This window comes from Scomber japonicus, chromosome 24 (assembly GCF_027409825.1).
Source record: "Scomber japonicus isolate fScoJap1 chromosome 24, fScoJap1.pri, whole genome shotgun sequence".
Taxonomy (NCBI): domain Eukaryota; kingdom Metazoa; phylum Chordata; class Actinopteri; order Scombriformes; family Scombridae; genus Scomber; species Scomber japonicus.
Genome location: NC_070601.1, coordinates 17,186,513 through 17,474,870, shown reverse-complemented (window position 1 = coordinate 17,474,870; position 288,358 = coordinate 17,186,513).

Genomic DNA, 288,358 nt, shown 5'->3' with positions numbered 1-288,358 from the left:
GTGCTTTAACTATTTTCCACCATCCTAGAAGAGCTACAAAGGGAGGTATGATGCATCAGAATGAAGGAAGCTGGCAGCAGAATAAGGGGAAGGACCCACTCCTCAGCATCCTGCCAGGGAGAGGGTGAACCACTGATTCACATCCACATGGATTGGTGGTGCTGAGCAAGTTTGTGTTGAACACGAATAGCTCAATTTCTGCATGAAATACTCATCAATAGTATGCAAAATGTCATTTTCACCAGGAAATGGATCGATATCTGTGCAGTTAATCAAACAACGGCACTCACACTGTTCTCATTTTGATTTCACCTCTACAGAGCATGGCTGGCATGTGTAGCGTACAGCATTCTTAGAGGGTAAAATCTCAGCCACAGTACTGCAGCCATGCTCCACCTCACATGAAATGAGTAGAGGAGAAAACATCCACATGCCAGGTAAGCAACTGAGAAGCCTTTTTGAACATTCGCTTGTACCCAGCATGGTGAAAACACAGTAAGGTTATGGCAGAGAGGCAAGGGAAGAACCTTATTAACCTCAACTGAGTTGGGGAGACGCCTCAAATCAACAAATGAAATGCATCTGAAACAGCCTGTATCAATGGAGTGATGTGGAATTGCTCTTTACGTTGAAGTGAGGCATGTGAGAAGAGGTGGAGGCTCAGGGAGACACTTCTTTCCTTCATTTACAATGCACAATGGAGTTTGCATATTCTTCTCATGCCTGAGTGAGTTCCATATGGGTACTTCCTCCCACACACCAAAAACATGCAGCTTAGGTTAATGGGTCACTATAAATTGCTTGTAGGTGTGAATGGTTGTCTGTGTACTCTATGTTAGCCCTGTGATGGGCTAGCAACCTGTTTAGGGTGTACCCCACCTCTTGCCCAATGCCAACCCTCTAGATTCTATACTTCACACAAAAACACCAAATGGAAGTCAACAAGTGTCAACATTTACAGAGTTGCTTGAAGTCTCTACTAAATTAGCAGACAACAGGTGAAGCAGAAGAGGGGCAGGCAAAAAGGAGGGTCGAAAAACAGGCCAAAAGAAACAGGTATATAATAGATAAGGCAAAAATCAGCATCCAAACAAACAGTTAAAGCGTCATACATGAGGAACAAAGAATTAGAAATCAAGAGCTACAAAATGAGTCTTCTTCTTCTTCTTTGAATTTGACATTACCGCCACCCACCAGACTGGAGTGTGGAACATTAGCAGAAAAAAAAAAGAAAAACTTCTTGCTATTAGCCCTGTTTCTTTCGGATATTCTATAACGTTATTATAGACATCCTTTGTTGTACTTCTAAGAATATTCTTAACAGCAAAACCTAGAAAGTTAGTCTCCAGAGAGAACTGAGACAATCTGACAAACAGAAAGTCGAAAACTAAGAGTATATATAATCAAAACTAGCTAATAGAACACAGATGATGAACAAATCTGACATTAAAGCAAAATGCATGCTTATGAATATATTTAAATAACACCTTTTTGATGTAACACTCTGCTGCTGATGGTTCACAGTTGACCAACCAGCCTCAATAAAAGCCAAAAGGCCACATAACAGAGAGGGTTTAAAAACATAATGAGCAGAAAGGGAAAGAAAAACAAGCCAAGGCTCACCTCTTGTGTGAGGCCTCCAATCAGTTTACATCTAACTCATCACCTTGCAGTAGCAATCTCTGAGCCTCCGCCATGGACCGAAGCTGGCAGCATATTTCAGAACCTCGGGAAGCCAACTTGTCTTCAGACGTGGCACCTGGAGCCGACCCTGGCCCACACATAGAGACACGCAATGATGAGAGTCTATAATTTTGATCTACAACACCTGAACACAGAGAAACACAAAGAACAGCTGCAAGTGGACAAGAATGGAGACACACCTGCGCACAATGAGCCCACTGACTCATAGCCACTGGCTCATAGCAAATGTGAATTACCTCCACCACACACTAGAAACCACCACAACCTGTGTCCATTAGTGCTGGAGATGATACAGGTCTACCTAGTTACAATAACCTCTGCTATCTCATTATCCCATCAGCTGGATCTTTTAGAGTAACGTTAAATAACATTTATGGAACAGACTGCTACTCTGAAACATAAACTAGGGAATATGGCTTGGATGATGAACGGTAGCATTTATTTTGTAACAAACTGGACTCAGATAGACCAAAATTACAATAAGTGAAAGCATGATTATATAAAATGGAACATTACATTAATGATGGATGGAAACACTATTATATAATAAAGGTTAAAAAAAAAGGATAAAGTAGAGCTCTAGGTGGTATTGAATGCTTGTTTCCCAAAGCACTTTTTAAATAAATGTGAGAATTAAATATAAGAATATGTTGAGGTTTGGACTAAACAGTCATGCAAAACTGCTAAGTGGGTGTAAATGTGTTACTTTGCTACTTAATTATCCAGATTGTCAGCACTGTGTAATTGCAGAAAAAAAAAGTCTGCACACTGTAGCTCCCACTGTAGGTATAATTCAATGCTCTATAGAATATATATATATATTTCATATAGACTATTTCATGTACAATTTTACTAATGCTTTATTTGTATGCAGAATGTTGCCTGCATGACAGTGTTATATTATCACAGCTCAATGTCAGTAGATATTGTACAGTTAATATATTGAAATGAAAGAGTACGATCTAGACCTGATCTATGTGTAAAGTGCCTTGAGATGACTTTTGTTGTGATTTAAAGCTGTATGAATAAAGATTGATTGATTTATTGATTGATTGATTGAGTTGCCAGCACTAATTGACCATGGTTTATGTGACCTGTGTGTGGTGGTGGGGCCCAATGTGATATATTTTCATGGGTCCCAAAATCCCTGGTGGTGCCCCACAAGTATATATATAAGTGTAAAAAAGAGAATACAAACCATAATAGTGGTACTATAACACAAAAGAAAACATGTGATGAACAAAAATAGAAAAATTAGAAATATATATGCAGAATTTATCTAAATAATTAAATGTATATATCATACAAAAGATCCATAGACATATAGATGAAACCCCCAGATCATTGGACCGTATAGCCGTTATAATATCAATATGGTTGGATTACCTGACTTTTTTCTACCATTACAGATTCAGTTATTTGGTTCAGCACCTGCTTTTTTATTCTGTGTAATTCTCAGCACATTTCCATTGACCCATGATACATTTCTTGATGTAGAATCCAAACTTCATATCCAGATGTGTGTCGCTGCTCCTGCATGTTCCTGCACATTGCTGTGGTGTGACTGCTGCAGATACAGTACCAGAAGACTAGAAAACACACACGCCAACAACTGGAGAAGCGAGTGTGTCATTAGATTATCTCTGCTTTCATTCCCAGCTGAAGGTCAGACATGCTGAATTATGACGAGCCTGTGATTTTATGCAGCAGTACAGTCCAGCTGTGATTATTCATAATGATAGTAATATTGGACAATCTTTTAAAAATACTCCTCCTCCTGTAAAATATGTCTTGTAATTAGTATCTTACTGTGTGAGTGATTGTTGGCTTAATAACTGTGATAGATGGTTTAAATAGGTCATTCTCTTGAAGCCTTCTCTCTGTTGATGATATGGATATCAATGAGGAAGCTGCTTAATTCCTGTCATGTTCATTGTGATTACATCTAATACTGCAAATAAGACAACTGTGTGACAGCTATTAGGGTTACGCTGTATAATGAAGTTGCACCTTGTACCGCCGTGATGCATCTCTCAAGCAGGAAGTCTCAGTGTGATGGCATCACAGTAATGACAAACAGATTGCTGCTGAAATGTGATGAGTGTAATCCAGACTGATAACAAAGTCAAAATGAACCTGAGCGTAATCAAGCTGTTTCAGGCCACATTACAAGACGATCTCATCTCTCCTCGTGAAATGATAGAGGAGGAATAATCAGCCGGGCTGAGATAAAGCTGAGGTAATCTATCACCGGACTGCAGGGCGCCCGAGTTTCCAAGATGCAAGGGTACGGAGGCCCCCGTATATACTCCAAGAGGACGATCCATCATTTAACATGCTAACAAGGCGAGGGGGTTTTAACATGAAAGATAACGCAGGTATGGCGTTATCGGGCGCTCTCAGAGACCTCGGCGAGCACTGATGGGGGTTGCTCTTTTATCTCAGAACGTGAGAAAACTGACCTTGCAACACCAAGAGAGAACAGCAAAAAAAGATTGTTCATCATCCAAAGTGAAAAACTTAATATCTAGTGGTTAATTAATGGGAAGATATCAGGGCAGGGTCAGTGCTGTGTTTGTGTATAAGCATATGGAGACTGAATGTTTACAATATTAGAGACATAAAGAGAAATGAAGCCCAGTGAGTTGAATTAATACTGTAAAGGTGTTTGGCCAGCAAGCAAATATTCTTGTATTTTCTCAGAAGTCATTAAATTCAGTCTGTGCTCATATTAAACAGCACAAATGTCCACAGCGATGTGTGCTAGCAGCATCATTTCTGCGTGATTGTTTTTTTTCCAATGGATTATTACATATATATTACTGTTCTCATTAAATGATTGGTTCACAATTATGTATTTAACCAGCAGTCAGGTGTCCATATGAACAATGAAAGATGTTTTCCTCTCTGTAATCATTCCTCCTGTTCATATTGACTATTTAAATATAAATAAATAAGTTTTCAATGGAAGTGATGGAGGACTGTATTCACAGTGTGTCCACACACTCATTTAAAAGTAGATGTGAAGCTTATATGAGTCTTCAGCAGTCTTTATATTTGCTTCAGATCAACTTTTAAATACATTTTTACACTGAAGGAGGACTGTGGATTTAGTCCTCCATCACTTCCACTGTAACTACATTATGAAGGGATCTTCTAATGGTCAGTATGAACAGGAGGAATGATTACAGATTACAGTGAGAACACCCTGTTTAAAGGTTCATTTGGGTTCCTGACTTTTGTTTTAAGAGAGACTTGAGAAATTGGGAACCCGTCCTTTAAGGGCCATGTCATGCTCGAAAAGCAGTCGTTTGTATGACCTGCAATCAGATGTCTTTATTGTTATTATGGGCAGTTAGACTATGGGGGGAGACAAAATAATTGTTTAAATACAGGGATAACAGCACACATTATCAGTAATTCATAGTATTGCACTCAGTTCTTCAATTGAAAAGTGACAGACATAGTTGTGTAGTTTTGTGATAGCATATAATCAGACAATTCTTCTCTGCACTGAACTGCATGTCACTGCTTCAATATGAAGGGCTGCCTTAAAGACTTTGGATTAGTTCTGCAATGCAGCTTTTTAAAAACTCTCCAATTGTTTCCAGCCAGTTTTAACAACAAAACCTGGGAGACAGATTAAGTTGTTCTTTTATCTGAACACGCATAAGCCTGAGTATTGTTCATAGGCTTCCTCACAGGTAAAATACAGATCCAACAACTTCAACCATGTGAGTATAGGGCAGAATATTTAAGAGGCCAAAGCCAGGGCAAAGAAACTCTTTAAATTACTTGACATTGCTCAATGGTTGATTGCTGTGAGCCCTTCTCAGCTGTGTTCTTAATAAATTAAGCTGTAATATAATAATTCAAACGGTTAGGGTTAGGGTTATTTTTCACCTTTGCACTGCTGGCCAATAACAGCCTGAAGTGGGTGTAAATGTCAGATCTTTGGTCTACAAAAAATGTCAGACACAGTTTAATCTAATCTAACATTGGAAATCTGTGTGGGAGGGGCTTTCTGATTATATTTGACCGTCCAATGAGCAGTCCTGATGGAGTATAGATCATGTGACACAGCTACTCACCATTTTTAGAAACTCTTTTCAACTTCTACATTCGGTTTGTCTGGTATGGTTGTCCTAAAAGTTAAGTTGGGTCTTTGAGAGTCAGTCCATCTATCCTGAGCTATGATAAATTACTCTGTTGCTGATGGGAAAATAGTATGAAAATAATATTTCAAGGACAAGCTTTTTCAGCCTGAGAAGAAACTTGCCAAGCGCTATTCAGTTTCCCCCGTGTGAATCTAATCAATGCTATCAAAAATGTTGCTGCTCTGTAGATGTAGACCCGACTTTTCCAGAAGTCCACCGTGGAAGTAGATACTCCCCATCTCCCTTTTCTTCCTCCTCCCGTCTCTCAAGGACAGAACAGCAAGGAGCAGATACCAGAAACCTGATCTATATTCTGGACAGGCTGTGTACTATATAAAGAAAGCGATGGGTTTTTGTAAGTCTACCTGCCCCACTTTCCTCAAAAACTTCCAGAAGCCTTCCACTACGAGCAAGCGTCAGATAAGACTGGCTGTTAGGAGAGGTGAAAAAGTCTGTGCACAAGCAGTGTCGTCTTTACTGAGCGTCTCCTCAGTCATTCAAAGGCTGTTCTCACTGCTCCTGTTCCTCTACTCCTCTATCTAGTCAATTGATATTGCTGTACATTTTCTTGTACCGTACTTGTTTGATATGATCATGTGTATTACAAGAGTTAGAAAATTCAACTTTACCTTTACATCCACAGCGTAGTGTGCAGTACAGGAAGGGAATGTACTAGCTTGTTTGAAGAGGACATTGGAACTTCAACAAAGCTGTTGAAACTTTTGTCCTTATGGTTGAGATAATAAAAGTTAGGGTGCGATTGGGAGGCAGAGAGTTCCGGTCCTCTGAAATGAGGCCAACGCGGAAGTAGCTTAGAACTGCATTCTATCAAAAGGCCACCAGGGGGCGACCGTTTTGGTGTCAAAAGGACTTCCGTCTTTATACAAGTCAAGAATTCACCAACTTCTCACTTGATTTCTAACCTCAGTAAACGTTTTCAAAATGTGTTTATGGTCTCAATCGCTAGTTTAAAGCCTTCTTCAATGCAGTATGATGTTCATTTGGGACATTTTGGCCTCCCTGATTTTATATGTGACGATATTGCAGGGTATGCATTAGGGCGTGGCTACGTTGTGATTGACAGGTTGATTGCACAACATCCTGAGCCCCGCCTCATGCCCATATAAGTAGAATCCATGTTTTTATTTTTCCCAGCATGCACCTGAAATTTTCAAAATGGCGCTGCCTAGATTCGAAACTACTGGCTTCCGAGCAGCAGTCCACAAACCAATGGGTGGCGTCACGGATGTTACGTCCATTTCTTCTATACAGTCTATGATTTTAATCCTTATACAGGCATTGTGCACCAGGAGATACAGACTCTTTAACACTCTGTTAGGAGCATGATTAGTTAAGGTGGTTGTTCAATTGTATGTGCCTTGAATTGGTAGAATTTAAACTTGCTGTAGGTCTTTATTTTGATAGAAATGATAAAATAAGTTTAGAAACTAGGAGATTAATGACCAGGGAAAGCAAGAATGCATGCATGTTTATTAAATAAAACATTCAATTGTTTTTATGATTATGACCATTTTATAGCTTAATAGGGGCAAAGTATGAAGTTACAACTCATAAAATCAAAAATATATTTACAATATTTATGGAAAAGTTTTTAAGTTAAGTTAAAGTAAATAAAGTAACATCAAATTATGTTTGTTTTTTTACATCTCCTTTTGTCATTCCTGCCTGTTTAAGGACCTGTTGTCGTTGTTCGTACTCACTTATTTGTGCCATCTAGTGGTAGTAAAAGCACATTACATTAATCAATGTAAAAACAAGATGGCAGGTGTCATGGTGAAGTCAATCAATCAACAGCTGATCCCCTGACAAAAGTGGAGCAGGTACAAAACCTGATCAAATGTAATGGTTGAAACTTAATAATGTTTGTAGTTTGATATGCTGTACATATTTGATTAATTTTAGAAATAGCAACAAGCTACAACACTGCTAATCAGGAAGTACTCATTTGAGGACGTTGGGATTTTATTATTGTTCATGTAAAAATAAGGAAATTGTTTTGGTGAATTAATTGTGTTATACAGTAAATTAAACCCATTGTCCCCATATGAGGACATTAGTGTTTTCGAGAAATACTTTCTGTTCAAAGACAATGCTTAGTTTTTTTTTTCGTACTCAGGTCCTTCTTATACCTAGGAGAAATTAAAAATACATACCAAACAAAAGCTCAGGTCTGAGAACCTGACCAATTAAAAAAATAAAACAATGTTGACTGTGCTTTGGAAACAGGAAGTGAACAGCAGTCTCTTGTATTAATGTGTGATATTTGTTTGACCTTCTGTAATTACAACATACGCTTCAACGTCACTTCAAAGTCATCATGTGTTATTTACTTTTTCTTGGGAGGACAGTCTGGCTTTAGACCTGTTCACAAGCCATCTTATTTTTACTTTTTATAATATTAACCACATAATGTCTCTCCTTAGTTCATACACACACTTCCTCTCATTATCATGCTCATGAGTATTTATTGTGTGAGTCTCAGCCTCTTTGCAGGAAGTCTGTTAAATGATGCCAGTGTCCTTCAAATAATACTCTGTGAAACCCTCAAACTGGAGAACAATGTTTGCTGTTAATAGAACTATTTAGATTTTGACTTGTTTTTAAATACAATACAGCATCTTGAAATGTGGCCTATAAATGATACCAATGTTAATGAGAGAGTGTGTTAATATTTTGGTATTATCTATTTACTGTTAGGGTTAGGGCTTTGTGTGTGTGTGTGTGTGTGTGTGTGTGTGTGTGTGTGTGTGTGTGTGTGTGTGTGTGTGTGTGTGTGTGTGTGTGTATGTGTGTGTGTGTTTGTTTGTTTGTTGTCCTTTTCTTGTGATTGTCTCATAGGATGGAGACAACGAACATTTACACTCAATAAAGTTTTATTTCAGGCTTTGCCACATATAGCACTGTGTATTCAACTTTATTTAAATATCAGGATTAGTATCATTGTAGGAGAATGATCTTTAAATAAAAACTGATCAACTAAACACCTTCCTTTCAGTCCTGAGGAGTGTCTGCAGGCTTCCTTCCATCAACAGCATAGGATGTAATGTTGTCACCTAAGAGGTAAAACCTAGGGCAAGAAAACTCTGCTAACAACAGAATCTCAACAACAGCATTAATTACCTTCAATAGTTTCATATGATTTCTAATAGTGTCAGTAATGATCCAGGATTAGTTCATGAGACCTCAGCAGAAGCTTGAGTGTGATCACAGCCTGCAGTGTGTGTGTGTGTTGCTTTGGTGGCTCTGGAAGCTCAAGTGTAGACCATATAATCCTGTTAGAGATTGGGATGTGATTCATGATCTTTAGTGGATGTCATCCCTTTCTCTTCCTCTCCCATTTTTCATGTCAGTGTCCTCTGTATGCAGCATGGAAATAATCTTACACCCTAAGACTCTTCACTAATACGCAGTGTGAAATCCTGCCGTGTTCACTGGGATTCCTCTCACTCTGAGGAGGAGGAGGAGGAGGAGGAGGATGAATTATGGGTAAAAAAAAGTGCGGGAAGTTTGCACACTGCTTTGTGGAAAGAAGCCTCATTAATTAGAAGATGTTTAAATGTTTTATTTTGTTGTACTGCCAGTACTGAGAACAGCATACACAGGCCAGCAGGGGGAATTGTTGAAAATAATGAACATCAACAGAAATGATTCATTTGCATTGTCCCAAAATCTAAATTGATGGAATAAAAAGTTTTTACACTTGGCTGAGGTGTGAAAGTAGATGTGTAGATAAAAAGAGGAAACAGACTTAGTGAATAAATGATGACAAAAGTTAGGACACACTTTAATGAGACTGCTTCCCTGTGTTTGACTGGTCTGTTAGTGTGTAAGCTGCAGCAGCCATTAGCAACCAAGTATAAGGTGACAGAGGAGACGCCCTCCTTCTTTGTTATGCTGTCCATCATTATTTCACCATGCCCCCAAAGAAATATCAGGGTCAAAAGTCTGAAACTGAAAAAAAAGATTTGAAACCAAAACGATGAGATTTGAAAGTGTAAAAAGAGAAATATTTGGATGAAAATAAATCCTTTATTCAAAATAAAGTAATCAAGTTTAGGTTTTTGTTTTTATTCATTCTTCTATTTTTCAAATTTCAATATCAAAACTTGGACTTTCAGTTTCAAATCTCACTTTTGAATACAGAAAATATATGAATGATACACTTTGACCTACAATTGTTCTCATGATTATTTTTTTAGTTTGTTTTTTACAAATCCACTAAGGATTTACTTTTATCTCAATATTTTTTTCGTACTATTTTGTTACTTTTTTTTTTTTACTACTATTCTTTGTTTGTGTACTTACTTATTATTTATTGTTCTTTATTCTTTCTATTGATCTAGTTGTTCTTGTTTAACTATCTTTCTCCTGCAATAATGTTTCAATGCAAAAAAAATCCCCATCATTGGACTTAGAAAGGATTATCTTATTTGATCTTATTTTATGATGACAAGCCCTAGTGGACATGTAGAGTTATTGCAGTTTATTTTAAAGGTAGGTCATTTACGCAGAAAAGGTGATTTTGTTCTTTATGGTATTAGAGTCCATTTCAAGTATTTTTGTTCAATTGGTTTCACATGTTCACATTCCTACATCCTGACTTTGTCCTCATTACTTTTGCAATCTCACTTTGATTTACAATCTGTAAATGATATAAACACTGTCTAGTCACCAAAGTTTAGCTGGGTCTTTGTGCTATAATACTGACTCTGTTGCTGATGGGAAAATAGTATGAAAATAATATTTCAAGGACAAGCCTTTTCAGCCTGAGAAGCTACTTGCCAAGCTATTCACTTCCCCCACTCTTAAATTTAAAGAGGACGGTCTAGACCTGCTCTATGTGTGAAGTGCCTTGAGATGACTTTTGATGTGATTTGGTGCTATATAAATAAAGATTGATTGATAAAGATTTTTAACAACACTGTGCACTGACAATGTGAAAACCTTTCATTCTTCAGACCAGGTGTACACACATTTGTCTTATCTGAGGATGCGTCTTCATCCATTTATGGATAATTGTGGGAGTGGGAATGAGGCTCATGCACGTGCGCCCATTTTCACAATGGGATTGATTCATAAAACACAACCATGCGTACACTCAGCTATATAAATCTGATGAAAGGAATGCGTCTGCTTATTTCTGGCTTTGTTCGTGCACATGGTTTTAGCCATGAATCTACACAGTTTTACGCATCTGGCCCCAGATGTTGACACCCATCTGAGCTGCTTTCAATTATTACTGTACACTCACATCATTAATCTTTATGAGCTGCAGTAAAAATTGATCTTTTTTTTCACCTGGGTTTTGTTTCTCATGGAGGTCATCCCAGACCTATGATTGGCAGAATGTGTGAATGCAGCCTGAGAGAAAGAGCTGCTGAGACATGTATTGATATCTCGTCTGCAAAGTCACAATTTATTCTATATCATGATTTAAAGTTGAAAATATTATTATAAAAAAATCCTGCTAGAACAGACTGTCAAAGACGAGGCAGTGTTTGTAGTAAAGATGCAAATACATTTCTTATCATGTATGTAAAAGAGAGCACAGGTGATTTTAACCTTCATGTCGTCCTCCCGCGTCTGGTTCCACTGTTCCTTCTTTCCCCCCCATTACCTTCCTCTTTTCCTTTGTCTAAAAAGCACTAAAACACAACAATTCTGTAAATTCTCAAATAGAAGCTGGTGTATTTATTTCCATCAGAGTGAACCAGGCCTTTATTTGTAATTCCCTCCCTCTGTTCTCCAGCTAATGCACAACTGAATACCTGCTGTCTTTTTAAATTCACTATTATGTCCATTCCCATACAACCAGTTCCATCACTCTCCTGCTCCTCCATGACTGCAACTCAACTCTTCCATCGGTCTTTTCATGGTTTCTTTCTTGGTAATCAATCCTTAATGAAGCTTTCAGAGAGCAGAGAGAGTTTATTCTTTAATTTTATGCTTTTTGTTGATGGAGAAAAAAACATTTACAATTACATCATATATTCTGGTCCAATGCCACTTAACACAGGCGAACATAATGCTTTCAGTGAATCATATTACATGTGACTAAACAGTATTTTTGTATAGTGGCTATTGAATTTTTAGATAATAAGTCAAACACTCAACAAAAATGCAGCTGCACAGAAATGTTTTTAAAAAGTCAGAATATTCCATCTTTGTATATTCTGGGTCACATTAGAATGAGTCATCACATTTCTGGATGAAAGTAAAACATTTTTTTATAAAGGTTTTTTTCTCTCAAATCTCAAAATGGGTCAAATTAGAGTGTGAAGGGTTACACAGACAGCTGCAATATGAAGGTTGATAACGTTTGTGTGTCACTGTGCTTTCATTAGTGAAGCACCTTGAAGCACTTTGTAACTTGGGTTAGGAAAGGTGCTATAGAAATAAAGTTTATGTGAACAGCTGATGTCTCAACTGACACCTGGGCAATGACAGCAAAGAAATAATGAGTGAGTATGTGTGTGAGGGATGGGAATGAAATAAAACCAACAGACCTGAGCATGCAAAAGATCTTCCTAACTCAACTTTCAATGCAGGTAGATCTGATTCAAATCTGATTCCTTCTCAAATCTGATTTTTAGGCCTGACTGTCCACACTGTTTTTAGCAAGTGTCCAAATGGGATTTGGCTCTGTTCAGACTGGGCCACATTAATGGCCAATCTGACAGGTTGCCGTGGCAACGTTGTCGGAGTGGAGGCGTCATCTAGCATGTATTGTGTGATGTCATATAATTGCCACAGCAACAGCAACAACAAACCCTCGAGCTTCCCTTGAACCGAGGCATCTCCCCAATGATTAAGGATATGGTTCGGTCCTCTGTCCATGGACTGATGTTTACGTCCTCCGTTGCCTCCAGTGATATCACCTAGCAACAACAACTGGAATAAGCGCGGGTCTGATGTCGCATAGAGTGACGTAGCGTAGAGGCGTAGAGAGACATCACGGACAGTCAAATCTGATATGAGTGTTTGGAGGTGTTCAGCCTCGGACACATCTGTCTAAACTACCTCCCAAAGGTGGTTTCAATCTGGTTTGCAAAAATTGGATCTCATGTGATTTATGACTGTTCAGACTTCATAAGAGCCATCTGGTTCCAATCTAGATTGGCTAAAAATCAGATTTTGGCTTGCAGTGTGAATGCAGCCTAAAGCTCCATTTGAAAACTGGCTTCTATATGAGAATTTATGATTACCTGAAGTCTGAAACCAAACTTTCTCCCTTTGCTGTGATGTAGTGATTGTGTCTGACTGTGCACTTTAAAGATTTATTTTTTGGGCATTTTTTACTTTTATTTGAAAGTAGATGGCATAGAGGCCGACAAGAAATAGGGAGAGAGAGAGAGAGAGAGAGAGAGAGAGAGAGAGAGAGAGAGAGAGAGAGAGAGAGAGAGAGAGAGAGAGAGAGAGAGAGAGAGAGAGAGAGAGAGAGAGAGAGAGAGAGAGAGAGAGAGAGAAGGGAATGACCTGCAGCAACAGTCCATTGCTTGAGGCAAACCAAGGACACTGCCATTATGTGGCGTGCACGGTAACGACTCAACTACCGAAGTGCACCAAATGGTTCATTATTGCTGTTGAAAAAAGTATTTTTTTACTTCAATTGTGAGCTGGAAGGAATTTAGAAAACCAGGGGTTGCAGTGGGAATATGACTTTAAATATCTTAAAATTAAAAGTAATTTTCTTGAGCTCTGCAGCAGCTGTGTTTTTTCACCACAGACTACAAACAAGTTCGAACGATCAAAGACAGCGAATGAAAGTCGACACACTGGATAGAGGCCATCTTTTTAGTCTTTCATTAACCGCCAGGACTTTTGATTGAACCAGTTTCACACTGATTTTAAAAGTTAGTCAGAGTATTTTTTGTCTCTATTAAAACATTTAGACCTGTAGAGGAATCCACACATGATTTTAAGAGGAGTAAACAAAGCGCCTAGGTCTTCCACTCTAAGATGTCTTGTTTGCTTTAAGCTCCAGCAGGTTCTTGGAGGCCGACTGCTGCTAATGTGCTTTCAGACAGTCAGTCAGTGAACGGCCTCTAATTTCTACCTTGTGGATGCTCAAGTCTTAACAGCATTGTATTGTCTGCTTGTCCAGTGTGAAGCCCAAAGCAATTGTCCTGTAATGAGGAAGAGTTGAGAAGCAATCTAACTTAGGAGTAGGGATAGCATTGTTCCCCTGCATCATCCAATTTGCACCGGATTCATCTTAATGCAACAGGCCTTGTAGCTCTGGATTAGTGATATAACTGCAGTAGCAGGGGCTTAAAGTCCCAGACAACACTGATTGATTGAGCTTAAGTCAGGTGCACGTCTGCAGGAAGAAATCACTGTTTTCTAGCTCTTCCCTCGTGTTATCTCTGGACTTTTTTTTCCAGCACAGTGTGATTCAAGGAGAAGTGCCTGTTATCCGAAGCTTTCCCCTCCAGGCGACGGCTGACTAAACGCTCCAGCTGTGTGTTGATAGGCCGACCTCAGGAGGGCCACAGCGGGGCCGAGGTCGTCACACGGAGGGAGCGGGGGTGCGTTCAATAGGGAGACAATGACAGAGAAAACGACCATCTTTTATCTTGTGAAGGTGAAGCGGTGTTGACAGGAACCAGAGCACGACTCTGACACTGATTCATAGCTTTTCAATTGTTTTACTTGGCTTCCTTTTTGTGTTAACGATGTTTGTGGAGGTTTTTTCGGCAGGTCAGTTCATGTGTTAGCTTCCCAGTTCTTTCTGTTTGTATCAAGCCTAGGAAACATACCACATGCCTCCAAAAGAGTCTTTCCAGAACATTCCCTAATGTTGACTGACTGAGAACATCAGAGTAACCTAGGGGTGAAATCACAGAGGAGTACAGGGTAACCTGATGAAATGGTTCTAAAGGGTTCACAGGTTGATTAAAGGATGAGGCTGATGTTATTAATCGTCTTATTGTCAACAAATCCTATGAAAAGAGCAAAACCAACAATGTGCTCAGCTCTAAGCCTGCTGGCTCTAACCACAACTGGGCAATATCCCAAATGTGTCTATTTAGACAATGTGGAACATTTCTAAATCATAAAAATGGGCTGGCAACAACAAAATTTGCTCAAATTGTGAATTGATCCTTAGCTTGAAAAGATATTATTTTTTTGGCCATATGATCCTCTGGTTCATACTGAAGACCAACATAGATGCATGCTGGACCTTTGCTAGAAATTCAACACCAATACATAATAAAACTGTTCACCATGTCTTTTGTAAAAAGTATTTTTTTTTAAATATCCCTCCTTAGTGTGCTCATTGGATCACCTCACACAGGTGGCAGTCATACTGTATTGACTAATGTCACTGACTAATCTTCAGTGTGAGACTTTAGACAGCTCATTTCTATTTTTAGAAAGTGTCAGTAATTTCCTAAAACAGCTGGTCACTGTAGTTCTTATTTAATGTTCCTCAAAGAGGATGGAAGAGTACATTTGATGGGGACTATTTTCAGCAGTGGATTAATCCACATTTAGTGAAAAACTGAGGATTGCTGGCAGCAGGACACAGTGTGTTTGTGTGTGTGTGTGTGTGTGTGTGTGTGTGTGTGTGTGTGTGTGTGTGTGTGTGTGTGTGTGTGTGTGTGTGTGTGTATGTGTGTTTGTGTGGGATTGAATCAACACACCTACAGTGTGTGTGTTCATGGTAATGAAGGAACCAACACTTTGGCCAACTGATGTGTTTTTAATCGTTTTTGGATAACAATGGAGCTCTGAGGCACAGATGACTGGAGACTGCTTGAACAGACAGATCTTGTCATGGTCCAGACAGACTCTCATGTGGTTGGTTTGTGATATGAAAGCAGGCAGACCAACCTCATGATTTTATGATAGTGGAAATGTGATTTCAGTGTGAATTCAAAAGCTGCACTTACGCTAATTAAATCCACATTGTTAACTCGTAAGAAAGCAATTCTATAGAAAGCTAAGTATATATTTATGCAAATCATTTGGTAACCGTGGTAACATGTACAGTATGTGTGTGTCAACAAGCTACAGGGATTCCTCCTGATCAACATCAGGATCAAAATCAATTACTGTGAATTACAGTGTGGGGGATTACTGCTGGCCTCAAAGTGCTTCCCAAAAGACACTGAGAGCAAAGGTGGTGTGAATGTCCTTGTGAAAACATAAGGACATGAATCGACCACAGTTTGGTTGCAATAACAGCATCATTATGATTATCTTGTGCCTTGAAACTGGTGCACCTGGGTTGTAATTTCAGCACTTAAAGACAGTGTAGTGAATTCAAACATTTTCTTCTAAACACATTAATGTTATGTTAAGTTCAGCTGTTTTTCATGGATACTGACATGATTTAAAAGAGAGATCATTTCTTATAAAGAAGAGTTATTATTATTAGTTCATGTAGATTTTGGAATATAAAATAAAGATTTTGGCATGGAGCTTAATTGGTACTGTGACATCATTTAAGTCCATGTGTGCTCCAAATAAGCCCATGTCAAGATTTATTTACTAAATATATAAAAATATGGATTTCAAAGAATTAAAAACAGCAATATATGTATTCAGTAACATGTTACATGAGGACAATCTTAAAGGCCGTGTAAAATGAATTCAGACATTTTCTTCTAAACACATTAAATAGGTCATAAATGTATTAATAAAAAAGGTGTAAAAAGCATTTCAACCATTTAGATTTGAATTGTGGAGCTAGGCTTCACAAACTGTGTTTCAACATTTCTGTGTTCAGGTTTAGTGGGCGGGTCTGAAAATTATAAACCCGCCCCTGCTGCTGTAGAGGTATAAATACATTCAGCACACGCTACTACTACTACAGTCTACAGTTAGCCAGTTAGCCGCCGAGTTAGAGTTAGCAGCAGAAAGCTCTCAGACTTATGGCGCTTTTCCACTACACAGTTACAGCACGACTCGACTCGGCTCCCCTCGACTCGTTTTTTTTTTGCGTTTCCACTAGGGCACCTGGTACTTTTTTAGTACCTGCTCTGCTGAGGTTCCAAGCAAGCTGAGCCGATACTAAATGTGACGTCAACGGACTGACAGCCACTGATTGGTCAGAAGAGTTGTCGCCGGAAGAGTCATGAGCCGTCCCACACAAGAATCAAACCCCGCATTTTTAAATACCAACAGCATCGTTACAGCCATACGGCTCAATTTTCTTGCTTTGTGTGAGACAGAAAGCCACATACAGCAGCAAGTACACCACTGCCACCGTGTCCTCCATTGTTTATGTGTTTGTGTCGTGTATAAAACGAAGTCACAGCAGTTTCATGGATCCGTGCTATGACGACCCCACCCATGTTGAGTAGGTACTTCTTTGTAATGGAAAAGGTCGTTCCTGGAACCGAGCCAAGTCGAGGTGAGCCAAGTAGTGCTGGAACTGTGTAGTGGAAAAGCGCCATTAGCGCCCATGTTTCTGGTAGAGGTGGTGACTTTGATTGACAGGTGACACTTGGTAGGGGGCGAGGTTTCAGCGGACTCGGCGGACTCTCCCACAGCATTTGGTAGCAGATAAAGAGGCTGATTTTTACACAACTTTGAAGCTTAATTTCATATATTTGGTGATTTTTTTAATCATTCAAATTTGGCAGGGTGGTTAACAACACACTTTTCTGTGGTATGTCAAACTCAGAACACATATTTATTCTTACTTTACACAGACTTTAAGTGCATTTTAACATTAGATTTTTGGCTATACAGATTTGAAGCACTCACTAAATGAATTGATGGATGTGCAGCAGCACTAATGGTCACTATATGCTCATTGCATTTTTATGCAGTGGTGTTGCTCCAGTATGTGGATCACAGGTGCTGCAATGAGCTCAATGAAAGCTAATGTGTGTTTGCATAGCATTATACTTTATTTGTGCCCCCTTTCACATTAAAGCCTCCGCTTCAGGACAGTGTGATTATTATTCAGCCTGACTGTGGCCTCGTGTCGAGGTGGATGGGCTGGCAGGGTTGATGTGTACATGGCATACTAATGAACACAGACAAGGCGCTCTAATGTGATGCTTTGCTTTATCTGAGAAACAGAAATCTGTAGAATGACATAATTCATGGAAGCACAAGTTAAAAAGTAGAGCTTTATAAGAGTCTGTGTGATTCATATTCAGGAATAAATTTAACAATCCCCTCTGACACGGCCCATGCCTCAGCAAGTCCAAATTAATAGGCAAGACTTGCCTTTTCTACCTGTTTTGCATGGCGATACTATATTGCTGTAGCTTGACATTGCAGGCCATTGGATCAAATCATTTCTTTAAAAAAAAAAAGAAAAAAAAGAAAAAGTGGCCTGCAAATGAGGCTCCCTAGCTACCTGTCTAATTAAAAGCAAAAGCAGTAGTGTGAGCCTCTGGAGACGCTCACAGGAAGGTGGAGAGGTGCAGCTGACCAGATGTGTCTCTGTCTTTCATCCCCCCCCCCCCCCTCCTCCTCTCTCTTTTAGTGGACTGATGCCACATATTGCCTCGCAGCGTAAATAGCAGATCTAAGGCACGGGGCCCTGTGACACAGAAGGGAGACATAATAATAAAAACCCACACATGCCTCGCAGATATCAACACATAAAAACAGCATAAAAGCCCAAAACTTTGCTGCATTTTAATTGTGTGTCTTTCGTGGCTTCAAAAGAGACGTGATTTCGTGGTACCCGCTTTGATCTTACCGCGTGAAGATTCAGCCCCGGACTGAACTTTAAATCAGCGTGTTGCGTTTAGAGGAAGAAACTTGAGTTTGTTTTTGTCATTATGGCACCACTTTCACTATTAACACAGGCCTCGTAGCTGCTTTAGCTGACAGAAACACATTTTAAAAATTACATATTTATATTTCCAGTGACAACGGCAGTCACAACAAACCCCTGATATGATACCACAGAGGCTCCAAGTACAGTAAACTGTCAGTGAAGAAAAGAAGAACATAAAAGGGGCGTGCTAAGAAACTCAATATGTTTCACCTGTTTGTTTGTCCTGAGTGTCACTTTAATATCACTCATTAATCAATCAGTTCATTTGTTACTGAAAATCAAACAGCCATTTCACACCAGTTACTTCTTATTATTTATTTAACCCTCCTGTTGTCCTCGAGTCAAAGAAGGAAGGGAGGGAGGAGGGAAGGATGGAAGGAAGGAAAGGAGGAAGGAAGGAAGGGAGGAAGAAGGAAGGAAAGGAGGGAGGAAGAAGGGAGGGAGGACAGGAGGGAGGGAGGGAGGACAAGAGGGAGGAAGGAAGGGAGAAAAGGAAAGAAGGAAGGAAGGAAGGACAGGAGGGAGGAAGGAAAGAAGGAAGGAAGGAAGGAAGGACAGGAGAGAGGAAGTAAGGAAGGACAGGAAAGGAGGAAGGAAGGAAGGACAGGAGGGAGGAAGGAAGGAAAGGAGGGAGGACAGGAGGGAGGAAGGAAGGAAGGACAGGAAAGGAGGGAGGAAGGACAGGAGGGAGGAAGGAAGATAGGAAGGAAAGGAGGGAGGAAGGAAGGAAGGAAAGGAGGGAGGAAGGAAAGATGGAGGAAAGGAGGAAGGAGGGAAGGAGAGAGAAAGGAAAAGAGGAAGGGAGGAAAGAAGGAACAGTCAAAACTGGCGGGGTCAATTTGATCCAGGAGGACGACAGGAAGGTTAAGCATTCTCAGTAAAAGCCAGTATGTTTGTGCAGGGAGAAAAGGAAAGAAGGAAGGGAGAAAAGGAAAGAAGGGAGGAAGGAAAGGAAGGAAGGAAGGACAGGAGGGAGGGAGGGAGGGAGGAAGGAAGGAAGGACAGGAAAGGAGGGAGGAAGGACAGGAGGGAGGAAGATAGGAAGGAAAGGAGGGAGAGAGGAAGGAAGGAAGGAAGGAAAGGAGGGAGGAAGGACAGGATGGAAGAAAGGAGGAAGGAGGGAAGGAGGGAGAAAGGAAAAGAGGAAGGGAGGAAAGAAGGAACAGTCAAAACAGGCGGGAGGACGACAGGAAGGTTAAGCATTCTCAGTAACAGCCAGTATGTTTGTGCAGTGCTCCATCATGACTCAGTTAAGCAAACCAATCACAGATGTGATCTACAGGAGCCAAAAGCTCCACATCCTTAATTCAATACTAATTATTGGATGGTAAACAAAAATTTGGCTGTTTTGGGCCGATATCTTGAAAACTAACCTGCAGTACTGTATGTGTTTAACAGAAACATTACAATAACACTTCATCAAAGTAATGTAACTTATTACATTGTTATCAGCTGTTAGGGTAAGTGTTCCCATTAAGCACCAACATCTAAGTTCAGCTGTTTTTCATGGATACTGACATGATTTATAAGAGAGATCATTTCTTATAAAGAAGATTTATTATTATTAGTTCATTTAGATTTTGAATATAAAATAAAGATTTTGGCATGGAGCTTAATTGGTACTGTGACATCATTTAAGTCCATGTGTGCTCCAAATAAGCCCATGTCATGATTTATTTACTAAATATATAAAAATATGGATTTCAAAGAATTAAAAACGGCAATATATGTATTCAGTAACATGTTACATGAGGACAATCTTAAAGGCTGTGTAAAATGAATTCAGACATTTTCCTCTAAACACATTAAATAGGTCATAAATATATTTCTAAAAAAGGTGTAAAAAGCATTTCAACCATTTAGATTTGAATTGTGGAGCTAGGCTTCACAAACTGTGTTTCAACATTTCTGTGTTCAGGATTTAGTGGGCGGGTCTGAAAATCACTGCTGCGTTAGCATAAACCCGCCCCTGCTGCTGTAGAGGTATAAATACATTCAGCACACACTACTACTACTACTACAGTCTACAGTTAGCCAGTTAGCTGAGTTAGCCACCGAGCTAGTCACCAAGTTAGCCGCCAAGCTAGCCACCGAGCTAGCAGCTGAGTTAGCAGCAGAAAGCTCTCAGATGTAGCATCCATTTTTTTCTCAGTAACTGTAACAGATTACACTTACATATATTTTATAATTAAATGACATAACGCCGTCACATGTAACTAGTTACTTCCCAACATTGTCTGTATATCATTGGATCATATTGCACAACTTTTTAAAAGAGAATCATGGTTGTGTATGTGTAACTGGAGGAGGCCCGGTTTGAAGTGACAAAGCCGAGAAATGAAACAGAAGTCAAGGAAGCTTTCTTTTTGCATTCTGCATGCACTCATGAAACACTCAACACTTCAACTCATCTTCTGTGAACTGTCGTACAAGTTCACAGAAGTTGTACAAGGTTTGTAAAGGCTTAAGTGCTGTAAAAGTAAGGTCTGTTGAACATCAGTTAAACTTAATCCATCCATTTTCACCAGATTTTTAAGTATTTAATTTAAAACTTTTTTTTCTGACTATATTTCTTCACATTTTGGCATTTTTGAGACTTGACATAAATTCGTCAGATTAAAACTTTTTTTTCAAACTCAATCATTGCACCAACTGAATAAAGAAGGAAAAACATCATCAGTGCACTCAAATTGACAAGTGGTTGACAAGGCTGGGACCCAGAATCAACGATACCGACGCAGTGTAGCAGGCAAAAAACCAAGGGTATTTATTAAAGGGAAAAGCAACAAAAACTTCAACCAAGAAACCACAAAGGTATCGAAAAACAAAAAGAGGGAGGCACAAAAAATCCTCAATGCCACAGGCAAAACTAGACAGAACTACAGGGCTTCGGAGACACATGAGGACAGACACTCTGACACTGGGTGACTGAAAAGTGGCAGTATATATGCAGGTGGTAATGATGATGAGGGACAGCTGAGGGAAGGGGCGGGGCAACAGGTGAGGGGAATGAGGTGATTGCAGGAGTGGTGAGACCTGGAATGACAAAAAAAAGGATGATGAAACACACAGAACAGGCCTAAACTGCTGGTCCCGTAACAGAACCCCCCCCTCCAGGGACGGCTCCTGACGTCCCACCAGGCTGACCGGGATTATCACGGTGGAAGTCTGTGATGAGGGAGGGATCCAGAATAGCCCGGGCAGGGACCCAGGAGCGCTCTTCAGGGCCGTAGCCCTCCCAATCGACCAAGTACTGATAGCCCCTCCCACGCCGGCGGGACTTGAGAAGGCACTTGACCGTGTAGGCAGGAGCGCCACCGATGAGCTGGGCTGGTGGTGGGGCTCTCGGAGGTGACTGGAGTGGGCTCACCTTGACTGGCTTAAGGCGGGACACATGGAAAGTGGGATGGACCCTCATGGAGCGTGGTAGGCGGAGGCGGACAGCGGCTGGGTTGATAACCCTGGTGATGGAGAATGGGCCCACAAACCGGGGAGCCAGCTTTTTGGACTCCACCCTTAAAGGTAAGTCTCGGGTCGAAAGCCATACCTTTTGGCCAGAGGTGTAGAGAGGGGCAGGGGTGCGACGTCGGTTGGCACTCCTCTGATACCGGTCTCGGGTGCGAAGCAGAGTAGAGCGGGATTGAAGCCATGTGCGGCGGCATCTGCGGATGAAGGCCTGGACTGAAGGAACCCGGGCCTCTAGTTCCTGGGCAGGAAAGAGTGGTGGTTGATAACCCTGGGAGCATTGGAAGGGGGAGAGTCCAGTAGCTGAGCTGGGAAGTGTATTGTGGGCATATTCGACCCACAGTAGCTGTTTGGACCAGGTGGAGGGATTATGAGAGGATAGGCATCACAGTGCAGTCTCCATCTCCTGATTCATCCTCTCAGTTTGGCCATTGGACTGAGGGTGGAAGCCCGAGGATAGGCTGACCGAAGCCCCAAGAAGCCTGCAAAACTCACGCCAAAAACAAGAAATAAACTGGGGCCCCCGGTCAGAAACCACATCTCTGGGGAGGCCATGCAGACGGAAAACATTCTGTAACATGAGTTCAGCAGTTTGTTTTGCAGAAGGTAACTTGGGTAATGGTATGAAATGTGCAGTTTTAGAAAAGCGATCAACCACCGTGAGTACAACAGTGTTACCATCTGAGGGAGGAAGGCCGGTGACAAAGTCCAGAGAAATGTGGGACCACGGTCGTTGGGGAACCGGCAGTGGATGAAGCAGACCAGCTGGAGCTTGCCGAGAGCTTTTATTCTGAGAGCAAACTTGACAGGCAGCAATGAATTCCCTGGCATCCTTCTCCATCGTGGCCCACCAGAAACGTTGTCTGAGAAGTGCCAGGGTCCGCGTGACCCCAGGGTGACAGGCCAGGGGTGAAGAATGCCCCCATTGGAGGACCTGGGACCTGAGGGTGTCTGGGACAAAAAGACAGTTATTTGGGCATGCACTAGGAGCGGGAAACTGAATGTTAGCCTGTTTGACCTTGTCTTCCAAGGGCCAGGTGATGGCACCCACCACACAAGCAGCAGGGAGGATGCCCTCTGGCTCAACCTGTGGGTTCTCAACCTGAAACTGTCGAGATAGGGCATCAGGCTTAGCATTCTTGGAGCCTGGGCGGTAGGAGAGGACAAAGTCAAATCTATTGAAGTACAAAGCCCACCTGGCCTGACGGGAGTTAAGTCTCTTGGCAGAACGGATGTATTCCAAATTCTTGTGGTCAGTCCACACCACAAATGGGAGCTCAGCCCCCTCCAGCCAGTGTCTCCATTCCTCCAAGGCAAGTTTGACCGCCAGCAGTTCACGGTTGCCTATGTCATAGTTCCTCTCCGCCGGTGTTAGCTTGTGGGAGAAAAAGGCACAGGGGTGAAGCTTTTGGTCCCTAGCAGACCGTTGAGAGAGGACAGCCCCTACCCCGCAGTCAGAAGCATCCACTTCTACCACGAACTGAAGTGAGGGATCAGGGAAAGTTAGTATGGGAGCAGATGTAAATAGATGCTTGAGCTCACCAAACGACCTTTCAGCATCTGGAGACCATTTGAAGGGCGAGTTGACTGATGTGAGAGCTGTGAGGGGTCCTGCCACAGCGCTGTAATTCCTGATGAACCGCCTGTAGAAATTGGCGAAGCCCAAAAAGCGCTGCAGCTCCTTACGGGAGGAGGGAGAAGGCCAGTCCAGGACAGCACTGACCTTGGCAGGATCCATCCGAATGCTTCCCTCCTTGATGATGAAGCCTAGGAAAGACACCTCCGACACATGGAACACACACTTCTCCGCCTTGACAAACAGTCTATTCTCCAGAAGCCTTTGGAGGATGCGCCGCACATGCTGGACATGCTCCTGCCTGGACTTTGAGAAAATAAGAATGTCATCCAAATACACAAAAACACAGGTGTTGAGCATGTCCCTCAGCACATCGTTGACTAGGGCCTGGAAAACAGCAGGGGCATTGGTGAGACCGAAAGGCATCACCAGATATTCATAATGGCCCTGGGGGGTGTTGAAAGCCGTTTTCCACTCATCTCCCTCCCGAATTCGCACCAGATGGTATGCATTCCTGAGGTCGAGTTTGGAAAACACAGTGGCACCTTGTAACAGTTCAAAAGCAGAGGAGATGAGTGGAAGAGGGTACCTGTTTTTAACAGTAATGTCGTTGAGACCTCGATAGTCGATGCACGGGCGCAGTGACTTGTCCTTCTTGTCCACGAAAAAGAAGCCGGCCCCAGCAGGAGACGAAGAAGGGCGGATGAGGCCTGCTGCCAACGAGTCATTGATGTACATCTCCATGGCCCTGGTTTCTGGAGCAGACAAAGAAAAAATGCGCCCTCTGGGGGGAGTACTGCCAGGCAGGAGGTCAATGGCACAGTCTTAGGGCCGATTGGGGGGTAACGAGGAGGCCCGAGTCTTGTTGAACACCTTTTTAAGGTCCATGTACTCTGAGGGCACTCTAGACAGATCTGGGAACTCAGATGGGGGGTTACATTCAGTCACAGGTGAGGCAGAACGAAGACATGTGGCATGGCAGTATGAACTCCATTGTGTGATAACACCAGAGGACCAGTCTATGTGAGGATTGTGGAGTTTCAGCCAGGGATAGCCTAAAATAACAGGTGTGCTGGGAGCATTAATTAAGTGGAAATGGAGCGATTCTTGATGGTTACCTGACATGCCGAAAAGGACCGGGGCCGTGCGGTGGGTGACAGTGCATAGTAGGCGGCCATCGAGCGCACTAGCTGGGACAGGTTTAGCAAGGGGTTCACGACCAAGTCCCAGCTGAGCTGCCAGGATGTTGTCCATGAAGTTGGCATCAGCTCCAGAATCAATGAATACGGCTACCACTGAAGACTGACCAGCCACTATAAACTGTCCATGATGCAGGGGACGAGAAGACATCTCAGGAGTCAGAGTGCGGCTCACCAGTACCCCTGGAATTACTGGTGAGCCTGATCTTTTACTGGACACGAAGCCGCGAAGTGACCAGCCTGGCCACAGTACAAACATCTGTTCTGACGCAGGCGGCGCTGACGTTCCTCCACTGAGAGGCGAGTCCGTCCCAGTTGCATCGGCTCCGAGGTGTCAGGCTGAGAACTGGTCGTGGAACTAGGAGAGACCGCAGTTTCCCAGGCTGAAAAACGAGGAGGCGCTCTGGAGGAAGATGTACAGGCCTTTTCCTTTCTGCGCTCCCTGAGGCGCCCATCCACACGAATGGAGATAGCGATAAGAGCCTCCAAATCCTCAGGAGGATCTCTGGCCGCCAGTTCATCCTTAATGTCCTCAGAAAGCCCCTTGTAAAAGGCATCATAAAGAGCAGCAGGGTTCCACTTACTTTCTGCCGCCATGGTGCGAAATTCAATGGAAAAGTCCGCCACATTTCTCTTTCCCTGACTGAGATTCAGCAGTCCCCTTGCCGCCTCTCTCCCTGGAGTCACATGGTGAAACACCTTCTTCAGTGCAGCAGAAAAAAGTTCAACTGAGGCACAGACAGCTGATTTCCTCTCCCACTCAGCAGTTCCCCAATCTCTAGCCCGACCAGTGAGCTGTGAGATGATGAAGGCCACCCGGGACCTCTCTGAAGGATAGGTGGAGGGCTGCAGTTCAAAAATGAGAGAGCACTGAGTAAGAAAGGGCTTACATGCTCCAGGCTCACCCGAGAATCGCTCAGGAGGGGGCAGCCGAGGCTCCGGTGTAGAGGGCCTCATGGAGAGCAGCTGCACCTGCCTGCGGAGCGAATCCAGAACCTGGTCCTGATGAGTGGCGAAATCCCGAAGACCCCCAGCCACCGAGTTGAGCTGGTCCTCTTGTTTCTTGATGGAAGCTGCTTGACTGGCAAGCTCTTGTCGCACTGGGTCGGAATCGGCTGGGTCCATGTTGGTCAGAGTGTACTGACAAGTGGTTGACAAGGCTGGGACCCAGAATCAACGATACCGACGCAGTGTAGCAGGCAAAAAACCAAGGGTATTTATTAAAGGGAAAAGCAACAAAAACTTCAACCAAGAAACCACAAAGGTATCGAAAAACAAAAAGAGGGAGGCACAAAAAATCCTCAATGCCACAGGCAAAACTAGACAGAACTACAGGGCTTCGGAGACACATGAGGACAGACACTCTGACACTGGGTGACTGAAAAGTGGCAGTATATATGCAGGTGGTAATGATGATGAGGGACAACTGAGGGAAGGGGCGGGGCAACAGGTGAGGGGAATGAGGTGATTGCAGGAGTGGTGAGACCTGGAATGACAAAAAAAAGGATGATGAAACACACAGAACAGGCCTAAACTGCTGGTCCCGTAACACAAATGTGCTTTCAAAGTCAAATTGAAATCACATCAGTCATTCCTTTTGCAGTAAAAATAGTGTCAATATGTAAGAACCACAGCAGCATGTAACAGGTCCAAAGTGACATTTGCTGTTATGTTTACATGTTTATTGTCCTGCACTTAATTAATTTAATCAACCTGCAAACTGACATTGTAAATATTTGTTTGGTGCTAATGTGCAGGACGTGTTCATGTTTCTAAGTTCAATTCTTAAATAGTGACGGAAAAGTCATATTCCATTACATCACTCCTGGCTTTAACATTATTCATGTGTTCATTCCTCATATTAGTCGTTAGTAGTTAGTAACCCTAGAGAGTTATTGGGGGATATTACATGACTTTTGTTTTCTCTGAAATGTTCAATGAAGTTACCATATATGGTTTCACATTGGTTTAGGGCAGGGGTGTCAAACATGCGGCCCGTGGGTCAGAACCGGCCCGCCGAGGGGTGCAGTCCGGCCCACTTTCGTTCCTGTGTTCTTTTCCTTCCTTCCATCTGTCCTTCCTCCCTTTCCTCCTTCTTTCCTTCCTTCCGTCTGTCTGTCCATCCAGCCTTCTGTCTGTCCTTCATACCGTTCTTCCCTCCTTCCTTTTATCTGTCTTTTCTTCCTCCCCTTCTTATTTCCTTCCTTCCTTCTTTTCTTCCTGTCTTCCCTTCCTTCCTTCCTTCCTTCCTTTCAATAATCCGGCCCACATTAGATCAAATTGGTCTGTATGTGGCCCTTGAATGAAAGTGAGTTTGACACCTTCTGGTTTAGGGTGATATTATATATATAAAAAAGTTGCCAAATATAGTCAGTTGCCTGATAAAGGGTTAACAGAAGTGAGGTTTTGAATGTTACAAACTGCTATGATACCACAGTAGAGCAGATCTGCTGCAGCTCCACAGGGAATTGTCAAACATGGCTGCTGGGTCTTCATGTGGCAGAAGCACAGATGTTCAGCTGAGATCACTCTGGAAGTTCATCAAGACTTACCGGCTGCACCAACAGTTAAAACCATTCCCGTGAAGTCAGGAATCCTCCCGCTGATACACACCTGAGCAGTTTCAGCGTTCCACATTTACTGTCACTTAAGGTAGGAATAAAGAGGGCGAGAGATGTTTACACTGCGTTTGACACCAAGCACTATCAAGGGAAAGATGAAAGTATACAGCGACAAAGGGCATGCAGGAATGGATGGCTTCTAACCCCTAACCCTAACCCTACTGTCACTTAAGGTAGGAATAATGAGGGCGAGAGGTGTCAATTTTCTGCACTATTTTTATTCTTAAATTGTAAGTTTGGCATGAAATGGGATCGTGTCACATCTGGTGCTGCTGCATTCTCACAGTTGGAAGGAAGGAGCTCATTTCCAGCTGTATGACTTTGATATTTAAATATGATTTGTGTTTCTGCCTCGTCGGAAAGACGGGACGAGTTCACGTCCTCAGCTTTGTCCCTGAGTGAGACGTTTGATTGGCTGGCTTACTAATTAATTTACCAACAGCTCAGGCATTGTTGTGTGTGTCTCTCTCGTGTTGTGTGTTTGAGTTTCTCTCAAGGTGACGAGTGTCCAGATTTCAAAGAATGCTTCGAGTCAGAGTCGATTCTCAGAGCGTGACAGAAGGCAGTTGTCTCTTTTAATATATAATAAGTGCAGACAGTCAGTGAAAGGCAGTTGTTTTGGCATTGCACTCTGTTTTCATAAATCATTAATTTGGCTTGAATGTGGCTGTAGAACATCCAAAACCACAGCAGCATTCTCTCCAGATGATGTGAGCAGAGTGAGAATGGAACATTTGTTTTGCAGGAAGCACTGAGGCATTTTTTTTCTTCTTTTTTTTCTTCTCACGAAAGTCTTTAAAGAAACACTCAAACATTTGGGGGAAATGCGCTAATTTGCAAGCTTACCTGAGTCAGACTAGAGGAGAGATACAAGTGTCACAGTGGTGGAAACTGCATAAGCATAATCAGGAGTAAGAGAGAGAAAGCACAACTTGCTGAGTTGTTCATTTAAAAGCTTAATTTGTGCAAAGAGACCAGAGTTTTTGTTCCACTTACAAAGAAATTTAATCATGGTGCAAATGAGAAGTAGGAAAAATACTTTACTGGCCAACAACTCCTCCATTACCAGCTGTTATATATATAAAAAAAGACAAAAATCAGCATTTTCAGGTATGTAGTACTTTAATCAAATAGTCATTTGCATACATTACTGCTGAGTATCTCCAAAATAAGCTAGGGAAAGCATTTTTATTGGACATTTCATACACAATGTGCTTTACAAACAGTATAAAATCATTCAAACTGGATACAACAGAAAAGCATATCTGTCATTAAATCATAAAATATATCACTTGATTAGCTTTTATCTTTACGTGTCACTAAGGATTTATTTACTCTGTTTATCCATCACAGGAAATGTGGATACTGTCACTGTTGGGCAGAAACCTTGTATCTCCATATTTGGGCATTTTTTTATTTTCAGAAGTATTAAATAGTGCTTGTGACTAAATCTTTTTAGTCCATTGGATCTATTGGTTTTTTTATTTCCTGAAATGTTATAGACTTGGACGTATAAGCTTTGTGCTCAACAGTGACGATATATAGGTTTAAGTTTAGATTTGAATGTGGTAAGTTGAGACAGCGCCTGAGATCATCTAAGGTTCTTATGATTTGATGTAGTGTGGAAGCAAAGTGCAGCTTTCCTGTGCTGTCCTGAGGAACAGTCAGTAGATATGTGACTGTAAGCATCAAAGTGACAGAAACATGACAAGGTCACAGCCCTCTGAGTCATTTATTTATTTATGGCAGTGTTTTAAAGTAATTCTCTAACTGGCAACCAATGCAGAGATATGAGAACAGATGTAATGTGTTTCTTTGTTTTTGTTGAAGTTCTGTCATATTTTGTTATAGTTTCAGTTGCCTTGGAGCTTTCTGCTGAAAGACCTGAGAAAATGTTACAGTAGTGGAACCTATACTGATCAGACCCTGTTCGGACATCAGTCCTCTTAATTGAAATGTATTTCTTTAAATGTTAAAAGGTTCATGCTAGCTACAAGAGGCTGAAGACTCTCAAGAGGTAGAGCGGCTTGTCCACTAATCTGAAGATCGGTAAAAGCACTCTAAGTGATCATAAAGAGTAGAAAATGTTATATAAGTACAGTCCATTCACCATTTACAATGCTGATTGGATGCCAAGAATATGTCCCAAATTTTGACTGAACTTGCTGTCTTTTTAAGACAGTAATTGAAGGTGTGACATCACTTCTTTGGCTTTAATGATGGCCACTAAAGACAATCACATCAGTTTTGTCTTTCTTTACACAATATTGATCCTTGACATTTAGACTGAATGGAATTTGCAGATTTTGCAAATGCATTAATTTAGTTGTAACTTTCCTAAATCATTTTTGCTACAAATTGAAAGTATTTGGACTTTTGTTTTAACTTAGTTTCCAAACACATCATCAAAGCATGAAAACTGACTGTCAGCATTGTCAATTAATCTATCACAGTGTGTTTTTGTCTGATTGTTGCGTACCCTGCTGATCAGACTACAAATACATTAAAGGACGACCCCATCCGTGTTTTTTTGAGCTTCTTTAAATGGAAACGCCCACTCAGCTGTTAGCAAAAGCCAGTGAAGTGGGTGAGAGCGCTGATGCTCCCCTCACCACCAACACACACTCAGCTCTCTGTGTGTGAGATGGTTATAAATGCAGAGGACGGAGCAGAGAGACAGACAGCTGTTGAATGCTGGGAGCTCTGGAGGAGAGAGCTGGAGCTTCAGGACCATTAACACCTACCAGTCACACCTGATCCTGCTCTGATCCAGATCTGTTTACCAGCAAGAGGAGAGCTCAGAGTTTATGATTTAAACTTTGAGCAGCAGCAACAGTGAGGGCTTCATCTATGTGTGTGACTGCTGCGACTCAATTCAAAGGACCGGGTCTATAAAGGCTTGTCCTTCCTAAGCTGAAAAGCCCAACTGAGCTGGTCTTGTCTACGGAGGGTTTCATACTATTACCAGCTGTTCCCGCCTTTACCTTTGTGTCATGAAGCGCCCCTCATGTAGATGAGCAACCTTGACAGCTGCAGTTGACAAGCAGGACACAGCTAGTAGAAATAGAGCTAGGACTCTTATTTTTATTATTGTGAAAGTACGTCCAGGTCTAGCAGCACCAGCAGGGACTCTCTGCTTATCTAACCCACTGTATAAATAAACACATTTTCTAAGGCTTTGATATTTTTAACATTGCATTTGAGACTATAGGACCCTGTCATTTTATTTCTTATGTACTTTATTTACCTTGTAAATAGTTGTAAGGACCACTTTAAATGAAACAATGTCTTTTTTTTCCAACTAATCTCTCAAGTAGCGAGAAGAGTCCATTCCTGTCCATTCTCTCTCTCCTCTCCTCTGCCTCTCTCTCTATGTTGATGAAGCTCATTCTCTCTCTCTCTTCCTCTTCAGTGTCTCTAGCTTCCGAGGACAGGAAGACACAGGAAGTCATTCTGTAGTTGGAACAGCAGTGATTGAGTGAAGAAGCAGCTCAGCTTCAACACACCTACAGTACCTGACTGTACTGAGACAAAATCATCTCAACTCAAAGCTCCACTAACAACAATGACCTAACGAACAGAGATGTGGTAAATTATGTTTAATCCATATATAGTTATGGAAATGTGGTGATGTGATAGAGCTCAGAGGCTGTGCTGCTGTTCAGTAAATACATGAAGCTTCACTTTACATTCAGATAAACTACTGCGGCAGCTACAACTGTTAGATTTCATCTGTGAGATCAACATTTATCTTCCAGAAGGAATTATATCATATATCAAAATACTACGAAGACATTGGAATTGGTGATAATGTAACAGAGAACTACACAGATCAGTTCATGAGATCAAGTTCTCCCTGGGAGGACAGCAGAGGTTGAGCAGCTGATCATCTCAGAGGCTGGGCTGGTTCCTCACATCTCTGAAAAATCTGAAAATCTAAATGTTACCTGCTTAATAAACCTGAATATCAAAAGTGACAATAATAGTCCTGTAGCACAAATTACAACAGCTAAGAGCCTGGCTCAGGCTGGGCTGTACATTATCCAAACATTGGATCCTCCAAATTCAAGGAAAAAGAAGTCTGCATTTTTCTGTTGCATGTGTGTACTTCGACCAAAACTTGAAATGGCCAATGTTAATATAAATGGAAGACAACTGGGAAGATACACAAGGATATAAAAAAACATCAAAAATAAATAAATTAATAAATAATGGACCTACCTTTGAAACCAGCTGTACATCAACACTTCTGCATTATGAGTCTCTTGGTGGTTTAACACTGAATAGCAAATCAATTGACCTGAAGGAAAATGAGGATCATTTCAAAGGTATGCTAATCTCATCACATCAAATCTAAAATGAATCTCACATTTGAATGGAGTCACATTTCTCCCACCGCTTTGAAAGCCACACTTGATGTTCCTTTCTACTCATCAGGATGGATAAACAAGGAGATCTCACTCTAATTGGATAGAGGTCGGGCCTGCCTTCCATACATCTTGGAAATAGAAGCCTGCCAAAGCACAAAGTAATTAAAACAAAAATAAAACATGATGGTCTTCTAAAAGCTATGCCTTTAATGAACAAAAAGACTAATTAATTGCACTGTGTCAAGGAGCGCACTCATATTGAATTATAGATGAGTTGAGGGGGGTGGCAGGCTCACAGAGTAATAGGAGATATATATATGGGTTATGGTACAATTAAAAGAGGCACAAACACAGACCTGCCACAGCAGAGGCTTCTCTGTACCAACATGTCATAGAGTAAGTCCAGTAATCATAGAGACAAACATTTAATGACGAAGTAATCACCTTAATCCTGTGATAGACTTCTTTAAGTGTCGACTCAGCCTTAAGCTCAATTTCCACACTACATAAACTCTGAATTTTCTTTGAATAAATATCTGTGAAGCAGCAGTACACACTTTCCCCAGAAATAATCAGTATCTAATCAGAATATTTAAACACCGTGAAATCCCCCACTGTGAAAAAAGTTGAAGTAAATTCAAGTAATTAAAATCTGCTTTTATAATAAGTTATAAAACTCATTCCACACTTTGTTTTTCTTTTGTTCTATAAAGATAAACAGAGTAGGTTGAAAATTCAGCCAGGTAAAATTACCTTAAGTTAGGTTTGAGTGACAGACGCCATCTAGTGGACATTGTAATGTTCAGATGACATCAATGTAAGGTGACAAATTTCCACAGTGGGAGGAGGCAGGTTGGCTGGATGGCTAGACAGACAGGAAGCTGCTGTTTGATTCCCATTTCTAACTGTGAGTTGGGACAGTTTTTACAAAAGCTGTGATTGTCGTGGTATTTACGGTTGCCATGACGATGAAGGTTGCCTAATTTTAGTGAAGTAGTAAATTTAACCCAAAATCCCAACCCTACCTGGTTGATCCTGCCAGTAGCATATACTTGTCTCAAAGATTAAGCCATGCAAGTTTAAGTACACAAGTGAAACTGTGAATGGCTTGTTAAATCAGTTATGGTCCCTTTATCTACTTATCGTACAATAACGTAATTATCAGCATCATCATGTCTATATATGGACTTATCACATGATACATGGACGTGACATTGATCATTTTTTTGACTTCAGTATTGCCACACTTCACATTAGCAGCTAAGAGGCTATTCATGTCACATTGGCTAAACAAGTATTGTCCTCCATTCCTCACTGTGTACGTCCTGAGTGGAGACTGTAGAAGAATTAAAGGTTAATAACTCTGTCCCCAAACATAATGACAGTCTGTGTTTTCAAAGAAGTGTAGCACCTACTCTCTAATCCCACCCCTATGCTGTTATATTATCATTATATATGGTATATAAATCATTTATCGTGATTATATCTGAGATAATATATCATCCAACAAAAGTAACAGCACTACCCACACCATGTTTCAAGTGATCATTTGAATACAAATCTGATGTTTCCCTAACCCTCAGCAAGGGTGCCAAATTTGAATGATTAAAAAAATCCCCAAATATATGAAATTAGGCTTCAATGTTGTGTAAAAATCAGCCTCTTTCTCTGCTCCCAAACACTGTGGGCGTGCCCGTCAAGTTCGCTGAAACCCAAGTGTCACCTGTCAATAGGTCACCACCTCTACCAGAAACATGGACGCTACGTCTGAGAGCTTTCTGCTGCTAGCTCGGCGGCTAAGTTGGCTGCTAGCTTGGCGGCTAACTCAGCTAACTGGCTAGCTGTAGACTGTAGTAGTAGTAGTGTGTGCTGAATGTATTTATACCTCTACAGCAGCAGGGGCGGGTTTATGCCAATCACACTTTTTACACCTTTTTTAGAAATACATTTATGACCTATTTAATGTGTTTAGAAGAAAATGTATCAATTCACTTTACAATCTTTAACTGTGGTTCTAACAGTGATTTGTAACAGAAAATATCAATAGTGGCAGCCACATATTATAAAACAGTCCTATGAGTCCTTCTCGAGTGCATGTTTCAATCAAACTATGTTGTTATTATGTGGATATGTTGGTTTTATTGAGTACTTGAGTGAAGTCGCTTCAGTAAATATCAGACTAAATGTTCCTCTGGAAAGATGCTCTACTCTTTCATTTCTTTGCAAGTGCTTTTATTATGCCCAAGTGAAGCATCCTCGCATCTACAATATGTTAGAGTTGAATATCCTGCAGTGAAATGTGATAAAGCTGTTGTTTCAGTACAACCTATGAAAGGATCATTGTACATAGTCCACTGAGACTGTATTCACTATACATGTGTAAGAACAAAAGAACAATAAATAGAATTATAACAGAAGAAAGACAATTGCAGATACTCATAACGCATATTCAAATATACAAATATACAAAATGTACAACTACGTAGGGAAAATAAGCTTCTGTTGATGAGTCATGTGATAACTGTTAGTTGTCCCCATGATAACTTTCCAGAGTTTTTAGATACATATTATCCTTACTGAATTGTTAAAGGTTCTGTCTTGTTGAAGTGCTGAAATGAAATTGTTAAATAAAAACTGTGTAAATCTTCAACTTTTTATGTGTTTTAGCAGCGTTTTTGTTGATTCATTCAGCTATGGATGAAATGAATTGTTTGACATAACTAATCAGCTGAGAGAAGCTGATTAGAGGCTTCCCTGAGCTGAGAAAGGCGTCTTGCTTGCAAATGTCAAATTATGAATATGAAATGTGACCAAAATAAAATATTAATCTAAGGTAAAACTGAGAGGAATTCCTGTCAGCAATCCACAATTGCCACAATTAATAAATACAGCAGAATTTGTTTGAGTTCACAACAAAAAGTGCAGTCTACAGTGTCTGTGAACCATATATGGTGACTTCATTGACCTTGATTTGTAACATAAAAATTAAAAACAATTGAAAAAAGTCAGCAAAAAAAGTCTACGGACAATTTCCATGTACTTGAATGAGTGCCCTATAAAGGGTTAAACCATATTACCTGCACAGATTACTGTAGGTACAATATATCCACCTGCTCATGCACTGCCCATTAAGAACCATGTAATATGTTCCACATAAATACTATTTATTCTGTCCTCTCTCATGATTGGAATGTTCCACATTTTTCACTTATTGTACAGACCCTGGTACCCAGTCCATGTCTTTCTGAATTGTCGTGATGTACTTTTATCTTTAACTACATTATATTATTCAACAAAAAAGTATGAGGCCACTAATAAACTACTGAGAATGCTGACAGACCACTTTTGTTCTTTGGATGACAAGAAAAAAAAATCCAACAATTAGCCTTTAAACTGAGACAATTTACCTTCAAATATTGAATTAAATTCAAAAGTGTAATTTAAGATTGTGAAATCCAGAAAATGAAGGCAACACTTTTTAAACTCACTCAGTTTTGTTTTGTTTTGAAGATAATAATTTGCTGTTCATTTCCATTTAACCGCGAGTCAACATTGTTGAAATGTAAATCTGTAACTTTGTAATCCAAAAATTAATGAATAGTGATGTGGAATATAATGGGGGGAACACCTGTTAAGCAAGTCATTCCATTTTAAATAATTTGAGAATCAATTTGAGAATCATTAACTAGTATGTGGCTAGTTAAATTGAAATAACAAATAATATGCAAACACTTGTGACAGTAGGTGTCACTGTTGCTGCTGCTCAATAAAAGTTACATAGCCTAGTCACTTTAAACACTTAAAGACAGTGTAAAGTGAATTTTAGATATTTTCTTCTAAACACATTAAATAGGCCATAAATGTATTTCTAAAAGATGTGTCATTTCATTTCAACCATTTAGATTTGAATTGTGGAGCTAGGCTTCACAAACTGTGTTTCAAGATTTCTGTGTTCAGGATTTAGTGGGCGGGTCTGAAAATCACTGCTGCGTTAGCATAAACCCGCCCCTGCTGCTGCAGAGGTATAAATACATTCAGTACACACTACTACTACTACAGTCTACAGTTAGCCTGTTAGCCGAGCTAGCCGCCGAGCTAACAGCCGAGTTAGCCGCTGCTCAATAAAGTTACATAGTCACTTTAAAGCTCTTAAAGCTGTTTGATAATTCCAATGAGTCATTTGAGAACAAATATTATAATAATAAAAACGGCTGGGTTAATCGACTGAATTATGTCCAATATCAAACCTTGTTATAAGTAATAAATGCCTACATGTGTTTTCATATTTAGAATACTGACACCAGATCACACACTGACACAATTAGCAGCTGGTCATTGAGGCGACTGGCTAATTACAGGCTTGGATCCATTAACTGAAGCAGGTTGACAATCAAGGAAAAGGAAAGCTCCCACACCACACATACACACACAACCAAACATCACAGTAACCCATTTCCCAACTGTTTGTAGTGTTTCCAGCAAAATAATTCATCTATCTGACTGAGTTCTTCACACAACTTCAATCATCCTGCCAGTGCAGTGAGGAGGAGCCTTTCATCTTTGATTTGCTGCCGGTGGAGTAAGAGGGCCAGCAGAGGAAATGGCTAGCCGACTACATCAGGATGACCGTTGTGAAGAGAGCAGCTCATTGCCAAGGCATCCACGTCGCTCCCAGCTACGCCTCAGCACTTCCTACTGATAAGCAGCCATTTATGCAGTGTCACTTCCCCTACTCTGTGCCGTCCAGACTGTTAAAGAACGGTCTCTTCCATCCTCTCATCGACACCAAAAGTGAAAAAAAACAACTCATAGAAACAAGAGAAGGAAATTGGTTCTTCTTTTGAATTTTGATAAGTCAGCAGTGTTGTTTATGCAGCAAATAAAATGCCCAACTGAGTGGCGATCACATTTCCATATATTAACACCACTGATTGTACTCATACTCCACTTCCTGCAGCACATGTTCCGCTTGCTTTTGAAATGCAAATATCAAAAAGGGGGCGCAAGAAAACAGTGCTTACCACATTAGACTGTGTTTAAATGCGAATAGATAAGTCCAGTGCCTCTGAGCTGGCCGGATATCAACGAGCTTTTGAACCTCCTGTTATTGTCCCACAGTGGCATGGCGGCTTGCCACAGATCCTGCCACGCTGGTGTCCGTGACACCTATGTGTTGGCTTCACAGTGGGGGGTTCCTCAGCTCACTTTACATCAATGGATAGAAGCTTAGAAACTGTTCCTCAAAGGGGGCTGAGAGGAGAGGGAGGGGGGTGTGGGGGATGCACAGAGGGGCTTTGATGGACTGATTCCCTCTTTCTCTCCTCCTATGATCCATCGTTCTCTCGAAGGCCTTGTTCATGCCGGGAGAGGTAATGTGCCCACTGAATAGGATCAAATGACAATCTGGCATTGATGATTGAACATATGAGCTTAGAGTGGCATTAAAGCTGCCTGTTCCATCGTAGATTAAGCTGTTTGTATTTTCTAATGCAAACATTTAATACAGCAAACAGGGCTGTACCTCTGAGGCCTGACTGCTTTTCTTTGACTTGCCTTTGACTCTTTCAACCTTAGTCTTCAAATGATAAAGCGTAGAGAGATAGGCATACATCTCATATTGCTTTCATTTTGAGGTCCTCTGAAAATGAAGCATAGCTAATAGATTAATGGATTGCTAATTGGACATGTACCTGATTAATTTTTTCCCCTATTCAAGCTTGTTTTCCTCTAGTATTTATGGACACAAAGGTGATAGACAAACAAAACAAGTGCAGCAAACCAAAACTCATCAGGAGAGCAACATACACATATGACCAAATTAAATACACAGATTGCTGCTGTCTCAACATGAACACATAAAATAAAACACTATACACAATCAAAAACAAAACACAAAACACAAGGGGCATTTGCTTATGAGCAAATTATGCTTAATCTACACCAATACTTGTTAGTGTTGGCCATCCACAACCAAAATACATACTATTTTGATAGGAGTTTATCATACCACATTGATAGTGTAGGTGGATGTACATCAAGCCAAGCATGCAGGATTGAAAGGTGTGCAGCATGATACTAAACAATTTTACAGTTTGGCCAGATAAGGAGCTGATACCAAGAAGACACAGTTTTAGGTCTGTTACTATTTTAATGCCAAGAAAATTCTCTATCTCTGTTTGAATCAATGGACATGACCACATTAGGTTAAGCCTAGTTGTTTTTGACACTTCTTGCATGCTGCAGAACATGAGTCATCATATTTACTACATATTTCATGAGTTACATGCAGTTTATTAATGATCTTATATTGTGTTTCATGTGATTTGTCTGATCTAGTAATTTTTTTGGCATTGTAAAAAACTTTGCTCATCTAGGTGAACACTGAAATATTTTTCCAGCTATTTTCAATATTCATTGTCGTCTTATCATTCATAAGCAACTGGTCATATATAAATCATCACTTTCTTCTTCATCTCTTGTTGCTGCTTTCATAATAAGGCTATTGATAATATTCAGCTTTCTGCCACTTCATTATATATATATATATATATATATATTGTCATACTTGACTCCATATTATTATGATATGGATTCAAGCTTAAGTAAGTGTGGGATTTATGTTGTGCTTTATGATGAGTATTTTTACATCTTATTTTCAGGGTTGACTGATATTCAGAGTTCCTCTCTGTGTGATATTACTTTATCTGGAATTAAGTTGGATTACATGACAAGTCAATGTGTTAATCAACATCCTGACTGAAGAAACAAATCATTTTTGGACAAAAGCAAACAGGTGATATCTTAAAGCTTAGATTTGGTTTTTCCACTTGTTTCCATTAGGGATGGGCGATACCACACTTTTAGGATTCGATACGATACTGATACTTTTTCTTGCAATTTCATCGATATCGATATTGATACCGATACTGATAATTTCTTTTTGGCAATTTTGTCCAGTCAAAATATTGTCAAATAATCCAAATTGCAATATGGCTGAATCTGAATCACAAGAAGCTGCAGTTATTTTTTTTTAAATTTGTGATAAACAGTATTATAATTAATCAAATATGAAAATCATGTTACAGATTAAAGGTCTTTTGGTGGACAGTGGGTGGTGCAGGAGACTGAACTTTTTCAGCAGCTTGTCTTTTTTCAAGCTCACTGTGGCTCTCGGGATGTGTGGTCTTCAGGTGTTTGGTTAAATTTGTTGTGTTGCTGCTATGTGCAACTTTTTTGTCACACACCTGGCACCTTCCTGTAACGTTATCAACTGGTGAAAAATAACTTGCATTCGTGTTGACTGTGCGGTGTGCACTGTCGGCTGAGTGGCTCATGTCTCAAATGTCTTTGTCACGTGACACGGGCCACTGGGGCCAGCGCAATATGCTGCCAGGTACGGGGGTGTCTCGACACATAGTAATTGAAGTAAGCTATCTAAAACAGTTGAAAGTGATGCATGCACCCCCAATTCTTATTTGTTAGTAGATATCGATATTTGTTTAAGGAAATCTATGCCAAATGAGTAGCGTGTGAGTATCGTTATATCGATACCACAGGATCGATACGCCCATCCCTAGTTTCCATCCTTCCTGTCCCCTATAAGCCACATTAATATACAACTGAATTGTTTTCCCATTTTACGTTGCGTCAGCAGACGTAATCGCTGCCTGGATGATCTTCACAGGGAGCTTCTTTTGAAAATTAATGAAGCACTTCATTAATAATGTTTGCCCCCGGGCCCCCTCCTGGTTTTATCCAGCCAAACCCACAACCTACTTCTCTTTAATCATTCCTTGTAGAGAAATGTTTTTCAAAATGTCATTTTATTCACTTTAATGCAGCAGTTTTCCTGTAGTTAGCATTTAGTGACCATTAGAGGAACTGTGAAACACTTTAGCTTTGGCATTCATTATTCAACAATGGTGATGCCTGTCAGTAGAAAAGTCATTTCAGAGCATAATTGCACTTAATACTTTTAATATGAACTTCAGTGGGGGGTCTACAGAGGAGGGCCCAGCACAGAGGAAAATTGCCTATGTGTTTGCATAAATCATAATCAATGGCTAACATACCCTGGCACATTATAGTGTTTATACTGTATGGCTGGAGTTGGTTTTTACATTTATATTCCAGTAAGAGAAAGGTGTCCTTTCAGAATGTCACATGATCTTCTCAGCCATCCTGTCAGAAGAGAAGAACAGTGCTCTATTAAACTTAAGTGAGCATATGATTTCCTCAAATGCAAACTGTGTGAACACAACCATGCAAATGAGATCTTTTTTTTCCAAAACCTATAAACCAGATATGATCAAGTGCTCTCTGTGATGAGCTTTCAGTGCAAATAGCTCAATAAAAGAAGATGAACCAAAGTCTCATAGTCAGTGCACTGCTGGGAACAACACAGTGCTCACAGTGCTTTTGTAATCCATAATGTGATGCAGTGCTGATGCAAAGATTGTACTGCCTTCCCTTCAAATGGACCTCGGCCGTGTGTTACTGCATTTTCATTTCATGTCCAACTGAGCGGAGGTGAGCGCGTTCACAGAGTGTTACCGCTCTATCACACGCTCACCGGAGCATATTAGGATGCACGGCTCCACACTCCAGCTTCACTCCAGCTGTAGGCGTCATAAAGCTTCTTACACACACACACACACACCTAAGTTTAATACATGCATGTGAAGAAATGCACAGAGAAAAGCAACCACTGAGAGTTAATGTCCTTTAACGCATGCAGAAAATCCATTACGTTTCGTCTGACAGCCCACAAGAGGCATTGTTAGGATGTCTTTCCTTGCAATGTAGAGCACATTGCCTAAATTAAACAGCTACAATGACTGTGTCTTTATCTTTCAAGGCTCTCACATAATGGTATGAATGCATGACAACAAACTGGGTGGTTAACAAGAAGCATGACTGTGCTGAAGCATCTTCTAAGGAGACTCATGTCTGTCCATATTGGAGCTTGAGGCCCGAAAACAGCTTGTGCTTCTCAACAATGCACATCCTGGAGGGTTTGGTAGGGAGAGGTGTTCAGTTAGCTGATAAGCAGACAAGGGGGTGGGGGGGGGGGGGGGAGTGGCTTCCTACCTTTTTAGGTTTTTATGTTCTGCAGACTGCAGACAAGTGCTGAGTCAGCGTTCCTCAACAACGCCCCTGGGAGGGCGAGCAGTGCTGTAATCCAGTTACAACACGGAGAACAGAAGATGTGAATGTAAAGTGTTGGTGTGAAATATTCTTGAACCTCTCTGCTGGGTCTGCATTGAGTAAAAATGACTAAAGCGTATAATGGCAAACACATTGGGACTTTTGAATTTTTGAAGAATGCATTGGCTCAGAGTAGCACCATTTAGCACAGGCAAGCACATGACACATATAATAGAAAGTGGAACGCATTGAGAAAGGGCCAAATACTTCCTGACAGGTTGATCTTTTGAAATGGAAATGGAGAACAAATCACATTTCATTAGTGTATTGGACTTTAGAGTGCTGTGTGTAAAAGCATGATGGACAAATGGTCAAATAAAATCCATTTATGTGTTAATCTTTACACAGGGCTCCACAGTACACATCTGCACACACAGGGTATTGCCTCTGTTCCAGTAATCCCTTGGGTCCCATAAATTCCAATGAGACTGTTGTTCACAGTCAGTGGACAACAAGAGGAGGAATTTACATAGTTACACTTACTACATAACTCATTTAATACAATTAGTTGTAGCTCCATGACACAAATTCTTCAACAACTTCTCACCATTCAAATTAACTGAAAGAGGTTTTACTAACTGTACTGAGGAAGGCAGGGTCTGTGTCCTCGGAGCGAACCTTGACCCAGTGAATGTGCTGACTGAGAGATGGATGGACAACACCTCTAATCCCTAATCACTCTGTCTAGGCAGGGGAGCATGTTCAGGCTCATCATGACTCACTGTACCATACAGTAGCACAGGAGGTTCTTCTTGTCCACCATCATCAGAGTCTATAACTCCCTTCCTGAGATTAATAAAGAACCTACCTACCTAAAAATTCCTCCTGCTCATACTGGCTATTAAAAGATCTCCTTCAAATGTGTTTTCAATGAAAGTGATGGAGGACTAAATCCATAGTGTGTCCACACAGTCATTTAAAGTAGATGATCAGCTTCTATTGAGCTTCATCAGTGTGAGTTATTCATATCAAGTGATATCTGACACATTTACAGTCTTTTTAGCATCAAATTCCCTCTTAGTGTTTCCTGTTGAGCGGTGGTGGAAGTATAGTAACAAAAAGACTTTGCTACTAAAACCACTGTAACGTTGAAACATAGAACATGAAGATTTGACTCATTTGGACGCTGAAGCTTCATATTAGCGTCACAAAAATGTGTTGGTTTTTTTGGTCTACATGCCATGTCCTGTACAATAATCAGTGTGTTTAATGTTATATTTTTCAATTGACAAAAACTGAACTACTATTTTGATAATTGATTCAAATCCTTTTCAAGCAAACATACCAAATATTTGTTGTGAATATTAAAGCTGTAAACAGCGATGAACAGGCCCTCACTCCCCCTCTCCGAAACACTGATATTCGCTGCAATGCCATGGATGTATAATGGAGACGAAAGATTTTGATAACTTTTCATCTCCAAGGTCTTAATATGATACTGACTGAATTTGAGTCAGTCGAATTAATTCTTGAGGAGGAGTTTGTTAAAGTATGAGGCATGGAAATTGCGAAAAATGGCACCAAAATCAAAAATTGGAATCAAAACGTCCGACTTCTGGTTTGAGTTGGTGTATGGGTCCAAGAGACTTTTTTGTGTCTTTACATGATACATATGTGTACTAAATTTATTTTGTCTATGTCATTATAATAAATAAATATTCACTCTGTTTTGAATCCTTACAAACTGACTATTTTGGGGTTTTTGACTGATGGATAAATTAACAGCATTTTATTTGATTATAAAAATAATGCTAATGCCTACAAATGTGTCACTTATAAAGAGGCAACCCATCTTCTCAGGATAGCAGCTCAGTAATATTGGACAAGGAGTAATTCCTCAGGAGTGAAACAGGATCAGAAATGAAAGAATTATGGTGGACTGATGGGATAGGCTAGTACAGACTAACTGGACCAGATGGGTATGAGAAGAATCAAATCTGGACTGTGCCAAGACAGGAAGAAAATTTCACCTCCATGTCACCCTCTACTTAGCAGCACTGCCATTAGAGTCTTAGTCCGGAGCCCCTTGTAGCATCTGCAGTGCTTACAGATATGTTTCCAAATCCTTCCAAGGATACATGCTTTGATCCAGAGACACCAAAATCCTTTTTGTGCCTTAACAAGAAGATAATTAAACATTCCTGACACTCAAAAGTAGGAACAGTGTTTTCTGTATGCAGCACAGTGGGAGGGGGGGGGGGGGGGGGCTGCAAGATGCAATATCCCCTAAATGAGGTCCTTAACCCCTGCATCTTGAATTATGTGGTAATATTTTCCTGCTGCTCGCATGATGGCAGCATTGGGAGGAGAGGAAAAGAGAAGAAGAAGGAGATAAAGGATGACAGACAAGGTCTAGAATATTATTGCTCCATTTGATTGGAGGTGCAAAGGCCATGAGTGCATTCAGAATCATTTAATTTGAACACAATTGCAGTGACCTCAATGAAGTGACTAATAGAAAGGTCTGCAATGATTTGAGTCAATTGTGTGCAATAGGTTTCTTTATATTTTCTCACAGGGAAACAGATTCCTTTACAGTGTGACAATCCAGTGAAGCCCATGCAGAACTGTGTAATCCTGTTAGGCTTTTAAAAAAAAATACAACAGCACATCATTTCGAGAAACAGGTTTTTTTTTATTTTAGGTTAAGGGGTGGTTTGCATGCACCCTCCATGCTGGATTACTAATTGATCTTGTTTTACATTGCAAATGAGTCATTCATATTAGTGTTGGCTCTCGCTCAAAGGGAGGGTGCAGTGGTCTTATCCAGCCGCTGCAGGAATTGATTAGCATTGCACAGAGAGTGAGTCTTGGCAGCATCCGACATAACCATGCAAATGTGAATGAATAGCTAATGTATCGTGGGGAGGATGTTTGTTTGTCTCATGTAGGGGATTTCCGAGGGGAATGCATTTCCAGGACGGCAAACACTGCCGGTCTTCATCTTTTCTATTTCGGGAAGAAAAAACATACACCTCTTCAAGCAGTGTGTACCAGTGCAATACAAATGCAAAATGTATGGTGTTCCAGTGCAGCGCTGATAGTCTGCACTGCGAATCACCCCCCCCCCCCCCCCCCCCCCCTGCAAGTCAATCATGTGTGCGACATCGGCGAGAGAGAAGACAGAGAAAGGTACTTTTTCATTTTTCATTTGCTTTCTCTTCATCGTTATAACAATGGCCCAGGCCTCGAGGCGCCCGCCGCAGATGCAGCTTGTTGTGTCAGTGGAAGGAAATGTGCTGTGCTGTTGTGCCAGATGCAGACACAAGCCTCCGTCAGCAGTCATCATGAGCCAGCAGGACCTCCAACAAGGGGCAGCTCACAGGTTGTGTGAATAAAAGGCTGTATAGTTTGTTATCGTATCAAGTGCCTGGCCGCTGCTCAAGGTGCTGAGAGGGTAATGATCCTCTTTGACTGCCTGCCATGCATGCTTGTTGACAGTGGTCACATCCAATAGCATTGCTTCTGGTTATTTAAGGTGCTGCTGCCTAAAGCAAGAGCAACTAATCATTTAAATATGTGTCCTGACTTATTTCAAAGATATGACAATATTTACTATTTCTCTTATTAACCCTAACCCCCTAACCCTAACCCTAACCCAACAAATCCAATAACAGAGCAAAGCCAATCATTTGGTTTAGATTTTGACATGAGATATTGTGTCATCTCTAGTGTTTCAGACATGTTTTAATGTTTTTTTTTGTTTTCATACTCTTGTTTAGCTCAAAAAGATTCCTGAACAGCATGTTAACTGTCTCATGACTTTGTAATACATACAGTACTGTGCAAAAGCTTTAGGCATTTTGGATCTTTAGATTCATAATGCAACGCCATCAGGGAGGCGTCTGATCATCCTAAATGTATTCTGCAGCATGACAACAAGCTCAAACATCCAGCCAGAGTCATAAAAAGAAGAACAAGGAGTCCTTCAGCAGATCGTTGGGCCCTCATAGAGTCCTGATCTCAACATCATGGAGTCAGTCTGGGATTACATGAGGAGACTGAAGCTGGGATGCTAAAATCCACAGAAGAACTGTGGTAACAACTGACGTGCAAAGTACCTGAAAAACTCTGTGGAGAACTGCTGCTGTTTTAAAGACAAAGCTGCTCATACCAAATGTGGACTGAATTCAGGTTTCTGCTGTTTATTCAACTTTCTCTCAACAGTACATCACACCAGAAAGTCAAATTAAATCTGCAGGTTTAGCATTGGTACGCCATTGCTAAACTTCTGTAGTCTGTAGTTTGCATTGCTGCTGGATGATGAACAAAGCAGCATATTAGTGTTGCTGGTTGTTTAGCAGCTAAAAAGTCTTTATGGTTTTCCAGGGAAGAGAAATGTACATCAAGAATGGCTGAATTAATTTTTGGAGACAATCTTCTCTCCTTTATCAGCAATTGTGTGTATGTTTTAAACATGGTTTCTTTCTGTTCCTCAGCTTTAGAACAGATATATCATGTCCCTGTAGCTAGCAAACAAAAATACCTTTACTTTTTGAAACTTCTATCTTACAATTCAACAGCAGGTTCTTCCCTTCATTCAGTAACAGCCAGTGGGTTGGTACTGTCTTACATCTCCAGCTGCAGACATTGCTCCTGATAAAGATGTGTTGTAAGGGAATTGACATTATTCATTAGGTTGTATTCCTTTTGGCTAGAGGTGACAGTAGAGGCCACAACTGTAGACAATCAGAGTAAGTGATCATTAATAATGCCAATTTTATGCAAATAGCTTTAGAATCAGCCTGATTTATGACAGAAGGGAACTGGGCTGGAAGGAATGATGCATTTAGAGAAATCTAAACAACCTTTGGTGAATAAAATGTCACAGATATGTTTAAAATTAACTCAGTATTCATACAAATCAGTCAGAAAAGACATGACACCAGATCTTTGAGTATTTCTACCATTGTTTTAACAAATCTTAAAGTTGCCGTCACATTTTCTCATTATAAACTCTTCTCAATATGATACATGTAATGTTTCACCATTTTGTAAAGGCTCTGGTGAAACATGGCAGTTGACAGTAAGTTGTTGTCAGTAAGCTACATTTTTCATCATCAGTAAGGTTCAGAAACTCAAAGGTCCACACGCTAGCTTTTAGACCTGTCAACTGCATCATACAGTCTTCATTCAGCAAGTAGAACTGGTTCAGGTGTCATCACATGACCTCATGACTCTGACTGTTCAATGATGGTCTCTGGTGTCAGATGTCAATGTCCTCCCTCATCTTTCTCTGGCCAAAGCAGCCTGAAGTCTACTCAGTGTTTTCATGTCACAGAGTCACACAGCAGCAGCCGGAGCTTTCTGCTGACACTCAGCAACGACGACACCTGTTTGTATCAGAAGACAGAGAAGGACTGATAATGACTGCTGGGGCTCTGGACCTTCCTTTAATAAGTTAATTTGGATGATGCCAGAGTCTCTGAATTCATGTCAGAACACCTCTCCATTTGTTATCATTATGTGCTGCTGGAGATTTCCCATTGGCTTTGTTACAAGCTGGAATCTCACAGCCCTGTGTTTAAAACAATGTTGGTGTCCTTGTCTTTCTGTCTCTCAATATTTTTGGCAGGAAAACATCTGGCTTAGACAATCCATACTGCATACTCTATGTCTTGGCACATTATACTGCAGACGAACAGCTGTATTTTCTATTTCCTTGTCTCTGACCTCATCTACACACTCCTCCTCCTCCTTGTCTCTGACCTCCTCTACACACTACTCCTCCTCCTCCTCCTCCTCGCCTCTGACCTCCTCTACACACTCCTCCTCCTCCTTGTCTCTGACCTCCTCTACACACTCCACCTCCTCCTCCTCCTCCTTGTCTCTGACCTCCTCTACACCCTCCTCCTCCTCCTCCTCCTTGCCTCTGACCTCCTCTACACACTCCTCCTCCTCCTCCTCCTCCTCCTTGTCTCTGACCTCCTCTACACACTCCTCCTCCCCACAGGACAGCACATAAAGTATCTCAAAGTCCTCATGCACCTCCTAAAAACCTCCCCACACATGTTGTTAGCAGCAGGAGGAGGAAGAGAAGAAGTCAAGTCTTCAACAGCTGGCCTCTGTTCCTCAAGGGGTCTCTGTTGTCAAGGGGACCGGTGTCAATCTTCTCTGGGACTAGATGAAGGGATGGTGATGGAACAGTGTCTAGTCTTTTTCTCTGTCCTCCTCCATTTGGTCCTCTCCTCCTCCTCAGGCAACTTGTCCTCCCCTTCCACGGACACCGCCTTCTCTTCATCATCCTCCACTTCTCCTTCTCGCTCCTCCTCCTTGGTGTCGCTCTGCGTCTTTGCTGTCACTCCTCCTGAAGGTCCTCACTGGACTCCTGCTCCCCAAAGCCGTCATCTGGTTCCTGAACATCAAAACAATCATTAAACTTACCTTCATAGTCCTCTTCCTCCTCGTACTCCTCCATCAGTCTTGTCACCACGATCTGGTTAAAGGCGATTGGAGCAGACAGATGTTCTGGGCTGGCGTAAACCTGCAGTTTCAAAAGAAAAGCATCAAAATGATCATTTTCTTGTGTGTATTTGATAGTGAGAAATGGATTTACAGTGTCAAACAGCAGCTGGATTTAAAAAGTGTACCTCAGTGAAGCGGTGGGCCACCAAGCAGAGGTATGGCAGCTTCACAGTTGGTTCCTTGTCACCCTGGTTCTCCTGGTTCTCCTGGTCCTCCTGGTCCTCCTGGTCCTCCTGGCACTGCTGGGCTACGCTGGCTTAAGAAACCACAGCAACAACCATCATGCATTAAGTTAAAGAAAAGGAGAAAAAGCGTGTGTGTGTGTGTGTGTTGGCACTTACAATTAAAATGGCTGGTGTCCTCCTCAGTCCTTAGCTGGGGGATGAATGGATGCTCTTCGTCCATAAGGAACCTCCGGCAGAGACCTCTAAAAATCCAAGAAAAAACAAGAAGCACATATCAGTAATCCAGTCCAGAATTCAAAGTTTAGCTCCATCATAAAAAACACTGAATGAAAAACATCTTTAAACAAGTTCAAAGTCAAAGAAACAAGAAATTCAACCACATGTTACTAGATTCTCATGAAAATCACAAAGTAGGATAATGCACATTTTGAATCATCTTTTAAAATAAAGAAAGATTCATTTAGATCTGCTAGCAACTTAAAAATGGAATAAAAGAGATGAACTGAAGTAAAGATTCTTACTTTCAATCATGTGCTTGTTGAGGTCGTCATCGTCGATCCCATCAAATGGAAGATCACCCACCAGAAACTCAAAGAGGATGATACCTAGGGCCCACCAGTACACAGGCTTTCCATACCCCACCTCTAGTATGGTCTCTGGGGCCATATAATAAGGAGTGCCCACTGTCTGATGGTAGACTGCAGCTGCTGGTCATTCAGTCAGTCTTTAACCAACTTAATTTCTAAAGCAGCATCAGGTGTTCAACACTGAAGCAGCAGCAGCAGCAGTTTACTACTGCAAATTTGATTTCAGCCAAGATGAACTGTTATATACTGAGGAGTGAGGCTTTCAACTTTAACTTTATCATTATCCTGAAGGAAATTTGGTTTGCAGGCAGACATAACACACAGGTCACAGGTATACACTGAGTGCTGATAGCAGCAACAACACACACACGTATCAGAAAAAATAAACATACAATATTTGAAAATAAAATAAATATACCCATAAAGAGTGCACGACAGCAGCAGATTAAGCCAAAGATAGAAGAAACCATCCTGTTCATAAAAAATGGAAGATAAGATTAAGACCAATGACTCATAGAGCAAAATAAAATGCAGATCCTGTTAAGATTAAATGCATGTGTGTGAGTTTCTGTATTAAATTATATTTAATATTGTCCAGAAATAAGACATCAGTACAGATCTAAGTCTTAATGCCTGGTGATGGCTGATGTAGGTGTGACAAACTAAATTTTGCAATTTTCCTGACCATCAACATTAACACAAACCAGGCCAACCAGTCCCAACATGGAAGACACACTGAACACTTTTAACACAGCAACAGGTGAAACAGAGGACAGAGGCAGAGTGAGAGATAGAAATGACTTCACCTCTGTTAGGCATTAAGTTCCAAAATAAAAAATTGAGAACAGCCCAATTATAAATATACATTAATCGTTTATGTGCTGACAATGTAGTAATAAAAATAATAAAACCAGACTTTTTCAGTGCACACTACAGTACTTGCCACAAAGTACTAATACTTAGTATATCTTGATCCAAGTACAGAATAAGGTCAAGTCATTGACTCCTGCTTACATTTAATTTAGCTTTGAGGTATTACCCCTGTTATAAACTTATATGTTCAATGTATATGTATAAGTATATAGAAGAGTGTACTTGTGGTATACTTTAAGTATACTTCAAAAACTAAAATGTGGACTAGAAGTATATACCTAGTACACTAGTACAGTGTACTTTTGTAAACTTAAAATTACCTTAAAGTATACTATACTAAAAATATAAATATTTGTAAAAAAATATTCCAATTTAGTCCGAAGAGGTATTAAATTAGTATACTTACTAGTACACTACAAGTACATGGTCCGTAGTATACTTGCTATACTTATACTTATACTCAAGCATACTTAATAAAATGAACTTCAAGTATACTTTTTGCTAAGGGTTATCATAAAGAGTTGGGCTTCTCCAGCCGGCTCTCTCCATTTAGCCACATAATCATCTCTCAGTGTGAGTGGCTTAATGGTTCTCTCCCTTTCCACATCAAGCTGATGTGTGGTGAACATTTTGGTACAAAAACGGCTGCTGTGCCACACATTGGTGGTGGTTGACTTAAGCCTCTACGCATTGTAGGTATATACTGTAGCTGCAGTAAGTGTATCCCATCCTTCACAGCTAGGAACCAATTCACAATTTACAATTCAGCACACTTGAGTAAAGTGAAGCAGGTGGCTCATTCCAAAACTTGAGCAAGCATATATTTTGGTATACAAGAGGAAAGTCCTCTTTATTTTTCATGACTTTTTAGTCCATCATAAGTTCCTCAGTCTCCAATTCTTCAGTGAGTCAACATCTGGAATCCAAACACTATAGACTCACTTTCAATATTTCTTTATCATAAAAAAGTACAATCACAAGAGTTTTCTGATACTCTTACAGAATGTACTTCTAAGTTTCTTAACTGTGCTCTAAATTTATTTCTAGCAATTAGCACATATGCTCCCCCGAGAATGTTCCAGCACGGAGCCATGGCTAAAACCACAATACAGTGCATTAACTCAACAAATGAGTTTATGCACAGTTAGAGCTAGGTGCATGCTTTTCAGATTGATTTGACTTGCAAATCATCTCGGTGGGAGGAATTGAATGTGATATAATCCCTTACCTTACTCTGTCACAAAACCCCATGACAAGTAATCTGTTTCTAAGTGAAACTGAGATCCTCTCACGGGTAATTACATGCAAGTGATATCGCTTGTCTGAGAATATTTCTGTTGCTGAAATAGTGAAACCTTCAACACCTTGTGCCAAAACAAGACATGAATAATGTGCAAACACCATATGGAGGCTGCATGATGTGGTGGAACGTGGTGTGTGATTTCAGCATGAGAATTATACAGGCTTGAAATTTTCCCAGCATACTTTTATATTTTCAAACAAAGATTTCAGAGCTGTCAACTCTCATACATTCAGAGTGAGAGTTCCTTCCTCCTTTTCTGCCTTCTATCATTCCTTCCATCTGTCCTTCCTCCCTTCCATCCTTCTTTCCTTTCTTCGTTCGTTCCTTCCTTCCATCTGCCCTTCCTCCCTTGCATCCTTCTTTCCTTTCTTCGTTCGTTCCTTCCTTCCATCTGCCCTTCTTACCTTCCTTTTTTCCTTTCTTCCTTCCTCCCTTTCTTCCTTCTATCCTTCCTTCCTTCTGTCCTTCCTTCCCTTTTCCCCACTGTGGGATCAATAAATTTATCCTTATCCTTCCTTCTTTCCTTTCTTCATCCCTTCCTTCCTTCCCTCAATCTGTCCTTCCTCCCTTCCTTCCTTTCTTCTGTCTGTCCTTCCTTCTTTCCTTCCTTCTATCTGTCTGTCCGTCCTTCCTTCTGTTCGTCCTTCCTTCCTTTCTTCCCCACTTCCTTCTGTCTGTCTTATTTTCCTTACCTTCTTATTTCCTTCCTTCCTTCCCTCCATCTTTTTAATGATCCGGGCCACATGAGATCAAATTGGTCTCTATATGGCCCTTGAATAAAAATGACTTTGACACCCCTGCTCTACATAGTCATGTTTCTTTACTTTGACGTATGGTGGCGACCATCAAAGGGCCAAAAACAGATTGGGGGTCCACCCAAGTTCCCTCAAATCTCAGTCCAAGGTTTTCTGAAAAGTTGACAGCTCTGTAAGAATCATGTGTTTTCTTAGTCTCACCTGTGTATTGAGTTAAGCTCTCAGGTGATTTTTTTCTCAGTCAGAGGTGACTCCTGATTCCTCCCCTCAGTGCCAAAGTACCTTCACCTCCAGCCAAACCAGAGGGAGTTTAGACTAGTTCTTGTTTGCAAGTTTACTGATTTATTTCACAAAGTGTTGCCTTTGCTGCCTTAAGCATAAATTGAATAAGGTGTAAAATAGGGTTAGCCTGATTTATTAGGCTTCCAATGAAAATGGGATCAGGTTCATTACTCTTGGTTTGAGTTAGGCATCATCTGAGTGGCTCATTTAATCATCCCTTTTACACTGATGATTAAATTTAATTCTCAGGAGTAAGCCTGTGTTTTCAGCAGTACAGGAATACAGCCTGAGACAGTTTAGTTAACAAGCCTTCATGTGTTTTTGAAGGCATGACACTCTTCTGTACTGTTTACTGACACAAAAAAGAGTCTCAGGGTAAAAATCTCAGCCAACCGGATCATAAGCACTGTTTGTGTAGTGACCCTCTCTCCTAGAAATTAAGTTTATATGCCACTAATTTGCAACAACAGAAACCTAAACATAATGCAGCATATCAACATAATGAGAAAACACTGTTAATTAACCTTCTTGCCAAGTTTCAAAAAAACATTTTCCAACATGTTTAATTTATTTTCAGAGCGAAGCAGTAAAATATTTACTCATGGCAACTAAAACATGATTAATATTTTCCATGCCTATGTTTAGACATGTGCTGTTGTTTAGGACATGACCATGGTATTGGAAAAAGTCAAAATTGTCTTGAGGGATATGACTTAATCTTTCACTAACCTTGCAGTATTTTCGGAGCCTAAGCCTAACCACATGCAGGATTCAGGATGTGACTCCTAGGTTCCTGTGTAAAAGTTCTGTGCTTCATATGTCCACCTTCCACCCAGACCACTTTCCTTTCAACTTGGTTACAGTACATAAATACATCATTTCCTACATGAGAATAAATGTCAGCAGGGAACATAATATAGGCAGCAATGGACTACTTTTGAAAAGCGAGATGAGATGATTGATATCAATCTCATGACTGTGTCAAGCACTGGAGCTGGAGTCAGGATGTGGTTAGCATATACTGTGTTCCATTTATCTTGCAAGTAGGAAGTCAGAGCTGGGAATAACATCACACCTGAATTTGTTATGTTTCAGTTTAGAAGTTTAGGAAACCAATTCCAGCCACTGTTAGCAATACTAGCTGATAAAAACACATTTAGCTGTATTTTGCTCATACATATAGCATAGCAACACATTCACAGATAGAAGTTGGAGAGTGCTGTGTGTACAACTGATTTAATGAGACACATATGAGACAACACTGCTAATAAACAGAATATTACTACAACTTTCACACTGTTGATGCACAGGGCTGCCATCATAGATTTTGAAGTCGGGGCTAGTGAGGTTCATCTGACTTTCCAAGTGGGAGATCCAATTTCATTGGACGTTCCAGTTGAAATTTCCGACTGGGAATTCCAACTTCTGAGTACAACTGGAACACACCAAATGCTTAACTTAAAAATTGGGGAGGGGCGAGAAGCTCATTGATTAACATGTTGTATCATAATATGTGATTTGATTGGGAGATACATGCTGGAAGTTTATTCTTGGTGAATAGCAGCTGGGTGTAATGATTGTGTGGAGCTTACCAGAATTTAGTTGTGACAGTTACATTGCCAGGTCAGTGCCACTTACCAAACCAAAACCAAAACTTGTGCTCACTGTAGCTGGTGATACTCCACTGAAGTGCTGGGTAAACACACAATATAAATCATTTCATGTCAACCCTTTGTAGATCACACCAAAATCATTTCTTTGAGGCCATGACAACATAAAACATGGATTTATTCCCTCATTGAGCCTAAATGTGATGTTTTACAGCCTCTACAGATCTCATTCACACCTCATTTGTTCTAAACTTTTTTAAACATGAGTAACATGAGTTACAGACTCATTCTGTTCATGTACAAGATGAAAAAATGAAAGTCTCCAGCAGGATCTCTGATGTCAGCATAACCTGTAACTATAGCAACCATAACACAATCTGATGGTCTGTCTGTGCATTACAAACCTCATACAGTACAAGTGATAAAGATTGCCCAAAAAGTTAAATGGGTTCAATATATTTAGTTTTTGAGCAGATCATGACACAAAGTGACCTCTACCAAACGGTTGAGCAGACCTACAAAGGGCTAAGCTAGGTGTCTCATACTCTGAAAGAATAAATATGTGTACTACCCACAATGTTAAACATTTCCATTAAGCTGGTAGACAGGAAAAGGAATGTTAGGGTGACAGCTGTCAGGTTTAGATTCTTTAGATAGGCATAACAATATGAATATTGGCTTTAGGAGACCATACTGGTGTACAATTGTGGCTGAGTTGACTACAAATAAATACTTGAATGTTAAAGCTGGCTCCCATTGCTCACACTGTCCAGTTATATTTCACACTTTGTAGTTCAGATAACTAAGCAGGTGTTTTCCATCCACAGTAACTTAACTCTGACCTCTGAATCAGCACCATTGAAAAAGGTTTCTAAACACATTAGCGGTTCTATCTGATTCTGTATTTTAAGAAAAGTTCACTGGAGGACTTTATATCTGTTATTTAATCTGGATCTCTGTCTTTTATTTGCTCCAGTGCACATCACAGTCCTCTGTGACTTGTAATCTCAAACAGAATGTAGTGAAGGCATGCATTTCTTTACAGCTACAGGTGCGAAATGTCGAAACTTGATTTAGGTACCTTATTAGCTGTGAAAACAATAGCCCCAAAATGTCACAAGTAATCCAGCAATCTGATGCCTCCTCATGCCTGACTGCCTTAGGGCTCTGTCATCACCAGTGCTTTCCAACATTAAACACTGGCATGGTGAATTTTAAATGAGCCTACACAGGTGGATATACACCACTGAAAGCATAAATCCTCATGTTACTCTAATACATATTTATGCTCCTCACATTTTTGGTTTTGCTTGGTGATGGAGACAGTCTTTGGTCATGTGACAGCTCAATCATTTCCCCACAGAAACTAGCAGTGATCTGGCCAGACGTGGTCAAACCGTTTGTATCTGTAGAGTATATTAAGTGCTGGTACTAATAATATTTAAATGAATGTAACTTCTTGATAAATTGTACTGTTTTCTGTTATTTATATTTCAGTTGGTGTGGGTTTTTTTGTGTGTTACCCCTTTTGTTTAAAAAAAAGAAGGCCTAATCACCCCCCCACCCCCCATTGTGTTCAGTTTGTGAGGTCAGTTCGATCTGCTCAAGTTTGTTAAGATGGCATAGCATGAGTTGAGTTTTGTTTAGTTGACCGCTTTCATGGGCCCTGAACTTTAGTTACACACCATTTTCTGATATAGTTTCTTCAATCAATCAATCAATCAATCTTTATTTATATAGCGCCAAATCACAACAAAAGTCATCTCAAGGCACTTTACACATAGAGCAGGTCTGAACTGTACTTGTCAGGTTTAATCTTATCTTATTATTCTTTAGTAAAGAACAACCTCTGTTTTTGAAAAGTAACTGGGACTCCTCTTGCCTGCCAGCTTGGCCCCTTACAGCACCTGTAATGCAGGGGTTTAGTGGTGATGCAGGTATTCATATACAGATGAAAAGAGGGAGTATGGAGGTCAGGGTGGTGAAGGTCAGGGTGGTGGACCTCCATGCTGGAGACCGAAGTGCAAGTCCCATCACAGATCTGCAATTTACGTTTGATCAGTAAAGCTTATCTTTACCAAGTATTATAGATATCTAACCTGGACCATTCATTCAGCTTAACTAGGAGTTCTAGTTGCCTAACTACTGTGTTAGCAAACAGTTGCAGACACAGAGCTACATTATAATTCATTTTGAGTTGTTGAATTTAAGGCCAATATTCACTCTCCACCAACTCCTGAGAAGTCTACTAAACGCTTCACTATAACCAGTCAATCCCTAACTTTGTCTGTCTGCTGTTTGCTGCTGGGCAGGCAGTGTACCAGTGTACAATGGGCTTATCAGAGCTTTTTAAAGCTTAAAGCTGCTGACTTCTGCTGCTGGAAACAATACTGGTGAGACTGAAACAGAAAAACCAAAAACAATGAGCAGAATGTGGTAAAGAAGCTCGTACAGCTGTGGGGAAGTGCAGAGTTGGTGGAAAAAAACTGAGTAGTGACTTTTATTTAAAAGAAGTCATGTGAACCGTTGTTAATATAAAAATATTGATTAGCTTTAAAAAAACTGAAAGTTTCTAAATCTTGGCATGGTAAATGGACTGTACGTATAGTGTTTTTCTAGTCTTTTTGACCAATCAAAGCGCTACACCAACCTTAAACGTTTAACAAGCTTCTGTATTCAGTCTGTTCATTTAAACTGCTGCTGATGTGGGCAGGCTGAAGTCAAAGAGGAGGAGGAAGGCTTGGAGAACTTATTTCATTAATTAACAATGATGAAACATCAGCTCTCATTAATTATCATAGGACAATTTCACTTTGTCTTCACCTTGCCAACGCTCCACTGTCATTTCTTTAATATTAAAATTCAGGGGTTCAAATTGTGTAATGACATCACTTTTACCATCATGAAAAATGATTGACATCACTTTCACTTCTGTGGACTTTGCATCCTTTGCTGTGACTTCTTGTCCATCACAAACATCGTCACTAGAGGGCTCACTGAAGGAAAGACAATGTGCTAATGTGGAACTAAATGCACTCTGTGATAGATCTGTCTCACCTTAATGGCACTATGTGATGTTATCTGATGCTTATTTGGCTATTACAGACACACCTTCTGCCTTCTGGCTTCCTTTATAGCTGAGTAAGATCAGTCAGATCAACAAACATGCCCAGTTTATCAGTATTGTAATTTGTCCCCGAAGACAACTTAATAGTCTGTTTACAAGGACACATCAAGAAAGCAAAGAAAAATGGCCTATTAAACTGTTTTCTCTTTTATTTTCTATCTCAGGCACACAGTCAGCCAGAAGCATATTATACCTTTATCAGAGATAAAAACTCCAAGGACCTCCAGGAGCAATATGCCTTTGATTGAAGAAAAAAAAGCTGCTAATCTGTCAACTTTAAAGATACACAACTGAGCTGATGGTGTTTTTTTTGTGTGTGTTTGGTAACACATCTTCAACTAATTCTGACATACCCCGCTATGAGATATATTTTCTCTGATTTGGAGGGTTTGGTTTTGATGTGCCAGTTTGAAGGTAATCAGCTCCAACAGTCCTTTGTCAGTGTCTACCAGCTGGCTGCCGGATCAAACAGAGCTCAACAACATTTCCAGCACGCAGCTGAAAGCCTGACAAATGGAGTAACCAAAGGGTGTTTTAGAAAATAACACTCATTCTTCTCACACTACGAACTCTACTCAAGGCTGAGCCAAAAACATTTCAGTGAAAAGCCCAAAAGCAGTTTTGGAATTTGATTGGTATTGTATCTATTGTCTGAGAAAGCATGAATCAGTCAACAATTCAGCAAAAAGCATCCTGTGGTGAAATATCTAAAACGCTGATGGAATTCTACATTAAGGGAGAATTTATTTCTTACTATGGGGCTTTTAGTTTTGTATTGTTTTGGCCATCATTTCCAACACTTATGATGAGATGTACACTCAGCGACTTTATTATTGTGATCTGCAGATTCGGCAGCAGTGCCACATTCAACTTTAAAACAAACTTTTATATGTTGGCCACAAGAGGCATCAAACAACTGTTAGCATCTAATCTACTGATTTTATAGAAGATTTTTTAAGATGAATGTCAGGTATCACCTCACAGGGATAATCAAAAACCCTCAGAAACATCAAGTTCAGACACTTTTAATCTCTTCCATTTCTTCCAGTAGCCATTTTTATACTAATAAAAGTACTTAAAAAAAAAAGGTTCCAGGTAATCCAGAATTGCTGGGAGGTCGACAAATTGTGGCATATGTTATCAAAAGTATCCAAAAATTAAAACAAACACAAAAAAACCCACAGAAAATAATCCTGCAAGTAACTTTCTTGTAAAGCTGTAAACTTATCTTAAATGCATGATGTCAAGATATTTTCAGGATTTTTGATTATTGTAGGGTTGGGTATCATTAAAAAAAATACAATACCAGTACCAATCATAGTATCCTTAACCTGATACTGATACCAACTGAGTACTTCATTTCATACTCTTCATGTGAATAGAAGCATTACATTGTATAGAATTCCACCACTCCTCCACATCCACGTTTCTCAGTAATTAAAGCAACCCCCCCCCGACCCCCACTCCCACCACCTTAGTAGAGTAGTGGGCACAGGCTCCATTCACCTCAATAATTTATTAAAACTTTGCAATACTTGTCCTGTGTACTGTGATTGTCAATATGTTGTGAATATCTTTCTACACAATGTAAAATATCAGGAACTTGGTGTGAATATCAATCAAAACATTAAAAATTATTTGGTAGACACACGCCTAGTTCCCCCTTCATCATTTGTCCTCACACATGAAAACCTAACTATCAAAGGCTCTTCACAATCTTAGCCAATGGTAGCATATCCACATGTGCCTAGGAAAAGATTATTATCTTTCATTTAAGAATAGTGTTTCAGTGACTTATTTATGTTAACTTTCAAGGGATGATTAAACAAATTAAAATGACAATAATTTAAACTTATTCTTGTACTTCAACAGTTTGACAAAGATGTCATCCCTCTCATGGAGGACGGGGAACTGGCCAAATACATTTCTTCATACGGAGATCGGCTGGTGTTGATGAATTTCTGCAAAAATCAAACACCACTTCAGAAACAAAAGATGGGCGTTTTTGAAAAGCTCCCGGGCAAAGCTCCAGTCGAGAAAAGAAGTTGGTGCAAATTAAATAAAAGATAAAGAGCCAAACATTCAATCTACAATACCTTCAAGGAAGAGAGGGAGAGCTAGTCATCGCAAAATTGAAATAGGGTGGTTGCACAGTGAGAATGGACAAGTCAAGCAAGTGAGGGCAAAACAAGGAGGGGTACAAGGACAATTGGAAGTAATTTCTTCTTTCCAAAAAGACAATCAACGAAAGGCCTTTTGAAGTGTGGGATTACAAACACAACCCAGTACGTGATGATGGAACCATTGGTTATATCTATGATAAGGTCTGCATGACCAGGTTACGCTTCTATATTGCAACTTTGCCCAAGAAGTTACAGAGTGACAGTGCCACTGCCACAGATGATACAGCATCAAAAGACAGTGATGATGATGTAGAGATAACTGATGATGCCGGTTATCGAGATAATCCACAGGTGGATACTGATGTGCAACACAGAGAGGATGATGACGATTCCTTCAGCAGTGGCATGGAAGGTGGCAAAGAGAATGAGCTGTCATCGCCTGTCATCAACTACTATGATATCCAAGGTGCTCACTTCATCACCGACCACAATGATTTAACATTGGATGAATTTGACCATGAAGTTATACTCATTCCAGGCGGCAGTGAACATTCAAGTGATGACAATGACACAGAATCATATGATTTTGGAGTCATGCTTCAACAACAGCCAACCACCACTTCAGATGTGTTCAGTGATGGCTCCCCACAATGGCAGACATCATCGCCCCATAATGTACCCCCACAACAGCTACTCTCAACAACCCATGTGCACCCAGCTACCCTTCATGTCATATGTATCCAGTGATGCACCCCCACAACAACCACCGTCCACATCAACCCCCACTCCTCCTAAGGTAGTCACCAAACACCATGGCAACTGCCTGGATGAAATGATCAATACAATGCATTCATGGATCCAGCTGTGCTGACACAACCTTTGATTATAAAATGGCTACTTCCTGATAATACAGAGGAAAATGGTGTTGGTCCTGGTGTTGTTACAGATGTGTATTGTTCTTTTTGGCAGTTTTATGATCGTGGTACAGTAGGAACCACAGTGAAAGTTCCCTTCAACAGGCATCACTTCAACTGCAAAACTTGGAAGGCCATTGGCACCTACCAATCAAGCTGGCCCTTCCTGTTTTTGAGGAAATCTTGTATGGAGGAGTGTACAGTAATTTACTTGAAACTTTCATGCATTTTGTGAGTTGCCAAGATCACGTCGTCCTCCAGAAGGCTCTTGATGATTTCTCCTCAGCTGACATTGAGGAGCTACTGGAGGTCCTTGAGAACTATGAATGTGGAAGACGAGTTGCAGCTGAGACACTTGAAGACATCCTTATGGAGATTGCACACATAGGGCTTGTGCAAAAGTCGATGTATGTGATTGATTGCTGGAGGGAGGTGATACAGCCAAACATCACCCTTAACCACAATGAGCTTGTCAAGATGTATGGCAACCTTAAACCAACTCCTAAGAAAGTACAAGCACTCCTTCGGTCCCTGACATGATGTCACCAAAGCAAAGGGAGGTGGAGAACCACCTTAAAAGGTACCTCAGAGAGTTAGATGAAGAGAAACTCGGAAAGTTTCTGCCCTTCACCACAGGGAGTGATGTAATCACGTGTGACAGAATTGAGATTATGAAACATGTCTAAATTCACAAGAAGGCCTATTGGGCACACATGTGGATGTGTTCTAGAGCTAGCTGACTGCTATGAGAACTTCCCACAGTTCCGTTCAGAACTCAGTGCAGTGTTGGATAGCAATATCTGGATTATGGACATAGTGTAACTCTTGCTCAACTGTGTTTTGTTCTCTTACGGACATATTAACTGTACCCACAGGTGCTACTACTTTTTCCCCATTTAGTATTGTGATGTCCTACACTGAGAAAAAGCAATGTAACAATTAGCAATCGTGTGTGTGTGTGTGTGTGTGGGGGGGGGGGGGGGGGGTTTGGGGGTTAAGGGCAGACTTGGCATTATCAACATTGATTGTTTTATACAAAGATCATCATGTATTTACATTTTTAAAGGTATATATATATATTATATTATATTTATACATTACTATCTAACAGTGTTGCTGGTCTGGCCCACATGCGATCAAACTGGAATGTTTGAACTAAAATGAGTTTGACACTCCTGACTTAGGCCATGTTATAAAGACTGAGGGCGGAACTTAAGTTTGTTGCTGTCAATGTTTCCTTCCTATCCGGTTAATGTGTAACACGCTATGAAGCCGGCTAATTTTATTTTTCCTAATATGCATCATTGAATGATAAGTAAGATATTTTAAATGATGTTTTACACATTGTTTGTTTAATCAAAACCTGTTTATTGATTCATATACATTTTTACAGTATTCATAGCAGTTAAACAACAGTTAGCACTCATTAGCATTATGCTAGTGTATTTCTTAAAATGGTTATAATGGCTTTCCGTTATTTGTGCTATAAATAGCAAAAAAGTTGTTTTGTCATCAGTAATAGGCTAATATATCAATATGAGATATATTGTAGTGTTTATTACAGTAAGTTTTTATGTTTATCGAATGTTACAAGATAATGTAGTGATTGACTGCGGACAGCCTTGAGCCCTGGGACAGTTAAGTGGTTTTAAAATATTGTATGCATTATTTGTCTTTGTGTGTTGTTTGGCATTTAATGTCACATATGTTAAATGCTCTTGATTTTAAAGGATGGTGCAGTCTCAGTGCTAGGGTGGCGATAACAGCTGAGAGGACTAGACAGACCCTCAGGTGCCACTGTCGGTGTGCCATGAACACACGTAGGTTTGCGGTGAAGAGTGATTTTGTTTGCAGTGTAGTATGGTGTGCTGGGACCTGAGGGGATGTAGCTTTAATGTACAGTGCAGTGCAGTATTCAGTAGTGCCCTAAGTGGGTGTGATTTGGGTGTGTCCCTACACTGATTTGGCTACGGTGAGTGGTGCTAGAGGGGGGGTAGAGGACTCTTACTGTCTGTTTACCTGTGTGCAGGACTGTGCTGTATGAATTGTGCTAATAAAGATTATTGTTTGTTTATACCCTGCTTCCTCCTCATTTAACTGTCTTAACTCTCTACAGACAAGTTTTATTACAATAGCCTTCAGTTAAAATGTTTACACATGTTGCCATGGTGACCAACGTCATCATCATCATCATCACATCCACTCATCTGTGCCATCACCTGCACCATCTGCTGATGAAGAATTATAATTAAATATTTCCTAAATGAAGACCTCCAGTCCCTGACTGTTTAATGGGAGTCTTCTGTCCATAATACAGCTTAATCTACCAGTGTAAATTATAAAGTGCAGAAGAGCTGGTACAGGCCTACTATCATTTTAAATTGATTTTCATATTATTATCATATTGTCTTACCTGAACGAGGTTGAGGAAGCAGAACTAGATTAGACTCTTATCCAATAAGTCTCCAGAGAAGTGACCATGTTCTTAGAAGTATTTGTTCATCCAGAACTGAATTTGCAAGTGTTTTTCTCACACATTTGTTACTTTTTTCTCACAAAATTGTGAGTTTTTTTGTCATGAATTTGTTTTTTTCTCGGAATATGGTCAAGCATTTAAATGAGGGTATGAGGCATTGATGTACTTTTCTGTTAATGAAGTTCAAACCTGTAACAGATCATAAGCTTTGTAGGTCTGTTGCCTGTATACATAAATAATAGAACTGTACAATAGATATACATTAGACTATGTGATGAAACTAGCCAGAGACAGTAATATAACCCAGTTAAAGTCTGTGTAAAGTAAGAATAAATATGTGTTCTGAGTTTGACATACCACAGAAAAGTGTGTTGTTAACCACCCTGCCAAATTTGAATGATTTTAAAAAAAATCACCAAATATATGAAATTAGGCTTCAAAGTTCTAAAATCAGTCTCTTTCTCTGCTTCCAAACGCTGTGGGAGTGCCCGCCGAGTTCGCTGAAACCCCGCCCCCTACCAAGTGTCACTTGTCAATCAAAGTCACCACCTCTACCAGAAACATGGACGCTACGTCTGAGAGCTTTCTGCTGCTAACTCAGCTGTTAGCTCGGCGGCTAGTTCGGCGGCTAACTCAGCTAATTGGCTAACTGTAGACTGTAGTAGCAGTAGTGTGTGCTGAATGTATTTATACCTCTACAGCAGCAGGGGCGGGTTTATGCTCATTTTCAGACCTGCCCACTAAATCCTGAACACAGAAATCTTGAAACACAGTTTGTGAAGCCTAGCTCCACAATTCAAATCTAAATGGTTGAAATGCTTTTTACACCTTTTTTAGAAATACATTTATGACCTATTTGAAAATAAATCCCCCTCTTCTGTTTATTCAATAGAGAATCTGTTTTGAATCAAGAATCATTTCCGAACCAGTCAATATTGTCCACTGCATCAAAATGAGATTTTACAGTAATAAAAGTGTGGGTGATCACAGCTGCTCCAATGATCCTCACAGTATGGAACAATGCACCCCTGCTTCAGACTTCAAAGATTACACAGAAACTATGCTGGATTTTGTATCATATGAAAAAATGTTTGGATGATGACAGTGAGCATTTCACGAGTTCTTTGTTGATATTGGTAAACTCACTGTGAAGACAGCTGTAGTTTTTAGTTTTTATTGTTTTTATTGTTTTTTTAGCTTTAAGTTTTTAGTTCTGTTATTCTGTTATATTCTGAGGTCTTTATGTGTGTGTGTGTGTGTGTGTGTGTGTGTGTGTGTGTGTGTGTGTGTGTGTGTGTGTACATATACCATATGCAGGTACTTGCACATGTATGTATGTATGTATGTAGATGTGCATGTGCATATATGTGTATGTATGTGTGTATGCATGTATATATATTTTTTCTCTTTTTTCTCCTTAAAATAAATGATGTGATTCAACATGGGCCTGTGATACATAATGAAAAGATTGTAGTGATGCTGTCTGTTCGAGAGTATCAAAATACATTTAAAAAACTTTAATGACAAAAGAAAAAAGAATTAATTCTGAATTGAATCAAACACCAAAGATTTGAAGTCCCTCCCTCCTTACTCCTTTTTTCCTTCTCCCTTCCTTCCTTCCTTCCTTCCTTCCTTCCTCCTGTCCTTCCTTGACCTGAGGACAACAGAAGGGTTAACTAAAATCCTGCAGCTACATTTCTACCACTCCCTTTTGATTTTCGTTAAACTCTGCTAAACATTAGAAATGACACATCACATTTCAGTGTTTGTTTCTTGTCGTTTTAAACCTTGAAGATGTGCAAACACACGGAAGTCATAAGTGTAAATTATTCTTTTTGGTGATAGAAGTACTTCTTGTTTTGACTGAGAGATTGTGAATGTAATAATAGCTTATAACTGAAGCTGAACTTTGTTAATCTCACACGTTGCTATATTGTTGGATACATGAAGTTTATTTAATCTATATAATCATCTACATAAGTGGCATGCTGTCTTTGTTTTTGCCGTTAAGTGTCACTGTGCAAGTAGCTTATCGGCTTAGCTTTCAGTGCTGCAGATGCTCAGTGAATACGTTGGATCATTCTGTCACCACTTTGGCTTCCACACTGATTTTAATGAGGAATTCATTGCAGCATTAAATGGAGAAATAGTGTAGCAGCTCACCTCTGCCACCTTATTTCATTAACCCTTTACATACTGTTCATATTCAGACTCATAATTACTCTTTACACCAAGTCACAGTCATAAATTCACCATCAGTCATTAATATTAATAAATGTTTGATTAATCCTATGGGGGAAAAAGATATTCACATTCACAATTTTATGGTCCAGCAAAACATTTAATATAATATGAAACATACAACACTGATTTTTGATTTTCTTTTAATAAACACAGGTCGAATTTGTATAATTGCATATAAAAAATGTGTATCAGGTGCACAAGAATGACAAAATGTCTTTTATTTCCATTTTTATATACTGTGGTTCACATTAGGAAAAGTGTGGCTGAAAGAAATGTGTATGCAGTAAAAATACAGTATGTAAAGGTTAAAGTATGCATTTTTATTTGTTACTTGTCTTAACACACAGAGAAAAAGAGCATTGCAGATAGATGAGCAACACATGACATGAAGAGATGAAGAGAAAAGAGACATTTCTACTAAATTACATTTCAAAAATAATCAACCATAACCTGAGCTGAGCTTAAAGCTTTACAGCAGCAGCACTTTCCTGGGCAACATCACCTAAGCAGGAAACACTTAACCTTAACCCTCCTGTTGTCCTCCCGGGTCACATTGACCCCATCTCTTTTGACTGTTCCTTCTTTCTTTCCTCCTTTCTTTCTTTCCTTCCTTCCTCCCTCTTTCTTTAATTTTTTATTTCATTCTTCCCCTCCTTCCATACTTCCTTCCTCCCTCCCTCCCTCCCTCCTTACTCATTTCCTTCCTTCTTCCCTTCCTCCCTTCCTCCTCCTTTCAACCCTTCCTTCCTCTTTTCCTCCCTCCCTCCCTCCCTCCTTACTCCTTTCCTTCTTCCTCCTCCCTCCCTCCCTTCCTGCCTTCCTTCATTCCTTCCTTCCTTCCTCCTGTCCTTCCTTGACCTGAGGACAGCAGGAAGGTTAAAACAACACAAGAAGAGGAAGATGAAGCAGTGCAGTAAGTATACTGCTGAGGAGGACTGGAACAGCATGGCCTGCTTCCAGATCTCTGAATTAGAGCTGTAAATGATTAATTGATTATTTGCCAACTATTAAATTAAAAGAAGAAAATTAACATTGACAGATGGGATACATCGCTTGCTGATTGGTTAGAGAAATACAAAATAACCCCCCCCCACCCTCTCAAACACAGAAGGGCTAACATGAACATAATGACAGTTCAATCTGATTCCTCTGTAGAGAATAAAGACATGTTTACCTTCTGATGCAGCCTGTAGCATCCTAGTTAACCGCTTTGTAGGATGGTGAAGGCTTTACATAAACAAGGTTTCATGTGTGTTCAGAGTAATAGGTGTGGAATCAGCACTTATAAAGCTAGATTTGCTGGTTAAATGAAAAGAAATGGACTGTTTTTGATCATTAGACGCATGCGATTGACTTGAAGTTTGATGTTTTTCAAGGATTTATTACATAGTTAGACTGCCAGACTGCTTTGAAGTTAGCGACAGTGTATTTATTAGATCTGAGTTGTGCTGCTGTGCCTGCTACAAGGACTATTTTTTACCAGTGATTTTTAAATTGGATACACTAAGGAAAAAAATGAGAGTGTAATCTTTTGATACATACATTACATATTGATGTTGTCACTTTTCAGAGTATGAGCAGTTTGTCAAAGTTATAAATAATGCCAGAGTCCAGAACAAATTGCTTATATCACCACTTCTGTGCTTTGGCCAACAGAGTTGTCCAACTGTTATGTCTCATTGGTATAATTAGTGAGTGGATGCTATATGGAGTTGTCAAATAATGCTACTTTCCTTTAAAGTCTGTGTAAAGTAAGAATAAATATGTGTTCTCCAAATATATGAAATTAGGCTTCAAAGTTGTGTAAAAATCAGTCTCTTTCTCTGCTCCCAAACGCTGTGGGCGTGTCTGCCGAGTTCGCTGAAACCCCGCCCCCTACCAAGTGTCACCTGTCAATCAAAGTCACCACCTCTACCAGAAACATGGATGCTACGTCTGAAAGCTTTCTGCTGCTAACTCAGTGGCTAGCTCACGGCTAACTTGGCTGCTAGCTCGGTGGCTAACTCGGCTGCTGGCTTGGCGGCTAACTCCGCTAACTGTAGACTGTAGTAGTAGCAGTGTGTGCTGAATGTATTTATACCTCTACAGCAGCAGGGGCGGGTTTATGCTAAATCCTGAACACAGAAATGTTGAAACACAGTGTGTGAAGCCTAGCTCCACAATTCAAATCTAAATGGTTGAAATGCTTTTTACACCTTTTTTAGAAATATATTTATGAACTATTTAATGTGTTTAGAAGAAAAGAATTCACTTCACATGGTCTTTAAAGTAAAAAAATCAGTTTAAAATGTACACACCCTTCTTGTTTATGTGTATATGTGAGCAAAGTGGAGAGGTGGAGGAAATGACCCTCTTCACAGCTACACTGTACACGCAAAGGTGCTTTGAGGAATTAGAAAAGTATGATGCAAATCTCCACCGCTTTGATATTCCATCTCTGCCATGGCACTCTCATGTTCATGTGTTAAGAAGATTAAAAAAGAGAAACATTCTATCATTGCTCAGTTCTGTACTACAGAAATGGATCATATTTTCCAAGGAAAAAGTAATTTTTCATGACACATATTTCATATTAATTTCATGGCACAAATCAAAAAAGTCAAATATAATAAATAAATAGCATCACTTATGATTTGAAGGATGATTTAGACAAATATTTTAAGCTTAAAATCCTCAAATATTTGTGTAGCGAGTGTTTCCCCCAAAAAAACATGTTTATTCTTTAATAAAACATCTTTTCAGTCAATGAATTAAATCTATCAGATGCTTATTCCATTTATCACCTCAATGATTAATAAACAAATTGACAGACATATTCATCCTCCCCAGAGAATGAACCTTTTTTAAAAGACTTTTAAGAGTAACACCCATTGAAAAACTTGTTTTTGTTGACCTGGTGGTTTTACTTCTGTGCAGCACAGTCCAAAACAAGGCAGTGCACAGGGAGCTGGATCCAGTGGACAAGGCAAAACTGGAGAGAACGGTTTACACAAGAGGAAATCTTCACCAGGCAAAAAACACAAGAGATACAGCCGAGCGTTACTACATGAGTAGCAGAAGTATCTGGCAGAGAGTGGAAGGATGAACCAGGTCTTTATGCAGCAGCTAATGTGTAATGTGGATCAGGTGTGCCAAAACTCCACCACTGGGCCCCGCCTCTGCCAAATGAGACAGGGAAGACGGACACTGACAGGAAACAAGGAAACTCAGCTGGGGCTGTGACAGTAGGCCTGGGGGGGTATTGCAGGTTCAACAAACTCTGAGTCTAACCCTGAGCTCTGAGTTGACTTACTCTGAGTATCCGGTTCCAGAACAGCTGATCTGAATTAGTTCAATCAACTCTGAGTATGTCCACCTTGAGTTTGGTGCGTGCGCGACCACTGGAAAAAGCCATCATCAATGGAGCCCCAATACCTTGATTCACCATGGCAACTACTGAGAAAACAAGCTTGAGTTACGTTACCTCACTGTAACTGGAGCTCCCCCTGCAGGTCTGTGGTGAATATGATCACCATATATATATATTTCACCGCTGCAGACGCAAATAAGAAGCGTCATGGGAGAAAATAGCTGTTTTAAGTTTTAATACACTACTCCACTGACTAACACACCTCACTTAAAATTGTAGAATACAGGTGAAAAAGTGTTGTAACGTATTTGGAAGCAGGTAAAAATGAAATAAAAAAACATAATTCAGAAAAGTAAGGCACATTTTGCTGGGCTATGATTGTACCTCGCTTTGATTTTATTCATAGTTGACGTCGGCTATTAAACAAAGTAAATATTCATACAGTGGCTATTTCAACATGTAGTCATTTAAACCTCCAACAGAAAGCTGTTTAACACATATGTCCTCTCATCTAATATCCTGCTTAGTAGATTAACATTTTACACTATTTTACTTATGATACATATTGGAGTCATTGATTTTAAGACTAAAATGTAACGATGTGTACAATAAAATACTTCCTAAAAATAAGATTAACAAGAAGGCAGATATGGCCGGAGAATGTTAAGAAATGATTGAGTGTAATGAACAGTGATACCGCATCTCCAGACATAAGGCATTGCGAATTAAGTCTGCCTCAATATCTATCAGATTGCGAAGAAACGGAGCATCCATGTCTGGCAGCTTGCTTCAGGAAGGAGGAGACAGGACTAAACTTTATTAAAACAGTACTTTATTTAACTTCATTATAAGAGTACTTTATGTACAGTACTGGTGAAAAGTTTGCACATGCCTACTCATTCAAGTGTTTTTCTTTATTTTTACAATTTTTTACAGTGTAGACGAATACTGAAGACATCAAAGCTATGAAATAATGTATGCAATCATGTAGTAGACAGAAAAGTGTAAACAAACATCTAAAATATGAAAGACTTTTTTGGTTATTGTAGCATCCCTTTACATTTTTAAATGTTTTTTTTTTAATACAATGTAACAAGACATCTCCTCATCCAATAATAATAGACCTTTGGAGGGTGGAGAAATCCTCTTAGATACCAAAGTTGCATGTGATGCAGTGCCAGCAATTGGTATGATACATATTGTTTAAATTGAAACAACTTTAAAAATATAAATATGTGTATGTGCATGAATATGTAAATAAGTATATTTGGTTATTTGAAGACATATTTTGTTTTCTTTAATTTACTAAAACAATGTTTTTTCTTTAGTTGCCTCAGGGCAACATCTTGCAGTTGGAACACTTTAGTTAGAGCAGTCACTAAGCAGCCTGCATGTTTTAGAGATGCCTCCCTGCTCCAACACACCTGATTCTAATCATCAGTTTGTTATCAAGCAGCTCCAGAAATTAATAATTAATACCCACTTGATCACATACATCAGCTGTGTTGGATCAGGAATAGAAGGTTCAGGATTGAGAACCACCACATTTTATGATTGATATATCAAGAGGGACTTCTAAACTCCCCAAAACTGGGGTGAAATATGTTTTTTCTCCAAAAAAGCATCATTCATGCCATATGAGGTTAACATTTTTATGTTTACTTCTAATTCCATATTTTATATTTTATTGTATTTGATGTCTTCAGTATTACTGTCTAATGTAAAAAGAGTAAAAAGTTAAGCGAAACCCTGTGAGTCACATAAAAGTCAATTTAACCCTAAATTTCTGCCTCTAAATGCTACTTTTTAAAAAGCATTACAGTTTTTTCACCCAAGTCTCCTGAAGCTGCTGCATGCAGTTGACTAGAAAAAAGGGGAATTTACGCTGTGTTATTAGCCTAAATCCTCACTGTTGTACAGAGCTACAAGCCATGACTTGTTTAAGGGAGTTGTAGCTTATGACTTAGCCATTTACCTGTGCTACTTCATAACGGTCAAGCATTTCTCACATACTCTCAGTTGAACAGGCGAATCACACAATTTGCTTGCAAGGACCCAGATTCCAGCTCATCCCCCTGCCAGGTGAATGAAAAGGCCTACACAATATGTGGCCAAGCAGCGGAGAACTGGTGTCTCCTTAGACTCCTGCCTGGTAGCTTATCTCAACGTCACCATGGTTGAATATCTGGAAACAAGAAAAGCAGTGTTTCCTTCAGATCATCTAAAACCCAAGCACCACTATCTTCTCCACTACGCATCATTAATCGTCAACATGGGCCCGCTAATATGGCTATGGACGATGAGATTTGAGAGTAAACACTCATACTTCAAGAGGTCTGTGAGGAGGATACAAAACTTTAAGAATGTATGCCAGTCCCTCGCAAACTTGCACCAACTCCTACAAACAAGCCTCAGCTCAAACCCCTTTTTTGCACCAGTGCTGAAGTCGAAAAACTCGGCTCCATATCATGCTCACCTTTACAGTGATGCAGTGCGCAATACAGTCGAAGCGCACATTTTTACAGAACCGGATTCTGTGGCCACTGAGGTAGAGTTTAAGGGCACCCTTTACAAAAAGGGATCTTTTCTCTGCCTAAAACGTGAGGCTGGTGAGTCGATCAAGTTTGGTCAGATTGAGCTGGTTTTGATCAAAGGAGACAAAGTGTGCTTTCTGATGACACCACACACGTCATTGGATTTGTCAGAATATGAACTCTATGAAGTGAAACAAGCAGCTGAGGACATGTACCGTATAAATGCAGAACAGGGTTAGCCTAACCCTGCCTGAATTTCTATCCATTGCCTCTGTACAGTCTGAATGGACATAAAGTCCTATCTCTTAAGCACAGTGTTGTAGATCAGTAGAGGTGTGATGATATCCTCAGCTCACAATACAAAATATTGGGTTCACGTTAACAATACAATATCTTAACAATATTTTGTACAGAAGTTGAATGATGAAAACATTAGTGGAAAAATAGTCTTTTATTTGAAAGACACAAATGCAACAGTGCTGTTTGTCCTATAGTTCCATTTTGTAATGTTTTATGACTTCTGACTGAGCTATTTTCTTTCATTCTTCTTTCTAAAGATTGTAGTCATGGATGATTTGATGAATGATCTAAACTCATCCTTCAGTTCTGTCTTCCACCAAGAAGATTCTATACAGCGAGTAACAGAGGTCATCAAAAACCATGGACTCTGTTCAGCTGAGGACCTGAAGTATGTCAAGACAAAAGACCTTTCAGCAGTCCTGAAGCCCATAAAAGTCAGGAAAGTTATGGCCTGCATCAAACGTAAGTAAAATAATAGCTGTTAGCAGCTGATAAATATTCAGCTCCACATCACTGAAATAGCAAGGAAGATGGTAATTCGCTACCCAAAATCCTTCTGAGATGAGATGAGATTGAGGGCCAGGTTGTGGGCACTGGATATGACTCGCTTGTGAAACAGTTCATATCTCGGATAGATAACTATCGACAACTCCAAGTTCCTGCTGTATTAACCCTGAGCCAGAGCTTCCTGGCAAACAAAACAATCGCAAAAGCAAGAAGAGCTACAGAAGATGTTCAAAACAAAGACAAAGATACAAAGAAAATAGAAAGACTGATGGTTGAGACGTTTCCCTCACAGAGGAGAGACATACTGTCAGGACTGAAGGGGACGGATTAAATCTTTAAGGAATGGCCTTTCCTCTGCCAGGAAACTGGAATGAGACTTAATTTCAGAGAATTAACAGGTGTCTAGATTGATGACAGCTTTGAGGAATCCACAGCCACCAAGTTCAGAAGAATCTTGCTTTCTTTTCAGTTTGTTGAAACCGAGCCATCCAGCAGAGCAGGCATTATTTTGAACCAAGCCATGGCAGGAGGTGATGCAACCTGTGTAGCTGTACTGATGATTCTTGCCCATTTCAATGAGCAAGAAGGCAAGATGTTCCTAAATGTTAATGACACTGCCATTGCGACTGATTTGGACACCACCAAGCTACCATGGACACCCTGCATTTGTGGTCTGTGGTATGTTAACATCACAGTCTGCAGATAAAATATCCAACTTTCAGATCAGTTGTGAGAGTGCCATTGTCACTACAATCAACAGTGCAGCAACAATAAAAGTTCATTCAAAGCAGCTTTTCTTGTAAGTCTACAGATTCACCACAAATTGGAGCTCAGAGACGAAATAATCCAACTAAAGAGCCTTGTGAGAGTGAAATGTATTCCTCATTCGCATCCAAAAACAAATTATTGTTAATAATTAACTGTTAACAGAGTTTGAGCTCTCTTCTAGTGATCAGGAATCTACGACGGAGTATTAGGGCCAGGCAAAAAAAAGAAAAAAAGCAATCAAACTACTATAGTTGATGACTATGGCTGCCCCTACTTACACTTTTATTAAAATGTACTTCAGAATCGGCTTCAGTAATAAGGAAATTCTCTCTCTTTTAGCACACAAACACGGTGTAGTGATAAGCATAAGGACTTTGAAGAGATTGTGAAACTTGGTTTGTTCAGGAGGATAAATCACACAAACTTGGAGGAGGCGGCCACATTTGTACAAAATGAAATAGCTGGAACTGGACTGATGCAAGGGAACCGATGCACCTGCATGCAATCCAGAGAGGATATGTTGTATCACAAGATACAATAAGGCAATTGATCAAGTTACTTGATCCTGTCGGTGTGGAGCTCAGGCAGACACCGCGTACCGCAGCAAAGGCCCTAACGCGCTATGGCATATGGATTCATATGACAAGCTGAAGCCATACCGCATTGTCATCAATGGTTGTATAGATGGTTGTAGTTGCTATGTAGTGTGGATGGAAGCTTATAGATAACGAACAACGACCCAAAAGTAATAGTGGACTACTTCATCACATCCATTGCACGCTTGGGAGGATGCCTGGAACGACTGTTCGCCTTTTATGCAGGAACCACACAGATACTTTTGAGACCGAAGTTTCATCTATGGACGCAGCACCATAAACCAGCGTATTGAATCGTGGTGGGGAATCTTGAGAAAACAAACTGCACAATTTTGGATGAACCTTTTCCAAACCAGCACACTCATTATCGTGCGCCTTCTAGCCATAATATATACAAATATTCTGTCCTCCCTTTCTTTCTTCACCTGCACAATTTTTAACACACTAAGGGTCTGATTTACTAAAGGTCTGTGTGTGTAAAAACGTGTGCAAACTTGACATCACCCGCAAAAAAAGTGCAAGCTGATCTACTAACGCAGCGCACTGAGGTTTGAGTCTTTCAACTTTGTAAGATAATACGTGCTGTCCATTTAGTACGTTTACCATAATGAATATGTAATATTTTAACCCCAGTGTGCAAAATACAGGGAGGAGAAAATGCTAATATGTTATTTAGCACGTGCATTGTGATTTATCAAACCTGAAGGTAATTTTACTGATGGTAACTGTGTCTATAATACCTTTTGAAGGGCAGGTATTAACCAGCTGATCACTGCGCTCAGATGACTGCTGTTACTGTAGAGAGGAGGAGGGAGGCACAATACGCACAGGACGGATTTTTTGTGTGTGTTAATATTTTTGGTTTTACTAACAGCATTGACTTTGTCACTAATAATCTCCCATATGTCGGTTTTTCTGGCAATATTAGATTTTTAAAAATATATTTGTTAACCTCTTCCACTAGAACCTGATCACATTTCATGAAACCTGCAATCTATTGCACTGTCCATGCAATTTAGTACCCACTATTTGGGATCTTAGTAAATCAGGCCCCACAAGTCAACTTACCTTCAACTTACAGCAAAAAACTTTTTATTGTTAGTCTGGACATAACCCTTTATATAACGAGCTACATATTTAGTTACAGATCATTATTGTCATTTTACATACATTTGACTGAAATTTAACCCTCCTGTTGTCCTCGAGTCAAGGAAGGAAGGAAGAAGGAAGGAAAGGAGGGAGGAAGGGAGGAAAGGAAGGAAAGAAGGACAAAGGAAAAAAAGAGAGAAGGAGGGAGGGAGGAAATAAGGAAGGGAGGAAGGAATAAGGAAGGAAAGGAGGGAGGAAGGAAGGAAGGGAGGAAAGGAAAGAAGGAAGAAGGAAAGAAAGGAGGGAGGAAGGAGGGAAGGAAAAAGGACAGAAGAAAGGTGGATGGAGGAATTACAGACGGAAGAAAGGAAGGGAGGAAAGAAGAATAAAATGGGGTCAATTTGACCCGGGAGGACGACACGAGGGTTAAGAGAGCAGAGACGATCATGTATAATAATACAGTAATTTTTCTATTAAAAAAAAAAGAAAATTAAACATAGATCATCATCATAGGTCATTATTGGAATAACACTTAAAAAAAACAACCAGGTTGTTACTATACAGGTTATGTCTTTAATTTGACAATTTCTATACTATTTTTAAAAAACAGAAAAAAACACTTTTTTACAGTATATTCTCTGTATTGTAAATCTGATACTGTACATTGTACCAGCCTTACCTTACCTATCATAAATAGGTATATTTGATGAAGTAGATCAATGTTTCACCACACACTCTTAAATTAAGCTTTTTAAATGCAAACTTGGACTTGTTTGTAGGTTGGAGCTGCTGGTTGCTATTAGCATTATTAAGAGTGAAGATGCATGTGGCAATGCTTTACTTGCAGGCCCCCTCCGACCTATAATCTGCTGGGTAAACAGTGTTTTGCTACAGCCTAGCCTCTGCACAGCATTTTGATCACACTCCTGTGACAGGGAACACCTGTGGACGACTGCTGAAGATAAGACTTGTCAAGCGCACTGAGCTGCAGAGCTGGCCCTGCATACCAATGGCCTGGAGGACAAACAGCGTCTCAAGGTAACTTCATTCTGATGGCCTTCTCACCAACATGGGTGCAAAAATTTTAATTAGCTCTGTTAATGTGGATGATTAAATCAACCTGGCACCAGTTATCTCTGAGCAAAGAAAAGAGCTGAAGTAATCCTGCGCTCAGATATTCCCTTCTGCTCATCTTCTGATAGTTTCTGCGTCTGACCCTGGAGTGAATACTATGTCACATTTGGATTCAAGACAAGATGCAGACTTTATTTGTTTCAGTTCAGATAGCAGGTACCAAATGGAATAAAATGTGACAGTATTGTAGCCATAATTACCAGATAAGAATGTCTGTTTTCCACACAAATCCACCTCCTATCACAGTCTGTCTCTGTTCAGAGCTGTTAATGTACAGTAACACAAGGTCACTGCAGCTCTCAGGCCTTTAATGAATCCAAACTTTCTCCCATTTGAATGATATCAAAAGCAGGCTTTTATAAGCTCGAATGCTTCTTGCTGTGTCTCACATTTGGAATAGTTCATCATATTGCATTAAATAGTCTTCAATTTGGAGTGAAGCTTAGTAACTGTGAATTTTTTAAAGCTTTTATAAGTATTACTATTGTGATGGCCAACATTCAAAGACTAGATGGAATTTGTAGAAATGGGTTTGCAAACATTCACCATCTCAGTTCATTCAATATCCATTCTGGTTGAAATGTATGCTGCAGACAAATGTGATGTGTTTCTTACTGACTTGAAATAAACTGCATAAGTTTAAAGATTAAAAATGGACCAAATGTAGCAACAGTCCTAACACTAACAGAAGGTGAGAGCTCACTGTCTGTCCATACTTCCAGCCACATATCAAGTAGACGTCCTTATTTATACATGCTTTTCACTGTGATGAGACAAAACCAAATAGTGATAATAACATTTTGATAATTGCATATATCAAAAGATACCAAGACATACATAAAGAATGCCTGCTATGCTATACATGCTATACAAGTTCCCTGTACCTTTAACTTACTTAAGTTTGTTTATACAGATTTAAAAATTGATTTGGACATGCCCTGCCGACTGGAAAAAATATACATTATATATCTAAATACTCATATACTGATTTTAATGTTAGAAAACCATGGAAGACTGACCTTGTTAGACACAAATGTCTTTCCCAGGACTAATCTCATGTAAAAAACTAAAACCCCGCCCCACACACACACACACACACACACACACACACACACACACAACACATACATAGGCTCCAGTATCTGTACATTAGGACAGAGATAGTGTTATTTGATGTTGATTGAACAATGAACCTTAAACTGGGTTTTATACTTCATTATCCCCTTTCAGATTATTTCCAAGTGATGGGCTGTATTGTATATTAATTAGTAGTTGTGTTTCCATGTTTTATATACATGGGCATTGTCGGCATGTGTGATTATAGATAATATAATTTATTCTTGCAGACTATTTGGATAGGATTCAACAGCATTTTATCAAATTCTAATCCATTATTGAATCCCTTATCAAATCTTATTATGTTTACCTTTCAACATTTGACTAAAACAGAGAAGGCAGAAACAGTTTTTAGTGTACAGTAGGTGCTGTTGATCTAATAGGCTGCAGATGATAACTGTTATTTTAACTAAGATACCGAATTGCCATCTATGAACAATTGTGAGGTGAGATAAAAGATTTGATTAGAGATTTGTTGGTTTCCAGACCAGAAACTATATCCAAAATGGAGCAGACTGGAACCCATCTCTGTTCGACTCCTATGTTTTGTTCCGGCTTCATTTTTACAATGCGGTCTTCACTCTCATTTTAAAGCCAGTTTAGAGTCACAAACCTATTCCCTTACTTACAGAAAATTTGCATTAAGGTCTTAAAAAGTCAACACAAGAGCCCTCAAGCGCTTTCCATCCTTGTCCATGAGGCTGAACAGTGGAAATAATAATCATACTTCAGTATCTTCTATCAAACAAACACAGCAATCACATGAAATTCTAAGGAGGTCACGCTAATTCCAGCGAGAGTTCGTGGTTGTGGTTCAAACTGTGAATGTTTTAAGCATTATATGAGCCACACACAATAGATTAAATAAGTACAGTGATTATCTGACAGATGAGTAAAATGGATTGGACTATTGACAGCAGCTATTTGTTTGGCAAGACTCGCTATCACCTCAATCCACCTTATTCCTGCGTGGACAAATTCCACAAAGAACTCCAAATTATTCATTCTGTTACTGACCAACTCCCCAACACCCTTGTTTTCTCTTTCCTCATTACAGATAGTGGTAATGAGAAACAGGGAAAAGAGCATGCACTTGTCACTATTGGCTGGAGTGTGGTGATAAATAGTCCCAATTAGCAGTAACCTTCAAGGAGCCACTTGAGGTTTTACCAGGAAATCAGCTTGGTTTGCCTGGAACAAGCCCTCATGTTCAAGTGATTGAACATCTCAAAACTGTGACAAACTAAGTTGATTTTCAGCTACGCATGCCTCAAGAGTTTCAACTTAAGATTGTCCTAAAGTGAGAGAGTTGTTTCCAAGGATCTCGTCTTTTCAATAGTAGCTTGGTACTCAGAGAAAACTCTATGTACATGGGCTTTTGAACTGTTTTTCTGTATTTCTGTGGAAGCATTCACTATCTTTGACACGGATGCACGGAGTGTTACAGTAAGCTTTCACCTTGCCGATCAAAAAGGGTCTTTCGTCATCAAAATGGACTGTGTCCACTTTGCCTGCCTGGTAGAGAAAGCTGCATCTTCTAGACACCATGCACAAACATTTACAGAATGCAGCATTCATGTTCCTTTACATTTTACCACACAGCAACAACATAATCCCTGGACTGCCTCACATTTAGACAGCAATCTGGCTTGTTTACTGATTCTTTAACCTTATCTCAGTTTCTCTTTATACTTATACTTTACCTTTAAAAGATGGGTTCAGATTTTACAAAATTGTATAAGAGTCAAATTTAAGGTCCAAAAAACGATCAGATGACGACCGTTACCACTGCAGGAACTTCGGGTAATTTTACAGGACTGTGACTGTTGGTGCGTCTCCATAGCAGGAACCGCCCCTGAAGGACAATCTCCTAGAACTTTTACGAGGGCAAAAGGAGACCCTAATTTGGGGTATCTACCCTGTGCAGTGCAGCCCAGAAAAATTCCTGGATGGGGCTTGACGTTGACTCAATGCTGATTGGGTATACTCAAAGCGGGACGTGACAACAGAAGTAGAAACCGAAAGCACCAAAATACACGCCTATAAACTGTTGTAGAATGATGAGGTCACCTCCAGAGTCAGATGGGTCCTATCATGGTCCGACTCTGCAATGGAGACACAACGGCTGAGAGAACTGAGTGAGAAGATGTTCCTGTAAAGTTCCCCCCACCTAAATCTTACCTTACTTCCTTAATGGAAACAGGACACACAATTACTAGCACAGTATTGCTGGACTGGATTAATAACGTGCAATCCCAATTTAAAGGGTATACTTTTTTAAGTACATCTTAATACGGCACTTAAAGACATTACAGTATGTATTTTGAAAGAGTAATTGCTGGCTGTGATGATTTCATAAAGAAACTCTGTACTGTAATGTAAGTGATGTGTTCAGAGACAGGGTTTCCTTGCTGAGCCATGGTGGAGTTATATGGAGTGTGTATTTTACAAACATATTACTGTATATTACTGTGATGGATGACGTTATAGAAAGTCTATTTTAAACATCAACAACTATTAATTATTCTCATTATCTATCAATCTTCTGACTATATTCTCAGCTAATTGATGAAACATTGACTAAAAACTGTGAATTACAATTCCTAGAGCCTAATGTGATATATTTAACATAACACACACATTATATATAACATTGTTTTGCTTGACCATTGAAATAAATACATATATTTAGGCACATAAAATATGTGTTCCTTTTTGAAAGCCAGAACCAGAGAATGTTTGGCATTGAGTAATGACTCAAACATTTAATCTATTATCAAAATTGTCACCAATGATTTCTTTACACACTGACTATTTTCAGCTTTATGTATAACTGGAGTCTAACCAAAACACACAGATTCACTCCTACTGCCTCCATCCATCAAGGACCAACATTCATATATTTGCTTAAAAACAGAAAAAGATACAGTCCTTGTAACATAACATTTTCTTTACAAAAGCAGCATGACTTTCCATGATGTAAATTTACCAAAATGTCCAACTACCTTCAAATGATATCTCTTATTTATATCCACTGAAGCATGATGGGAAGCCTGGGGTGAATACCTGAACATACATTCATCATATGAGAAAAATCCATGAAAACTGATGTTTTGGTTACATTATCAGTACATTTTTTAATGTTACCAAAACTCATATCCAGTCAGCTCTTATATCCCTGCAACACTCTCCTCTATCCATTCACATACAGAACTTTTTGGTGTTTGGACTCTCATGAACACTGTTTCAGATCATTAACAGTACCAGATGCAAATGGATGGTATTTCAGAGCCTAATTTATTCTGAAAATAACAATAGATGGCATGTCTGGTTAAAACATGTGAGCAGAAAGTCATCTGAGTAAGCTGGATGTGGAACAGGCTCATGCACTGAGAATATGTAGTGGAGCTTTTAAAACATCACCAGTAGCTGCCATGCAAGTTGAAATAGGAGAGATGCCCCTAAGAGTGAGAAGAGTGAAACACTGGGTAAATCTGCAGGGGCGTAGTGGGTCACACCCTACTAAAGCTATGTTAGAGGACTGCTGGGAGCTAAACGAAACGCATTTTAGAAGCGTTGGATGGGTAGGGGATGTTAAGGCAAGAAATGCAGGTCTTCATAACATTGTACAGTCAAACAGTCCCTATCTCATCTATTCTGCCTTGGCTATTTGTGCTACCGTTAGTAGATCTAAATATAAAGGACAAATTAAGACAGAAACCTAACCGGGCATCAGCTACACCATAGTTACAAAGGAAAGGACCACAGACCATTTATCTATATAAACAGTAGAATTAATAGCAATTTGGATGGTTTTATAGTGGACAGAAAGAAACAATAAAGATCAAGCATTAATTGCATCAGATAGCTAGGCAGCAAGTATTAGAAGTGGAAAATCATGCAGGAAGGATATTGTTTTGAAACTCTTCATTGATTGTATAAGATGCAAAATAAAGGGCTAACAGTTGGCTTCATTTTGGTTCCTGCCCATGTAGGAGTAAAGGGGACTGAGGAAGATAGAGAGTACATCCGAGGCTAAAACAGTCATTAAAAAACAAATGTAAAAAACATGGCAGGAATATTGGGCTATAAATGACACCAGAAGACACCTTTATAATATACAACAACAAGTAGGTTAAAGAAGGAGGATGGGCAGGAACTGGAAAGAAGAAACTCAGGATAGGGCATACTGGTCTCAATCATACATTGCATAAAATAAATAAACATTAAACTAGTAAATGTGGACATTGTGGATGTCAACAAACTCTTCAGCATGTGCTGCTTGAATGTAGGGAATATGAAGGAGAAAGGAAGGAGCTGATATCAGTGTTAACGAAAGATAACATAAGTTTCAATGTTAGGATATTCTTAGAAGTACAATAAAGGACAGCATAGACAAAGGACGTCTATAATAACTTCATAAAATATCTGAAAGAAACAGGGCTAATAGCAAGAATCTGAGAATTTAAATGTTTGGGTTTTTTTGTTTCTTTTTTTTTCGCTAATCTAATGTTCCACACTCCAGTCCAGTAGGTGGCGGTAATGTACCTCTAAGCTGGTTTTCCAATTGCCAATCAAATTCAAAGACGAAGAAGAAGAAGCAGCGGTAACAGCTTGTGGTTAGGTAATCAGAAATCAATCATTGTTTTAGTTTTGTGCCAGTAAAGTGTCACTTGATCATATTATCCATTATAACATGGAGCGGTACATATATCTGTGATATTTGATCCCAACACACATGATGCAGCTTTACTGAGTTTCTTAACAAGCTCTTAAACTGAGGGGAGCTCCTTTAGATGTTCACACATCAAAAGTAATTAATTCCTCTAAAGTTGATAATCGCAGCGTTAATTATACTTGTTTACATCTTCAGAGGTATAATCAGAGGGCCCTATGTGTATTCATGAGTCCTTGATTATGGATGCAGTTTAACACTGAAGTGGGTTTAGTCCTGAGGCACCTGATGGTGCTAAAAGTAAATGACATTAATGCATGATTAATGCTGTTAAGAGAGCAATCATCAATTTGTCCAAACAGGAAAGTATGATTATGTAAAAAGAAGAAGTCAGTTTTGTTATGATTGCTATGATTAAAACACAACTCTCCTCAGTACATTTTCAGGTATCTTGACTTTATCAGCCAGATGGAGCAGTAAAACAACTCAAGTAAGAGGACTGAGATGTTATTTATCCATCAAGATGTCCATGTGGAAAATGATATTTAGAGAGTATTATTTAAATAATGATGATGATGATGATGATGATGATGATGATGATGATGATGATGATGATGATGATGACATAATTTAAATGAAGGATAGCAGGTAGGATAGCTTCTGGATTTCTAAACTGAAGCCATATTTGTTCACTGAATTACATTTGTATTAAAAAACATGAATCTTTTTAGAGTTAACTATAGATTAATATTGCTTTTCATTGACTGGTTTTAGAGTCTTGCACCAAATAGTTCCAATATAATATGAGATTATAACCAGGACAACAGCTAGGATCAGCACATGACAAACAGCACATGATCACATTAAAAAAATATATATTCAAAATATTACAAAAATATTATGTATATTTATCACAAGGCTCACAGGATACAGTGTTCTCTGTCTTGGCTGCAGTGCATTTTACCAGAACAAAAATCACAATTGTAGCCCACTGAACATATTACCTTCAGCTTATCAAAACAGATGAAAGTTCTTTAACTGAGTTTTTTCTAACTAGGTTCCTCAAATCACTGGTCATGGTGGAATGAAAAATTGAAAAGTGCTAGCAGTAAGGTACCACTTCTGAAAGGTTTGTTTTAACCTCACATATTTCTCTCATAGAAACATAGCCATTTTGGCTCTATGGGTCATGCCAACTATGTACTTGAAACAAGGACACATGCAAAACTGTATATCAGGCCAAGCTGGGCAAGCCTCCTACAGCTTTCCAAACCATTTCTGCATGAATAATTTTCAACACTTGTCTTTGAGTTAGTAAAATAAACAGAAAATACCCATCTGGAATGGCCATTATGGCTATATGCATAAAGATCAAAGAAATATGAAGGTCTGCTCACTGTAGCTTCCTCGTGTTAAGTTAATTGAGACATCCACATCCATGGTAGATGTCTCAATTATGTGTGTCCTAACAGCATATAGACCTTCATCTTCATTTTTTACATTGATTCTTTGGTCCTACACCTGTTTGAAGTTTATTGGATGTATGCTTTACTATGTTTTTATATCCAAAGAGACCCGCATGAACTTGCACATCAGTTATTTGCATGTAAGAAGCTGTGAATAGCTCCATTTTGTGTGTCTTCATGCTAAAGACCTGGCAGTTGACGAGATCAAAGTCTGGGCCTCTTTTTTTCCTATTGATTTTGAGGAGGTGAAACTCAAGGATGACAATGTCCCAGCCAGCATGTCCATGTGGGCCCCATAAGGGTTACATTTGGGCTGCAAATATGGGTGCCAAGTGGGTTTTTCCTAAGTTTCCATGGTGGCCCCACCTGTGTTTGGCCATATGGGCTTTAAGTGGGTTCTGACTGGGTTTCAGATGGGGCCCAATGAGTGAGACCCATGTAGGCCCATGTGGGGTCTAAGTGAGATCAGAATAGACCTTAATTCGGGCCCATTTATATAAGATAAAATAATGGGTGATCATTATTGTGCAGGATGCTACAGAGTTTCCTCCCCCCTCTCTTCTCCATGACCTCCTCTAGTGAGTCAGGAGGCAATGATGGATCCTGCTTTTTTTTTTTTTTTACCAGCCCATATGGTCTTCACATGTGGGGCCCATGTTTCTGAAACAATATTGAGCCCATACAATTTGCCCTGTCTATGCCCATGAATGCTTAGACCATTTACATCCCTTATAGGGCTCATACAGACATCACAGGTGGGGCCCATGTTACTGAAACCATGTAGGACCTGCAGAATTTGCCCACTCAGTACCTCCCACATGCTGGCTGGGGTACTGCAAATGTATTTTTGTTGTTACACAGATGAGATCACTCTGATATGTAGGCACTCATAGATTTTCCAAGCCTGGTATGAACAGGTGTCACTGTACCAGAACGTTCCCTCTTCACTCAGCAGAAGAGTGGTGACAGCAGGAACACCAGTGGTTTCCCTCAGGTACATTGTCTGTCAGGGCGGGCCTGTTGTCTCTCTGCTTCTGTCTCCTCATCCTCCTTTTGTATATAAATTAGTATAATCAACCTTCAAAATCAAAGGACGTGAGCCCCTACAGTCCACAGGATAATCTATAATTTGATTTGGCTTTTTCAGTTTCCTTAGAACACCGTAGTGAAAGTCATCCTCACACCTGGCATGCACAGATGAATCTGCAGGGTGGTTAGATTATCGGGAAAATTTCCCTGATGTATTTCTCTATGCAGTTAGCTATAATGGCTGCTACAAGTAAAACACATTTTTGTATTGACTGTGCTTTGGGTTTGACTCAGAGATGATTGTTAATGTAGCCGGCCCTTATAAATACCATTTTGGACGAGTCCTCCTTTCCCTGAACCTCTACAATGGAGCTGGTAAGTGTACAGTTAGCATGACCCATAGAGGCACAATGGAAACATTTATGGGGAATACATCCATCCATCCATTTTTCACCACTTATCCAAGACAATGCCACTGTGGTATCAGACAGACCAGGGTTCACCAGCAAATTTGACAGTGTATATTATATTCTATAAGAGTTTAATTAACACCGTGTATGGGGTTTATTTGTGACCGAGTCCACAGTGTTGTCCCAACACCGGTCACTGGAGAAAAAAAATTAACACTCCAATAGAGTTAATTTACCAACACCACAAGTGTTCAAATGTACTCTTTCATGGACAATGTTTAAATGCACTTCAGAGGAACCTCAACACTGGAGTTAAAGTAATGCCACTCCAACAGTTAACTTACTAACACCATAAGTGTTCAGATGTACTCCAACTTTAATTTGGTGTCCTTTTGGCACCCAAAAGAGTAAAATGCACCACATAAAGGATTGTACTTAACTCAGATTCAGTGTCTTTTTAGCCTTAAGAAGGTGTAATATACCACATTAAAGAGTACAAATGAATGGACTGATTGTTCTTCTTATACATGGAGAGTGTAAATTGTACCACATACACTAACAGATTTTAAGAGCATCACTTTCATACAGACATTGTGAAACACAGGTTTTCTTTGTACATACACAAATGGCTACAATATTGACTCCTAATTTACATTTTACACCAACAGAATCACAACAATATATATATATAAAACTAACGACAGCATAAGCAAAGAACAGCAGTCAAAGTCATCAAAGTAAGAGCCTCTTCTCTGGCCTCAGCAGGCCCTGTGAACCAATCACATGCACCTGCACACAAACACACTCCATTCAGCACCACAACTACAATGATTTAATAACTGCACAAGCTATAAACACAACACTTTCTTACCTTTTTATAAGTGTTCATCTTTGAAGAAAAGGCCCTAATTATGTCCTTAAAATCCAAATCACGAAGGATGTCATGCTCAATAGACATCAGTGTGAGATGACTGACTCGATCACATCAAATAATTGCCGTTGTCGGTGTCACAAACCTGTGGCTGTCACCCGTGAAAGCAAGTCCCTGTTCAGCCAAAAACTTCACAACAGTAACAACTCCCTGTAGAACCTGTGTCCAATATTCAAACACTCCTCATTGAACTGTTTTTTGACTTCTGAGTCCACTGTCCCACTGTCAGCTGCTTGATTGACGTAAGCGATCATGGCTTTTCTGTGAATGTCACAGCTTTCACATTCTGCTATACGATCATTAGCATGTTTTCAGTCACAACACAGTTCCTGCTGATGGTGAATAACAGAGCCATCCTCTGGGCACACACTCTCCGTTACTGAGTTTGCGTTTGAAATGCATTTTTGAGAAATATCTTCTCTGCTGTTTATATTGGCGTTCCGATGCCGACATGTTAGCATCTTTATTTTGACAGGACTCCCGTCCCGTTTTCACCCAATAGTAATTATTTTTCGCACAACTCTTTCTTAATAAGTTTTTTTCTTTTCTGGGCACCACTCTCAAACGTCCGCCCCGACATTTTGCACTTATTGTCACTCATAGAGTCATAGAGGGACACACCCCAAAACTAACTAATAGACATTCTGATAAGTAAGCACACAGGCCATTGGCTATGGGGCCACGTGGGTCACTCTTAATTTAGATCAATCAGCAGCCAAGTAACGTGCGATTAGACAGAAAACCTGACAAGTTACAAAACAATATGACCTTTTCAGCTCATCATGACCCTGAACATGGGAGGCCCCTGAACTTGGAAGCCCCCTGGGCTTCAGCCTAGGTAAGCCTGTGCATTAAAGTGGCCTTGGCAATTGCCATCTGATGTTTTTTGGACACAGACTTCGTGATATTCTTGACATTTTTCACGGTATTCTTAAAAAAACTATGTTTGGTTCCCCAGAAGTGAAGAATGGGACCAATTCTTCGAATGGCTCTGGCATAACCATGAAATGGTGATTTGGAATCAAGTTAAGTGGGTGTGATGATCTGTAACTAGATGCTTCAAGCAAATGGTCATACCCTCTGTAATGACTGGTGAAAATACAATGTTGATCATTTGAAACAATTGTAGTAACAGTTTCCAGTGTGCATTGCCTTCTGCCACTATATCTCCAAATATAAGAGGCACATTGCAAATCAAACAAAATGTCTGAATGGCATTTAGACCAATACCGTTCCCAGTTTGCTCCATATTTATTCTACTAGGACGATTCTTCAGTTCAAGATACCCATAGCTGTAGGCATACACTCTTTCAAAGATATCTTGTTTAGATATGATTTTATCTGAAAGATAACCAAACAACAATTTCAACTCAAACTGCCCCACCCCGTCTAGTATGTCATGCATATTATCAATGGCAAAATTGCCAGAGACATTAAAGTACTGCAGATCATTCAGTATGCATGTTCGCCTAACCCCAAATGATGACTGCACTGTGGTATCCTGAATATCACTGCAATGTTGAGCGTGAAGTACTTGGTTACGCAACAGTAGATCCAGGTCATCATCAGTAAAGACAGTTTGACAGTCATCTTTATCTGCTAAACAAAAGCAGCAATAATACCTAGCACTGAAGGACTCAACATACCCAAGAAGTGTGTGCAACCCCAAATTGTCCTCAGTGACCTGTGCAAATGTCCCATACACCGGTTTATCAGAAAATGGGACACAATACTCACAGACTCAATTTTAAGATCATGAAACCTCATCATGTAACCTTGTACCCTGAAAAAATAAGTCTGGTATTTGCTGTGTACCAGGCTGAAATACACCAGATATCTTATGACATGGACATTGTGGTTCCATAGATTAACAATTTCACATATCTGCTTGACAACATGTAAATCCCATCTCATGCCCTCTTTGCTTTGCTGTAAATCTATGCTCACCAGGAAAGCATCTCATGGATCCACTCTGGATATGCTAATTCCCATGAGCGTCTTTAAAACCCTTCAGTTCTGCAGAATAAGATAAAATTGAACCTTTAGCACTTAATCATAAAGTTTTGAAGAAATAAAGGTCAGGACATAATTTCATTTTATTGATCACAGATCGCAGCATTCCTCTTGCTGACTCCTCTTTAAATTCCTCTGTGAAGCTCATATTGTCATCAGAAACAATAAATTAAGTGGTGGACCTCATCCCAACTGACAGATATGGTTGCTCAGTTGTTTACATTGCTTTCTAATATACATATATATAATCTCTGTGTATTAATTGACCATTTTTTTCATTTACTGCATAAAAACACACACACATACATATGTAACCCAGCCTGATAATATGTTTCCTTAATAGTTCGCTGGTGTGAAAGATTGTCTGCTGTTTTCCTGGTGGCCGTCTCTCCATCCCTGGTTTGCTTATTCCAGGTAAACACTCACACAGAGCTCTATAAAAACTGTTTTCTTTTTGCTGGCCAGCAGTGTTTTTTCTTTAAGGACGGTTAAAGGACGCTATTACGATATTTTTTTTATTTTATTTTTGATTGACGACTGTATCGGGTAATTTTCATTTTTCTATTTCATGGACGGATAAAAGAAGAAGAAAAGTTCAAAAGTTCATTGTCAAAGGAAGGAAGGACGGAAGGAAGGAAAACTGAATTTCATTTGTTTTCTTAAAAGAAAAGTGTTTTTTTTTTGTATGTTGCTAGTGTGATACATTTGAAAACCAAAGAGGTAAAATCATACTTATGACTGTGATTGTATGGGGAAATTGTATTTGAGTATTGCTTTATTGAAATTAAAGTTTTCCTGTTGTTTGATTTTGATGTTGTTAGAAAACATGAAGTGAGGTTTATTTCAGTCCAGCAAATACAAATAAATCTGGATTGATAGTACACTGCTATCAGGACTCTGAATTCTACTTATTGGTTACACATATGTTTTATACATTGAAATGTGTCTCTGCAAATAACACTGTATGATCAGCATATTGCCGAATACTAAAGTTCATTAGGTAATGCTGGATTGCCTAACATGCCTAGATTGGTAAATGCTTTATTTCTGGAGCTAAGAACTTAATTTAAGGCAAATGTATTAGTATTGTACATTTCAACAACAAAGCAATTCAGCGTGCTTTATATAAAACATAACATGCACCAGGACAGACTAAGCAACACGTGGCAAAATAAAAAGATGTAAACATGAATAAAATAAATTGGAAAATTAAATGATGCTAAAATAGAGTAAGATAGATACAAAAGAGAATAAAAAGTTAGTGCAGTGTTAGATATTAACCCTGAAAATAAAAAAGAACCAAGAGTTGGAGTGGACCTAACCAACTTTATATGGATAAAGAACAAATAAACTCCTCCCTGAGCTACTACCTTATCGTGGTGGAGGGGTTTGCGTGTCCCAATGACCCCAGGAGCTCAGTTGTCGGGACCTTTTATGCCCCTGGTAGGGTCTCCCATGGCAAACAGGTCCGGGGGGAGGGGCCAGACAAAGGGTAGCTCAAAAAGATCTCTTATGATGAATACAACAAATGCAATCCACTCTGGAGTTGCCACTAATGAGAGATGCCGGGCAGGGGTGGCAATACTTATTGCCCCCCGTCTTGGTGCCTGTATGTTGGAGTTCATCCCGGTAGACAAGAGGGTAACCTCCCTCCACCTTCGGGTGGGGGGATGGATCCATGGTCCAAACAGTAGCTCAGAGTATCCACCCTTTTTGGACTCCTTGGAGGCGGTGCTGGAAAGTACTCCCTCTGGGGATTCCTTGAACATTTAATTGGCATTAAAAGAACAGCATTGAAATGGTTTAAATCATATTTATCTGATAGATTTCAGTTTGTAAATGTTAATGATAAATCCTGCATGCAAACAAAAGTTAGACATGTTGTTCCTCAAGGCTCAGTGCTTGGACCAATACTATTCTCCTTATATATGTTTCCTTTAGGAAACATTATCCGGAATCACTCAATAATTTTCATTGTTATGCAGATGATACTCAATTATATCTATCAATAAAGCCAAATGAAATTAACCAATTAACTAAACTACAAACATGCATTAATGACATAAAGGCCTGGATGACCTGCAACTTCCTGTTATTAAACTCAGAATATAACTGAAGTTATTGTGCTTGGCCCTAAACACCTTAGAAATTCACTATCAAACGACATAACTACTCTGGATGGCATTACTCTGGCCCCCAGCTCCACTGTAAGGAACCTATGAGTTATCTTTGATCAGGATCTGTCCTTTAATTCCCATATAAAACATATTTCAAAGACTGCCTTCTTTCATCTGCATAATACTGCAAAAATTAGACATATCCTGTCTCAAAATGATGCTGAAAAACTAGTCCATGCATTTGTTACTTCTAGGCTGGACTACTGTAATTCATTATTATCGGTCTGTCTTAACAAGTCTCTAAAGACTCTTGAGCTGGTCCAGAATGCAGCTGCTTGTGTTCTGACAAAATCTAGAAATTGCCAGTGCCTCTGGATTGGCAGACTGGGGTGGTGGTCCCTCTTTTTTAAGAAGGGGGACCGGAGGGTGTGTTCCAACTGTAGGGGGATCACACTCCTCAGCCATCCTGGTAAGGTCTTTAACTCGGTGGGTAGAGCACCCGCCCCATGTGTTGAGGCTACAGTCCTCACTGCAGGTGACCCTTGTTCAAATCCCATGCTGAGTGGTCTTATCCTGCATGTTATTCCCCCCTCTCTGCCTCCAGTTTCCTGTCTTTTCTCTACTTGTCTGTCCATTAAGGGCAAAAAAGCCCCCCCCCCCCAAAAAAAATAAAGTATACATATATATATATATAAGATATATAAAAATATATTAACCCTGAAAATAAAAAAGAACCAAGAGTTGGACCTAACCAACTTTATATGGATAAAGAACAAATAAAATGGGTTATGGTTTGGTGTCATTCTCTGTTTTACCTGATGGCATTTTCCAATTCTGGCATCAATTGCAGAACAAATTAGTTTATAGCAGAAACACAGATCTCATTCAGCAAAACATGCTAGCTCACAACATTTTTAATTTCCCGTTATTATTTTTGATATCAGCACTTCTTAATATTCCGTACTTAATGTTTACGAAGTTTCGTTTAGATGTGCACTGCATAAGAAAAAATGGATTTAATATCTTTTGTAGTTTAATGTGACATTAGGTTCAACTTTCCAGATTTTGGATGGGTTTTATTAACGATTTGTTCCACAGACTTAATTATATTACTCTGAAAGCAGGTTTGACACAGACAAACATAATCAACATTTTAAGAATCTTGTTACGAAGTTCCTCATTTAACTTAAATGTACTACCTTCTGCACCTCTAATGTGATCTCACTATGCAACATTTGAGTAATATGCTGTACTAGTCATCCTACTTTCAAGCTCACATCTTAATTTACAAATGTCATGACATTAACTAGAGAGGAACTATTACATGCATGCAAATGACCAATCTGTTTCCCATTTATTTCACCACTTTCCATTAGAATCTCCATTGAAATCACCTTGCTCATTTTTGGATCCAGAACATTTTTTTCCATCCAAAATTGATTACTGATTTTATCATGTGTATCTTTAAAAACGTCAGTCTTCTATCCAGATCAAATTGGTGGTGTTTAAATACATTTTTTTAATTTCCTCTCTTACTCTGCTCATCATTTTTGACAGTGACATATTTATTCATCTCCTTATACAGAAGGCTTCATAAAGGCCCATTTATGCGCAATGTAAGTACGAAAATGTATACGTCCTTTTCAAACAATGTTTCCGTCACTGCTCACATGCTTCCATGTGTCCTTTACGCTGGCATGGATGTTAACTAGTACATCCACCAGGGGGCAGCACTGAGTCAAACGTTTATGACAACAACAAACTCAAAAACAAACATGGCGACTGTGGAGGAGATATTGATAATGTTCCTCTTGCATAAAAGACAAAAACGATATGTTTAAAGTTTCTTCTTCGTGTCTCACTAGAGCTACGTATCGAGTAGTGACAGCAACACTGCCCCCTCCAATGTTGTGACCAATGTTGTCTTCAGTGCACCTTACAGCACATCTTCAATGAAAGTAAACTGACAGGGGTCAAGGAGTCAAACAGGTTCTACTGTTACAGTTATTAAAGAATTATTTTGCTTAAAATCATGAACACACTACAGATGGGTATGACAGCCCCAAGGCCTCTGACCTATTTTCTTATTGGCTGCTTGGTATCTGGCTTATTAGGAGAGATGGTTGAACCTGAATTGTTGTGAATGCTCATTTAGAAACAGAGCTCTGAGCATTAAGTCGCTCTCCTGTCTGAGTTACTGGTGTATTTGAGCTTTGGTTATTAAAAATGTTTGTCTTACACCTACACCTACACACATACACATACATTACTGATGAACTGATATTATTGATTAAATTTATACATGTATTCTTCCTAGTTTAAAAAGTCTTGTGTGGTCTCCATATTTTGTCCAACCTTTGAACCTTTGCTATGATCATCAGTCAAATGAATACCTTCTGATCCATTTCACATGATCACATGGTGTGGAAACTTTAAATTCAATACATGTTTTAGGTCAACATGTGCTGTCACAAAGCAGTCTAGTGCACAGTTCTACCCCTTGCAGAAATAAAAGAGTTTACACTCCTGTTTAAGCACACAGCTTTAAAAATCTTGGATAAACTCAACAAAAGTCTCTATATGTTTATTCCCACCTGTGTCCAACACAACTCCAGGAGAAATATTGTCAGTATTATGTTTGAAGTTTACAGTGTTTGTGGTGACATGAATAGTTGCAGCAGAACACATTAGTAATTAATAAAATACTGATGTGCTCATATGGTCCGTGTATGTTCTGGTATTTGGATTTTCCCTTCATGAATGGGAATTAAAAAACAAAAAACGACTGGTTTATTTGATTTTCGTTTTGAAATACAAAAACAAAAATTGAATTACACTGCATTTTTCTTTCATTTTCATTTTCTATTTCATATAACAAAAATAAATTCACTAGTCAACAGGAACGAAAAAATGGACCAAAAACAACCATGTATTCATATTCTCGCACCGGAAGCTGTCATTTAGGCAACCTGCATCTATGTAACCTGCAGTCAGGGACATGCACATGATTATAGAGGGACAGGGGCTCAAACTCAGAAAAGGGTAGCATGTGTGCGTGCAGAGCACACACCAAATTTTTTTCCCGGTCCTTTACACAATATGGAAATTAATGTAAAATTAAAAAATAAATTGCTAATAGAAAGCTAACTACTTAGCTGTGTGTCCTGTGTAGGTGAAAGTGATGCATTTGCTCTTTCTTTTGTGTCAACATGAGTTCATTCACATTATCAAAGTCACAATAAACTTTATATCTAAACCTCTGACCTGTACTTCAGACCTGTAGTGAAGGAAATATGATCCGCCGTAAACACAGTGAATTTTATTTTGAAAATTAACCCGGTGTTTTATTTTGTATTTTGTACACGATTTCCTGTCCCGCACAATCTGCTCTGTGCTGAATTGACGTCCGGCAAAAACAGAAGCTGACACATTGATTAAAATAGAGCGTTTTATTGAAATATTAAACATATTTAAGCACGTTGAATAAGTGGATGGCGACTAGTTAGACCATAGCTCAGGTTCACGTTGCTCCACTGTCACGTCTCTTCAGTTATCCATGGTCTCTCTCTCTCTCTGTATGTCTCTCTCTCTCTCTCTCTCTCTGTCTCTGCCTCTCTCTCTCGGCTCTGTGACCGAGCGGAGACGCAACGGACAGAGGAGCAACAGGCTCAACACAAACAACAACCCCGTATTATAAGTAAATGGTTTTTGTACCGCTGTTTGTTTTTTTTCCCCTAACATGAATTAATTAATGTTATTTAAAACACACACACACACACACACACACACACACACACACACACACACACACACACACACACAGGGCACTTTTTAATACGAGGCAAAAAGGGCAGGGGCTCAAGCACCCCTAGGGCTCTACTGTATGTGTGCGCGTGCCTGCTGGCAGTCATGTCTTCATCGCGAAGACAAACTCTCTTGCACTGTAAGAAAAAAAACGTTTTTACGGAAAAAAACTGGCAGCTGTGGTTGCCAGAATAATACTGTAAAAAATACAGCGGATTGTAAAACACAATACAGAGCAACCTGTAAATTTTACAATTTTAAACTGTAATCCTTTACAAAATAACATTATAAAATTTACGTACAAAACCGGTAAATTCAACAACCATTTTCAGCCAAATTAGCATGACTATGCCTTCATTAAAGCTATTATCTCATGTACAATTTACGTGCAGCCATTGCATATTTTACATCTAATCCCATTAAACATCAGAAAAAAGGCATTATTAATGGGTAAAAGCCTCATTGTAAGACAGTAATTTGACTGAATTTTTCTGCTCATTTTATTAAAATATTGTGTGTTGTGTAATATATTTTGTAGTATTAATAGCGGTGTTTTGTAGTGAAATAAACATCTACATACTATCACTGAATTCTTTGAGTAATGTCTTCATTAAATGAGTTATTACCAGTTAGACAGATAAACTCTGACACAATGTCAAAGAATTTAATCTGTAACATTTACTGTTAAAACTAAGCCAGCTGGGACAGATAACAAGTAGAAGATTGACCGCTTCTATATTTGATGGTTACATTTTAAACTGTCGTTTCATTTTAGGTTTGATTTGACCATAAATGTGAAGAGAACTGTAACCTGTGGTAAGCAGCAACTTGAAAAACAAATACAATACCAACTTGTCATTTCAAAACCCAATTTTATTTCTCAAAAAAGGTATGGAAAATACTTTTCAACAGTTGTATGTTTTCTTTTTCTTAATTCTAAACTATCCTTTTACTCTTGGAAACCATAGTGTCACAACTTTTAAAAAAAATATTTTCATCTGTAACAATAATGCAAGCTGAAGTAACTAAGCAACCATAAGAAACCTTAGTTAAAAGTGAGGACTCTGGGCTGCAAAAAAGTATTCAAAATACTTTTCAAAAACATTTCAACAGTTGTATGTGTTTTGTTTTTCTTAATTTTAAACTATTTCTTTCCCTCTTGGAAAAAACATTTGGAAAAGGCCTTGAAGATAGAAGAAATACACGTGCAACCATACGGCCCAACTTCAAACAAATATTGTCATCTGTAACACAATAATGCAAACTTAAAAGGATAATTCAACATTTTGGCAAATTGTCCCATTATTACTATTATATTACTATTCCTTTCCTTAGGCGTAGAATATAAAAATACATGTGCAACCATACTGACATAACTTCAAATATGTTCACCTGTAATACAGTAATGCAAGCTCAAGTAACCTTCTTGAATCAAGGTGAGTGTAGACAGTGTAGACTGCTCTTCTCCACTTCCATCCCTCTGTGTTGATGGAGAAGGGGCATCTTAGAAAAGAGAAGAAAAACAGACAAATATGTGAATGATAAAATACACAGGCTTACAGACACACACAAAGACAGACACACTGAGACTCTCAGACTGACTAACAGACTAAGATGCACACTCAAACAAAATCAAACTCATACAAAGATTTTCATGTAATGTTTACTGTTAAAGTTTAAGGACCCACCCAGAGAAAAGTTTTATTTATGACTCTGACATCACCCCAAATCATGGCTTACTTCATTCCATATTCAGACGTCCCGCCACTCGTGGTCAGAAAGGTCTTGGATCAAGGTGAGGACTCTTGGGTTCAGGTGTAGACGCCGAGAGGTACTGCTTTTCTCAACTTTTGTGCCCTTCTCTGGGTTTATGGAGAAAAAACACCTTGTGGGAAAAAAAGAAACGAAAAGAAAAAGAGACAAAATGTATTAATCCTTATGTCCTGTTAAGACTCAATGAGTCCTCGTCTGTTATTGTTGAAATAAAAATAAATATTTCTAATTTTTTTCAATCTGAGATTCAAATTCCTTGAGTCCTAACTTTTTGAAGGATTTTATATTTAAGATGTTTTTTGGTTATGTTATTTTGCTTCTCTCTCCCCATGACTGTTTTAAACAATACAATTATTTAATTACCCCTTTACAGGCCAGTTTCTGTGATGTACACCAATTTCTATATAAAAAACATCCCAAAAATGAAATATTCTCTGTTCAAGATTATTGTTTTTTTACTCCAATGTTTACAACTGTCTTAGGTCAGACAATGTTTATGGGAAATATTAATTTTTCTTTTACTTTTTTGGTAGTGTTAGATACAGTTGTGGTCAAAAGTTTACATACACTTGTAAAGAACATAATGTCATGGCTGTCTTGAGTTTCCAATAATTTCTACAACTCTTATTTTTCTGTGATAGAGTGATTGGAACACATACTTCTTTGTCACAAAAAAGATTCATGAAGTTTGGATCTTTTATGAATTTATTCTAGGTCTACTGAAAATGTGACCAAATCTGCTGGGTCAAAAATATACATACAGCAATGCTAATATTTGGTTACATGTCCCTTGGCCATTTTCACTTCAATTAGGCGCTTTTGGTAGCCATCCACAAGCTTCTGGCAAGCTTCTGGTTGAATCTTTGACCACTCCTCTTGACAGAATCAGTGCAGTTCAGCAACATTTTTTGGCTTTCTGACATGGACTTGTTTCTTCAGAATTGCCCACATGTTCTCAATGGGGTTTAAGTCAGGACTTTGGGAAGGCCATTCTAAAACCTTAATTCTAGCCTGATTTAGCCATTCCATTACCACTTTTGATGTGTGTTTGGGGTCATTGTCCTGTTGGAACACCCAACTGTGCCCAAGACCCAACCTTTGGGCCGATGATTTTAGGTTATCCTGAAGAATTTGGAGGTAATCCTCCTTCTTCATTATCCCATTTACTCTCTGTAAAGCACCAGTTCCATTTGCAGCAGAACAGGCCCAGAGCATAACACTACCACCACCATGCTGGACGGTAGGCATGGTGTTCTTGGGGTTAAAGGCCTCACCTTTTCTCCTCCAAACATATTGCTGGGTGTTGTGGCCAAACAGCTCAATTTTTGTTTCATCTGACCACAGAACTTTCCTCCAGAAGGTTTCATCTTTGTCCATGTGATCAGCAGCAAACTTCAGTCGAGCCTTAAGGTGCCTCTTCTGGAGCAAGGGCTTCCTTCTTGCACGGCAGCCTCTCAGTCCATGGCAATGTAGAACACGCTTGACTGTGGACACTGACACCTGTGTTCCAGCAGCTTCTAATGCATTGCAGACCTGCTTTTTGGTGGTTCTCGGTTGACTCTTGACCATCCTGACCAATTTTCTCTCAGAAGCAGGTGATAGCTTGCGTTTTCTTCCTGATCGTGGCAGTGACACAACTGTGCCATGCACTTTATACTTACGAACAATTGTTTGCACAGTTGCTCTTGGGACCTGTAGCTGCTTTGAAATGGCAGCAAGTGACTTTCCTGACTTGTTCAACTCAATTATTCGCTTTTTCAGATCCGTGCTGAGCTCCTTTGACTTTCCCATTGTAGCGTTTGTGACCGAGTTTAATGATTGTATCAAATGAGCCCTATTTAAATGGGCTCAGAGAAGTCAGCAGCTGTTGTCAATCATAATCACTCACAAGAAGTTAAGAGGCCATGCCATGAAGCTAATTTAATTGACACAAGTTTCTACATAACCAAAATTGATAATTCAAGTTGCTGTATGTATATTTTTGACCCTGCAGATTTGGTCACATTTTCAGTAGACCTATAATAAATTCATAAAAGAACCAAACTTCATGAATCTTTTTTGTGACAAAGAAGTATGTGTTCCAATCACTCTATCACAGAAAAATAAGAGTTGTAGAAATTATTGGAAACTCAAGACAGCCATGACATTATGTTCTTTACAAGTGTATGTAAACTTTTGACCACAACTGTATAAGTAAAACAAAAAAACAACAACCACAACCTTGTGCCACATCAAGTCCTCATGATGGTGAAGCTATAAATCTTTAATTGTTTTACATTTTAAGATTTTGTTATGTTATTCAACTTCTCTCCCACCATGGCTATTAATTTCAAACAATAAAATTAACGAATGAATTAATTCAAAGAAATTGAACTTTTTATTTCAATCTAACACTTTAGTAAAATGCAGAAAAACTGATTTTCCTCATAAACATTGCCTGACCTCAGACAGCTGTTGTCATAAGAAAAAATGCTTTTTTTTCCATTTCTAACAAGAGAACATTTCATTTTGGGGCTGTTTTTTAATAGAAATACATAAACCGGCCTGTAAAGGGTTAATAAATTAATTTTCTCATTTGCAATCAACAGTCATGTTGGGAAATAAGTCAAATAGCATAACTTAAAATATAAAACCATAAGAAGTTACGACTTCATCATAAGGACTCAGTGAGTCCTTATTGGACATCATGCTACTTTTTTTTGTCGTTTGTTGTTACAATCCAAAATGACATACCTTTGCAAGAACTCCAGGGTGGAAGCGAGCTCGGATGGATAGTGAATGTTGAAGGTGTAGTAGCTGCCGAACGTCAAACATATTGATGACACAAAGGAAGGGATGTTCTCTTGAACAATTGTCCTGTCAACACTCAGCATGAATCGGGTGGAACTGAAGCAGGATCGCCCTAAAAAAAGAAAAAGAGGGAAACGCACAGGATTTAGTTCCCAACAAAAACAAGCACCATGAATTCATTAAACAGAAAAACAGAAAACAGACCAACAAAAAGTTAACTTACCACAGACAATGATGGTAGGAGTTAAGGGGAGCTCGTTGACATGGACTTCCCCTGCCAGACAGGTGTCCTCCACATTGGAAATCATCATCTCTTCCTTTTCTTCAAAATAGGCCATCAGCAGCAGGACCATTTCTTTAACATCTTCAGAGCAGCCACTCAGCTCAGCACCTCTCAGAATTTTCACCCTTGTTGCAGCCTGCAGGAACTTCTTACTTCTACTCATGCACACTGTGCTCATGTAGTTCAGGAGCCGTTTCCCCTTCAGGTCCACGTTCTGTATGAACGTTTCTTTAAGTGCTATTCCAGTGAGCTCCTTGAAATGCACACTCATGCCAACTTCACTAAACAAAGAAGGCCAGTCTTCCAGGAGGTTTTTGATATTTTTCCCTTGGTTTACTTCTTTACGCTGTGTGTAGAATGTTGATTTCATTAATTGTTTGATCCTCAGACGCCGCTTTAACAGAGTCCACCATAGCCCGGAACCGAGGTCCGAACAGTCCATCCGGGTGGACTGGTGCCTGGAGGAGCTCACGCCTCGACGCTTTGGGGATGTGTGTCTGGTCCAGCCACAGACAACGATGCTGCATGGTCGCCCAGACAGCCTGCCGGGACATGCAGGCAGCGGAGCAGGCGCAGAGGGTGAGGGCAGCGTTGGCCGAGTTGGTCAGCTCCGTGGCCAGCTCAGGGTGCATCAGTGGGTCCGCCGCGATCTTGAGGACGCTGGACCACAGCAGAGCCATGTTGTTCGCCGCAGCAGAAGCCTGAAAGGCGCACTGGTGAATACGATCCGCCTGCCTGGCGATGAACTGGTCCCTGGAGGACGTCAGTAAGGGCCGCCGTACTGGCCCGACCGACGCCGAAAAAGGTTGTGAGGTTTTCCTCCAACGGCGGTACAGCGGGGAACCCTCAGTCAGTGAAGTCGGCGACCTTCGTGATGGGCACGAATGTGGCTATCGGCGCCTTCAGGACCTTCGGGTCTGTTGCCGCGCCCTCCTGGTATTTCCGGATGGGCGGGAAACGAGGCCATACGGCGTCTCGCCTGCTCTGCTGAGCGAGGGGAAAGCCACCGCACATCTCGTCTGCTGGAGCGGCTTCTTGAGCTGGCGGGACCAGCAGGTCCCGGCGAGCGGCCGCTTTCCCTATGATGTCTGGCAACTCCTTCACCAATCCCCCGATCGATGGCAGGGCGGTGGTGGTGGGAGGGGAGGGGCTCCCAGGCTCACACCCTCCCTCGGCCTGCTCCAGCTCTTCCGACTGGAAGAGGGGAGGAAAGCCGGCGTGGGAGGACTCGTCTGAGTCCGATATGTCGGGCGGGTCTAAGACATCCAGGGCCTCCTCCACGGAGTAAGACTCTCGTATAGGCCAGACGTCGTCCGCCGTGGTGGTAAAAAAGTCCACCCGCCTTTGCCTCTCCGCTGGAGGGAGGAGTGCGCAGTAGGGACAGGAGGACCGTGGGGTGAGGGCCAGGCCAGCGTGCTGGGCTCCCAGGCAGACCTCGCAGCGGGTGTGGAGGTCGGAGTGGAGGAGCCGGCCATCTGAGCAGGACGGACACGGCCTGTCCTCCCCCGCGGGGGACTCCAGCTTTGACATGGTAAGTTTTCTTACTCTTGTCTTAATAATTTTACTCTTTAGGAATTTTACTTCAGGAAACTTGCAGCTTGGTGGCTGAAAGAAAATGGGAGCTGATTGTATGTTAACGCGGGTATTTATACACCGTGTATAGTGGGGCCCCCTGCAGGTGGGCGTTGACTATTTTTACTCAGGACTGCGCATGCGCGCGAGGGATAAACCCAATAGCGATAGCTCTTAGAGGGCGTAGCCTATACGAAATAGAACCTATTTACCACAAAAGCGGTTTGGTTTGTTTTGTTTTTTAGGCTGTATAAAAGGGACATTTAGGGATATAAAAGGGGTATTTCTTCTCCACCCGTCAATTATTAATTGTTCTGTTTTTTTACAATATATTTCTTTAAAACATACACTGATTCATTGTTTTTCTTTTTAAATTTTATTTATGTCACAATTTTACGGCATATTAATGTTAATTTCACAGACATTTTTTACAGTGTGCTCTTTCTGAACACGACATACTGGTCCATTTTCCTCTTCGAAGTCTCCGTCATAAGCCTATTCTCCTTAATTGTCTCACTCCTGGACATGCGCTCTTGCCAAGCTTCCGGTGCGAGAATATGAATACATGGTTGTTTTTGGTCCATTTTTTCGTTCCTGTTGACTAGTGAATTTATTTTTGTTATATGAAATAGAAAATGAAAATGAAAGAAAAATGCAGTGTAATTCAATTTTTGTTTTTGTATTTCAAAACGAAAATCAAATAAACCAGTCGTTTTTTGTTTTTTAATTCCCATTCATGAACGGAAAATCCAAATACCAGAACATACACGGACCTCATATGGATGTGCAAATAGGTCTTGGTCGCTGTAACAATTCCTACTCTCCATACTGACCCTGAAGCTATTCTCTCCTAACACAGCTGGAACCCAGCTGCAGAGTTAGAAGCTATTTCTAGTGTGTAGGTTGTAAGAGGAGGCTGACATACGATGAATTAGTGAAGTATCACAACACAAAAGCCTCCCTTACAAACAACAACTGAATGTTTTTATGCTATTATTGTCAACAAATTGTCAATCCCACAAGGAACTCATCCTACAAAAAGTTATTATATATATCCAAACATTACTCTGACCTTTGTTGTTTTTTCTGATTCATTTCATTTTCTTTTTTTCTTTTTTCATTCATTTCCATTCATTTCAAAATATTGATGACAGGAGGCTTTTTGCCTTTATGAGTGAGAGATAATAGATTGGCTCGTTCCTTTAAATAATTTTAAATGTAGGATCAATAACATTTATTTATTCCACTACTCCTCTGTACTTTATTGGTTTTCCACCCTTATATCACACTCCTCATTCATTTATGATTGATTGAAAGTTCTGATTATGTTGCCTTAGAGACAAATGGGGTCAGCATCATGGTTTTATATAGCTTCTTTAATGTAATTTTATTGTAATTTTCCTTTATCATGCACTTTAACATCAACTATGTGCAACATACAACTCACCTACCTAATTGAATACTGTAACCATGTCAACCCTATTATGTTATTGTGTTTGCTGTTTCGCATGTTTGGTTTTGTCACTTTGTCATTACAGTATGTTGTTTATGTACAGCTGTATTCAGCACTTTTAGCCCAAGAAATTTCCTTCAGGACAATAAAGTTCAGTTTATTTTAGTTTATTCAGTTTAGTTTAGTTCACTTTTTTTTAGTTTAACACTTCTGTTAAACTGCTGCCTGGATGTGTTTGTAAGGGACAAACCTGTTATAATCAAATAGGGTAAGTTATGGAATGGGAACTATTAGAATTCATACATTAGAATATAATCTCTGGTTGGTTTGTAGTATTGATTGATTGATTTTTATGAGATTTTTATCATTATGTCATGCATATAAATATTCCCAGCCAACATGCACTTCCAAGACCACAAATTCATACATGCCAGGGTTAAAATACAGTGTACACCTTTTCAAATAACGACAAAGACCAACAAGATTAAGAATTAAATAAGGCAACAGAAGCTTCATTATTCAGCATAAATAATCAATAAAATAATAATAAAAACAATCACACAAAGTAATAATTGAACAGTTCATCGTGCCTTATTTTCCAGGCTTTTGCCACAAAACTTGCAACTTAAATTCATGAAAATTAAATAGACATTCAATTTTTTGCTCATCAGAACGCCAGCTCTCTTAAATCATCATAAAGTGGACAGCACAAAAGGAAGTAGGTCTGTAGAAATTAACAAGCTTAAATTCAGCGATACTTGTATTTTTTTCCAATCTACAATATATTTAGGATGTCAGTATGAGTCCACAGCTCATTTTAGCCAAAGGGCCAGATCATGGCTTAATCTGGCCAATTATATGGAGATTTATAAATCACATGAATGATTAATGGACTGCAGAAACAACCTCAGACTACACAGCTGTTAAATGTCTGGTGAGTAGAGCTGCTGGTGGTGTACTGCAGATGTTTTCATTTTGATGGACTTGCATTTTACACCGGCACTGCTCTGCACTTCCCTGTGTTCTCACATAAAGAAACGATTACTATGTTTTACAGTTAACTTGATTAAATAGCAGTGGGGACACCTGTGGGAGCTGCTGACCAGTTCCCATAGACTGTATAGAAGAAATGGACGTAGCATCCGTGACGTCACCCATTGGTTTGAGGACTGCTGCTCGGAAGCCAGTAGTTTCGGATCTGGGCAGCGCCATCTTGAAAATTTCAGGTGCATGTCGGGAAAAATAAAAACAGGGATTCTACTTATATGGGCATGAGTCGGGGCCATGGGTGGAGCGGGGAGGTTGCTATGGTTCCGAGGGCTGGATCTCGAGGACATAGGACAATCAACCTGTCAATCACGATGTAGCCACGCCCCAATGCATACCCTGTGTTATCGTCAAATATAATCAGGGGGGGCAACATTTCACAAATGAACATCATACTGCATTGAAGAAGGCTTTAAACTAGCGATTGAGACCATAAACACATTTTGAAAACGTTTACTGAGGTTAGAAATCAAGTGAGAAGTTGGTGAATTCTCCATTGACTTGTATAGAGACGGAAGTCCTTTTGACACCAAAACGGTCGCCCCCTGGTGGCCTTTTGATAGAATGCAGTTCTAAATTACTTCCGCATTGGCCTCATTTCAGAGGACCGGAACTCCCCGCCTGCCAGTTCCTCAATAACTGAGCTCAGAATCCCAACTTTAAAATCAGAGCCTGCACTATGGATACACATCAATGTGTTGGAGAAAAACAACAATAAAAGTCAAATTTAGAGTCCCGACATTATTAAGTGTCTGCCTTGCTAAGCTTCTTATATACTTATAGCCATTCATTGAATCCAGAGCTGTGGAAGTGTATGAGTCATTTCTTTAACTTTTAAATCTATTTATGCTTTGTCCTCACGCTCCACAAAACACACAAGGTAATCCAACAAACTGCTGATGATGACGTGACATCATGCCACCTCAGCAACTCACAAATAGACATCAACTGTACTCTCTCCTGAAGTCGACTTCCGAAACAGCTGCGTATAGAATCGGGAGGCTCAAATATTTTTTTTTTTTTTTTTTTTTTTTTTTAAATCACCATTTGTTTTTGTTTCTCCCAGTCTGACTGAGGGATCGGTGTGAGTCAGTGGGTGCAGTAGTGCAGGCAGCTTCCCACTCCAGATGGCTGCTGTGTGTGTGGTACCCTGATGAACACAGCGCCCACGTAGGGGCCCCAAAGGTGGGCCCTCAGCTTTTGTTAATGAGCGGAGCTGCCGGGGTGTGTGTGTCTGGGCACAGCTCGCACACTGCCTGGATGACAGCCACCTGTTGGATGCGGTCTGTGGGAGGTGAAGAGGAGGCATGTAACTGTTAACAGCAGCTGGTCACTGTGAGCTGAAAATGTGAGAAAGCAGCTGAATGTCATGAATGAGCACGACTAGAAGCGCTTTAGTCATTTAAATCACTCGGGGTGATGTGTGTGTGTGTGTTTTTTCGCGGCATCGTGCCTTGATTTCGCCTCAAGAACATTTCCACATCTCCTCCACTGAGGCTGTGCCATCTTGTCACTGCACCTGCCAAGGCTATGATAGAGGTGAAGCTGATTTAAGATTCAAAGCAAAGACATAAAACCTTTTTTATTTCTTTTCATGAAAGTTTCTGAATCTTAATCTTTAAAAAAAACAACAGCAAAATCATTACTGCAGGCTTGGATTTCACATTAAAGTCTGTGGAAAGTAAGACTAAATATGTGTTCTGAGTTTGACATAACACAGAAAAGTGTGTTGTCAACCACCCTAGACTGTAGTAGTAGTAGTGTGTACTGAATACCTCTACAGCAGCAGGGGCGGGTTTATGCTAACTCAGCTAACTGTAGACTGTAGTAGTAGTAGTGTGTGTTGAATGTATTTATACCTCTACAGCAGCAGGGGCGGGTTTATGCTAACGCAGCGGAGATTTTCAGACCTGCTCACTAAATCCTGAACACAGAAATGTTGAAACACAGTTTGTGAAGCCTAGCTCCACAATTCAAATCTAAATGGTTGAAATGCTTTTTAAACCTCAGTTTAATATATGAATAATATTAGTGTTGATTTTTTTTTAAGAATCAATACCAAATGAGTAGCTTGTGTGTATCAAAGTATCGATCGGACCAGTGTGGCAATGATCGCAACACATGAATGATTCATTTAGCACTAAAATATACACAATGAATGTTTAAGGGGATGCAAAACAAATGAATCACGTTTTTTTTTTTTTTTTTTGGGTGGGGGGGTTCCATAATGAGCTAAAAAGATGAAGAAGAGAAATATTTAGTATGCAAGAGAAAATCCTACTGACAAAAACCATGAGATGCAAACAGTGTTATGACTGACACACAGCGTCGCTACAGAGCCGGGTTACAGGAGGCCGTATCAATAACGAAGCGCAGATTGGCATGAGGTTAAACCTGTCTGCAGTAGGGATGGGTGTATCGATCCTTTGGCATCAATTTCCTTAAACACATATCAATATTAACTAACAAATAAGAATTGGGGGTGCATGCATCCCTTTAACTGTTTTAGATAGCTTACTTCAATTACTATGTGCCAAGACACCCCCATACCTGGCAGCATATTGTGCTGGCCCCAGTGGCAACACAACCAATTTAACCAAACACCTGAAGACCACACATCCCGAGAGCCACAGTGAGCTTGAAAAAAGACAAGCTGCTGAAAAAGTTCAGTCTCCTGCACCACCCACTGTCCACCAAAAGACCCTGCTGGAGAGTTTTCAAAAAGGCCAAGTGTATCCAGGTCCAGACAGCACTGTTACCTTTGACAGTGTAGTGATAAAGACAACGCTTGTGTTGTGTCTGTTCCTGAATCTTTATGATCACGATCTAATTTTAACACACATACTTCAGGTGAAGAGGATATTTATATCCAGTATAGTCGAGTTGTTGATGACTTAAAACAGACATTGGTTTTAGTAATGTTTACTGATATTTTGCTTAAGTAATTATGCAAAACGTATATGTGTGAATATACATTTATTTTCAGAAGTCTGAACACTTGATTAAGCCAGGTATGAAATCCTTATTTTATTATGTGAATAAGTAAGAGGTAAAAGCTTCTACAGACAGGAATTAAGTCATCTTGATTTCCACACTATAAAGATACTACTGAATTTGAAAATTTCTGGCTCAGAGTAAAAAAGATAAGAAAATATGAGATATACAATTTTGGGGGATTTTTCATCTTTGCATATGCTTTATTTTTCCATTGGAAAAAAACATTAAAATTGTGATGTTGTGATATTGGTTTTAATCTGTAACATGTGGAAAACATGATTTTCATATTTGATTAATTATAATACTGTTTGTCACAAACTTTAACTTCTTGTGATTCAGATGTTGCACTTAGCCATATTGTGATTTGGATTATTTGATAGTTAATTGTAAAGCCAATATCTAATCAAATCCCTAATATCTTAAACTGATATAGCAAATACATTTCATCTTCCATATTATGATGTGCAAACATCCTTTTCAGGTGAGAGTCAAAGAGCCCGAGAGTTCACACGGAGCCTAGCCCAAATGATTGTGAAAGACTTGCAACCCATGTCAATGGTAGAGGATCAAGGTTTCCATCATTTTATGAAGGTGGTGGATCCCTGATACTAGATCCCTAGTCGGAAATCCATGATGACAGGTGAAATTCCAAAACTGTATGAGCAAGCACAAAAAACAGTGAAAGACTCCATACAATCAGCAAGCAGTCTGGTTTTAACAACTGATATTGTAATGGCTCAGAAGGCAGGGAACCCAAAAGCACGACAACAGTCCAGATATTTAATCGGGGTCACACACTTTTCTCACACACTCAACCTCATTGTGAAGGACTCCATTAAGGCAGACACAAGTCTTGAGTCCATCGTGGAGAAATGCAGTGCTATTGTTCGGTTCTTCCACCACAGTACCAGAGCAACCGACAGACTAAAAGAAGTACAAAGTCAGTTGCACTTGCCACAGCACAGACTAATCCAAGCAGTGGAGACTCGATGGAACTCAGTGTTGTACATGCTTGACAGACTGTAAGAGCAACAACAAGCTGTCACAACAGCACTTTGTCTTCTTGGGAGAAACAACATGTGCCTAAATGATGGAGAATGGTCCCACATTAGCCAGACCATTGAAGTCCTCAGGCCTTTTGAAGAGGCCACTAAGGAGGTTTCAGCAGAGCAGTGCGTAACTATTTCCAAAGTCATACCTCTGGTCTCTCTTCTTCAACAAGCAACATCATCTGCTGGGCAGAGAGGTAACACTCTGCGAAGCTTTCAAAACATTGAGCACAACCACACTCTTGCAGCCAGCACCTTTTTGGACATTAGCTTCAAAAACATTGTCTTCTGTGATCCTGGAAATGTGGAAACAATAAAATCATGGATCATCAATGACATGCAAGCCTTGGCCTGCTCTGAAAGACAGGCAACCAGCCGTGAAGCCTCTGCTACTGCATCAACTGACTCTATGAGAACAGCTTTGTCAGTGACACAAGGGTCACCTGCTGCAAACACTGAGAGGAGTGACATAGAGTGTTCAACGTCCAAGGGATTATGGCAGGAGTTTGACAATCGGGTTGTGGCTTTGCAGAGCAATCGCACAACAAACACAGATGCATATACTGAAAAGTGAAGATACATGGAAGAAGAAGTTATCCCAAGGAGTGAGGACCCTTTGATTTGATGGGAAAAAAATGAAAGCACATTTCCACTGCTGAGCAAAGTGGCAAAAAGACACCTTGGAACTGTTGCAACCTTTGTTCCAGCAGAGAGACTGTTTTCTAAGGCAGGAGAAACAATCATCCAGAGGCGTAATCGGCTAAAAGCTGAAAATGTTAATATGATACTTTTCCTGAACACAAACCTAAATCTTGAGTAAAGTGTCAAGACATACCTCCTGAGTGCACTAAAGGCATGACAGTGTAGGAAAATGTATTATTTTTCTGCTAACTCTGTTATTACATACTAAATGTGCTTTTCAAAGTTTAACTCATTTTTTCAGAAGACAACTTTATGTTTTGTGCAAGTTTATTAGGATAAGGAAATCTTTATGAAACATATCTCTTGTTTCTGCTCTTTGTTACTTCAGTGAAAGGGACAGTGTTACATACATGTTTACATCAACATAGGCCTACATGTTTTCAAACCATAACATTATTATGATGATATATGAAGATCGCTCTTTTTTCTTTCTTTTTTTTGAGAAATAAGAAAAGAGGAAAGTACAAATGTGCATGTTTTTATTAATATTAAATTTATTTAATTCATATTTATTATTTGTTATTTATTTCACTTTTTGTTTTATTATGTATTTCACATAATAAATTTGGTATAAATGGCCAGTATTTGTCATGTGATTTGCCTTAAGTGTAATAATATTTTGACAGGAAAAAATTGGCAAAAATAAATTATTGGTATCGATGAAATTGCAAGAAAAAGTATCAGTATTGTAGCGAATCATAAAAGTGTGGTATCGCCCATCCCTAGTCTGCAGGCTGTCTGATTGACACTAAGCCAATCAGAAGAAGGTACAGTAGAGCAGGTGACTGGTAGGAAGCCTCTCTCCGCTGCCTGATAAGCTCCGTCGCTTCCTGTCAGAGTCACAATAAGAACAGTCAGATGTGTTAATGTCATACTTCAGAATTACTGATACAGCAGTGATATCTGCTACTGCTATCAATGCTGCTATATATATTAATATACTGATCTGAACACTGTTACTACTGCTTGTATTATTATGATGAGCATGCTTTGGCTGTGTTTCATGTATTTGCAACATTGTTTCCCTCACTTGCTCATTGAGCTTTCAGGGCCACTGTACCTCCTGCTCTCTGTGATCACATACACTTCATTTTAATGCATGCAGCCAGAATCACAATGTAGTTTAGAGCTGCAGCAATTCATTAGATTAGTGGATGATTATTAAATTAATAATTAACTATTTTGATGATTAATTCATTTTGAGTCTTTTTTTTTTTTTTTTTTTTACAAAGAAAATATCGAATTTCTCTGATTCCAGCTTGTTAAATGTGAATATTTTCTGGTTCTTCAAACTAAAGAACGTAAAGTAAATCTTCTACATACTCGTCACTCGTTCTGTTTTGTATATTCACCAGATAATTGGTGCAACACTGTCTTATTTTCACTTGTTAAAAAGTTCTTCAGCACTCCTTTTATCCCTCCTTTAAAGCAGATCGCCTGCATGGCTGCACTTGTTAATCTAAACCAAGGACTGATGAGATATGAGGCCTGGCTGATTTATGTCGCTTCTCATGACATGCTAGCAGGGTCTGACACTCACCTGGGAGAGTGTGTGTGTGTGTGTGTGTGCTGCATATATTGTGGTAAAAATGGATGGAGTGGGCTGGAGGTTTGACCTTGGCAGCCGCTCCCCTGAGAGTTAGTCACTCTAAAAAAAAAAAAAAAAGAAAAAAAAAAAGAACAGCAGCAGCAGCAGTCTAGTTGTGAGATGAAGTAACTTCCAGTGCTTCTCAAAGTCATAGACTGTGTATAACACACACTTTCCAGATGGGGTTAAACATTGACTGCAAGTTAGAAGTCAGTTTGGGAGCATTTGAAGATCATAATAATAAAGTATTAAATTAACAAATAGTATTTTCATGTTTTAACAGTTGCTGTAAATAAACTGAATATGCATTATCAACTTAAAGTCCATGTAAAGTAAGAATAAATATGTGTTCTGAGTTTGACATACCACAGAAAAGTGTGTTGTTAATCACCCTGCCAAATTTGAATGATTAAAAAAATCACCAAATATATGAAATTAGGCTTCAAAGTTGTGTAAAACTCAGCCTCTTTATCTGCTCCCAAATGCTGTGAGAGTGCCCGCTGAGTTTGCTGAAACCCCGCCCCCTACCAAGTGTCACCTGTCAATCAAAGTTACCACCTCAACCAGAAACATGGACGCTACGTCTGAGAGCTTTCTGCTGCTAACTCAGCGGCTAGCTTGGCGGCTAACTCGGTGGCTAGCTTGGCGGCTAACTCGGCTACTAGCTCGGTGGCTAATTCAGCTAAGTGGCTAACTGTAGACTGTAGTAATAGTAGTGTGTGCTGAATGTATTTATTCAAATCTAAATGGTTGAAATGCTTACATCTTAATTAATACATTTATGACCTATTTAATGTGTTTAGAAGAAAATGTTTGAATTCACTTTACATGGCCTTTAAAGACAATCACATTCATATCTAGACTATTTTTTTAAATGTACAAAGAGCATCAACATGTAACACAGGGAAGAGCATGACAATCATGCATGAGATAAAACAATAAATATTATATGACATAATGTAAAATAGTCCAAGAAATGTATTGTATAAAAAGAGCATTGAGTCAGTTTAAAGCCATCTTCAAATGGTGCTGATTTAGAAAATCAAATAGAAGTGTAAGTGAAGTTAGTGGATGAGTGGACAGCAAATGCACAATTTCTCATGATGGCAACTATAGGTTTAGTTAGTAAAATAATTGAAGTTAAAATAAATCCAGACTTTTTATATCATAATTTGATTTTCTAGTACTTTTCAGTTGGCCCTCAGGGTTTGAGTAATAAGAACCAGTGACTAAATGAAGCCGTCTCCTTGACAACTGATGAAACTGTAAGGTGACAATGTGATTATATCTAGCACCCAAGAGCAGACTGCTGAGACTGTGGGTAGTGGAAAAAAGGGATTCATTTTGGAAAGGGTTCAGTCCAATATATGGAGGCTGGCTGATGCTGAAGGGGGGGGGGGGGGGGGGGCAATGGGTGCAGACAGTCTGGGGAAAACACACCAAACCTCTGAAAGAACAAAAAAAAAAAATTTGAACCATTGTTTCTGTTTGTCTATTCTGAGAAATATTATATGTAGTTATGAGTATCCTGGCAGACTAATGCTGCAGAGGGGATTTGAGGATTTTGGGGTTGGGGCTGCAGTGTATCTTGGTACTATCTTCAATAGCTGGAAATCTCCACTTTCTCCACAGCAAACAAACACTGAATCAACTTAAAAACACTGAAATAATTAATAACACTGAATGTTTGACAACTAAAATAATTTATTCATTTTATTAACCTGTCTTTTTTTTGTTTTTGTTTTTAACTTCATGCAAACTAGTTTCTGAAGTTGGAGCAAAGCAATTATTTCAAGCTGCCTTAAAAAAAAAAAAAAGTTGCCATTATTGATTTAACCCTTACATACTGTTTGGATCAAATTTGACTCGTTTTGACACGTGACAGCTGTAAAAACACCCCAAATGTCTTTTATTCTGAAATTTGACAACTTTTCTTAACGTGGCCCAAAATGCACAAAAATGAAAATATTTTAAAGTGCTACAATTTTTTGTCCATTGAGGCTGTATTGACATGGCTTTAAGATTCACCAGAGTGGGTCAAATCAAGGAAAATAGTGCTTTTAGAGAATCTTGAAAATGTACATGCCATGTGTGTGTGTACTCATGTGGACCAGTAGTGGAGTTGCTAGATCCAGAGTTACTGAGGATCAGGAGGTAGAGCGGTCAGAAGATAGGCGGTTTAATTCCTGGTTCCTCCAGTCCACATGTCCATGTGTCCTTTGGAAAGGCACTTAACCCCAAATTGCTCCCGTTGCTGCGCCAACAGTGTATGAATGTGTGTGAATGGTTAATCTCCCTCCTGATGAGCAGGTTGGTACACTGTGTGGTAGCTCCTGTCATCAGTGTATGAATGTGTGTGAATGGATGAATGTGACATGTAGTGTAAAAAGCACTTTGAGTGGTTGAAAAAGACTAGAAAAGTGCTATATAAGTACAGTCCATTTACTATTTAGTGACATAGTTCATGGGGGACCTTGAAACTGTCAAAAGAACGTCTGCATTTCCACCAAATTTGCCCTGGTTGCCATGGAAACAGGCACCTGTTGGTCACTGCATGCACAAGGACCAAAAAATATTACAAAATAACCTTAAAATATAATAAAAAAGTGTTTACAAAAGATTTGTGGTCAAATGTATTCCACACCACCTTGTTCCAAATTTGGTACAGACACTTTTTCTGAGCGGATTGACTGGGAACATACTGCGAGGGTGTAGAATATGAACAGTATGTAGGGTTAATATGATTATCCATCCAGTTTGAAATGATTAATTCTATGCAAACAATTTTGCGAAAGTTGGAGCAAACTGATTGTTTTACGTTGTCTGAAATATCAGTTGAAATATAGCAAACTGTATTTAAAAGTGCTTTAAACCTCCTGTTGTCCTTGAGTCAAGGAAGGAAGGAAGGGAGGAAGAAGGAAGAAAGGAAAGGAGGGAGGGAGGGACGGAGGGAGGGAGGGAGGAAGGAAAGAAGGAAGGTAATGGGGAGGAAAGAAAGAGAGAAGGAAGGAGGGAAGGAAAGAAGGAGGGAGGGAGGAATGAAGGACAGAAGGAAGGAAGAAAGGGGGGACGGAGGAAGGAAAGAAGGAAGGGAGGAAAGAGAGAGGAAGGAAAGAAAGAGAGAAGGAAGGAGGGAAGGAAAGAAGGAGGGAGGGAGGAAGGACAGAAGGAAGGAAGAAAGGAGGATGGAGGAAGGAAAGAAGGAAGAGAGGAAAGAAGGAACAGTCAAAACAGACGGGGTCAATTTGACCCGGGAGGACGATACAAAGGTTAAACAGATAAAGTCATTACATCATTGACTACTCAGAACATATTCCTTTAGAACACATTCATATTTAATGATTTTATTGTTAAATTGATGACATGGTACATCTGTTTGAATTGATAAAGATAGATGAAGCTGCTGGGACACTCACAGTATCATGATGATTTTACTAAGATATTGCTACATGTTCCTCAGTGCATTTAAATCAAACTCATTTGGATATAATAGCTCAAATAAAAAAACGAATTGAGCCCACAAAGGTGGCGACTAATTCGAAGTGTCACTTGATGACATCACACATTAGAGATAAGACCAGTGATGTCATTAAGACACAAATGGACAGAGAATATAGTGGAACAACTCCTAAAACACTATGACAGTGTTTCTGATTCAGAGCTGCAGGCCCTGCATTGAAATATGACTCATTTGGATGTAATAGCTCAAACATTAAATCTTTGAGGCCAGAAAAGCACAAAGCTGCTGACCAAAAGTGTCATTTGATGAAATCACAAATTAGGAACACTGAAATAGGGATGATTTTCTGACAAAACACATTTCCTCACAACAGTAACGGTTATCCAAAGAATTTTCCTCAAAGGGTTTTTAGATGATTTGTGTGAATCTCTTCTGTTTCTGGGCCTTTCTCTTGCTCTGAAAATAGAACCTCTCTGCATTCTCTCCAGTTTTTCAGTACATTTCAGCTTCTGAACCGGAGTGGTTCATGTTTGTAAATCATGCAGTGATATTCAGTCAGTCTCAACATCAGCCTCTCATACAGGCTTCAAAATTGAAGCATCAACAGGAAATACAATCGTTGCAGTTCGGCTCAGTCTATTCACTTTGAAGCCATTTTTTCCCCCATCAAATTCCATCATGACTTTTTGCACAATTTTAAAGGTCAATTGTATTTTTTTCCTCTGTATATTTTAGGTTGAATGTGTACATGAGACGGAAGAACGTGGCGTGAGGGGCAGCTCGTTCAGGACTTCTGCTGCTTCAATGACTTCATCTTAATGTCTTTGGATGGATGGATGGATGGTATCCTCTCTTTCAGGGATAAAGATCAGAATGGTTGCCTGCTCCAGTTATTCAGCCTCATTGTCCTGCATGTCCTGCTAAAAAAATTCAAGTGGTGTCTGCTGGCTTCACTTTCTGGGAGCAGGTATACTTAGATATTGTGTAAAATGGATCGTTCATGTATAGTAGATATACTGCAAAAGGAAGAGGTCATTGTTAGAGATAAGTGGTCATTAAAGTCTGTGTAAAGTAAGAATAAATATGTGTTCTGAGTTTGACATACCACAGAAAAGTGTGTTGTTAACCACCCTGCCAAATTTAAATGATTAAAAAAATCACCAAATATATGAAATTAGGCTTCAAAGTTGTGTAAAAATCAGCCTCTTTCTCTGCTCCCAAACGCTGTGGGAGTGCCCGCCGAGTTTGCTGAAACCCCGCCCCCTACCAAGTGTCACCTGCCAATCAAAGTCACCACCTCTACCAGAAACATGGATGCTACGTCTGAGAGCTCTCTGCTGCTAACTCAGCTGCTAGCTCAGCAGCTAACTCGGTGGCTAGCTCAACGGCTAACTCGGCTGCTAGCTCGGTGGCTAATTCAGCTAACTGGCTAACTGTAGACTGTAATAATAGTAGTGTTAGCTGAATGTATTTATACCTCTACAGCAGCAGGGACGGGTTTATGCTAACGCAGCGGTGATTTTCAGACCCGCCCACTAAATCCTGAACACAGACACCACAATTCAAATCTAAATGGTTGAAATGCTTTTTTAGAAATACATTTATGACCTATTTAATGTGTTTAGAAGAAAATGTCTGAATTCACTTTACACAGTCTTTAAACACCCACTTCCTGTATTATCACTCCACTGAATGGACGTCATCAGTGGTTATGAGCCTTATCATCTGTTCATATGGTTGATCACTGATCATCTGTTGGTGAGTTTCATATTCTTCATTCAGTGGATGTATACAATGTTTAGTTTGTTACTTATAATGAAGATGTTTTCAGTTCTCACAAGGCTGCAGTGGTGGTTGCTATGGATGCAACCCAGCATCATGGCAGTAGGTGAAGTATATTATTTTGAAATATTTTTATTGAACAGAACCCAGACTTAATGCTAAATGTTTGGATACAGATTTTGTTTAAAATAAGAGAGGGAAGTTTTTCTAGCTTTAGATGTGCCATAGCACTTTCCACTCACTTACTGTGTGATGTTGGTTTGGTAGATTTCCACTGAATCAACACTAACCATCAGGTCAATAGTTTATGAAGTAGTCATGAAATATAATCTATAGATTTCTGTACATGGACACACAAACATTTTTTCACGACTCAGTGCAACTTTCAAACTAATATATTTCAATTCAATATCTTTTGTGGGTGATCTTTTTTTTTGTTCTGCCAGTAAAGACAGAAGAAGCTGGATTATTTTTCCTAATGTATTTAGTTCTTAAACTCAACTGCATTTTATCCTTGTTTTTATTTCCTCAAGTTTCCTGTCAGAGTGCATTCTGTCATTGGCTCTGACTCATGTGAATGATGCTTAAACTAAAACAACACAGTTGCCAGAATAATATAAAGCCACTCTCACTCACTCACTCTCACACTCACACACACACACACACACACACACCCCACATCTACCCATATCTATGAGGCTGATCCTCTGATAACGCTCGTTCAATACAGTGATAACATTGGAGGCGGGTGTATTAGTGTTGTCCTGCTGATAAACAGCTGAGTTTACAGATAAATAAAAATATCTTAGTTCCTTCTTAGACAAACACTTGCACACAGTACATCAGTTTGAGTTGCACATAGGGTCAAAGGGGTTTATTCTGTGTGTTTGAATGTTTCTGTCCTATAATACATTGCAATGATATTCCAGATTAAACATATAAACCTGGGAATATGCACAATGTGTTGACATGATATTGGATACTGCTGTAGCCTCACTAGGATCTTTTAAGGAGCTTTAATGCAACACCGTTTTTATCAATGATTCAACATTTATATCATTGTAACACTTGGAACAGGGAGGAAAGAAGATTTTAATTATATGTTGATGTATTTCTTTAAATGACATTCCTGGATAACATCTGGGATATGACAGCTCAAATATGAATGACGTTAATATATTATTATATTATATATTACACCTGGTCTTGACCTTCTTTTAAAACTTTTTTTAATGAAAACTTTTGGAAATGTTTTAGACATTCTGTTTTTACACCTACTGATGAATTAGTTTTTACTTCTGTGCATTTTATTGTTTTATTATTACTAATACTGTGCCTCTGTCTGTACCTTTTTTTCATCTGCCATCTGTTTGTTTTCTTTTGTCAAGCACATTTTTAATAAGAAAAGTGTCATATAAATAGAGTTTATTGTTATTATTATGTATTGTTCTTTTAAATAGTGGGGATTGTGCATATGAAAATGTTCGGATGGTTGATTATGAAGATCATTGTCAATAAAAACAAACCAAATTATCACTAGAACCACCCAGGAGTCATCTTTACCCCCTCTGGCATTTTCACTTTTCTTAAAATGGTTTTATTAATCAGTCAGTGATGGAAGATGTTAGATAAAAAGATGATCATACCTCTAACTGCCACAAGATCATTTTTAAACCTCATAGAAACTGCTCTAGAATACTATGCTCAAAGTTTGTATATCACCAGCTACACTTCGATGATATGATAGGAGAGGAAGAATGCAAGTGTGCAAAAGAACAGCAACAATGTGCATGAATTGTCTATGTTCATTATGTGGAGGGTGTAGTGTGAAAGTCCACAGCTTGTGTGCCAATTTTTCTTAAGTGTGTAAGTGCGTATGTTAGCATATTAGCTTCGTATTAGCATATTAGCTTAGCGATTAGCCCCCCGCTATCTGTATTATTAGATGCAGTGTTTATGGTTAGGGTTAGGGTTTCAATCCAACAATTGTTCAAATACTGAATATGAATTGTGCTGTGGCTAACAGTGATGTCAATTGTAGGCTAATAGGCGTTAGCATTATGGGTCCCAATGAGGGAGGCAAAATTCAGGTTTCAAATTTATGAGTTATTGATATTTCAAGTCATTTTTTTGTTCAAACAGAATTATGATGAATTTAGGAGTTAAAGTTACATCTCTAGACCCTTTAGAAAAGGTGCAACCCACGGGACATCACCCAGTCAGGAGTCCCCACAAGGTAGTAAAAACGGGTATGTGTGTGTGTGCTGACTCTATCTTGTTATAAAGGTAGGTACAGCACATTTCTTTTATTTTGAAAGTATGTTGCTGCATACATCAGGGTTAGGGTTACCTTCTCTCATCACCTTGTTGCAGTTTGCATGCATGACTTCAGTGTTGTTGACTGTGTGCTTTGACTCACATACTGCTGTTCATCTTCAACAACAAGCTATCTGTTGTTGTTGTAATAAAGAGTGAGAATGGAAACTGAAAACCAGGGTATATTTCTCTTTCTCTCTCTCTCTCTCTCTGTGTGTGTGTGTGTGTGTGCATGCATGAGATGTGTGGTGTGTCATAGTCTATTATTGGGGACATTTCACACTTAGGACAAGTTAATTGGGGACAAAAGCCATCTCCCCAATTGCGGAAAAAAGCTGATTTCTGGGTCAGTGGTGAAGGTTACAGTTAAGATAAGTCTCCAGGAAATAAGTGTAAGTCACCATGGGCTAATATGTGTGTGCATGTGTGTGTGTGTGTATACAACTACATTATTCAAAATTCAATTTCTTCTTCTACAATAATTAAATAATCTAAATGTGTAATTCTTTTGTTATTTATTTATTGATGATTTTTAAAATGTGATTGGTCTTTTTGTAAGGTACTTGACCCATAGGGAGGAATTCAAAATTGAACCAAAAGTATTCTTAAAAAGTGATAAAAAATGTAAAAATTAAATTAAATAATATAATATATACAATAAAAACCATCTCTAAATAAAAAATACAATATACAATTCATGAGTGGGGGGTACTGGGAGCTGTGCTCTTGTACAGAATGATGGCTGATGATAACGTAATATAAGTGAATTGTAAAATGAATGAACTCAGTTATTTTAAGTCATGCTTAGAGTCCGTGTAAAGTAAGAATAAATATGTGTTCTGAGTTTGACATACCACAGAAAAGTGTGTTGTTAACCACCCTGCCAAATTTGAATGATTAAAAAAATCACCAAATATATGAAATTAGGCTTCAAAGTTGTGTAAAAATCAGCCTCTTTCTCTGCTCCCAAACACTGTGGGCGTGTCCGCCCCCTACCAAGTGTCACCTGTCAATCAAAGTCACCACCTCTACCAGAAACATGGACGCTACGTCTGAGAGGTTTCTGCTGCTAACTCAGCTGCCAGCTCAGTGGTTAACTTGGCGGCTAACTCAGCTAACTGGCTAACTGTAGACTGTAGTAGTAGTAGTGTGTGCTGAATGTATTTATACCTCTACAGCAGCAGGGGCGGGTTTATGCCAATCACTGTCATTTAGATGTTTATGAGATCAGATTATGTGTTTAGAACTTTACACAGTCTTTAATATATATATATAAAAAAAAGATGAAAATGGAAACTGCTTCAAGAAATGACATTTTACTGTTGCTATGGGTAAAAATGACCAAACCCCTCCCCCTCCAGTGGTTCTATAGAGGTTGTATGAATGTTGGATGTTCCAGTGTTCCTGGAGTGAGAGAACAGATGTGTGTATAATGATTGTAAGGATGTCTGCAGGTATGTGCTGACAGTTTGTTACTTGAAGAAAAAAAAAGACCATTTTCACTCGATTAGCCTTCTAATATGTTGACCTAAGGCAGTGGCACATCTAATGGAAGGCTGACAGCTCATATACTTACAGTATGTTCTGCACTTCCACGGGTCATGACACATTTCCCTCTCAATGTCTTCCTGTCAAATTGAAAAATACTGCATGGATATGTAATGTGGCCTCGCTTTTATTGCACCTGCTCCTTCTCCCCCAAAAAAGAACCGATGCAAATGTCAAACCCATCAAGGAGTGTGTTTTCCACTTGAAGCTGTCACGCGGCGGGAAAAATGCTTGATGTTCTTACCTTGATCCCGCTAAAGGAAGTTGCGAGATAAGTGTTTGCGTTCAATCACACAGATTTCTACAAGCAGAAGAGAGAACGTCAAATCATAAAAAATAAAAAAAAGGTTTTAATGTAATCATTTCACAGTTGTGACATGTAGAGTTTGGTTTCTTGTTTACTGCTGAGATTCACAAACATTTACATGATTGGGAACTATAAGAGCAGCTGATGAGGGTCATTTCTACAGATGAAAAATATAGCTGTCTTTATATTGGTTTTAGATGAGCCGGTGGAGTGATTTCTGGAGGCACTATGGCGACCACATCACCAGCACTCAAATAAAAGATGTTGGATTTACTTAAAAATCTTGTTTCAAGTGGTTCCACATAACTTTGTTAAGTAGATATTAATAAACCAGTTTTCATACCATTTACAATATATTGAAGTATATTGTACAATAGTGACTTAAGTGACTTTAACTTAATTGGGTTACTTTCTTTTTATGTATGAAACCTAAATTAAACTTATGTGATATAGTTAAGTTCAGCAAATGAACTGGATATACATTAAAGCAATGCAGGGTTATTGAGTCAGAGTAACTTGATGTGGTTAAGTTAGTCTTAATTGAGTTTAGTTTGTCCAATTAAAATGATAAAAATAGAAAAAAAGCTGTCAACAGAGGGGGAAAAAAATCACAACTTTTCTCAAAACAGCACTTTTTTTTCTTAACCACTCAAAGCAGCCTGTTGTACAAAAACACTGCATAAAAATGCTTGTGCTTGCACATGTATGAACATTACATGTTTACCAATTAGTTTAATGTATTGTCATAGCTGAGATTTAAAGAGCACCCATAACTACACTGAAAAAAGTGACTTTTTGGTGCAGTAAAAGTGATGTGTTTTAAGCTGTACCGCATAGGCCTATTCAGTACATGAAGCAAAGACAATTTACTTATGACCTGCAAATTCAAGACTTGCCTTATCTTCCATAAAAAGAGCCGGCCATCTACTTTTGAATTCTGCAATGAAGGGCATGTCTTGAACCGCTTCATACCGCCGATGAGCAAACGTTTTCTCCATTTTCTCTTTTTTGACCTGATGGTTGTTCCTTTTCTTGACCTCAGATAGCAGTTCCACTCGCTCCTTCTCAAGACTCTCTCTGTCTTCTCCAGCTGGGTAATGAGGGCAGGAATTGACCTCAGCTCTCCTGGATTTCTTCACTTGGTTAGGACTTGAGGAGTTACCAGGGTGTCTGTTTTTCATGGAGTTAATGCTAATTTCTGGGCATCCCAAGCTCCTAAGCTTAGTGCGGTAGTTGCCCATTAGTATCCAGTAACAGAGCCCTGTTCCTTTAAGTATGGATGTTTTATGATCAAAGCTTCTGCAACATCATCTAATTGTGCAGAGGTAGGGTATCCTGTTGTGTACTTCATTATTTCAGAAGCCAAGGCCTGCAAAATGTCTGACCTGACTTTGAAACTTGGGTTCAGCCGCTTGCCTTCAGCGAGGAATTCCTGGGTGCCTTTGACAGCTGCATCTCTACTTCGTAGGAGAACAGAGGAATAGGGAAGCTGCGTGGCCAGCCTTGACATCTTAGGGACGAGGTTGGGGATGAGGTTGAAGTTGAGGTGGTTGACTCAGAGGATGAAAGTATATCAGTGTCTGCAGAGGAATCATCCATCCCCTGAAAAGATGCATATGGAGTATGACTGGTTGACTGCTCACTTGGTATAATCACTCTTACTGTTCCTTTGTCTTGCTGTTGAAGTCAGGTTCATAAACTGGTCAAAGTCATTGTCCATGTACTGCAGTCTGAACTCTCCTTCAATTCCACACTGTTTTTGAATCTCAGATTTAAGACTGTCCACAGAGTCTGGTATTCCAGAAAGTTAGCTTCACACAGTTATCTTCTCCGAGGACAATCCGAAGCTTTGCTGGAGTAGACATCGTGTGTACCTTTACATGCAACTCTTACTCTGAAAGAGAGAATATTAGTGTAAAACAGAGCAGAGCACCACTACTAACAGGTATCATGACATCTTTACAAACTAGGCTAAGTCATGAAAAACACATAATACTTCAAAATGTTTCAAATGATATGGAAGTTTACTAAAATACTTGACTGTATATATTCCTGAATATAAATCTAAATTCTGTTCCTGTTTACTCTGACCTATTTTGTGCTGTTTGTTGATCACCTATGTTGTATTGTTTGAGTTTGTGTTTCCCCACCCTGTGTTGCACTATATGAACAATAAAAAAAAGGTCTTTGTTCTGTCTCCAGTACTGTACAACTAAATCAACCAAGGGCTAAAAACTTTCATTAAACACTCTGATCAGGGGACTCAACGCCCCCGCAGCCGCAACTGGGGCACGCTGGGGGGGATCGAGCTGAGGGATTTCATAGGGCTGGTGATACTGGAAGTGATTTTGTCTGATTTTCACCAGATTTAACATTTTATCAAAATTTGCCGTAAAAAAAGACTGTAAAACGAGAACCAGTCCCAGAAGCTCCAGCTCTGGAGAAACAGATAGCAGACACTCCCAGAGCGCTCCCCGAGAATGGTGCGTCGCCACTCGGGTAAAATACGTGAGTGAGACTTGGCGCTTTTTTCAAAACTCCGATCTAAAATATCAGATTATACCACTTTCCCTTGGTCGATTGAGGTCTAGTAAAAAGTATGATGGTCTTTCAACTCTTCTCTAGCCGTATGTGTATTATGATGTCATGTTTGTTTTTTACACAGAAAGTCATGTGATCATACCTTTTAGCCGACAAAAAACTACGGTACATGGCCATATAAAATTTAAAAAATGCTCCAGCGAACCATAAGCACACAAATCAATGTTGGCCTTGTTCAAAGGCAGACATATGACTGTTCTCATAATAGTTGGAGGAAACAAAATTACTTTTTATTTTATTGCAGTTTTTCAACATTTTTTATGACGGATATTAGCGGTCCCTCACTAAAACAGGCCATGAAAGGGTTAAATTATAAAAAATATTGATAAAATTACACATCATTCATTAGAAGACACCTAACCCTAAGCAACAAAAATATATATATTGTAATACCTATTTTAACTTTATCATGGTGTGTGTTTGAAAACAACAGGAGGACGTTAGTCATTTCTAACAGGATCTGAGGGTTAAGATGAGTTTTGGTCCCCAGCGGACTTATTTAACTTTATTTCTTATGTAGTATAATCTCAATAAAACATTAATCATTATTTCAAGAGCTGCGGCATCATACTTTTTTTATAAGGAATTTAACGTTACCTGCGGTCGAGTCGGTCGCTGTCAGGTCGCTGTGCTGGAGGCTGGACTGCCGTGTAGCTGCTGCCAGTAGCTGCTTGTTGGCCTAGCTGATTAGCCTTAGGCTAGCTCAGTCCGGCGCAGTTAATTCGAGTTCAGAGGGCGGGATCTCGGCCGGCTGACCCGTAGAGTTATCGCCTCTCCTCCAAATATGGAAAGTACACGCCCACTAAAATCCAAGATGGCGCAGTCCAAATGCCCATAGTAGAGGCACAAAACACACTCCCCCAAACCAATGGGTGACATCACGGGTGCTACGTCCATTCTTTTTACAGTCTATGATCTCAACATATTGTGTAAGTTTGGGTTAGTCAGAAAAAACATTTTGCCCAAAACACCCAAGGATCCCTTTATATCACCTGAAGAATGTATGTATCTTTTCAAAGTAACCATCCGTAGAGTGCCAACTTTGTAATCACAGACGGGGTAACGATCCACAAGTTGACTCAGTTCAATCACACAAACATCCCTTGGAGAAGGATCCAACTCGAAGGATCTGTAGTGTTCTGTGTACCATGAGCTTAATTTTTTTACTATGAAGGCAAGTCCATCTTTCAAAACACACATCTGCACAATTTCGGCAAAGTCTGGCAGTCCACCAACAAATCCATGCACTATTATCATGCCACTTCTGAAGTTGATGCCATCAGCAGATATATTCGGTGCTAGATTAACAACAGTAAGATCAGGGTACTTCTGATGGAGGCTAACTGCTACCTCCTCATTAAGGACATCAAGAGGACTGTTGAGACTCTTGCAACCTCGAGAGAGTTTTTTTCACAGCTTGATGAAAACATACTATGGCCAATCATGAGCTGATGTTTAGTGGCCAAAGACAGTGTCATGTTTTTAAAACAGTTGGTATGCCTCACAAATTGTTTAAAATAACTGTGCTTGGATTCAGAGTCCAGAAAGAAACAAGTGGACCAAAGAGAAAGATCAGTGCTGGATAATGTTCCAGGTAGTGGTGCTTTGGTAGCAGTTTTCTTTCTGGGAAGAGTGTGCAATACCTGTATCTGTGCTCTGATATTTTAGTCTCCAAGTATGCAATTGACTCATTGGTATGTACAGGGAAAACAACTAGATCAACAATATCCTTCAAATCTAATATTAGCTGCCAAGCTGGTTCATCTTCTGGAATTAGTTTTCCAACAATCACCGCGAGGACTGTTATAAAGGGCTGTATAAATAAACTACATTACATTACATTACATTACAATCAGTGGTATTAGTCTTAATAAACACCATTTCTCGTGTGAGTTTCCACCAATATTTTTTTTACTTTGGAAAGCACGTGGCAATAAATGAGGCCGATCTGTTTTATCCCCCCACTTGCAAGCCTGAATTAGTTCATTTAAACCATCAAAAGTGAAGTACTTCTTGGCTAACAACAATCTAAAGCATTCAGCAAGTTCAACGGGTACTATCCCCTCAAAAAGGTCATGTGCAAGATCTGGGGGGAAACCTGCTGTAACCTCAAAGAACGAAAGGCTCTCAGCTAAAGCACATGTAGTTTTGACTCCACAACAGGGTTTACCTTGCTCACATGCCCTTGCTACATGTGCATGATGTAGCTCTTTAGTTCTGAGACTGAAGCTACTTTGACCTCCTGTGACTGAAATTCACTGTGTGTAGCAGTACAAAACCGACAGACAAAATCTCCAGAAAAACTCTCCACGAACCCAGCTAATCCATGCGCTCCAAGGTTGTCAGCCACTACACACTGAACAGTACCTCTGATGAATGTTCCTAGATGATCAATGAAAACCCCCTGTTGCTCTAATGTGACAAGATCACGCAGAAAAGACTCAAATATTTTTTTATAGCCAAATGTTTTCACATCTTCACTTTTACAAAGCAATGCAAGATGAATTGAGTTCAGTGATGACTGACAAACTGGCAGCAAGTTCCCTAAAATCCAATAAACCCCACAAAGTTTATGCTTTTTTCATGACGTCCCTAAGGGATTACAAATTTCGAAGTCATCAATGTAAAGGCACAACGAAAGTCTTAATTTCTCACCTGCGAGAAACTCATTGTTTTTAAAGTGACAACCATCGTGATAACATCTATACTCTCCATGTACTGAATGCTGGTCTGAATGACTATCAACAACACAGACATTATGATTTCTGAGGGTTTCTTGAATTGCTTCGTTTGACATGGGCACAGACGCAGATCCTATCAAATAATGCAATTCAGCAAGCAGTTCATCTATTGCTGTGCGTGGAACATGGAAATAGTTTTCAAGTTTTAGTAAAAGAGATCCTAATTTGAGTTCTATAGTCTTAGATAAATGCTGTTCTTTTGTTTCAGTTTCTACATCACTATCATAATCAACATCACACTCACCAGTATGAGCTGAATTATCAATGCCACCGCTAAATTTTCTGGTTCACTAGTGTTTACGATACCTACTTTCCAGACCCGGCCCTAACCAATGTGGCGCCCTAGGCAAGATTTTAGGTGGCGCCCCCCTTGCATCGAAGTAAATTCCACTGCTGGTGTACATACTCACAAGAAACTGAATAGCTTTATCTTGGACATTCTTTTATTTAAAGAAAGAAATTGCCCAATCAAAATACTTAGAACAAATTAGAAAGAAATACAAAAAAATATGAAATTAATATATGAAATATAATATAAATAGCTTACATAAAGTATAAGATTTAAATGACCACAAAATAAAAAGTGTAAACAAGTGACATGCTGCTGCATCACTTCTGGGTGGTGCTGCTGAGGTGGAGGCAACAGGAGGAGCGCTTGATGCTGTAGGTGGCCCAAGATTTGCAGGAGTGGGACTGAGAAACCTCAACAGCGCATCTGAAGAGAGAAGAGGAGTATGTGACACCAGTCTAATAATAAATATGATATGATAGGCTAATATGATTTCAAGAATAAAATGAAATGAAATAATATAAATGAAAAATCTAAGAGATACATGCATGATGTTCACTGTACTGTACATGTATAATATACAATGTACTTTTTCTGATATGCAAACTAGGCTATATAAGATTCAATTTTATTGTCATTACAACAAAATGCTGATTAGCAGAATGCAAAGAAGTAGTAAACTGCAGTATAATATAGAATGTGGGAATGATAAGTTATGCTATAACATGAATTATGTGCACTATAAACACACTTTAGACAATATGAACTGTAACACAACATACAGCTCGGCTTACAACTATAATAAAAGGGTGGAAAAGGAATAGCATTTTGATTGACTATTACAAGCTAAGAAAACCTTAGCTAACCAGATGTTAATAAAAATGCTGAATAGATCTAATATTTACACATTACCCTGAGGAAACCCAGCGAGCACAAACCCTAATTTCAACGTTTGATTTCCGGTTAAAAACAGGTTGATATGAGGTCTGAACGTTTTTTCAATCGTCTGAAAACAGTTACAACATCAACGTGTCACAAAACACACATTTGTTTGATGTCGGTTGATAATTACCTCAGTTGTAGCTCTATTGATTATTTTGACGTTTTTTCTATAAATGAGAGGAGGTGAAATGACGTCTAAACAAAACGTAATTTCAAAGCATTTAATGTTGAATAAAATATCATAAATATGAAACTATATAGGCTATGTCTGCACACTAAATAAGCTGGGAATTTTCTATACAGCAATTCCCGGTGAAATATGTTTTCTATGTGAAAGTTGAATAAACGTCTCCATATAGCCGGTAAAAAAACTTTAACTTTTCAACCAATTTTCAACGTCTTTTCACCGGTTACCATAGACGTCTTTTAGACGTCTTTTCAACCAAAATGTGCTTGCTGGGAAGTAAGGTGGGAGTAGTTACATTACTATTTTCCAACTTAGGCTCTTCCATAACATTAACTGGCGTTAAAACTAACAGTTTAACAACAAACCATGTTATGCTAATGGTTAACGTCGTTATCGTCGTTCTGCAACACACAAATAATGTCATGACATCATCTTTATTGTAACGTTACCTCTGTCTTTGTCTCGTTTTTCCTCCTCTTCTTTTCTTTTTTTCCTCCCCTGGGCACCAGACAGTTTGGGACGTTTTGACATATTGTTGTCGAGCTTGCCTTGGGGTCACGTTAAAAAACGACCATCCTCCCCCAGGTAGCAGGTACAGTCTAATTAGTGGGGGGGGGGGGCGTCTTAGGAAAGTAACGTGTCATCATTATTATTATTATTAGTATTCCTATTTAACAGGCTTTGCTATCCAGTTAAATTAATGTGGGCTTATTATCTTCATATTAAGACATGATACCAAGTAGTTTTAAGAATAGTGGAAGTTACATTTTTTTCTTCCCCCGTTTGTGGCGCCCCCTGGATGGACGGCGCCCTTAGCATTTGCCTATACTGCCTATGCCACGGGCCGGCCCTGCTACTTTCAAATCTTGAAGAGAACATGGAGTGTGTTTTCTATTTCTGTGGGACTTGAAAGTACCATAAACATTTGTCTGGAAAGAGCAGCCCTGAAACATACAATTCACTGTTTCATGGCTCTTGAGATGGTTATTAATGTGACAAAGATACTCTTGTGCTGATCCTATTTAGGTGCTTGTACACAACTGACAGTTAAATGTAGCTGAAGTAACACATTTTTCAACACTTTGATTAGTATGTGACCTACTTAAATGACTATGAAGAGCATTCCAAGTTTTGAATACACACGGGCAATCAGAATAAGTGCATGAGTATGGGTGCCTGCGGCCAAAATTGCCATGAGCTAACCTGTAGTGTTTTAGTAGATGGACTCTTGTTGATACAGTTGTCCCACAGTCTTTACAAGACCACATTCATATCTGTTGAAAAAAGAAAGTGAGATTAGAATCAAAACATTAAAGGTAGTCCTAATGCAACAGATCCTTCAACTGCCTTGCCAGGCCTCCCCACCTATGGCAACCCACTGCCCCTTCAGTAAAAAAAAAAATGTAATTAATTTATTCATTTATGTTGTTCAATTAGCCTACACATTGATTAACCTCTTAAGTCATGACCGTGACAATCCGACTTCGGTGGGGAGGCGGGGGGGGGGGGGGGTGTAGCGTTTATTAGCATCCTAGCGCGACATGACACGGACAGAGATGAGAGACGGTGAAACACTGCCCTCTTAATACACGCCCCTATTTTTTATGTTGTTAGCCTAAACGACATGCCCAAGTTGTGAGTCAGACTCAGAGATGTGTCTGGTATCATTGGGAAGGTAACACTCTCAGGACTCTTGTAAAAGTGTCTGTGTGATTCTGTGACTTACTGACAAAGAGTGGCAGAGGTTACAATGATGGGGTTGTTTACTCACCCATAGGTTTGCCTTTACAATGACATGTGTACAGACATTCAGGGACTTCTCAGCAGGATATAGACACAATGAGGCCACAGCCACAGGACTTGGCTTCATGCAGTCCAAATTGGTCAAAAGACCAAAAGATGAATTTATTTTTCAACAGGTATGTCCATGCGTTTTCCATAGGTCCTTTTTGGAGACTCCAAATGGACACTTGGTTACCAAAGCTGTATAACCACAATCAAACACCGTTGGAAACCTCTGACTATTGGCTAAAAGGTTATCAACTTCATTTCACCGAATATTTCCATAGGTTGGAACAGCTGTCAATCAAAGCCATGTCGTCATTGTTGTCGGTCGTAAACATCTAGTCACGTGTACTCTGAGATGGACGTGCAGGTCAGGAAATGACGTAAACGGACCGTGTATGGTTTGTTATTTGTGTTATTACGTTACGTGTTGGACTAAATACATGGGCATATTGAGAAAAGTATTCCGGTTTTATGGAAACGGATTTCATATTTCACAAGATGGACACTTAGCGAGCTGTACAGAAAGTCCTGTGTCATAAGATGATCGTTGTGGATAAAGGGAAGACTTTGAAGGTATGTAGGCATTATAGCTTTTCTCATTTAGCTGAGTGGCTAGCCAAGCTAATCGCTACGTAATACTATTACGGCTGTGAGCAACCATATAAGTCGTGAGTGGTCTTGAATGAATCAGGATAATCTAAGCTTTCTAACGATGTACGGCATGAATATATATGTTTAAGGGTTGGTGTTTAAAACATTCAGAAGAACTTGTGGCTACCTCCTAACATCCGTCCCATCCCGTAGACGGAACAGCGCGCATTAAGAGGTGAGAGACACAGTCTCCTTATTTAATGTGAAACACTGTCTGGGAATAGTACACAGTTTATTTGTAGCGCTGCTCATTTTGTTTAATAAACGGACCGCTCCCACTTGCTGCGCTAACCGAGCTAACAACGCTAACGGAGCTAACTGGTAAACAGATACACGTGGTATTGGATCTGTGCCTAGACTCGTACTCGCCGATACCGATCGTAATCGGAACAACTCTACTTGCTTTATGAAGTAATGTCAGTAAAAACGTGTTTACCTACCTACCTTTCGAGGATGGCTGCTGATTTATCCAGGGCGTGTTTCTCCATGTGCAACGAAAAGGATAATGGCGGAGGTAACACAATCTCACGTTATTGTGAACGAGGAGATGTGCGGTGTCCTTAAAGGGACAAACAACTCTATTAATTGCGTGCTATTAATAGAGCTATCTATTGAATGCTTTCGGTTTTACATAACTATTACATGACAGAGTTGAGTAGAGGTAACTAACACAGCCAAGGAAAAACCTGACATTGCATATTTTTGCTTTCAACCACCACAACCAACTTAAGTTGATATAATAAACGTGTGGTTTTTGAGTAATTCAAATATAATACTATGTTTTATAGCCAACAATAGTGACATTTCCTTTTTTTGAGTGAGCCAATACCGAACAGATATAGAATGGAGTATATGCATGATATAAGAGGGTTTAAATCACAAACAAAACAAAGATCTGTGCATTTTGCCTCTTGATTCTTTTTTTTTTTTTTTTTTGCAGCTCCACCTTCTCTTTCTCGTGTTATAAGGTGCTTGAACAGATTACACGCTGCAGGAATGAACAGCCTTCTTACACACATCACACGTTGCAACATTTTCACTCACAAGTCTGAACTAATGAGGTGTGCTCTGTGTGCATGGCCACTGATATTTTAGTCTAGAATGAAGATGTGATTTGACCAGCATGGCAGTCCCTAATGCACCGACACTTGTGTGGCTAAAAATAAGACTCGGCTTGAAATGAATGTTTCAATAAGAAACTCCTGATGTGTCATCACTAAGAATGGAAGCTGCTGTATATTTCTCATATTAAATGTGGTGGTTTCAGTACTGGTTTAATATTTGAGCTGTTTCTTATTGCTGGGCAGTGAGTGCACACAGCTTTTCAACAGGCTGGTTTTAAACAGAGGTGGAATCTAACTACATTTAATCAAGTTCTGTACTTAACCCTCCTGTTGTACTGGAGTCAAGGAAGGAAGGGAGGAAGAAGGCAGGAAGGAAGGATGGATGGAAGGGAGGAAGAAGGGAGGAAGGGGGATGGAGGAAGGAAAGACGGAAGGAAATAAAGAGAGAAGGAGGGAGGGAGGGAGGAAGGAAGGAACAGTCAAAACAGACGGTCAATTTGACCCGGGAGGACAACATGAAGGTTAAGTGCACTTTTGAGGTACTTGTACTTTACTGCAGTATTTCCATGTGATGCTACTTTCTACATCTCAGAGGGAAATATTGTACTTTCTACTGCACTACACTTTACACTTACATTTCACAGCTTTACTTTTCAGTTGCAGATTTGACTCAATGGATAATATAACAAGCTTTTATAATACAACACATTGTTAAAGATGAAACCAGTGGTGTCCATCAGAAATGTGTTTTTTCTTTATTCCTCTCCCATTAATCATCTCACCACCCTTCACATTTGTCTGCTGACCCTTTGGAGGGTCCCAATTCTTAGGTTGAGAATCAATGGTTTTCAACCTTAGCATACAGATTGATTCTCGTCTGTTGGTCGGTCAGGATATTACGTGGTGAGTCATATTGGTATTTTCTGTGAATAAACGATCGGAGTACTTCTTCCATCACTGTCTGTTAATCTTTGTGCATGTGACCTTAATCTCCATACTGGATGCATACAGATTAAACTGATATCAGTCTTGTTTTCTAACTAATAGACTGTATGTTGGAGTGCAAAGGTTAAATTATAATGATGGCTGCTATGAACTATGATACTAATCAAACCTACCTTTTCTTAGTTACCACTAAGGGTTAGGGTTAGATGGCTTTAAATTAGCCTCTGCTGCCTCTAGATGTGGCATGGTTTCATAACATAAATAACTAACATATTGACAAATCTATATTTTTTAGTTAGCCATCTTTCCAGTCAAAGCCACATCACCAACTGGGAAAATTATAATTTCCTGTTATCATTCTTTGTATTTTTGAAAATGTCACCACAAATGGTTCCATAAAACCTGAATGGAAGCTAGATTATGTACATAGTGAACAGGGATAACAGTTAGGGTTTGGTTAGGGTTAGGGTTGTAACATGCATACTCGCAAACAGTTTATGATGCATGCTCTGTTTGATCACCTGTGTACGCCAAGCAGCCTCATTTCTCACTGTCAGCATCTCCTCCTTACTCAGCTGTTAGTGGATCACAGGCCTTTTCCAAGACAAACTCCTCACCGGCCATTCACTGTGTAATTATCCACAGCCGTGACACCCCTGATGATTTATTGTCATTATTTTAGCAGGAGATAAAATGTAAATCTAGGATAATGGCTGTCATTTTCAGGATCAGTACAGAGAAACTTAGCATACAGATTGATTCTCGTCCGTTGACCGGTCAGTGTCAGGAAATTAAGTGGTGAGTCATTTGCCCGGTGCGGTGGAGGATGCTTTGTGACGGTCTGAGCTGAGCGCGGGTTATGATTCCCTCGCTTTAATCCTCCTCACAGATTTATCCCACTGAAGACTCACAGTGTTATCAGGAAGAACAGGGGACTGTTAGTACTACGACAGCACAAAATACCTCAGACATTGGAGATGTTAGTGCCAGGATATTTTTCAAACTGTGACCCGTATACGATCCCGATCCGATCACGGTATTAAAAGATGTCTTGAGCTTATCCCATCCTGTTGGGATCACTTTGATACTATCAGAATATGGAGATATTTTTTCCAATCTGACTGATGCTGCGTTTTGCACACACATCACATTTCTGGTGTTAACACATCACATGATTCTACCAACATGCCTCACCTCACATCTTACAATCCATGAAGTGTTATACATGTGGTGTCCATGGCAGTGCTGTGTCCAGATCATATTAATATCTGTATTGATACTACTGTCATTCTATCAGAATATGGAGTTAAAGCTGGAGTGCATGACTTATGTCTTCTGTTGACATGCTTACATCATCATCAGCATTATTATAGTTAATGAAAACTAAGACTCAAACTAAAACTAACAGTGAAAAAATAATTGAGTTAACTGAAAACAAATAAAAATTAAATAAAATCTACAATGAACTATGTAAAACTAACTAAACCTAAATAACAGATACAATTATATTTGTTTTCATTGTTGCAGACCATTTAAAGTTTAGCTCCAGGTGACAATTACTGACCTATGCTGTGTTAATGGTTAAAGAATAAAATAATTACATTTAATAAACAATGACTTGGTAAACCATCCTGAATTCTATCATCCTTTTCAACTTTCCTCCTGATAGCTGAAAAACTAAAACTAAATAAAAACTAAAATTTCTCAATCAATTCCTCAAAATAAAAATAAACCTACTTCATCACTTTTTAAACTAACTAAAAAAAAGAAAAACTAAATAATATAAACTTTCAGAACAATAATAACCCTGGAAATGATTCATTTCACCATCAGAATTTGATCCATTTGATCTGATAACATTTGGAAAGTCTAGAAGAACTGCATGATTGAATGATTTAATCCCCATTTAAGTTAGCAGAGGACCTGATCAGGACTTGACCCGTGTGTAGGATTTACTGGCATCTAGCAGTGAGGTTGCATGTAGGAGAACCTACAATGGCCAAAACAAAAAAAAAGCACAAAGCATGACAGGTCCTCTCTAGAGCCAATGCTAGATTTGTCCATTTTGGGCTACTGTAGAAACATGGCAGTGCAACATGGTGGACTCTGTGGAAGAGGACCAGCTCTCTATGTAGAGATAAAGGCTCATTCTAAGGTAATGAAAACACAACTATTCTTACTTTCAAGTGATTGTACACTAATTAAAACACACTTATCAATATTATACGCTGCTCTTTTAATATTTACATGTTGTGTCAGTAAAAATTAGACTTGACATATAAATACTCTTTGAATGTTTGATGTGATTTTTCCACAAAAAGTTTAATTACACCTATTCCTTCCACTTTACTGAAAAAAAACACAATATGCAAATATGTTTAATTTAAAAGTTTCAAATAGTCCAGCATCACTTAATTCAAAGATCTAAATTAAAACACAGAGGAAAATAGCATAATAATAGAAGCAATAACAACAAACTCATTTTCTGGAACACAGTATTCCTCCTGGATGCAAAGAGCTATTCTTTTAGTCCTAGATTATCATCCTGATGTTATACAGTGATGAGAGGAGCAGGGATACAGTCCTTCCCACTTTTATCATCCAGCACCTTCTGCAGGATTTTACAATGTTGGTGAGGAACAATAGTACAGTTGTATCTAGTGTCTGCTCCCTTTTAAATATTACAAATCATTAAATCTGTGAAACCTTTCCCCCACCTTCACCCTCTTCTTGAAGCATTTGTAAATTAACCACAACCCTGTTTGAAAGTCATCCTACCCAAACACAATAATAGTAGCACGCCTAAAACATTTAACACACTGTCAAAGCAGAAACTCTGAGGCAAAAAGTGCAAGCTGTCAGGAGTCATGTCTGAACTGGATTTGTTTTCATGTCTCCAGAAACACAAAGGAGCGTTTATCATTTTAATGAAGCCTTTTCAGTCTTTTGTACCACAACTTTGTCATCAGTCTCTCTTGGTACCAGTTCACCACGAGTCTATCTGCTACCTCGGCAGCTGTTTCAGGGTCTGTAGGCCCCTCCAGTAAACCCTCTGATACATGGCTCCTCTGTAGCACCACTGTGGATTGAGAAAGCAAGGAAATGCTCTTAAATATTTTGACAAAGAGATAGTAGCGTTGTGTATTATAAGCTTTCACAGGGTTCAACAATATGGTGAATAGTCTGGCTTATTTCAGACTTCAAAGATAGGTTCACATTTAAAATGTTGTTCTTTAAATAGCCGTCAGGTGTCCATATGAACAGTAAAAAGGTTTTCCTCCTGTCCATACTGACTATTAAAAGATCTTCAAATGCGCTTTCCATGGAAGTGATGGGGGACTAAATCCACAGTGTGTCCACACAGTCATGAAGCTTATATGAGGCATTTTCATTACTCGTGGAGTCAGTGAGTAGAAATAAAGACAGCACCACTCTGAATTTGCAACCCACATTGTGGTGAGAGGAGGGATTACATCTAGAACAGCCAGGGAGAATGAAGTGACAAAGTTCAGAGATAAGCAGATCAGAACACAACTTGGGATGAACATTCCAGCCATGGTGCAGGATGTCACAGGCAGTTCAGCCAAATAGTCTCTCGTTACCCAGCACGAGAGGAATCATTGGCAAATGTCTTGTCTACTACTCTGCATGTGAGGTGTTTAGGAGACAGGCAACGCACACAATGGGCTAGAGAACAGTCTGTCCCCTCTTGGTATCTTGGTATTGAGTAATTAACCCGTTCTGAACAGGCACGTTTTGAACGGGGACTGCATTAGTGATCTAATTAATCTGAGCAAGAGAATAATTCAGTTTCAACAGTGGACATGATTACATTTTAATGTACCTGTTCGTCAAGGCTCTCAAGGATAATCCTCATCTCCTCTCCAACAGTGTCTCCTTTGAACACTAAACCTTGTTCGGAGCTGCAGTTTTTTTCTCGATGACTTTGTGTAAGGTTGGGTACAGGTCAGCCCCTGTGATTTTGTACTGTTCATTCTTGCCAAGACACACACACACTATGCTGACTTAGAAATGGCAACAAATCTGAATCACTTGATGACTCACTTCTTGCTCCACGAACAATTTTGAACATCTTCGTTTGTGTGGAATGAAATCTGCTCAATGCACCTGAAGTCTTAAAGGTGTACACACAGTCACTGTATATGCAATATAGGGTTCTCCTTGCTTCAGTTGGTTATGCTTCAATAAAATGCTGAGATTAGGCGAATCAAACTTGCAGTGCTGACACAGAGTATGTGGAGCAGCTGTGGCTCAGGAGGAAGAGAGGTCATACACCACGTAGAAGATTGGTGGTTCGATTGTTCCCTTGGGCAAGATACTTAACCCCAAAATTCAACTGCTCTCTGAAATATTAATAACTATTACTGTACTGTAATGGAAATTCTTATTATTCATCTTCTCTGATACAAATGAGTAACTATGTCATATGAGTAGGTGTGTGTGTGTGTGTGTGTCATAATCTGCTGACCATGACACCACTTATGTTACATGAGATGCTGATTGAGTGAACATCATGTATGTTATAATCTACTGACTAACCATTATCCTGATTGTACACACATTATGACGTGACTTTTGTGCTTACAGTGTTCTGATGAAAGAACAAGTTCATCTTTTTTGACAAGATAATGTATTGTATATAATCTGACTATTTCCTCTGCTCTGGCTAACTGTGCCATCTCACAGTTGAGACAGCAAGGAGTCCGTCTGCAGACGACTAAATAAACTAGAGAAAGACAACAAACGACTTTGTGCTTCTTAATATAACAGTAGTTTAAACAGAAAAAAAAGCAATACAAAAAACAATGTAATGCAGTTTAATGGACAACATGATAGTATTAAAATAAGATTATTTGTAGATCTTGAGGGGAATTTATGGAAACATTCAGTTAAACGACTTATATAATTATTGTAATATCTTCTATATTTTATAATGAGGCGTTTGCAGGTAAATAATGTTTTTTTTTAATATATTTCAGTGAAATAGAATTCTATGTACAATAAACGACTTATAAAATCAGGCAGCATGGTGGTGGCTGGGTGGCACTGTGGTACTCTGGGTACTCCAGATTCCTCCCACAGATTACAGTTTAGGTTAATTGGTCATTGTAAATTGCCTGCGAGTGTCAATGTATGTCTCTACTCTCTGTGATGGACTGGTGACCTGTCCAGGGTGTACTCTGCCTCTTGGCCAATTACAGCTGAGATTGACTCCAGCCCCTCTGTGACCCTCTAGAGAGGATATGCAGTATGGATTTTTGATGTTAATTGGTTTAGTAGCACAATGGTCATGCTAATTCAGCAGAAATCCAATGTTGAATTTACTGGATTAAAATGTAATTTTATACAACTGTTATTTTTTTTTTTTACAGATTTTCTGTAAAGATGGTAACAGTTATGCTGTAGCTACTACTTACAGGATTATTCTGGCAACCACACTGAAAAAAGTCATACTTTGGATCAACTTTAAAAAATTACTGTAATTTGTTACACCTAAATTTATTAGTTTTTCACAAATTAAATTTATGATTCGGTTGAACACGTAAATTTTGATTTAATGTAAATAAATGTTGTATTTTAAGACAAAGCAAAACATTTGCTTTAAATCAAAGTAAAAACATTATTCATTACAAAGACCATAAACTATTTTTTTCCCTCTTTTACAACTTATTTTTTAAATTTGGGAAAACCTAATATTTACCATTACATCCAATTATAAATTTTACTTTGGAATAAACTAATTGAATTGCTGTAATTCTGTTACACACAATTTTTTTTAAATGTTCTCAAGTTTCTCAAGTATTTTTTAAAATTATACCATAATCAATATATTTTCTTTAGTCACAAGCCAAAGTATTACTTACTTAGATATACAATGATATTCTTTGCCTTTTTAAAAACTGATATATCACCATAAACAAAATTTCATTCCCTATAATATAGGAGTAGAATTCACTGAACTGATTCACTTCAGAGAAAACTTAAACGGGAAAATTCTCTTCAAAAGACCATTTATTTTTGATGACTTTGAAATGACCTCAAACTCACAATCAGCAGCCAGGAAAGTATGTGTTTTACACATAAAAAATAAAACTTGTGTGTAAAATAAAATAAAATTTGGTCTTTTCACACTTCCTTACTTACTTACTTACTTTTTAAACCTTATGAAAAACATCAATTTACATGCACATCTTAACATGTATAACTGGTTGTACTCTTCTTTAAAACTTGAGATGCAAGGGAACAGCCATTAAGTATAAAATAGAGTTTAACAGTCTATCAAATAAAATCTTTGCTATCCTTTGACAAAAAGGTATGACTATCATTATTTTGAACCTCAATTATAAATGCAAGGAAGCCACAAAAAAATAAACCAAGGATACACACAGTTACTATGGATGCAATTATGAACAAAGGCAAGAAAAAAAAGGAATCATTACTAGTGCTCTTGCTGATCATTCTGAATTTAGCATCATTCACATTTTCAATGTTAATATCAGCGCCACAATATTTATACAACAGAAATAATTCTGTTAACTGAGAATATCAGAAATGAAAGCCTGTTTTGAATCAAAGCTGTTTTTTCTCTTATTTAAAAGGACTCCTAACATTATCCTGGGATGTATTTGAACACAAGCACTTAAAACACATCAACATCCTGTATCCAAATGTCTTTCTTTGAGCAACCCCATATTTAGAGCTTGACACTCAGACTGCACACTCTGCGTGTCATTTTCTTTGGCTCTATCTCCATGAATATTTTCTGCAGTGCATCGAAAGTGTGTTTGAGCTCACCTGGATAGCTCAAGTTTAGAGCATATATGAGGCCAAATAAGAGGGCACAGCCATGTGCAACTGATGGCAGTTCATGAAGCACCTCCACACCATCAATGATGATGCCTACGTCACGTGGTGGCTGTAACGGATCCTCCTCCTCTCTGATGACAAACACAGCCATTGTGCACTGTTGAAGCTCTCTTTCGGTGTCATCCTTCTCACCAACCTGACAAAAGACAAGACATTTATTGTATAAAAGGCTACTCTGTATGTATGCACACAAGTCTGTCTCCCCTTTGTGAAGCAGGGAGTGATTTAATCATACAGCAGAAGACCAAAAGACTTTTTCTCTCAGCTGTAGCAAACTAGTAGCGAACAGTTACTCATAGTTTCTGCCTGTGATTTTAGATATTTTCCTTTGGAAGTTCTTGTTCTTTATTCACCTGACACTCAGAGTACTGAGTGTCAGGTGACACTTTCCTCACTTGATTGATGACTTCCTCCACTGTCTCTGGAATACCACCAGGCAGAATTAGCTTCCTGGTGTAATCAGGATTCAAGATAACCCTCAGCTTAGCTGGCTTTCTCTCCATAATGTCAGTCCACCCAAAAGTATCTAGTAAAAACAAAACAAAAAATAAAGGGACATTTTTGGCAAACTGTATGTCCACACCTACACACATTCATATACAACCTTATGTGTATCTCCTCAGAGAGATGATGTGCCGTCCACCAACCATGTATTGTTGTTTAGTGGCGGATATAACCCAGTCATAAGCTTGATAATGCTCCAGGTACCAGGCATCCAATGTTTTGATGATGAAAATTAGTGTCTCTTGTAGAACAATCATATGAACTATTTCACAAAACTCTGGAAGTCCAGCCAGAGACCCATGGGCTACCACCATGCCAGTCCTGTAGTTATAGCTGTTGTAGGATACATTTTTTGCAAGGTTCACAGTGTCCATATGTGGGTGTTTCTCTTTGACTGCTAGTGCAATATCCTGATTGATAACATCAAGGGAAAGTGTTGAAACGTCAGTAACCTCCAAAGATGGTTTGAAAATTCAGACATCTGCAGATTATACACACAGAGAAATAGGGGTATCACTTCTGTACCCAAAGGTACATTTATCAGAGAAGTAACCTGTAAGGTATGGAAATTGTCCTTGAGGTGATAACTGTGGACCTTTGTTTAATTTTAAAGGTACACATTCATTGCTGACAGCAAAGGGTACAAAGGTGTACTTTTATCAAATTTAAGGTACAAGCAAATGATGCAGCAAATCAATGACCACAAAATCTCAATTTAAATAGAGAGCTGAGTTTATTGAAATGAGATAGGGTACTGGCAAATTCTCATTCAATTACTGGCAGTTTGGCCTAGAGATAATTGTATGAGCTTAATTAATAATTAATAATTAGCTGGTTGTGTATTTTAATTCAGCTAGTCTTTAAATTACATTGGTATCATGCAATTTATAAATGAATAGCTTTTTTGAATAGTTAAAAAAAAATCATGATAGGGTTGTTCTATTCAAGTGGTAAGAGACTATCACCCTCGTGTCATTACTTTGAAAGACCAACAGGGGTCAGTGTCAGTGGTCAGGGATCATCCGCCATTGGATTCCCACAATGAAATTGCACTTGAGAGAGCAAACATGTCGACTTGGTCAAGTTTGTCCACGGATGCACTTATTGAAACACTTGAAGCTGGAATACCAGTTAATGCTGAGGAGCCAAGGAAATCCAGGGGTAAGTAACAACTTCTTAACGTTTCTGTTCATACTACTAAATTAGCTAGTTAACTAACTTTAACAATGTGAGCTAGCTACACGCTATGGCTTGTTGCTAGATAGGTTACACTCTGGTTAGCTATTTCAGTGTGATTTGGGTCGTTTAACCCTCACATACATTCAGGGTCCATGTTTACGTTTGAAAGCATCTTAATGAGGGATTAATCTGGTTTATCTGTTACTGATGACATATTCATGAATGATTTGTTATACATAAATTTGATGGATACTAATTATGAGGGGATACTGTGAATAGTTTGAAGTTTTATTGTATTTATTTTATTTTATTACTATCTGTGTTTCGCTGTGGATATATTTTGTCATTCTCTGCATTACAGAGAATTAGAAAAAACACTAAGATTTTATATGGGGGTGGGGGATGGGATTGGCGCTCCCTTGCGGAGCCCCTTAGGACTTGAGTAGTGCAGCCCATTTTTTCCACCCTCGGTCTAGCGTGACATGGCCTCCCGGTAAGTTGGCTTGTTGTTGATGCTGCAGAAGTAGCTTCTTAATAATATTAATATGCCGTTACCGTTACAACATTCACGTTTCTTCACTGGTTGACCATGTAACTGCATTGTGCTTGGTAGTCTCATCGTATGATGGAAAATGATGCCCAACTGTCTGTTGTTGATGGTGCGTGGTTGCTAGCGGCCATTTGCATAAGTTTTGTTAAGTTAAGTTTTGAATTACATTTTGGCTCCATAGTCCATACATTTAGGCTTTTTATGTAACGCGGAATTGCTGTGAAAAGTCCGTGAGTTTACTAACTAACTAGTTTGGTGTGTTTTGGCATCCTTTCGTATTTTCAGACTCTGTGTCCCGCCATGCCGGTGCTTCGGTTTAACTGGTGACCATGTTAACTGGTGACTTTCTCACATGACGTTATGAGAGGTGAATGAGTCTTCTGAGCACAATTTAACTTGCATAAATGGTTAGTATAACTTGCATATTAAACACAGATTAGTATGTATTTAAAAAGTATTAAACTACAGTTAGAGGTTTTTAGGAGAACACCAGTTAGCACGGTCGCCAGCTGAACCGAAACACCTGCTCTGCCTGTGTCCTTTACACAGACGTTGATTAGGTGTGGGAGCGTACCTATGTCCCCCGGGTCCTATATTCCCCGATCGCGGCTAACTCGGTTGCTAGCTCAGCGGCTAACTCATCTGCTAACTCGGCGGCTAACTCAGCTAACTGGCTAACTGTAGACGGGATCATCTCTATGTTCCCCGGCCACATACAAAGCGGGGAACATACGGATGATCCCTTAGGTGCTGTGGTTACCGCATTTGTACAGAACGGTGCGACATTCCCGCCTTGAGCTATGCTAAAGTCAGCCTTTTTCCAACAGTTTTCCTCTCCTCTTCAAAACATTGGTTGCACGGAAGTGTGTGTCTGTGTGTTTACACTTAATGACTTATAACTGCATTGTAATTTTTGCATCTGTGTGTTGTATTTCAGAAAATGATGTGGATGGAGAAACTGTGGACTCACTGAAGCCATGGTTGGATACTTGTTTGAAGGTTCCTTCAAAAAGCAAATCAAATTTCAACAGTTTGTGCGCCAACACAAGGAGGGTGAGATCATTGTTACATTAGAACTCAGCTGTGTGGATGGAAATGTTTTACATTTAATATACCGTAAATTCCGGACTATCCCCACACTTTGAACACTGCAGCTTTTACTATGGTGCGGCTAATGCATGTTTTTTTTTCGTGGCGCCCAAAACATTTTGCATTGTAAAAGTAGACCAATAAAATTGATGAGTAGTTCACAGAGGTCCAATGAAATTGTGTGATAAATCAAGCGCACTTTATTATTGTAAATCTGTCATTTGTACTCACTCTCATCAACATGGAAAATACTTGAAGAAAAGCATATGATGCGGCTGTTACGTACTTTATTATTTTTTCACTTTGCTTCATGCTTGATGCACGTTGTTGTCCGACTCGTTCATAGGAGAGACTGAGTTTGCTCAGTAGGTAAGTTTTAATTCCAAGTTTTCCAATACAAGATGTAGGCTACAATGACAGGTGCGAACGAGGTAGATTACTCCAGTAAAAGTAAGACTTAGTTTAATGACTTAGAAGTTGCCAAATTACTAACTTTAACGAATTTCGTTAGTTTATATAATGCAGATTTGTAAAATATTACTTTTATGAGGGCAGTCACAGACAATAAACTTACCATTTGATAAGCAGCAGATGTAATGAAGTCCACGCAGCACGCTGTATGCAAACTAATATTAAGCCTATAGCCTATTCATTATAATGTCCATGGACATAAATTGAGTTCTTTTGCCTTAATAATGACAAAATAATACAGAAAAAATGGTCGGATTGGGAACCCATATGCATAATGTCTCCATGTTGCATTTAGTGTTGCTTGAAATGACCAGGGCCAGTGTTGCCTTTTAAAAAATGGTCGATTTCCCGGGATTCCCTGGAAAATTGGCCTCTTCTCCCTCAAGCATGGTACACTTGCACTCACCCTAGCCAAATAATCAGGACTTTAGGGGGCAAACGTGCTTGGGCACGGTACGATTGCCTAGTGCGCCCTAAATGTGTGTAGTCAGAGTGGGGGGGGGGAGGGTTACGTGATGGCTGTCAGGCATCGCCGACCGGACCAACTCTAGCTAATATCTCATATTACAACGTGGGACACCTGCGGCTTAAAATCCGGTGAGGCTTGTACAAGTAAAAAATTGATTTTCTTTCTAAAATTAGAGCATGCGGCTTTTAATCAGGTGCGCTCTATAGTCCGGAATTTACGCTAGTTGATTTTGTCAATATTGCCAGGCTCTGTTTCCTCGTGAGCAGGGAGAACAGTCCTAGTTACAGGATGTTTTCTTATTATTTTTAATATTTGGTTCAGTTTATATTTGTCACAGACTTGCCTATATTGTGCCTGTCTGCTGTTCAAATGCCCATAATTGGGAAACACTGATGTAATCTTACTGCATTGCAGTGGTGAACCAGCTCACAAGAGACTACCTCTTGTGATTGTCATTCCAACCTTTCCCAAAGATGTCCAGATGAGGCTTGATGCCAAAGAACCATGTCAAAAAGTGCCAAAACTACGCAACAAAATAATTAGTGTGCTGTATGAAATGATGGCAGAATATACCCTGCAAGTATAACTGTTATTACCACCTCTGCTACTACAGCTCCATAGATTGTGAAATGATCTATAGACAAACCCAACAGGTTGATTTTGAGTTTGTTACTGCCTTTGAACTAAGTATCCAACCAATGCTGAGTATATTCAAGTCAGCAAGGCGCTGATTGTGAAATATCCTTTCCTGAGAGACTTGGAGGGGAATGGCTATCTAAGTTGCTTTTTAAGTCTTGTTTTTAAATAACTGATTTATCTGTATGCATCTACTAATGTATTTTTATTTTTGCTAGCACACCTGGCACATGTCCCTAAAGCGAAAATTTAAAGCAGAACGTGCCCCACTTGTCAGCAACAGTGAGGTCAAAAGGCTGAAAGAGAAGTTCGGCCACACAAAGCAGTCCAAAGCCAGTGCATCTGCAAGTTTGTGTCGAAAGACAGCTAGTCAAACATTTGTAAGTCCATTGACATATGCATAATTTGTTATTATGTTTTAATCACTTTTACTTTTTCACTTAGTGTAAGACAGGGATGTCAAACATGCGGCCCATGGGGCAGAACCGGCCCTTTCTTTCCTGTCTCCTTTTCATTCCTTCCTTCCTCTTTTTCTTCTCTCCTTCCTTCCAGTTTTCTTTCCTGTCTCCTTTTCGTTCGTTCCTTTTCCTGTTTTTCTTCCCTCCTTCCTTCCATCTTTCTTTCCTGTCTCCTTTTCGTTCGTTCCTTCACTGTCAGAAAAGAAGGTACAACTGAGGTGCACTTTTGTTCTCTAAGGTACATCTGCTGGTGATGTACCTCCACAGGTTCTGAGTTGATCCACATGGTACTTAGATGTACCATTTTGGGGTTAAGGGTACATTTAATTTCCAAAATGGGTTAGGGGTCCACATCTGTACTATTATCCCCACAAACAGGGGTACAACGACAATGTGAGGCTGTCAGTGGATGAACAGAACAAAAATTGGAGGAGGTTTTTGCATTAGAATTGAGAAATTTGGTCTATTTACACCAAGGGTGGGCAAATTTGGGGGCCACATGCTTTATGATACAAATACAAAAAGTACAACACAAATGTAAAAGTAATTACCTAAAAGTAAATGATTAGCCTACATTCAATTCAAGTGGTAGCAGTGTTGTTGGTCACTCTTTTTGCCAGTGCATCAAAGTTTGTGGTCTGATCTTGTTCTAATATTTGATGGGCCGTATTAAAAACCCAACGTGCTGTATATGGCCCACAGGCCTTATTTGTCCATGCCTGAGTCACATGTGTTATAAGAAGCAATAATATTAGAAATCACAAATGATCTAGAAATAATTATTTACAACAATTTCTATTATCTTAACAGATTTGCTTTGGTATGGTTTGCTTGGTATCATAGTATGAGGTATATCACCTTAATTTGGTTCTACTTATACCTGGATCAGAAATTAAATCAGTGGAATCACACATCACTAACATTTAAGATCAACCAAGCTCAGACTATAGAAACGAAAAAAAAACATCTATCTATCTAGAGAGGTTTTGTTTTAGTTTTTTTTTTTTAATCCTGGGGATAAAGGCTGATGATGAAAAAGGATCATTGATGAACTGATATGACCCCTCCCTCCCCGATACATGCGCGTTCATGACGCAGCGGCACACCTACGCGCATCAACTGCTCTTTCGAACAGTCGCCATTTGGGTGCCGTCTTCGAGGCGGAGATGGAGTGGGCTGGGTGGTCGACAGATGAGCTTCTCCAAAAGCTGGAGGAGGCTGGGATACACTTGACCGACGAAGAAGCCCAGAAATTTAGAGGTAAGTTAATTTCAAAATGAACTGAAGATATCGAGCTTTATATGTTCGAACAGAGAGCAGCCTTTCGTCGAAACTCAAGAAACCATTGACTAACGTTAAATCTTAAGCTAACTTAACGTTAGCATTAATGTCGTCTAGAACATGATGCTAGCTCGGAAAAAAAAAAACTCGGACATTCAGCTTCAGTCTAAAAGGTCAACATGACCAAATGGTTGTTGAGACATCCTTTGTGCTTTGTAACGTTAAGTTTAATCAAGGGGTTTGTGTTGTGTTGGATGGAGCCTGTTTGATTAATGTTAATGATAAATGTTAGGTAGCTAACATTAGCTAATATTTGCTGATATCATTGCGCGGGGATTTAATATAGACTAAAATGTACCTTTAGGGCCCACATTTGTACCTTTTTAGTAACGGCCGAGCTGTTTTTTCTCTTTTTTTCGAGGGTCACAACCCCCCCCCCCCCACACACACACAAAAGGTCATGTTGACAGTCAATGGCAGCGTGAGGTTTTTTTTTTTTTTTTTTTTTTTTTGCTGCGGTGGGGGAGGGGTGGAAGTGGGAGTGAGATCACGTCTGCCCTGCCTGCTCGGCGTCTTCCCTGGATAGCTTTAGTTAGTTAGTTAGTTAGTTAGCAGCTACTTGTTGCAGTGCTCTACTCCCTGTCTGTTCTGCTGCTAATGTTACTGTTGCTAACGAGCTGCTAACAAGCTGAAAGTGCTGGCATCGGTATGGTGAGTCTGTTTACTAGTTGGCTCCGTTAGCGACGTTAGCACAGCTACAGTCGAACTGGAGTAGTCAATTTATTAACCTAAATGACGAAACATGATGCTCTGTCAGTACTGAGTGATAACATTTGTGTGCACCAGGTAAAAAATGAAACCATGTGGCACATTCTATGAAAATGGTAGCTTTTTGAACAGCAATTTCATGTTTCATTTGTATTATTTTTTAACAACTTAAACATGGTCACATAACAGTTAACCACTTACCATTATAAGTCAACATAAATTTCAGCTTAAATGTATTTTAATATTTTTATTATATCAAAACTTCTAATGGTGGTTGGTGTTAATGATCATCACTGATGTTACCCACTGGTCACTGGTGTTACTGATCTACATCCCCTAAACATTTTTTTTTTAATTCTGGAAAGCTAGGAAAGCATAATAGGTCCCCTTTTAGAGTTATACTAAATATACTCCATGCTATGCTATATGCAGCATATGCCTGTCATCTGTAGTCATCTGCCCTCTTTTGGATGTGTTGGTATACCGAGACCGTCAATAATTTAATAAATGTAAAAGAAGTTTAAATCAAGAGGGCTTTTCAAGTGACACTCATGTATGAATAGGAGTATGGAAAGATGCTAAACTCTGTTATTTGTTGGACATCCACAAGATGATGCTTTGTCTAAAAGTACGGTAACTAAATAGACCTATTTCCTTGTCTCTTACAGAGGCTGACCTTCGTGCGGCGCTAATCTTGCTACCCTGCATCTTCAAGGAAAAAGTGGAGGACTTCATTTCAATGGGAACGGTATGGATTTAATTTTTTTTTTTTTAAAGTCAATAGACTGTCTTTTTTTGTATATCTGTCTAAAAAAAATTGAATTTTATTATTAATTTTATATTTTATAGAATAATGACATAGTAATAATAATGATGACACTTTGAGTGGGTCCATTCATAAAGTTTTTTCACAGTTATATTGCAGCCTCATAGGCATAGTTCACTCAAAATTGGCCTGTCACAAAAGCATTGTGTCCGCCACGAATACACCCCCCCCCCCCCCCCTCCGATGTGACTGATTCTTCTGTGAGCAGTTGACCGCACCTGAATTTCCTCCGGGATTAATAAAGTAAATCTATCTATCTGTCTATTGCAGTGTGACAGTCCTTATCCGACCGTACAGCTAGACGGTGACTGGAGGACAGCCTTTACAAGGAAGGTTCCGTTTTCCGTGAAGGTAGACAGTGTGGATCTGTGCCAAGGAACAGGAGTTGAAGATGGGGTAATGGCTGCCTTCTGTGCCTATTTTGTTTTCAACCTGGCTTACCCAACCTACATGAAGACGACGCTGACCTTTCTCCAACGCACCATACTGAACATTACTTTGGTGGATGACAAGGCTCTTCCAGTCACTGTCACGCGAATGATCAATCTTTTCAGGCCCTTGATGTCTACCATGTTGATGACAAGTTGTTTGTTACAGTGAAAAATGTTTTGTGAATGTTCCTAATGTGCTGGATTGGTGTATGTTTGTGTGTATATTGGTATGTGTTCATGATGAGAATTAAGAGGTGGGCAAGACTGTAGAGCAGTTTTTGTCTTCCTAGGATGAGTTAGTCATTGCTTTCTGTTCATACGAATACCTGGGATTAATCAATTTGCATTGAAATAAACATTTTTGAATACAGAGTACAGATTTGACATTTTTTTTAGTACAGATTTGACATCTTATGGTACAAATGGTTTGTCACTGCGGTGGTACCTTCTAGAGAACAAATTTTTACCATTTACAAGGGTACATTTTAGTTCCTTAGAGTGTTTAAGTCTCTTTCTGTACCCCAGGGTGCATAAATGTCCCCATGAGGTACTAACCGGAAGGGTACAAAAATGTATCCATGTAAATGGGTACAATAGGTGTACCTTTGAGGGTACTGCCCCAGTGACAAGCCGTTGGACCCTTAAAGGTACAAATTTTACACATTATTTCTGACAATGTTCTTTCCTTTTTTTCTTCCCTCCTTCCTTCCATCTTTCTTTCCTGTCTCCTTTTCCTTCCTTCCTTCCTTCTTGTCTTCTCTTCTTCCTTCTTTCCTTTCTCCTTTTCCTTCCTTCCTTTTTGTCTTCTCTCCTTCCTTTTTGTCTTCACCTTCCTTCCTTCCTCCTTGTCTTCTCTCCTTCGTTCCTTCTTTCCTGTCTCCTTTTCCTTCCTCCTTTCCTGTCTCCTTTTCCTTTCTTCTCGTCTTCTCTCCTTCCCTCCTTCTTTCCTTCCTTCTCTTCTTCTGTCCTTCCTTCTTTCTTTCCTGTCTCCTTTTCCTTACTTCTCGTCTTCTCTCCTTCCTTCGTTCTTTCCTGTCTCCTTTTCCTTACTTCTCGCCGTCTCTCCTTCCTTCCTTCTTGTCTTCTCTCCTTCCTTTCCATGATCCGGCCCACATGAGATCAAATTGGGCTGTATGTGACCCTTGAATGAAAATGAGTTTGACACCCCTGGTGTAAGACAATATAAGGCAGATATTATAAACATTTAAAACTTTTTATATTTTGTAAATACTCCACTCCCATTATTTCAAAGGTTTCAAATTATTATGCATTTTTTTGGATATTTTTATCCAAAGTACCTTTTGTGTGCAGACTTTAAGCATCTCTCTGTCTCTCGCCTTTTGCCAAAGGAAATTTGTGTTGGAGAGGAATGTGCTACAAAGTGAGTATCGGAAGACACATCCAGACATCTCGACCGTCAAAGACCGCATGGCGCGAACATTCTCCTGGAGACGTTGTGAAATCATGGAAGGAATAACCATGGAGGATGTACTCAACAAATACCCATACTTAAGGACACCTGCTGGGGCAAGTATGGCGAAAACATCAGTTTTGTCACTGAAAACCAATAAAACAAGTTCCAAAAGTTGATGTAATAAAGTCTGTAAAGGCCACCGAGTATTAAAGCTTAACAGCATTTTATGAGCTACAATTACTTATAGTGATATACTGAATGTCAATAATAATATCTTCATATATATATATATTAAAAAAAATCCTAATTTTACACAGTGGATATGTACTCACCAAAGAATATAATTAAAATACATGAAAAATATCTGTATTTTAGATGCTGCAAATCATCAAAAAATGTCTAACTTAAGGACTCTACCCAGAAGGAGTAAAGTAACTAATTTACTGATTAGTTGTAATCACTTCTTTTTGCATGCTTTTCTTTTATGTAGGGGGACCCTACTACACCCCATCCAACCATCCAACTGATGGACAATGACTGGAAAATGGCAATCACTGGAAGAGGGTTCAGCGTGGTAAAAGTAGATGGCGTAAAGGTGTGCCAGTGCACAGGCCTTGATGAAGCCTTCATAACAGACTTCACTATGTATTTTGCTTTCCACATCGCATACCCACTGCACCTGAAAATAAATTTAAAAAATAATGCTAGTCTCCTGTCCTGATTGTTGCCTGATATATGGTTTAAATTTAAAGTGCAAAATACAGATTGGCACATTAATTAACCTGCTTTTTGTCACGAGTTGGAACTTAAGGACATACATTTAAATACAATAAAAAGGGATTGTTGATTTTGTTGAAAAATGTGAACTAATTGTTCTTTAAATACATTTCTGTCAATAATTCTATTTTTGTCTCAGAAGTTAAGGGTATGTTTTTGCCTCATAAAGGTACAAAATGGCATGTCGCCCCAGCTGTACCTCATTAGGTTCCAATTCTGTACCTTTCCAATGGGTACAGTTTTGTACCAGGACATAAAGGTATATTTTTGTCACTAGGGGTGCAGAAATGTACTTTTAGAGGTACGGACAATAATGTACCAATTTTAAAGGTACAGTGCTCGTACCCTGATAGGGTACTGCTGGAGCGACAAAGCCTTTATAACTTTTAAGGTCCATTCCTGTACTTTGATTTCTGTGAGTGTATGCAGTCTGAAATTGGTGCCTCTGGGCTAATGAACACAATCTTTATAACAGTTTGTATGACGGATTACTCTTTTGAAAAAGCTATGTTTGGCTTTGTATCTCATAGTCCATAGTGCAACAAGGGGGCCAAACTGGCGTATCAACTGGGGATAATGCTCCAGAAAATGAAGTTTGGGCCGTATTCTTTCATGGGGGAAAACCTCTTGGAATACTGCCCTGTGTTCAGATATCTTGAAGTCTAGATAAGAAATAGAGTCCTCAGTATGAAGAGGTGCAACAGCAAGTTCTATTATGTCCTTTAAACCACACAGGACCTGCCATGCTGGTTCGTTTGAAGGAACTCTGGCTCCAATCAAGAGAGGAAGAAATCTCAACAGGCTCCAATTCTCATGTGCATTTCCTCCAATCGTTCTTTTTGTAGCATAGGTGAGGGGCACAAGATGGGGTGTTTTATCAGTCTACTTAAATGGAAATGTTGTTATTGCTTCATTCAAATTTGCTAATGTAAAATATATTTTGGAAATTAGCACAGTAAGACAAAGAGCAATCTCAACAGGGATAATTCCTTCAAACAGATCATGAGCTATATCTGGGGGAAAACTCTCTGTCACACTGAAATATGACAGATTTTCTGACAGAACACACTTTGTTTTTATACCAAAATGACAATCCAATGAATTTTCTTCAATAGCTTTAAGATGAGAAGTATGAATTTCCTTGCTTCTTAAACAAAATGCTGTAGACCTGACCTCTGTTGTTTGAATGTCTACATTTTCTGCTGTACAGAACCTGCAAACTAATTAACCGAAACATTTTCCACAAACCCTGCCAAACTGTGCGCGCTGGGATTGTCTGCCACTACACAATGAACAAACCCTTTCACAGTTTTCCCCAACTTGGCAATAAACAGTCCTCCTTGTTGTAAGGTAATGAGATCATCTATTAATGGCTTCAGTATACTCTCAAAACCATAGCACTTAACATCCTCACTACGAATAAGTGCAGCTAAATATATATTAGACAGTGATGAGTGAAAACTAGCAGGTAAGTTCCCCAATGTCCAATATACCCCACAGATTTTGTGTTTTTTTCTTGAAGTACCTAGGGGGTTGCAGATTTCAAAGTCATCAATGTACAGAATAAGTGAAATAGCACACTCTTTTGACAACTGCAAATTTTCTTTATAATTACCGTATTTTTCGGATTATAAGTCGCTCCGGAGTATAAGTCTCACCAGCCGAAAATGCATAATGAAGAAGGAAAAAAACATATATAAGTCGCACTGGAGTATAAGTCGCATTTCTCTTTGATAATGACTTTGATCATGGCGCAGCGAAAGAATAAAAATTATAATATAAAATTTAAGATTTCTGTTGTGAAATATGCGGAGGAGAATAGTAGAAAAGCGGCCTCGAGCCATTTTTCTGTGGACCCCATAAGGGTGAGGGAGTGGAAGAAGCAGAAAACGGAGCTTCAACACCTGTCAGAACAAGAGGGCGGCTATTGTCTGGACTACTGAAAAAAGTGATGACGTGATTTGTCTTGTGAATTATCTTACAATTGTTTTGTTTACTTCGTAATTTCTGCCCATTTTTCAACACGTTTTTGTTCATTACTTTTGCCTCACATAGAAAGAAATAATTTTTTTTGTCCCGAAGCTGAACCCTTAATTCGGGCAACTACTGGGTAGGTCTGCATATGGTGTGTAAAGACCAAATTCCCATGCGTGTGTTTCGCATGCTGTTTTAACAATGCAAAGCCATACTTGAATAACATAAATAAACTAGAAAATTCCAGGGAAATTTTGAGTGCCACGGGGCTACTGCCGGGACGAGTACATGATTTGTTTTTTCCTTATGAATGTACTTTATTCTCAACTTAACATCCCTGAAAATATTAAGTAAATGTTATTATCATATTTAAGCATAAATAATAATTATTTAAACTTATTAATTAAAATCTACTTCATTTTTCCACAGGCAGAAACATCACTGTTATGAAATTATTAAGTAAATCTTCAAATCATTTAGAGAGTAGATTTTATTATACTTTTTATTTTAAATTACTTGGTTGTATGAAATTATATTATTCGTTATAATTATGTACATTTTGTTCATCTTCTATTGATAAATGTTGAATCTTTTTATATACCACAAATCATATAACTACAATACAAAACAATAAAACTATTTATTGTGTCCACAGTAAACATGAATTAATCCATTCAAATGAATTAGCTCAGTTAACTGGCAAAACAGACAGACAGGTAGAATTAGCCAATCACAAAAAAGTAGATCAGTTTCTGGCCAGCGACAGGTTGCTAAGGGCAGCTAAATTCTCAAAATTCTGAAGAATTTGGCTTCTGACAAGGTCCCGAACAATTGCAAACTGTGAGAAAACCGTAACTCCTGTCCAAAAACCGAAAACACCGTGAGAGACACAGAAGCCGGCAGATTCTGACAGTGTTTATTTTATTCACATATTTCTTAAAATGAGCGAGTAAGCTCAGTGTGAACACAGAGTGAGATTCTTTTGAAAAAAGAAGACGATTACATTAGAGTCAATGGGGAGCGAGACAGGTAGTGCCGCCGGTCTCGGCCCCCCCATTTACATTTTGTGCAGACCCCGCCTGTCAACTTCACATTTTATGAATGCCAACACCTATGTCTACATTTTGACCAAAAATTATTTGTCTCCTTTATACGGTTTGGCCGGGAGCTCGAGTTAAAAACAAAAATTAAGGTTATTTTTTACTGCTTCTCTCACTCTAGCTAACTGCCGCTTCCACTCTACACTCTTTGACAAAAAAGTGATTTCCACTCCTCGTTTGACTGCTCATAGTTTGAAAAGTTTACGTTATGTAAAAATATGGTTTTTTATGGTGTTTTGGAGAGAGCACGTTTTCCTCCGTTTTAAAGTTTGAATGACGTTTCTACGTGCACGTATGAGAGAGCTAGATGACTCTGAAAAAAGGTGAAATTTTGTGGTTTTAAAAAAAATTTCCCATTCATTTTCAATGGAGAAATCTCCCGGGTTTTTGGAAATAACTTTGGGAAAAATTGGAATTTCAACACCAAAAGTCATAGCACCCCTCCCCTGATCGAGACGCACGTTTTGATATATATATTGTTGTGGTTTTCTCAAAGCTGTGGGAGGAGTTACGCGCCGAAAAACAGCGGAAGAAGAAGAAGTATGGAGAAGATTAAGGCTCCGTCCCAATAGACCTTTTTTCACACTAGCCGGAAATACGTAGACTACGGGTAAACTGGCTTCCGGTCGCTTGTAAACACATCGAAACAAAATGGATACCGGGAGGTTGTACTCGACCAACTTACAGCTTCTACCTAAGTTTTCGTTTTCAAATGTCACAAGAAGTGTGGAGGAACACAGCAGCACAAAAGGCAACAAGTTGAAAAAAGGGTACAAATTTTTCCACGAGGAATTTGTCCACAATTATCAAGGTAAGTAGAGCGATATATGTGGTGAACTGTTACTGAACTGATAGCTACAATGACACATCATTAGCGCGTCTACTGTAAGACCTAGTTTATGTATAGTATAAAGTATATGATGATATAGCCGACCATACTAAAGCATCCTAGTCTGGTTTAAATGAAGCATTACGGCATAACATCGTTGTGTTGATGGTTGTCCAAGTGAACGTCTTCTACATTGCGACAGTGATATTAGCCGAATGCTAACCTTTCTATTATTCTGTACTTTGTTTTTATTATGGGGGGCTGTGGGGTTAGTTGTATGTTTTTAATGTTCCTGTTTTATGTCAAGCACATTGAGTTGCCATTGTGTATGAAACTGCTTTGCCTTGCCTAACCGGCTAACATTTTTCTCTCGTAACGTGTGTTTGTGTGTGATCATAGTATCAAATGTACTAGACAGGCAGGTTTTTGTGAGGGCTAGATGCTTCAAATCCATGAAGAAGAATGAGGAGCCCCACAAACTAGAGGTTTGACCATAGATTGATGCCGTTGCAGTACTTCTGTGCACTTGCTGCAGTTGCAGCTCTTTCTGACGAGTTCTTACACAGCTAGAAGTGAGGAAAAGTACACACACTCTTGTTTGTTTGTTTCATCTCTTTCCATACTTCTATTTCATCTCTCTCTATTGGCTGTTACTTCATGTTACTGTTGACACTGAGATGTAATATGATATTAAATGGAATTATTCTCTTTTGTTGTTTTGTATAGATATCACTGGCCACTGACAGTGGAAGTTCGATGGCTTATTCCTGCAGCTGCGTAGCTGGTAAAGGCTTCTGCAACCATGTAGTTGCCCTCCTTTACCAGACTGCACACTATTCACAGCTCGGTTTGCCGAATGTTCCACCACCCCTGGCCTGCACAAGTGATCTACAACGCTGGCATAGACTGAGAACACAGGTGGGTGTAAGTTAAGTGGACTCAAGAGTAGAGTCTTTTCATTTAGAGCGTTATTTTACGATCATGTTGTTTATTTACTTTGGTTTTAGGTGTTTAAGTACTGATTCACACATACAGTAAATCGTAGCAATTCCTGCAAAAGTGATCACATTTTATTCAAAATTTTAAGGGAATCCATCCTGAACCTGTGAGTGCAAAAGCCAGCAACGGTGGGCAAGAGTGGTCTTAGCTCCACATTGTACCAGGCATATACAGGTGATATTTTATGGCCATTTTAATGTTGCTTTGAAACTACAGCAGTACTTGCCTAACTCTTCCTTTTTTGACCAACCAACCAAATAAATAAATTAGTATCTTGTATCTTTTCTTTCTTTAGGACCGTTTGCTGATCCTGACATGATGGCATCTGGAGCCAAGCTACGCCAGGAGCAACCCCAGCCTCTCATTGCTCTTGTATTAGATGGCATGTTTGAGATAGCGCTGACTCCATCTAAATTTGGGCCTGTCCCACATGGATCCCCGCTGTCATATCATTGCCCACTAGAAAAGTCCAGTGATGTTATCCTGCATCACTTGGCTCCTGAATTCCCAGCTCTTCCTTTAATGCAGCATACCTTCTCCAACTTGGACTTTGTTCCAACACTGCATCAGCTCATGCACCTCCAGTCACTGCAAGTGTCACCTCAGATGGTCAGTGAAATTGAGAAGGGAACCAGGCAGCAGTCAAAATGTCCTGCATGGGCACAGCTACGCCAACCACGGTTAACTGCCAGTCGCTTTTGAGAGGCCTGCTCTTCCTGGGAGGGAAGTGTGGATCCAGAGTCTGCAGCAAAGGCCCTCGCTGTTCAAATGATAAGAGGCTCCAAAAAGCAAACTGCTGCAATGAAGCGGGGTCTGCTCATGGAGTCAGAGGTCCTGGCATGTTATGCCGAAGTAGTGCGAGTTAATGTGCTGCCTGCTGGATTTGTCATTCACCCAGAAGCACCACATCTCGGGGCAAGTCCAGATGGTAGGGTGTATGATCCTTCAGAGTCACCACCATTTGGACTTGTAGAAGTGAAGAGCACCACTAAACACGACGTGTCACAGGTTGCTCACCTTAAGGGAAAATGGCCGTGTCAGCCTGCGGCGTTCACACCGTTACTACTGGCAGGTTCAGGGACAACTAGCGGTAACCGGCCTAGAGTGGTGTGACTTTGTCACAGACACACAGACAAGTTTGTCTGAATTTGGCGAGAGGATTCGTTCATAATCAAAATGAAGGACAAATTAGACCTTTTCTACTACAACACATACATGAATGTTTACTTTGAATCACACTGAACTGTCTTGGACTCTCAATAGATGTCTGATGTAATTTACTGTGAATAATTTTTCGTCTTTGCATAGCACAAAATCAAATTAGTTCGTGAACTAGTCCCTCCCACCACAGACTTTTATTCTGCCATGTTGTCTTAAGTTTGGCCTGGCCCACGCCTGCACATGCCTCTTAAAGTTACTCCCTATAAAATGTGATTCAACAACACTGCACTGTCTAAAAGTAGAATGTTTTGTGTGTAAAACTGACATGTTTAATATATTTCTGTGCTTTCTATGGCTTTATATAAATTGTTGATATTGATTAAATCGAAATGTTGATGTTCATCTACCTGTCTAACACCTTTCTCATGGCACACAAGGCCCAAAATGATAAATGCTCCCACTTACCTTACCTACTCACACTGAAATGTGGTGAATTGATTCAATAAATCAGTTGTTTATCCAATTGTTGTTCGTTCATTTTGAGTGAAGTAAAGGATTCAAAGTAAGTTGACCATTATAATTTATTATGAGGTAACATGCATAACAATACTGATCTGGGCACCAATTAATGTATAAGCATCTCATCTGAAGGTTTAATTTCACACATTCTGATTAAATAATTACAGGTTAATACATTTATAGAACATTAAGTGTTACTTTGTGTTAGATTATTGTTCATTTCTATTATACTGAACCACAACATTTATATATAAAAATATACAACATCTTTGAAAAACATGTTCAAAACTACATAGTATGTGTACTACATGTGTTTTAGTTTGCTGGGGTTGTTGATGATCCTCTCAGCAACTTATTCTTCACAAGACAAAGGTCCTCGAAAATTAACCATTACACAGCAGTTGTGCCATATCTGGTTGACAGTGCCCATCAGAGTGAGCGGTACAGGTGAGTCCCAGATGTGATGTGACTTAACTCTGGCTATTACCCTCTCGACTACTATCCTGAGACGGGCGATGGCTTGTGTTTTCTCGGTTTCCTCTCTGGTAAATTGAGCTGAATGCTTGAAGGGTGGAATGATGAGTTTTGCTCCAACATCAGAAAGCAGATCTTCAATGAGAAATCCTTTGTCAGCCATCACTTCATTCCTTGGCTCAAGTAAGGGAAGGATTCCACTGATCCTTGTCAGAGATGCTTCCTGTGTACAGGGGTGAGACAAACGTCACCAAACCATTGGGGCGACTGCGATCAGTCCCTTCAAGGTCGTCCTGTTTTTGTAGTGGGAGAACATTTATGATTGCAATGTCAGTGAGGAGGCTGTTGCCACAGCAACCTCAGTGCAGTCCAGAATTACACGGACATTGGGACAGTGCAACTTAAATTTTGCTGGCATGACAGACTTCACCTTCTCCATGCGCACCCAGAGAGGAAGTGACCCCAGCATCAGGAACAGGTAGTTGGCCCAGGTGATGGTTACTCGACTCACGGTGGCTACACTGACCTCAAACATGTCAGCAATGAGCTGTTCTTTCATGCCAACTGCTACTCGCATAGAGTACATGAGAAACTCATCGATTAATGCCATCCTACGAGAGGGGCTGGGTCCCATGTCTGATTCACCTATCCTCTTTGCCTTGCTCCAGTAGGCCAATCGAGAAGCAGATGGTGCAATTGACTCCCAGAATATTTTAAACACGTTCAGATGGAAATTTTGTGTAAAACCGTATCTGGTCGTCTGACGCACAATATCGGCTGAAGAAGGTCAGGGATGGTAGGGCTACTTTCTTCAGCGTGGCTTTCAAGTCCTGGATATATCCCACTGCCTCATCACGAACACCTAGAGTGATTGAAAAGAAATACAGAAACTAATTCAGCCCTTCATGCTTTCAATCCTACAGTGAGATGATACCGAAGTATTCAGTAGCAGTAATGTCATCTAATAATCTATGATGATGATTGTTATTAAATGTGAACTTTTAGCTTTCATCGTCTTTTATCATAGTTATTGTGATGTCTGGTTTTGTACTGTGTCTTGTATATGGACCTTACTTTTAAAAAGTAATTAATTGTAGTTACTAGTTACTTTCCCCAGAAGTAACTGGGTTAGTAACTGAATTACTACAAAGCAAATGCAACTCATTACCAGGAAAAGTTGGTTACTGAAAAAAGTAGCGCCGTTATTCCCCTCACTTAACATCATGTAACAGATAGGAAGAGAAAAGTAAACATTTTGGTATTTTGTTTGTTTTTGAGGATTACCTGGTGGGGGCGGCGTCGCATAATCGTGGTCGAGTTTCGCCTCCTTCGTCGCTGTATCGTTGTTCTGGCCCGTCACAGACAGCACAGACAACCACTTGTTGGACCTTTCATAAACAGACTCTCTTTTCGGATGAGATGTGAAGTTGTTCCAAGGGAAAAGACTGGGAACAGCCCCGGGTATTAAGCGGCTAACACTGCAGCCCGAGATATAATCCTCCGACGTGAAGTGCAGGCTACAGACATGCGTGCTCCCCTTCTTAATAACGAAATTCAGCCCCTCCTCCCACCGAATCCACCTTTGTCTAAGATCGCTGTCAACCGGGAAAGAATGAAAAGAGAGGTACGGTTGTTTTTGGGCAGAGCAAGAACAGCCCGGTACACTACAAAAACTTTTGTTTCTCGTTTCCGCCATTCTCAATAGAAACCGGATGTTGATTTACCCATAGTCTACGTGTTTCCGGTCAAAAAATGCGGAAGTGTGAAAAAGGTCTATACTACCACTTCATTCTCGCACTTCACCTTTCCCCTTAATTTGCGCGTTCACGTGAAGGGGTAGGGTGTCCCAATTGTTTTAGAACTAAGTTGACTACGGTTGAAGGGAAAGATTACATTTCCCAGGATGCCTTGCGAACACCTTGGTAACCGACTATCAAACAGTTTGAAGGAAGATGGCTGCCGAGAAAGAAGTTTACAAATGTAAGTATATCTTTGCAAATCTAGCTGTGCATTATGCAAAATAGTATTCCTTACAGTTTAGTAGAATATGATGATGAAAAAATCGCTCACCTTGTGAATGAACGTCTGTCTATAGACATAGGCTATGCTGCTGAGAGTAGCAGCTAGCTGGCTAGCTGAGTAACGTTAACGTTAGGTTGTAAAAAACCCCGCTATTTATTTATTATGACATGTGGGTAAATATGTTTGCCAAAACCTGAAAACCTGACGTGTGTTCAAATTCACAAAAATAGGAACACTATTTGCCTTGAGTTTTTGGCAAACGTAACCTACGGTGGAGCTGTATATGAGGTGGTTGAAAGATAGTTGGTTGCAAGCTGACAGACGGTGTCTAATGTTACAATGTTAGGGACTTCCGACCAGACCAGGGCACTTATAAAGTTCAGGGCAGAAAATGAGGAGCAGTTCACGAAAAAGAAATATGCATCCAAGCAGCTATATGAGTGAGTGACCAATGAACCATGAATATCTCTGCTAAGTCCTGTAACCAGAGCCTAATCTACATCATTGTTTGTTGTCTGATACAAGACACACTGAAAAAAGTGAACTTGGGCAACCATTGATGTAAGGAGGGATTTCTCTTTGAACTGACCCATAATCGCTATGTTTCTGTCTTTTACTTGGTTTAAGGTATAATATCACTGTGATTAAATGTAAATCAAGGTCTCATTGGTTCAAAGTTATTCACAAACATCTAATCAAGCAACAATTGTACTTTTAAGTTGAAAATGTTGCATGTCACGTGACGTGCGTACGTACTGACGTCACGCTACAACCAGACTTCAACTTTGAATTTTCCGCCATCTTGTTTTCCCGCATGAAGACTTCACAGAAGAAAAGAGAAAGAAATTGGTAAGAAATATGCATGACTGTTAAATATGTGTTTACATTCATACACCACTCTTACACAATGTAACTTTACGCTGTCTTTTATCACACAACGTCGATGATTAGCCGTGACTGTTTGGTACAATTAGCTAACGTTAGCTAGCGGATCGATACAGGTTAGAGTTAGCATTAGCTTAGAAGACGCCGCCATGTTTCTGTGTCTGAGCGCGAGTTTCAGGTAACTGACGTCCTGCTTCACACCTACTGCCATACAAGTACAGAGTAACTGAAAACTTTATTACACTTTGACTGAAGTTTTCAGAAATGATAGTTTTCAGTGACTTGAAGCTTATTTTTCGTGTTAACAAAAGGAGAAAGACAGTGTTTGTATGTGTTCAAATGGAAAACACTTGTTTGCTCTCATTAACAAATGTCTCCTTTCTTCCAGGCCTGCAGTGATCTCATATAGTTAAAAGAAGCAACGTTTAATGGGTAAGTGTTTATATTTGAATGTCATGTGAGTTATGCAGCTGAGTATCAGGTGTAAGGTTATGGTCATGATTATTATGAGATAAGTATTATTATTGTTCATCACCTGTGATATGGAGTTTTATTTTCTGTGACTGAATCCAAAGTCAAAAGCAATAGAAAAAAAAATCAAAAGGACTTTTTGTCCTTCATACCACATGGTAATATCCTGTGTGACGTAAAAGAAAAATCAAAATTCCAAGTAGTCCTTATGTTTCATGCTTTATTTTGTCAGTGGTAATCGTGAGGATTTTCCTACCATAGAAGACAGAAGTGTATCCCTATATTACTGTATAATCATAAGGACTGATTAAATTTATAAAATATATTTAAAATATATTTTTATGTATTTTTTATATTTTATTATAATCTATTTTGTAATGTATATTTATAAATTGAGTTTTCAGTATCACTTCCACTTCTACCAACAATGCCAATGTAATTTGGGTCTTTCTTATGCTCCAACCACCCCCATCCTCCCCTTTTCAGTCATCTGCTGAATGTGGAAATGTAAAGACTGTGGCGTCACCAAATCACGACAATCTGAACTTCTGAAGCATTACAAACTTCAGCATAGCCATTTTGGACGCCGCCGTGGTTACCCTTGCACATATTCAACCTGTCCTTGTTCCTTTACTACCTGGAATGCCCTTAAGAGCCATTTGTCAAGAAGCCACCCTAGACTGAACCCACAAAAAGACCAGCAGACAACTTTGAGATGCCTTTTGTGTGAATACAAGAAAAATTCAACTCTTAAAGACTATAACCCTAACCACCATGAAATGAATGGAGCGCCAAACCCAATTGGAATGCTTTACTGCCACCAGTGAATGAGGAACCTCTTGTTGGAGCTGTTTTTGGGCTTTTGAAAGAATGTTTAATTTTATATGTACATTGTATTTTCATATGTAATTGTTATTTATTTTTATGTTTTTTATATTATCTAAAGATTAGCCTACCTCACCTCAAAAGAGCTGTTTTTTGTGCTTTTGAACAACTGGAGTTAGGATATTGAAAAAGTATTTAATTTTATATTTTTTTATTTAATTTTTATACAGTTTTATTTTAAAGAATAGCCCAGCTCACCTCAAAACCATTTGACAAGGTTACTGCAATGTCAGAAATTTAATAAAAGAAATGTGAGAAGTTGAACTGTGTCTTTTCATAATTTTATCTTGGGGGTAAGTAATTCGATTACTTGTAACAAGTCGACGCAATGTCATTAGTTTTTCTGAAAGTGAAAAAATACATTGTATTCATACAACATATTACTTTGTAGTTAAGTAAGTTTTTGACTCAAGCCAGGGTGAAATTATAAGTTAATGCAAAGCATAAAAAAAGAAAATTGCAAGTTGAAATTATGATTTCATTGTATTTGAAAGCTTTACTTGGTTTTAATTATATTTTTGAACTAACATTACTACATTATTTACTTTGTTCGAACAATTTTTTTATAATTTGAGAAAAACTAAAAAAATTAGATGTAACAAGTTGACGCAATTTTTTAAATTTGATCCAAAGTATCAATTTTTACAGTGCACTGATCAAGCAGCTGGGCCTGGAGGGAAAGGTCAATGTACAGCAAGTTGGAAAGAAATGGGAAAATTTAAAAAAGAAATATAAGGTAATTATTTGGTGAGATACGTGTGCTGGATGTTATCGCCATCTGCCTTTACAAATGAATGCGTAATTTAGATATCAGCTATTCACCTGTGTATGCGTGTGTGCTCACGCACATGTATGTTTGCTATTGCAGGATCTGAAAACACCAAGGACAGGTTCAGGGACTGAAAGTGGGGAAAAAACAGCTGCCAACTGGCCGTTCTACCAGGACATGCATGAGGTTCTTGGCGGCAGGCCATGCATAGAGCCCCCTGCATTGGTGGCATCTTTTAATGAATGCAATGATGCCACAACATTACTGATGGTAAGTAAGAGAATTACACTAAAACTGATCACTTACATTTAACCGGTGCAAAACTTCAATGGCACCAACATATCTAAGGCCTGAAGTACATGTCATGTCTGTAGATCTCCAAAACATTCAGTCTGAATGGACCTTCAGGCCCTGGTGAACTGCTGTGGCATGCTTGCAGTGTGCACATGATGTTACTGTGTATGGTACTGAACCGATCTGGTTATTAATTTTCTATGTACAGAGCATCGTTGAACCAAGAGAAGATTCTGCCTCCAGTCCTGGTCTTCCAACCACTCCCACTGCTCCTGATCCCACAACACCGCCTCCCAGGAAGAAACCCATGAAGACCAATCCTATCCTGGAATTTCTCAAACAGGAATCTGCAAAGGAGCAGAAGAGGCACGAGGAGACTGAGGCCAAAACAGAATGTTTCCTCAGCCTATTTTAGAGGCTTGTCAATAAAATGTCAGAGCAGTAATTTCTTTGTTCTATTCTGTTTCTTACTTATTTATATATGTTATTGCAGATGTGTAAAAACCTGTGTAATAGCACACCCAAAATCCCAAACAAGTTTTCCAAACATAATAGGAATTACATATTATTTACATACCTGTAAAACAAAGACCTCACAACATGTTTTGCAAATGTTTTATCTAGAACAAATATATAAACAATAAATAAGAAAATACAGCACAAAATTATTATATGAACTATTTACAAGTTTGTAGAAGCATTACTACTGAGGCACCTCTATATTGCCAGTGATCAGGGCAGCAAGCCTGTCCCTCGTGGCATTCCCTGGCCTCTCATGTGGTGCAGGGGCTTCCTGCAGAGGTCCTGGAACCATGATGTCCTGTGCCACATCATCGCCAGGTTCAAGGACATCGCCGTTGTCTATGCACACATTGTGGAGGAATGCACACATTGTGGAGGAATGCACACGATGCGATAACCTGAGGCGCAAATGTGGGCTTCACCTCCAAGGCCTTGACCTCCATCGGGTCTTCATCACACCAAAAGCTCTCTCGACTATCGTACGCCCCTTTGACTGATGGTAATTAAATCGTTGCCGCTCCCGTCCATTCACTGGTTCCTTGTATGGCGTGATTAGGCAGATTGGAGTCTCCAAACATGGATATCCACCATCGCCAAGCAGAAAGTATCCATCGGGAGGGTACCTTTTAGACAGGTAAAAGGGGCTATTTTTTAAAATCCGGGTGTCATGTACAGAATCTGGGTATCCAACAAAAACATCTAGGAATCTCCCAGATGCATCACAAATGGCCTGCATGTTTATAGAGAAAAACCCCTTGTAGTTGAGATAGTCCAACCGCTGTAGTGATGGGGGCTTGACTCTAACGTGACAACCATCAATGGCACCCACAGCTTTATTGAACACTGGATTTCTAGATAGCTGGCCAAATCCAAGTCCAATATTGTCCAGATCTGCAGGCGTTGGGAAAGAAATGGCTCGATGTAGGTTGTTCCAAATGTGTTGAGCAGTTTTGTGAATGACTCGGTGGACTGTTGATCGGGGTACATGGAATACCTGTGACACTACACGATACGACAGTCCATGAGCAAGCCAGTAAAGATATATGAGGACCTCCAGTTCATGGCCCCAGCCATGATCCTGCTCGCTTTTCAGCAGTCTCTGCAGGGCATGTATGGCACGTCTACATAGTCTAAAGTCCTCCATGAGCTCCAGCTCTACATTGAACCATAACTGCAGGATGGGCACATTGACATTGAGATGACAGTAGGTCATCATACGGCCACTCTGAAAACAAACAAAAATCAACATTATTAGACGAAAGTCACCAGCTTCAATATGCACAAACGCCTAGGCTAAACTTCACTATTTTTACCAATTAATTTCAGTCAGTGTGCATTGTGATGTCTCTAAAATACAAATGAAAAAGAAAGAAAGAAAAGCACACACTCAACTACAGAGCCTGAGTAGTGAGGTATCCTACGAAGCTCGATTAGTGGGTTAGTGAGGTATATAGCGCACAAAGCAATGACGCATCGAGTGCTGTCCCATTTCACAGGTAAAGATTTCAATCCCTTAACACTTCTCACTCCGTTGTGAAGTGGCACTCCCCAGTAAAGGGCACTTCAATGAAGTTGAAGGGTGAAGGGAAGACTATTGGGTGAAGCTTTACTGGATTGGAGTGCCCCGGAGCTGAGAACCCGTGGCACTAATAAATAAAACTAAGTTGTAGAATGTAGACCCTATTTCACTAGTATTGCTGGACAAGATTTTTTTTTTGGGAGGAAGTAATTAATCGCCTGTCCCAAATACCCTGGATTCAAATACACGCCTAGTCTCTTACGTGAATGAGATAAATAATAGCCCGGGCTATTATTTGATATTTTACGGTAATGTGTTAATAATTTCACACATAAGTCGCTCCAGAGTATAAATCGCACCCCCGGCCAAACTATGAAAAAAACTGCGATTTATAATCTGAAAAATACGGTACTAACATCATAAAAGCATCTATACTGAATTATCAGACTGAATTTGATGGGGAGATTTCAAATTGATTGAGAAATCTAAAAACGTTTTACAACTTAGGATCTGCTGTAAAGATTTTAGTATAGAGATGTATTGAAATGATTTTTTGTTTTGGGAATCAAGAACAAGTTCTGTGGGTTCTACAGTTTTAAAATGTTTTTTGTAGTATGTCTTTCGTTTCCAGGCAGTGGAAAGTTAGCCACGACTACCAAAAGCTGCTTGAATTGGATTGGACTTGCAAATAGTAGATGCTAGCTCTTGCACAATAATCTCATCTACTTGATAATTTTTATTCTGTAAGTGCTGAGATATGGTTTGATGGACAAGGGGTACAGAAGCAGTGCCACGTAAATAGCTAAACTCTTGTAAAAGTTCATCAACAGCAACACTGGAGACAAGATAGATATGTTCAAGCTTCAGTAAGAGTGAAGCAACTTTGAGCTCTGCATTATGTGCCAAATCATTTAAATCAAAACTTGAATCATCCAGGTCCTCTCTACTTACATCTGAGGGCTCAATATCAATCTGGACACTGTTATGGCTTTCGACTGAAAGACCTCCGCTTGACCCCTGTTTCACAAGTATTTCAGGCTTTATGTCATTTACTGTGTAATTCTTATGATTTCTGCTTCTGTGACTTCTAAATGAACCATAAATATTTGTTCTGTATGAACAACCCTTAAACACACAATCAACTGTTTCACTGTTTTTCAAATGCTGAGCTATATGTTGAAAATAGTCTGTTAAAGTTGAACATTCATTGATGTGGCATAAGAGACATTTAAATGTAGTCAAGTCAGTTTCAGGTTGTGATGATGGCTGATGAGATCTTGACAAGTGGGTCAAAAGTGCCTTCCAAGTTTTACAGGTACATGGGCAGTTTAAATGGATGCATGGGTAGGAATGGTGGTGTCCATAATGTCTGTGCTCAAGTTTGTAATGTTTAAGAAGCTCAGATCTTCGTGAGACTCAGGCGCCACAGTCTTTGCATTTCCACATTCATTGGAAGACTAGAAAAGAAAAAGAAGACCCACCATACACATTTACCACTTAATGCAATTGATAAAATGCCACATGGTAGATGGTTCATTTGCATTAAATCTAACGAAACAGTTGTTTGTTATCAAGTTACTTCTTCAGAAGGAAAGCAACACCCCTAAAAGCTAGTAGTTATTCATTTCATTATATTAATTCAGTATTTTAAAACTAGTATTGAAATGTAAATCTTGAATTAATCACACCATCCTGAAAATCTGCAGACACCGCTATAATTCAACAGCTGGCGTAAGTGCATGGCCATAGTGTATGAGACACAAAAAACTATGATTTATTTCTTGCCACAATAACTGCAATCAATCTTTTAACTTAAACAGTTTACTTCAATTTTTAACATTTAAAACTGTATGAAATTGTTTTCCTTTTTTATTGTTATTGTCTGATGAAACTGAAGTTATTTCTGTTTGCAATTAGTGAAATATAACAAATAAGAAAATGTCAATGACACTAATGTCACTTCAACATCCATTAGAATAATTTCCACAGTTGTTCATTTACGGACTTACCAACTGCAATCTTTTCAGGAGCAAACCTGGAAACAGAAATGAAAGATTTCACATTTAGTTTTTTGTTGGAACAGTTATTATTGTCCATGATTGTCACTACAGACTCCAATTTATTAGACCTTAGGCATTCTGGTATTGTACTATACTGGATTATAATGAGAGAATGGAATTATAAACCCTTCCTCTTCTGTGGATCCTTTGATACTGGGTCACACTGAATGAATAAAATATTGTCTGCAATTTATTTACTATATTATTTACTTAATTATATACTATTTTATTTTGGGGGGAAAAAATGGCTTCATATATGTCCCGCTCATAAACTGCCTATTAGCCAATCATGTAACAAATAGTCCAGCAATTAATTAAGAAGCTGAACACGGCATCATAACAGTAAACTTACAATGAATTCCCTCACAAAATCACGCCCCCCCCCTCCTGCTGCAGCTACCTGCGTTCACACACCTACAAAATGTATTCATTGACTGTGGCAAATCACAATTACTCAACACTCCTCTAACCCACCGTGGAGTTTCACTGTCTTTGCCCCACTCTGCTGCAGAGTCAGCAGTGTGTGTGTATGCAGCCCACGTGGGGGAAAGAGAGAAAAAAAAACATTTCTAGTTTCTAGTTGATCATATTCAGGTCTTATCACAACTTACACCGCAGAGTTTCGCGGTCTTTGCCTCACGGTCTTCGCCTCACTCTGCTGCAGAGACAGCGCTACGTGTGTCTGCGTGATGTGGACCTGACTGCAGCCCACCCGGGAAAAAAAAACGTGGCTCCCGTTTCTAGTTGCCTTCTCACATTTACACTTATTCTTTCATAACGTGACTTCACAATAACATTAACAACAACATTAACTTTGCATTTGTTAAACACAGTCAAAGAGAACGCTTAGTTGTTGCTAATGTTTCTGCTAGCATTTCCGTAGCGCAAAATGTACACAGAAAACGCATGTTGCACTAAAACAGCACAATTTTGAATTCTTACCTTGTTTTAACGAGTTTCCACACAGGACACACAGTCCACTCTTGCCGTCCGCACTTGATGTGAGGAAATGGCGGACTTCAACGTCGAAAAGAGCGGTCTGACGTGACGTCACATGGTCACGTGACAGGAAACCGTTTGGTTTGAAGTGAAAATACCATTTGAGTGTTTGTTTTTTTATTTTATCCACAGGTAGTGACATTTGCTTTGAAGCAAACTGAAAATATCAGGTTTAAACATGAACCCATAATTTTTCATTAGACCAATTTAAAAATACACTTTAAAGGAATGACACAGTAGTTTCATTTTTTTCAGTGCACAGTTGCCGAGTTTTTCCGTAAAAAGGACAGGGCTTTTTTTTTACAGTGTATTTATGCTTTCTAAACAGAAAAGTAATTCAAAATTTGATATAGACACATTTTATGAGGGGTTTTTATGGGTCGAGGGTTAACAGTTACATACAATATGTCTCATTTGAAGTTCTGTATGGTTATATAAATCTATTAAATGTTGCTGAAAAGTGGACAGGTAGAATACATGTCTGTTAGATGTTAAAAAATGTGTAATAAAATTGCCTTTTTTTCATTATACTGATCTTATTACTACTTTCTTCAAGTCAAGATGGTGGAACTGAACCTAAAAGTGTACGTGTGTATGCTTTCCATGTATAAATGGATTAAGGAGGCGCCTGTATACAGGGAGGTCACTTTGACTTTTAGTAGTTTCTAGATGCCAGAAGTCCTGAGCTGTTACACACCTACAAGCTTGTCCCTACCTGCTGATGCTGTGTCCAAACCTTTTAAACACTCTCCACCCCACCCTCAGCATGGACAAAGACTTAGCTTCTTTATTTTCAATGACAAAAACTGTGTTGTTGCTGCATTTCAGTGCAAAGTTTAAATGTAAAAACTCTTTTATTAAGTATAATAACAATGAATTACAAAATGTCATGGTAATGTTTGAGTACATCACAGCTCTCCACTAAATTGACTGTTACTGGTCACAGGACACACTCAACACTGAATGAGTCAGAGAAAACGATGTATCAGCAGATAGGGTTGAATACAAGGACACAGTGAAGCACTGCCATTCTTCTGAGAAGAACTGGAGGACAAAGCTCTCAAAGAGTGGGCATGAATAGCCAGCGGGGGTCTTCGTCCTCTATGACGTACATTATGCCTTTGTGATGTTTCACATAGCCAGTGGGCCACATGCTCTTTATAATGCACATATTGTATTGTACACTTTCACTGTAGATCCGTAGACTACTGCATGAATGTACTTTAAGAAAACTACAGTTTTATTTAAAAATACACATAGCAGAGAACACATTTTTGATGCTAAAAATCTTGAATTCTCCATTTTCTTCTCTAAGGTTGCATTGTTCTGTCGTCTCAAAGAATACACTAAAATCTTGACAGGTGAGACTTTGGAAAGGAAGGTCAGCAGCCATCCCAGACGATGGTTGGAACTTCCAAAGAGCCTGAGCAGCATAGCACCTTATGGGCAGTACAACAAACTACAACTTCTACTCAAGTCCTTGGAAGATGAGTTCAAAGTAACAAGAGCAAGAGAGTTTATGAATAGGAAGTGGAGAACAGAGGAGGCTGTACAGCAAGCAGAGTCAAGACTGCATCACAGCAGGCTTGTGGGAGTGGTGACAAGACCCAGGACTGGACTGGGATCCTTTTCAACCCTCCACATTGACACTACCAAATAGAAGGGAAGATGTTGCTTAGTCCAGGAAGAGTTGAGAGCAGCAGTTGAGGAGGAGAGACCATACAGGGTGATGGGAATGAGGCAACGGGGTAGGGACAAGATTGGAGAACGTGATTTCAAGGAAGATCGCTTGTGCCAAGCTGTTGCAGGCGGTATATGATGTCATATCTACACAAAGTGGGGCAAAGTGGAGTCACCAGTTTGTCAACTGTGCTCCAAGCATGGGACACTGGAGTTCAGCCATCAGTGCAGGAATCAAGTTGGCTGAGCGCTCCCACCCCTCCAAAAAGCCATCACCTTTATCAAAGCTGTGGAGCAGCCAAGACCTTCTGCAGAACCATCTGCAGGTATTTTGGCCTCTGTGAGATAATGATTCTGACCACCACCTGGAGATCAGACATCATCCCCAAGCTCACCAAATACAAGGGTTTGGTCAGTGGGTGTCAACAAGCCAGATGGAGAGCAAGATGTATAGAGGTCACATGTAGGGGTTTTGCAGAGTCCAGAGTCTAGGGTCCAGAGTTTTCTGTTTGTTGGGTGTTGAAGGAGTGAGGAAGAGAGGAGCCACCCACAATACCACTTCTAGTGGCAGAGAAAGTCTCAAGAATGTGGCTCAAAAGAGGAGACCCATGAAGAGCAAAGTAGCTAACTGGTCATCTGGACACAAACTGGAGGTGTGATCAGCCTCAGCTGGGTCACCTGGAGGAGGATGTATGATTTTGAAAGACTCAAAACAACCATTAAAGTTAGAGCTTTAATATTAAGAAACTTAGGTTAGTGACTGTTACTATTAACCTCGCCCTAATACACGCCCCTATTTTTTATGCTGTTAGCCTTAACGACATGCCCAAGTTGTGAGCAGCACAGATCCCACATAGTTTGAGACTCAGAGATGTGTCTGGTATCATTGGAAAGGAAACACTCTCAGGATTCGTAACCGTAACCTATTTGGGTAAAGTGGTGGGTCAGGGTGAGGTGCGCCCAGTTCAGGCCAAAGTGGAGGCAATTCAACAATTCCCTGTCCCCAACACCAAGAAAGAACTGATGCAGTTCATTGGCAGGTTACTATCACTATTGTGGGTTTTGTCGGAATTTTTCCACCATTGTAGCTCCTTTGACAGACATGCTCAAAGCAAAAGTGAAGTTCCTTTGGTCTCCTGAGTGCCACATAGCCTTTGAATCCGTTAAGTCTCTCCTGTGCTTCGCCTGTGTTAGCTGCCCCGCAGTTAAACCTTTTTAAGCTCCATGTTGATGCTAGTAACATTGGGGCAGGTGCAGTTTTGCTACAGGACAGATCAGGAGTTGACAGGCCAGTCAGTTTTTTCTCAAGGAAATTCCATTCTTACCAAAGAAATTACTCAGTGGTTGAAAAAGAGGCCATTGCTTTAATTTGGGCTCTCCAACATTTTGAGGTGTATGTGAATATTGTAATCCCATTACCATATACACCGATAAGAATCCTCGAACATTTCTGCAGTCTTTGCAGAATCTGAACCAGCGGTTGATGAGGTGGGCTTGCAGCCATATACCTTAAACATCTGCCATATTAGAGGTGTGGATAACATTATGGCAGATGCCCTTTCTCATGGTTTCGGAGTTAACGGACGAGGCTTACTAATAAGGTTTTCACTTTTGCCTCAAGGTTGTCCTCACTCTGTTTCCATTTAACCATGCTCCTCAGGTACCAGGCTGCAGAGACCTGAGATGGGTGACGGTAGTGGTGAGTTGTCCTGAGTGTCAGTTAGTAGCTTTACTGGCTCAGCCTGTTTAATGGGTTGCCCCGTATACTTTGTGTTTCTTTACCGTTTAAATCAATTGGTATGTGTTTGCCTATTAGAATGAAGTTTATGCTACAGAAACCCTTGTTAGGTTCCTGAATTTAAGGGGGGGGGGGGGTATGTGTGTGTGATGACTTTCTGTGATTGCTCTGCCTGGTTGGTCTGCTTGTCCTTGTGTTCTTTTCTTTCCAGGAAGTATCCAAGCAGATTAAGGTCAGCAGGCTGAATCAGTTCACCTGGGCTGGGGGGTTGGCCACCTTTTTATAAAACCAGTTGTTTTTAAGTTGATTAAATAAATTACTTTGGTTTGGTGTAACTTAAAGGTGTGTTCTCCTCCTTAGTTTTGTCATGAATTTTGAGCCAGTTCATGACAGACCGTTGCTAGGGACGCTGCTCTGATCAAAGAGGCTACGGAGGAAACTATGCAGGATATTTTCCTTATGGTTCTTTTTTTTTTTTTTTACCTTAATTAAACCGCTTCAGAGTAATAGTGCTGGTTAAATAAATGACTTTGTAACTAATTACATGATGAATCTCAGACCCAGTGTCCCAGCTCTTGTCTCTGCAGCACGGCGACAAACGCACCCCGTAACGTGTAATCTCTTCATGACAGATAAGACTACACAAATATACACGTGGTAATGTTTTAAACAAATGCAAGTGACCGAGAACTGAGTCGGCAAAGAGGAATTGAAACCAGACACAATTTATAAATCGTTAAAAGCTGTATTTTGGTCAACATATTTCAAATTATATTTTTTTTTCATATTTTGCAGGTCAGTGCTAATTAACTAGCACTTAAGCCAACTTATAATGCTAGTAATGCAAGCACTAACTGAGCGTCACCGGCATGTCATTAGCTTGCAAGCTAAAGCAGTATGTCTGTATGTCCATAAACTGTATATTTAAAACAGTACAATTTCATGAAATAACTAAATAAAAATAAATATTGGATGTGTTATTGACTTTATTTGTGATGCTTCCCTTGAGTTACCGGTGTCCATGTGTGCACTGCCGTTAGCCATATTTGGCTTTGGCGCATGCGCGTTTGGAGCAATCGGGGTTCGATTACTTTCCCCTGTGAACTGTGATGTCATTTCAACACTTTTCTACTCGTACCCACAAACTCTAATTTCTACGACTACGAAGTCTTCACTGTGAACACAAATTTGAGTTGTATTCACAAAACTTTGCACTCACGGCTTTTAGATTCATACTCACATAAAAACAATCCTAACCTGAACAATTTCTCAGACTCGTGTATGACAGCAGAATTTTGTGTACAACTTTTTTATTGACATACAAATGTTTATCATTACGAATACGAATGGTTAGAATCATGGATACATCTTTTTGGAAGTTAGGGTTAGTCCATAAGCTGCTAGCTCAGCAGCTAACTCAGCTAACTATAGACTGTAGTAGTAGTAGTAGTAGTTGTGTGTGAGATGAATGTATTTATACCTCTACAGCAGCAGGGGCGGGTTTATGCTAATCACCACTACATCCTGAACACAGAAATGTTGAAACACAGTTTGTGAAGCCGAGCTCCACAATTCAAATCTAAATGGTTGAAATGCTTTTTACACCTTTTTAGAAATACATTTATGACCTATTTAATGTGTTTAGAAGAAAATGTCTGAATTCACTTTACAGTCTTTAAGTAACAGTATTTGTAATCCTGTTTCATGTTGTGTCTTCTTAACTGTATTCACAATGAATGAGAGAGTATGTCAACTTACAGGACATGATGTGGAATGTGGATGGAATGTTTGCCACTAACAATACAACTATATCAATCAATCAATCTTTAGTAATCTAAAGTAATCTCAAGGGACTTTTCACATAGAGCAGGTCTAGACCGTACTCTTTAAATTTAATTGACAGAGACCCAACATTTCCTACATGAACAAGCACTTGGCGACAGTGGGAAGGACAGTATAAGAAACAATATTACTGTAAACCTACCAGAGTTTTAGTCAGACAATAGCACACACTCTGCAGGTCTGCTTGTATTCACGGTCTCCCACACAGCTGTTCACCTTCATGCTATTTTAAACCCTTTTTAAACTCCTGTGTTTGACAGTGGGGCCAGGAGAAAGGATGGATGCCATTTCCACAATTTCAGCCTGACGTCCGATGCTGCTCCCTCGCTCATGACTCTATAACCTGGCAGCAGCAGCAACATCACACAGTAAGCAAACACACACAGAAAGCCTGCCAGCTCTAGTTTCTACTATCAAATCTGCTGTATAGTCATGTTTAATAATGAAACTCATTGCATTATTATTCATAACTGTGTTATTCTGGCTTTCATCACTTCAGTGGGGGAATATGGAACAAATCATATTGTGAATTAGCTCATAAAGGACACGTCTTGCTCTTCATTGGGTGTGATTGGGTTTAATAGGAGACAGAGAGCAGTGTTTCTTCTGTATGGAGCAGCAGGTGCTACCTAAATAACCATGATGGCATCACTATGACATCATCAGGGTTATGTCAGCTTGGGCTTTACGAGTAGACAGTTTGTGTTAGAAAGATTGAAAGACATAGGTGTTTATACAGCAAGGAGGTTCTGATGAAAAAATGCTATTTGTTGCAGTGTGGGAAATGTGGGATCTAGTGTTTTCAAAGTTTGATTCAGCATGTAGGGACTAAAACTCAAAAGAGATGTCAGTCCTACCTCTGTGTAGGCAGATAGTATAGCTGTCAACCCAACATCTTCCTCTGCATGTGAAATCATGCAAACTGGCCCCGACGAATTTGTGAGGAAAGCCTCACAAACTTGGGGGAATCAGACTGTTTACCTCAGATTTTCTGCCTGCTCCTTGCCTGTTTTGGTTGTCTGATTTCTGCTAGCCTTTTTGTGTATGACCACCTGCCTTCTCTTGGATTAAAGAACTTGCCTTACTGGACTTTGTACCTCTGCCTCGCTTCCCCTTCTTGCAACTGTTAGGCCAGTGTCAAGTATTCCTTTTTCTTAGTGTCACGTTCTCCTGGTGTTTTGACCTCTGCTTTGTTTTAACTGGACTTTGCTTTCGCTGCTCCTTTACACATTTCTTTGGCTGATCTTCTGACTGTCTCTCTGTGTACTGAACCTTTGCAAGTAAAGATTTCTGTCTCTGAGTTGTGCGATTGAATCATCTTGCCAGTTATTTCACCAGTTGTTACATGTGTGCCCTCATTTATATTTTCCCTAAAGGGGACAAATACATTTTCCACATTTCCAGCTCTATATTTTTAATATGGGGCTCTACTGGAATATCTTTGCATAATTTTACAGTTTGAAAAACTCCTTATTTATCTTCTACTCACCTTTAGCCTCTGTTTGAAACAGGCGGTTTTAACTTTAAAAGTCTCTTTAAGGCCCACCTCCTGAGGAGCCTACTCTGTTCTGATTGGCCAGCTCTAATCTCAAACCAAAATCCAATAAATTATATAACAAAAGATTATCATTTCTTTATAATATGTAAAGAAAGTGAAACATTTGTAGTTTGTTTTTGATCCTTTGCGGTAGGTGTGAGGTAAATGTAAAAATGGTAGTGGTTGGTAGGAAACCAAAAAAATGGACACATTAAAATGTTGATTTGATGATAGCACTGCAGTAAATTCAGTAGAGGAACATAAATATATAAATGTCATAGCAATCCATCCAGAAGTTGGCAAGAAATGTAACCTACCAACCAACATTCTCCACAGATGACTGATATTCCCATAGATTTCCATGAGTGTTCCAAAGTGTGTGTCCAAAGCCTTTTCAGCCATCATTTAGCCAAGAGTCTGCAACACTCTGCTGCCCACAGATGCCAAAGTCCATCTCCATAAGTTCATGGATTCAATTTTCTCCTGAATCCCGAGTGTCTGCTTTGTTTGCTGTTGCGTGTCCCAACAGTGGAGCATTACAAACTGACTTTAAAAATAATAGACAACACTGTGTATCTCTATACAGTTCAACATATATATGATCATGCTCAAAACAACATGATGAAAACAAAAGAGTATGAGCCAGACAATACAAGACAAAACACTATGAACAAGCTGAAGTGGAATGAAAAAGCAAAGGATGGAAAACAAAAACAAAAAACAGTTGTCCAATTTCCTAAAAAGCAAAACTAACACTAAAACAAATCAAATTGAAGCACTGAACTGAAACGATTCTTTTTAAATGAAGAATACTGCTTTCATCACATTCAAACTGAAACAATTTTAAACCTATAGTATGATGATGATCATATAATATATGAAAAATCCACCAGAATACAGAAAACCATATTTAACAAAACCAAAATTTGCTCCTATTTTCATAAGTGCACCATGAAATGCTTCCTGGTCTAGCCAACCAGGCCTTATGATTGTTGCCATGGAGATAGTGCCAAAATTAATATTGTAGTGATGTCATGACTAGGAACAAGGTTACCTGGGTGATGACTGAATCACTGAGAGCAGTTTAACCCTTTTCCTTCATAGTTGCTGTGGCATTACTCTGAGTTAATACCACAACTTTTTATAACTGCTGTCTCCTTGGTCCATCATGTTTGGGTTTGTCTGAGAGTTCTATAATAAATTGTTCTTTCAAGTTCAGTCAGGAACACTCTCGTCATAGATTAAAATAGAAAATGGAATGAATAGAAATACAGTTCTAGTTGGTGCTGAAGGCTCCACTCTAAAACTCAATGTTGCTTCCTCTTACTGGTGGCTGGCTACCTTATACAGTGACGTAATGCTTCCCGGCTAATGTTTTTCCATTTGCTGTTTGCATTGTCCTCTCATATTTCAGTTTAGTTTTCAGCTTGAACATGTACGTATGGATTTGAGAAGTTGACATTACTATTAAATAAGGGGAAATAAGTAGTGAAATTCTGCTACTATAGTGTGTTTGATGTTTCGTTGACAGCTTCTGTAAGCTAACCAATCAGAACAGAATGAGCTCCTTTTGAGGGGGGTGGGGGGGTCTTATAGAGACAGAAAAAACACCCTGTTATAAGCCTGATTTATGCTCCTGCATGAATGTCATTGTCGTTGACCTTTCGAAGTTCTACGTCAAGGGGACACGTTGCACTTTCGCTACTTCCGAATGTCTACGGGCCGATTTGACGATCCTCTTCGCTGGATAGTCGTTGATTTTGCACCAGACAACCCACAGACTAAGGAGTGTTTTGAAATGTAAATGATGCAAAGATATTCCATTTGAGATCTGTAGATGTGAATAATATGTCCCCTTTAAGTTTTCAATATCTGATACACTTCTGAGGCCTTGAATAGGATTTTGCTGCATAACTTAGGTGAATGGTCCATACTAGACTTAAATAAATCAGGTTCGGATTCGAAGTGTCACACAGCTGTTACACCCAGTGCATCTTTGTTGTTTATGGTTGTGTGCCAGTTCTGTTTTTTGAGGTTTAAAGTGGGATACTTTGGAAAATGGGTAAGTTAAAGCATTTTTCCACTTAAACCATTACACAAATAAGATTTAAGTCTACATGTGTACTGTGAATTTATTTCCACATGTGCTTTCCGCTGTGTGAACTTACTCATATAGTTTATTAATGTTATATAAACAAGTTCACTAAGCATTGCCAAGTTTGAAGTTGCAAAAGACAAAGCAGTTGACAGATTATGTTATTCTCACTGTTTTGTTCACTCCTGCTAGAAATAGAAGGAAGGCAGTTGCCCTCTTTTTTATCACTCCGGAGGATACAAAGATGGAGAAGATTTAGGGTCTGCTGAATCGGCAAAGAAGACAGCAGGGGGCCGTCTATAACCTGGTTGCAGAGCTACGTTAGACAGTGACAGACACTGTAGCTGCTTCAAATGGATCATCTTCTGTCTGTCATTGGAACAGAGCTTATGAGGCAAAAAACTAACCTCAGAGCTTTAATTGAACCAAAACTGTGGCAATAAAACTTAATTATTAGGGCTTGATGCAGCTTGATGCCTCATACAGTACACTTCAAGTTGATGTCTTTGTTATTCACTCATCTCACCTTCTTTTGTTACATGTGGTGGTGCAGGAGGGTCATCCATTGTCATCTCGGCCCTATTCCTTGTTTCTGCTTTTCTGCTACAGTTTAAGTGCTGTCACACTATCTCTTTCTGCAGGAAGTGGAGTTGAAGGCCTTGACTGTTGTGCAGAAATGGTAGGACCTCCAGCTCTAGAAGTTGCAAATGCTCTTGCAGATGTGTTAGGACTGTTGTTAGCATGTTAGCATGTGAAGGCCCCTCTCCTGGATCTGGACTGTCCTGACCCACTCTGTCAGAAGTGCACTGGGCTTGTGCTTGGTAGCCAAGGGTTGGACTGTCTGCCACCTACTATCAAAATAAAGGCAAAAAGACAAACTTTTTTTTTGAAAGTGCACTGGCTCCAAACTGCTTCTCAAATTGTCAAAAAAACAACTGCTGTTTGTGTTACTAATAGGGCTACTTTAAATGAAACCCAGTGATATCTTAAACATGGCTCATTTAAAAGTTAACTGATCATATCATTTCATCTAATATTAATATTTTAATGTCTGAGAAAATTGAAATTTCTCAGTAAAAGTGGTAATTGGTGGACCAAAGGAAAAATCTATTTCCTTCCATGTTGTATCCTTTCTGAGGTTGTTTCTTGTAAAAGTGGCTGGCTGGGTCACATGACTCCAGCTGTTTTTCAGCTTCAACATTCAACTTGTCCACCTACAGTAAAAAGTCCCTCTGTGACCCCTCCCCCACCTGACAATCAGGGCTGATGACCTCCCACCCCTCCTGCTGGCTACATCGCAAGTATTTTTCCTCATAGATGACCAGCTTCACTGGAGTTTTGCTGAGTGATAATGCAGTTGGTTATGCATGATTATGATTTATTTTAAAGTACATAGAAAAAAAAGGTTGCACTTATACATCACATTGCCTCTGGTATAAAACATATCCATTTGAATCATTTTTGAACAGGTTATGCTTGTGAAGTTTTTACCTGCAGCGCTGTGTAGACACATGTAGAGAAAAAAATAGAAATAGACCAGCTGTGTAAAAATAGAGATGAGCAGTGCCATGTTCATGTGGACAGCAAGAAAGCTTCAGTAGATTATAATGGACCTGCTCTGCTGCATCCATGCTCGGTGTAATTAAGAATTAAATACTTATTGTATTAAAAGACAAAATATTATTAATTGCATTTTCATCAGCTGTTTTAATGATTAGCACATCAATTCTAACAGAGGAACTCATACATTATATTCATTTCAATCTTCATCTTTTTTCTCTGCATCATATGAGTTACTAACAGAGAGATAATTAAAAGGCGTTAAGCAGTTGTCAGATATAATGCTGTCACTGTGCTTATTAGTTTTATATACTAACAACTGTCACATTCTCTGCTCTCATCCTGCCTAAAACTTCCCAGTTTTTGCTGAAGGGTTTTTTTTTTGACCTCTCTCTTTTACCCCTTTTCCACTGAGCTGGAGTCAGTGCTGGTTCGGAGCTAGTGCTAGAGCCAGTGCTCAGTTGGTGCTAATCCAAGCACCTCTTACGAACCTGTTGCTTTTCCACCGGCAAGGAGCCACGTGATTACATCACTGTATAATGTAGGCAGAGCGCACCTTTGAAGCACTTCCATGATTCACTAGTGAGAGGCAGCAACATGCCGCAAGGCATTTAGCCTACCGGAAATGAAGAAGAAGAAGAAGAAGACAGCTCTGGCAAAAAAATGATGAAAATAGTACTTTTAATCAACAAATGTTTAACCCTCTGTAAATGACAGTTAGCTGCTGTAGTCAGCTACTGAACGTTAGCCCCACTAGCCGGCTAATAAACGTTAGCCTTGCTAGCCAGCTAATAAACCAGACCGCTGACGTAAGCGGTTCTGGCTTCAGACCAGCAAAGAGTTGGTGCTCGCTCTGGCAACGTTCTGAGGCTCGGGGCTGGAGCTTTGGCGGTGGAAAAGCAAAGAATTGGTGCTTAGTCAGGTTCTGGCTCTGAACCAGCACCAGCTTCAGCTCAGTGGAAAAAGGGTATTTGAGTTAAGTTAGCTTCTTTAGTTTGAAGCCTGGTTTATTTTTCTGCGATTTGAATACATTTTGTTTTGAACACTTGATTTTGCGCTTTTGGGTCTAGCACCTTCTGAGTCATTACAAACAACTGTTTTGACATCGATGATACAGCTTAAAGTCTTTTAACTGATAAACTGGACCTGACCAAATACTATTTAGCCTACTGTAGATCACAGTCAAGTAGGATCTCTGCTTTCTGCTCAAAGCATTAATGTGGACCCTAATATTCAAAGACCTCATCTAGCAAGAGTTTTGTAGTAAAAATGAAGAATACAACCAAAACAATGAGCTAAAAGAGTTGCTTTCTCAATTGTGCCAGCATTATGATTGTATGTCAATATGCAAATTAGCACTGGGGCAGAAATGTTCCCATGTGTCCCAGGTCAGTGGAACTGTTGCCATGACATTCATATCTACATCACTTTTATGGAGCAGGAAGAACCAGAGCTAGGTGACTTTTCAACTATTTATTTTCTTGTAAATAAGGTCACACTGTACAGATACAGATAGAAGCTGCATGTTAATGTTAACAGCTGAAAATGAGAGTTATTTCATGTCATTTGACACATTGCTTGTATAAAAAAAAAGTTTCATGCAACTGTAAGTTTGTCAGTTTTATCTCTGCTCAAACACACTCTGCAGCATAAAGTTAGTCAGGAGAAAGTTCATTTTCTGCTCCTTGTGCCGCAGAAGTCGAAGACTCCATCTAAAAAAACAAAGGATGTGTCCTACCTGGGAAAACAGAGCAGCGAGAGCTTTATCATCTCGTCCGAGAGCTCCTTGTAGATAGAGCCCGTCTCAAGGGCCACTTTGACGTGATGTGTAGTGTAGCTAAAGATAACACGGTCAACTCAGAGTCCATGGCAGCACTCCAAAATGTGTTCACCCAAAACAAAAAAACACTCCACTCTTTTCCCCTCAAGTAAATCTCTACATCAAATTGAGATTTTTTTTTCTTTTCAAGATCGAGAGCAATCTTAAATTCTTGGCAAGAAATCAGCACCTCTTTATCTCTGCATCACTTTTGATTAAAAAGTTATTAAAGACACCTGACACTCTGTGACAGTTCGCCTCCATCCTCCCTGCTGTGAGGCAGCTGCTGTTGTCTGACACCACATACCAGTGGAAGAGAAGGTGCAGATGTGATTTTAGAAACTGGTACTATAGAACGAAAACAGCTGAGTGTGTAGGTGACAGCTCTGTTGACAGTTACTGTTGCGTGTTCCCCTACATGCTGTGATACATGGCAACTTGTGCACCGCATGTTCCTGGAAAGAAAGTAGCAGAAAGGTTGATTTTTTAATCTAATGCAAAATAATGCAATGAATCATTTAAAGACCATGTAAAGTGAATTCAGACATTTTCTTCTAAACACATTGAATAGGTCATAAATGTATTTCTAAAAAAGGTGTAAAAAGCATTTCAACCATTTAGATTTGAATTGTGGAGCAAGGCTTCACAAACTGTGTTTCAAGATTTCTGTGTTCAGGATTTAGTGATTAGTGATTTAGTGACTTAAAGTGGAGTTAATTAGCTGGACTGTATGAACTGGTGCAGAGATGGATCTTCGCCGAGGTGCATCGGTCAGAATGCATTTGACAGGATCCCATTATTCTTTTATGGCACTTTATTCAGTCAAATTGGAGGCACAGCAAAGCACAGAGCTCTTATTCGCAACAGGGCTTAGGTGACTGAACTTGTGACAATGTGGTTCTGAAAAGGGAAATAAAACCGAAGTTCAGACATTATTAACTCAGTAAATTATATTCACATTCAAACTAACATATTAAATAAATTGGTCACCTAACCTTAATATCAACAAATTAAATCTTACAGAGGCTGCCATCATTAAACAGAAAACATCAGTGTAATAATCAAACACAATAGGCAGCAACTAGGCAGCTAGTTACACTACTGCATATTAGAGAAATATTCAGTCCACTTCCCACTGCCTCTGTGGCCTGTTACATGGGTACACACTGCCCTCTGTTGGTCAAATGCTGCTACAGACTTTAAATTACCTCCTTTTCAATTAAACAATAAACGTCTTAAATTACTCAAACTAGCAATGAAAAAAAAACACACAATATCAACCTATACAGACTAATAATAATTTCTATAGTTATACAAAGGAAATTCTGGGAGAATTTGGTAATATTGTCTGCATTTGAATCTCCTCAGACCGCATGGATTAGCAAAGGGAAATGTAGCATACAAGTGCCTAATGCTGATATGAAACGGTATAACAAAGCACATGTCACCAGCCAAATTATAAAGAAGAATAATTCTTCCACACTTACATTATCATGGACGCACATCTACACAAATAAAGTCCACACAGGTTAGTCAAGCAACTTGCACTCTGTCCATTAGGCTTGCATAACTTCTCATGGAAAAAACCTCAGAATTCTCTGAGGCTATGGTGTCATAGCAGTCTATCATACAGCTCCATTCACAATCTCTTGGCCTTGACACTAATACTACTACAGTCTACAGTTAGCTGAGTTAGCAGCTGAGCTAGCCACCGAGTTCATAGATGTAGCGTCCATGTTTCTGGTAGAGCTGGTGACTTTGATTGACAAGTGACATTTGGTAGGGGGCGGGGTTTCAGCGAACTCGGCGGACACGCCCACAGTGTTTGGCAGCAGAGAAAGAGGCTGATTTTTACACAACTTTGAAGCCTAATTTCATATATTTGGCGATTTTTTTAATCATTCAAATTTGGCAGGGTGGTTAACAACACACTTTTCTGTGGTACGTCAAACTCAGAACACATATTTATTCTTACTTTACACAGACTTTAAAGACTGTGGTGAACTCTGTGTAGTGAGGATGAATGGGAACATCTGGCAGAGACCTGTGTGGATTTTCAACTCCCACATCCAAAAGAATTTATCCGGACGTTATGGACATGGAATCATAGTGGGCCATGTTCAGGACCTAAATTGTGTAGGCGGGTGCAAAAAGTTGTCAATGCCTGTCTTGGCCCAAACATGAGAACCAGCAGATCACTGGTGAAAAAGGAGGTCATCATGCTTGGCTGGCCTAGAGGTCTGCTGAATCAGCAGATATGTACTGTAGGACCAGAGGTGCAGCAGCTTCAAATGTTGCTGAAGCAAAATTTGAGTGTGGGAGGAATTGAGGGAGGCCATAGAGTGAAGGATTTTCTATTGCCCTCAAAGAAGTTCTGGCAAGCTGTCAAATGACTAGATGGATGATTCCTTGACTTGAATGTTTGAGCTTTACTTTGCAGAATGATGTATGTGCACAGTTTGACACTAGAAGGCTGTTTTCACACTCATCTGCTGAACAGGGAAATGCTGTAAAGGCTTTTATAAGATGCTAGTTTGTGCTAACAAGATGTGCTAATAAGACAGTATGGACATGATAAATGGTTGCAGTAACTGTTTTAGTAGTATCATGGACATGCAAGTGTTGTTGTCTTTTAGATGTAAACCTATCCTCTAATCAATCATGTAATTAAACGTTATTCATATAGAACCTTTCATACAAGTAAAGTGCTTTATTCCCAGCCAGCATGTCAATGTGGGCCCCATAAGGGTCAAATTTGGGCTGCAAATATACAGTAGGTCCCAAGTAGGTTTGTCCATAGTTTCCATGGTGACCCCACCTGTGTTTGCCCATAGTGGGTACTGACTTGGTTACAGTGGGGCCCACCGGGTGAGACCCATGTAGGCCCCATATGTTTGCCCATATGGGGTTAAAGTGGGATCAGAATGGACCTTAAATGGGCCCCATTTAGCCAGCCCACATAAGTTTCACATGTGGGAGCCATATTTCTTAAACAATGTGGGGTCTATATAATTGGCCCAGTTTATGCCCATACCCGCTCAGTACCCACATAGCCCACATTTAAACCATGTGGGGCCCACATGGACATGCTGGCTGGGATGAGTGACTGATAAATGTACTGGATGTTAAATATGAATTTGGGAGACTAAAGCACACCAAGTTCCACAAGTGACAAAAAAATCAAAACAAAGTGATTTGGAAAAAACAACTTAAATAAATCAATCAATTAAAATATAGATTTAGATTAGAAATAAAATGACTTAATAAAACTTCATTTAAAATACTTAACTGAATAAGACAATGATTACAGATCAGTTAAGGGTAAGAAAACGGTTGAGTATGAGGTCATCTTATAATAATGTAGCCTATTTGAAAACGTGATGTGAGGTCATGCTGCTGGATGCTGGGCTCATGATCAGTATGATCTCAGCAGTTACCTGTGCTGGACCGTGGATGTCTCTGTAGAGGTTTAAAGGGAAGAATTTAATTTAGAAGATGAATACACATATTTTATCAGCTGGGTATGGGGCTAACAATTGTGAGTGTTTTATATACCCACAGATTAGATTAGATTATACCCACATGATGATCCAACCTCAACATGTGAATTAGCTGGGTGAATTGAGTGTAGCTTGTCTTCTGTGCTTTTATCTTGATTGTCAGATATTTGGGCTTTTTTATTATTTGGAATGAGCAAACAAAAAAATGCAGATAACAGGCAACAGACCTGTGATAATACTGAAATATCAGGTAATAGGAGGCTGAGAGTGAGATTCCCTCCCACACTCACCGTAATAAAGTTTCTCTGCCACTGACAAGCTGTTTCTGCTCTTAAGATAAAACTGCTTTCCAGACAGGCACAGAGCAGCGTATCAGAGAGCAGCTTCATCTGCCCCACTTTTATTTGTGCCTGGTCCTTTCTCATGATTTCAGAGATGAAACTGCAGAAAACAAGGGAGCTGTAATGAGTGTGCTTCCATTTCTACCCCCGCAGATTTTCCATGCATGTCTATACTATACATCCGCTCTTATTGGACTCTCTGTGACCCCCCGGCTGTTTGATTCATCAATGTGCAGCTGAGCTATTTAGCATCACGTAATATCGCCACACATATTTCAGTTCAATAACTTCCCCCTTGTTTAATGATTAAAACAAATAGAGTTTTATTCCTTGCCACTAAATGGACTGTTACAGCACGTTCCCTCTCTCCCCAGTGCATCTGTTGGCAAATGATAATGCAGGCCATGAAAATGTGCCATCTTCTATTTATAGGCTGCCAGCCTAATAACTTGTGTCTGACATTTTTCAGAGAAGCATGATTGTCATTTTACTGCTGAGACAGAGCGCATGGCTCCACTGAGGATCACTGAGAAAAGCTTGTTCCTCGTAAGCTTCACCGCCTACATGAAGCTGAGGGGCGAGGCTATCAGGCCAAGACACTACCTGAGTAGATATCATATAATGATACTGGAAACAGTAGCATCACTGATACATACATGGGTAAATTATGTTTTTTTTATGGCCATGTGGTTTAGTCAAATTTAAAGGGGTTAAAATTTGAAAATAAAGGTATTAAATAAACTTGTACACATTCTTTATTGTAAAGCATAACATTTCCATTTTTAATCCATTTAGCGAGAATATATTAGAGGATTATGGCAAAAATGTCTAAGTGGTGTAACCATAAAAATTCAACTTGCTTAAAAAACAGTAAATAGTCAATAAAACACCATATCAACTAGTTTGGCATGATCTTACATTATAACTTTTTATATAAAATAAAGCTAATGGAATACAATTGTTCTAAATATTACATTTAATCCTGGAGAATCGTGGAGATCAGGAAACATTTTTAACCCTTCTGTTCATATTATGACTCATAATTAGTCTCTACACCAATTCACATTCATAAATTCCCTATCAGTCATTAATAATTTTTGATTTATCCTTAATGAAGCTGTTAGAGAGTGTGTTCTATTTATTGATGGGGAGAAAAGAGTCACTATTTTAGATTCCAGGAGAACATTTTATAGAATATGATGAATACAACATGTTTGTATGCTGTTTTTGTTTTTATTTTTTTATAAACACAGGTCAAACTTGTACATTTACATCTGTAAAATGTATATCAGCTGCGCAAAAATGAAAACAAAAAAATCTTATTTTCATTTTTGTATATTGTGGACCACATTTAGGGAGAAGTCCAGCAAAAAGAAATGTAAAGTTGGGTCAAATTAGACTCTGAGCACTATGTAACGGAAGTCATTATTAGTATAAATATACTTAAATACACTGTAGGTGATAAAATATTAAATATTTATCATTCTTTTGTGGTTACACCATTTGACATTTTCAGGAGCATCCAGTCTTGCTTTTGGTAAATGACATAAAACCAACAAAAATACTAAATGTACATTTTAACAAACCTGATGCTGCTTTGATAACTATTTTTAACATATTTTTTAATAGCTGACCCTTATGTGACTACATGATGAGCATTTAACCATCTCAGATAGTTATTTTAATAATGGCTCTAAGCAGATAGCACAGTTAAAGTTTCCAAGGCTAATAACAATTGAGTTCAATTAAAACTAACAATTATGTTGATGACAACAAAATGCATGCTAAACATATTCAGCAGGAGCTACAGCCAAAAATACAGACAGACTATTCGTCAGGGGGAAAAGGGTAACTGTCTACTGAGCTGGAAACATTTAGGACAATGTGGTATCGCAGCTTATCATTGTTTATTGTTGTATGTTTCACTCCTTATTTGCAGGATATATTACATATCTAGTGCTGTAGTACCTGAGAGTCCAGCAGAGGGCGTATTGAGTATAATGTAGAGTTCAAGGTCTATGTTAATTAGGGAGAAGAAGACATTCAGGAGTCATGTAGAAATTACAGAGTTCATTATTGTACGCTGCACGGGGTTCATTAAAGAAAATGAACGTTGGTCTAAAGAGTGGACATTTGATTCTTTAAGTGAAGATGCAACAGACAAGACAACTGAAATTACACACATACACACACAGAGAGAAAGAGAGATGGAAAGTATACACACATGTACTGCTATTAAGAAAAACTGTCTCATAAACTAACACAGGAATAAAACACATAAAGATACAATCTCAGTAAAACAGCAGTCAGCACTTAACAGTCAGGTTAAATGAGCTCTCACTTAGTACAGGAACAGGCATTCACCTCCTTATCATCAGTCACCAACAACACAGGCAGTGTGCTGGCTGTCAAGGGAAAATCTGGTCTATAATATTAAAACAATCAGTCAATCCCCTGAGCCGCATACATGAACCCAATACACACGAAAACAAACAGAGCAGCTCAAAAAATACTGTAGATTGAGTCTCCACACCTGGTTCTTTTAAGCTGGACCAGGTACAACATACACAGTGTCAGACTGATGTGGGCAGTGGCGTAGCTGGGCTGTATTCCACATGGGTTTTGAGGTCAAAGCGGCCCGCCGCACACACGAAAAAAGCCACAAAAAATGCATCAAGAATGAACCATGACAGTGATTAGAATTGCAACCATTGCCAACTATTCCCCAGACCCTATACAAACAGGCAAGTTAAATTAATAAATAAATGACGCACATGACCAACATAACATAAATAACAACACATAAATAACACTTTCCCAATGCAATCCCAATACAAATAAATACACAAAATAAAATTACAATAAAATGACTTATGGTGCCATTACTGAGCTAGAACTGTGTTTTTCTGTTCTTCATTCTGGCAAATGTCTCAACAACATTGTTAAAGTTAGCCTTCTCAGAAATCTCTCTCTCAATGAAAAGTAATGCCAGGTTTGAGAGACGAGACTCACTCATTGTTGAGCGCAGGTATGACTTAATTAGTTTAAGGCGACTGAAAGTGCGCTCTGCCTGTGCACTGCTTATTGGAACAGTGAGATAGATCCGATATAATTTTTCGAGGTTAGGATAAGCTCGGTGCAAGTCATTTGTGATTAGAAAGGGCAGAATCTCTGCAGTAAAAAGCCCTGCTCCATCGGGGAACATGCCTTTGAAAACGTCTCTGAAAGCACAATATTCATCAACAAGACTTTCTGCATCATTCAGATTCTCTGAATAAAACTGTCCCAATTCATTTATCCTCTCAATTGACTTTGAGTCAAAAAAGTGCTTTTCGTTAAGGACTTGAAATTTAGCAGCTGTGTTGCGAAGGTCAGCAAAACGTGTCACAAACTGTTGGTCAAATACATCTAAAATGTAATAAAATGTCTCCACTTGAAAATGTCTTCTACTGTCAGATATAGGCTCATCTGTGGCCAGTTCATCTGCAAAACGTTTTCTCATTCGAACTCTAACCTCCTGGAACTCGGTGGATGTGTCACATTCTTTTGCAGATGCCTCAATATTATTAAAGCCCACTTCAGATCTTAAACCTTTCAAAGCATTAGCACAGCTGTCAATTTGCTCAATTGCAGAGTTTAAATCGATTGATTCTTTCTGAAGGTAGTTTGATAGAGAATATGTTTTTCCTAAAACAATGTTCCAGAAATTGAGCATGAACATAAACTCAAATGTGTCAAGTGTGGCTAGCAGACCTTTTGCATCTGCTACAACTCAATGTTAAAAAGCAATACAACTGTTCAAGGTACCAAAGAAGAGTTTCCCAGCTGTGCATGATGTCGCAGAATCAAGAAGAATGAGGTTTAGATTATGGGCACAACAGTGCACATACAGAGCTTTAGAGCTACATGAGTCTTTCACTCTCTTTTGAAGGCCTGATATGTGACCAGACATAGTTTTGGCACCATCATAAGCCTGTCCTCGCATATTGGTAACATTAAGTCCGAGTTCTTGGAGCGCGTTCATCAGTGAGTCATGAAATGATTCAGCCCTGCCGCTGGACAGCTCATTGAACTTAATGAATCTCTCAACACTTTTACCACTCTTATTGACATACTGTATGGACAATGAAAACTGATCCACTCTAGAAATATCAATTGTTGAATCAACAATGACACAGTAAAAAACAGCACCCTTAATTTCTTTTATAATTATTTGCAGTGTCTCATTGCCAAGGCATGTGATAAGCTCATTTTGAGATTCTGGACTTATGTATTTATAGCCCCTGTTGACTTCGCTAATGTGGTTATCGGTGATAGTGTCATATTTTGCCAATAGCTTTAACAGTTCGAGAAAGTTGCCCTTGTTAACAGTTGGTGCTCCTAGGCCAGCATACTCTCTATGTCCCCTGAAGGGAAGGCCTTGCTTAGCTAAAAACAGAGTAACGTCCACCAACCTTTTAAGTATTCTCCTATTTTTCTCAATGGCCAGTCTTTCTGCCCGCACAAGTCCTGCGATGACAGTTTTATCCTCAGTAATGCGATATTTAGTAAGGAATAAAGTCTTCTCCGCCTTGCAGTGTGCTGGTAACACTTCATGGTGCTTTATCCTATCCATTCCTTTGTGGAAAGCATCAAAACCCTTGTTGGGGTCAGACCAAATGGTTTGTTCACCCTTTTCAGCAAAAAGCCAACAACAAAAACAAAACATCTTGCCAGAAAGAGGAGAAAACACCGGCCAGTGTCTATCTATACTGACTTTGGTACAAAAAGACAAGTGGCAGTGTATTTTAAACTTGTTGTCATGCGAATTTGTTACAAAATTTGAAAAGTTATCTTTTAACCCAGGCTGGCATAATGAGGTATAAATACATTCAGCACACACTACTGCTACTACAGTCTACAGTTAGCCAGTTAGCTGCCAAGCTAGCAGCCGTGTTAGCAGCAGGAAGCTCTCAGACGTAGCGTCCATGTTTCAAGTGACTTTGATTGACAGGTGATACTTGGTAGGGGGCGGGGTTTCAGCGAACTCGGCGGGAACGCCCACAGAGACTGATTTTTACACAACTTTGAAGCATAATTTCATATATTTGGCAATTTTTTTGATCATTCAAAGTTGGCAGGGTGGTTAACATCACACTTTTCTGCGGTATGTCAAACTCAGAACACATATTTATTCTTACTTTATATTCATCATTAGGGAAATATAAAAGTGCTGCATCGTTAAGTTAAAGCCATTGAATTGAGGATTAGTGAGATATAAAGAAAACTAAAAAAAAGGAAAAAAATGAAGAACTTTGACTAGCTTCTGGTGGCAGATGTGAGATAATGCACACATCTGTGACTCTTCACTGAAAGATCATCATGATAGCCAGATTATTATAATTCCTGGCTTGAAATGTCACATAATTTCATTTCAAAATGTAGGGAAATAGGCGGCATTGTGTCTGTCATCATTCATCAAACATAGAGAATCTCACTTAAATATCCTTACAGAGCAATGGAAAGGTAGGACGCACCTCCAGATAGCTCGTCAATAACTCAGGTAAAACTGAACAAAAACATAAAGCTATTCAACCCTACCCATTTCCTGAGCAACCTAAACGCAGCAGAAATCACAAGAACATCTTTTTCTGCTCGGTTTTCACGATGGTAAAACCAAAAGGCAAGAAGAACAAGTCACCGGAAACAATCTACTAAACAAAAACCCCCAAAAACTGGGTAAATATTCTGAAAAAGTGATTTTCTTCATGTAATTAGAAGAAGAAAAAAATCCAAGGTTGCTGTGGAAGAATCACAATTGCATCTTCTAATTATTTTACTGTTGTGCCTTTAATTCAAGTGTGATATTTCAAGCACTTTTTAGCACTGCTGTCTCTGTCACTCTGCTCAGAACAAAGCAGCACCTCTGGGATTCCTCATCCTCATCCGGAGAGGAGGAGGAAGAGGAAAAGTGAAGATGCCAATGCTGAAGAGGCTTGAGAGGATAGATCAAGAAGGAGTATCTCGGCAACACGGTGAAGATGTGTGAGATGCGTGTTGCAGCTGACGTGCTTCTAAAGATAACACCTCACAATGATTCAGCTGTGAAGATTCAACATCTTCCAACTGTTTTATGAGGCTGTTCACACGATGAGTCATCAATACGTGGGGGATTTTTGTTTAATTATGTTCCTTACATCATTGATGACATGTTGATGATACTTATCTGTGATGATTTTTCAAAATAAAAGGTTTAGAGTCAACTTATTTTGAAAAGTAAGCTACAATTTTGATTAATGGACTCATTGTTACAGCTCTCTTTTTCACTCTTCAATTCAGCATGCTTCTCCTAACTACTCTCCTCTGCCAAGACCCTGATGTGACGGGAAGAGTCCTTTCATGTTGTGAAGGCAGCCCAATATGGCCGTTCCCGACTGAGTCACCCAGGGTCCAACAAATATCTGTCACTTCCCACCACTCTCCTCCAATCTCTGGTCACTATATCGTCTTAATCTTGCAGCATCTGGTGAGCTAGCTCTACAAGGTAACATAGACCTTGCTGCAAGGACGCCAAAGCTGGTTTCTATGACGCTCCCATCCACTAAGCATCAAGGTTGCTTCCTTTAAGTGAATTTAAAGTGGTTTAAATTTTTACACAATGTATTTGAAAATACACACACACACACAAACAAAACACTTTTGCATAGACAAATTAAATACACAGCAAAAAAGGAATTTCAAGAAAGTAAAACAAGCCTTGTATCAAAAGAATATTAATCTTGTCAAGCATATCTCATTTTAAGAAAGTATGCCTTACTTTTTCTTGATAGGATATTCCAGAAACAGAGTATACACATGTTTTATGATAAAACCCAGTGGGGCAACAAGATTATTTGCCTTATTTTAAGAATGCCATGAAACAAGAACAATGAAAGGTTTTTATTATTATTGTTATTTTCATTGCATGACAGAACCTGCTGCTTCATATCTAACATATTAAGATGACAGCAGACTGGTCTATACAACACACAACCTACAACATAATACAAATAACCATGCTGGATGAAAACTGCATGGTCCACAAACAAAACAAAATGAAATGACCCTTGACTCAATTGCATCCTGCATCACAATGTAGAAAAGAGCATACTTATGCAGCATCAGCATTTGACTGCTAATTGATTGTTCATTTGAAGAAGAAAGAATCATGAAAAAACAAAAACAATGGTCAAGAAGCACAGAAAAAATACGGTGTTCAGAATGACTTACATTTTGACAACATTCATACATTTGATTATGACTTATTAAAGACTTGCAAACGTTTCGAAAAATGTGTTTTGAGGCCCACTGTTTGAAAAAACAATGTTTTGATTCAAATCTCATGCACATGTGACGGACCATGGGTCCCTGGAGTTTGATCTGCGATGGAGCATCAATCAAATAATGTTGTTACCAGGGAAAACACGTTTTATATGTTTTAAATGCTGTTCAATGAGTCTTTTCAACTGTAGACCAATGACAGGAGCAATTTCTATGAGTTCAAGAATTATTTTGTAGTATTCAGTATCTTTAGCTGTATCAATAAGAAATGGCAATATTTTAATAGAACAATCATTTGGCCTGAGGATCACTTGAAGCTGATGTGCTGGAACCTATAGGGCTTGGTCTCTGACATCAAGTGGAGAGTAGGGAAATCCAGTTAATGCACTACTGACAACATCTAAGTCTCGTTGACCAAAAAGAACTAACTGTTTTAACACAGACTTTATTTGTAATGCAGCAATGCCTTCAAGAATGATATGCATCATATCCTGAGGTGTTTGTTCCATCAAGTTAAAGGCTTGCTCCTTTTGTTAATGCCAACCCAGATAGCATGCGGATGTGGGCCACTTGAGGCAATGATCCGGCACTGTAGGCATTCTTCTGGCCCGGACAAAACAGACGTGAACCTAAACTGGCCCATGTAGTAAATGCTACATTTGGGCCAAATATCACAAAATGAATATGGCCCATCTTTGGCCGAAATATGGCAAGTATGGCAATGACTAATCCGGATGTGAGCCTAAAGAGGCCCACATATAAGGAAATACACTTGGCCAGGGGTGGATTGGCCATAGGGAGTACCGGGACTTTTCCCGGTGGGCCGGTCAATAATGGGCCGGTGGCTGCCGTTTTTTTATTTTTTTTATTTGTTCATTTATTTTTTGCTGCTCCTTGCCATGGTTACTCTCCCGGCCCAGGGGCAGAGACATGCACCGGCCCACAGAGCTCCACTACAGCCTGCAGACACATTAGTGGCCCATTGGCTTGTCTGTCTAAAGAATACCTGGCCCAGTGGCCCTATGATAGGCTACAGAGGCCCAGGAGTCCCACCCACGCTGGTTCTTGACCCCCCAACCCCCCCTCGTCCAATTACCTTTGATGACAAGCAATTAGATGAGAGATACTACAACAAAATGGACAAAAAGCGAAAAGGCGGAGCAGAAAAACAAAGAGAAAAAAAAGAAAGGCTCTGGTAAACGATGCTGCTACGAGCAAAAAAATTTCTGAAATGTTTGCTGCGGGGGCCAGCGTGGCCGGAGCGACTTCAGGAGTGGGTCCCTCTCAGCAGCAGGTGTCGGAGTCGGACATTGAGTCATGTGAGGGTCCCGCTGCCATGGTGGTGCAGGAGCAGGAGGTTGAGGAAGACTCTCCACCATGTGGAAGTGATGATAGATTCTTAAGCAGGTGTGTGCCTGCAGCATGGTGTGGATAAACACTCATTAAATGTTCAGAACGGTTACTTAACTGTCTATGAACTTTAATTAACATAATAAATAGCAAACTGCATAGTGTGGTGTGTTACAACTAGGCCTAAATCTAGTTATCTAAAGTATTGGAAAACAATATTCATATACTATCCTGATTAATTGATTAGTTGCTTTTATTAACCACTTAATAACCATTTTCATGGAAGGATGCCACATAATTGCAAATCTGCAAGCTTACAACTCACATGTTGTAATGTGATGTGGTTTGAGCATGTAGATCTGCTATTTTCACAATTTTTGATCATTTCTACCTATAATGACTTCCCCCAAATCAGGTCACCAGAGTTAAAGTGTTTTAAGTGTCAACATGCACCTTTCTTCATGCCCACAGTCCAATTTGTTCATGAAGGACATTGATCTAACATAACACATATGTAGGCTATGCTTTACATATTTTTTCAGTCAGTGTTTATTGTTTATTGCCCTTTCAACAGTATTACACTATACAGTTAAAACTAATAAAAACACTGATTAACTACTGTTATAATAAAACATCTGCATACATATTACTCATGATGCAGTACACAAATTACAAGTATTTCCTCTTAGGTCATGCTTTATTGTCTATGTGGAGCTTGTCCATTGTTCAGATCATTATACTATAATTTTCCATACTTTAGCCAGCTAGCCTAGTTCTGATTGTATGCAGACTAATTTTTTGCATGTAATCTTGTTCAAACTTATTCCACAATATTCCTCTACTTTTCATGTACAGGTTTGTGATAGGCAGCAGGCCCAGTACATCATCTCCTGTGGAGACAATGTCACCAGAGAACCCAAGCAGCCCAGTGAGCCCACCCATAGATTATTTCACCCGTCCCAACCCAGACACCCTTCAGGTGTTTTTAAATCATCACCCTCAACAAACTACACAGAACCCCAAATGGCAGAGAGTCTTCCGCTGTGATGACGGCACCATTAGAAAGTGGCTGTCATACAGTGAAGAACGTCATGCACTGTTTATTAGTGGAATGGCAGATTGGAAGCATTGGAGCCAGCGCATAGATGAGCATAATGGCAGCAAGGCACACAAGGATTGTGCAGAAGCCTATATGCTACAGGCTTGCAAAGCTGATTTAAAGAGTTTGCTTGCTGACAACCAGATGTCTGCTCATAGAACCCAAGTCAGAAAGAGACGCCAGGTCCTGGAGCGTATAGTGGATGTAGTTAAGATCATTGGCAAAAGGGGGCTCAGCTACAGGCACCAAGAGAATGAGGCTGCATACACTTTTGAAGACACCACTCTAGATCATGGCAACTTCTTAGAGATCATTCTTCTCCTTGAAAAATATGATGTCATCCTGAAAGAGCATCTCAGTAATTGCATTGAGCAGAGCAAGCAATTGCATCAGTCTGGGGCAAAAGGTAGAGGGTCTCTCGTCACATTTTTGTCCAAAACCACAGTCAATTCAGTGATAGAGACAGTTAAACTACTCATTCAAGAATCCATTTCTAGTGAGATTCAGGAAGCTGGCATGTTCTCGGTCCAGATTGACACAACACAGGACATCACCTCTCAGGATCAATGCTCAGTTATTCTGAGATATGTTACAGATGTTGTTAATGAAAGGCTTATTGCTGTGGTCAAGTGCGAGAAGTCTACTGGACAGTACTTCGTTGATTTGCTGACAGAGGTGATGGACAAACTGAAATTGGATATGGCCTGGTGCATTGGAAGTGCGACAGATGGGGCATCTAATATGCAAGCTCCATATAAAGGATTCTCCAGTTTGTTGTCCTCACAGTCCCCAAACCACGTGCATGTATGGTGCTATGCACATGTTCTGAATCTGGTGCTGTCTGACACAACCCAGACCGTAATAGAAAGTGGCTCACTGTTCACCCTCCTCAACGACATTGCAGTGTTCATTAGAGAGTCGTACAAACTAATGAATATGTGGGAAAAGGAAAGCCAGGGCAACAGCTCCTTCTTGGAAGATGGTACAATCCACTCTGTCTCTCTCTCCCAGCTTGAAGTCCGTTGCAATTTGAAATGCACAGCTACTCCGGAGGTCATCTGCTGCAACTCTAAATTCATTATTCTAAAACGTTGATTGTGGATATTAAAATCAAAATATGGACAAACTGGACGAGGTTGCAATTGCCACACTCAGAGGTATGCTACAAGGGTTACTTTTATGTTGTGCTGGTGTTATATTTAATGTAGTTAGTTAACCTAGCTTAACACTAGCACTGCCAACACTCCCTTTAACCGCCGCTATAGGTCTGCCAGACCGCTATATGTCATTTCATTGTTTGTGTTGTTTTAACCCTTCAGGTGTATGGTGATATGGGAAACAACTTACTGTCACATAGTCATTGTTTAGTGTACAACCTACTTGTTCAACAGTTAAACACAAGATAACTAGGAAAAGGAGAGAAATGAGATCAAAGAGAATGGCAGGAGGGGGGATCAGTCAAAGCACAAAGCAGGATTAAAATAATAATTACAATAAATAATAATAAGTGAACCTGATGCCATTATGGATATATATATTATTTATTTATTTGCTGCTGTTGCGTGTTTCGCGTCCAAATGGATGAATTTGCTGCACAATGCTAAACTACAATAAGCCTACACTTATTTAAAATGTGTAACTTACCTCACTGCAGGAAGTAGTTTGTATTTTAATAAACATAAGCACAATAAAAGAGAAACTCAGAAACAATGGGGGAATAGTAATAATAATAACAATATTTTTAATATAACAACAACATTATATTGTTATTAATAATACAATTATACACAATGTAATACAATACAATATCAGGCCATATAATAATAATAATGATAATTCATTCATTAATTTTCCAAACCGCTTGTCCTCTAGAGGTCTGGAGCCAATCCCAGCTGTTATTGGACAAAATGCGGAGTACACCCTGGACAGATGGCCAGTCCATCACAGGGCTATAGCCTAATGATAATGATATAATAATAATACAAGTTTATATTTACATAAACGTATGAACGTTACAAACAGACAGACAACAAATCTATGTCTGTGGCACACAGCTGGAGCAAAAGCTGTCCACCTTTACGGTGCACTTCCCACACACAGGTGGTGTACATCCTTTACAGGACTGCTGGCAGTGGCTGTGGCACCTCACACTGCCGTTTTTGGTGGCTCTGTTGCGGCTTTGTCAGTAGAGCTACTGCTGGACCGGCCTTGGCACACATGTGTTCCGCCCGCAGTTCTTTAGCCAGCTGCAAGATAAAGGCTTGTATTGCGATGTTGACGGACAAGCACTTCTGATAAAGGATGTAGGTTTTTATTGCAGCCATGTCCAGGAGATTGTAGAACACGGATACTGGCCATCTTCGTGTTGCCCCTTTCACGGAATAAAGCCGTGCCATTTGATCCAGCACGTCAACCCCGAACTGTAATGATGGAAATTAGTGCAATGTAAATACGTTTGTAATAATAGTATAACAACAATTGTCACAGCCTACATACAACGCAGCCTAAAGTTATACACATTATAAACATAATGGCATCACAGCAGTAATTTATTTAAATAAATAATATAAATTATTCCTATATGATAAAAACATCACATATGTTACCTTTGTGGTGTTATAGTAGCTGACTGTCTCCGGCTTTTTCTTGGGGTCACTCCTGATGGACACACTCTGGTGCATGGAGCTGAGGAGTGCCACGTTCTTTTTAGCTTTCCCCTGATATATGGTGAGAGTGGTGCGTTCATTCTTCAGCACTTTGGTGGAAAACAGCTCTCCTCTCTGCTGCTGGACTGAAGGAGGAAGTTCCCTTCTGACCTTATTGACTGTGCCAACCAGGCTGGTGTTCTTCCTCAACAGTTTCTAGGCGAGGCTGAGGGACGTGAAAAAGTTGTCCGTGGTGACATGAAGGGCTCCACCAGCCTCATCACAACATTTTCGTCCACACTTTGTGTTGCTGGTCTGGTTGGATCTCTGCCGAGGTATGGGAAGGCATTTAACATGTACTTGGTTTCAACATCTGCAGCTATCCAAAATTTTATACCGAATTTATCGGGCTTGTTTGACATGTACTGTGTGAAGCAGCACCGTGCTTCTGTTGGGAACAGCTGCTCATCTACGGTTATGTTAGCCCCAGGTTTATAGCATGCAATGCAGTTCTCTACAAATCTCCCCCTCACCTCTGACATCAATGTAAACTTGTCTCTGGAGAGACGAGCACGCCTGCTCTCCTTCTTGTCAAAGCGCAGGTATCACATGATCTCCCTGTAGCTGCTCCTTGGCATCGTGGAGTTGAAAAAAGCCAACCCCCACTCCTCAGACCAAAAGCTCTCCATTTCAATGTTTTTATTAAACACTCCTCTAACAAAAAGAAGAGTGAGGAATGCCTTCAGCTCTCCAACCGAGAGATCCCATTCACAGTTCTCTTCAACACGATGTGCCTCTGCCACAGTGCACTCACATATCATCTGTAGCATCTGCCTGTCAAGCAAGCACAAAAACGCTCTGAGAGTCTTCTAAGTTGAGCTTAGCAAACGCTGTAGGACCGGCAGAGTCTGTGAGGACATTTTGTGCTTGTTGTCTCCCTGAGTGTCCTCCAGGGGCGATGGCACTCCAGATTGTACCATCTTTCCCCAGCTCACATGGGCTCGGGACTGCAAAACATAAATAGGTATAAATAGGTGTGTGTGTGTGTGTGTGTGTGTGTGTGTGTGTGTGTGTGTGTGTGTGTGTATATATATATATATTACATTATTCCACTGTGCTAATTAGATTATAAATAGCCTCAGGGCCTGAAATTCATTTTTAAAAATAGGGGGGAATTGTAATATGTGGCGGCCGGTGTTGAATCTGTGGTGCACCGCCACGAATTAGTCTATGTGTGGGAAACACTGCGGCTCTATACAAGTCAATGGAGAATTCACCAACTTCTCACTTGATTTCTAACTTCAGTAAACATTTTCAAAATGTGTTTATGGTCTCAATCGCTAGTTTAAAGCCTTCTTCAATGCAGTCTGATGTTCATTTGTGAAATTTTGGCCTCCCTGATTTTATATTTGACGATAAAGCAGGCTACATGGCTACGTTGTGATTGACAGGTTGATTGACCAATGTCCTTGAGATCCAGCCCTCACAACCAATCGCAGCCTCCCGACTCCGCCGTTGGTCCCGCCCATACTTCCGTCCATGACTCCGCCTCATGCCCATATAAGTAGAATCCGTGTTCTTTTTTTCCCAGCATGCACCTGAAATTTTCAAGATGGCGCTGCCTAGATTCGCTACTATTGGCTTCCGATCAGCAGTCCACAAACCAATGGGTGACGTCACGGATGTTACGTCCATTTCTTATATACAGTCTATGATTCAGTCGCGGGAAATGTAACAATTGTGAAATATCTATATGAAATTTGATTCCATAATGCATAGCGGGCAATGAATCTGGCCTCCTGTTTGCATTATATATGAACTGTTATACTATTTCTGACTGAGTATTGTTCTGTCTCTGACAGCAGTACACTGAGATAATATGTTTGTGGATTTAAATGTCTTGTGTTTATTGAGTTAGTTTGTATTTATTGATAATGTGTTACAGAGTTATACTTATCTCGGCCACTTACTATTTGTACATCATAACAAAAAAAAATAATATTTAAATTTGAATGACCCAAATCCGCCCAATCTGTGAATATTAAATCCGCTTGTTGGGGTTGAGTATTAATTCAAATTAAATTAAATGCAATTGAATTATGTCTTTATAATCATTTAAAAACGAAAATTTAAACGAATGACTGGTAAAAATAGATTATAAGCTGATTTTTATGACCCTGTCAGTCAAAATGAAAGTCTAGCGAAACTTCTGCTGCAGTGTCTTCGGGTTACTTTGTTTTACGTAGTATATGATTGTTTACAAAGCAAATTGATTCTCCTTCGTTAATCTATGATTTTATTGCATATTTTATGGTTCAAAGTAAGTTTTTTCTTTTTCTTTTTGGTGATAAATCAGTTTATTCAGTCTCTTTGGACAGCAGCTAGATAGCCTACCGCAGATTAGATCTAAGGTGAACTTTTAACTGCACAGTAGCATTTGGATCCTTATAAGGTTCCAAACTTGTCTCATCTCTGCATGAATCCGTGTTTATATTTTTTTTTTTATTGATGTCACCTCCGGGACTCCGTAGTAGTACACATTCTAGTGTTTTTTTTTTTCATATCAACTTGCGGGAAGATTAACAAAGAACGACTAACACAACCATAGTAACGAGAGAGAAGTAGCCTATACGATTTATTAATTATTACTATTGTTATTATTATTATTATATATTATAAGTATGTGGCGATTTATTGCGGGGGCTCAACCGCCAGCAAAAAAGATCAAGAGAGTGGCGCGGGAGGAGGGAGAGGAGGGAGAGGGAGACCCGGCTAACATTAGCGGCGAAATGCCGGTTCCCCCGCCGACATCAAAACCAAAGCCTATAAGAAAATTCAACCAAAAGTGGTTTCTCAACCAGGCGGGTGGGAAGAGAACGTGGCTCCACTACAATGAAGGAGTTATGTTTTGTAGTGTGTGTCGCTCCCACGCAAAGGAGAAGAGTCGCGGGAATGCCTTTGTTGTTGGCTGCAAGTCAATGAAAATCGAGAGCGTCATTTCCCATGAGCAATCCGCCTGCCACCGCGATTGCACAGCGATCTTCAAAGCGAAGTCCGTACCCCTGGAAAAGGCGGCCCCCGTCCAAGCCCTGTTCAAGCTGTCAGATGGCAACAGGCAGAAGATGAGCCTTCTTTTTCATAACGCACACGCCATCGCCAAGCAGGCTCGCCTCTATACGGACTACGTATGGATGTCACTATGTTCATCTTCTTACTCACTACTACATCAACAGGCAACAGCACATACTTACTTTTTAACCTCTTAAATTCCAGGGTCCCGAGGATCTATTATTTTGTTCATCAATGGAGGGAACATGCACTGGACGGGACATTTTCAACAAACTTGACTGTAACATACAAAAAGAGGGACTGAAATGGGAGAGTTGTGTGTCTGTGTGCACAGATGGAGCTGGAGCTATGCAGGGGGCAAGGAAGGGTTTGAGGGCCTGCGTGTTGGAGGTAGCTCCCCACGTAAAATTCCTCCACTGTGTGATCCACAGGGAAGCTCTCGCTGGCAGGTGCCTCGAACCAGAGCTTCGTGATGTTCTACAAACATCAGTTAAGATGGTGAATTTCATTAAATCCCGGCCGCTCCAAAGCAGACTCTTTGCCACACTCTGTCACGAAATGGGATCAGACCACGAAGCACTTCTTTCACACAGAGGTTAGATGGCTTTCTCATGGAAAAGTTTTAACTAGGTTATTTGAACTGCGTGAAGAGGTCTGCATGTTTTTATCGGACTGTGGTTTCCCCCTTGCTGATTATCTGACTGACCAAAAGTGGGTCGCGAGCTTGGCATATTTAGCCAGCATTTTTGACAAATTAAACAGCCTAAACCTGTCCCTACAAGGCCCAAACACAAATGTCCTTCTTCTCTCTGATAAGATCGCAGCATTTAAGAGAAAGCTAGAGCGGTGGGCTGTGAGAGTAGAAGGGGGGAGTGTTGACATGTTTCCCGAGCTTGATGACTTTATGGACAGTTACGACATAATCATTCAAGTACTTCCCAAGTGATGACACTCCGGAGAAGTACGACTGGATACACCAACCTTTTGTCACCTCCACCGCGCACCACCTCCCATCAGAGCTGCAGGACGCCCTGCTGGAGCTCTCCTCTGACCGGACACTACAGACCGCTTTCGCGGCATACACGCTGGAGGAATTCTGGTTGTCAGTAGCAACAGAATACGCAGCACTGTCAAAAGCTGCAATGGATGTACTGTTTCCATTTGCATCAACGTATCTGTGTGAGAAGACATTTTCTGCGCTGACATATATGAAAAACAAATATAGATCACGACTCCTCAGAGTTGAGAGCGATCTGCGCGTGGCCATTTCTAAAATAAAGCCAAGAATGCAATTGCTCTGTTCAAAGAAGCAAGCCCAGCCATCACATTAAAAGAGAAGCCTAGTTGGCACAAAAGTGAGGGTGAAATTATAAATTTGATTTTTTTGAAAATTGGAGGTTTGTTAGGCCTAATTATCTTCTTTTTCCTGTTTAACGTTACAGCAACACAAAGTTTCAAATGAGTTTTGGGCTGTTTTTCTCCCCAAGCTGTTCTGTTTCGACTTCCTACGATGTTAATAGTTTTTCTTTAAGAAAAAGAATAGTAAAGGTTACTTGTTTGCATTCAAGCGGCTATAACACTAACAATTAATAATAAGCAGTAGCCTATGATGGGATGTGGCGAAATCTGTCTGTTATCTCGTTTGAAAAGATATCGATGCTGATTTATGTCTTTCATCAAATTCAAAATTGTTTCAAAATAAAATAAGGAAACTATTACATGTCATGTGATCATACGTGCTTCATTTGTAAATATAACGGTGTGGGTTGATTTTTTTTTATTTTTGGGGGGGGGGGGGGGGTGTCGCAACAGCAGTGCATGATAAATTGGGGTCGCTACTCAAAAAGGTTGAGAACCACTGGTCTAGAGAACTTACTGTCTGCAACATTTTGCTATTCTAAAGTCGATTTGTTTTGATGTTTTGCTTCCCTCTTTTTACAGTTTGGATGAGGAAAAGGGACTGGATATGGGGAAGACATAAAGGCAGGGCCGGCCCAAGGCATAAGCGAACTAAGCAGCTGCTTAGGGCTTCGTGACCACTAGGGGGCCCCCAAGAGCAACTAACTTAAAAAATAAAAAAGCAATTAATCATTTTTTTCCATGTGTGCCTGATGATGATTCATATATTATCAAATGTACGTTCTTGTACAAAACGACGCCAAAAAAACCAACAACAATATCATGTTAACAGAGTCTGTTAACATGATATCAAGCAGAGTGTAGTTTCCTACTGCCTCACTGCTTGACATGTGACCTCCGCTAGTAACGTGTGCAGTGCACCCAACCGTGCGGTGCACACTCAGCATCTAGGAGCTAGGAGCAGGTGAAGGATGTCGCAAAAAAGGACTTACCCCTCAGGGGCAGAAAAGAGAAAAAGGACGAAAGATGAAGAGGAGAAAAAACGACAAGATAAAGGTATGTCTCGGTAATGTAACATTTGGTGTGAAGGAGATTTTGAAAAGTTCCCTGAAATTAGGAAAGTCCCTAATTATTGTTGACATTTTGTTTCAAGTACGTTAGCCTATAATAGCATATTTGCTAGCTAACATTAGTTCAAAATGTCTTACCAGAGACATTATAATAAGAGACATATCACTGAAAAAATCTCCCATTGAAATGCATAGGGAAACTACGTAACGCCATGATGGCCGGTGTTTGCACATGTCCCGCCTCTTCTGGTGCCGTTGCTCCAATCATTTTGCTGGTTCTACGCGGTCACGTTTTTGCAACACTTGGAAGTCATTTTCAACAGAGACATTTTAAAACACATGATCAGCAGTTTATACTACTTTGTGTACATATATTTTGTATTGCTTTATCCAAAATTGTGGCATGATCTGGGAAAGTTGACTGTGAGCAAACTCCTGTCTCTACTGTGAGCGTAAGATGACGTCTTGCTGTCAGTGCCTGCCGTAAATGAAGACTGTCGTGAAGTATTGCGCATGCGCAGTCCAAGATGCCTGTAAGGAAAAAGGCTTTTAAAACGTTAATTTGATATCAAACCATCAAACCCTTTCAGCAATTATAGTTTGATTTTCATCATGATTTCAAAACATGTGTTTTTTATGTCCCTTAGACCTCGGAAAATGGAGATACAGCTCTCTCCCTATTCATTTAGATAGCCGGTTGGTCTTCCTATGGCCAAATAGCTGCCCGGAGGCGTGGCCAATTTTGCCGCCGAGTGAGATGACTTGCCTTAGAAGGACTTTGGTCTTACTACTTCTCTTGTGGGTAGGTTAGATAGCTTAGCTTACTATTCAAGCTAACATTTTTGTGTTTGTGTAATACTTTGAAAAGTTAATTCTCAGTGTATATATATTATTCTGGGTCGCTTTTTGGCATCAAAACAACGTTTCTGATAACAATGTTTGATAGCAAATGTTTAATAACTAACCTTAATTACAAACGCGGTGACGTTTGCTAGCAATATGGTTTTGCATTAATGAATTAATTTAGTTAGCTTATAGTTTGAGATATGTTGTTTGCAATTGTTTGCTGCAGAGCACAGTAATTTATGTGAGTAAGTAAATATATTCTTTTTACATCAACTCCCTGTTATGCTCATACGTTATATGAAACTTCCCCAGGAGCACTGTTAAAGTATTTTGGAGGAGGCAGTGACTCAGTCCAGGGGCAATCCACCTCCTCAGGAGCAGCCCAGGCTGATGAATCAGGTAATCAAAAAACTGTCACCATATATATTTAATTTCTAGTCAAATTATCTCATTAAGATGTAATAATATAAGATATAATCATATGACAAGGGACATGTTTTTCATCTCAGGTCCATCTCTATCCTCTGCTACATCCACTGTACCCACTGTCCTCTCTGCAACCTCAGCTGTACCTGGTAAGTTAACAACAAAACAGCCTTTATAATTGCTCAGTGTACTGCAGAATATTCTGAGATTAATAATTTTGTCCAAAAATATTATTTTAATTTCCCTATAGGTCCTTCATCTTTGGTCATCGAGAATGATGTGTCTTCTTCAGCATCCAGTTTGCAGCAGGGATCAGCAGCTCCGCCAGCAGACCCAGCTGAGTGTCCCTCTTTCCTGTCAGACTCAGAAAGGACTGAACAGGTATTAAGAGGGCCACTGCCTATAAAGGACACATTCACATTCCCGAAGAGACATTTTTACATAGTTTTCAGACGTAATTATTTAACTTTCTATTTTATTTGATATTTCTTTGCTTATTTTATTCAATGCTGTGTTTTTTACATATAAAAGTCAAATGTTTGAATTACAGGAGTGTGTTTTGTATTTCCCTCCCTATTTTTACCAAAGATTTTGCTCATTTTTACATAGTTTTCAGACCTAATTCAACTTAATATTTTATTTATCAACCGTTTGTGTTCCCTTGTTTTAGGTGCCTGTTGATTTTCATCATTATTTAAGTATTTGTTGTTGTATTTTTATTTTATTTAATACTGTCTGTTTTTGTATATATGGTGTTGCAGTTTATTTAAAATAATAATAATAAAGCAGATTGTGTTTACAGTAAATGATTAGTTTATTTTGTTACTTTTAATTGACCTAGATGACATTCAGTATCCCACTTAGTACTGTATCACTTTGAATATTAAGTGTTAATCAATCCCAGGCTTCTCTTGTAGCTGAATTTGCTACCATTCCAGATTAAAAACCATAGATGGGTAAAACATGCCGGGCTGCTCTTTGAGGTTTTATGTATTGATTCTCTGTGTGGCCAGTAGGGGGAGTTGCTGACTTTGCCAAATATTAATTGAAAGATTTTTCTGTAAGTTTGCAAATGTGGTGTCTGCTTCCATTGCATTTATCACTGTGGATTACAATCTAACTACAACAAAAAGTTTTCACATTTAGTTTTACAAGTGTATTCATAATGACAGAGTAGAATAAGTAGAATACGTTTATAGTAGGTGTGTGAATGATCAATAATCATTATTATTGGCAGTAATAGAGGGCCCCAAAATCAAGTTTTGCTTAGGGCCCCATGGAGGCTTGGGCCGGCCCTGCAATAGGAACAACAAAGCATGTAGACTGTTTATAAAGTACATTGCTCAAGTGGAACGAGAACAGCTGACCAAAATGATACAACAAGCCAAATTTTGCTCAGTTATGGTTGATGGTTCAACTGATGGTTCCGTGAAGGAGGAGGAGATGGTTAATGTTCGGGTCTGCAAGGAGGGGAAGGTAAGAAAATAGCCTACATAATAAGAAAATCACACACAAAAAACATAAGAAAATGAGCACCACCGTGTAATGCATGTCTATCAAGTATGTGTAATTAAATCAAATCATTCATTCAAGGTGGACATCAAGTTTGTCGGTGTGGATGCAGTGGAGAAATCCGACGCTGCCCACATCACCCAGGCTGTGAAGACCCAGATGCAGACTGTCTGCAAGGAATGGGAGGACAAGCTGATAGCCTGTGCTACAGACGGTGCTGCAGTCATGACTGGGGAGAAGACTGGCGTCGTCACAAGACTGAGAGGAGAGAAGAAGGGGTACATTTTGGGTGTGCACTGCATGGCTCACAGACTGGAGCTGGCCTACTGTGACGCCATTAAGGGAGAACCCATGTACAGTAAGGCAGAAGAGCTACTCAGTGGACTGTACACCTTTTACCACACAAGTCCGCTCAATAGAGCAAATATAATAAAAAGCTTTGAGATCTGTGGCCAAAAACCCCTAATGCCCACAAGAATTGGGGGGACCAGATGGGTGGGTCACCTTCTCAAAGCACTTGACTTGCGGGGATACAGAGCAATCATGTTACATCTTGAGCAGGTAATTGCCATTTAAAGATTTAGATGATAATGTAATTTGTACTGGCAGCATATTATATATAAATCATTAAATTACCATTATATAATTAACTTCTATAGAATACAGGCAGCATTGTTAATATTTAAGGACGGTATATAAACATATATTTGTGTATGTGTATATTTCAGATGGGGTTCGGGGAGTGGCGAAGGCAAAGGCCAGGAAGTTTTATGCCTCTGCCAGGGACAGTTCCTTGCTGTCGTTCTTGGGCTTCCTCCATGATGTCCTCACCCATCTGAGTAGCCTGTCTGCTTCTCTGCAGACCTCTGCCATCACTCTGCCAGATGCTCATGCCTCCGTGGTGGCCACCCAAGCCTTGCTTGAGAAGTACCAGACCAGGTGTGTCACTGGCTAGTTTGTGATCTTTGTGTGACTTAACTTTTCAGTCAATTATTTAACTCATAGTTCAATTATTTGACACATATTTGAGAAACTTACACAAGGAGTTACTAAAACTAAATCTTAACTCGTTTATTTTTTACATATTAAGACCAGGACCAATGATGCAGGCAACAAGTGGCCCCTTGTTTGAGGGAGTTCATCCAGAGGGCAGGAATGACAAGGCAGCCAAGGAGGAGGTTTCCCTCCTGAGAAAACTCAGGGAAAGCCTGAATAAACGTTTTGAGGTCAAGAGTGCAGGTGTGGTGGCCGTCACCAAGTTGGCTAGTTTCAATAACTGGCCAGAGAATGCTGCAGCAGGTTTGTTTAGTGTTAAACAACACCAGCACATATTCCATATTACAAGAGTTGGACATGTATTTCACACTATCAGGACAGGGCAGGCTGTTTTAGTGGGCTACAAATAGCATTCACTTTTAGAAAAGGATGCAACAAACGTCTATTTAGGGATGGTTCTGAGATTAACATGAATATTCAGACAGCTTGACTCATAACATCTTTTTTGTTATTACCAGCCTTTGGGGACCAAGACATTGACTGCCTCTGCCAACATTTTGGTCCTGTCCTCAACTCTGCTGGAGTCTGTGTTGCCAACATCCCTGACCAGTGGACCATCATGAAGGCAAGGATTTATGCAGAAGAGGAGAGGGTGGAAAAGCTGTCCTGGTCTGAGGTCAACAGAAGACACAAGGGGCCGTGTCCAGATGTCCTCAGCCTGATGGACCTGATCCTTACTATCCCTGCTTCTTCTGCAGACTGCGAGAGAGGCTTCAGCACAATGAAGCAGGTTAGCACTCACTATCATTTTGATGATTTTTGTGAGGGCCCAAAAAGAGTGCCTGTAGTATCCACTCACTTACTTCCATGTCCATTTTCTTTGTTTTGATACAGGTCAAAACAGATTGGAGATGCACCCTTGAACCTTCCTCGCTGTCAGATCTACTTATGATCCAGCTAAATTCACAAGGTATAGATATGTACGACCCCTCTGCAGCCCTTAATCTGTGGCACACAGACAGCATCCGAAGAAGAAGGCCAGACTTCATGGCAGGAAACAAGAGAAAGGACCGGTGCTTCACCAGAGGTGAACTGTCTGAGTCTGACTCTGAAGAAGAGTCTGGAGAATAGTGAACACTGAAGAGAAGATGGACCAAACAGATGGACCAAACAGAGACTCTGTTTGACCAGCATGGTCAAGAAAGGACAGGAGGAAGTAGGAAAAGAGGAAGGAAGTAAGGAGAGAAGGCAGGAAGGAAGGAGGAGGGAGCAAAGTAAGAGGGGAGGAGAAGGAAGGAGGAGGGAGCAAAGTAAGAGGGGAGGAGGAGGAGAAGGAAGGATAAATTAAAGAAAGAGGGAAGGAGGAGGGAGCAAAGTAAGAGGGGAGGAGGAGGAGAAGGAAGGATAAATTAAAGAAAAAGGGAAGAAGGAGGGAAGGAGGGAGCAAAGTAAGAGGGGAGGAGGAGGAGAAGGAAGGATAAATTAAAGAAAAAGGGAAGGAGGGAGCAAAGTAAGAGGGGAGGAGAAGGAAGGATAAATTAAAGAAAGAAGGAAGGAAGGAGGAGGGAGCAAAGTAAGAGGGGAGGAGGAGGAGAAGGAAGGATAAATTAAAGAAAGAGGGAAGAAGGACGGAAGGAACAGTTAAAAGAGATGGGGTCAGTTTGACCTGGGAGGACGACGCAAGGGTTAAATTGTTTATTGTTTATTGTTATTGTTATTGTATTTGTTGTAGTCTTAATAAGACAATAATAAAAAGGCTGTTTGTTCTTAAATTCACTTGTTCGTTCTCATTTGAACATTTTTATCCAGCCCAGAATACACCTTTTTATTTATACAATACATACACCTGCTGCATTATAGAATATACAGACAGGACAGGATCAGCATCATGCAATCTCATTTTCCACCAATATTATAGTAGTACACTATTGAATGATAACCTTTGTAGCCTATAGAAAAACAGGATGGCTGTAAAATGGTACTACGATGACTGCTGTATTATACTAGTGATGTCGAAATACAATAGTAAATCAACATTTTGGTTATGGCTAGTAAAAAATCTGGTTGGCTAGTAACTTTTTTCATCTACTAGCCACTTGGCTAGCAGATGAAAAAGTTAATTTCAAGCCCTGGTTATGCACCTTAGAGTGTGACCTTATTTAACCACACTCTTCCTCCCATAGAGGTTGATTATAGTGATTCTCACAATTCCCAACTTGACATGGTCCACAAGCAGGCATGCATGGTAGTCCATATGCCCTGCAACTGCACCGTTGTGTTTGGCAGGCAGTTGTGCAATTACAGTGGATCATCTGCAGGAGGCTTTCTGGGGCAGCAGTCTTACTGGTCATAACTGGCAGGAACCGGTTGTCCACCAGTTTCCATCCCCAATCCACTGTGTTCAGGTCACCTTCCTTTCCAATCCACACCATGATCTGGAAGTAAACTCTTTGGCAGTGGTATTTGGTTGCAGACTCAGTTGGAGGCACACGTTCTGGGGCAACAAATGATTTGGCTGTAACAATTTTCTTGCTAAAAAGGTTGTAGCGCAAAGAGACAAGTGAATCGGTACTCTTTCCGCCAAACAACACTGCCATTGCCTTGGTCCCATGGTCCTCTATGACATTCCTTGCTTGATGTGGGAGCAGAAACACATTTGCACAGGACTGGATGGTTGCCTCACCATTCACAAGTTTCTGGAATGCTGTCTGTTTGCCAACACTAAAAATGCGTGAAGTTGTATCACATCCTGTGAAGGCGTGAATAAACAGCAACTGGGAACACAGGTCACTATCCAGGACTTGTTTCATCTCACTGATGTTGTACACTTTAGTAGGTTTGGACTTGTCTGAACGAAAATAGAGGCCTCTATTTTTCGTCCCAGCATAGTAGAGGAGAAGAATGAGTAAGTCTGTATCCTCCCCTATCAAGGTTGTGGGCTGACGTTCTGAGGCCTTGACTGCAGCTTTGACAATGTCCACGTCTGCGTCACCTGATGCATTGATAACAACGCAGCCCTTCTTCTCCAGCTCCTCGGTCATAAGATTGATAAGTCCTTGTTTGTTGCAAGATCTGGAAAGGAAATCATCCTTTCTTCCCACAAACTCAGTGTCTGTATTGAAGTTAACAATGGGGTGAGTGAGGTGTCTTTGATGGATGGACCTTCTCTATAAACATCAAAAACGACTGTTGCTTTACCATAAAGGTGTCTCGTAAAGTCTGCATATGACTGTGCAATGGCACCGTAACTGTCACCCTTTTTCCATGCCAAGCGATGAACCAGGGAACCACCATCAAGGACATAATGCTCAGTTGGTGGGATGGAATCCAGGACAGTGTTAGATTTCTTGCTTGAGAACTCAATGACTGCCTGTGCTAGTTGGGGCTTGTTGGCTTTACGGAAGATTTCCTTGCCTTCAAACAGGGCGTCCTTCAGGCTCCTAAAGGAGCCTGAAGGACACCAAATGGTGGAGGAGGCCTCTGGTGGCCAATTCGGGCCGGCTAACCTTCCTCCATGATAGCATTACATGGATACATACATGGAAGTTTGGGTGAGTTGTGGCTAGAAGAATTGCAAAAGATATCTCAAGGAGCACACATTACATCTTTCACCACTGTCTTCCAAAAGACGTTTCTTAAGTGCATATGGTGACATTAGATATTATTACATCCTTCCATCCAGGGGCAAAAGATCACCGCCCTGCCACTCAGGCTTGGTACTGAGCCTTCGTAGCGTCCTCAAGCTACATGAGGAGCTGAGGAGTGAGGGCGTGCCTGTGCTACGCACGGCAAAACTGAACCAGGATTGCCTGGAGGTATTATTCAGCCAACATTAAAATCCTTTTAGTTCCAAATGCTTTTCAGATTTTCTGACAATGGTGTACCTACCGATTTTTGCAGAACCTCTTTTCGGTCATAAGAGGGAAGGGAGGACACCGGTTCCACCCCACGGCCAGGGAGTTTTCTGCAGCTCTGAGGAGTGCATCAGTGTGCAGCATCATCGGCATCCAAGGGTGCAACACAAATTGCATACCCGATGATGCAACTCAGTTGCTGCAGGTTAGACCAATGCCGAAATCTCCAAGAAATCTATAACATGCAATGTCATGAATTTTTTTTTTAGAAAGCTAAAAAGGTAAAATGGGCTTAACAATTTCCAACTGTAATCACAACCCTGATGGAACCCACCCCATCCTTCTGAGGTTTTTAAATAACACAGAAGGGACTGAACACTTAATCCTAATACATTTGGAATGTGTCTTTATGCTCTAGGCTGACTCACAGTTGACCTCAACTGTGGCCCTCGAGCAGGGCATTGAGCAGGTAATGATAATGTGATGTGACCAAACACAACAAGAATAACACATTAGGCTGAACCTCTATGATCAAAAACAAACAAATTAATTCCGACTTACTTTGGCATTGGCCATCACAGGGAATCCCTCACCCCGATGCCAGCGATCCAGTGGAGCAGGAAGGGGAGCAGGAAGCACTGATCTACGTTGCTGGGTGGGTCACCAAAAAGGTGGCGGAAGAACCCGACCTTGGCCAGTGCTGGGAGTGCGAAAGGGTGCTGGTCAGAAGGAACAATACAGAGCACAACTACAACACTGCGACAAGGGAGGGTTCCTTCATAATGGCAAAAAAATTTCACGCCTCAGCCAGCCTCCATGAGCCTTCTGAGGCCTTCCAGGCCTGCATCGCGAGATGCGAATCAATTATTAAGAGGGGGCTGCCAAGAGCCTGGGCAGCAAAAGGGCTAGCCCAGAGAGTGAAGGTGGCCCTGCAACTCAGCGGGGCCTTTGATGGCATACACCTTCAGCACCCGATTCATTCAAAGGCCATCGAGGCTATTGCCCTGAATAAATTTGTGATGTGCAGGCTTGGGGCCGAAATAAGGGCACGCAATCAAGTGGCTGCCCAAATAAAAAAAAGAAACGAAAAGAATAGCAGAAAAAGAAAGTGCCTTAACATAAATGAATAAAATCATTCCACCAATGACAAAAGTCTTGTCTTCAATCCTCAATTACTGCACCGGTTCTGTTCATTTTCACGCTTATAGAAGTCAGCTTGCACACAAAATGAAAATCTTATGTCTTATGTTAGCAATGAAGTAATACAATGTCTAGAAAAATGTGTCAAAAGCTAATATTTTATCATGTATACTAAAACCAAACACAAACACTTACACGGCTCGTATCGATAACACGGTAAGTTGCTAGCTAGCATAGCTAACGACAGTTAACCAATTCACCATCGCGTGAAACGAAAAACACGGCAAAAAACCCCAGAAACTACATTGTACAACGGTTGTACCAAAGTTACAGTATAGTTTAAATATATACCATTCTTCGTTGGTAGTCAAAGTTTTCCAGTCGATGCTGCTTGTGCCGCTCCAGTTGTTCGTGCATCCAAAGGCTCCTCTTAAAATGTCTCTGTTGGAAATGGCTTCCAAGTGTCGCAAAAAACGTGACCGTGTAGGACCAGCAAAATGATTGGAGCAACGGCACCGGAAGAGGCGGGGCATGTACAAACACCGGCCATCTTGGCGTTACGTAGTTTCCCTATGCATTTCAATGGGAGTGATATGTCTCCTCTTATTATAATGTCTCTGGTTTGCCCTATTGGTCCAGATATCTACAACACAATACATTAATAAAGAAAATGAACATCTATAAACATTCAATATGTAGATTTCAGTAGATTTTCAATATTCTGCTTAAACATTTACATACCTGACATTGATGTCAAGCTGCGTAAGTACAGAGACATCTGTGCTTTCACTGAGTTCCAGTCCAACTGCTTGTGAAGTCCTAATCGCCTGCAGGATAGGCCTCTCAATGACTGCGAGTATATCCAGCATGTCATCTATGATCCTGTGCGCTATAATTGGTGTTCTGGCCAATCTGAAAAGGATGCAAACATGACAAAGCAATTCACAACAATTCAAGGAAAGGGAGACACTCAAAGAGGAGGTGTTGATTAAAATCATAGTTAAATTTACTCCTAAGATGAACCATCTACCATTCTGGACATGCAAACCAGCAAAGTAGTATGCTGTTCAAAGTACTTGCCTTCAACTTCTCAAAATACTGACAACCAAGCAGCTGGGCCAGATCAAGCAGGGCCGAATAGTTGGTATGATGGGTGATTTCATGTTTAACCAGCCAATATAGGCATTTGAAACCGCCTATTACAGCCTCATGTTCCAGGGACACCAATGGATCAAAGGCAGCAACAACAGTGTTGCCTGGAATGGATATGTTTACATTTTTAAACATTTAAAAACAACTGCTTCACAAAAATAACAATAATAAATATATAATACAATATAATATAATATAATAATTATACATGTAAATCATAGGCTACCTTTCATTAGCTCAACATGCCGTTTCAAGGCCTCTCTGTGTGTCTTGGATGCTGCGTGTCTGTCCAGCTTGTCCTTCCTGTATGACACACATGGGGCCTCAATGAATGGCCTTGTCTGGGTACCCCTCTTCACGGATTTTTTGTGAGTCCGACAGATCCTACAGAACATTCCTGAATTAAAAAATAAAATGAAATATTTATATATATAATATATATATTATAATCTATTTAAAAATGTAGCCATCAATACAAGGCCAGCTGATTTGCTATCTTGCAAGGATCATACAAGCTCGCTTACATAACATAATAACAGCTGTTATCCAAGCCAGCCGTAGTAAGTAACTCACTTCTGGTCATTTTCACAAAAATAAAACACCTGTTGTCTTTTATTATAAAGAAAACCATAAGGATAGAATTTGCGCTTTCATTTTATAAACAGGAAGCGAACCTCCCCTCGCTATGGCTAACTGGAAACCGCTGTAACTCTGTATTAAATTGCGCTATAGCGCCGGTAACATTGTTTTTTGGCGCCTAGATTTTCACGTTTTCAAGGGGGGCGGGGGCCAACAGAATGGTTGAAAGCTGAAAAATTTGTTCAAGGGTTACAGAATACAGAGGACTCACAGATGAACTCAAATGAACTGCTGAATCCTTTATTATCCACCTAGAACAGCTATAGTGTGATATTGCTGGCTTTATGGGCCAGTAACACACCTTTCTGTTTAGTTTACATCATTTTATTATTCCTTTAATCTCCTCACATGTAAATGTGCTTTTCATTTACTCTTTATACAGAGACTGCCACGTGCCCTTTTTAAGTGGGCTTTCATTTGTTTAGTTTTTTTGGAAAAGTGGCTATTCAGAGAGTTAAGCTGCAAGAAAGACTATGATGAACATTTCATATAAACTTGTTTATGTAGATTATATTCTTTTGCCAGGGGACACAATTGTCCTGTTAGTTTTGTTTGGTCTGTTATAATGGCTGCTTCGTTGGGTCTAACTGCTCCCTTGTTTACACTGGATCAGTGTGTGCACTTAACTGCACCCCAAGGTCAGGGGGAGGGTGGGGAAAGGCGAGGGGCTGTCTTGTTCAGGTTGAGAGCTAAGGGGTTTTGTTCATGGCAGAGTTTAAGGTTTGTTTTTGTTTGTTTTGTTTGTTTGTTTGTTTCATATCATGTGGTATTTTACTGGTACACTCCCAAAATGTCACATAGAGATGCTCATCAGGTTTACCAACAACTAAAATATGACGCTATGCTGCAGTCTGGTGTATTATTAATATTAGATGACTGCAAATAAGAGTTTTAAATTCACTTCATGGAATGTTAGAGGGATGGTAAAGTTGACTAAATTAAAACAGGTGATTAGCAGGTTTAAACAACTTAAATCATCAGTAGTGTTTATCCAGGAGACTCATTTACTCAGAGAGGACTTGATGAAAGTACGTAGGAGATGGCCAGGCAAAGTAGTAGCATCCTGTTTCCCTTCTCATTCAAGGAGGTTCAAGGAACTCTCTTGAGAGAAAATATTAATTTGGTTAATATATATGGCCCCAATGATGATAACCCATCATTTTTTGAGAATGTATTTTTGTTGTTGGCCACCCTCCCTGGTAAGATAATATTGGCAGGTGACTTAAATTGTGCTTTAGACCCGAAACTGGATCGTTCGACAGGGATAGATGCATCCCATTCCTAAACAAGAAAAAAATTCAACAATATATGAAAGACCTGAACCTCTGTGATCCTTGGAGGACTCAAAACCCCAACAAAAGGGAATTCTCATCTCATCTCATCTACTCTGCAGTATTTAAAACCCACTCCCGAATAGATTACTTTTTAATTTCCTCATCTCTGCTACCTAGTATAACTAATTGTGTATATGATAGTATTGTTTTATCTGATCATGCCCCAACCTCACTATTTTACAACGTCGAACAAGTGTATAGACAGTCAACCAATTGGCCATTAAATCCTAAATGGCTACAGGATTCTGACTGTATAACATTTGTAGGAGAACGTATTGATCTCTACTTCTCTATAAATACAAATCAAACAACTGCAGCCATTAGATGGGAAGCTTTTAAAGCATATATTAGAGGACAGATGATAAGCTTCACCAGCTCTAAATTTAACAAATTCAAACAGACTATGAATGAATTAGACTCTAAAATTAGAGAATTAGAGAGAGAGGTTAGCATAGATGATTCGACACAAAAAAAACAGGAATGACTGACCCTCAAAGCTAGATATGAGGAGCTCTCCATGCTCAAGGCTGAGGATGGTATAATAAGACTGAAACAAACTTTTTATGATCAGGGTGAAAAGCTGGGTAAACTGCTAGCTTGGCAGATAAAGAAAGTGGAATCTGACAGAGCCATCAATATAATTAGGAACGAACAAGGAGTCTGAACTACAGATCCCACAGAAATGAATAACACCTTTGTCTCATATTATAAAACCCTTTATAATTCTGACAGCCCTCGAGACCTGGTAAACCAAAACAATGTCCTGGATGGATTGGTCATTCCCTGTATTTCTAAGGGTTCAAAAACTGAACTGGAGAGGGAATTAAAGTTGAATGACATCTCTAACGCCATTACAAACATGAGAGGAGGTAAAGCTTTGGGTCCAAATGGGCTTCCGATAGATATTTACAAATGATTTAAAACAAAATGAATAGCCCCATTATTAGATGTTTATTTGGAATCCTTTAAAACAGGTTTCCTCCCCGTTTGGTTACGTAATGCTCTGATCACTCTTATTGTAAAACCAGGCAAAGTGTCAACCGAACACGGTTCTTATAGACCCATATCACTTTTAAATTCAGATGCAAAGATTATAGCTAAGGTTCTAGCCATGACAGTTGAGAGGGTTCTACCAGCCATTATACATGGAGACCAGAATGGTTTGTGCAAAAGCGGCAGGGGTTCCACAATGTGAGGAGAGTTCTTTACATAATTCACAAGTGTGAAGAGTCCCCTGACACTGCAATATTATCACTCGACGCCGAAAAGGCATTCAACCGAGTCGAATGGCCCTATCTACTCGAGGTGCTGAGGCGGTTTGGATTTGGGGATTACTTTTGTAGATGGGTCGAAATTTTATTTGTTGATTCTTCTGCAACGGTATCTACTAATGGTCTCATCTCTTTTGAGTTATTTCCAGGCACAAGACAAGGGTCACCAATTTCTCCTCTTCTTTTTGTAATAGCCATGGAACCATTAGCAATAGCGATTAGATCACACCCCTTAATTCATGGTATTAAGATTGGGGACTTGGAGCACAATACAGCAGTGTATGCTGATGATACTATTGTGTTCTTATCACAACTTGCAGAATCGATACCATCTCTCTTAGAGTTGTTTAATCAATTTGGGAGTATCTCTGGGTTTAAAGTGAACAAAGAAAAGTAATTTATTATGTTTTTAAATGGAAATGAGAGGAAGAAACCTTTAGTACCTCATCCATGTGTGAATGCCTCAGAGGGATTTAAGTACTTGGGCATCAAAATAACCCCAAAGATAAGTAATCTTAGTTCAGCCAATTATGAGCCCATGGTACTTGATGTGACAGAAGAGATCATGAGATGGACAACACTACCTCTTTCTGTATTGGGAAGAATAAACATAGTAAAGATGACTATACTACCTCATTTTTTATTTATCTTTCAACCAATTCCACTAGCCCTTCCTCCTCCTTTTTTTCCCAAGACCAGAAAGCTTCTTTCCAATTTCATCTGGAACAATAGGAAGCCAAGACTCAGACTCTCCCTCTTATATCTACCTTATGATGGGAGGGGGGGCTACAGCTGCCAAATCTAGAATGGTATTATTGGGCTGCTCAGTTGAGGGCCACAATGTTTTCATGCCCTGGTTAGAAATAGAAAAACGGTCCTCAAAGGGTTTGTCATTGAATAGCTATCTATACTCAGCATCTTTTAAAACATTAAAGAAAAATACTACTAATCCTTTTGTATCCTTTTGTTTCGCTCCGATCTGGGGTAATGATCACTTTGCCCCGGCAAAGGACATGGGTTTTAAAACATGGCTGAACAAAGGTAAAGTTTGATATACCACAGAAACACTTCTTTAAGTATTTACAACTTCAAAGTTTTATTCTGGCACACTTAAACAACTCAGTGCAACAACCTCCATTATCCACCTTAGAAACACATGTCACAAAAAATAGTTTTGGGAAAAGGCTGGTCTCAGTTTTATAATATGCTGGTTGAAAACCATAAGGAAAACTCTCATAGTAAGAGACGGGAGTGGATATGTGACTAACAAGAAGACATTTCACTCAGTGAAAGGAGTAAAATATGTTTAAAAACACATCAAACCATCAACACTCCATTGAGAATGATACAATTTAATTGGATAATGCACACATATATTTCCCCTGTACAATTAAATACATTTGATTGTAATGTACTTGACCTATGTCATAAGTGAATGAATTATTATTTTTATTACTGCCATATGTTTAAATTGTTGGATGTTGTTGTATGAATACAAAAACCAATGAAGATATGTTTAAAAAAAAAAAAAAAAGTAGCAAGAATTAGTAAAATGTCCAAACAGTACTTCCTGTACAAGGGAAAATATCCTTACCTACTATGTTCAAATATGAAGGAATTCAATGATAACCTCTGTTTCTTGGCCCTGACTGTCACTTTTCTATATTCCAGCTGCTAATATTGGAGAAGACTTACTCCTCCCACTTTCCTGAGACGACATTAAAGACCTCTTTCCTGGTCCTGAACATGTCTTGAGGCGGGCCAGGCTATATGGCTAGTTGTAAATAAAGATGAAAAGGTCAAGTCTGTCTTTCACAGTATAAGCTGCTGTTTAACAGTACAACACTTTTCCAATATCAACAGTCATTGTTTTAGACATTTCTGCTTTGAGTCCCTTTCAACAGTGGATATAAAATAAAAAAGTGATTTTGCAAGTTTTTTTTAGTTCCCAAAATGATAATGCATGTTTATTAAACAAGTAGGAACATACTATGACACAGTTACTCAATAAATGTTTGTGTAAATGTGTTTTAGGTGGATACTGCTCCTGACATTGAGCAATCACCCCCCACTGGAGGCAGTGACCTTTCAAAAGAGGAGGCCAATACTTCTAAATTTGTGACTATGTCCAACCCAGAATACATAGTCTTCACAGACAGTGAGCTTGAACAGGTGAAATGCTCCTACTTTGAGCAGAAACAGCTGGGGACTGAGCACAATGTGACCTCATCCAAGGAGCTCTCTGCCGACTCATTTGAAACACTATGACAAATATGATCTCCATCGCAAGAGCCACAGATACCCCACCAGACATCAGGTGAATGCCATGGCAAAGCGATTGGTGGTCCAATGATAAAGACAGTGACAGTCACTCACCCACAGTGAGTGGGTGAGTAGATTTTTGTCACTTTTGCTTGTTGCTGGTATTATGTTAATACTGAGATTTAGATCATTTCTATTCATACAGAAAGTTCAAATGGAGCTAGACATTGCCAAAAGCTGTACTTACAGTATAAGAAAGCTTGAGCCCCTATCATCTTTTTTGAATGTGTGCTATGTATGCCTTGCAGGAGCATGTTGCCAAAAAGCTCAGGAAGAGACTCTCAAATGTCAGAAGTTTAAGGAAGGCCAAAGGTCCTCCTTCAAAGAAACCATGACAACAAGTCAGTTCAGATGTTTCAACTACTGACTGTGATGGAGATTCCAGTGTATCCACCATTATTCTGGAACGGTCACCTGTTAGTCCCATGGGCATCCCAGTAGATCTGTCACCTAGAACCAGCACCCCAGCACAGAACCGGGACAGCAGTGATGAAGAATGTATGTATTGTGTTAAATATAATTTGTTAGTTTTACTTGTTAATTTGGAAATCTCATGTCCCCTTTCCACCATAACGTCCCTGTAATGTCTTCAGCTTGTTCAATTGACGTCATGGACAGCCAGAAAATCCAAGCAAGACCCTCCAAGAAATGTACAAGTCAAAAAAGCCAAACAAAGCTGCGGTAACTCATTTGCTGAACCTGGAATTTGAGTCTCGAAGACGCTTCATCATCTCTGATGTTTTAAAGGAGCAAGACAGAGCAACAAAGATTCTAGAGGCTTATCCTTGTTTCAGAGAACTGGATCACGTAAGTAATGTTGGTCCCACTTAGTTCACATTTTTGCTCTTCTAAGGACTCAGTTTAGCATGACGTAATTAGCATAATGTTTATATATCTTACACATTGTACATTTTGTTTGAAGAACATTAGTCATCAGAATGTATGACAATAACTTTTTTTCATTAATTTTTCTTTCTTTATCTGAATTTGACTATTTTTCAGGTGCTGGATGAGCTGCAGTGAATCCGCCAACCGACCAACTCCCAGTACATATCAGAGGTGCAGAACAGATGGAAAACCTTCTATTCCAAGTGATGAAGAAGGCCATGAAGCCTCCTAAAACTTTGAATGGAAGTGAAGTCACAATACATTGACTTGTTAATTTTATATAATAATGTCTTGTAATTATTTATGTAATGTTATGTTACAGTTATTGATGGTACCACCTTGTTTTGTGCTTTTTTCATTAAACCAGTGGAGCATATCACAGCTGTCTTCAGAGCCCTGCCACTGCTCTCTCCATCCTCAAGCAGCGAGGCTCTTTTCCATAACCTTACCGTGAGATTTAAAGACTTACTGAAACATTTCATAATATATGTTCCACTTTTTCAGGCATACATTTTATATTAGGTTTAGTAACTTTTAGATAAACTTTTATCATTTCAAAAGGTCTAAAGGGGAAGTGTGTACTTAATTTAGTACTAACTTTATTGGAACTAGCTGTGGTGCATTCAGCATTTGCAGTGCTGAATGCTGAGGGATTACTCTGACCAAGTGTTTTAAGGTACAATATGATTTCACTAATCTTCTAGTCCAGGTCAAAGTTTATGTTATTTGTAATGTTTTTCTAATCTTCTTGATTGATTTGTGTCATCTAGACTTCTGAGGATCCTGATGGTTTCATGCGGCAGCGACCCCTGTCTTCTCCATTCTGCTCCTTTAGTAGGGAGGTTAAGTGACTTTTGACTTCAAGTCATGATGCAAAGGTCCCCTTTGGTATGGAAGTACCTTAGGGCCATAAAAATAAATTTATCCAAAGACACAAGTGAGATCACACTTTGTATCTAAAATACGCACATTTTTAAAAAATGCCCACCGACCATACTTGAGAGGCCCATTTCTGTTATAGATATAATGACATATTTGGTGTTAAAGTGTACATTTTTGGGGTCAAGGAATCCAATACAATAGGTTTCAAGACTAAAAAACAATAATGTTCTCCTTACCATGACAATTGGAGATAAAATATGCATTTTTTAAATTTAAAAAACACGCCAAAAACACATTCCATTCAAAACTTAATAATCATTTAATAAATAACAACTAAAAGAGGAACTGTGGTGTAGACAGGAGTTGGAGGAGAGTCTGGGGAATCCTGCTGCCATCCCCATAGAGACGGTGAGACTGTTGCATGGTGTTTGACAAGTGTATTGCCCCATTCATGTCCACTCTAAAGAGAAACATGATTAGTGATACAAAGGCCCTCCATTATTCTTAGCTATATTTATATTAATATTTATTTATATTAAAATTATTTTACCTGATAAGCTACATGAGGAGGTGATGATGAAGTGCATCACTGCTTGGTGGCATGTGGTCAAAGTCTTTTCCTTTGTGAAAGAAGAGGAAGAATCGTGCAGCATCCACAGTTGTGACGTTGTCCTCAGATACACCATAGAGCATCAGGACAAATCTCTGGAGCATGGGTGTGTGCGTTCTGATCATCTCAGTGGTGGGGGCGGGGCCAGAGAGCAGCTGAAGTGGTAAGGTGAGCTCAGGCAGGGACTGCCACACGGACCAGGCTGTCTTCTTGCCTTTGCCAAAGAATGCCGAGGTAGTGTCGCACCCCGTTAGGGCATGAAATGCTGGAAGTGCCATTGCCTTGGATGGTCCGAGACTGTGAGCAATGGCATGTGCTGGAATGTACCTGATAAGGGGAAAAATAGTTATTGATTGGTCCACTGGAATAAGAGCTGATAGATAAATACATCTCAGTGAAATGATCTATACCTGAAGTGGCACCGTACACCAAATGCAATCCAGAGTTCGTCGATCTTCTGTCCAAGGGCCACAAAGGTGGCAATGGCCAGTACTACAACATCACTATCACTGCTGCGGACAATCACTCAACGATGTCCAGCAACAGTAGCAGCAGCCACATGCAGGAAAATCCGTGTATCAGCTTCCTCATGTGTGCAAGGGGCCAGTGCATCAGTGTCAATGCCAGCTGGTGAACTTACACAGTCCTCAAGTATGTAGGAAGAAGAGTTCCTTGCCCTGGAACAAGAAAGATAGGATATCTGAGTGTAACTGAGGATATGCCAGTGAAGTTAGTTTTATTGACTACAGCAACAGAACAATTCAAGAAATACATTATTCATTTCTACACCAGTACCTGTGGAAGTGTCATGAGCTTCAAGCTTTTGGCCAGCTCCATGAACAACTCCTGTCTGTTCAAATCCACTCGTAGGAAGGAAGCCCGTTTGCCAGGAACTTTGGTTAAGAGAGTAACCCTCCTTTTTGCACCAGTGCCTCTTTGCTCCCCAGTTCCAGACTTCAAGCTTGTCTTTGAGTAGACATCCCAGACAATGTCAACGCGGTCATTTTTTTCAAACCAGAAAAGGATGTATGGTGCAAACACATCTGTGAAATATTGTCCAATGGTCACAGCACTTCCAGGACGAAGCATTTGAACAAGGACAGCACCATCCAGCACAGCTGCAGTTGTCACTGGTCTGCGGTTGTCAAAATCTATGGGGACAATGCAATCTAGAATCTCGCTCTTGTTTCCATGATACATTTTTCCTTTCCGAGTGAGTGAAGGTGGATGGGGAGAACTTTCATGTGAGAACACTCCCTCATCAATTTTGCGACCAGAATGAACAGCCAGCAAAAGTTGGGTCACTTTTGCTTGTTGGTCCTTGACAACAGCCACCTCTGATTTGTTGCATTGTTGGGAAAGCGGAGCCTTGAACAACTTCAGCCTGGTGAGTGGTATTGGTTTTTGTGTACAGCTTCTTTGTAACATGATTGCAATTTTTCAGGATTGTTTCTCAGTTTGACTGATGGAGAGGGATCTAATGTTTTTTCCATCTGTAGGCTGGACTGACATAGGAAGCATAAACTCCAGTCACGGCATTCCATTATTGTTAATCTGAAATAAAAAATAAAGTTGCTTTAACATCATGAGATAGTAGATAAGATGAACAAGCATTCACAAAAGTAAAGGTTTATCAAATAATGAAGCTAACTAACTACGCAGCACCATGTAGCCTATGTGCTGGCTTCAATAATAATGGCTAACTAGTTAAACTAGTTAAACTAGTTATTAGGTAGTTATAATGAAGTTAAGTAGTTACTAGCTAGCTAGTTATTAGTTATCTAACAAACATTTTTCTATTCAATGAAAAAGTCATACAAACCTCAAAGTGTTAACCTGTCACCTCTGACCTTCAACAGCTGTCACTGCTGTCACAGTCCCTGGTGCAGATGGGATGTGTTGTTGCAGGAACTGATTTGCAAATAACTTCAATCCAGCAGGAAGATGAATCTGCTCCAATGTTTCAATTTATCAAAGAGTTTTTGTTGTACGTTTAACTCCCGACTGCTACTTTGCTCCCGTAACTGCTACACTGTTGCTAAGTAACGTTGCCCTAGTAACCACCTTAGAACTCCCTCAGAGCAGAGCCATGGAGATAGAATTATATCTCCATGGCTCTGCCTCAGAGACTCCCCTTACACATCACAACATCACATTCACATTTCAACACATAGGCTACTCCTGACTGGTCGAAATCTCGTGCTACTTAGGACAAATATAATGCAATGAAGTAGCTGCACTGCTTAAATAAAAAAATAAAGTTTTTGAAGGAAAAGAAAAACAAGTTAAGTCACTCTGTTGACACATTTTTTTATGTGAAATGTGCGTATTTACCCCCAATTGTCATGGTAGCGGAAAACTCTTGGTTTTTTAAACTTGAAACCTATTTTATTGGATTCTTTGACCCCATAAATGTACACTTTGACACCAAATGTGTCATTATAGCTATAAAAGAAGCAAAGGTATAGAGGTCTAGAGTATTTTCGGCACTTTGACGGCCATTTTGAAAAAACCTATTTATTTCCAATACAAATTGTGATCTCACTTGTGTCTTAGGATAAATTTATTTGTATGACCCTAAGGTACTTCCATACCAAAGGGGACCTTTGCATCATTACTTGAAGTCAAAGGCTACCTACTACTTTCTGAGGACAACTGCATGATCGCCATTGGAAACACACCAGTGACCACCTTCACCATAGACAGACTTAATGAGGGACTTCTCTACCTCATGGCATATTACTATGCCCTGCACATGACCTACCCGAAGTACATTTCTACACTAGTGTCAGTACTGCAGACAGAGGTACTTCAAGATTCAATTCATGAGCAGGATTTGACCCCCCCACTACAAAAAAGTGATTTGAGAGTGGAAGTCATTCATTGAGTGAGTCTCTTTGTCACTCTGCCTGATGTAAGAATTTCAAAGAAAGTTGATGTTCTGTTTCAAAAAAATGTTCATCACAGTTAGACACATTTTTGGTGAGATTGAAAACCTTTCCTGTGGGATATTATGCTGCAAAGCAGCTGCAACATGATATTTAGTTGCTATGGTATGCTGCTACAATAACTGATGTATTATTATTTTGATAGTGAGGTTCAAATCAAAACTGGCTTTTCAATCTGTTTGATTATGATGGATCTGGAACGTGGAAGTGCTTTTTTAAATGTTGAATTGAGCAATTGTATTGCAAAGTTAATAAAAAAAAATTAAATGAGAAAGTTTTGGTGTCTTGATTTAAGACAGCATCACTTATTTGTTATGCTGTTTTAAGAAATGATGTCTTATTTTAACTACTTTTATGCTCATGATCAATCCCAGATTAAGGTGTCATTTCTTAAATTCAATATAGTGAAGAGACTTAAATTCTAATTTTGAGTAATTTAATCTTAAATTACTGTTTTTCATTGCTTGTTTTAGAAGAATTTGGATTAATTTAAGATTTTCTGTCTAGTTTAAAGTCTCATTTTAGTCTTTTGGAGCTAAGAAATGTATTATTAAAATGTATTTTAAGAATTCTTGTCAAGCAAAACAAGCTTACCCCATTGGCAGATTTTTTTGCTTGATACAAGATAATTTAATTGAATATAAGAATATTTTACTTCTTTCTAGAAGGGCTCAACTTTCACATTATCATTCTATTTTTGATCAGTCATGAAAAAATGACTAATTTTATCATAGATCCTATTTTATTTAGTTTTAGTCTCATTTTCTGTGTGAAAAAGATCATCATGAAAATCTGTGATAGAACATTGACCTGATGAGTTTTTGTTTAGTTTAGTTTTTTTTACGACTAGTGGTCAAATACTCCTACTAAACTAATTATTTAGGTTTATTATTTAAGTCAATTTACATCAATCTGTGTGTAGCTGCTTCTAGCTCGTCCACACGTGACACGTCCACAATGTTTTTTGTTTTTTTTAAAGTCTGTGTAAAGTAAGAATAAATATGTGTTCTGAGTTTGACATACCACAGAAAAGTGTGTTGTTAACCACCCTGCCAAATTTGAATGATTAAAAAAATCACCAAATATATGAAATTAGGCTTCAAAGTTATGTAAAACTCAGTCTCTTTCTCTGCTACCAAACGCTGTGGGCGTGTCCGCCAAGTTCACTGAAACCCCGCCCCCTACCAAGTGTCACCTGTCAATCAAAGTCACCACCTCAACCAGAAACATGGACGCTACGTCTGAGAGCTTTCTGCCGCTACCTCAGCTGCTACCTCAGCTAACTGGCTAACTGTAGACTGTAGTAGTAGTAGTGTGTGCTGAATGTATTTATACCTCTACAGCAGCAGGGGCGGGTTTATGCTAACGCAGCAGTGATTTTCAGACCCGCCCACTAAATCCTGAACACAGAAATCTTGAAACACAGTTTATGAAGCCTAGCTCCACAATTCAAATCTAAATGGTTGAAATGCTTTTTACACCTTTTTAATACATTTATGACCTATTTAATGTGTTTAGAAGAAAATGTTTGAATTCACTTTACACAGTCTTTAATCTATTAATGCTGCAGTACTGCAACCCAAAAAACATTTTTCTCAAATAACACCATTTAGAAACTGTGTCTAAACTGTAAAACTGCTTTTTAGTGCTAATAATTGAATATTTAACTCACAGGAGATATCATATTATGAGTTTTTATTCACATTTTTACGTTTCACAGCAGTGTGTCCAGCTACTGCATTATACTGTAGTTTTTCAAACCACGTATGAGATGAGCAGAGGTATAAACACCTCCACCCACCAGCTCCTCTGGCCCTTCACTATCTTGCCAGTGAATAGATCATTCGCTGGCATATGGAAACATGTAAGCATTATCTCGAGATTAATTGGTCCAGTGATCATTTTAAAATGATGGGCTGCCTGATAGGAAGGTCACTGAGGTTTTTATGCAGATAAAATGACAGAGGAAAGAGGAGCTCATCATATGGAACGGCTTAGAAAAGAGGAAATGAGTGTAACAAGCGTAGTGGAGCAATTACACAAGAGCCTTTGATAGCAAAAATGAAAATCCTTGTAAAGTCAGTGAGGAAGAACTGAGTACAATATGTGTTTACGCCGTCAAACCTTTTCATGCGTTTGTGTTGGGAGTCATCGTCCTTTCAAGCCATGAGACAATACTGAGAAAATGACAGAAACGACACATTTCTTCCCTTCTCTAAATGCATAACTGATTATGACAGAGTGTGATATTATTGTAGCACCAGTCATTTGCATCTCACTGTGGTGAAATGAACTCATTTCATGGTCTGCTGGGTGGTTTGGTGGGGGGGGACGGGGACCCACAAATACATTAAGTAAGAAATGCCACTTGCCCAGCGTTTGGATGGTCAGGGGCATCGGCCGCTGCAGAGATGAGGGAGTTTGGAGAATGTTAAACTCAAGCCTCAGTAATGCCTGGCCACAGCGCACATTAAGCACTAACTTATTTGCATATTGCTTTCCTTCACATGCAGTTAAAAAGAGATGGACAATTTCCAAAAGCCTTTTAGCCCACAGGAGGCAGAGATTGGAAGGAGCTCTGCTGTCACTGATGTCAGTCTCAACCTCCTGGACGGAGCTCACATCTGTGAACCCGTGCCAACACTCCTGCAATTCAATATGTCAAGGTCATTTTGAGCTGCTACTTTTAGCATTCATCATCAATAAGTCATTGCCATATTAATTTTGAGACATTAGTATAATTACTGCAGACAAATGAGACCACCGGTGGGGAAGACTGGCAGTCTGTACTGGAGTGATACTGGATAGAATAGAAAGAACATTGCTTTATAATACAAAACAGGCCCTGAATAAAAATATCAGGAATTGTGTTGCATAAAACTTAAAGTCTGTGTAAAGTAAGAATAAATATGTGTTCTGAGTTTGACATACCACAGAAAAGTGTACTGTTAACCACCCTGCCAAATTTGAATGATTAAAAAAATCGCCATATATTTGAAATTAGGCTTCAAAGTTGTGTGAAAATCAGTCTCTTTCTCTGCTACCAAACGCTGTGGGAGTGCCGGCCGACTTTTTTGAAAAACCCGCCCCCTACCAAGTGTCACCTGTCAATCAAAGTCACCACCTCTACCCGAAACATGGACACTACGTCTGAGAGCTTTCTGCTGCTAACTCAGCTCCTAGCTTGGCTACTAGCTCTGTCCCTCTGCAGACACAAAAGGCTTAAAGGTGCAGTGTGTAGGATTTAGTGGCTTCTAGTGGTGAGGCTGAAAATTGCAACTAACTGAATACTCCTCCCCTCACCCTTCCAAACATGTAGGAGAACTTACAGTGGCCGTTAAACTTGTGAAAAACATGAAAGGTAATTGTAGATCGAGTTTTTGGTTTGTCCATTCTAGTCTACTGTAGAAACACGTTAGTCTGGGTAAACCCATGCTCTCATTCGAACGATATTCTACTTCGCTCTGAAAATTAGCATGGCCACCAAGACAAAATCTTCGCCTGAGATAGGGAACCAATCACAGAACGGGGAGGCGGGCTCAAGACGATGATTATGTCTGTTTACATCCAGGATGGCGGCCACGGAGGTGCAGCAACCGTTCAAAGCAGCAGTAGATTGTGTGCTAAGTTCACTTTGAAAATAGAACAAAAACTTGCGCTACATGATTTCCTTCATAAAAAGGATGTGTTCACGCTGCTCTCTATAGGCTTTGGCAAAAGCTTTATATACCAGTTAGCCCCGCTCTGAATATGTCTGTTCCTCTAGAGGCCACCAAATTCTACACACTGCACCTTTAATACAACTTAGTATTCTCCAACACCTGGAAACACAAAATATGCCAAAACACCATACAGCATTTTGTAACAGTCAGGGACAGGACCTGACAAGCCTGACAGCTATTTTATTTTTCATCAGAAAAATGTAGCATAAGAAATCCTCCAAGAAGCTACACTTGCATGTATGCAATTGGCCAATGCAGCACCTGGCCAGATAATGTCATTTTGCATCAAAAGTTGAGACTGGTTCAACTTTTTGGCTGGACATGGACTGACCCCATTAAATTAATGAGAGAGCTGTTTTTTCATGCAGTATTGCAAGTTTGCTATGTGGTGAAGCCAAAGATAATTTTCCACAAATTGGACAATAACGTTCCCAACTAAGCAACTAATTAACTAATTAGCTGGCTAACTAACTTGTCGAGTTGCCAGTTAACAAAAAAATGAAATGAAGACAAAATATAGCTTGTTAGGCAGGATTCCAGTCTTGCATTTGGCAGTAGCAGTCAACACTATATGTTTACAAGAAATGTAAGAGTTGCATAAGTTTTTTGTTGGACTTCTCTGTGTTGTGTTGTTATGACAGTGCAGCGGTCTCAGATAATTGGAGGTGTCGAATTCTGGCAGCAAAGAGTCCACACACTAGCATCTTATGACATGCAACCACAGAATCTGGCTGAATTGAACTTCACTATCCAAGCACATACAAATGAGCAACATTTTTCAACAGAAAAAAGTAACAGTGTATGTTGCTGAAAAAAATCACCTGTATAAAACTACTATTAGTGATTATGTGAAAGTAAAAAACGTAGTAGTAACTCTTGACTGACACACAGTTTAAAAACACTTGCTCTGTCATTTGGTATTTATTTTTATGCTAAATTAAATCACAGTTTAATTACCAGTGTCAGAAGAATACTAATAGATGTAATACAGACTTTCTTTTTTAACAGTGAGGGTTACATAATTGACTGCTGATCAGCAAGAGAAACAAATCACACTCTATAATTTCTTTTTTAATTGTTAATACACAAAATAAACCCAGTACCCAGTCATGTGGGTCCCATAAGGGTTAACTTCGTACTGCAAATATGGGTCCCAAGTGGGTTTGTCCGCAGTTTCCATGTTGGGACCCACCTGTGTTTGCCCAAATGGGCTTCAAGTAGTAGTAGTTTGCCCATATGGTATCTAAGTCCGATCAGAATGGACCTTAAATGGGGCTCATTTAACCAGCCCACATGGGCTTCACCTGTGGGGCCCATGTTTCTGAATCAATATGGGGCCCATACAATTTGCCCTGTTTATGCCCATGCCCGGTTAGCCCACTTACATCCCTTATGGGACTCATACAGTCAGCCCATGTGGGCTTCACATGAGGGGGCCATGTTACTGTAATCATGTGGGACTTGCAAAATGTTCCCAGTTCAAGCCCATGTTCACTCAGCACCCAGGTAGTCCACATTTAAGCAATGTGGGGCCCACATGGCTGGGTAGCCATTATATTGGGTACACATGTACACTCAAATACAATCAGCCACAACAACCCTGCCATGAACCTATAGACCTTTAAATACTAGGTGATAATTCTACTCTATGTTTATTATTGTGGTGATAGTGCATGGCAGTATTGTACTGGTGTTTCTCCTCTTCTGCTGTCTGTCCAGCGTATCTCTAACATCTTTGTTTGAACCCTTTTTTTAACGTACCTCCTGGTCTCTGAAGCATTTCTAATGTTCAATTCTGTTTGCTTGTCCATCTGGCCGGGCTCAGCCACTCTCAGATATTAAACATTTCTTGACCCAGACTGTGGCAGACTGTGCTTTTGTTGCTGCTGTGCATACTCTTCAAATGCAAAAAGCACTCAACACTTTCCCCTCAAGCTTGCAGCATGTGCTTCCCTTCAAGGCACGTCTCTTTCAACTGCACCAGTCAGCTCCGTGGCCTGCTGAGCTGCTCTTGTCACAATGCTCATATTCAGCGGTCGTAACCTTTCTTGCTTTGCTGGTACATATGCCCAGACTGCAAAAAGAGCCGCTTCTCCTTTATTAGCTACCGGGCAAGATGGGGACAACAGGAGCTTGAGAGTAGAGAAGGTCCCTCTGGGCGACAAGGTGGTACAGTGGGTGCTGCAGATGGGTGGGAATGGAACAGACAAGACACCATGTACACCAGTCACTTTCAATCAGCCAGCCCTAAACTGCCGGTCTGGACCAAAAGTGGGTTAGTGGTCTATTTTTGGCAAACCATACGAAAGTATGTTTTCATAAGTCCCAAGGCAAAGGGGATATAATTTATTCTTTGAATCTTTAAGCCCAAGGCCAAAATGAAAAGCTTAATGTCTAATAAGTATCTCATTTACGCCTGAGGCTAAAAAGGTTTAAGAGGGCCTTATCTCGGTGATGCTCAGTGGCCCAAAATCCCTACTGAATTTTGAATATCAAAGCTTCCTACAAGGGGAGATATAGATGTTAGTGAACCTCGAGAGCTGCATTCATACCACTATACTTTATACTCGGCACTTTCTCTGACTGTCTTGTGCCTTTGGAGAGTTAACCTCCCACACATATAGGAGTCCTGGTGCCTCTCATCATCTATTTTGGACTCAACTTTTAAAAAGTGCTGGGTCATCAGTGTTGCTGTGAGAGCTAGGCCAATAACTCTGCTGCTATTTTGGTTGCAAGGCACCTTTATTGAAATGGGTTTTTTTTGCATTCAGTGATTGCAATCCTCAAATTCTTCTTACACACAGTTCTGATTAACACTAATTAGTTTTACTTCTATCTATGAAGAAGTGAAGTTAGGGTCAGTCAGACATCTATGCTGTCTCATATTTCTTTTGATTATTATTCATCACTTCATCTCCTCTCACTATACTGTTTTGGCTCATTTTTTCCTTCTACAAAGCCAGATAAGATATAAAAGAAACAACACTCGCTCACTCCTTTTTCTTTTCTTTTTTTTTTAATCATGGGAGTTTTCTTTTTTCTTTGCAAAAACAAACCACATCAGTAGAGACAGGATGGGAAGATTAACAGCAGAGAGTTGAGAAAGCATCTCATACATGGTTGGGGCATCTGTAAAATTACAAAGACATTAAAACTCCAGACTACATAAATTGGTCATATTGTAAATTCTCAAGTAGCTGTTCATTCAACTCAAATGTCAAGTATTTTAAATCCTGACTCCTTTCTTGTTCGTCTTTCTTCTTTTTGGTCTTAGCCACAGTAGTGAAGTGGCTCTAAGGATGGAAATCTGACATGAATCCTAATGATGTTCTCACTTTTCATCAAGTCAAAATTTCACCTTGTCCAGTATCTTGTTTTATGAGCAAATGCCTGCAAAACTAATGAAATCCCCATCGACCTCTGCTATACTTTGTGTTTAGTGCTAATTAGCAAATGCTAGCAAGCTAATACGCTAAACTACAATGGTTTAAAACCCAAGCTCAAAGGTATTGTGTGGCTACCCAGATAGCAAAATTCTTTTGGCCCATATCTGGCCCACACCTGACGTGTTCATCCGGCCCACATACAGCATGGAATGATGGCACTTGGGCGGTCCGCTCATGTTTGCCAAAAGTGGGCCATAACCAAGCCATCACAATGCCAGATGTCAACCAAAAACACACCAAATAAACCAGTTCGGCCAAGACTGGCCCAAATATGTTTCAACAAAGGTGGTCCAAGTATGTTTCCTTATATGTGGGCCTCTTTAGGCTCACATCCGGATTAGTCATTGCCATACTTGCCATATTTCGGCCAAAGATGGGCCATATTCGTTTTGTGATATTTGGCCCAAATGAATGGGCCAGTTTAGGTTCACGTCTGTTTTGTCCGGGCCAGAAGAATGCCTACAGTGCCGGATCATTGCCTCAAGTGGCCCACATTCGCATGCTATCTGGGTATGGACTTTCCTTATTACACTTACAACATCCATCATTCTTTCATTTAGTACATAAATATCTCCACATTCTCTTATATGTCCTCACATATAACTGTCATGCAATTTACATTGTAAAAAAAAGAAAGAAAGAAAATAACTAACAGTAACATAATGATGAAAAATACACAAAGCATAGCAATTCTTTATAGTCTAGGTCTTTGTGTTTGACACAGCTAATATTCATGGTGACTGTATATTCATACAAATGTGATTAACTGAATAGACTATATACGCATCATCTTGGTAAAGTGTTTTGCAGTTAGTGCACACAAATCAACATGCTTCACCGTTTTATACAAGCAGGAAATGATGCAATCACCTGCAACTTCAGAACGCCACTGCCAATTAAAATAAAATAAAATAAAAGCCACCATCTCCGCCATCCACTATTACTTTATTTTTTTACCATCTGTTTGTAGCTACTTAATTAAGTGCGTTGCATCATTGGAGACTGGTGTACATCAACAGTGCTCTCAACGGTGAAGGCTTTTTAGTATCTAACTGTTTTTACCATAAGTGTGATGATGCAAACCCTCCACGTCATTGTTCACCTGTTGTTTTAATAAATTCACTTACAATCAGAATCATATTTATTTGGCAAAGTATGTTAATGCATGCAAGGGTTTGACTCTAATTTAGTGGCTGTTAATGGACTCAGGCAGAACACAACAATCTTCAGGAAGATACACATACAGGTGAAAATTAAACAGGATCAGACTAATGCAAAGGTGTGAGGAATGCAAGGAGTGCTGAAATAAATACTGAATGATGAAAGAGGCAATTTAATATAAAGTACTCTGCAGCAGTGTTAATTCCTGCTGCTCTATGCTTCTTTTTTTAACACTGCTGTTACAGACAGAACATTGGTATTGGGTGATTCTACCCTGCGTTTTGTTCAAAGATATGAATCATATTTCTTTCACAGTATCTACAGCTGCCGTGGTTACAGCATTAGCGCAGCAACTCTATCATACTATGCCCCATCGGCCTTTTAATGACAACACTGGAATAAAGATAGACAATTAGACTATAGAGAATATAAAGAATAGACTACTACATGAATAATGCATTTAGTGGGATGGTCTTATATTCAGGGTCTAGGCCATTATGTGTTCACAACATCTGATACTCTTTTTGAATGGATAAAGTAGTGTTGCATTATGGGTTGTAAAAAATTAGGATACCAGTACCAATCCAAGTACCCTTAAAATAATACTGATACCAGTACTCATTTAATACCCATCATATGAATAGAATCATTAAATTGCATATCTAAATAATTATTTTTTTACACAGATGCAAGTTTTCAAATTATTAATATTAATTAAATCGAAGAATGCATGTGTTGATTGGCTGTGAGCAAGTCAATACAAATAGTCATATTTTCTAGCTTTGGGTGCTAAAAGGTTTAGGGTTAGATTGCAGGTATCATTTGACAGGAGACATTTGGTATACTTGGTATATCTTAAAGGTATCGAGTACTGATACCCAGCCCTAGTAGTTTGCAGCCGTTGTAGTGTCTTGAAGTCTGTTTATAGTGAGTATGTTAGAGTCAGTCAGCCCTTAAAGGGTTTGTGATGAGTAGTATGTTACTATACTATGATGCAAGTTATATTCAAGTATATTTTCTCCAAAAACAAATGTTGGAAAAATGGGGGAGAAGTCACCTTATATTTAGGTCAGTACAGTATTTGATCATTTCTGAGGTTTAGGGTTAGGGTTAGGCTTGTTATTGTCTTTAAGGCTTTTACTGCAAGCTTTAGTTCAGTTAGGCTGAGTGACAGATTGTGGTTATGGGTAATAAAAAGGCTGATTTTGTATTCAGGTCACAAAATAAAAAGTCAGTGTGCCACACGTCCATCTGCCACTTCCTCATCCTTACTAAACAACATACTACTTCCTGCTACTGAACACTGGCTTTGGATGTATAACACTGGATTTGGAATTGTCCAAATGTAGACGTAATGCTGGAGACTCTAATAACTAACTCTAACTGAAAATACTGACCTAACTTATGAATCAATCGCAGTCTCTTTACTTTGAAGTTGAAGGAGAGTAATTAAATGCACATCACGTAGGTGCAGGCTTATTAGAAAGCAGAATCAATGAAAAAAGTATTCCAAGCCACAAAATTTAATCAGTTAGGATGACATTTTGATCCTACTCAACTCTTCATCAGGTCATAATGTTAGTAAAAACAGATATCACACTCATATTAATACATCCATGCACAGCAGTAGTCTGACAGGTTCTATGATGACAGGTGTGGTTAACCATCCAACCCGCCCAGTGATAAACATTTCAAAGCAATTAACAATTCAATAGAGTACATCAAAAAGAGCGGGAATACAAAGGGCATACCTCAAAACCAATACATCAAAAAAATATCACAAATATCAAAACATATATCTCATATATTAAACATTACATCATCACATGCAGTGTATCAAACAGCACCAGTCAGAACTTTGGACGCACTGGACTAATTCAAGGGGTTTTCTACAATGCAGGACAATACTGAAGATAAAGAGAAAAAAAACAATGAAATAACACATTGAATTATATGTGTAGCCAAAATATGTTTCATATTTTAGATTCTTTAAAGCAGCCACTGTTTCGGTCAATGATAGATCTGCACGCTGCTGGTAGCATCTCAGCCAACTTCATGAGGTCCTCACTTTGAATGCTTTTGAGTTATCAAGTGAACCGGGCAAATTTTGTGGGTCCCACATGGTTTCAGTAACGTGGGCCCCTGATCCCACTTAGTCCCCATATGGGCAAACATGCTGTATGAGGCCTACATGGGTCTCACCCAGTCAGAACCCACTTGAAGCCCATATGGGCAAACACAGGTGGGGTCACCATGGGAACTAAGGACAAACTCACTTGGGACCAGATTTAACTGTTATGGGGCCCACATGGACATGCTGGCTGGGTAATAATCCATATTATAGCAAGAACCTCTGAACAAAGTAAAGAGAAATGACAATCGGTTACTATGGAACATTTTAAGAACTTTGAAATTTTCTGAGAGTAAAGTTGCATTTGATTTTCAATAGGAGAATGACCCAAAACACACCTCCAAGCTCTCTATAGGTTATTCAACCAAGAAGCAGAGTGAAAGAGTGTTGCATTAGATGAACTGACCACTGTCCTCAATCACCCGACCCTGAACCCAATAAAGATGGTTTGGGATGAGTTGGACCACAGAGAGGAAAAGCAGCCAACAAGTACTCAGCATATACGTATATGTGGGAACTCCTCCAAGACTGTTGGAAAAAGCATTCCAGATGATGACCTCATGATGTTGGTTGATATATTGCCAGTGGCGTGCAAAGCTGGCATCAATGCTAAATATAGCTACACAAAGAATCTAAAATTGAAAACATACATGTATTTTGCATTTTTTGATTGATTGCATGTGCATTATTTCATAGTTTTTATATATTTACATATATTCTACAATGAAGACAATAATGGAAATCAAGAACAACCATTAAATCAGAAGGTTTCTCAATACTTTTGACTGGTAATACATCAGTGGTCTCCAACCCTGAGCCACTGGCCTGCATGTTTTAGGTATTTCCCCACTCTAACACACCTGATTCTAATAATGAATTCATTGCCAAGCCTGTTGACAAGCTTCAGCTGCTTGATAACCAGTTCATTATTAGAATCAGGTGTGTTAGAGAGGGGAAATACCTAAAACAAGCAGGGCAGTAGCTCTCTATGAGCAGGGCTGGAGACCGCTGTACTAGATGTTCAAAAATACTAATAATATTGTATAAGCAGGAACAACAGAAATAACAGAAAAGCTTTCTTATTCCACCAGTTGTAAAAATCAATAGAGTGAAATATAAAAAATCAGATCATTGAATAGGTGAGTATGTCATGATGGGAATTAGTGCCTACATATGTTATGTGCAGGTTTTTAATAAGGCAGAATGTAGAGATAAAACACCATGCTGAATTACACAGAGGACAAATATAACAATGATACATTTTAAGTGAAGTCAAAGGTCACACACACACACACACACACACACACACACACACACACACACACACACACACACACACACACAATGTCTCATTTAGCTGTATTTTCTTCACTGCTGAAGGACTTTTATGTACAAATCAATACACTTAACTCAACATTTAGACACAGAGTTTTTAATGTCTGATATATTGATTAATAACAGAGCTTTTACTTTATGGCCCCAGCTAGCTTTCAGTGTCTGAGGCAAATAATGCAGTGTTTAGAATAAAGCCAATAAATAAAGGTGACAGCTGCCATCTTTAGCCAGCTTGTTGGCGGCATAATAACAGAAACACATTACAGCATCCCATTTCTCCACCATATCTGCCCCTGCACTGTTTGTCTGCTATTCAATATTTTCATGAGATATTGGCAGTGCAATCAAAATGCATTTGGTGTAACTGAACAGAGCATCTTATCAAGCAGACGCACAAGCAAAACAGATGAAATTGTTATTGAACATCATCTGAGACCGGCGCAGGAGAAGCACAGCCGCAGTGAAAAATGATTTGGTGGGTGGCAGAGACAACTCCACAGGAATAAATCTGCTCATCATTTTGTTAAAAAAAAAGAGTCACAGTTCCTCTGTATGGCTGTGTTCACAGAGCATTGGTAACATTTTATTTGAAATAAATGCAAACACAGACGCCTTTCAAGAATTTTCACCCTTTTTCATGAGTTATGAGTGTATCATCCAAAGCAACTGAAGGAAAATACTAAATGTACTAGAAGAATGGAGTTATTTTTAAAGGAGCATTTCACTGGTTTTTCACAGCTAGTCCAGCAAGTCTTACAACTTACAATGCTAGCTATCCAGTTAATGCAAGTAGCTCTACCTTCCAAATGTTCCTACCTTCCAGATGTTCCTACCTTCCAGATGTGTTATCACCTGACTAAAATCAACTTGCAAAGAGTAGAAACTTGCTTAACATGAAACACACATCCACACTGGTTTTCCTAAAGTGACTTAATTTTAGAGTTTCAATAGTTTGAAAAACACAGATCAGGCTCTTTGAAATCTCCCATGCTCAAGTGAAGGTCTCATAACAGAACTTCTTCATTCAGCTGTCACATAACACTGCATTCATAAGCAATGATGTTTGAAAACTCAACATACCAAAATAGCTATGAAGACTTGTCATAATGTTGGCAGTTATGCAGGCAGTGAATGTGATGATGAGGAGCTCTGACAAGAAGATGATGGCTCATGGTCCATGTCCATGTCCATCTGTTCTTGGTTGCTAAGGTTGTTACTAAGGTTATTCCATGTGTGGTTTGCATTGTCCACTTATATATTTCAGAGCGTACTCCGGCTCCAACATGTATTTGAGAAGTTGATGTTTTTGAGTAAAGAACAAGAAAAAGTGTGATCAATTTATGATGTCAGATACACACACACACACACACACACACACACACACACACACACACACACACACACATACACAGAAAGGGACAGAGAGATTACAGATTCATGTACATTCAAATTCTGTTTTTATGTGTTTCAAGAAATAAAGATAATAAATGCTATTTGTATCTTAGTCCAGACACTGTTACCTGGATTGTATTCCTGTTCACATCATTTCACTGCTAATAAAGCAGCTAACTGGTTACCAAACAGTATATTTACCTCATTAGTAATGCAAACATGAATGTGCAGTGATCATACTGAAGAGATGATCTTGTTGGTTTTTAGATTAGGATGTAGTGAAGGTGAGATTGTCTCCAGACTTTTTGAATTGTGTTATTATAGACAATTATTGACAGATATTTAATAGAATAACTAGGCACCTCTAAATGTGTTGCCCTGGTTAAAATAACAGCCATGTGGAACAATCATGGTCATGGATTTTTTTTTTTTGCCAGTTGGAAACAGGAAATGAACAGCATTATCCATGTTAAAGTCTGTTCTGTTGACCCGTCTGTCCATCCTGACCTCATACAGATTGGGTGACGAATACGTTAGCAAATTCAGTTTCAGCTTTTGAGCTGGTGAGCTAGCTGCTAACACACTAGCCAGTTTGCTTGTACATCATTTTGTTCAAAGAAAAAAGTAAGGGAAAATAAAGCTCTTCAAGCTAACAAGTGACCAGTAGCTCGGTTGCTAGCAGAACCACCACTTCACTTTGTTCATTCAAAATACCTAGTTATACCATAAACTCTTTTCTCATAGCTGTCTGTAAACTATTGCTTTTGTGAAGAAGCTTTTACTCTGATAAAGGAGGTTAAACTAAAGTTTTTTTGGATTATCCTCAACAGGTTAGCACTGTCAAGATGGCTTGCTATTAGTCAGCAGCACAGATTTACCCATCAAAGTTCACCAAAATTGATTAATGTCTGTCACAATAATTATGTCATCAACCTATCATACAATTATCTAATCATCAGCATCATGTCTATACAGGTATATGGACTTATCACATGATACATGGACATGACCTTTTTTTTTAAGTATATTTTTTGGGGGCTTTTTGCCTTTATGTACAGGTTAGTAGAGAGAGAGACAGGAAACTGGAGGCAGAGAGGGGGGAATGACATGCAGGATAGGACCACTCGGTGAGGGATTCAAACCGGGGTCGCCTGCAGCGAGGACTGTAGCCTCAACACATGGGGCAGGTGCTCTACCCACTGAGCTATGCTCTACCCCCATGGACATGATCTTGATCACACTTCACATTAGCAGCTAAGAGGCTATTCATGTCACATTGGCTAAACAAGTATTGTCCTCCATTCCTCACTGTGTACGTCCTGAGTGGAGACTGTAGAAGAATTAAAGGTTAATAACTCTGTCCCCAAACATAATGACAGTCTCCAATCCCAACCCCCCTTGCATTATTATACTATTATATTATCATTATATCAGTGGTATAAAATGATCTTCAAATGACAATAATATTGTTTATCGCAATTATTTCTGAGACAATATATTGTCCAACTAAAGTAGTTATCATGACTAGATCCTGATGTGTCCAGATGTTAACACGTACTAAAGTCAGGGAGTTATCAGATGAAAGTGATAAACACAGTCGCATCACTAGCATAATACATAACCCTAACCCCTAACCCCTAACCCCCTAAACCTAACTGCAAATATTACCTCTACATGTTTCTGTGAACACTAAAGAAAACGGCTGTTTCCGCTCCAGCATTTAAATGTAGTTGATTTTGTGAAGTTAGAAAGAAAAAGAAGCATTACTCTTTCTACCTCTCCTATTAAACATCCATTACATAATTGCTGTAATGTCTAGTTTGCGTGCGCCACAGTGGGCTTTGATCTTTGTGAATATCGATCGAGGCTGGGTAATGAAAACGCCGGCTTCAGACTGTGGGTGAAGGACTTTATGAAAAATGTTGACAGCAGCCTCTGTCTCATGATTCAGGCCGAGCAGGTGTGCAGCCATTATCATTCCTCATTATGAGAAATAGAAGTACACTTGAAATAGGAGCGCTGGAGCACAATTATACATTATGGGGGAAAAATAGCTCCCCCATGGCTTTATGAAACAAAAGTGCAGCTGATAGGTAGGTGTGTGTGTGTGTGTGTGTGTGTGTGTGTGTGTGTGTGTGTGTGTGTGTGTGTGTGTGTGTGTGTGTGTGTGTGTGTGTGTGTGTGTGTGTGTGTGTGTGTGTCATAATGCAGTTTATATCTCCAGCATTGTTTTTCTATATGTACTCCTATAAAATGATTAGTGTGTGTCTACTGCCCCCTTTCTTTTCTTTTCTTTCATTCTTTCTGCCTATTTTTTCTCTTCTCCATCTTCTTGTTTATTATCCTCTTTTATTCCCCTCTTTCTCTTCTATCACTCCTTTCCACTTTTTCCCCTCTCCATTATATTCTTGTTCCCTCCATCCCTTTCTTTTTCTATCCTCTTTCATCCTCTCCTCTACTTTTTTCTCCTTTTCCTTTTTTTCCATTTTCTTCCTATTCTCCTCTACTCCTGTTTTCCTCTCTTCCTTCTACTTGTCTCTTCTCCTTTCCACTCCTCCTTTCTTTCATTTACCTTTTCTCTATCCCCCTTTTTTATCTTCTTCCCTCCCATCCCCTTTTCTTTTCTTTCATTCTTTCTGCCTCTTTCTTTTCTCTCACCCATCATGTGTCATTCTCTTTTATTCCCTTCTTGCTCTTCCATCTCTCCTTTCCACTTTTATCCTCGACTATTTTCCTGTTCCACCCCACTATCCTTCTTTTCTTCTCTCTCCTTAGATCCTCTCCCATCTTTTCCTCTTTTCGCCTGTCCTCTATTTTTGTCCTTCATCTTCCTTCTATCTTTTCTCTGTTCCTCTCCACTCCTCCTATCTTTCATTTCCCTTTTTTCTCTATCCCTCTTTTTTATCTTCTTTCCTCCCATACCCTTTTTTTCTTTCTTTTTCTTTCCTCTCCTCAGCTTTTCTCCCTTCTTTTTCCTATTTTGTCTACTTTCCTCCTCCTTTTTTCAGTTCTCTTCCTTTTTCTCTCATTTTCTCTATCTTTCTTCACTCCCCTCCTCTCTCTGTTGCTTAACACCTTGTCCTTTTTTCCCTTCTTTTTCTTCTACTGCCATGTTTCTCTCTTTTCTTCTCTGTGTTTTTTCTCTTCTTTCCTCCAGCATCTCTCCTCTCCTCTGTTAGTTTGTCCGCCTCTCTTCTCTCCCTCTCTCCACTCTCTTCCCCTCCCCTCCATTACCTCACCCCTCACCATAATAGAGTAAGTGGCCCATATAAACCTGCCTGCGGCTCCCTGGGGTGCTACTGGTGCATTAGGCTTTGGGTGATGGCTTCTGCCTTTTTTCAGCCTGGCTTCTAATCTCTATTCCAGCGGATAACTCCTCACACTCCCCACGGATGCTCACGTTAAACTATTTGGGAGGCAGAGTCCAGAAAAACAGACATTTTAGCCTCTTAGAGACAGTGTGATATCTCCTTGTACTGCCTCAGAGGGACAAAAATGTTTTTATGAATTCTTATTTTTCATCTTTTCAGGGTGATCTGATCAAAACCTCTTTGTGACAGCAGAATCTTTGAAGCTAGTTCTGCCAGTGGTCATGGTGGTATAGGTGGGGGTAGGTGGGGGTGGCATCAGCAACTCAGTAACTTCCTGGCGGCTTCGTCAGCAGATTTTTTCAAATAGAGGTCACTAGAGTTATGTGTCGGCAGGGCAAAGAAGACTGCACACACACATCATCTACGCTGGCCCCATTACTTCCTGAATATGCTGGATGTCCCACTGTGTCACACTGGGCTGTTTTGAGGCACAGGTGAGCTACAGGAAGATTGTTTAGTGGTTAATTTCAGAGCTTGTCCAAGGCTCTGGACATGAGCATAAATGTTTGATTGGACTCTAGCCATTTTGGTTTGGTGGTCGGGCTTTTATTTGTTCTTTAATAAATCAGACATAACATACAGAACATATAGAATAGTTGTAATTCATTGTGGAGAGCGCTGTAGCTCATTGGAAGATGTAACCATTGAAATTTATCATTACAATTCAACTTGACTGAAAGAGTTAAAGTATTAAAGTAGAGCTTTTTTTTGCTCTTTTTCCCCTTTTCCATAATGGTAATGCTGTGTTTAATGTAAATTGTTCTCTCTCTCTCTCTCTCTCTCTCTCTCTCTCTCTCTCTCTCTCTCTCTCTCTCTCTCTCTCTCTCTCTCTCTCTCTCTCTCTCTCTCTCTCTCTCTCTCTCTCTCTCTCTCTCTCTCTCTCTCTCTCTCTCTCTCTCTCTCTCTCTCTCTCTCTCTCACACACTCACACACTCACACACACACACACACACACACACACACACACACACACACACACACACACACACACACCTGCTACCATCTCTTTCCTGTCTGACTGTATCACTCCTGTTCTCCTCCTCTGCTCTCCAGGGCTCTCTGTGTCTCGTCTGTCTGATCATCTCCTCTCCTCTCTTCTCCTCTCCTCTCCTCTCCTCTCCTCTCCTCTCCTCTCCTCTCCTATCAAGGATTACTACTTCTGTATTTTACCAGTTATATCATTGTTTAGGTTAAAAATCAAACAAACAAGCAAACCATCAGTGTGTTTTTGATTGGTTATATATGATGTCATGAATAATAAAAAGAATGCCAATTAGATGATGTAAAATGTCAAAAAGACACATTTAACCTTTGTGTCGTCCTCCCGGATCAAATTGCCCCCGTCTGTTTTGACTGTTCCTCCCTTCCTTCCTTCCTTCCTTCCTTCCTTCTCTCTTTCTTTCCTCCCCCTACCTTCCTTCCTCCTTTCCTCCCTTCCCCCTTCCTTCCTTTCCTTCTTTCCTCCCTCCTTTCCTTCCTTCTTCCTCCCTTTAATCCTCCCTCCCTCTTTCCTTCCTTCATCCTTCCTCCCTCCCTCCCTTCCTTCCTTCCTTCATCCTTCCTCCCTTCCTTCCTTCCTTCCTTCCTTCCTTCCTTCCTCCCTCCCTTCCTTCCTTGACTCGAGGACAACAGGAGGGTTAAATGCAATTATGAAGAGTTAATAGAAGATGATAATACGCTCAAATAGAATAAGACAGATATAACAGGGGAGTAAAAGTTAAAGTGCTGTGCTAGAAATAAATCAAAAGTCTCAAATTAGATTTAATAAAAGGCAGCAGCACAGAAAAGTCTTCAGCCTTGGTTTAAAAGAAGGTAAAGATGTAGAGCTTTAAAAGTGACTGCAGCTCCTCCAGGTTTAGTTTAGACTCTAGGGACAGAAGCAGACCTGTCCCACACCACCTGAATGCTTCATAAAGTAGCAGCAGATCAGAAAAGTATTTTGACCCTAAACCATTCAGTGCTTTATAAACCAACAGCAGCAGTTTAAAATCAATTCTTTACCAGACAGGAAGTCAGGGGAAAGATGTGAGGAATCAGCTGCAGCTGTCTCATTGATTCTTTTTAGAGAGACCTGTAAAGATTATGTTACAGTAGAGTCTACTGAAGATAAACACATGGATACGTTCCTTTAAACCCTGCTGAGATATGCCATTTAATTCTTGATATTGTTAGGGAATTTGCATTGTCTCTCCTCTCCTTTGTGTTTGTCTGTGTGTGTGTGTGTGCTGGGTGTGGCCTCCATGGTTCCTCCCTTGCCTGTTTTTCTCCACACTTCAATCATCTCATCCACTCAACAAGCTGCTGCAGTATTTAAGACCAGTTATTCACCCCATCCTCCAGCCAGCCATCAAATCCTGTTCCAGATTCCTGGTCCTGTTCTTCAACATCCACTCCAACCCAAATCTGAATCTACACTCCCACTAAAACTCCCAATAAACTCTGGTTGTACTGAGTTGGCTTATCTGTGGCTGTGTTCTGCTTAGTTGGTACAAAGAGTGAAACCTTAACAGATATATTCTTAAGGTGATAATAGGCTGACTTTATAATGATGCTATCTTACAGTAAACCAGAATGAGTGAGAGCTTATGAGTAGTACCAGAAAGTTCAAGACATGTTTTACCTCTGGACCTCTAAATATATCAAACCTTTGGAATATTTTAGATTGTTTTGAGTTGGAGTTGATGTACATCTGTCAGCCCTACCTGTGCAGGACACACTGAAGCTAATACTTGATGATTCTGTCTTTTAATGCAGCAGACACACTGCTTCTTCTGTAACAGTAAGTTTCCTAACTCCCTGCTTCATGCTAAACTTGTGTGTGGACACTGAATGGATAATACAGTGCAGGTCACATGACCAGTTTAAAGACTGTGTAAAGTCAATTCAGACATTTTCTTCTAAACACATTAAATAGGTCATAAATGTATTTCTAAAAAAGGTGTAAAAAGCATTTCAACCATTTAGATTTGAATTGTGGAGCTAGGCTTCACAAACTGTTTCAAGATTTCTGTGTTCAGGATTTAGTGGGCGGGTCTGAAAATCACCGCTGCGTTAGCATAAACCCGCCCCTGCTGCTGTAGAGGTATAAATACATTCAGCACACACTACTACTACTACAGTCTACAGTTAGTCAGTTAACTGAGTTAGCCGCCGAGAGCTCTCAGACGTAGCGTCCATGTTTCTGGTAGAGGTGGTGACTTTGATTGACAGGTGACACTTGGTAGGGGGCGGGGTTTCAGCGAACTCAGCGGACACTCCCACAGTGTTTGAGAGCAGAGAAAGAGGCTGATTTTTACACAACTTTGAAGCCTAATTTCATATATTTGGCGATTTTTTTTTAATCATTCAAATTTGGCAGGGTGGTTAACAACACACTTTTCTGTGGTATGTCAAACTCAGAACACATATTTATTCTTACTTTACACAGACTTTTCCATGATGAGATTTATGCTCAGGATACAGTGCATGTGTCATATGCACAGTCATATAAACAATGCATATAACCTGTGTTCAATATAATGCAATAATGGCCCATCCATTATTGCATTATATTGAACACAGGTTATATGCATTGCATGCTAACCCTATCAATAGTAAAGCCAATTGTGAAGGACACAGAGTAGTGCTGAGTGCAGAGAGTGAGTGACCAGCTGCCTGCAGAGACACAAAATATGGAATCAGCAGCAGCAGTTTTAATTAAAGATATGACAGCCAGCAGCTATGAGCTAAGTGAGAACAACTATTTGGTCATTTTATAGAAAACCCACAAATCTGAAGTAAAAAAACAAAAGACAAAAGTAAAGTCCCCCATCTACTCACTATAATGTGATGTTTGAGCATCACTGTGCTGAATCATATAGTTTCACATTCACCTGCTGAGTTTAACATGTTGACCGGATAGTTGGATTTGCTTAGAGTCAATCATGATCCAGTGTGCAACTTACATAAGTGTGATGTGGAAACTTGAAACTTTCAGTCCACACACTCAGAATTGATGTTCCTTTAGCAAAAAGTAGTATACTTGAAGTTCATTTTATTAAGTATGCTTGAGTGTAAGTATAAGTATAGCAAGTATACTACGGACCATGTACTTGTAGTGTACTAGAAAGTATACTAATTTAATACCTCTTCAGACTAAATTGGATTTAGTACATTTTCAAGTATACAATTACAATAACTACTAGTGTACTAGGTATATACTTCTAGTCCACATTTTAGTTTTTTGAAGTATACTTAAAATATACCACAAGTACACTCTTCTATATAGTGCCATTGTACTAGTTCTATACTATATGATGTAGAACATATAAGTTTATAACAGGGGTAATACCTCAAAGCTAAATTAAATGTAAGCAGGAGTCAATGACTTGACCTTATTCTGTACTTGGATCAAGATTTACTAAGTATTAGTACTTTGTGGCAGAAAGAAGTAAAAAGTAGTATAAGCTTTAGTATTAAAGTATAAGTGTAAGTCTTAGTATTAATGTACTTAGTCTTAGACTTTTCTTTATACTTTTCAGTAGAAGCCAATTATACTTCACTATATTATTCTTAAGTATATAAAATATAGTATATTGTAACCCTTATAGTTATTCAAATATACTACAGTTCAAGTATACTTATTTTATACCAAAACTGAGGCAGTATATATATTTTATTCTTTTTGGACAATGCTGCTCTCAGGTGGAAACCTGGTAACTCCATATTTAATTTTGGACATATTAGGTTTCTGATAGCGACCATAATTATCATTGTTTTACCTTTGAGCCTGACAAAAAGTGCTTTTAAACTTTTATTTTTCTCTCATCATCGAGGGCCTCTTTCTACTTAAGGGCCAATGGGCATTTGCTCAGATAGATCCAGCCATGGTTAGAAGTTCTTAAAATGACATCTACTCCTCATTCCTAATTAAAAATACCAAAGCTATAAATATGAAATTATTGTATATTTCAGATGATGTCACCTACTTTACTATAAAGTCCATTCTCACTGTTTATGTTTCAGCTTTCTAAATCACACATATATACATTGAATATTGGACTATGAGTGGCTTCAAAATGTGCTCTGCTGTCACAAATCATTCTCAGCTGGTGAATGTAAAAACAGCTTTTAAGTGTCAAACTGTCCTTTAAGCTCAAACATCCAAAAGAAAAACACATTTATGAGCGGAGGGAGACTTTATACGTCTGAAATGAAACATATATATTCATAGATTCTGGATTTCAGACTTTATTGAAGTAATTGAACATTTTTCAACATATCACACACACATTATTTTTCAAAGCAGAGTATTTTTACATGTTTTAAAAAGATGAGTGGAGTCGATCTCTCAGTAATTTGTCAGTTTAAATCCCACCCAGACCTTTCTCATTGACATCTTCTCTAATACTTTGGGACATGATATTAAATGTTATACTGTATGGAAACATAAATGAAGCTTTGTGAGATTCAATGTGTTTTAATGCAGAGATGTGAAACCTATCAGATGAAGAGAGAACTTGAATTTGTGTGATGTTGAAAAATCAGACTTAACTTTTGTGTCATCCTCCCGGGTCAAATTGACCCTGTCTGTTTTGACTGTTCTTTCTTTCTTTCTTTCTTTCTTTCTTTCTTTCTTTCTTTCTTTCTTTCTTTCTTTCTTTCTTTCTTTCTTTCTTTCTTTCTTTCTTTCTCCTCCCTTCCTTCCTTGACTCAAGGACAACAGGAGGGTTAAATATGGAAGTGCATCATAAATGTGTAACCTACACTGATGTAAAATAATATTCAGGTGTGATAAAGGTTGAAGATAAGATAGAGTCAGCTTAATAAGTGAATGAAGAACTGTGCCTGAAGAAACAAAAACACATCTGAAGGAAGTTGCGTGAGAACAAAGAGACAGAAAGACACAAGAGGAGGAGGAAAGAAAGAAAGAAATAAAGATGGTAGATAAATAGATTTTCTCTCTATGATTAATTACACGAGTGGCAATTTTTCAGACATGAAACCTTGGAGTTTTGGGAAGCCAACAAACATGGAGCTCATTCCTCTCCCTTTCCTCTCCCTCTGTCTCTCTCTCTTTCTCACGCAGAGACTCATCTTTCTCTCCTTCTCCTCCTCCTCTCTGCTTCATTTACTCCCTGTGGTTCACCTGAGATTGATGCTCCTCTCCTCTGATTGTGGTAATTACCCCTGCCCTGCTGCTGCAATGCATTATACACAACAAACTCACAAAGGAGGGGGCGTAGGAGGGATTGGGGGGGCAAGGCCAGATTGCTATTCATTGGCCCCTTGATGCATGCTGGGAGACGCTTACCCGGGGCCTCGTCAAGGACCGGAGACGACGGCTGACTCGTACTCTGAGTATTTAGCGCCGCCGGCTGATGATTGATGTGTCAAGACGGAGACGAAGATGACATGTTAGCGACGCCTTGATGTTTGTCTCTCAGTAAAAACTGATTCAGGTGAAGTCCCCTGCTTCAATATTATGAAGCGAGACCTTCCTCGCTTGTCATGTGTCAAAGCCGACGATGACGATGTTGTATCTTACATAAGCTCAGAGTCTTAACTTTCTGTTTCCAGCACCGATTTTTTTTTTTTTTTGATGCAGAGTGAATGCAGCAGTTTTAGGAGTTCAGTCAGGAGTAACCTCCAAATCAACTGGGACATCAAGTTCTGCTGCAGGAAATCTTTTATCCTAATTTAAAGCTTAACAAGACAAATTGTAACTTTCTTCCAAAACTCTGTTGTCCTCCTGAGGCTTCAAAAGTTCAAACAGGGAAGACACTCCACTCAGCAGAATGTAGATGTTTGTTCTAATATTAATAAAAAAGTTATATGGTGTTGACCCCATCAATAAAATACATTTATTAGGGTGAGACTGTCTGAAATTGCAGCCAATTCAAAGATCTGCCTCTGCAGGTTAACAATATCACAGTGACTCAGGATGATTCAAACTTTCATTATAAACTAGAAACATCCACAGTGAAGGTTACTAGATTATTTTATGTGGAGTGTAAAGGAGGAGTGTCTTAAAACAATAAAGAGGAGTTAAAATTAACATCCTTCTATAATCATGCCTCCTGTTACAATGGAAGTGATGGAGGACTAAATCCACAGTCCTCCTTCTGTGTAAACATGGATTTAAAAGCTGATGTGCAGCTAATATGAAGCTTCAGAGTCCAAATAAGTCAAATCTTCATCTTCTATGTTTCAACGTTACAGTGTTTTTAGTAGCAAAGTCTTTTTTTTTACTATACTTCCACCACAGCTCAACAGGAAACACTAAGAGGGAATTTGATGCTAAAAAGACTGTAAATGTGTCAGATATCACTTGATATGACTAACTCACACTGATGAAGCTCAATAGAAGCTGATCATCTACTTCAACTGTGTGGACACACTGTGGATTTAGTCCTCCATCACTTCCATCATAGCTCAATACCTAGCTTTAATTGGCAGAGCTGCTTCAGAGCTACAGTATATCATCTGTGATGTGACTGGCTGATGGTGTATATAATAATTATCACCCATTCCTCCTATACAGTGTACAACATTAACCCTCGCCACATGCCAAATGATGGCTTTGGTGGAAATGATTTATGTGTAGACCCACGCAACATGTGTTTTTTATGTGCGTTTAAACATTGCCTAGAAACTGAAGGAGCCGTCACGACTGTGTGGTAGCTCCTGTCATCAGTGTATGAATGTGTGTGAATGGGTGAATGGGTGAATGTGACATGTAGTGTAAAAGTGCTTTAAGTACAATCTATTTACCATTCACCATCAAGCCCTAACCCTACCATGCTGTTCTTGTTGTTGCACTTATGCAGTTAAAATGGGGTTTCTAATCTTCCAACTGAACCACTGTGTCACTGACACTCTTCTATTTTATCCACTATGCTGCTGTAATAATGTACATTTCCTCATGGTGGGACTAATAAAAGAATATCTTATCTCATCTTGTGATGTGTCCTGCTAATACGTGCATATGGGTTCATTCATTAAGCAGAATGATGTTATAGTGCTCGGCAGCATCCCTGGAATCCAACATTTCAGCCTTACTCACTGTTTTTGTTTTACAACTCAACTTGAGGGTCCAAAATGATGATGATGCCTATGTTTAACCTACCCCTGATAAAACCTATTATGCTTTTCCTTATTTTCAGCCAATGTTACAAGGTGAGATATTCATATTATTATCAAATAATGAGGTAAACATATGTAGAAGTAATCCTGACTTCAGACTGCTCTGAATGCTTGGTGTCCAATGTTTTTCTACTTTGAGCCCAAGCTGATGTGGGTTCATGACAGATTTGGTTATATGGTCATATATGAAGCACTGGAGCAGAAATGTTGGGTTTGCACAGTGATAACTTAACACAACTGATAAGGCTGTTTATGAGAACAAACTGGGCTTATTGGGAGAGGAGGGGGGTCATAAAGAGACAGGAGCTCAAACTGCCTGTTAATAGACAGAGGCTAAACTGAGGGGCCGGCATAGATTAAAACAGAGGTTTTTTAAAATTGTGATTCATGTAGAGCTAGAAATGAGCATAATATTTTCCCTTTAAGATTAGTGTAGTTTTTTTAAAAAGCACATCAAAGACATGGAGTGCGTGCATCTCTAATGTTGAACCTGACCCTGAAATGTGCAGAAACCCCCTCCTCTTCTACTCTTCCCTGGTCACACAATCCCATTCTGCTGCATTGCAGTTTACAAAGACCATTATCAGCACATTTAAAACAATTAATGTATGCATTCATCTCTGGGGCGAAAGGAGGTCGCTAATTATCATCACTTCCACTCTTTTGTTGCTTTATTAGGAGGGAAAGAGTGGTGAGTCAGGAGTGGAGATGAAGCAGGGAGAGCTGCAGGATCTGGTCCTGGACTCAGAGTCTGGGTTTAAATACAGAGTCTGTTTCCTGCTCTATATCAGTGCTAACAAAGCTGTTAACTCTCTCTAACCATCCCACTTTATTCTTCATCATCTCAGCTATCATATATAATCAAGATGAAACAAACTTAAATGAATGCATTTGTCTTTGACTACCCAGCAAGTGTTGAGCTTCTTGAAAGTAAAGAGGTTTATGTGGTTTTCAATATTAATTCATTATTAACATTTTACTCAATGACATCATTGCTGAGATTTGGCTTTGAGACAGTTATGTCTCTATATGTAAAACACAAGTTATTATCCAAAGTGTCTGATGTGAAGATAAATTACAATACATCATGTAGAGCAACTTTCTGGTTCAACCCTGATTCATTTAGTAATTATACATAAACACTTTGTTCCCCAAATGTCCAAGTAATGGAGCTTTACTGTCATTTTGTCATCATTTTAAATACCCATGAGTAAACTAAAAGCTGAATTTACTCATAAGTGATGCTGGAATTAAAAAGTGAAATTATTTAAAAGGTTGATTCAAAACTATTCCAGTGTGTCTTGAACCATCAGTCAGGTGTCCATATGAACAGTAAAGATGTTTTCCTCTCTGTAGATGATCAGCTTCTATTCAACTTCATCAGTGTGAGTTAGTTATCAAGTGACATCTGACACATTTACAGTCTTTTTAGCATCAAATTCCCTCTTAGTGTTTCCTGTTGAGCTGTGGTGGAAGTATAACAAAAAGACTTTGCTACTAAAAACACCATCACTTCCATTGTAAGTGTATTATGAAGGGATCTTCTAATGGTCAGTATGAACAGGAGGTATGATTATAGAAGGATGTTAACTTTAACTCCTCTTTATTGTTTTAAGACACTCCTCCTTTACACTCCACATAAAATAATCTAGTAACCTTCACTGTGGATGTTTCTAGTTTATAATGAAAGTTTGAATCATCCTGAGTCACTGTGATATTGTTAACCTGCAGAGGCAGATCTTTGAATTGGCTGCACTTTCAGACAGTCTCACCCTAATAAATGTATTTATTGATGGGGTCAACACCATATAACTTTTTTATTAATATTAGAACAAACATCTACATTCTGCTGAGTGGAGTGTCTTCCCTGTTTGAACTTTTGAAGCCTCAGGAGGACAACAGAGTTTTGGAAGAAAGTTACAATTTGTCTTTACATTGTAAGAGCATTGTGAAGGGATCTAATGGTCAGTATGAACAGGAGTTATGATTACAGCAAGAACAACATATTTCACTGTTGATTTGGGCTCCTGGCTGTTTTAACTTGAAAAAATGTGAATCTCTCTTTTAACTGCAGTTTTTCGCAAAAATCCAGATTCTATCACGCTTGTCATATTTTGCACTGATGATTTAAATAGGTGATGTCATGTTGGTTGACTCATGTCACATGGTCAATGGGAGAAATGAATGGCATTAAGAATGGGAAATTGATGAAGCCAGTGGTGCCTTCCACTTCACAACTCTACAGTGCTCCCTTAAGACCCTCCCACAGTCGAGTTATTTCCAGACTGCATGTGTACATCTAACGCTTGACTAGGATGAGTACAGTCTTCATTCAGTGATTCAATCACACACAAGAAATCCTTTAAGTTCACTTCAAAGACATAGTTTAAACCTACCTAGTCTATTCAATAACATATTCTCTTAGAAAATGATTTTAGAAAGATTAAATGAAGTTTGTAACACATCTGTCTGTAGTAGAGACTTTTTGCTTAGCTCAGACCAACCTCACTGCCTTCTTCATCACCTCAGATTAAGACATCAGGCACGAATCAAACAGCTTTAGAAAGTGTGCTCGCCTACAAATTCACCGCCACTTCCTTCTCCTTCCAAGCCCACACACTGTCAGCAGATATATGCAGGAGAAAAAAAAAAGAAAAAGATATCAATCAATCTGTGCATCTAATCCGGCTTTATACAGTGGCATATATCCATAATTAAAAAGAAGATTAATAACATCTTTAAAATATGACCTACACAAGGAGCAGAGCGTAGAGCTGCTTCTGTAAACATGAGGCTACTCAAAGTTACAGTCAATTTAGTGTATGTGAATGCACAGGCTTCCTAATTAATAGGGAGAATACTTGTATGTGACCTTGCAGAAGCAGCATGTTAAAAGCTCCATTCATAAGAATCAGAAATTCCTTCTCATTAGTGACACCAGTGGCTGTTAAGTAAACTGCAGTCAAAAAATATCTCAAATGTTGTGTTTTACATTGTGTGTCAGAAAGCACCTCTCACTAACCCCTCCATCCTCACCCTATGCATGCTTGTTCACACACAAACACTCACTCATAGGCTCCTGTTGTGCAGTGAGAGCTGACGGGAGCCAACAGCAAACTGCGGACGGGGAGCAAGGTGCTGAGGTTTTGTTGTGAAATATGTGCTTATTATGACAAAAAAAACCAACTAAAATGGCTAAGCTATGTCCTGCTATCACTGTGGAGCTCCTTTGTTGAGGAACTAACATGATTTTAGCTGTGTGTGCTCGGGAGTGGGCGATTGGTCAATGTGGAGGTGTTGTGTTGTTATGCCAGTTGTTTGTTGATGTTAGCGAGAGAGAGGCAAGGTACTCAGGAGAGCCCAAAAATGATGCACCCTCTGGATTTTTGCAGAACATCCAGTGTGGGTCTCTCACACAGGGGTCAATGATGGTTTTTTGTGTCCATGTGGTTTAGTTTAAATTTAAAGGCGTTAAAACGTGAAAATAACTTGCACACATTGTTTTTTTGTGGACCCAGCATCAAATGTCAACTTTTTATTTAATCTATTTTTATTATAATGTTCTTTATTTTATCTCATATATGTTTATATACATATGGATAAAATATTTACTATTTATCATTCAAATGACATAAAACCAACAACAATACAAAAAGTACATTTTAACAAACCTGATGCTGCTTTTAAAACTATTTTTAACCCTCCTGTTGTCCTCGAGTCAAGGAAGGAAGGAAGGAAGGAAGGGAGGAAAGGAAAGAAGGAAGGGAGGGAGGAATGACAGTAAGGAAGGAAGGAAGGAAGGAAGGAAGGATGGAGGAAAGAAGGAAGGAAGGTAGGAGGGAGGGAGGAAAGAAGGAAGGAAGGAAGGAAGGAAGGAAGGAAGGAAGGAAGGAAGGAAAGAAGCACAGAGGAAAGAAGGAAGGGAGGAAGGTAGGGGGAGGAAAGAAAGAGAGAAGGAGGAAGGAAGGAAGGAAAGAAGGAGGGAGGGAGGGAGGAAGGACAGAAGGAAGGAAGAAAGAAAGGGGGATGGAGGAGGGAGGAAAGAAGGAACAGTCAAAACAGACGGGGTCAATTTGACCCGGGAGGACGACAGGAAGGTTAACATATTTTTGAATTGCTCATTTTGCGACTATCCTGAAATCAGTCCAGTCCAGTTGTGGAAGGTCTGAACCAGTTCACACACTGGCTATAAAAAACAATGCATTCATGTTAAAATGTGCTGACATTCAGATACAACCCCATGCACTGTGATGAATAATCAGATTAATATATTAATTATGAATATGTATCAGTTTTTAGTTATATACATACAGCACACTCAGCAGCCTGTCATATGTGCTCCATATATCTATACATATTAAGACTGTTTGTCATTTTAATTGCTGAACAAATATTAGCTCATTTATAAGAGACGTGTGAACAGATTGATGTACCAGCCTGACAGTGTGATGGGGGAGGAGAGCTGTGGTTGACAGGTGAGTCAACAGAAAAACAACAGCGCCAGGTCTTTGCTTGAACCCTTAAAACAACCTGTGTTTACATGGAAGAGATATAAAGTGGAACATTTTAAACATCTACAGTTCCATGACAACTGGGGAAAAAGTGCGTGATGTGATCAAAAGGGTGAGCGGAGGGTTAGATTTGAGGTAGCAATACTGCCTGAGGTGAAACAGACAGGTGCATGCCAGCGCTCGAAAAACAACAGAGGTTAGTTATTGTAGTTTGGCCACTTCATCAACACTGGCAGCAGTTGGAGCTGCAGCAGCGGCTGTCACACACCACTCATACAGGCAATTAAGCTACTTTAAACTCTAAGCAGTCAATTTATTCATGGGAACAGTGTCAGACTTTGAAAATCCTTGATGGCACCCTTGATGTAGCAGTTATGGTACTTATTTATGTTTTATTGTGGAGGGAGCATTTCTATACTTTAAACCAGAGTTTTGGGACGTTGACCATGTTTAATATAAATATACAACATTATAACAGTGTATGAATAGAAAAAAAACAGAAAAGGCATAAGTCCCCTTTAACCAGGGTTTGGAAGGTTACTCTGGAAATGTAAATACAGATTACTCTATTTAAAATGTAATAAGTAATGTAACTATTTCAATGACTTCATCAAAGTAATGTAATTTATTACATTGTAATGTTATCAGCTGTTAGGGTAAGTGTTCCCATTAAGCACCAAAATCTAAGTTCAGCTGTTTTTCATGGATACTGACATGATTTATAAGAGAGATCATTTCTTATAAAGAAGATTTATTATTATTAGTTCATATAGATTTTGGAATATGAAATAAAGATTTTTGATGAAAAAAGTCAAAAGTGGAGCTTAATTGGTACTGTGACACCATTTAAGCCCATGTGTGTTACAAATAAATAAATAAATGAATAAATATTAAAAAATGAGGGTGAGGTGTGACTTCAGATGTAACCTACTTTATAATCGTCAACATTTTCATCAGTAACTGTCATTTAATCAATAACTGGAAAAGATTATATTTACATTTGTTTTCGTTATTAAATTATGTAACACTGCATTTAACTAGGTATTAAATTAGTTCTTCAGCACTTTAGTATTGTACTTAAATACATTTAAGGTAGTCACACAGGAAACCAAGAGTTCTATGTGTTGAGCTCCAAAAGAACTGATGCGACATTTCCCATGATTTAATGAATACATCGTTCAAACTTCCTGTAATAAATGTGTAGCCATGTTAAGCTAACCTTGGTGACATCACTATAACATCAGTGGTCCGCTGTGACACCCCCTCCCCCCCGCCCATCTACAGATAAGATAGCATCTGTGGACAGCTGGAGCTCACCTGCATTAGTTGTGTAGTTAGTGTCTGCTCTCACCTCCGCTGCCTTGAAATACAGCTCTCTCCCCACACATGGCCATCTTTATGTTGGTTGCAGCGTAAATCTGTCATTAAAATGCTGAGCCACTGGCTCACAGGGAGAGATACAAGAGATACCTCACGCTTAATATTCAGGCCTATAAATATTGTGTCTGTTGCCACTTATATGCAGGCTGAAGGGCCACACTGGAGATGTGTCCCTGCAGGAAGAGGACCAAATGATGGATCCATGACTTTGGTTGAAACTAAGACACTGAAGTCCTGCATCATGAATATATTCATCAACAGTGAGGATTATCTTGGTCAGATATACTTTATGTGCAGACACACATGCTTTGTATGAATATCCATACACACACACACTTTGTCTGAGTTGTGTATTTCTGGTAATGGATGAAAGTATCTGTAAAAAGTTTTAAGTGTGGAGGATTTTCACAACAGCTAATGATGCAAGTCGCTCACACTAAGCTGCTGTTTTAACATGTTGTGTTCCAGTACAATAGAAGCAATGCAAGAGCATCCATACATCAGTCTGGTTAGGAGTTATATTCAAATTAAACAACAACAAAATCTCACTTTCAAAGTTACAAAACAGGTGTTGAGTGTTCAGTGTGTATGTCCTCTCTCTAGTTTGGACTCACAGCTCTCTGTCAAAGCCACTGTGATCTTTAGCTGTCAAATGCCAAAAGGAGAATGGAAAAAAATGTCAAATGTTATGACCTCCATAATAAAGGGCACCAGATCCATTGAGCCAAAAATCTTTGATAAGCCTGAAAGTTATTTTCGTTTTTTGTGTCCTTAAAGTCCGTGTAAAGTAAGAATAAATATGTGTTCTGAGTTTGACATACCACAGAAAAGTGTGTTGTTAACCACCCTGCCAAATTTGAATGATTAAAAAAATCACCAAATATATGAAATTAGGCTTCAAACTCCTCCCTGAGCTACCACCTTATCGTAGTGGAGGGGGGCGGCTTCGAAGAGATTCTGGACCACCATCCGGCGTCTCAGGAGGCGGAAGCAGTGTGCCGTAAACACTGTATGTGGTGGGGATGGTGCGCTGCTGACCTCGACTCGGGACGTTGTGGATTGGTGGAAGGAATACTTCGAAGACCTCCTCAATCCCACCAACACGCCTTCCGGTAAGGAAGCAGGGCCTGGGGACTCGGGTGTGGGCTCTCCTATCTCTGGGGTGGAGGTCACCGAGGTGGTCAAAAAGCTCCTCGGTGGGAGGGCCCCCAGGGGTGGATGAGATCCCCCCCGAGTTCCTTAAGGCCCTGGATGTTGTGGGGCTGTTATGTTTGACACGACTCTGCAGCATCGGGTCGACATCGGGGCAGTGCCTCTGGTTTGGCAGACTGGGGTGGTGGTGTGATCCAACTATACCGGGATCACACTCCTCAGCCTCCCTGGTAAAGTCTATTCGGGGGTACTGGAGAGGAGGGTCCGTCGGATAGTTAATAATAATAATAATAATAATAATAATGCATTTTATTTAAAGGCGCCTTTCAAAGCACTCAAGGTCACCTTACAAGGCACATATAACACAAAAACAGTACATCAAACAAATACAAATCAGGTGACATTTAGTGCAGAGATAAAGAATAATGAAAGAAAGAAAATAAATAAATAATAAAAAAAAATAAAATAAATATGAACGTGACTTCAAAGTGCATTAATATAATGAAGATTGCATAGTTAATGGGAGATAGAGTAGGCCACTCTGAATAGGTGTGTTTTCAGGCGGGATTTAAAGGTGGAGACAGAGTCTGAAGTGCGAATGTCAGGTGGGAGAGAGTTCCATAGGCGAGGGGCAGATCGGCTGAAAGCTCTTGACCCCATGGTGGTTAAGTTGGCAGATGGAGCGAAGAGCTGGTTGGCAGAGGAGGATCGGAGAGTTCGAGAAGGTGTGTAGATGTGGATAAGTTCAGAGAGATATGATGGTGCCAGGTTGTGAAGGATCTTGAATGTGAGGAGTAGAATCTTAAAGTCAATGCAGGATTTGATCGGGAGCCAGTGAAGTTGCTGCAGAGCAGGAGTGATGTGTTCAATGAAGGGAGTTCTGGTTATGATACGAGCGGCTGCGTTCTGTACAAGTTGGAGTTTGTGGAGAGATTTCCGCGGAAGACCAAAGAGGAGAGAGTTACAGTAGTCCAGACGAGATATGATCAGGGTGTTTACCAGGATAGCGGTGCAGGTTGGTGAAAGTGAGGGACGGAGACGATTGATGTTACGTAGATGGAAGTATGCAGACCGAGTAACGCTATTGATGTGGGCTTCAAACGATAGTGTGCTGTCCAGGATGACACCCAGGCTCTTTACTTGAGAGGATGGAGGAACAGTGGTATTGTCGATGGACATGGAGAAAGTGTTGAGTGTTGCTAGGGTTGATCTGGTACCAATGAGGAGGACCTCAGTTTTTTCGCCGTTTAAGAAAATTTAGTGAGAGCCATGATTTAATTTCCAGTAAGCAGTCGGATAGAGCTGTGGGTGGCAGAGTGGAAGTAGGCTTAGTGGAAAGATAGAGTTGGGTATCATCAGCGTAACAGTGGAATTGTATGTCAAATTTCCTGAGAATGTGACCAAGAGGCAGAAGATAAATAATGAACAGGAGGGGGCCAAGGACAGAGCCCTGGGGAACACCACTAGAGACTGGAGAGGAGCCGGATCTCAGGTTTTTGATTTGAACAAACTGAGTGCGGTCAGAGAGATATGATGTGAACCAAGCCAGTGGGATGTCAGTGATTCCAATGGAGGCTAATCTGTCCAGGAGGATTTCATGAGAAACAGTGTCGAAGGCTGCACTCAGGTCAAGGAGAACCAGAATGGATAGAAGTCCAGAGTCAGATGCCATCAGGAGGTCATTGGTGATTTTCACTAGGGCTGTCTCAGTGCTGTGGAGGGGACGGAAGCCTGACTGAAATTGTTCATAAAGGTTGTTGTCAGACAGATGGGTGTGGATCTGAGCTGCAACCGTTCTTTCCAGTATTTTGGAGAGAAATGGCAAGTTAGAGATGGGACGGAAGTTGTTCAAGTCATTTGGATCGGCGCCAGGTTTCTTGAGTGTAGGAGTTATTGCAGCAGTCTTTAGTGATGATGGAACAACACCAGAAGTCAGTGAGGAATGAATGATGTCAGAAGTCAGACGCAGACAGGGCAGGTAGGCAGCTTTTGACCAGGTGGGTAGGTAGTGGGTCTAACTGGCAGGTAGCTGACTTGGCTTTATGAATGAGACCACTTATTTCAGAGACAGTGTGAAGCCGGTGAGCGGAGAGCTGAAGGAAGATGTAGGCCAAGAGTGCAGAGAGGATGCAGAGTTTGTAGTAGCAGTCAGTGTCTGGTGGATATTTTCAATTTTGGCATTGAAGAAGGTCATGAAGGTATCACACTGTGTAACTGTGAGTATATGAGGTGGTAGAGCATCAGGTGGTTTCAGAATGTTGTTAAGAGTTGAGTATAGGGCTCTAGTGTTCCCATCAGCTGTCCTGATTAAGGTTGTGTAGTATGTGGTCTTGGCTGAGGAAAGAGCATCCTTGTATTCAAGTATGTGGTTATAGTACATGTCTTTGTGAACTGCAAGGCCGGTTTTGATATAAAGACGCTCCAAGCGACGGCCTTTAGTTTTGAGCTGGCGTAGGGCTGGTGTAAACCAAGGAGCAGAGTGGGTAAAAGAGACAGACCTATTTTTCAGAGGTGCCAGAGTATTGAGCAGTCCATGAAGTCCATCATTGTAGTGGGATACCAGTTCATCTGTGGTGGATAGATTTTCTCTGCTGGGTAGGTCATCAATACCATTGGAAAGAGCCAACAAGTCAATATGTTTAATGTTTCGGAATGTGATAGAGCGATGCATAATAGTCTTGTATAGTCTTAGGTTGATGTTGCAGGATATTAACTTGTGGTCTGAGATAGGCAGATCTGAGGCATAGCAGTTATGAGGGATTACACCAGAGCAGCAGATTAGGTCAAGAATGTGTCCCTTGGAGTGTGTTGGAAAGTCAATATATTGCTGTATTCCAAAGCTGTCAAGGCATGAAGTAAAGTCCCTTGTAAAAGCATTGTTGATGTTATCCAAGTGAATATTAAAATCACCCAGCAATAGTAGATTTGGGGACAAAGAACATAAGGTTGTTAAGAAGGCAGAGAATTCCTGCAGGAAGGCATTGTTCGGCTTGGGTGGACGATAAACAGTGGCGAGGATGGTAGGAGTAGGGCCCTTGATATGGAGAGCAATGGACTCAAATGAAGGGTACACAGGTACAGTAATAGAGGACACTTTCCACTTCTCACTGTAGAGTATTGCCAGGCCACCCCCTCTACCAGAGAAACAGGGTTGTGACATGTAGACAAACCCAGGAGGAACGGTTTGATTAAGGTGTGAGAAGTCATTAGGCTGCTGCCATGTCTCGGTCAAACAAAAGAAATCAAACTTACGATCGTTCAGGAGATCGTATAGCAGAGGTCCCTTGTTAGTCAGCGAACGGATGTTAAATAACCCAAAGGTTAAATTGCTGATGTGAGGTTTGGGGTTAACTGACCTTGCTGGATTAACTAGGGAACTGTGATCCACACTTCTTCTGCACCTGTGCCTGTGTATTGATTTACGATGTGAAATAACAACAGGAATTGGCAGCCTATTAATCACAGCATTGGAAGTAGCTTTATGGCAGTTAGTAGGAGATAGTGGACCATGGTAAGGGTAATTAACCAGGGAAAGTGTTGGTACCTGGGTTGAACGCCAGGGGGAGCTTGTGAGTGACTCCGTACTGTCCACTACCAGAGTAGGCGGAGAAGAGGAAGGCTCCGGGAGGGGGGCGTGGCTAGTGACTAGTCAATCACGGGGGGCAGCGGTCAGTATAGCATGCTGGATGTTATCTGCTAATACTCTGCTACCCAGACTGTTGGGGTGGAGTCCGTCGGCCCGGATTAGTTGTACCTCGGATTCAGGAGGAGCAGTGTGGTTTTCGTCCAGGCCGTGGAACTGTGGACCAGCTCTACACCCTCTGCAGGATCCTTGAGGGTGCATGGGCGTTTGCCGAACCAGTCCACATGTGTTTTGTGAACCTGGAGAAGGCATTCGACCGTGTCCCCCGGGGAATCCTGTGGGGGGTTCTCCGGGAGTACGGGGTATCGGACCCCCTGATAAGGACCGTCCATTCCCTGTAGGACTGGTGTCAGAGCTTGGTCCGCATTGACGGTAATAAATCGGACTCATTTCCGGTGGGTATTGGACTCCGCCAGGGCTGCCCTTTGTCAAGCTCGGTCATCCGGAGTAGACCCGCTGCTCCTCCGCGTTGAGAGGAGCCAGATGAGGTGGCTCTGGCATTTAGTCAGGATGGCTCCCAGACGCCTCCCTGGTGAGGTGTTCAGGGCACGTCCCACTGGTAGGAGACCCCGGGGAAGACCCAGGACATGCTAGAGAGACTATGTCTCTAGGCTGGCCTGGGAACGCCTCGGTATCCCCCGGGAAGAGCTGGACGAAGTGGCTGGGGAGAGGGAAGTCTGGGCTTCCCTGCTTAGGCTGCTGCCTCCACAACCCGACCCCGGATAAGTGGCAAGAAGACGGACGGACAGGTTTCAAAGTTGTGTAAAAATCAGCCTCTTTCTCTGCTCCCAAACGCTGTGTGAGTGCCTGCCGAGTTTGCTGAAACCCCGCCCCCTACCTGTCAATCAAAGTCACCACCTCTACCAGAAACATGGATGCTATGTCTGAGAGCTTTCTGCTGCTAACTCAGCTGCTAGCTCAGCAGCTAACTTGGCTGCTAGCTCAGCGGCTAATTCAGCTAACTGGCTAACTGTAGACTGTAGTAGTAGTAGAATGTGCTGAATGTATTTATACCTCTACAGCAGCAGGGGCGGGTTTATGCTATTTTCAGACCCGCCCACTAAATCCTGAACACAGAAATGTTGAAACACAGTTTGTGAAGCCTAGCTCCACAATTCAAATCTAAATGGTTGAAATGCTTTTTACACCTTTTTTAGAAATACATTCATGACCTATTTAATGTGTTTAGAAGAAAATGTCTGAATTCACATTACATGGTCTTTAATCACTTCTCCCCACTGGTTGGTAAAGAAGTCCAATGATCTCAGAGTCCTTTAAAAAAGCCTTTAACTTCAGCAGAAAAACAGCATTTGGCTCATTTTACAGGTGTTTTCTCATTCTGTGCATTCACTGTGACACTTTTAGATGTGAAGTGCATTGATTTGATAATGCAAAAAAAAAAAAAGTCAGACTTGGTGTTGCATCCAGAACTGTAGATGAGTTGAACATCTGTTGTTTCAGTAATGATTGACTACAAAGCACACTACCATTCCAAATGAGCCAACTCTGTTTTTTAACTGGATTTATTCATATTTTTCAAACTGCTGATTGGTCCATGGTTGCTCTTAGTCACTTGCTGTGTGATTGATGTTCAGTGAAGCCATTTATATTCATAATAATGGAAGTAGGATTGTTGGTGTTTGTCCTTCACATTGCTGCTGTTTCTCCTCTGACTCATAAAGACTTAGCAACTGTCTGACATTGGTTATTTAATCATAGCGACATGATTATGTTGAAATAAAGAGAATAAAAGCATGAAAATAATCACTGATTTATTAACAGAAGAAACAGAGGGTATTATGTGGGGTAAAGCCAGCTGGGGACAAAGCACCAGATCACATGACTGTCCTCAGAAATGAGGGACATCTGCTCCCCCGCAGCTCACACACTTCACTGCTCGCTGGAATTTTAGCAAGTGCATTTTTTGACTTCTGATGGCCAAGAGCCAGCAGAAACCGATGCAGCACCTGTTCTGGCAATCAGTGCTTACTGCTGTAAACATCCAGCTACAGCCAAATAACAACAGGCATGCCAGAGCACTAATGGGCTCATGGTAAGGTGGTAATCATGGGAAGCATCATTGCTATATCTGACACAGTTTTTATCAGTGTGATCTGCACCGACTGCAGCATGATATCACCTGGAGACATGTGGAGGTGCAGCACGGAGCTCATTTCACTAGAAGGAAGTATTAGAAAGATAAAGAGGGAGGAGTGGAGGGGGCTGCATTTCTTAACCCTCCTGTTGTCCTCAGGTCAAGGAAGGGTAGGAGGAAGGAAGGAAGGAAGGAAGGAAAGTAGTAAGGAAGAAAAGAGGGAGGAAGTAAGGCAGAGGGGTTAAATAAAACCACAATTCACAATGAGTCTGCATCAACTCAGCCAGTCGTATTAACTCTATTTCCTGTTCTTCTCTCATCATAACATGACCGGAATCCCATAATCTGTTCATTTCCATAATGGAAGACTTTATAGTTGTGCTTGGAGAAAGACAGCAGGCATTCTGCCCTTTGTCTCTGCAGCAGGAAAGGCGTCTCCTCAGCTGTGTGTTCTATTCTCCTGCTCAAGCTTTTAATGTGAAGGCAGTAAAAGCATGATTAACATTTTATGCTGCTGCGGGTTAAGGACGCGGGGCAGGAAGTGCACTGAAGGACACTGTAGTCCTGCGCTTGTGAAGCATGTGACATCACACAAGAATACATCCAACTTTAAGTATTTTCACCTTCAAGCTGTCGATTACTTTTTCAATTCATTGATGAATCTTATAGTCTGAAACAATTTAAGAGACCCTAACCCTGACCCTCACACCATTTATTAAGCTTGTGCAGCATTATGTACAGTAAAGTACAGTAATAATGAACTGGTTTTCTTATTAAAACTAAAATAAACCTCATGGCTCAGTCAGGATCCTTGAGTTTATTCACAATGTTACAGGTGAGAGATGTAACATTGATGGAAAATGTGTCAAAACAGCACATGAAGAGTATTTTATTAAGATTTGGCAACCTTGTGTGAGATAGATGAGGAATTAGAGTTGCATGAGAACACATAACTATAGGATAATGACTGGCTTTGCTTGATTGTTTGATATCCTGCTCAAATGATCATTCTAATATATTTATTTTTTATGTATCTATCTTTTTTCCCCATTTCTTTCTTTTCTTTCCATTGTATTGCCCACACTGTCAACACTGCTGCATTATTTATTCATGTATTATTTGTTCACTCAGTGCATCTTTTTTATTAACTTTTTGGGGGTGGGGGTGGGGGTGGGGTGGATTTGTTCTGTAATTGTTTCTGTGTGTTTATCGCTTAAAAAATGGAAATTAAAAACCATCTTTAAACATAATGTAAAGTCTTGGTGTTAGTTGCCAGTTCACACTTATACGCTAATAGTTACATTTAAGTGACATGTGCCATCCAGAGGCTGTAAATATGATCCAGGGCCTTGTTGCCAGGGCTGCTGCTGACCCCCACCGCCACTATGAAATATAGAAAGTAACAGTTTATATATTACTCTGTGCTAGTTGCAGGAAAGTAGAGACAAACAACTTCTATCTTTGGCCACAAAGCCATGTGTTGTTTCTATTTCAACACAGCTGACAGTCTAACCACACAGATCTTACTCTGAACAGGAACTGTGTTACCATAGTTGCACACGGATGCTTTTAAGGGCAAACAAAGAAAAAGCACAAAACTTAACTGCTTGTGACTATAGTGACTAATGTCCTCAGAGTCTGCTACACTATAGATCAGATAAAAAAAATATTAATAATATTGATAACATAAATAAAATAACTGAATAAACTAAGTAATTATTTTTATTAGAAATGTTACCATTATTGACGAAATACATATAAGAATAACTGAAGTAAATAGAAGAAAAGTCACAACTTTAAAACGTTGCATCGCCAGTAGCCCAAATTACACTGTAGAACTACAGAACAGGCAAAAAGCCACCAAACAACAATAACAACAACACACATGTACTTGAAAGTGCATCATCTTAAATATAATAAACCATAGAAATATAGTTTCATTATCAGTGTGACTTTGGGGACACTGCACTGTATAAGAGTGAAGTTACTTAAAATTTAAATTCCCCCATATTAAGCAGAAGCATTTTTTTTCCAAAATAAGAGTTGTGGTTTTACCAACAGGAGACCATTGATGTGTGAAGTGATTTTGGGGACACTACACTGTATAAGAGTGAAGTCATTGGCATATGTTTGTCAAGTACGAGACGGAGGAACCAAGTGCGTTCGAACCCAGAAGGGTATTTATTGAATTAGGGAAGGGGAGTGGGAAGGAGAAGTGTTCAGGGTTCTGGGCTTCCAAGGGTTCCGGTGTGCCCAGGGTGCTGCCACCTCTTCTGCGGACCACTCCTCCATCTCAATGTCCCCAGCGGAGGGGGTACCATCCGACATAGCCGGATCCGGGTCGGGGTCAGGGGCAGGTGCAGGCACACAGTTGGGACACGGCGCAAGAGCAGGCGGGGGTGCAGAGTCAGGGTCAGGAGCGGGTATCACCAGCGGAACGGCTGGCCGGGCAGGGATGCGTTGGGCCCTCACGGGGCGACCCCTCCGAAGGCAGGGCTGGTCAAGGTGGAGGCGATGAAACTCAGCAATTATAGCTGCATCTAAGATTCTGCTGGCGGGCACCCACATCCTTTCTTCCAGGCCGTAGCCCTCCCAGTCCACCAGGTACTGGAGACCTCTTCCCCGTCGACGTGATTGGAGGAGGCGGTTGACCGTGTAGACCAGTCCCCCCTTGACCACACGAGGAGGAGGCGGTGGCGGAGCATCGGGGAGTAGGTCACTCTCGTGCACTGGTTTCAGCTTGGACACGTGGAAGGTTGGGTGGACCTTCATGGAGCTGGGGAATTTGAGGCGGACAGCCGACCGACTGATCACCCTCTCCACAGGAAATGGGCCGACGTACCGGAGTGCCAACTTGCGGGACTCCACTCGGAGCGGAAGATCCTTGGCGGAGAGCCATACCTTTTGTCCCACCCCGTATGTAGGAGCCGGAATCCTCCGTCGATTGGCTCCAGCAACATAACTAGCCACCGACCGGAGGAGGGTGGTCCGGGCTTGGGACCAGGTTCTGCGGCAACGCTGTACAAGGGCCAAGGCAGACGGGCAGGATACTTTGGGCTCCTGACTCGCGAACAGTGGTGGCGGGTAGCCGTACACACAATGGAAGGGGGACAGGCCAGTTGCGGAGCTCGGGAGGGAGTTATGGGCATATTCCACCCACAGGAGCTGCTGAGACCAGGATCGGGGATTGCGTGAAGCCATGCAGCGGAGGGACTTCTCCAGCTCCTGATTGAATCTCTCCGACTGTCCGTTGGACTGAGGGTGGAAGCCGGAGGTAAGGCTGGCTGTGGCCCCGATGAGACAGAACTCCTTCCAGAAACCGGATGCGAACTAGGGTCCCCTGTCAGAGACGATGTCCTTGGGCAGACCGTGTATCCTGAAGACTTGCTCCAGTACTACCTGCGCTGTCTCCTTCGCAGAGGGTAGTTTTGGAAGCGGGACAAAATGGGCCATCTTGCTGAATCTGTCAACAATGGTGAGAATGACAGTATGTCCACCGGACGGGGGCAGACCAGTGACAAAGTCTAATGACAAGTGGGACCAGGGGCGTTTGGGCACAGGCAGAGGTTGGAGTAATCCTGCAGGTGGGCGACTGGGGTTTTTATTTTGGCTGCAGGTGCGGCAAGCCCTTACGTAGTCCTGGACGTCAGTCCTCATCGAGGGCCACCAGAATCGTTGGCAGAGTTGGCGGAACGTTCGATTCCCTCCAGGATGGCAGGCTAGGTGAGAGTCATGACCCCACTGAATCACCTTTGATCTGAGTTGATCTGGCACGAAGAGGCAATCGTTGGGGCAAGCACTGGGGCCGGGCTGGTCTCGGATCGCGTCCCTGACTCGTCTCTCTATGTCCCAGGTCAGGGCAGCAACGATACAGGAGCCGGTTCCTCCACAGGAGCTTCGTCCTTCTGAAAAACCCGGCTGAGAGCATCGGGTTTTGCATTGCGGGAACCTGGACGATACGAGAGGGTGAAGTTGAACCGGGTGAAGAATAGAGACCAGCGGGACTGACGTGGATTCAACCTCTTGGCAGTTCGGATGTACTCCAGGTTTTTGTGGACGGTCCATACCAGGAACGGAGTGCTGGCGCCCTCTAGCCACTGCTGCCACTCCTCCAATGCCAGTTTCACAGCTAGCAATTCCCGGTTGCCAATGTCATAGTTCTGCTCAGCTGGGGTCAGTCTGCGTGAGAAGAACGCGCAGGGGTGCAACTTGCCATCCCCTGCGGCACGTTGGGAGAGAACTGCCCCGACCCCGATGTCTGATGCGTCTACCTCCACCACGAACTGCTGATCGGGGTCAGGCATTTGGAGGATGGGGGCAGAAGTGAAGCGGGCTTTCAGAGTTCTGAATGCCTGGTCGGCCTCCGGTGTCCCTCGGTAGTGGACCTTGGTGCTGGTGAGGGCAGTCAACGGGGAAGCAACCTTACTGTAATTCCGGCTGAATCTCCTATAGAAGTTGGCGAACCCCAGGAATTGCTGTAGTTTCTTGCGGCTCTCTGGTGCTGGCCAAGAGCTAACGGCTGAGACCTTGGCAGGGTCCCTCTGAATACTTCCCTCCGCTACTACATACCCCAGAAAGGACACCGACTTGGCGTGAAACTCACATTTCTCTGCTTTGATGAAGAGAGAGTTCTCAAGGAGGCGACGCAGGACCAACTGGACATGACGGACGTGTTCAGGCATGTCTTTTGAGAAGATCAAAATGTCATCCAGGTAAACGAATACAAAGACATTGAGCATGTCCCTGAGGATGTCATTCACAAGGGCCTGGAAAACTGCTGGGGCGTTAGTAAGACCAAAGGGCATGACCAAGTATTCATAATGTCCGGTTGGGGTATTAAACGCTGTCTTCCACTCATCGCCCTCTCATCCGTACCAGATGGTAAGCATTCCTGAGGTCGAGCTTGGTGAAGATGGTTGCCCCCTGGAGTAGTTCAAAGGCGGATGACAGGAGTGGCAGGGGGTACCGGTTCTTGATGGTTATGTCATTCAACCCCCGGAAGTCGATGCATGGACGGAGAGATCCGTCCTTCTTTCCAACAAAAAAGAATCCAGCACCGGCAGGGGAGGATGATGGATGGATAATTCCAGCGGCCAAGGAATCGTTGATGTATGTCTCCATGGATTTCCTTTCAGGGGCAGACAAGGAATACAGGCGGCCCTTAGGAGGTGCAGTGCCGGGCAGGAGGTCAATGGCGCAGTCGTATGGCCAATGAGGGGGCAGAGAAGTGGCCTTGGACTTGTTAAAGACTTCCCGAAATCCATGGTAACAGGCAGGCACATTGGAGAGGTCTGGGATCGAGTCTGGGGATTCAGGACTGGTGGGTATGATGGCTCCTCTCAAGCAGGTTTGGTGGCATTCTCTTCCCCAATCCTGTATTACTCCGGTCTCCCAGTCGATGTGGGGGTTATGTTGACGGAGCCATGGATGTCCTAGGATGAGTGGTAACCCTGGTGAGCGCAGAAGGTGAAACTGGATAGCCTCCTGGTGGTTTCCTGATGAGTGCATGGTTACTGGGGCTGAGATGTGAGTAACAGTGCCAAGCAGATGCCCATTCAGGGCTCGTGCAGGAACAGGTGTGGACAGACGATGGCTCCCTATGCCTAATTGATGAGCTAGTTCAGAGTCCAGAATGTTGGCCTCTGCTCCAGAGTCGACCAGGGCGGAAAGCGTGTGTGGGGAATTAGGAAGCAGAAGATGAACCTGGAGCAGGAATTTTCGGGTTACGGGGGGCTGAATACATGCTGAGCTCACCAGGATTCCCCCTACGCCTGATGAGCTTTGGCTTTTGCTGGACAGTTGATCACTCGGTGGTTCTCGCCCCCGCAGTGCAGGCAAAGGTTTGAGGTGAAGCGGCGCCGGCGTTCTTCTGGAGTGAGGGTAGAGCGACCAATCTCCATGGGTTCGGGCTGGCATGTATGTGTCAACTGGGCAGGCGAAAAGTCATTCCGATTGCGGATGGGGCGTGAAATTTGGCGCCCCTTCTCTCGTCGACGGGTCTGTATCCGGCGGTCGATACGAACCACCAGAGAAATGGCGTCGTCGAGGGTCGTGGGTAAGTCGTATGAAACCAACTCGTCCTTGATGTACTCTGCCAAACTGTGAAGGAAGGCGTTCACCACGGCTACCGTATTCCACGTGCTGCGTCTGGCCAAGGTCCGGAACTCAATGGAGTAGTCAGCGACAGTGCGATTGCCAGGAGTTCTTGGGATGCATCTGCCGTTGTTGAACCCAGATCGAACACCTTCTTCATTTCCGTCTGGAAGGCCTCGAAGGTGGCACAGGCTGGGGTTTGTTGCTCGAACTCCGCTGCTCCCCAGAGACGAGCCCGACCCGTCAGATGGGTAATGGCAAATCCAACCTTGGCTGGGTCGCCATTGAAGCGCTCCAGGCCTCCAATCTTGGGTTCTGGGTTCGGGAGCTGGAGCGTTGTAGGCTGGTTGGGGTGATGCAGTAGAGGGAGCTCTCAAGTTTGTAAGGGCCTCAAGCACCTGGGCCAGTTGCTCTTGTTGTTGCTGGAGGAGTTGTTGATGCTGATGGCCGAGCTGAATCAAAGACGCGACGTCGCCAGTAATTCGGGAAACCTCCCCCTCTGCACGTTGCAGGCGGTCCAGGGCTGATGGTTCGTTCGCTGATTCCATGGTGGTCAGATCGTACTGTGAAGTACGAGACGGAGGAACCAAGTGCGTTCGAACCCAGAAGGGTATTTATTGAATTAGGGAAGGAGAAGTGTTCAGGGACTCAGGGGGACACACACACACACACACACACACACACACACACACACACGAGGCAGCGGCACAGTTCAGGGCAAATCCAAATCAAAAGAGTCAAGCAGAAGACAGATCGGAGTCGAAGACAAAGGCAGTTCGGGTTTCCGGGATGGGAGAACAGGGCAGAGTTCAGGCAGGTCCGGGTACAGGAGTCAGAACATAGGAGCAGACTGGTAACACAGGTGAGCTTGCAGACAATCTGACAACAAATGACTGCAACACAGGACCTTAAATGCAGAGCATGGTTAATGGCAAATGCAGTGCAGCTGGAGAGTTAACGAGGCTAAGGGAGACAGAGCAGAGTGGGACAGGTGAAGGTGATTAGTGCCAATTGAGTGTAGTACCAGACTGGCAGAGGGAATCCATGACAATGTTTGTATGTGTTTCACACTACGAACTCATTTGGGTGAGAAGGAGGATGGTTTGGTGTCTTGCTCATTATTTCTTGATTTGAGAAGTTTAAATGTGAGAATATATTTCCAACTTCACCAAGATTTTTCGTGCCCCTTCCTCACAGTGTGTGATGCAGGTGTACAACAGAGCTGAGTGTTGAAGTTCAGAGTATGTACATTCAAGATGGTAAATTTGGTGGATGCAGATTAGAACAGTGGACATTGTTACTGTTTTCTGTTAACTACAATCATCCCCTAACCCTAATGTCATCCAGCTCTCAGCTCCATCTGACCATGGGGTCAAGAGCCTTCAAACAATCCGCCCCCTGCCTTTGGAACTCTCTCCCACAAGATATTTGTACTTCTGACTCTGATTCCACCTTTAAATCCTCCCTTAAAACACGCCTTTTTTCGAATGGCATATTCTAATTCAGAATTATTTACTAACTTAATATTCTACTGCAATATTTGGTTTGATGCATTGTTGTTTTTTTATGTTAGTCTTGTTAGGTATTATTATTATATGTGTGTATTATTTGTGAGAGAGATGGACTACAGTGAGCCGGCCTGTACTTTTGAGTGAAACAATATATATAGAGGGGACAGGGCCTTTGCAGTTCGAGCCCCTCAGCTGTGGAACTCCCTGCCTCCTTATGGCTTTTTCTTAATAGTTTGTTTTTGTTGTGTTATTTAACTGTTGTATATTTTTACCTTGGATATTGTATTAGTTTTTACTGTAAAACACTTTGTAACTATGTTTTGAAAGGTGCTATATATATAAAAAAGAATCACATGATCAAATAAGGTTATTTCGTTTAGAGGACTTGTTGAAGGTATTACAATTCATCCAGAGGGGAACATGAAACAAATTTCAATGCAATGTATCCAACAGTCCATGGCCAGGGCCCTTGAGCAGAAAGGGGCCTGGCCATGGACTGTTTGACTTTTTTTTTATTGTCAGGCTCTACAGAAATTCAACCCAAGGCTTGACCCATTCTGTCAATGTTGGTCATTATAGTCACTGTAAGAAACCTAGTATGTCCAAAACTAAACATGGAGTTACAAGGTTTCCACCTGACAGCAACGTTATACAGTTATAACAGAATAAAATAAAAGTTATTGGGGGACATGAGCTTCAGTGCCCAGGGGCCCCTGATGGTACTAATGCAGCCTTGCAACAGTCTGGACCAATCTATAACCATAAACCAAGTGTGACTCATTCAACAAGACGATGACCCTACTGTATACACTACACCCTGTAGCATGTAGTAACATATATACTGTTAATACTGTACCACCACTGTACTCTCTACCAACAAGCTGATCTTCCCTGGCAGTGAGGAGAGATCAGAATTGTTTTTTAATCATATATAAAGCTTTGTTACAGTTACTGCCTCCATATATTTCATCTCTGTTAACCCTGAAGTCACACAGCATTGGTACTCGATCAAAGAACTGGTTGTTGCTCTATATTCCATTAGTCAGAACCAAAATAGGAAAAAATGTATTTCTCTTATAATGCAGCTTACACATGGAACAATCTGCAAAAGGCCTTAAAATGATATATCACACCTTGTTTTATTTGTTTTTAACACTGTATCTTAATAGTTTAACTTTTATGTTAATATTATTTTATTTTTCCTAATATTTATCTGCCTTTCTTTTCTTTTACCTAATATTGTTTTGTGTGTTGTTGTGTTGCTGTTAATATGTCTTGATGACGGTTCCTCCACAGTGTTCTTTCGAGGTAAAATAAAGATGAATAATAATAATAATAATAATAATTAAAGCTGCAAGCAGCGTTGAACAGGCCCTCGCCCCCCCATGCATGTCGGTTTACAGATACAGTAGGGCTTCGCGCTGGTCAGCTCTTGGGCCCTAATAATAATACACCCTATAGATTTTATTAACAATATATCTGAAGCTATGATTGGCTTTCAAGTGTGAATACAGCAGTAATAAGCACACCTTCTTGATTAAACATCCACAATACTGTAGCTTAATTGTTCAAATGGACCATATGGTGTGTTTATCCCATGTAATGTGTAGAAGATAGATAAGATCTATGCCTCATGGTGACACTGTACTCTCCTCACCTCAACCTCCAGCTTAATGGCTCCATTTCATGGCCGTTTACCTCTGCTCATGTGATCCCACTGAGTCATTAGAGCGGGTTTCTGTGGCGTCGCAATCGAGCTATCCTCAGGGGAGGACGTGATACTTCAAACACAGCCAAGTGGCATGACACGGGGGGGGGGGGGGCTGGGGGGTAACAGCAGCTCCTACCCCCCCTGCTTCATGGTGAGAAACATAATATCATGCAGATTGTGATGTTGAGACCACAAATGCGACGTTGGCGTAGTCAAAACGCTGCATGTTTACTGGGTCAGTCATTTATTTATGAGAATTTAGATGGGCCTGGCTACTTCCCTATCGTAGTTTATTTCCCCGAGGATGAAGGGAGGGATAGAGGACTGAAGGGTTCTCTGCACAGAAGACCCTGTGTCTGAGAAGTGGACGGTCAGCACATTTTGCATGATAGATGAGGAGCAGAGGGACTGAGTATTCCCTGTTATCTGCATTTCTGCTGGTATTTATTCTGCACACAGGACTGCAGTTTGATTTGCATTTGTTATGAAAAACTGCTAGTTTAAGAAGGAGTAGAGCTGACTACCACAGTTGCTCGCATAGTTAGCTCGTGGGGAATAGCATTACCATAAACTTTGCATTAATAGTCTCAGTCATGCGTACAGTGAGTTTGATTTTGAGCTCTTTTTGTCCCCAGTTAACTATCTGCTGAGCAATGAAACTGCTGAACTGGGTAGAAAGAAATCCAATCATGTATTATAAAGGAATATTGAGTTTTTAATAACTGGAGTTCTCACATTAACTTACACTGACTGACAAGTAAACAAAAGCTGACATACAAAGAAGTGTTTTTAGGGGTGGAGCTGACAGAAAGAGAGGGATTTGGGTGACAGCTACATCTGAAACTACCTGCTGCCCTCTTGATCTAAAGCCTTATTCAGACCGACATCAGTCCTGTGTGAAAAGATGGAGCTCCCTCGTTCACGTCAGTAAGAACAATGCAGTGATGCAGCAGGTGCAAATACAGAGGGATCCTAAAAAAAACCCCCAAAAAACGGGGTCATCTGACAATAAAGTTGAACCTGGCACAACCTCTGCCATAGTTTCATATGATGTCATCTGGAAAATGCACGATATTGGTCAATATACTAAGCAGAATTTTCAAGCAGATTAGGAGAACATCTGGATCATTGCCTCTGATCTAACAGTCCCATCTCTCTGCTCAGGTTTATAAGAGAACCTGGTTGCAGTCACATGGCAGACTTCATGGCAGAGATCACATTGGAGATCAACCACAATACAGGACATTCATAGATAGGAAGTCAGGAAGAGAAGAAGACAAGAAAGACAATGCCTGTATGTTCCTGTACGGCCATTGGCAACATTGCTAATTTGACTAAATAGAATGGTAATGTAATTAAAAGTACTTCTGGAATTGAAAATGTGACTTCACCATGTTCCCACAGATGTGACATGAGTCTTTTATTAAAAGTGTTAGGGTTAGTTTACAATCTAGATATTTTTAAGATATTTATTTCATTTCGCATAAATAAAAAGTGTAGCCATCATGCTGTCTTTAGTTTAAGTAATATGGCACTATATAGATTTTGTGACTTTTATTCATGCTGGTTGAAATCACTGTCATTGATCATTTAAATGATGTGTGGGGACCTTTAATACAATAACAGAATGAAGAAAATAGTGCCTCAGTGTGATGGAGTCTATGTCCTGTGCTTGTACCTCTGCTATTATTGAGTGATTCTGTTTTAGTTGTTTGGAGGGTTTCTGTCCACGAAAACAGCTGTTACACACTTCCTTCAAGGTGAGCACTGTTCTGAGCTACAACACACTCAATAATAGTCTGATAAACAAATGGTAGTCTGTAGGTTAAGCTGGGAGAAACACACACACACACACACACACACACACACACACACACACACACACACACACACACACATATATATGCTTCAGGTGCAATTTGTGCTTTTAGTGACTGTTCAACATGCTCAGTAGCTGTTTGTACATTAAAATCTGAGGATATATTTAACTATTGTATATATAAGTGCTATTTATACACTGTGGAAGTTGCACAGCTTCCAGCAACTCTGAACACATTTTTCTCTACCTTGCCCATAAATGGTCATCCAGTCTTTATCCTTGGTTGTTAAAGTTGTTGCTAAGGGTTTTTCATGTGTAGTTTGTTTTGTCTAACGTTCTATATCAGACTTCAGCTGAAGTATGAATGGGTGTGTTTGAGAGTTGACATCTTGAGTATAGAACAAAAACATTTTTTTTGGAATTTACTGCAACAATAATTTGTTTCATGGTTTGGTGACGTAGCCACCTGCCTGGACACAGAAGCTGCCCAATCATAACAGAGTGGGCTCACTGGGAGGGGGTCCTTAAAGGGACAGGAGCTAAAACAACCTGAGGGGCTGCATCAAGGGCCAGTATAAGATAAATAAGTCGTTTTTGAACTATAAAAACGTGTAAAGACATTCCAATAGAGTTTAAGATTAAAACATAGACCTGGAAATGTGCAGAACTATAGTCTCCTTTAAGTGTCTCTGAAATACAGTAGCAGTGATTATTTGGTGAAAGCTGCTTGTGCTAGTGAACACTTCCCATTCTGAGTGGGATTCTGATCTTCCTGTACCTACTGCTGAAATCAGGGGTTTGCCAATACCAGCATTGTCTATTTACCTACTGGCAGTTCTTTTCCTTTGAGATTACCAGAAGTCCTTTAGATTATTGTTCTCTCTGTAATCTATGTACAGAAGTGCTAAACAACTGATAAAATAAATAGCAATTCATAGAACGGCTGTTTCGTTGACAGGTTGTAATTATTTCATAATTTCACATGAAGTAGCACCTTTGTGGCAGCTACTTTAAGTAATGGTCCCAAAAGTCCTCATCACTTTAGTCTAAACTCCATGATGTCTTACTGCTTGGTTCCACCGGCTGTTTGTGTCGTGTTCGATGCAGCTGCAGGAGCTGATCACAGTCACACTACTCAATGCTTGTGAACCCACCAGATCCACCGCAGCGTGTTTCAGAAGCGTCTCTGCTCTGCTAAACATACGTGCCCAGTCTATTTTGGACAGAAGCTGCGTCACAGCTGCATCGAGCTGCACAGAGCAGATCAAGCTGGGCAGGAAGTCAGAAACAGAAACAGCATGGAGCATCCAGTCAGTTTCCAAGGAAGACGAGCGAATCAACACAAATGGGGTGTTTTGTTGCGTTGCTCCTGCAGTAATTACGGTAGCCTAAAAGCACTGTTTGGCTTTGGCTGCCGTAATTACTGTAGAAGCAGTGCTACTACAGTAACTTCATTTAAAATGCCCGCAGTCAAAACACTCGCTCCCAGTGGGGGAGGACTCAGGTGTGGAGAATGGAGCAGAACCAGAACAGTTAGCCAGCACAGGGTGTTTTTAAATTATGAGCGCTGCTGCTAAAATTTCACACAATCATTAAAATCAGTGGGCTACTAATGATTTTCACTCGCACACTGTGTGAGCATGATAACACCCTACGTTATCAGGAATTGTTTTTGAGTCCTCCTTCCTCGCTTCATTCTTTAAAGGACATCTAGGTGAAAGGTATAAGAGTTGTGTAGCTCCATTAAGGTATAGTGCAGTGTGTAATTGGTGTGCGTAGTGAGTGTGTAGTTGAGCAAGCAGCAGGAAAGAAATGGTGAATGCAAGCAGAGCAAAGGAAAAGGTAAGTTGTCAGTCTGGAAGGTGACTGACTGGAGTGCGTCATTTTATAAATGCTATAAATTGACGGGTTAGCCTAAACTGACCAGGGTCTAACCCTAACCCTTTAAGGAGGACTGACCTTTTAGATGGATGACCTATTTTTATGTGAATCTCATCCATACTCTATAGTACAGAAATAAATATATACATGTATACATGTATATATGTAGGGGAGAATGGGGACAGTTGCAACAAGTCCTATTTCTCCAATTAGAAACATGCTAGAGTGATGACACTCACACTGCACATGCTCAGTTAGACCCTCTGCCCACCAAGAAGAGAGAGGCCATATTGAGCGTCTGGTCCTGCTTTTATCAAGAAAAGCTGTTTTGAAGGTATGAAAGTAGCTTTTTTCATGAGCTGTATTTTTGTCATACTGTCCTGACCTTTTGTATGAGTGAATCCAAACTTACCTAGTCTGAATCATTGTTTTGTTGACTATTCAGTGACATGGTTAGCATGTGTCAATGTCAGTGTGGCTAGCAAACTATTCCTCTGCACATTGACACAAGGTAGGTATATGCAGGGCTGCCTTAACCTAATGTTAGGCCCCGAGGCTGAGAGGTGTTGTAGGCCCTCCATCCCCTCGATTTATAGAGTCTCATTTTTAAAAAGTGTAATATCTAATGTATAATAATATAATGTAATAAATGTTTGGGGGGGGGGGGGGGGGGAGGATGCGCAGTTTGATTGTTGGTGGTCCTAGGGTTAGTGTCAAACAAACCATAGCACCACTTCATACCTCAGCAAAAAAAGAAAAAAAAGATAAGAAAGGAAAACCAATATAAAAAAATATAAAAATATATAGACATTAATTAAATGGACATGATAAAATGTCCATTTCACTCACATCACCTAAAGTAACCAGCGGTTAAAGCAGAGGTACCAATAGGGTAAAATGCTTAAAAAGAGAGACCACCACCAATATTTTAGTTATTGTGTCTTCAGTCCTGATTTCACTGTAATATGTTAGTTGTTGCAATACCTAAACATGACAATAGATGGTGCATTAAGCACTATACATTGCTGTGATGAAGCATAACTTATTTAACTTCTTGTTATAATAATGAAATGTACCTCAAATCAATTGTAATAGTCAAAATTACTTCCATCATTTCTTAACTGCCTTTATGCATTTTAATTTTCTACACTTCATAGTTATGTCTTTTATAAAGTCTTTTTAACCGTTTACAATATTAATAACAGGAATGCAGCTACGACCTGATCTTTAGTATGTCCTGTTGGAGCTGCTGGATGCAGCCACTGACTGAATCTATGTTCCTCTTGAGGAGCTTGGCATAGCGGAGGTCCACATGTGGCCAGATGTGGCCAGCTGCAGAAAGAGCTCAGCAATGCTAAGTCTGCTAAAAACAACTTAGCTTTAGTGTTTGCATTTTTTCAGAGAGATGTTTTAGGTCTCGTTCCCCTGTTGTTGTCCACGACATGCTGACACTTTGAAACAGCAAACACATAAAGCAATAAAAGGAATACCTCACACTGCATCCAGCTAGCCAACTCCACTTATCATCACAGCAGTGAGAGAAGCTTCAGGTCTCAGCTCGTCCTCTATCACCTGTTGCTGCTGAAGCCGGTCCAGTTTAAACTGCTTTATCCTCTTATTGTCTTCTAGTTAAAGTCTTGTGAAATTATGTTTTTGTATAGAAATTACCAAATAATCTTTCATTTCCGCGGCTCCACTTTATTGTCATCTCCTGAAACTACAGCTGACGGGAGGGCGTGAATGACAGCCAGAACTGTCCAATCACATTAGATTAAAAGACTTAAAACAGTTCTCCCCCGATATAGTTTGCAGCCTGGTCCTCTCTCTGAGGCTCGTGTGCTCCCCCCTCCTCCTCCCTTCCACTGCTGCGGGCGGTCCCCTGCTCCACTCCAGCTACATCCACCTGCGCGGCCTGCGCCTCCTCCGCTCCCTACGGTGTGTGCTAGGGAGCTTCCCCCCGGTGCCGGGTCCATCTTCAGCAGCAGCTGGTTTAAAAAATCCGGTGAGCTTTGGGATGCTCTTTAGTAATTCTTTTTCACGCAAAGTTTTTTTTCTTTTCTGGGCACCAATCTCAAACGTCCTCCCCGACATTTTTCACTTAATGTCACTCAATCACAGAGGGACACACCCCAAAACTAACTATAGATATTTTGATAGGTAAGCCCACGGGCCATTGGCTATGGGGCCACGTGGGTCATCCCTATTTTGGGTCAATCAGCAGCCAAGTAACGTGCGATTAGACAGAAAACCTGACAAGTTACAAAACAATATGACCTTTTCAGCTCATCATGACCCTGAAGATGGGAGGCCCCTGGGCTTCAGCCCAGGTAAGCCCGTACATTAAAGCGGCCTTGGTTATATGTAACCATCTTTAAATGGTATGGGTAATTAGTAGACATGTGTAAGTTTAATATGTAAAGGTTTATATAATTGCAGATAATTTGACATAGATATTTTTTAAAATCATTTTCACCTTTATGTAGCTACTGTTGTGTCAATTTTGGGGGATCAATAAAGATACCTACATTCCCCCCAAAGCAGTCAACTTAGGGGAAACACTGTAATGAAAATCCTAACCACAGGGTCGCCCAGTGTGACCTCTGACCTCTCTGCTGTAGGGAGAAAACTCTGCCTGAGCTTTGGAAGATGAATATCTGCGACAGCATCAAAACATGAAACTTAAATATTTGAGTCAGAGCAAAGACAAATGTCTCAATTAAAGTTACCTCGTCTTGCAATGGAGGAGGCGAATGATTTAGCAAAACCGATTTCTCTTGAAGAACTTAAAAAGGTTGTGCTCAGTATGCAAAGGGGCAAATCACCCGGGCTCGACGGCATACCACCAGAATTTTACGCAGCCATTTGGGACCTCCTTGGCCCATTGCTTCTCAGCATGATCCACTTTTCAGTAGAGAAAGGTGCTTTCTCTAGGGATGTCAATATAGCTGTAATAACCTTACTACTGAAGAAAGATAAAAACCCAACAGAATGTGGTAATTATAGGCCCCTTAGTCTGTTGAACGGCAATGTTAAAATATATGCCAAGGCACTCTCCCTCCGCCTGCAACCTCATGTATCATCATTAGTTCATTGTGACCAGACCGGCTTTATGAAATTGCGTCTGGCCTCTGACAATGCCCGCTGACTGCTGCATGTAATCGATGCATCAAACACATCAAAGCTGCAGCTGTTTTATCCCTAGATGCGATGAAGGCGTTCGACCGCCTTGAGTGGTCGTTTTTGTGGTCAGTTCTGGGGGAAATGGGTTTTGGAGAAGGCTTTATAAAAATGATACAGTTGTTATATTCAAACCCCTCTGCAATGGTTCTTACAGGTAACATCTGTTCCACTCTGTTTCTGGTATCCAGATCATCTCGCCAAGGCTGCCCCTTGAGCCCAACGCTGTTTGCTCTGTCGCTGGAACCCTTGGCCAGATGATCTGGTTATAGTCGGTTATTAAGCCCATAACTGTTCATAACACACACCACCACCTGGCACTTTACGCTGACGACATTTTAGTCTTTCTCAGAGACCCGTTGCAGTCTGCCCCTCACCTTTTATCAATATTGGATGATTTTGGACCTCTGCTTTGCCTGCCAATATCCCCTCAGTTCCACATTTTAAATACCTGGGCATTGAAATATTTTCCTCTCTACATCTTATTGTGAAGGACAATTACACTGAGACACTGAACAAAGTCTTAGGTGATTTGGAAAGATGGGCTAGCCTGCCCAACTCACTCCAGGCATGTATTCCTATTGTCAGAATGAATGTAGTGCCCAGAATAAATTTTGTCAGCTCCATGGCCCCCCTCTCTCCCCCTGCTGGATACTGGGGTAAGCTTCATGCGGCTGTTTCAAAAGTCATATGGAATGGGAAGAGACCCCGCCTTAGATCTGCCACTGTCCAGCGCAGGAGATTAGATGGGGGATCAGTGGTGCCCAACTTTAAACTTTACCACTGGTCCTTCACTCTTAGACCCCTTGTCACATGGTTTGACCCTCAGACGGCAGTCTCTTGGCGTACAATGGAAGAAAGAATGGTGCACCCGTGGTCTTTGGCAGATGTTTTATTTGCAAATATCCCTGTAAGGCAGAGTCAATTACGCTGCAGCCCCATTGTGACCCATCTGATCCAGGTTTGGCGCTCAGTGGAAAGGATTTGTGATACATCTTGCAGATGGCACCTGCAGTCTCCAATTTTTAATAATAAAGGTTTGCTGATTGGGGGGAGACCTGTCACCTACTCTCAGTGGGAAAAGGGAGGGATACAGTTTTTGGGTGATATTTTCGGCTTAGATGGTTTACGGTCCTTTCAAGACATTAAGAATAGCTTCAATCTGCCAGGCACTTCCTTCTTTTTTGATTTACAGCTGAGAGCAGCTCTTAAAGCATACGGTGTACCTTGGCAGCACCCGCTGCCTACACATCCACTTCATGAGTTGATCATCACTAAAAGAGCTTTGAGGGGAATGGTATCCACTCTATACTTATACTTGCTTGAGGCCTCCTACAAAACACTCCCAGTAGACAGGATGTGGAGGGGTGATATCCCTGGACTGGATCAGGATTTTGATTGGGACAAGGTGTGGGTCAATATCAAACTCGCCTCTCGAAATCCTGACCACCAGCAGATTCATTATAATTTCATACACAGGACCGACCTGACCCTCCCGCAAGCTACATCTTATGAAAGTTATCAATGATCCCACATGCACCCTGTGTACATTAAAAACCCCTGGTACTTTCCTTCACATGGTGTGGAAGTGCCCCCGTCACTTGATTTTGGTAGGGTGTGGCCGCTGAGCTGACAGCACTCATATCGGAGATAGTGCCTGTGACTATACCAGTGTTATTATCAAATGATCTTTCTGCACTTCGAGTCCCTGAATGTCAGAAATGTGTAATGTTGTAACGTGTGATGTTAAGGTATGTTCAGTGGCTGTACATCATTATTTGTTTTGTTTGAATGAAAATAAAATAAAAATTGTATTTTTTTTTTCTGAGCAGTGTAATCAGATGTTAAGATTGTTTGATTGCATTTATTTGTTTTCCTATGAATGTGCAAATCTTTGTTTATCTGACGGGATAAATGTATTTTATAATCACAATCAGACTCAATCACAGCTGCAGCTGAAGGAAGCAGAAATGATGACAGCTGTTAAAGGGCAATGTTTTGCAAATATTAAAATTCATTTGTGAGACTGAAGTAAGTTTTTTATTTTCATAAATCATCAAAACATAAATCAATCATGTTCACAATACAGCTATTGATTACATGAGTAAAACTGATGCCATGTACACTAAAATAAAATAATTGCTTAGATTTGCTTACTAGTTATGTCAACAGTTTCCACCAAACTGAGATATGTAAATTATAATTTATTTATATTATTATGATTTCAGTAACTGGCTTATGTGCAACCAACATGCCTGTATTGGGTAATTCCAACATTATCTGGTCATATTTGATTTAATTAACAGGCAAGTGTCCAGCTAACTAAACTTACCAACATAAATTCAACAAAATGCTGTTTCTTTTGGTTCATTTAACTGCGCTGATAAATGCAAACATAAAGATATTACATTCATTACAATTTATTCACTTAATGTGACAACCTCTGGGTTTTGTTTTACTTAACTGGTTTTCATTGTTATAATGGTTATAATTTTAAGTAGACTAACTCTATCGGATTATGTCAACTGTTTCCACACAGTGTAGTTACGTACATTCAAATCACAATACTTTGGTTCTCTGAAAAAGTTCAATTTATTACTAATGAAACACAATATAGCACCTAAGGGGAACTTAAGTATTTCATTTGTGTTATCAAGTGAAGATCATATTGTCATGAATCAAAGGTATGTGATTGAGAAACTATAAATATAATTAAAGCTGCAAGCAGCGATGATCGGGCCCAAGCCCCCCCACGCACCGCCCCGTACGTGCATGTCGGTGCATGCTGCAGTCACACGGCAGACACAGCGGGCATGTAGACTTCTTGGCACCCGGGCTCCTAATGAACATTGTGTGATGGGGTTAAGTCACATTGCATGTGTCCACTAGGTGGCGCTAGAGATCACCCACCAATTATATGTCATGTTGCAGTGTGTGATGTGGAGAACACATCCTGTTAATTTCATGTAAATCGGATAGTGTTTGTCATATGAGGCTGACTTCCTGTGTCCAGTAGGTGGCGCTGTGTATATGAAGCAGTATTGATGCATAGATGTGTTCAGGGTGGGACCCTCTACATGTGTGATCAATTTAGTGTAGGAGGGACAATGTCTGTAGGAGTTATAAGGACTTCCTGCTTTATGGCGAAGCATCGAAATTGTTTGCACAGCCACGCCCAACAAGAAGAAGTCATAAAAAAGCTTTTGATAACTTGTCATCTCCAATGTCTCAAGATGACTCTGTGTGAATTTGAAGTGGATGGGATGGAATCTCTAGGACTAGTTTGTTCAAATATGAGGCCTGGAAATGACCAAAAAACTCAGCAAAATATAGCATTTTTCCCAAGATGGCCGACTTCCTGTTGGACTTAGGGTATTGGTCCAAATGGCGTTTTTGTGCGTCTGGAGATGATACATAAACGTACCGAATTTCATTCTTCTATGTCAATCGGGAAGGCTGAGGTTCAATTTTGAAATATTCAAGGGGGCGCTATTGAGCCGTTTAGCCACGCCCATCCCATTGAAGTATATAGGATGTTAAATTAACCCACTCCAGACGTGTGTGTTGAGTTTCATTACCGTGGACGCATCCTTTGCCCCTAAAAACTGTAATCGTATTATCATGGCGTTGAATGTGTTGTCATGGCAACGGTATTTGATGATGGGTCATGAGTTGCAGAATGTAGCATCACCAAGGTCTTATGTCTCAGCTGAGTTAATTTTAGGTATAAATACTTAAGATTATGGGAGTAATCAGTGAAAGACTGAAGCAAGTGACTTCCTGTTGCCAGTAGGTGGCGCTATGACTGTCACTAAATATGAGACTGTACATGTGTTCAGACCAGGACGCTGAACAAGCATATTAAATTAGGAAAAGCTCAGACCATGTGGAGTGAAGTTATGAGGGTTTGAAATTTCATGGCGAAGGATCGAATGGTGAAGGAAATTGTCGGCGCCGCCACGGCCAAACCGGATCCCTAATCAGAAAGTTTTTGATAACTGTTCATCTCCAATGTCTCAAGATGTTTCTGAGTGAATTTGAAGTCGGTCGGATTAAATCTCTAGGAGGAGTTCGCTCAAATGCGATGCGTGGAAATCGCCGAAATCGCGGCAAAAACGCAGATTCAATACAAAATGGCAGACTTCCTGTATGAGTGAGGGTATGGGTCCAAGAGACTTTTTTGTGCGTCTTTACACGATGCATATGTGTACCGAATTTCGTTTGTCTAGGACAATCTCAGGGGTGGGGCTCGTTTTTTAAAATTTTCTAGGGGGCGCTACAGAGCCATTTTGCCACAGCCATTTTGGCGGACCTTAAAATATCAAATTTTTCGCTGGGCCGAACATGATTGCATATTTTGGTGACTTTTTGGGCACGTTTAGGGGGGCAAAAACGTGTTTGTTTAGGCAGAACGATAATAATCTTGACGATTACAATAGGGCCTTCGCACTGTAGTGCTTGGGCCCTAATAACATCAAATGAATGCCATTCACCATATTGTATCAGAGAGTTCCTTTTATTAATATTTTTCTCATAGTATTATTTTCTGTAATGACATTTCATAGTTTTCTAGGGCAGTAAGCCACATTAACATAATATTTTCATCTAATTTAGTTTTATAATTCAGATGTTTGGCAGTAATGTCAAAGAGGTATACGTTGAGTAAATATATGTTTCATACACTGGTAAGGTAAATAATTTGAGCACAGAAAACACAACAATAGAAAGTGTTTTCATCTGTGATAGAAAGTGGTTATGGTTCATGTACTGCACATTTGAAATAAGTGCCAGGGTCTTTAATTAAAGCTGGTGTGTGTAGTGTTCTGGATAAAGCTCTGCACTCTTTGTCCTAAGCCCCTCCCCCATGGGCATATGCATGCACTTCATATACATGCAACACACACACACACACACACACACACACCCCTGCTCTTAAGGAAAAATGACATGTAGTAAACAGTAAATGGTAAACAGGACGTCCTCTTACTTATCGTAAGAGACAATGAGCTGTTCAGTTTCAGTTTAATACTGCTTTCAATTGATGCTCCAGTCTTTTGCTTCTCTCCTTGATTGATCGTTAAATTGTCAGAGCATTTAACTTTTCAATATATGTTGAGGTCTACAGACAATTTCAAAGCCTGAAGTAAGGCCTTTGTCCTTATTTCAAGGAGGTTCTTCAGGTTCAAACAGGAAAAGTACTACATTTGTTAAACAACAGCGATAAAAACCCTTCATCACAGTATCAAGGACAGCATTGTGGATCTTGATGTTATAATACAACATAGATCTGTCTTCTGTTAATTCTGCTACTCCTGTAGAATGTGAGCAGCCCACTCAACAAAAGAGTCTGCTGCCCTCTTCACACCATTGAAATCTCCGGCACACTTTGTCAGGTTGTCCTTATTTCCCATCACCAAGTGCTACACTGTTGTCCATGCTACTTGTTTGCAAGTACTTTGAAACTGGGAGACTCTCCTAAAAAATCCTTAGAGGTGATAAGAGCAGTGAGTATAGTCCTCTGGCTTTGACTCTGGCATCAGGTTTAATGGTCTCATTGTCCACCGTTTTCATCATGGTCATCACCTCATCTGTTTGGAGTGCACGGCCAGGCTTTCCAAAGCATCCAAACACTTTGGTGAAGGCATAGTCCTTGGTTAACCAGTGATAGCAATGTCATTTAACAAAGAGGAAAGGGAGGCACTTGCTGCTACAAGCACCAGATTCAGTGTTTTATTAATGTGCATTGTCCCTGATCATTAAACCTTTAAATAAAATAAAATTAAAAAGTGAACTTGATCTTTTATTGTCTGCATGTTAGCAGTACCATCTTTTGAGTTCCCTACACAGTTATTGATCTAATCTGAATGCCCACCTTATTCAGGTTCTGTTTAAGAAGCTGACTAACAGTAAATAGTCCCGTTTCCATTAAGGAAGTTCTAGGTAAAATTTAGGAGGTGGGAACTTTACAGGAACCGGTTTGAGTGTACCCAATCAGCACTAAGTAAACCTCAAGCCCCACCCAGGAACAGAGTATATACCCTGTGGTTTTGCACATGTAAAAGTTCCTGGAGATGCTGCTATGGAGACACGCATCAACTACCCTGAAGCAGTGGAAACGACACAAGTGACACAGCACAGGACTACAGTGCACTGCTCTTCGGATGTTAAATCTTGCATGGAGGACCTGCCTCCTGTATCTTTCCTCTCATATTGCGACTTCTTCTTTCCAATGATATCGTTTACATGCTCTTAGAGGCACTGAGCAACAATCATTTCAAAGAAACTATGGTAGTAGCTAACCATGCTTTCCAGTTACTTTCTGTATGTCAGTAAAATGTTCCATAATCTGCCTCTTCTTCCTGATCTGCTCTCAATGTGCTGAGACTTGTTTTCCACTTGGGTGGCTACTGATATCTGCCTTTTTAGCTCTGAGGAAAATAGGCCTCTGCATTCTCTCAATGGGTCTTGCTTTGTTCATGCTTCTCTATTCTCTGATGGATATGTTTCCATGCCTGCATGCCTCCTCTGCTGAATGCACTGTCAATGTCAGATTTTTCGAATGCAAGACACACTGAGCAGAATAGGGAGTGGTTTGCACCATTGTAGTACAGCCACTTTCTGTTTGTGCCATCTTTCGAGTGAAGATGGAATGGGTTTTAGAGGGGTTTGTTGTGGCTGGTAGTTGAAAAATAATTTTAAATCATTCAATAGAGAGCCTGAAAAATAATCAAATGGCTGTTCTTTTCCTTTCACTGTCACTTTCTCCTGTCATCATAGCGCTGGATTCTTGACCCATCTTTCTCTCCAAAGACTGCTGCCTAACTGGCATTACACTTGCACTGCTATTCCTTCCACCTATTCAAGGAATAGAGCAAGAACACAATACCCTATCAGTTTACTGATGTACACAGCCCATCAAAAGTTTGAGTACACCTCTTTAAACCATTTCCCATGATTAAGTAGTGGACTTGGCTTGTTAATTCCATCCACAATATTTCAGTTAGCTAATACTCAAAAGTTGTACTGTAATAGCCCAATAACCAACACAAACATTAAATAAGATCAACCTTTAAGTCCTATCTCACACAGGCCAAGCCCTCGATGGGACTTAAATTTACTTGTACATAGCCAGCCGATAAGGACCTACCTATTACATGTGTCTTACACAGTATAATAATGTATGTTGGAGAAGAGGGATGAAGTGTGATTTCTACTTTGAGCTCTATATTGGAGACAATGCAGAACATGGCTGTAATTTCAAAAACGGGATAACTTGACAATGTAAAAGTTCTAACTTCATAATGTGATTACATTACATTGTATGATTACAAAGCTTTGGTTCCTAAGCTAACCCTAACTGTTACGGCCCTGTAGAAGTGTGTACAGTGTGTGTGTGTGTGGGTTTCTGTGTGTTCTCTCTTTTTGTTTGGTTCCCTCCACTTCAGCCTAGCCAATCTCCGGTCCTGGCTCCTCCCATTCCTCCGGCTCCAAATCGGGTTCCTGATTGGTGCAGCGTCGGTGGAACTGCTCCAATCCCAAGCTCCAATTAGAGCGCATTATCTTTTAAATGCTCTGCAGCCCGACACTTGTGGTGGCTGGATCATTGTGGCCAGTCCGCCTTGCTTTGCTGCTGCACTCTGTTAGGTTTTTGAGATCGTGATCTGTTACCTGTTGGCCGAGTTTAGTAGTACTGATACAAACCATCATTAGTTTTACATTTTGTATTAGCTCACTAGGAGTAGAGGTGCTGCTCACGTTTTGTATTGTTATAGAGATTGTTAATAGAGATTTGGTAGGTTTCCTTTTTGTTTTGTTGTTAGCTCTGTTTTTGGAGTCCTCTTTTGGTTCTATTTCTTTGTTTATTTGAGCAGCATCACCCGGCCTTTGTTTGTTCTTGTAAATCCTTGGTTAATAAATAATTTTGTTTAAACCTTAACATCTGGTTTTTATGTTACATTTCCTTTTAACGAGCTGGGTTGTAACATAAATGGGGGCTCGTCTGGGATAGATAATGTTTCCCTTTTTCAAACCATGATAACAAAATTATTGATTACCGAGGATTTTTGTTAGAGGAAGACGTTTCAGTCATGTCGCTGTTTGATTTGTAGTCTTTCTTCGCTAATCCATCCATTATTCAAATTGACTGTCGTAAGGATGACTTGGCCAAAATAGCAAGCCACCTCAGTATCTCACATCCCAAACAAATACTCAAGAGAGAGCTTAAAGCTCTAGTTGTTGGTAAGTTGGTGGAGTTGAAGCTTCTTATATTGCCAGAACAGTTAGAGCCTGCTTTGCTGGAAGATGATATCCGGCCTGATAAGCATGGTTCGGTTGATAGCCAAGTGCACGAACCCACTGGTGCTGAATTTGGAGGGTGAGATAGGTGATCGGATGAAGACTCCGTTCACGCTGCCTCGCCATGATCCTCTCTCTACCGCCAGTACTGGGTCCAGAGACGGGGCGCGGCTGAAAGTACGCCTTGCTCGTCTCCAAGTGGAAGCCCAAGAGAAAGCACAAGACGGACAGGCACAGCTACAGCTAGAAATTACTGGAAATCGAAGCTGATAAAGCCGTCAGGCTGCGTCAGTTAGAGCTCGTCTCAGAAAGAGACGCAGGTGTTGCAAGCACCTACTGACACTGGTTTGGGGTCTTCATCTTCATCCGCTGAATCTCATAGGGCATTTGATGTGAGTAAACATGTGGCTTTGATGCCAACCTTTCGTGAGAATGAAGTGAATTCTTATTTTGGTGCTTTTGAGCGCATTGCAGCCACAATTGGCCTCTTTTACTGCAGTGTAAAATTCATGGGAAAGCCCAAGAAGCTGAAGCCGCTCTTCCGGTGGAAGACAGCCTGAGTTATGACTCAGTGAAAGCTGCTATCCTGCGCGCTTATGAATTGGTTCCTGAAGTGTACAGACAAAAATTCAGAAATCACAGAAAAACATCAAATCAAACGTACATGGAGTTTGCAAGAGAAAAGGGAATTATTTTTGATAAATGGAGTAACTCATGCAAAGTCACTGATTTCATATCATTACGGGAGTTCATTTTGTTGGAGGAGTTCAAGAAGTGTTTGCCTGATCGTGTGGTTGTGTATTTGAATGAGCAAAAGGTAGATAGACTGTCTTCAGCCGCTGTGTTGGCCGATGAGTACCCGCTGACTCACAGGACTGTTTTTCCGTCAGTCTCTGCTGATAAGCCTCGTTATGCTCCGGCTGTACAGAACAATTTCTCTAAGTTAAATAGTCAGAAGAAAGAGGAGAGAGAGTGTTTCTATTGCCATAAAACTGGACATGTAATCGCCAATTGTCTGACCCTTAAAAGAAAAGAGCAGCAGCATCCTTCTCAGAGTGCGACTCAGCCAATGGGTATCGGATTAATTAAATCAGGACCTCGCATTTCCACTGATCTCAATAATGCCACTGGGTTTGATTCAACAACCAGATGAATGTTTCAAACCATTCATATTTGACGGAGTAGTATCGCTGACAGGTGAGTCTGACGACCAGTGCCCGGTGCGTATTTTGCGTGACACCGGTGGCTCACAGTCTGTGATACTCTCTAGTGCGCTGCCTTTCTCAGAGCAGTCTTCATGTGGATATGGCACTGTGCTGCGTGGCATAGAGATGGGTTACATCCCTAGGCCAGTCCATCGCGTACATATTAAGTCTAGATTGATTACAGGTTTCTTCCCTGTTGCTGTTTGCCCTGCATTGCCAATTCCAGGAATAACTCTTTTGATGAGTAATGACATAATTGGTGGCAAAGTGACACCTGAGCTGGAAGTGTTGGACATCCCTCAGCGCGTGGAGTCCGGTCAGGTAATTGAAAAACATTTGTTTCCTTGTTGTGCAATCACTCGTGCGCAAGCACGCAAAAACACTGACATTTCAATATCTGATAGCATTCTTATGCCAGACTTTTCAGGGGAAAATGCCACAGAGAACGAGGAGATTTCGGTCACAGCTCTTAAAGAAAACTGAAAAGGCCACCGAGCTGGTGCAAAACTCCAACATGGAGATGTCGCTTCCTGCGGACTTGTCTCTCAAGGTGACGCGAGAAGGCTTATGTGCTGCTCAGGGGACTGATCCAACATTACAGAGGTGTTTCTCAAATGTGGTGAGTGCTGACAAAGCAGAGAATGAGAAAGTGGCATATCTGTTAGACAACAATGTCCTGATGCGTAAATGGTCTCCCTCCACCGCTGCTAACTCAGACTGGAGCACAATTTGTCAAATTGTAGTTCCTACTGTTTATCGTGGTCATGTTCTGTCAGTAGCTCATGAAAGTCAATGGTGAATAAAACCTTTCAGCTCATCCTCAGACATTTCTATTGGCCGGGTTTGAAAGCAGATGCTGTTAAACACTGTCGTTGTTGTCACGTTTGTCAGATGGTAGGAAAGCCTAATCAAGTTCTTTCCCCTGCGCCACTGCATCCAATACCCGCGATAGGAGAGCCATTTGAACGAGTAATTGTAGATTGTGTTGGGCCTTTACCTCGGACTAAATGGTAATGGTATTTACTTACCATTATGTGCGCTGCCACCCGCTTTCCTGAAGCAGTCCCATTGCGTAAAATAACATCCAGCTCTGTTGTAAAAGCATTGATCAAGTTCTTCTCCACCTTCGGGCTCCCACGCGTAATACAATCCGATCAAGGGACAAATTTCCGATCGAAACTGTTCAAGCAGGTCCTCAAAACTCTAAAGGTGCAACATGCCGTATCCAGTGTGTATCATCTAGAGTTGCAAGGCGCACTTGAGCGGTGGCATCAGACCTTAAAGTCTATGCTCCGTAAGTATTGTCTAGAAACTGGGAGAAATTGGGATGAAGGAATTCCATTCGTGTTATTTGCGGCCCGTGAAGCCACTCAGGAATCCTTTGGATTCAGTCCAGCAGAGCTCGTTTTTGCGCATACCCCTCGTGGTCCACTTAAGTCTCTTCAGGAAAAATTCCTTGAGACAGAGTCCTCAGTTAAACAAAATGTTCTAGACTATGTTAGCCAGTTACGTGAGCGTTTGCATTTTGCCAACGCCTTTGCCAGAGAGAGTTCATCTACTGCTCAGTCGGTGATGAAGTGTTACTATGACCGCAGTGCGGTTTCGCGAAGCTTCAAAATTGGAGACAAGGTTCTAGCTTTACTGCCTATCTCTGGCCGTGCGCTCTCAGCCAAATTCTCCGGTCCATATGACATCTGTGAGCGTCTTGGTGACACAGATTATGTCATCAATACCCCAGAAAGAAAGCGTAAAACGCGTGTGTGCCATGTAAACATGTTGAAGTTGTACCACTCCAATGACCTGGCTAGTCAAGGAATAAAATCTGTCGAATCTGAGTCACCTGTAGTCCCCAGTAGCTGTGCGTTAATTGTAACTGACAGCACTAATGTCCCTGATGATGACTTAATGACTCGGCATTCCGCTCATCAAAGTGCTCGCTTGCCAAACTCGGAAACGTTAAAACATTGGCCGTTGCAGGTAGGCCATCTATCCAATGAACAGCAAACAATGTATTTGAACTTGTAGACCGTTTTCCATGTCTCTTTAATGATGATCCAACTAGAACCACAGTCCTCCAACACGATATTAACATGAAAGATGCTCTGCTGTTGGCACTCCAGCATTTTGAAGTTTATGTTGGATCCAGTCCTCTGCCAGTTGTAGTTTACACTGACCATAACCCTCTTGTCTTTTTGTCTCGCATGTACAACCACAACCAGCGACTCATGCGGTGGGCCCTGATTGTGCAAGACTACCACCTGGACATTTGTCACAAAAAGGGGTCAAAAAATGTATTGGCCAATGCATTGTCCAGGGCATAGATTAATTCATGCAGGATAGTAGCATCCCTAAAAAGCTTACTGCTTTCGTCTTAAGGGGAGGGGTGTTATGGCCCTGTAGAAGTGTGTACGGTGTGTGTGTGTGTGTGTGTGTGTGGGTTTCTGTGTGTTCTCTCTTGTTTGGTTCCCTCCACTTCAGCCTAGCCAATCTCCGGTCCTGGCTCCTCCCATTCCTCCGGCTCCAAATCGGGTTCCTGATTGGTGCAGCGTCGGTGGAACTGCTCCAATCCCGAGCTCCAATTAGAGCGCATGATCTTTTAAATGCTCTGCAGCCCGACACTTGTGGTGGCTGGATCATTGTGGCCAGTCCGCCTTGCTTTGCTGCTGCACTCTGTTAGGTTTTTGAGATCGTGATTTGTTACCTGTTGGCCGAGTTTAGTAGTACTCATACAAACCATCATTAGTTTTACATTTTGTATTAGCTCACTAGGAGTAGAGGTGCTGCTCACGTTTTGTATTGTTATAGAGATTGTTAATAGAGATTTGGTAGGTTTCCTTTTTGTTTTGTTGTTAGCTCTGTTTTTGGAGTCCTCTTTTGGTTCTATTTCTTTGTTTATTTGAGCAGCATCACCCGGCCTTTGTTTGTTCTTGTAAATCCTTGGTTAATAAATAATTTTGTTTAAACCTTAACATCTGGTTTTTATGTTACATTTCCTTTTAATGAGCTGGGTTGTAACACTAACCCTAACCTCTTCCTTGTGATATGTGTTTCTTATCTATGGAATTATGATTTCATGAGTTATTCAAATGGATAATTGAAAGGGACACATATCTATATGCAGATTAGAACTATGATTATATATATATATATATATATATATATATATATATATATATATATATATATATATATACACACACATATATGTATATATATATACATATATATATGTGTGTGTGCTGTGACTCGCTATGATGAATACTTGCTGAGAAATTCAAGTGAGTCTGGCTTTAAGGGTTGACATCAGGCTTTTGACAGGAGACTATCATGATGTATTGGTAATGTTAGCTATATTGGCTAGCTAGCTTGTTTATTTTTTTCATTGACTAACCTCGCATGGAAACATTAAGTCAATGTGCCACAAAAGGCCCTTGCACTTTTCTTTCTTTCTCTCCCTCACTGTTCCACTCTTCCCTTTTTTCCCACCATTCATCTTCAGTTCTGGTTGTGCTCGAGTTGAGCCAAAATTACAACAGCTTTAGCCTTCCGTGCCTGGCTGCCTGTGTTGTTTGTATTGGCCATGCAGTGTATTCAGCACAGCACAAAGCATTCACAACACCTTCCACATTTTTCTGTTTGTTTTTTTAAAATCTGCATTCTGCAGGCCGTTTAGCAGGCCAGGCCATCAGGAAAACTCCCAGTGCTCGCAATGGCCATTCTGGGCCTGCTCGAGTGAGTCAATATGTGGCCAACCTGCGTTTGATGTATTTATATGAGCAGGGCGGCAGTTGTCTGGAGACTCCAGTCTGCAGTGGGGCTCCACACTTCTCTCAGCGCACTTTCCCACATGGTGTGCTCAGACTTCTTTTAGACAAATCTATAACTCACTAGGAGTTAAATCACAAAAATTCTATTTAACTCCCATCCTGTTAACTAAAGACAAGTAGTGTCAGAACTCAACCCAGAACAGGAGTACAACATTGTTAATACACTCAGATGGGATGCCAGAATGGGTTTAATTAATGGTCTAAAAGGGGTACAAAATGACTCTGAACTGCTGGCTGGTGCATCTTATCACATTTGACTGATCACTATCTTTTTACTAAGTGTGCTTTCACACCACTAGTTGGATTATTTGTTCCGCACCAGGCAGTAAAATTGTTACCATGTAGTATACAGACTACGATGTGGTCCGCGTTCACACCTGCAAATGAATCAAGATTGGTCCGATTGACATTCCCTCATCTTCCGGTCGGTCGGCATTTGGTTTGGAGTCAAACAGACCGAGACCACCTCTTTTTGGAGGTCTCGGTCCACTTGATTTAGTGCACACCCGAGTGTGATTGATGCTTTCACACCAATGAAAACTAACTGAACTAAGAGTGTGAAAGCGCCATAAGTTAGGCTAAGTATGTGCTTGAACTTGATTTTGACTCTTTTTCAAAATCTAAATCTGAGTGTGATTTCGGAGTCTGAAGTTTACTGAGCTTCAATGATAAGACTGAGCCATGCTTATTGGTGTCATTCATTCTGGTTGGGAATCTCCAATCTTCTACTGCCTTCCCACTCCATCCATCCATCCATCTTCTTGCCGCTTATCCGGGGTCGGGTTGCGGGGGCAGCAGCCTAAGCAGGGAAGCCCAGACTTCCCTCTCCCCAGCCACTTCGTCCAGCTCTTCCAGGGGGACCCCGAGGCGTTCCCAGGCCAGCCGAGAGACATAGTCTTTCCAGCGTGTCCTGGGTCTTCCCCGGGGTCTCCTACCGGTGGGACGTGCCCTGAACACCTCACCAAGGAGGCGTCCGGGAGGCATCCTGATTAGATGCCCGAACCACCTCATTTGGCTCCTCTCGACGTGGAGGAGCAGCGGGTCTACTCCGAGCTCCCTCCGGATAACTGAGCTTCTCACCCTATCTCTAAGGGAGAGCCCAGCCACCCTACGGAGGAAGCTCATTTCGGCCGCTTAGGGTGAGCCTTCCCACTCATTTATCAAATTCTGCCCATCTCACATGCTCCCACCACCACCCAAACTCCACCCTGCACACTCATAACTGCTTCCCTGACCACCTGCAGCCTCAAATCACACAGGTTGTGGACAGTGTTGCTACTCTTCAAACTGCTTGATCTGTTTCTATAAAAGAAGTGCAGCAGCACCTTCAGCAGAGCAGCAGCAGCAGCAGCAGCAGTGAGTGCTCCATCTGAATGTGTCTACAATGGAAGCATCCAGGACAGTACAATGTTGAGTGTAGGTCATCCACATTTTGGAAGCACTCAGAGCCCCACACACAATGACTGTAGCTACACATGTAAAATGGAGAAAAATAGAATTGAAGCCTAAAAATAGGCTTCAGGTCATGGTTATGCACATAAGCGTGTATAACACGGAGCTGTATTGATTTACATATAGTTCTGTCAGACAGATGACCCAAAAACATAGCTGAAATGCATTCTGTGTAGACATGGAGTTACTCTTAAGCTAGTGAATCAACAATCTGTTACATATTGAGGTAGCATTTTTTGTAGAAGCTTCTGACAAAAAGAGAAAATAGAAAATATCAATGTGGGATTTGATTGTGCAACACTCCCCAAACCATTTTTCCAAAGATTGTTGAAATGTTTCTTTGAATGTCCCATGAAATCCATTTTTCCTGTTGAAATAGGTCAGTGAGAACCAAAAGTGTAAATCCAAGGCAAGGCAAGGCAGCTTTATTTATAGAGCGCATTTCATACCCAGGGACAACTCAGTGTGCTTTACATAAAAATAAACATTAACAGTAAGAATTGGAAGCATAAAAACATACATTAATTCATTAAGAAGGAAAATAAATAAATCAAAATTGATCCACAGACTATTATGATTGGATCAGCAGGGAGGTGATTTTTTTGTGTGTTTGTGTGTACAGCTTTTATTGGTTGAACTCTTTAACTACACCCACCAGTCCATAATGATCTCACCATTGGAGATGGACTCATTTTTGGGTTAGGGTTAGTGACCATGGGATCTAAATGTATGATTTCTGCAGCCTCACAGCACAGGAGAAGTATGGTTACACATATATAGTTTTTTTAAATGTCATTGATCAAAATATACCTGAGTGCAGTCAGTGCTGTGTTGTCTTGTGGAGCTAACAGAGAATGACAGTGGCCTGTGTTAGTCTTGATGATGTTTTTCCTCTCTCTAACAGCCTTCCATTTGATGGGTTCAATTCAGTGAACTCTTCAGGCAAACAGCAAAGCTTAAAGAGGCTGCACCCTGAATGATGTAGCCATTCAGGTGATTGCATCAATAGATGGCAGAGCACAATTTTCAATCCTCACTCCCGCAGCACAAAATGGAACCATTACTGCCATTGTTATCCTTTTGTCCAGAGCTGAAATCTAAAGGACAGAATGTGCTAGTCGTGATTGTCACGTCGAAAGCATTCTTCATATGACCTAACCTCATTTAAGACTCAATAATGTGAAATTAAAATGAAAGTGGGAGTTATTATGGAGTGTCATATTCTGTCATGTACTATCCAGGAGAGAATCAGAGGTGACAGTGTCAGAATGTATGCTGGAAAATGGAAAGCTTTCCAACAACAAATGATCTATGGGGGCCTTTTTGTTAAAATAGTAACCAAATACATGATCTGCATATGAGCAAATTATATTTTCTCACTATTTCCATTGATAACAGTAATTCCTGTTGAGGATAAATGACCATAAATCTGCATAGAAAGTCTGATTTTATTGAGTTTCACAGAGATCGAATGATAATTGTCTGTAAAACCATGATACAATACAAATAGGAAGTGTGAGTAGCCATTGCAGCATTACTGGTCATGTGATAAAGTAAGTGTATGTTCCAAAATGTTGAACTATTCCTTTAAATTCAATCTTCAGACATCCATTGAGCATAGCAGTCAGTTTGTGTCACCTTGCACAGCATCATGCCCACATCATAGAAGTGCATGCATTCAGTGTTGCCACAGTTACCTTGAAAAACTAATCTGATTAATGACTACTGATTACTCCTTTGGAAAGTAACTTAGTTACTTTACTGATTCATTGATTTTAAAAGTAACCACGTTAGATTACAAGTTACTTTATTAGTTACTCCATCTCCAGGTAAGAAGAAAAAGATGTTGATGAGGCAGCTCGGCATTGATAGTAGTGGGGATCTTATTATTATTATTATTATTACACGAAATGAGGGCGAGTCAACTGTGTTTAAGGGCAGCATTTCCTGTACAACATACTGCCTGACCAACTTCTTTAACTCTCCCCCACTTACCGGGACCTCCTGCATTAGTCACAGCTCCCTCCTTCGCACCACCTGCTGGGACTTTCTCCGTGAGTTTGACTGACTCCAAATATGTCTTCAAATTTAACGTTGTGTTTTTGAAGCTAGATAATACTTTGTCTCCAGCACAGAGTGTACAGCGAACC